Source organism: Dipodomys spectabilis, unplaced genomic scaffold (assembly GCF_019054845.1).
Source record: "Dipodomys spectabilis isolate Male_0828 unplaced genomic scaffold, ASM1905484v1 ptg000231l, whole genome shotgun sequence".
NCBI lineage: Eukaryota > Metazoa > Chordata > Mammalia > Rodentia > Heteromyidae > Dipodomys > Dipodomys spectabilis.
This window is the reverse complement of record NW_024870908.1, coordinates 5,935,245-6,166,017: the sequence shown is the minus strand read 5'-3', so window position 1 is coordinate 6,166,017 and position 230,773 is coordinate 5,935,245. Positions and strand designations below refer to the sequence as shown.

Sequence of the window (230,773 nt, the reverse complement as noted above, 5' to 3'; positions counted from 1 at the left end):
GAAGACCTTATCTCTCAGCTAAGTGTGGCTAAACACAGAAAAATACTGCTGGGAGAGCACCGACCCCACCTTGAGTCCACAGGGGTGAGGGAGGTCCAGCCTGGACTGCTTAGGAAACCCTCAAAATCGTGTAGTTTGGCCCTGTCAAGATAACCACAAGCAGGACTTGAAACAGTCTAGGAGCTTGTTTCAAAATGAAATGCAATAAATCTAGGCTCTGGAGTGATGTTATAAATATCCAAATAGCTTTTGGCAGAGAAAAGGTTTCCTCATTTCTGTGAGAAGACTTAATGAAAGGTCTTGCCAGTGAAATACCTGCCTTAGTCCAGGCCTACAGGGAAGATATGCTGTTGGCTGTTTTTCACTCGACTAGGTCGGACTTCAGGACCCCTCCCTCTGCAGGATCAGCAAGGGCCATTAATTAAATCATAGATTTTTGTCAGTATGCATCTGAAAGTGTATATAGGAGTCAATGGAAAGGAATTTTTTAAAAGGAAAGACCACACTGAGTGGGAGTTGTGTAAATTGGGCTGGTAGGAGAATGTACCAAGACAAGGATAGGATGCAGGTAGAAAAAGCAGAGACAGGGTGGGAGTGGGTTCCATGTCTTTGATTAGCTTACTTTTGATTGCCTATGTCCTGTTTTGTGGAATTTATTGGCTGTCAACCACGGTTTAAATTTTGCTCTTGAGTGGGAATACTTTGAGTCCTTGGATTTTCTCCTACCTGTGTGCCATATGGCTTATTTCCACACCTAGACTAACTTCCTCATTCCATCTGGACATTGGTAGCTGTCCTCCAAGCCACCTTAAATGGGGCCTTTTTCACAGGACTTGAAATCTGGTACATAGCCCATTCCTGTTTGGGAGAAAGGGAAGTGGTAGGTAACACAAATTCCAGCTTTATCGTACCATTCACTGTGAACTGGAGTGGGTACTCATAAAAGCCTCTTTAAATTTGGATGAAAAACAGAAGAATTTACAGGGTAAAGGCATAAAGTGGCATGAGTGCTCCCTTAGCATGGTTAAGGCCCTAGGTTCAATCCCTTGTACTGTGGAGAAAAACAATTTCCCTATAAGAGAACTAAGTGGGGTTCTGAACAAGGCGCCCAGCACAATAATGGCCACACAAGTAGGCAGGCACCTCACACTTCTAATGTGTCATTCCAAGATCTTCTGACAAGGAACACTGGATTCTAGCTGCCCCCCTTCCCCCACAAAAGGTATAGGACATTTTAACCATGGACAATGGTGAATTTACCACCTGAAACTTTGGCCTGCTGCTGGCCTTCCTAGCTGCTCTCTCCACACAGCGTGGATTGGGGAACACTTTTCTTGGAAACCCAGTTCCTCAACTGGGAAAGGGAGTGGTAACGGACCTTCCTTCGGTCTCTTGCAACAGAGGTGTGAGTCAAAAGTCAGGAAATTAACTGCAACCTGTGAGGTTTCAACCCTGACCCTGATGGTTGCAAACTGGCTTTCAGCCATACCTGCCGCGTTTGTGCCTCAGTTTCCATGGTCCAGTCTTTCGTGGTGGGCGGGGCCGAAAAGTCGAGTCTTCAAGGTAATAGTTCAAGGACGTGGGGGCCTAAGAGATGCTTTTTTTTCTTTTTTAAAAACCGTTCTCATAAAGGGTTAGGTGAGTCAGGTAGAGCGCGTTTCTTTTTGAACGGAGTCGCCCCTTCGCTGGCTCTTGCCCAGTGTTTCCCTCCCGCGTCCGCACCCACAAGTCGCACGCGTGTGTAAATACGGGCGGGGTCCAGCTCCAGCAGGTGCTGGCCGCAGGTGCTCGGACGGCGTCCCGCGAGCCGCGCCCCGGGCCGGCGGGCGGGGTCACCGGGTCTCTCCGCCCGGCAGGTAAAGGTGCACCCTCTGCCGGCCCTGGGAAGTGGGGGAGCCGCCGTGGCTCGGGAAGATGTTTAGGTGTGGGGGTGCGAACGCGAGGCGCTGTTTCCACACCAGGGTCTGCATACAAACCGATGCCGGAGGGGATCGACGAGTTCTGAGCTCAGTTCCGCGAGGGGGCCGAGCGGGGAAGGCTTCTCCGAGCGCGGCCGGAGGCTGGACTTCCCTCTGCCCGGGCCCCTTGGTTTTTCCCCGGAGGCCCGTCGCGCGCGGAGCACCCTGGGAGATGTAGTGTGTCCACGCGTTGGTGGCGCCGCGGCTCCGCTGGAGTGGACTCTGTTTCCCAGGGGGCGTCAGTCCGGGGGCGGGGCGCCGCGTCGGGCTCCAGCGGGCCGGGGCGGGGGCGGGGCGCCGCCGGGGCAGTGGACGCGCGTCCGTGCGGCCTGGTCAGGGCGATGTCGCTCTGAGGAGGTCGCGGCCGCCGTCTCCTCGCTCCCGCTCCCCCTCCCAGCCCCGGCTCGGCGGGCAGTGCCGCGCACCATGGGTTCCATCCTGAGCCGTCGCATCGCGGGGGTGGAAGACATCGACATCCAGGCGAACTCGGCCTATCGCTACCCTCCGAAGTCCGGTGAGTGCCGCGGCGCGGACCGCAGGGGCGCGGGCCGGAGCGCGGGCCGGGGGTGTGGTGGGGGCGCGGGGAGGCGCGGCGCGGGCGCCCGGCGCGGCCTGGGACCCTCCCTGTCCCCCCCGCCCCGGGCCCCGCGGAGCCCCGCGCCTCCCGGCTGCGGCCCTGCGGGGGCCTGGCCGGAGCCGGGCCGGCCGCGGCCCCTTCGCCACGGGTCACCTTGGGCCAGTCCCCGCTCGCCGCCTCGGAGGCGCCGGGTGCACCGCTCGAGTGTCGGCGGTCGTGAGAATGGCCGCAGGGCACCTGCCGGCGTCTCCCGTCTCTCCGATAAACGGCCCGGGACCCGAGCCGCGGGGGAGGAAGTGGCGTTGAACTGGACGGATGGACACACAGCTGGGACCGGCGCCCGGCTCCCACCCTGCTGCCTCGCTTGCGAGCGGGGCCAGACCGAACTTGTAGCTCCGTTTCTGCTGTCTTCTGTGGGGCCTTGCGTGGTGTGGAGAAGCGAAGACAGGAAGGGATCTCGGGCCGTGGGACGTCCAGGTGCATCCCTGGTCCTGGCTTTTGAGCATCTGATCTCCCACCCCCACCAGGCCAGATTTCCTTTGAATGCGGTCCAGGACCACACCTTCCACGAGTGGGCCCTGCTTCAGACCCTGGGGTCTGGGGACTTGTATTTTAAACCCATTCCTCAGGTGAGTCTGACATCCACTCAAGTGTGTCCACTCCTTCCTAACGGAAGGGAGATGAGCTTCCGAGGCTTCTGGTGGCAGGGCCAGAAAACTGGCACTGCTTGACGGGGCAGTTGGAAGGACATGGAGGTGGCTGGTCAGAAGGTATTGTTCCCACAGTGCAGAGCAATCTCTGCCCAGTGACAGGGTGGCCTGGCCAGGTGGAGGGCTGTAGGCCAAGGCTTCTCCTAGAAACCCTCAGGGTTTCAGATCTGAAGGAACAGTTGTTTGGCTGAGTGCTCTTGGTCAAATTATTTAACCTCCCTGGATGTCAGTTTCCTCCTGTATAAAATGATATGGTAACTTGCACTGCGGCTCAGAACTGTGCCTGGCCCTTAAATCTTTAGCAGAGGTGGTTGCGATTTTTCACAAAGGAAATTATGTGACTGACCAAGACCTTAGAAGCAGTTAGCTATGGGATGACACAGATACCAGAAGGCTTACTATGGCATCTCCTGATCCCTGGAACTCTAGCGCTCTTTACAAAGCCACATACAGGCACCACTTTCAGTTTATGCTGTGGTAGACTTTTCCAATCACTCTATGCATCTCCTCTGAGCCTGTACTTGGTTTCAGAATCACAGACTAATCTTAACCAGCTGTCACTGATTGATTGCTGTTGGCCCTACAGGTGAACCTATTGGCTACTTGGGCTGGGCTGCTGGTAACAGACAGCAGTGGGCCTGCAAAGTTCAAAGGCTGACTTGCTCGACTAATATTTTTGTGTTGTTGGGGATAAAACCCAGCAACTCTTCCGTGACAGACAAGTGCTTTATTGCTGAGCACTGTCCCCAGCTAAACCGTTTTTCCCTTTTATTAAGTAGTTATACAAAGAGATTACGATTCTGTATGTCAGGTTATGAGTACAGTGCTTCTTTTTTTTCTGACATGTAAATTATTTTATTTTTGTTATATGTTCTTCACAATTAACCAGATTAAAATGTGAAATACACATTGAACATGTTTATGTCATCCCGTGTAGTCCAGGGACAGCAATGGGAACTGGAGATTGAGGAGTTAGAGAGCTGGAGGATCACAGTTTGGGGATAGTCTGGAAGGAAATTTTTGGGAGACCCTATCATCTAGGGTTGCAACCTGCTGCGTGCTCCTTAATCCACCGTGACAGGGAGCAACACAGTAAAGGAGACTGCACTGTGCAACTAAGATTTGGGGTACCAGGGACCTGTAGCTTCCCGCTGGCAACAGATCCCAAGGTTCTTCTCTACGATATCATCTTTTTTTTTTTTTTTTTTCCATCAGTTGTGGGGCTTGAACTCTGGGCCTGGGCGCTGTCCCTGCACTCTTCAGCTCAAGACGAGCACTCAACCACTTGAGCCACAGTGCCACTTCCGGTTTTCTAGTGGTTTATTGGAAAGTCCATGAGACTCTTTTTTTTTTTTTAATTTTTTTTTTTTTAATTTTTGGGTCCGGTCGTGGGCCTGAACTCTGGGCCTGGACACTGCCCTCAGCTCTTCAGCTCAAGGCTAGCGTTCTACCACTTGAGCCACAGCGCCACTTCCAGCTTTTTACTTTTTGCTTATGTGGTGCTGAGGAATCGAACCCAGAGCCTCATGCATCCAAGGCAAGCGCTCTACCACTGAGCCATCTTCCCAGCCCTCTAGTGGTTTATTGGAAATAAGAGGCTCACAGCCTTTTCTGCCTGGGCTGGCTTTGAACCATGATCCTCAGATCTTAGCCTCCTGAGTAGCTAAGATTACAGGCGTGAGCCACCGGCTCCCAGCTTTAAGCTCTCATCTTCTTGCTGACTAATTTCATCCTGAGTTCCATTTTTGTACCCTTCCTAACTGACAGCAAGTCCTACTCAATTCTGTGTTGGGCTATTTTGCACTGAAGTGCCTTCCCTAACACAAAAGGTTTTATTCATGGTATCAATGGCCAATTGAAGGCATAGGTTTAGAGAACTGGTAATTTCTGACTCAGGGACCACATGTACGGTGACATTTCCCAAATAAGAACATTGTCTTAGCTGGGCACCAACAAAAATAAAACAAAACACCTTGTATTTTGAAAGTTGTATTCTCCTTCATCCTCGGGGGAGTCCATCAGCTTATACCAAGTTGGATATTATTTCTCTTAAATTGACCAGAGATGTTCATCCAAGGCCCTTCAAACTTTTTTTTTTTTTTTTTACTAAGTTTGTTTGTTTTGTTGGTCGTGGGGGCTGAACCTGGGTCTGGGCACTGTCCCTCAGCTCTCCAGCTTAAGGATAGTGCCCTGCCACTTGAGCTACAGCGCCACTTCTGGCTTTTTTTCTGCTTGTGTGGTGCTGAGGAACCAAATCCAGGGCCTCATGCATACAAGACAAGCACTTTACCACTGAGCCAACTTCCCAGCCTCTGACTAAATATTTTAACTCTATACCAACAAACAGGTCCAGTTTCTGAGTTGTTACGTATCACAGTACAATTCAAGTACAATGATTTACCCAGCATAGGAACCCCCCAAACAGGCTTGTACTGAGCAAGAGGCACTAGCAGTATGAATAAGTGCCACCATCATCATAAACGAAGATACGGCATTAATTTCCTGTCCTTTAAGCATCTCTCAGCTTCTTGGGAAAGCTTCATCTGTCCCCAGGTGGGAATGGTTGCAGATCTGGTTTTCTCTATTCTCCTTAGGCCTTTAGCTGTCCTCTTTTTTTTTTTTTTTTTTTTTCAGTCGTGGGACTTGAACTCTGGGCCTGGGTGCTGTCCCTCAGCTCTTCAGCTCAAGGCAAGCGCTCTACCACTTGAGCCATAGCACCACTTCCGGTTTTATGGTGGCTTATTGGAGATCAGAGTCTCACGGACTTTCCTGCCCTTTCTGGGGCCTTCAGATCTCAGCCTCTTGAGTAGCTAGGATGACAGGCGTGAATCACTGGCACCCGGCTTATCCTCATCTTGAGGACCTCTTCCAGAGGCTCCTCGATGTTGGATGATTTTCTCTTCATTTCTGGGTTTTAGTTTCTCAGCTGGTAGCCAGATGTCCGCTGAACCTGTGGACACACAGCCATAGCCATGGCCCCATACTTGGACGGTTCCGGGTTTCCAGTTCTTATCGTTGTCATCGTTCTACCATGTAGTTGACATGAAGATTGGAGTTTTTCCAGGTCTTTCCAGTATTTATCTGCTGCTGAAGTGTTGGATGGAAAATTTAAAATTTCAAAATGAAGAATATTTTAATGCCATTGCAATCTGTTCTTTGGGAGTCCAGTGATTTATACCTATCCCCCTTTTTTGTTTATTTAATTGGGACTTCAGTGTAAAATTACTGCATTCCACAATGGCTTGACCTTGTGGATTATAAGGGATTCATGTAATAGGTTCAATTTGCCACTTATTTAGGAAGGTTTGCAATTTAGTACTAGTATAGGCAGGGGCATTGCCTTTTTTTTTGGTCATGAGGCTTGAACTCTGGGCTTGGGCACTGTCCCTCAGCTCTTCAGCTCAAGGCGAGCGCTCTACCACTTGAGCCACAGGGCCACTTCCGGTTGTCTGGTGGTTTATTGTAGATTGGAGTCTCATGGTCTTTCCTGCCCCGGCTGGCTTTGAATCGTGATCCTCAGATCTCAGCCTCCTAAGTAGCTAGGATTACAGGTGGGAGCCCCAGCGCCCGGCCATTGTCTGTTTTTATAGTAGAAGGAACACCCCGAGCAGCGAAGCAGGAAAGAAGATGGGTGATTACATGATTAGAATTTTCTCTGGATAAAGGTGTAGCCCAAATAAAACCAGAAAAGGTGTCAATTGTGACATGTATAAAGTTTAATCAACCAAAAGATGGATAATAAGTACCATCCATTTGACAGATATCATTAGGTTTTAAACCTCTAGGGTTGGTTCCAGGAGAAAAAGAGGATGGGGTAATTGGGGCACAGGTAGGGCAGGCTGCGATAATGGATTGAGCCTGAGTGTGAGTCAAATGAAATTTTGTCTGGAAAGCCAGGAGCATTGGCATGTGTTAACTTATGCCAATATGTACTTTGAATGAGTAAAGGAGTAATCAGCTGATCTACAGAATCGTTTCCCTGGGATAAATGGCTGGGCCCTGATACGCATCACAAAAAGGGGGAGCTTCTTCCCCCCCACACCTCCTTTTGTAACTCAGTAAAGAAAAATAATTGGAGTCTCCCTTAAGAACAGTGTCACAGTCTCTATTAAAGGAAGAAACTTGGCCACATATTGTGAATCTGTGACAAGATTAAAAGAAGCAGGCTCATCCTTGAGTAGTTGAATGACGGCAAGTAGCTCATTTTGCTGTGCAGACTTGAGAAGGGGAGTTAATTATTTTTATTTTTGGACCAAAATAAGCTGCCTTTCTCTTTTTACTACCATCAGTAAAATAGGCGCCTTTGAAATAGGATAACTTTTAACAATTTTTGGCAAAATCCACTGGGTAGTTTTTAGAAATGAAAGATTTTGCTTTTTTGGATAATGGCATCCCATATGTCCTAGATAATTGGAAAGAGCTATTTGCCATGATAGATTTTCCTGGTAACTATTTTCAAACTCCTTATATAACACAGGAATAATAATTCAGTCTGGATCTTTACCTAGTATAGTTTTAAGCTTTCATCTCCCTGGCAAGATCACTTGACCTATTTTATCCAAGTAAGTCTCTAACTTTTTATCTGAGTTGTTAGGGAGAAAAATCCATTCTGCCCATCCTTCTTGAACTAATAATCCTAATGGGGAATGTAAGGTAGGAAAAACCAACAATTGTACTGGAGATTCCGGATCTACTCTTTTTAACCAGATACTTTGAATATGTTGTTTTAGCCATCGTAGCTCTTCTCAAGCTTGTGGGGTTAATGTTCGGGGGCTATTTAAGTCACTCTCTCCCTGCAAAATATTAAAAGAGGTGCTGCAGTTTGTAAGTTGGAATTCCCAGGGAGGGCTGTAACCAGCTAATATCACCCAGCAGCTTGTGAAAATCATTAAGGGTCCTCAACCCATCTGTTCTGATTTGAATCTTCTATGGGGTAATTACATTACCAGTTATTCTGAATCTCAAGAGTAAGGGGAGGCTTTTTGGACTTATTCCTCTGCCCTGTTTCTCAGTCCTGAAGCCCGAAAGCCTTTCCTGCAACATCGTGAAAAGTTTGTCTAACATGATCTCATCAGGTGAAGCCAACCATATGTCATCATATAATGGATAATATATGCATCTGGGAAAGATTCCCGCACAGTTTGTAGACCAACCCCTACATAATACACACAGTAGGGTATTAAGCATTCCCTGGGGTAGGACTTTCCATTGGTAATGCTTTGCAGGTTCTTTCTTATTTATGCTTAAGATAGTAAAGGCAAATATTTCCTTACCCTGTTCTGCTAAAAGAATGGAGAAAAATGGGGCTGGGAAGGTGGCTCAGTGGTAGAGCGCTTGCCTTGCATGCATGAGGCCCTGGGTTCGATTCCCCAGCACCACATAAGCAAAAAGAAAAAAAGCCAGAAGTGGTGCTGTGGCTCAAGTGGTAGAGTGCTAGCCTTGAGCTGAAGAGCTGAGGGACAGCACCTAGGCCCAGAGTTCAGGCCCCACGACCGGACCCAAAAAAAAAAAAAAGAAAAAAAAGAAAAAAGAATGGAGAAAAATCAGACTTTTAAATCTGTGTTTCCAATCTTTAGGAATCATTGTAGGAGAAGGCATCCCTGGCTGTAAAGTGCCAATGGGCTGAATAAACAGCCTTTATCTTTTTAGGATCTTGAAGCATCGAAGTTTTCCTGATTTTTCTTTTTTTGTTGTTGTTGGTCGTGGGGCTTGAACTCTTGGCCTGGACGCTGTCCCTCATCTCTTCAGCTCAAGGTGAGCGCGCTACCACTTGAGCCACAGCGCCTCTTCCGGTTTTCTGAGTGGTTTATTGGAGATAAGAGTCTCACAGACTTTTCCTGCCTGGACTGGCTTTGAACTGCGATCCCCAGATCTCAGTCTCCTAAGTAGCTAGGATTACAGGTGTGAGCCACCGGTACCTGGCTTTTTTTTTTTTTTTTTTTTATAAATACTGGAGTAGGGGGCTGGGAAGGTGACTCAGTGGTAGAGTGCTTGCCTTGCATGCCTGAGGCCCTGGGTTCGATTCCTCAGCACCACATAAGCAAAAAGAAAAAAAGCCGGAAGTGGCACTGTGGCTCAAGTGGTAGAGCGCTAGTCTTGAGCTGAAGAGCTGAGGGACAGCGCCCAGGTCAGAGTTCAGGCCCCACGATCAGACCCAAAAAAAAAAAATTACTGGAGTATTCCAAGGACTGACTGAGGGCTCTATATGTCCAGCTTTGAGCTGCTCTTAGACAAATGGTGTAAGTGTCCACTTTTTCTTTGGCCAACAGCCATTGATCAGCCCATATGGGGGTGGTGGTGAGCCATTTAAGAAGCAAGGGCTGTGGATGCCGATCAGTGGCCATCAGGAAAAACCCAGTGGGGGGGAGAGAAAAAAATTGAGAATCCCATTGTGCCGTGAGATTCCTCCCCCAGAGGTTGACATCTGCATTAAAGATTAAAGGTTGTATGTGTCCCACCTGACCATCAGGCCCTGTTCAGGTCAGTATGGAGGTGATCTGCCATACCTCTTGTACACTCCCTACTCCTGATACCTGAATGTTCTTTTCTCCTTTTCCAAGCAGCAGGCCAGTGTTTTTGAGCAATAATGGTTACATCTGCTCCCGTATCTATCAGTCCTCTGAACTTTTTATGATTTATGATGAGATTGCACTCATGGTGACCAGGCCCAATGATAGTATTGTACCAAATTTGTTTGTTGGTGCTGCCAAAGCCTCCTTCCCGTTAATGTTTCTTAGGGGGGTGGTGCAGGGGTGTGTGTGTATGTGCTCCTTGTATGGGAGCAGCAGAATCTGGGCAGTTCTGTGTCCTACTTTGATGTACAGTGGAGACAGTGCCGAGGCTATAATCTGAATATGTCCATTAGAATCTCATCAGTCAACTCCTATATGAACTTTTAGGCCCTTTAAAAAAGTCCAACTACTTCTTCGTATAATTAATTCTACTGTAGATTTAGGTATAGGCCCTTACACTCCTGTGGATATTTTAACAACACCCTGATCAGAAGTTAAAATCAAAGGAGCTGCAGTTTTAAGTTGTGCTGCTGTGCTGCCTGCAGTGGTGGCAACCAAGTCCGAAAAGTTTCTACGATGGAAACTCCATGACTGGCATCTGCTGGGCCTCCAGTATTTGTTTCTAGGGCCCGGAAGGGCTGCCCGCTCACTGGTTTCCCAAAGGGGAAAGAGGCTTGCCACATTTATTATGTTTAGAATGGTATTGATTTGCCCAGTGCCTTCCTTTACCACATCTGGGGCATCTCCTGGGTGGCCTGGGATCTTTGTCAGAAGAGTCTTTGTTTTTACGACATAATTTTTTTTTTGGGTCCAGTTGTGGGGCCTGAACTCTGGGCCTGGGCACTGTCCCTCAGCTCTTTAGCTCAAGGCTAGCACTCTACCACTTAAGCCACAGCACCACTTCCGGCTTTTTCTGCTTATGTGGTGCTGAGGAATCGAACCCAGTGCCTCATGCATGTGAGGCAAGCACTCTACCACTGAGCCACCTTCCCAGCCGACATTCCCTTTTTATATGCCCTAACTTTCCACATCCAAAAAATCTTACTTTAAGCCTTGTTATAGCTGATGCCAGCAGCAGGTTAGCATTATAAGCAGAGGTAACAAAGTCATTACAGGCCTTAGTATAATCTGCATTGCTGCCACTGGTAGCCTTAATGAGCATAAGGCTTTTTGGCATTCTGAATTGGCATTATCAAAAGCGAGCATTTGGAGAAGTGAGTTTCTTAACTCAGCTTGTGGCACAGTCTTAGGAAGACTGTGCTCCAGCCAGGCTATAAAATCCACATAAGGCTCAGTGCCTCCCTGCTTAATTTTCACACAAGGAGTCGCTATCTGACCTGACTGCACTATTTTTTTCCTAAGCTCTCAAACAAGAAGCACACATGTGGTTAATTGTTTGATCATCATCAGCTAGCTGTATGTCCTGCCATACCCCTTGTCTGGTAAGCCAGTCCACCTCAATTTCTGTGGGAGACTGGGCATGTTGATTTTTCAGAGCCTGATTGCGAGCTTCCTCATTCCACCACATTTTAAATTATAGATATTGACTGGGTTCTGGGCAGGTTTTGGCCAGGTTTTTCCAGTCATGGGAGAATGCCCATAATAAAAAGGGAAGTGGCCTGTTTCATTCAACTCTGAAGGGTCATCTTTTTCTGGGAGGGTGGCCGTGAGGGTGGGCACTGCCCCTCAGCTCTTCAGCTCAAGACTAGTGCTCTACCACTTGAGCCACAGTGCCAGATCTCAGCCTCCTGAGTCGCTTGGATTACAGGTGTGAGCTACCATTACCCACTCCAAAGGGTCTTATAAGACAGTGCTTCATACTCAGCATGGAAGTGTCTTTCTAGGAGATTTTTTGCCCTACTCTCGGTTAAGTGGCTGTAATTTCACGGGTGCCGCCCAAGGCATATCAATGTAAGCTTGCAGTTCCCCTTGTTGAGCCTGCCCAGATTCCCTGAGAAATAAGGGAACCCGCTTGACTCACTATGGGCCAGGCAGATGACCGCACTGGAGGGCCCTGAGGGTCTGAGTACAGGTAAATCTTTCTGGGCTTCATATACCTCTTGCTCCTTGTTGCCAGATCGAGAGCCTTTTGCCACATTCTTCTACCTTTTGTCACAAGAATTCAAATTTTTAGTCACATCCTTTTGCTCTTCGCCACAAGATTCAGAGCTTTCAGCCATGTCTCTGTGCTCTTTGTCACAAGACTCAGAGCTTTTAGCCACATCCTTTTGGCCTCCGTCACAAGACTCAAAATTTCCAGCCACATTTCCCTGTTGTGTGGGAGCTTCCCACACAGGCCCATGTTTTGTTGGCTGAGGATCTTGGGGAGGCTGCAACATCATTATGATTACTTTGCACAAAGACCAAACTTTTAAATGGATTTTCTTCCCCAGGCTTTGAGCCACACAAAAAGATCAAACAATCCCCTCCACTGCTGCCCTTGCAGCATTTTCCTGCGGCGGTGGCAGATGACCATACTTTGTATGTACAGGGCCAATTCCTCCATATCCTTTTTCTTGTATTTCTGACTCTGCCAGCAACATGCTCACCGGCTCAAGATACCTGGCCCCTTTGCTTTGAGCTAACCCCATTGATTACCCTGGCAGTCCTGAAGCATGTCCTGGCTCGCGTTCCTGGATCACGAACTCTTCAGCATTCCACAGCTGACCTCCCAAATTCCTTGCTTCTCTGTTCTTCACCGTGAGGCCCCATGTTCACTGCGAGCCCTCATGCCCCACGTTGGCGCCAGACGTCACATCCCGCTGTGTGCGCCTTAACCCACTGCAGTGGAGCAACACAATAACAGACTGGACCGCGCAGCAGAGATTTAGGGCACCAGGGGACCTGTAGCCTTCTGCCAGCAACATGTCCCAAGGTTCCATTAACCAAGGTTTTTATTGGTCTTGTGTAAGGAAGTAAGGTATAAACTTCAACATGTGACAATATCTTGTATACAAGTGGTAGGTGACTGTCTTATTTTGGGAAGGAGAGCTAAACAGTAGAGCCTTCAACTTGCATAGACTATCCTTAGGCTCCTACACGGTTTAAGGTGAAATCTGAGTTCCTGTTAAGCCAGGACTGATTGACCTTTCCAGGAAAACTCTTGAGCGTTCGAGAGTGTATTAGAAGTCATTCCAACCCCCGAATTCTTTCGGGGTCTCACAGCTTAGATTTTTGGGCTCTCACAAGCTTGTCCTTTGATACCTGATCTGAGGATAGAACGTGGGAGGCATAGATAGGAGGCCATCCCTGGGTGGGTTTGGGGGAGAAGTTCAAAATTTTATCTAAAAAATAAAGGGGATGGTAAGTCATCTATCTAGTCAAGGCTGAGTTCAGAAGCAAGCACAACAACAACAACAGCAACTTTCTTAAACCCTTTTGTTGTGTCCCCCCCCCCAGCCTATTCTTGAGATTACTCTCTAATTGGCACTGAACAACACGTTCACATGGTATTTACATGCTACTCATTGCAAGTAATTGGAAGGGATCTGAAGTACAAGGAAGGGTTGGTGGAGGCATCATGCAAGAACACCACCATTTTATATATGGAACTAAGCATGCATGAATTTTGGTACCCACAGGATCCTTGAACCAATCAACATTCTGCAAGTATCAGGGATGATTGTATGGAACTTGCAAAATACATGAGAAAATGGAAGTTCTGGCATATCAGATTACATATGTACCTATATGATACATGACAGCTGAAAGCTGAAAACTTTCCCCTAGAAAAGTTCAGCAGCATGTTTTAGAAGAAATTCCATGACAGGCTAAAGTAATTGAAAAAAATGCCCTTAACAACTTAAAGGAAAATCTTCTCTAAGTGACTAATCCATGATTTCTTAACCTCTATAATGCAACCAGTGTCCTAAATCTTTTTTTTTTTTTTTGTGTCCGGTCATGGGGCCTGAACTCTGGGCCTGGGCGCTGTCCTTCAGCTCAAGGCTAGCGCTCTACCACTTGAGCCACAGCACCACTTCCGGCTTTTTTCTTTTTGCTTATGTGGTGCTGGGGAATTGAACCCAGGGCCTCATGCATGCAAGGCAAGCACTCTACCACTGAGCCACCTTCCCAGCCCCCTAAATCTTTTTTGTTTAGTTTGGTTTGGTTTGTGCCTGGTAATGGATCTTAAACTCAGGGCTTAGGCACTGTCCCTTAGCTTTTTTGCTCAAGGATAGCACTCTACCACTTGAGCCACTTGTGGCTTTTTGGTAGTTAACTGGAGATAAGAATCTCATAGACTGGGCTGGGAAGGTGGCTCAGTGGTAGAGCGCTTGCCTTCCATGCCTGAGGCCCTGGGTTTGATTCCTCAGCACCACATAAGCAAAAAGAAAAAAGCCAGAAGTGGTGCTATGGCTCAAAGTAGTAGAGTGCTAGCCTTGAGCTGAAGAGCTGAGGGACAGCGCCCAGGCCCAGAGTTCAGGCCCACGACTGGACCCCCTCCCCCCCCAAAAAAAGAATCTCATAGACTTTGCTGCCCAGACTGCCTTCCAACCAAGATCTTCAGATCTCAGCCTCCTGAGTTGCTAGGATTATAGGTTTGTGAACCCAGTGCCTGGCCCCATAAAAGGTTATGTAGGCATGCTCCAGATCACACAAAAGGAGACTTTGACACTAGTTTTAATAAATAGTAATAGCAATAGCTTGTTTCTAGGAAGCCTCAGGCTTTCCCAAGGCTTTTCTCTATTATTTATTTTTGTGCTGATCCTAGAGCTTGAACTTAGGGCCTAGATGCTGTCCCTGGGGTTTTATGCTCAAGAGTAACCCTCTACCACTTGAGCCATAGCCTCACTTCTGGCTTTTGGATGGTTCATTGAAGATAAGAGTCTCACGCTTTCCTGCCTGGTCTGGCTTTGAACCACAGTCTTCAAATCTGTCTTCTGAGTAGCTAGGATTACAGGCTGAGCCATCAGCACCTGGTCCCAAAGCCCTGCTTGATGAAGGAGCTCACCAGCTGTTGTGGCCTCTGCTGGTATTGGTATTCAGTAGGCACCTTGTGGGTGCTGCTAATTTGGTCCCCCTGTAAGTGCTCCTGCAGGATGACACACCATAGCAGCTGGGAGGCCACATGTACTGCACAAGGCCACAACGACCATAGATTCCATCTTGATGTTTTGGACGCCAGTAGTGTGGGCAGCCTGCTCATCGTCCTCTGTGTAGGAGCAGAGGACGCTGTCTGAGTGGCCTGGCCCTTCGAAGTCCAAGGTGCACATGGTGTTTTCCATGGCAGTGACCAACTCTTCATTAGCTCCTGTACCAGCTGCCCATCCAGTCTCTTCCTGGGACAAGCTGCTCAAACTCAGGCTTGAAGCAGGTATATCCACCGACCCACTATGTGATGACCACTGAGCCAGGCTCCAGACCGCTCAGACCTGGCCACCGCCACCCCGTCACCGGGATGCCCATGTGGAGACCTGGCTCCACTTTTTAAGATTCACCCACCACAGTTAATTTAGACATTTCTGTCCCTGAAACAACTTTGTGCCTCTTTGTAGTTTCCATCTTCACCTCCACCTCCCATCACCAGCCCATGGCGGATCTGCTTTCATCTCAATTTGCCTTTCCTGGACAGTTCCAACATAGGGAGCCCTACAGTCGTGTGGGCTTCTTAGTTCACAGCTACCTTCTTTTACTCACATTGCTGCTTGCTGTTGTTTGTTTTGATGGTCCTGGGGCTCGAACACAAGGCCTGGGCACTGTCCCTGAGCTTTTGTGCTCAAGACTAGCACTCTGTCATTAAGCTACACCTCTACTTCCAGATTTTTGGTAGATAATGATAAGAGTCTCATGGACTTGCTTGTCCAGGCTGGCTTCGGATTGTGATCCTCAGGTCTCAGCCTCCTGAGTGGCTAGGATTCTAGGTGTGACGCCCTGGCACCTGGCTCTTAGAATGCTGCTGTCACCCGTTTGTGTTGTAGCTATGTCTGTCCTGCATCACTGGACTGAACATTTGCATATGATTTTTTTTTCATAGTCGCAGGTTCCCAGTTTTAACTATACACATACCAGTGGCATGACAGTCACACGTGCTTGTTAAATTTAACCCTTTCAGGAAGTCACTGCATCAGTGTTTTTCAATTTTCTCCAGTAACATTGTACTAGTCGACCTTTTTTTTTTCCTTTTAAAGACAGGGCTTCACTATGTGATCAGGGCTGATTTTGACTGGAGATCCTCCTGCCTCCTCTAGTGCTGGGATTAAGGGTGTTCGCCATCCACACCTGTTAACAGTTTTGTTTTTGTTTTTCGGTCGTGGGGCCTGAACTCTGGGCCTGGGCACTGTCCCTCAGCTCTTCAGCTCAAGGCGAGCGCTCTACTGCTTGAGCCACAGGGCCACTTCCAGTTGTCTGGTGGTTTATTGGAGATGAGAGTCTCACTCACTTTCCTGACCGGGCTGGCTTTGAACCGAGATCCTCAGATCTCAGCATCCTGAGTAGCTAGGAAGACAGGTGTGAGCCACCAGCACCCAGCTCTTGTTTTTATGGCAGAGCAGTACTCCACGTATTGATGGCCATGTTCTGGGCAGTTTCATTTCACCCAAAGAATTATCTTTCTCCAAACTTGTGGAAGAGACTGAATCCCAGGATGTGTCCCTTGGAGCGTCCCATTCTAAGTGTCCCTCTGCCTGCAATAGGGCTACTCTGCAGCTCAGTGATTGGAGAGTCTCCTCTCTTGAGAGGCAGAAGGCAAGAACCCTGCCTTCAGGGCTTGGGTTGTAGCTTGGTGGCAGAGTGTTTGCCTAGCAAGGGCGAAGCTCCAGGTTCCAATTTGAGCACAGGAAAAAAGAAAAAAATGTAAGCATAAAGTCAGTGTGCTGTGTACTGCCAGTTGTCCTCACTCCTCAGAATGCTGAGACAGGCGAATGGCTTGATCCTCCCAGCCTGGTCAGTGCAGTGGGACCCCATCTCCAAGAAACAGGTGGACGGGTCTGGGAAGGTGGCTCAGTGGTAGAGCACTTGCCTTGCATGCCTGAGGCCCTGGGTTCGATTCCTCAGCACCACATAAGCAAAAAGAAAAAAGCTGGAAGTGGCACTGTGGCTCAAGTGGTAGAGCACTCACCTTGAGCTGAAGAGCTGAGGGACAGCGCCCAGACCCAGAGTTCAGGCCCCACAACTGGGACCCAAAAAAAAAAGAACAGGTGGGGTGAGGTGGTACCTAACTTGCATTCCAGCCACAAGGAAAGCAAAGACACGATCGAGTGCCTTCCTAGCAAGCTCAAGGCCTTCAGTCAAACCCCAAATGAACAAAAATCAACAATTTGAGGCCAACATCGGCTATATAGTAAGACTTAAAAAACAAAAGGGCCCTGCTCCAGGAAGTGAATTTCTATCATTGCTAAAGAAAAATCCTCTTGCCTGAGTTAGCCAAAACAAGACCTGGGGGGAAGCTGTGCACATCATTTTTTTTTTTTTTTTTTGTCGGTCGTGGGGCTTGAACTCTGGGCCTGGGTGCTGTCCCTCAGCTCTTCAGCTCAAGGCTAGCGCTCTACCACTTGAGCTACAGCGCCACTTCCGGTTTTCTGGTGGTTTATTGGAGATAGGAGTCTCACGATCTCTCCTGCCCGGGCTGGCTTTGAACCGCGATCCTCAGATCTCAGCCTCCTGAGTAGCTAGGATTACAGGCGTGAGCCACCAGCGCCCGGCGTGCACATCATTTTTGAGGAGTTGGCAGGGCACATTCCTTGGCCTTACTGACCCTGGGTCCCCAGGGAGGCTGTGGAAGCAGGCAGTGGAAAAACCGGCTGTGCTGCCATGAACCACCGGGGCTGTCTCTAAATAAATGACTGCCTCTCTCTGAGCCTCCAAGTCATGTCTAAGATGTACTAACACCCTCACCTATCTTGGGGAATTGAAGCACTGCTGCTGGGCCTGTGAGGTAGTCTTGCTCCATGGCAGAGCCAGCTTGCCACGCCCCCCACCAGACCAGGATCCTCAGCTCTTATCCTCCTGAATAGCTAGGACGACAGGCAGGAGCCACCAGTGCTGGGCTTGAATGTGCCTTTTATCAGGGGCTGCGCTGGGAGATGGCAGTGTAGCCCATCTTCAAGAGTAAAGGAGAACCAGGTGCTGGTGGCTCACGCCTGTAATCCTTACTACTCAGGAAACTGACATGTAAGAATCCTGTGAGAATCCCAGGAAGTGAATCATTCTCCTTTCTTGGAGGGCTCCTTGCCATGAATATGCCTGGAAGGTTGAAGACCAATTTTTATTCTGGAGGGCTGGAGTTTCTCATGCCATGAGGATAGCTGGTTTGGCTGTGGTTAGCTGGTTGTGGAGTTCTGAGGCCCAGGATTGGTCCAAACTGTGCCAGCAATGGACTGTGTAGCTTAACTGGTCACTTGCCATGGCCTGTAGTTCCCTAATTGAAGCTTGGGTAGCCTCTGCTTCCCCCAACCTCTTTCAGATCTGTTTCTAAGTCTGATTCTGCCTGTCAACAGGAGGCCAGCAGGGTGGAGCCTGGCTCTGACCCAGTTCAGCTTTTGTTTTCCAAGGAGTCCGGAAGCTTTCTGGAAAATGTCCTGAACTTCCTGGATGACCATAGGTGATGATGGCTCTTGCCTGTACAACCTCCAAACCAACTGTAACCCTGCCCATCCCTGCCTGCCTGTGCTTTGGGTCTGGTGCCCAGCTTCAGGTTGATGGTGGTTTTTGTCAAGGGGAGGATGGTCTTCAGTCACCTACATCCTCCTTGCCCTACACAGTAAGTAACTGTAGTCTAGTTCCATTTGCCTGCCACATGTCCTGGCATCTGCCTGGTCCTCAGTGCCAGCCTTCTGTCCCCCAGCAGGGATCCAACCTGATGACGGGGAAGCTTGCTTTTAGAATAAGGTATATAAGCTGAGGGGGACAGCTTCCTTCCAAAATCGGTGGCTGCAGCTTGTGGAGCTAAGTCATTGTCCTCAGCTCCTGGCCCTACCGTGTCCCTCCCTCTTCCATGTGTCCCATCAAGGAGGCTGGGAACGTCAGTCACAAGGCGCCTCTCGACCTGCCACAGGCTCCTGCACAGATGCAGCTCTCGCGTCCTCCAGGCATCCCTTGTCTGGCAAGGGCAGCTCCTCTTGACTCTAGCCTGTAGATAAGCGATCAACAGTTGACTTCCTTGAGTGCTGCCCGCTCCTCTTCCTGTCCCTGGTTACCCACTGGGCTAGGTAGCAGGCCCAGAGCAGCAACTGGAGCTGGAGTGTGGCAGCCTGGGGATCTGGTGACCAGCAGATTACAGCTTACATGAACACAGCCTCAGTGAGCTGGTGATGAGCCGGTTGGACCCCTTTTGCTGACTGCAGGCAGTGGAGACACTGGCCTCACACCTGGCAGGTGTCCTGAGCATGGAGAGGCCTTCCGGAGAGCCAAACATCCAGGCTCTGGGTGTTTTGATCCCATAGCTCAGACTGCTGAGCTAGGTTTAGCAGCATTTATCAGCTCTGTGTGAAGCTGGTCACCATCCTGTTACTACGGGGTGAGAATTCTCAGCTGTGGAATCAGGGTCTCTTCCAGCCCTGGCCACTGTGCAGGTCTTCCCCAGTCTCTCTTTCTCTACAGCAAGCTCCTGACTGAGGTCACCTATCAAGAGTGCACCCTTAACCAGGGGCCACTCTGTTCTTGGGAGTACACATCTCTGTTTGCTCTGTGGCTGTTCTCGCGGGGACACCGGGGTCTCAGCAAGGGCGTCTACCACTTCTCACTGGCTGGGCGGCCCCCACTGTGTCAACTTCCTTTGCTGTCCAGTAGTGTCTGTCTCAGTATCACTCACCTTTCTAGCCTGGTGGATGTGTGTTGAACTCTCCCTGCTGGTAGTCATAGGGAGGCAGGGTGGTGATCTGTTGTATGTGGTATCTGGCTTTGGGCAGAGGGAGGACAATATAAACCAACCAGGAGGTGAGGAGGAGCAGAACCATGCCGTGACTCAGTGTTGGTGTGGAAGGATTTGGCAGTGAGTGGGCAGATGGCCTCACCTGGGAAGTCCCAAGACAGGAGCAGCTTGTTGGGCCTCAGAGAAAGAGGAAAGTACTCAGGCTCCGGTAAGTGGATGGGGAGGCAGGTGCAAGGCAGGGTGGGCAGTGCTGAGTGGCACCTCTGGTTTGCAGGGTGGGGTGCCCGAGAAGGAGGGGCCTGAGTTCCCTGGGACCTCTGAAATGTGCGGTAGCCCAGTCAGGCACTCGGAGCCCATGTTGCTTGGGTAGGTTGCTTTACGGGGACTAGAACATCCATCACGCTGATGTGTGTTCTGCCCTTACTCTTGGGAGAATGAGGAATGTCTGCAGAGGGTCCATGTGTGGCCTCCAGAGTGGAGGTGTTGTCTTCGGATGAGATCCAAGGCCAGCCTGTTGGCTATTGGGCTGTCCGGGGGCTTGATACGCGCGGGCACAAATGCTTCTCAAGGATCCAGACTAAATACTTTTGACTCAGCGGGTTCCAAACTGTTCTCTTAACATCTAGATGTTTAAAAAATTAAGGTGTAGCTAAATCAGACAGTGTAATTGGGAAAATGTTGAAGACCTGTTTCACACTTCCCACCTTTCCTGCTCTCATCCAAGATTTCCTGACAGATTTACTGTGGATCCTTCCAGTATTGATGGATGTTTTGCGTTTGTTTTTGAGTTGACATTTGTCTGTGTTGTCCAGATTGGGAGCTTCCTAGGGTCACGTGATTTTCCTGCCTCAGCTTCCCGAGTAGTTGGCATGCCAGGTGTGCACCCACCTTGTGATCTGTGGATGAGCTCTGTCCAGTACCTCACTGCTTTGGCAGTTATAACCACTCCTGCGAACTGTAGAGCATTCCTATTCTGATGCTACAGAGACAGTGATCATTGAGCACAGGTACATGCTGAGGACATGTAGTTCAGTCTGGCCTATGCAGAAGGACAGCACCCTCCTTTCTGCTGGCCATTCCTGTGACCAATGACCTAGGGCCTTGCAGCTCTGGTTTTTCTTATCTGTGCATGTGTTCTGTGTCCTGATGTATTTGAATAAGGGATTTCTGGTCTCTTCACAGCTGTTCGTCTCATTATTCACGTCATCCAGTCCATCTATAAGCAGCAAGGACGGGAGCCACCTGAGCTTGTCACCTTTGGTTGTAGACCGTAAACTAGGGGCAATGAAGGGGTTTGTTCTAGCCATGACATCTGAGGACTGACTGACCCCAGGGCTAGGTCCTAGTATGTTGGTGCCATGTGGCTGGGAGTTCTAGGCCAACCCAGGCCTCTGAGTGTGGCTGCAGAAGGATTTTCAGCAGTTCTGATGGGGAAGGCCTTTCCCTGTGACTGTGTGAACAGCTGCCCATTGTTATTGGTAGTGAGATCACTGACACTGTCCCCTGAGTTGTGGGAGGGGAGGGGCTGGGTATGGGGATGAAATCACCAAGTTGGTGTTGAGTCCCAGCTCCACTAACCTCATAGCTCAGTTCCTCTCTGGGGGTCACTGAGGAGACTGAGTGGGGCTGTGGCCTGCAGTGTGGTAGAAGAGCCGCAGATGTGGCTGCTTGCTGTCATCCCTCTTCACACTGGCCTTTTTCCCTCTCCCTCCCTCTCTCCTGGCAATGCCACTTCCTCTTCTTGGTAGCAAGGTGTGTGCATGCATGTACAGACCACACACACACACACGCACATGCACACGCACACACACACACACCCATACACACCACACAGAGGTGCTGTATACCCATATACACCACACAGACACGGGACTGTCTGCATATTTAGAACACATGTTTGTGTGCATTCACACCTATAAGCACACACAACACACCTGCTATCAGTTCCCCTGATTTCTTCCTTCTCTTTTTTTATTTCAGTGCTGCTATTAGTGCTTGCCTTGCATGTAGTAGGCCAGTACTCTACTCCTGAACTACCTGTGAGTCCCTGTTTCTTCCGTAAATATTCTTCTTTAAGGCTGGGGGTGTGGTTCAAGTGGTAGGGTACTTGCTTAACAAGTGGAAGGCCTTGAATTCAAACCCCAGTAATCACTCCCCTCCCCGCCCCACAAAAAAGTTTGTCTTTAAACCAAGTGTGACAGTATATGCCTATGATCCTGGCTGTCGGAATATTGAGATAGAGCAGGAGTTTGAATCCAGTCTGGACTATGCAGTGAGACCCAACCTCAAAACCAACAGCACTTAAAAATAACATAGACCAGTGGCTCACGCCTGTAATCCTAGCTACTGAGGAGGCTGAGATCTGAGGATCATAGTTCAAAGCCAGCCCTGGCAGAAAAGTCCGTGAGACTCTTATCTCCAGTAAACCACCGGAAAACCAGAAGTGGTGCTGTGCCTTAAGCAGTAGAGCGCTAGCCTTGAGCTGAAGAGCTGAGGGACAGCGCCCAAGCCCAGAGTTCAAGCCCCATGACCGACAAGAAAAAAAAAAAGAAAAAAGAAAAGTATAGTAATATAACACACTTGTGAAGACTTCATTTTGCCTTATCTTTTTTTTTTTTTTTTCCTGAGGAAAAGGAACAGCCTGGCCCCTCCTCCTGCCCCACGTGGTCCTCTCCATTTCACTTCTAGAACAGGCTTCCAGTGTGGGGCTTTTAGACCTGCTTCTGTAACAAACATCTCTTGTAAAAGTAACTTTAACACCTATATGGTGATAGTAGAAAATCTACAAAATAGAAAAGAAGCACTAACCCATCATTCAGTCACTTAAATGTGATGCCTGAGTGTCAGGGCCTTGGAGCCTTTGGTGTCTGCCCCAGCATGGTAGCGAAGGAGCCAGCCCAAGGGGGAGGGGTGTGGGGAGGAGCAGGGAAAGAGAGAAGGGAGAGGGAGAGGCGGGAAGAGAGGGAAGAGAAGTGCTCCTGGAGGGGACAAAATGTGAGAGGACTCAGGCAAAGTTTGTGGAACAGACCACATAAGCAAAGGGAAGCAAGTACAAAGGTCCTGAGGCATGCGTGGGGTTGGCAGGCTGTTGTGCAGGTTGCAGTATGTGTTGGGGGGGCTTATCACTGATGGGAAAGTGCTGGGAGGAGGTGGGCATGTGGAGCCTGGGAGACAGGAGCGGTGGTGGCTTTCCCGAGGGTGGGGACTCAGGAGCCCATGGAGATGTGTTAACCACATCATTATCTTTCAGGGCAACAGATTATTCAAAGTTAAGCAACATTCCAGTGTTTTCTTTTTTTTTAGGGTTGGGGGGTCCGGTCGTGGGGCCTGAACTCTGGGCCTGGACGCTGTCCCTCAGCTCTTCAGCTCAAGGCTAGTGCTCTACCACTTGAGCCACAGCGCCACTTCCGGCTTTTTTCTTTTTTGCTTATGTGGTGCTGAGGAATCGAACCCAGGGCCTCATGCATGCAAGGCAAGCGCTCTACCACTGAGCCACCTTCCCAGCCCTCCAGTGTTTTCTGTCTGGTCTCAGCGGGGCCGCGGCAGTGGGAGTGGCTTGGCAGGTTGTTCTGCTCCGGATCTTGAGAGCCAGCCTTCAGACTGAGGCTGGCCCTGAGCAACTCGAGGCCTGTCCACGTGCCCGCAGGTCAGGTGGGCTGTTGGCAGGACCCTCTGATCCTCACCACCTTGCCTCCAGGGGCAGTTCCCAAGTCTTCAGTGTGGCAGCTGCTTTTCCCAGAGCTCTGAAAGTCACTTCCTGTCTCCATACGGCGTCCTGGCTCCTTGTTGGCAGTCTATTCTACGTGGGATTTTGCCAGAGGCAGGGCTCTCTGGAGCCATCTTGGAAGCTTTCTGCTCCCAGGTTTTTTTTTCCCCCCATGGTGGTCATGCCTGCAAGGTTCCCCAGGAGAAGGTTGGAACAGGAGGCTGTGGGCCCAAGGACCCAGCTCCTACCTGGGATCTTGGGATGGCCCAGCTCATTGGTCCAGGGGAGGCCTGGATCCTGTGCCCACCTGCTGCTCCCTGAGCTTCCCCTACCCGGGGCTGTCTGCCCTCACTGAATCCTTGCCCAACACACTTCTGCCCGGTGGGGTCACTGCCCGTATGTGGAGTCACCCCCCCGCCCCCCCCCCCCCCTGCATCTATGCGCTTAGCGCAGGCGGGCTTCCCAGTAGTCACGCTCCACACACCTCACTTTGAGGCAGATCAGGCTGGCTTTAGGCAGGGAGTGCCCTGAAGCCCCTAGCCTAAAACACCACTCCTTTGCCCCATGGTTCTGACTGGCATGAGGTGGGCCATAGACCTACTAAGATTGGAAGCTGGGGTCCAGAGAGAGGGTCACACTGCTGGTGCCCCACAGCAGTGTGGAGATGTGGGGGATGTCACCATTGAGGCTGAGTGCCAAAGTACACTGATGTGTCACTGCAAGGGGCTGTGTGTGAACAGCAGGAGAGTTGGGAAGCATCCTTTGCTCACCTGTGTTACCTTTTTAACTTAGTCTTTCTGTCTTGCTGCATTTTTCTGTCTGGCTTCTGGCCCACATGGTAGGTTAGAATTGAGGTTAGGACCCTGCCTGTCGTCTAGGGTATGGTGGTAGGACTTGAACACATCTTTGTGGGGACACAATTAACTCTCTTTTGGAAATGACCATATTGAGAACTGGAAGGTGAGTCTGTAAGCAGGGCGCAGGCCGGGTGTGGAGCATGGCAGTGGGCAGAGGGAGCAGGCAGGGTGTCTGGAAGGGCCGAGGCTGGCGTGATGGGAGCACAGAGCCAAAGGGACAGGAGCCTTGGGTCTGGGCCCTGCAGCTGCTCTCAAAATGGAGCCTTTCTCGAGGCTGGGCTTCTTGGCCATCAGATATTCCTACTGGCCTGTGTCAAGCCTCATAGTCAACAACTGTGTCTCCTGGTCTACAACTGGACTTCTTTTTTTAAACAGGCAACTACTTTGCTTCACACTTTTTCATGGGAGGTGAGAAATTTGACACCCCTCACCCTGAAGGTTACCTGTTTGGAGAGAACATGGATTTGAACTTCCTGGGCAGCCGCCCTGTCCAGGTAGGTCTGGGCGGGGCCAGGGAAGGGATTGTCATCTGTGAGGATGAGCAGACACCATATCCCTTACATGGGGCAGAGCTTCTGGCAGGCATGCCGCCGAGCAGAGCCAGAACCGGGCACGTGACTTGGAATGGGGTGTGTCCTGGCACTGTCTCTATGAGACCAGATGGCCAGAGTGGGTCACAGAGGGACAGAGCAACCATGGTGGCCCTGCTGTATCTGGGCTGCATCCAAGACTCTTGGATGACTTAAAAATTTTTATTAGTGTACATTATTGGGGCGGGGGTGGGGGGCTAAGAGAGATGATGGTTGTGACATTTCCTTTCTACAGTGTATTCCAGTCAGTCTCGCCGCCTCTGTTTGCTTTCCCCTTCCCCTTTCCAAGAATAATTTCAAACAAGTTCTATTTTTATACATACAAACACTCTACTTTGAATGTATTCATTCTTGGATATCTCTTTGAAAAGCAAAGAGAGCTAGATCCTAGTGACTTACAATGCTAGTTATGTGGGAGGCTGAGATAGGATTGGGGTTTAAGGCTAGCTTGTGCATACATGCAAGGTCCCTTCTCAACCAGTAGCTGGGTGCAGTGGCTCACACCTGTAATCCTAGGTATGTGGAAGGATGAGACTGAGAGGATCATTGTTTTAGACCAGCTCAGGCAGAAAAGTCTACTGGACTTGACTCAGCAGAAGCAGCTGGTGTGCTCATGTGTGCCTGTTATCCTAGGTAGGATGAGGAGCCTAAAATAGGAAGAGCACAGTTCAGGTCATGCCTGGCAGAAAGCAAGATCCTATCTAAAAAATAATGCAAAACACAGCTGACAGGGTAGACGGTACCCCGTCAAGGGTAGAGTGTCTGTTTGGAAAGCAAGTTCAACTCCCTGACCCCCCCAGGAAAAGCAGGAAGGCAGAGAGACCAGGACAGCTATACCAGGCTTCCAGCAAGTGTGAGTGCCAGCCAGGTGGGCAGAGGGTAGAGGAGGAGGTGGCACAGACCCTGAGTGGCCAAGAAGGCCTGCAGCAAGCCCCAGGCAGAGACTGGCGGCCCAACCCCAGAGGCATGAGAGGCATTATTGGGGTGGATTGTGGAAATGTCTGAGTACAAAGCAGGTTTGGCCAAGGAGAGGAGGAAGGAGCTGTGGGCTCCTGGGGAAGGTGTAAGGGGAAGCACACTAGCGTGCAAGAGGAAGGGGGCTTGAGAGGCAGAAGTAAAGTCTGGAGGGCCAGGCTGGTGAGGTCTGCCAGAGCTGGGCATGATGGCTGGGGAAGGGGTTGGATGGAGAGGAGCTGAGGCCAGGAAGAAAACCCCAGGTTTGGGTTTTGAAATGGAGTAGGCGGGCAGAAGGCCCTAAGTAGACAGGGATCATGGTTCCCCAAGGCTGCTGCAGCTGGGCATCCTTTGGGCCTGGCGATGTCCTTCCCACCAGGGGTTTCCAGGTTGGTTTGGCCATGGAGCTGCTGGTTGACCTGAAGCCTTGGCGCGCTGAACGCCTGCAGGCCAAAGCTGGGGCTAAGTTCTGGGCCAGCAGGGACAGGTCAGAAAGGATGTGTTTGAAATATTTGTGGCCTCAGCCTCAGGACTGGTACACAAGGCCACCTGCAAGTCTCCTTTCCCCTTTGTCCTTTCTCCTCTCTTCCCTCTGCCCCCTCCCTTGTACTGAGGTTTGAACTCAGTGCCACACTGTTGCTAGGCAGATGCTCTGTATGGAGCAATGCTTCCAGCTCTTTTTTACACTGGTTACTAAGAGATAGGATCTCACTTTTCATCGGGGCTTTATTACCCTTCTATTTTATGCTTCATGTCCTACCTGGGACAACAGGTATGCACCATCATGCCCAGCTTCTTCCATGGAGATAGAGACTTTTTTTTTTGCCTAGGCTGTCCTGATCCTGTTCCCTAACTCAGCATCCTGAGTAGCTAAGATTACAGATGGCTCACATCTGGCCATCAGCACCCATCTATGCCCAACTGTTTGCACATGTGCATGCTGGTCCTGGGGCTTGAACTCCGGGCCTGGGCATTGTCTCTGAACCTTTTTCCTTAGGCTCATGCTCTACCCCTTGAGCCATGGCTCCACTTCTGGGGTTTTTTTTTTTGCTGGTTATTTGGAAATACGAGGCTTGTGGATTTTCCTGCCTGAGCTGGCTTTGACCCTGATCCTCAGAGCTCAGCCTCCTGAGTAGCTAAGATTACAGGCGTGAGCCACGGATGCCTGTCAGTGCCCACTATTTTTATTTCCTTACTTGGAAGCACTGAGGATCCATCTGCAGTTTTGGAGAATGGCCCAGAGCCACTTGGTGCCTCAGTGTCTCTAGTGATATGAAACAACATATGACTGGCTCACAGAATGACCAGCACACATAATATCACAGGCAGGACACGGACACGGACAGGGACACAGCCATGTCTTCCATATTTACACGTGTGCGTTCTAACCACCTTCCCAAATCCTGTGGACTGTGTGACTTGACTGCCCATGAGGCCAGCCTTGTCTGCTTCCCTCTGGGATCTCTGGAGATTGTGGAGTTGCTCAGGGTCCTTCCTGGAATTGGGGGCTGTGGTCACATCACTCAGGGCGGTATTGATCCTAGCCATGCACTGGCTGCGTGGCTGTGGTTTCTTTAGTGTAATCTAGAGTTAACACAAGATATCTACCCAGTGTCCAGCACAGCCCTTCACTCGGGGAACTCAGGAACCCTGCAGAGTTAGGACCACTGTTCCCCAGCCTTCCAAATGGCTGTGCATTTTTTCTTCCTAGTTTCCCTACGTTACCCCTGCCCCCCACGAGCCGGTGAAGACACTGAGGAGCCTGGTGAACATCCGCAAGGACTCCCTCCGGCTTGTGAGGTAACCCTCGTCCTGCCTGCGGGGGTGTCAGAGGACCTGTGGTGGCACAGAGGCACAGTGGAGGTTCGGGAAGGGGGGCAGTGTGGAGGGGGCCAGTCCCTCCTCCTGTGTAGGGTCAGAAGTTAGTCCTTCAAACCAGATTCTCCTATGACTGGTTATCCCTCAGGGACACTGGGCAGTGTCTGGAGACCACTAGCAGCTTGGTGCCTCAGGATCCAATGTGCAGAGGCCCAGGAGCTGGTCAGTTCCCCTGGAACGCAGGATGCCCCTCAGCCAGGGATGGTCCAGCGCAGGGGTCAGCACCTGCTGCTGCTGCTGCTGCTCTAGACAGCAGACTGAGGCACTAGGCTGTCCTAAACCAGGAAGACTTACCCCTCTTTCCACAAGCTGACAAGGGGAGCAGTCCCCAACCTAACGTGGGGGAGCAGTTCGTCAGAGATGGGCCTTATTGTACAAGCAGGGAACAGGCCTCTGAGCTTGCCAGCGGAGTGGACCTGTCTGAGCATCGACTGGCCTGAGGTGTGTTGGCGGGCCAGCCCCAGCAGGCTGTCGTCCCTGACCTGTGCCTTCTTCCCTCCTTGGCCAGGTATAAAGACGATGCTGACAGCCCCACCGAGGATGGTGAGAAGCCCCGGGTGCTCTACAGCCTGGAGTTCACTTTCGACGCGGATGCACGCGTGGCCATCACCATCTACTGCCAGGCAGTGGAGGAGTTCCTGAACGGCACCGCAGTGTGAGCCCCGTCTGCATCGCTGTGTGCTTGCTGCCTATGTGCTCTCAGTACCTCATGCTTCTTCCTTCCTTTCTTTGTGGTGCTGGTGATGGAACACAGGGTTTGCTGGTGCTGGACGGTGATCCACCTCTGAGCTACCCCTACCCCTGCCCTTTGAGTTCTTACGGAGGTTACATAGATCATTAACACAATCCCCCTTCTGGAGGAGACATGAGACTGGAAGGTCTTTCTGCTGGCCAGTCTCCCATCAGTCCATTGGACAGAGATGCTCTCGTTGCCCTGGAAGTCACAGTAGAGCTAAGTCTCAAGATATATAGGCAACCTAGGGCAGAGACCAAATGTGTATTTTCTTTTTATCATGTCATAGTTCCAAATTTGAGCTTTTAGAGATTTTACTTAAAGTAAGAGTTCTGGGCTGGGAAGGTGGTTTAGTAGTAGAGTGATTGCCTAGCATGCATGAAGCCCTGGTACTACATAAACAGATTCCTCGGTACTACATAAGCAGAAAAAGCTGGAAGTGGTGCTGTGGCTCAAGTGGAAAAGTGCTAGGTTTGAGCAGAAAATCTCACAGCACCCAGGCTCCAAGTTCAAGCCCCATGACCACCCCCCCCCAAAAAAAAAAGTGCATTTAAGCTGGGTGCTGGGGCTCATGCCTTTAATCCTAGCTACTCAGGATGTTGAGATCTGAGGATCACGGTTCAAAGCCAGCCCAGGCAGGAAAGTCTGTGAGACTCTTATCTTCAATAAATCACTAGAAAACCAGAATTCACACTGTGGCTCAAGTGGTAGAGCGCTCGCTTTGAGCTGAAGTGCACAGGAACAACGCCCAGGCCCAGAGTTCAAGCCCCATGATTGACCAAAAAAAAAAACATGTAGATTCTGCTCGGTGCCAGTGACTCAGTGCCTGTAATCCTAGCTACGCAAGAGGTTGAGCACTGAGGAACGCAGTTCAAAGCCAGCTGGGCCAGGAAAGTCCCTAAGACTCATCTCCAGTTAACCACCAGAAATCAGAAGTGTTGCTATGGCTCAAGTGGAGAGTACTAGCCTTGAGCTGAGGGCCATCATCCAGGTCGAGTTCAAGCCCCACAACCAATCAAAAAAAAAAAAAAAAAAAAAGAGTTCTGCTACTCCCAGATGTTTTTAGCTGCAGCTTCTCGATGAGATGACAAGGCTGCTCCAGCAGCAAGGCCAGCCTTGGCCCGTGTGACCTTGGGGATGGGCAGAGATGGCCCACATCTCTCCTTTCTTGGGTAAGACCTGTGGGAAGGCAGGTTTGGGTCTGGACGTGGTGGAGACCGAGGGCGGCCCGGCTCACTGCTGTGTCATGAGGATGGTTCAGGCTTTGCCCTCGTGGTTGGCACACTCCTCACACAGCTTCTCACACCAGGACGTCTACTTCGCCTAGAGGTGGCGCTTCCTAGGAACCATGCTACCAGGCAAGGCCACTAGACGCCCTGGGACAGCACCCAGGCCCAGAGTTCAAGGCCCTACAACCGGACCCAAAAAAACAAAAAAAAACCAGTCCTATTGCCACCACAAGGGCTGGAAAAGCAGAGGGAGACAACCACAGTTGTCTGCTCCTGGGCTGTGTCCCAGAACCTGCCACTCTGCTCCCTTCTAAGGCCTGTTCCCCTCCTGGTTTGCTGGCTCCTCTGGTATCAGAAACGAGTCCTCAGGCAGAGAAACAGGGAAGCTCTACATGCTGGAGGCCGAGCCTGGGGACATGGACCCACCAGCCAGGCTGCTCTGTCCTTCTCCTCCTTCCCTGACCTTCCCTGCCTCCCAGCCAGGAAGCAGGCTCCAGAGGTAAATGCAGCACCTCACAGCTAGAAAAAGAGCCTGCGCTGTTGCAGGCATCTTCCGGGCAGCCTGCCTCTTGTGGAGCTCCCACACTGACCACAGCAGCAACCTCCCCTCCCCCAGCTGCCCAGGCTCCCATGCGTGTCCTCTGTCACAGGGAGGCCCCAGGACTGTGAGTGTGGGGCAGGGCACAGGGAGGGGGAGGCTTGCGTAGAGTGTCGTTGGATTCCTCAGTGGGAAACGACAGTTTATCAAGGCTGCAAATGGTGTGCTCCTAGCCCAGTCTTTCTCTTAAGAAATCTGCCTCAGGCGTGCTTGTACATGGACAGAAGGGTGGACCTGGAAGGTAGTGGAGGCCACTCTGAGCGACTCATGGAACTTAGCATCTCCTCAGGGTGGTGGGACAGCTTCAGAGCTGGAAAGAGGGTGCAGGTTGGCAGCTTATGGAGGTGGATGAGGAGACCCCATCCCAAGCAGACACAAAAATGTGGTGGGTCCCAGGAGCCATACCTGTGCCCTGGGAGGCAGATGGGGTGCAGGGCAGGAAGGAGTCTTCTGTACCATGTTCTTTCAGAAAAAGTAAGCAGAGCAAATGCCCATTGGGCAGGTGTCCCTTGGCTGGGACAGTAGCAGAGGTCTTATGCCAGGTGGGCTCAGGAAAATTGTTACCAGGCATCGCTGGGCAGAGCTGTGTGCCAAGCAGAGAAGCGAAGCAGCTTGGCCAGGAAGGTCCTATCTGCCCCCAACCGGAGGGCTGGGGTCCTTCTGTTCCATCCTTTAAATAAAACACATGGCTGCAGCTCTGCTGGCTGGGAGGGAGGCAGGCAGACTCCCAGCCTGCGAGCGAGCGAGGCCTACACATTCATCTTACCACCCTGCTGCCCTCAGGTACAGCCCCAAGAGCTCTGCTCTGCAGTCGGAGACAGTGCACTACAAGAGGGGCGTGAGCCAGCAGTTCTCCCTGCCATCCTTCAAGATTGACTTCTCCGAGTGGAAAGATGATGAGGTAAGTCCCGCACATTCCTTCTTGTCCGCCTTCTTCCTCCTGAGTTCTTGCCGCTTAGATAGGCCCACTGGGGGTTCTGGGCACTGTATGCAGGAGGACAGTGGTCCCGAGGGGCCCAGGCAGGTGTTCAGAGGGCTCTGTAATCCCGGGCTGCTGGTGGGAGAGAGGAGGGGTGCTGAGGGCTTAGATGGTTGGTTTTGGTTCCGAGCTCAGCCCAGCAGCCAAGAGCAGTGCACAGGGCTTGGAGGTGCCCCAGCGTGCCACGTGCTTCATCAAGAGTCCCAAAGCTCTGCCCTTCCTGGATGTCTCCATTACCACAGCTAGCCTGTCACCTGGGCAGTTCACTCCAACACTTTTGTCACTGGGGTACCTTTGGGATGGTGGCTGCTATATGCTAAAGCAGGTTCACAAGGGGATTTCTTTCTTGGCGTGTCACCCCAGAGCAGGGCAGGAAGCCTGGGAGAGAGAGCTGGCTGTCTCCTTCTAAGTAGTCCCCAGAGCCTGAGTCTCCAGCAGGCCATCTCTGTCTCGTGGGCACCATGTGGTCAGAGATGGTCAGAGATGATGGTGACTGACTGTTAAGGAGCAGTGGTTGGCGGGTTACTAGTTTATCCTTCTAACGGTTGCTTCCCAAAGCTTCCCATGAGCATAGAGTGGTTAAGTATGAGCTCATGTCACTGACTGAGCAGGAAGCCCTGCTTCAGTCCTGTGCCAGGCAGAGCCAATACGGCAGTTGGAGTTTTTTGCTGTGCTGCACGTGATCTCATTTGGCTGTATTTGGATACCTTTTCATGGCTGCTTCTCCCAGTCCCCCTCCTTACCTGTCTCTTGACTCCTTTTTCCTCAACTGTTTCCAGAAGAAAATTTCCCGTCTTGACAAGTTTCTTTTTCCTTTCTTTTTCTTTTTTTTCTTTTGCCAGTTCTGGGGCTTGAACTCAGGTCCTGGGCACTGTCCCTGAGCTTTTTTTTTTTTTTTGGGGTCCGGTGGTGGGGCCCGAACTCTGGGCCTGGGCCCTGTCCCTCAGCTCTTCAGCTCAAGGCTAGCACTCTACCACGTGAGCCACAGCACTACTTCTGGCTTTTTTTTCTTTTTGCTTATGTGGTGCTGAGGAATTGAACCCCGGGCCTCATGCATGCAAGGCAAGCGCTCTACCACTGAGCCACCTTCCCAGCCCCTGAGCTTTTTTTTTTTTTTTTTTTTTGCTCAGAGCTAGCACTCTACCACTTAAGCCACAGCACCACATTCAGCTTTTTCTGTTTATGTGGTGCTGAGGAATCGAACCCAGGGCTTTATGTATGCTAGACAAGCACTCTACCACTCTACCACATTCCCAGCCCTACCTAACAGTTGTATTTTTTGTTTTGTTTTTGTTCTTTCCTTTTTGGTACTGTGGATTGAACCCAGGACATTGCATTTGCAAAACAAGCACTTTGCCACTGAGCTTCATTCCAGCCCTTGACATTTTTTTGTTGCTGTTGGTGTGGGGCCTGAACTCTGGGCCTGGGTGCTGTCCCTCAGCTCTTCAGCTCTACCACTTGAGCCACAGCATCACTTCTGGCTTTTTCTACTTATGTGGTATTGAATTGAACCCAGGAACTCATGCATGCAAGGCAAGTACTCTACCATTAAACTACCTTCCCAGTCCAATAATTCCTAAAAAGAAACATTTTACCAGGTACTGGTAGCTCACACTTGGAATCGTGGCAACTCAGGCTGAAATCTGAGGATCGCAGTTCAAAGCCAGCCTGGGCAGGAAACGCCATGAGACTCTTAACACCAATAAACTATCAAAAAGACAGAAATGCGGGGCTGGGAAGGTAGCTCAGTGGTAGAGTGCTTGCCTCACATTCATGAGGCTTTGGGTTCGATTCCTCAGCACGACATAAGCAGAAAAAAGCCAGAAGTGATGCTGTGGCTTGAGTGGTAGAGCACTAGCCTTGAGCTGAAGAGCTGAGGGACAGAGCCCAGGCCCAGAGTTCAAGCCCCATGACCAACACCCCCTTCCCCCCCCCAAAATGGAGCTGTGGCTCAAGTGGTAGCCTTTAGCACAGGATAGCACCCAGGCCTTGAGTTCAAGTCCCAGGACTGGTACCAACCTCCTCCTTCCCCCAATTTTCCCTGTTCTGCATGAGTTACATTCCTGAGTGTAAAAAGCCCATGCATGTGGAGCCTGGATCTCTGGGATCAGCTGGGATGCACTTCTGGCTGGGGTTTTGTGGTTTCCACATGTGGGTTTACAGGGCGTACCGAGGGCATGCTAAGGGCTTAGGGCAGACCCCTGTGCTCTGCCTCTGGCCCACTACCTAAGACTGAGAACAGCGCTAACCACCTTGTGCCTGGAGAATTCCTCTTTGGGGTGATAAAACAGTTCTGGAAATGGGTACTGGTGATGGTTGTGTGATGCTGAGTGTCCTAGACACCATTTTAAGCTCAAGCCCTCTGCGCTCGACTGCCATCCTGTTCACCAGCCTTCTCCAGCTCTGGCACCCATGTGTCCTGATTGTTCTCACCTCCTCTCCTCAGCTGAACTTCGACCTGGACCGGGGTGTGTTTCCAGTGGTCATCCAAGCTGTGGTGGACGAGGGAGATGGTGAGCATCGGCTTTTCTGCTGTCCTCCTCCTGAGTGGCTGGGCCTGTGATGCGGAAACGGCTGCGGTTGGCCTTGGTTGGGTGCTATTGAGTGTCGCCACAGCCCACATGCTGGCGTGGGGCCGAGCGGTTGCCATGCGGAGTGCTTGGAGGATAGGGAGGGGGTGAGCTGCTGCTGGAGGGGCTGGGACAGGAGGCTGGCCTGGCAAGCTTCCTGTGCCCTCACAACCCTCCTCTCTCGTCTCCCCTTCAGTTGTGGAAGTGACGGGCCATGCTCATGTGCTCTTGGCTGCCTTTGAAAAGGTAAGCGCCATCAGAGGCCACAAACCTGAGGCCTGGGAGCCAGGGCAGGGGCAGCCGTTGGAGACCAGAAGCCTGAGCATAAGGACTAGCAATTGGTGCAGGCTCGAGTAGCAAGCCAGGGCTGTGGAAGACACCACCATTTCTCAGTTCCTGGGAGAACCAGTCCTGTGGAACCCACCGGCACAGGCCAGAATGCCGGCTCACAGTGCCATAGATTGGTTTTCCCTGATGTTTGGAGTGATGATAGGCCCCTCAGGCCAGGGCCTATCCCGCCAGGCTGGGTGCACCAGAGTGTGGGCTTGTGCCACCTAGTACCCGCCGCAGCACCACCCAGTGTACTTCCCTCCTTGCGTTACACTGCCCCTTTCTCCACCTGGCTGCAGCACCCAGACCCAGCAGTGCTGGGCAGTTTCCTGCAGGCGTGTCCTGACTTGCTGGGGACACGCACTTAGTTTGTCCCTACTTGCTTGACGTCATGAGACCAAGCTTACCTCTCGCTCGTGATTGCAGCCTCGGAGTTGGGCGCGGTTCAGGAGTAGTGGTGGGTACCAGCATTCCCAAACCTAGGTAGGTCCTGGCTCACTTGAGGAGTTTGCTGAAGGATAATGTTGTCTCTGACCCATAATGCCCTCCTTCCCCTTCAGGCCCTTGAAAGCAACTGGCACTCTGCAGCAGAGAAGTGTTTCCGCACCAGGTTGGGCCCTAGGTAGACCAGGAGACAAGGACCCTACAGCGAGTGGGTTCAGGATGCTTGGTGTGGATTTCCACCCCACCTGGGCCTCCCTGTTCCAGGGCCCTTACCCTGTGACCCCTGAACAGCCCAGCTTCTGTGACCTGGAGGTCTGCACAGCTGGGTCAGGTGGAGACTGCTCTGACTTGTGAATCCTGTGTTGGGGCTGGGGCAGGGGTGCAGCCAGTGCTGGTGAGCACGTCTCCTCCCTCTTGGCACCAGGCTGCTGGTCACTCTTGGCCTTGTTGGAGAAATGGCTACTGTTCACACATCTACAAGTTCTGGCCCAGCCAGGTGGGCTGGCCGTGGCTCACATTCCATTCCAGGCTTACAGTTTAGAACCCAGTACGAAATTTCTAGAAGGCCTCGCTGGCCTTACCAGATAATCCTGGTCTTGGTTGACTCAGAAGGGGTGACTAATATTGTTCCCAAATCTCAGATTGAATGCCTTCGCTAATCTTCTCGCAGTTTGACACACTACACGCATGGCTCTGTCTTGCCCTGAGCATTTCCAGCACCCCACACTGTCCTGTGTGTGTGGCCATGTGCCAGGCTACCTTCCTAATGAGACCCAGCCGTTGGGGAGAAAGCGCCTGGGCTGAATGATGCTGCTGCTGCCAGCTGCTGCCACTGGCTACAGGCGGCTCTGTCCATCCCGGAGCTTGGCCAGATGGTTCCACCTTGAGCCTGCTTGAGAAGCCCCCGGGAAAGTTGGACTCTGTAGGATAGGCAGGGCCTGGCAGGCCCGTTTGGAAGCCAGGGCTCAGGCTCCTTGTCCCTAGATCCTTCCTTCCTTTAGCGTGGATGGGGGTGGCCAGGGCAGACCTCTAGCTGCAAGAGCAGGTGTGCTTGGAGCAGCCAGCTGACCATATTGACTCGTGTCTTTCCCTTGCAGCACGTGGATGGAAGCTTCTCCGTGAAGCCTTTAAAGCAGAAGCAGATTGTAAGTGGCACATAGACTTTGTGACCCCTTGTTTGAGAAGATGTGTGCATGGGTGTGCTCATGTCCCCGGGCTCCATGGGCTGCTCCTCCTGGGCCTGTTGTCTTGAGTCTTTCCCTTTAGGCTCCTTGTTCTGCAGAGTCTTGGGGTGCATGGGCCACACACCCACTGAGTACCACAGCCAGTCTTGTAGGCCCCGAGTCTTGAGTTTGATCCATGGTGCCTGGAACACAGTTGAGCACTTGGTGAACATTTGCTGAACAAGTGGTGAGCAAGGAAGGATACAGGAGACTGCCTTGGCCTCTCCCTTTCCCCTCACATTGCTAGAGCTGGGACAGCACTGGGCAGAGACTCAATTGAAGGAACACAGGGGAAATCCCAGAATGAGTGAGGTCTGTAACTGATGGGGTTTCTCTTTGGGGTCCTTAATCATGTGGTTCTACACTGAGAAGTTACTCCTGGAGGCCTTCTGCTTCAGTGACGGGGGGAGGGCCTCTAACTGGGGCTGTTGAGACCCTGATATTGAGACCCAACTTTAGCAATACTTGGGTTCATGTTCCAAGGCTGTGGTTAGCAGATGTCCTGTGGGTAGCTTCCCAGTGCTGTAGCACAGGACTGGAGCTTGCTAGCTTTTTGATACAGAGAAGACCCCGGAGGACCCAGACTCTGAAGGGGCTGGTGGGCAGCAGACCCCAGCAGGTGATGCTTGTCTTGAGAGAGGCCCTGGCTCCCTGGAACTAAAGGACCTGGAAGCTAAGGCCTCTCTGGAGCAGGGTCATCATGAGGCTTCAGATCAGAAGTGAATGAGAAGGCAGGTTACCGCTGCATTCAAATGGAATTGGTGTTTTTGAGACCAGAGATGTTTTTAACTCCTCTGGAAGGTGATTCTGAAAAGTGGTCGCTTTGCAGGCTACTGTCTGCTGCACACACATGGACTGGCCACTCCTGCTGGTGGTGGGAATGATGGATAAGCAACTTGGTGCAGGCCCCCTGATGAGGGGGACAGCTGGGCCCCCAGCCCTGCTCCCTGAGCTGGGCTGGCCAATAGCAGGTTTCCCTGGTCCTCTCCTGGCATTGGTCCGTTCTCTGCCACACCTGTCCTGGGTCTGAGCCCTACTCTTCAGAGGTGGTACCAGGAGTTCTCCATGGGGGACATCAAGCCCAGCACTTCTTTCTGCCCCCCCAGGTGGACCGGGTCAGCTACCTGCTGCAGGAGATCTACGGCATTGAGAACAAGAACAATCAGGAAACCAAGGTGTGTCCTTGGGGCGCCTACCTGGACTCCTGGCATTACACACTTGGGTTTCTGTCTGCCTGATGGGGACCTGCCAGCTCTCCCAGGCTTGACCCAGAGCCTCTGCGGGTTGATGGAAGGAGGCCTTCCCTAGGAGGTCCTGGGCTCTTAAGATGCCACAATTTTTCCCAATTCCTTTTTTAGAAGTAATGGTTTTGGTACACTTTGTCCTTTCCCAGCAAGTTCCCTGGCTAGTTTTGTAAATCCCTGTCTCTGGTCTTCTGGGACTTTCTTTCCCTCCTTCTTGTTGTGCTGTGCTGCCCCCTGCTGGCTCTCACTTCCCTGCAGACTAGTAGTAGGACCTACTTGCTGACGAAGAAGCTGTGGTGGCTGACACAGAAATGGTGCAGCACAGCAGCAAGGGAAGAGCAGCCAAGGATGAAGTTGGGGCCTGATTGTCTTCTGCATTGTTTCTAAAGGCACCCGGGCACAAACAAAAGTTCTATCCACGTTTAAAACCTCTCAGAGGCTGGGCATGATGGCTAACACTGACAGTCCCACCTACTTGGGACACAGATTGGGAGGATCTTGACCAGAGGGCTACTGGGCCAAAAATTTGTGAGACCTGTGTCAAGCAAAAGCTTGACGTGGCATGTGCCTGCTACCCCAGTAAGAAGACCCCATCCCAAGTCACTAAAGCTAAAGGACTTGGGTTATGCAGGCATGGTGCACTGCATTCAAACTTGGGTGGAGGGGACTGTGAATGTCATGTACCAGCTGAAGCAGCACCTGGTCTAGGACAGCTGGAGCCAGCCAGAGGCTGGGAGGCCCAGGCCTGGCCTCAGCCAAGTACACTTTGCTCTTCCAAGTGTTTTACAGTGAGGGGTCACTGTCTTTGTAGGAAAGGCCAGATAAGATAACAGTTTTTTTTTTGATGTTAAGGGCAATCTGTTTTCCATGGCTAGCGCTCAGATGCAGCTGTGACAGCTCAGCAATACCAGGCATGCCTGTGTGTCCCAGTAAAACTACTCACTGAAGCCTGGTGCTGGTGGCTCACAGTTGTGATCTTAGCTACTCAGGAGACTGAGACTTGAGGATCATGGTTCAAAGCCAGCCACAGTTCAAAGCCAATAAACCACCAGAAAATCAGAAGTGGTGCCATGGCTCAAGTGGTAGAGCAACTAGCCTTGAGCTGAAGAGCTGAAGGACAGCGCCCAGGCCCAGAGTTCAAGCCTCACAACTCCCTCACCCCCCCCCCCCCCAAAAAAATAAACTGAAATAGAGTGGGCTCATTTTTTCAATTCCTGTTTACAACCAAAACCAAATCTATACGGTAATTGGGTTTCTGGAAGCTGCCATTGTTTATTTAGGAACTGTATTTCTAACAAGTCAGATTCTATGTTTTACCATATGGATGGACATTGCAAAGACCTCAAGTCATGCAGCTCTCCAGCATTTTATGTGTCTGGATGGGTGCCAGAGAGTGAGTTGTAATGGTTTGGGTAGGGAGCAGCACATGACACCCCTCTGTGATGACGTCCCTCTGTGATGACACCCCTCTGTGATGACGTCCCTCTGTGATGACACCCCTCTGTGATGACGCCCCTCTGTGATGACGCCCCCTCTGTGATGATACCCCTCTGTGATGACACCCCTCTGTGGTGACACCCCTCTGTGATGACGTCCCTCTGTGATGACGCCCTCTGTGATGACGCCCCCTGTGATGACGCCCCCCTGTGATGACACCCCTCTGTGATGACACCCCTCTGTGATGACGTCCCTCTGTGATGACGCCCCTCTGTGATGACGTCCCTCTGTGATGACACCCCTCTGTGATGACGTCCCTCTGTGATGACACCCCTCTGTGGTGACACCCCTCTGTGATGACACCCCCCTGTGATGACGCCCCTCTGTGATGACACCCCTCTGTGATGACGTCCCTCTGTGATGACACCCCTCTGTGATGACACCCCCCTGTGATGACGCCCCTCTGTGATGACGTCCCTCTGTGATGACACCCCTCTGTGATGATGCCCCTCTGTGATGACGCCCCTCTGTGATGACACCCCTCTGTGATGATGCCCCTCTGTGATGACACCCCTCTGTGATGACGCCCCTCTGTGATGACGTCCCTCTGTGATGACACCCCTCTGTGATGACACCCCTCTGTGATGACATCCCTCTGTGATGACGCCCCTCTGTGATGACGTCCCTCTCTGTGATGACGTCCCTCTGTGATGACGTCCCTCTGTGATGACACCCCTCTGTGATGATGCCCCCCTGTGATGACGTCCCTCTGTGATGACACCCCTCTGTGATGACACCCCTCTGTGATGACGTCCCTCTGTGATGACACCCCTCTGTGATGACACCCCTCTGTGATGACGTCCCTCTGTGATGACGCCCCTCTGTGATGACACCCCTCTGTGATGACGTCCCTCTGTGATGACACCCCTCTGTGATGATGCCCCTCTGTGATGACACCCCTCTGTGATGACGCCCCCCTGTGATGACGTCCCTCTGTGATGACCCCCCTCTGTGATGACGTCCCTCTGTGATGACGCCCCTCTGTGATGACACCCCTCTGTGATGACGTCCCTCTGTGATGACACCCCTCTGTGATGATGCCCCTCTGTGATGACACCCCTCTGTGATGACGCCCCCCTGTGATGACACCCCCCTGTGATGACGCCCCCCTGTGATGACACCCCTCTGTGATGACACCCCTCTGTGATGACATCCCTCTGTGATGACGCCCCTCTGTGATGACGTCCCTCTCTGTGATGACGTCCCTCTGTGATGACGTCCCTCTGTGATGACACCCCTCTGTGATGATGCCCCCCTGTGATGACGCCCCTCTGTGATGACGTCCCTCTGTGATGATGCCCCTCTGTGATGACACCCCTCTGTGATGACACCCCTCTGTGATGATGCCCCCCTGTGATGACGTCCCTCTGTGATGACGCCCTCTGTGATGACACCCCTCTGTGATGACGCCCCTCTGTGATGACACCCCTCTGTGATGACGTCCCTCTGTGATGACGCCCCTCTGTGATGACGTCCCTCTGTGATGATGCCCCCCTGTGATGACGCCCCTCTGTGATGACACCCCTCTGTGATGACGTCCCTCTGTGATGACGTCCCTCTGTGATGACGCCCTCTGTGATGACACCCCTCTGTGATGACGCCCCTCTGTGATGACACCCCTCTGTGATGACGCCCCTCTGTGATGACGCCCCTCTGTGATGACGTCCCTCTGTGATGACGCCCCCTCTGTGATGACGCCCCCTCTGTGATGACACCCCTCTGTGATGACACCCCTCTGTGATGATGCCCCCCTGTGATGACGTCCCTCTGTGATGACGCCCTCTGTGATGACACCCCTCTGTGATGACGCCCCTCTGTGATGACACCCCTCTGTGATGACGCCCCTCTGTGATGACACCCCTCTGTGATGACGCCCCTCTGTGATGACGTCCCTCTGTGATGACGTCCCTCTGTGATGACACCCCTCTGTGATGACGTCCCTCTGTGATGACGTCCCTCTGTGATGACACCCCTCTGTGATGACGCCCCTCTGTGATGACGCCCCTCTGTGATGACGTCCCTCTGTGATGACGCCCCCTCTGTGATGACGCCCCCTCTGTGATGACACCCCTCTGTGATGACACCCCTCTGTGATGATGCCCCCCTGTGATGACGCCCCTCTGTGATGACACCCCTCTGTGATGACGCCCCTCTGTGATGACACCCCTCTGTGATGACGCCCCTCTGTGATGACGTCCCTCTGTGATGACGTCCCTCTGTGATGACACCCCTCTGTGATGACGTCCCTCTGTGATGACGTCCCTCTGTGATGACACCCCTCTGTGATGACGTCCCTCTGTGATGACGCCCCCTCTGTGATGACGCCCCCCTGTGATGACACCCCTCTGTGATGACGCCCCTCTGTGATGACACCCCTCTGTGATGACGCCCCTCTGTGATGACACCCCCCTGTGATGACGTCCCTCTGTGATGACACCCCTCTGTGATGACGCCCCTCTGTGATGACGCCCCTCTGTGGTGACACCCCTCTGTGATGACGTCCCTCTGTGATGACGCCCCCTCTGTGATGATGCCCCTCTGTGATGACACCCCTCTGTGATGACACCCCTCTGTGATGATGCCCCCCTGTGATGACGTCCCTCTGTGATGACGCCCCTCTGTGATGACGTCCCTCTGTGATGACGCCCCCCTGTGATGACGTCCCTCTGTGATGATGCCCCCCTGTGATGACGTCCCTCTGTGATGACGCCCCTCTGTGATGACGTCCCTCTGTGATGACGCCCCCCTGTGATGACGCCCCTCTGTGATGATGCCCCCCTGTGATGACGTCCCTCTGTGATGACACCCCTCTGTGATGACACCCCTCTGTGATGACGCCCCTCTGTGATGACACCCCTCTGTGATGATGCCCCCCTGTGATGACGTCCCTCTGTGATGACACCCCTCTGTGATGACACCCCTCTGTGATGACGCCCCTCTGTGATGACACCCCCCTGTGATGACGTCCCTCTGTGATGACGCCCCTCTGTGATGACGTCCCTCTGTGATGACGCCCCCCTGTGATGACGTCCCTCTGTGATGACGCCCCTCTGTGGTGACACCCCTCTGTGATGACGTCCCTCTGTGATGACGTCCCTCTGTGATGACGCCCCTCTGTGATGACGCCCCTCTCTGTGATGACACCCCTCTGTGATGACGTCCCCCTCTGTGATGACGTCCCCCTCTGTGATGACACCCCTCTGTGATGACGCCCCTCTGTGATGACGTCCCTCTCTGTGATGACGTCCCTCTGTGATGACGTCCCTCTGTGATGACGTCCCTCTGTGATGACGCCTCTCTGTGATGACGCCCCTCTGTGATGACGTCCCTCTGTGATGACGCCCCTCTGTGATGACGTCCCTCTCTGTGATGACGTCCCTCTGTGATGACACCCCTCTGTGATGACGTCCCTCTCTGTGATGACACCCCTCTGTGATGACGTCCCTCTGTGATGACGTCCCTCTGTGATGACGTCCCTCTCTGTGATGACGCCCCTCTGTGATGACGCCTCTCTGTGATGACGCCCCCCTGTGATGACACCCCTCTGTGATGACGTCCCTCTGTGATGACGCCCCTCTGTGATGACGTCCCTCTGTGATGACACCCCTCTGTGATGACGCCCCTCTGTGATGACGCCCCTCTGTGATGACGCCCCTCTGTGATGACGCCCCTCTGTGATGACGCCCCTCTGTGATGACACCCCTCTGTGATGACACCCCTCTGTGATGACGCCCCTCTGTGATGACGCCCCTCTGTGATGACACCCCTCTGTGATGACGTCCCTCTGTGATGACGTCCCTCTGTGGTGACACCCCCCTGTGATGACGCCCCTCTGTGATGACGCCCCTCTGTGATGACGTCCCTCTCTGTGATGACGCCCCTCTGTGATGACGTCCCTCTCTGTGATGACGTCCCCCTCTGTGATGGCAAACCCCTCTGTGATGGTGCTTCTCTGTAACAATGCCCCCTCTATAATGATGCTCCTCTATGCTGTCCCCCCCAGCCTAACTAGTGCCTGAGGCACCCCCTCTCCCACTCCTTCTGCCCTCTAGGCCTCCCCTTGCCCCTTGGGGAGCTGGTGACAACTGGGCACAGGAGGGAGGACATGCTCTGAGCACCCTGAGGTGCACCAGGCCTTGCAAGGGCCCTGATCTGTAGGCCCTTGTCCCCACAGCCCTCTGACGATGAGAACAGCGACAACAGCAATGAGTGTGTGGTGTGCCTGTCAGACCTGAGGGACACGCTGATCCTGCCCTGCCGCCACCTGTGCCTGTGCACCTCCTGTGCTGACACGCTGCGGTACCAGGCCAACAACTGCCCTATCTGCCGGCTGCGTGAGTGCGCCAGAGCCCCTGCCACAGCGGTCCTGGGCCCTGGCTATGGTAGAGCAGACCCTGTTGGTTAGGAGATGGCTGCCGCCTGCCCTTCACTCAAGGTGTGATGGTGGCCAGTAGTTGATCTTTGGTGCTGTGGGGCCTTAGTGCTTGCAGTCTGCCTCCAGGACAGGTCCACAGGAATGCCACGGAGGTTGGCCCAAGTGCGTGTGTGCAGTGGCCCTTGAATTGGGCCAAAGTTGGCTGGTGAATGAAATGTTTGAAAGATTACATGGAAACGTTTTGGGAACATTGGAATTGAAAATTAGACACCTACACGCTGGTGTCTCACCCTTCAAACCCTAGCTACTCAGGAGGCTGAGGTCTGAGGACCGCAGTTCCAAGCCAGCATGGGCAGGAAAGTACCCATGAGACTCTTTTTTTTTTTTTGGTCCGGTCGTGGGGCCTGAACTCTGGGCCTGGGCGCTGTCCCTCAGCTCTTCAGCTCAAGGCTAGCGCTCTACCACTTGAGCCACAGCGCCACTTCCGGCTTTTTTTCCCCTGCTTATGTGGTGCTGAGGAATCGAACCCAGGGCCTCAAGCGTGCAAGGCAAGTGCTCTACCACTGAGCCAACCTCCCAGAGTTTTTTTTTGGTCATGGGGCTTGAACTCTGGGCTTGGGCACTGTCCTTGTACTCTTCAGCTCAAGGCAAGCGCTCTACCACTTGAGCCACAGCACCACTTCCGGTTTTCTAGTGCTTTTTATTGGAGATGAGTCTCATGGACTTTTCTGCCCAGGCTGGCTTTGAACCGAGATCCTCAGATCTCAGCCTCCTGAGTAGCTAGGATGACAGGCGTGAGCCACCGGTGTCTGGCTCCCATGAGACTCTTATCTCCAATTAAACACCAGAAAACCAGAAGTTGGAGCTGTGGCTCAAACTAGTAGGGTGCTAACCTTGAGCAGAAGAGCTTGGGGACAGCACCCAGGCCCTGAGTTCAAGTGCCACAACTGGCCCTCCCCTCCCCCCCAAAAAAAGAGGGAGTCTGTGATCACATTGCCTTTCACCATTGTGGACTCTGAGGAAACTTGTCTTTCTCAGCTTCCCCTGTGGAGTTGATGGCGTGCTCAGGGGTAGCAGTTGGTTCCTGGGCGAGCCAGAGCTATGGAAAGGCCACCTGTGTGCAAGTGGGCATGGTGGGAGCTCATGACTGCAGGGAAGATGGGGTTGTGCAGACATGAGGGCGATGCCGGGAGACCCAGAGCCGGGAGAAGGCCCCGGCCGAGGCAGGGCAGGCTATAGGTGGGTGCCGCCCAGCCTGCTTGAGATCAGGCAGCATAAAGGGCCAGTGGCATTGGGTTCTTGGCCTCTGAAGAGCTGTGTTAGCAGCTGAGTGGCCTACAGGGTCCCCATAGCCACTGCATGTGGAAGTGGAGGCTGCCTTCCTGTGATGACACTGCTGTCTCTTTTAGACCTGTGGTCCGCACCTTCGTCTATCTCAAATGCTGCCGTGGCACGCTGGGCTACTGCCGTGGGCATCCTGAGTGCCACGGGACAGCCCTGCCTCCAGGACAGGCCCTGGTCTGATCTCTCAGCACCCGGCTCTGGCCTGGTCTTCCCAGCGGGAGACGTCACCCGCATCCTGCTCCCACGTGGAGGTGCCCATTCTCTGTCCTTGGGCCCCGCTGTGTGGAGCTGCAGCTACAGCACCATCTTGCATGCTGGGTTTTCAGACCACCTCGGCTGCAGGCGTTAGCATACTCCATGGAGCTGGGCTCCCTCGAGTCTCATCCAGCAGCCATACAGTCTTGCTTCTTTTTGGTTCCCCGCCTCGGGCCATTGTTAAGGAGCCATTCATTTGATAGTGGTGGGGGGAAGGAGTTCCTTTTTCTTGGGTTCTAGGCATCCTGGTGTGGTGCTAGGAGGAGTCAGGGCTGCTGGAGACTCAGCACTGGCTTACGTGTGTCCCTCCCTCCACAGCATTCCGGGCCCTCCTGCAGATTCGGGCTGTGCGGAAGAAGCCAGGGGCCCTGTCCCCCATCTCGTTTAGCCCTGTTCTGGCCCAGAGTGTGGACCATGACGAGCACTCGGTAAGTGCCTTCCCCTGCTCTCCTCACCCTGCCACTGGGTGGGTGTGGCCTCCACAGGAGGCTGGCGGGGTGGGGCTATTGGAGGCTAAAACCGGTGTCCCTCTGACAAGAGGAAACAGGCTTGGACCTGCTGAGCTCCCACCAAAGGGTGTCACCATTGTGTCACCTATAGGACACCCCAAGGGTGGCAGTCACGTTCTTGACTGAAGTATGCCTTGCCTGCCAGCCGGGCAGGACCTCAGCCCAGAGGCCCCCTCCGCAGGCCCCTCACAGCCAGGCCTTGCTTCAGGACTGCACAGAACTACTGAGAGAGAGAGACTAAGTTTAGAGAGAGCTGGCCGCAGGGAGAGATGCTTGGGCTGGGATTCGGGGAGGTTGGGAGGGAGGAGAGCAGAGCTGGGTTCTTAGACTGTGGAGGCTGCTGGGACAGGGTCTGGTTGGACTCTGCTCCTGCTGGTCACACAGACCCTTAGTGGCGCCTTGCTGGGCCCTCTCTGCACTGAGGCCACTGGGGCTAGTAGCTCATGAAGGCCCTGCCTGCCCTAGAGGCGAGAGCTGGTGAGTCTGCACATCCCCCTTTTGCATCTGGAGGCTCCTCCTGCCTCCCGTGTTCACTCCGACTCCTGACGGCCCTGCCAGCCGCCCGGCCAGCACGCTATGCCTGCCCATGGGTTGTCTCTAAATGCCACATTTTCTGATTTTCTTGTCTCCCCCAGTCCTAGGGCTTGAACTCAGCTGAGCACTGTCCCTGAGCTGCTTTTGCTCAAGGCTGGCACTCTACGACTTGAGCCACAGTGCCGCTTCCAGCTTTTTCTGTGTATGTGGCACCGAGGAATCGAACCCAGGGCTTCATGCATGCTAGGCAAGCACTCTACCACTAAGCCACATTGCCAGCCCCAGATTTTCAGATTTTCTTTCAAAGTCTGAGCTGGTTCTGGCAGTTGGTGCAGATCTGGAGCTGTCCCCAGAAGGGTTTTGAGTCTTCAGACTGAAGCCCTCACCCAGCTCCAGAGGGCTAGACTCATGAGCACCCAGTCCAGGACCCCCAGCCCCCAGCAGTGTGTTGGCTTTGATCTAGGAGCACCACCATTTCCTGGGGGCATACTTTCTGGTTGTAAGAGGAGTAAGGTTTAAGTGGGATCTGTCCCCCGCCCCCAGAAAGGAGTCTGGCTTCAGAGGGATTGGCTGGCAGCGAAGGCAGTGGCTGGGTTGCTACTTGGTTTTGTCCCTCCCAGGTTCTGTCCTGGTGGCTAAGCATTGGACCAGCCTTGCTTTGTCCCTCTTCTTCAGTGTCACCTCCCATACACAGGGCAGTGGGGCCTTGACAAGCTGGAGGGGCTGGCACCATCCCTGCCCCCCCACCCCCACCCCCCCAGGGAACCATGTTACAGAGCTCAGCTTAGGCTCCTTCCTCCAGCAAGTCCTTAAGGTAAGGATGAGGTTAGCTCCCAGCCAGGGTCACCACACCTGGCTGAGGCCGGCCACCCGGGGGTGGCCTGGGCTGCAGGCTGGTTGGTGTTCTGGGTGAGGACTGGCCCCGCCTCTTGCTGCTCTGAAGGGACCATGCCAGCTCCCTGAGCTGGCCCATAGCCCAGCGAGATCTTGCATTTTCTGTAGGCCTGAGACTGGCTGCCCCAAGTGTGCAACACCGAGGGCAGCAAACCAGAGACTCCGCCCTGCCAGCCCAGCCTCGTGTCGGGTGGTGGTTGTAAAACACATGATTTTTATCTTGACAGTGTCCTTTTAAAAAATCAAAGTCGCACCCCGCCTCACTGGCCAGCAAGAAACCTAAAAGGGAAACAGTAAGTGTGCTTAGCCCACGGCTCCGGTTCTGCCCGCGCCCTTACTAAGCCACTGGCAAGGGGGAAGCCATTTTCACCCCAGGCTGAAACGTTCGATTAACTCACTCTGTCACATCGCTCTCCCCAGTCCTGGCGGCACTCCCTGCCACGAAGGGAATTTTGTGGAACAAGCAAAGCTCAAGGTCTGTTGGCAAAAAGCCAGGTTCCTGGTTCTGCTGCAGGCAGCCGGCCGGCCTCGGGCAGCGCCCCTCCTCGCCAGCTTTGCTCCGCCCTGGCTCCCCACTGCCCCTCCCCCCCCCCCCCCCCGCCCGTTTCCCTTTTTTTTTCTTGCTGGCAGTGGAATGGATATTGAAGGTGAAACTAATTTTGTTATTCTTTGCAGACAGCATTCCCCACGCATGCTTGCGGGCTTGTACCTCTGCTCCCCACCCCTTTCGAGTTTGGCTCTTTGGGCTACGGACTGGTTTTCTGGCATGGGAGAGAGAAAGCAGGTGGCAGACAGGCCAGGCCTCTCCAGAGCCTGTGCTAACCTGGGCAGAGCCAGTGGAAGCCCTCGGGGCCTTGGTGTGCTCTGGAAAGCTGGGAGTTGCTTGAGAAGCGACCCAGAGTGTTTTTTTTTCCTTTCTGGAGGGGGCTCAGGACTCAGAGCAGCTCTTCTCTAAGTCCAGTGCAGAGGAAGACAGGGTACAGGAAGCAGCAGGGGCCTGCTGCACACCTGTGGCCCCAGGATGCTTTTCCATCTCCTTCCCTCAGTTAGGCTACAGTCAGAGGCTCTGTGAGCACCCCACCCTTACCTGCTGTCAAGAAGGGCGAGTGGCCTGGAGCCTGTAACTTTCTGAGCTCTCCATTGGCCTGTCTGTTCCGCCCGGCGGGGCAGCAGCGGCTCGCACCCACACGTCCCTCCCGAGCCAGGGCCCCGAAGGCAGCGCGGGCAATGACTCCTGCCCCCGGCATGGCTGGCTTTCCTGCTCTCCCGCTGTTACTAACCCCCTCGCCTTCTCCGCCCCTGCAAGCCAGAGGGGCTGGCTGAGGACACGTGTGGTTCCTTACACGCGCCTTCTTACCTGGCATCCTGGGCGCTTGGGTGGCCAAGCTGTCTTCAGCTGGGTTCCCAGGGCGCGCTGGGAAGGAAGGCTTCAGGGCCCGAGAGCTCGTTGCAGGGCAGGGGGCTGTTCAGGTCCAAACACAGGAGATGGGCAAAGCGGGGTGGGTGAGTGGAATGTCCTTGGGACATAGCTCAGTGTCTGGGCTTCACGGCTGCCAGCCAGCAGTCCTGACAGCCGCTCTTCACCTGCCCTGTCCCTGTAGAGCGCCGACAGTGTCCCACCCGGCTACGAGCCCATCTCCCTGCTGGAAGCGCTCAATGGTCTGCGGGCTGTTTCCCCGGCCATCCCTTCAGCTCCCCTTTACGAGGAAATCACCTACTCCGGCGTCTCAGATGGTCTCTCCCAGGCCAGCTGTCCATTGGCTGGGCTTGACCGAATCATGGAAAGCAGCCACCAGAAGGGCAAGCCGAGGAGCAAGTCTCCAGACAGGTGAGGTACTTGGCCTCCCTCTGGGAGCAGAGGGGCGGGGCATGTGTGCCTGCGTGCGAGCCTGCAAGGGTTATCTGATTTGATGGCTTCCTAGCACGTCTTGTTCAGTGTCGATCAGGACTCAGCAGGCCCAGTAGTGGGGCAGACATGGGCATGGCTGCCCACAGCAGTTGTAGGTAGAGCAGCTGGGTAGGGCTGAAGACTCTGGGCCATGCTGCCCCAGGCCAGGATGGGAAGCATGCCCACATCACTTGCTGTGCCAGTGGTAAGGTGCTTTCTAGGCTCTGGCTGCACCAGAGGCCCAGGCCCAGGCCCAGAGGCTTCCCTGGATTTTATTCCTCAGGCTGCTGGGGGCCCAGCTGGGGCTCAGTTGGAGACTTGGAGGAATGACTGGCAGCCCTGCTCCCCTCCCTTCTTCCTCCCTCCCATGTAGTAGTGGCTACTCTACTGAGATCTAAGATCCAGAGAATTTTAGTTTGAAGGCAGTCAGGGCAGAAAGTTCAAGAGATATCAACCTCCAGAATATGCCAGCCAAGCAAACAAAGATCTGAGTTCAAGCCCTGGCAAGGTGAAGGCCAAGTGCCAGTGGTTAACACCTGTCACCTTAGCTACTCAGGAGGCTGAGATCTGAGGATGGTGCTTTGAAGCCTGGGGAAGAAAGTCTGTGAGACTCTTACCTCCATTTCACTACCAGAAAACAGGAAGTGGCACTGTGACTCAAAGTGGTAGAGCATTAGCCTTAAGCAAAAAAGCTCAGGGACGCTCCAAGGCCCTGAGTTCAAGACCTGTGACAAAAAAAAGTACAGAGAAGCCTGAAGGTACCCAAACCTCAATCCTAGCTCCTTAGGGGGCTGAGATCAACATTCCAATTCTACCAGCTCAGGCGAAAAGTAATGAGAACCCCGTCTACCTCAACAACAAACCAGGCTTAGAAGCAGACTCCTAGTGGTTCAGCTGCAAAGGAGGCCAGAGATCGGAGGAGCATGGTCTAAGGTCTGCCCTGGTCAAAAAATGCCAGAGCCAGTATTGGAGCTCATGCCTATAATCCTGTCTACTCAGGAGGTCGAAATCTAAAGATCATAGTTCAAAGCTAGCCTAAGCAGGAAAGTTCGTGAGACCTATCTCCAACAGACCATCAAAAAGCTGAAAGTGGAGCTGTAGCTTAAGTGGTAGAGCACAGGTCTTTGGCAAAGAGGCTCAGGCACAGTGCCAAGCCCCAGGATTGACAATGAAAAACAAAACAAAAACCCAGACCCTACCTGAAAAACAGCTAAAGCAAAACAGTTTGGGAAGGTAGCTCAAATGGTAGAGCAAATTTGAGTCCAAGTCCCAGTTCTACCAACAAGCCACACATCAGTCCCACTGCTGCTTTCCACCCAGTGCTCCTCCATCCGCAATTTCTCTTTTTTCTTTTCTTTCGTTTGGAGCCTATGTTCCCCAGGCTGACCTTGAACTGGAGCTCCTCCTGCTTTAACCTCCCCAGTGCTGGGATTACAGGTGTGCACTACCAAGCCTGGCTGCCTTCTTCTAGAAATAAGAAGCTGTCAGACCTGTCCTGGTGTCCCTCCTAGGACCTTAGTCCTGCAGGTGTGGGTGCGTGAGGGCCACGCTGCCTCGGGTTGGGTTCTGGTCTTGTCTGGGAGGGCACACAGCATGAGGTGTTCTAGTGCTGTGGTCTTTGCTGACAGGAACCTCTCCCCAGGGAGTCTTCCCTGTGATGGATTTGGCGAGATCACGATGATTGGAATCAGGTTCAGGGCTCTACCCAGCGTGGCTTGGCTGGGTCAGTGCACCTTATCCAGCCTAACCACCTGCCGACTCCATCTGTCCCCAGCACCCTGAGGTCCCCGTCATCTCCCACCCATGAGGAGGAGGAAGAGAAGCTCTCAGAGAACTCGGACGCTCCAGTCCCTCCCTGCGTTGTCTCAGACACGGTGCTGCGGGAGAGCAGCTCCCCGGAGGTGAGGAGGCCCTGGCAGCATCCTCCGCGCCCCCCTGCCCCCCCCCCCCCGCTGAGTCCCCGCCCCCCCAGCCTGAGTCTCCGCCCCCAGCCTGTGTGGCGAGCCTCTGTCTGCAGTGTGTGGTGTCATCACACAGGGCTACAGAGGGCCACCTGACACTCGGCGACAGGCTTTTGGTCTGTGATGCCAGCAGTTGCTCTCAGCTATGCCTGCCCCGGACCAGCGGGCTCGGGCCCCAGCACCCGGGTTCAGGCCTTTCCTCTTTTCCTCCTAGAGCTTTGGAACAGAAGACGTTGAGGAGGCGTCACTAAAGCAAGGTGAGCCCCTCCTTGGCCTGGCCAGTTTCCCAGGCCTCCAGGGGACAGCCTGCACCCCTGCAGCTGCCAGCTTTCCCGCCTCCTCGGCCCTGGCAAGCCCCCGCCCCTGTGTGTCCAGGGGGGGGGACGCATGGGTGGGAGGGGCGCACACCTTCCTGTTCCGGGATTTGCTGAGTTTCCTGGCCGTCGCACCCCTGGTTAGATGAGAAGATGCTGGCACCTGGCCCTCCACTCCGGTAGTCTGAGCCCCTGCCAGCTCACTGGCTGCCTGCCTCGTGGCCATGGCTCCGATCTTCCCCTTGCCATCTCCGCCGTCTTGGTTGTTCGTCGTCTGGACGTGATGAAATCAAGGCTCAGGCCGGCACCAGACGGAGGCCTCAGGCCACTTGACTTGGAAGTGGCAGGGCTGAGAGGTGGCCCCGGCTGCTAGCTAGGCCACTCTGTTACATCCTTCCCAGGGGTTTTTAGCCACCCACGTGAGGCCCACCTGCGGGCTGCTGGGCGGGGCCCTCCATTCTCAAGGAGACCCTAGGCCAGGGACCTCGTGGGGGTCAATGGGGGTACTCCCTGGGCAGGTGCTATCACACCAGCCCCTCCGGGGCTTGCCACCCTGCCTGTCTGGTCTGGGAATCGGAGTTGACCTGAAGTTTCAGAGGGTGGGCCCTTGCTAGGTGCTCAGGGAGTGCCTTTGCCTTGGGGCCTTGGTTTCCCCTTCAGACCTCAAGATTCTAGGCAAGTGGGGGCCAGCTCCCCTCTTGAAGATGCTGTCAGCAGTGCTGGGAAGACCGGCCCAGCCTGAATGCCACTTGCATGCCTCACCCCTTCTGAGGCTCTGCCTGCCCTGCGGGGCAGATCCCCGTGTTGGGAAGAGAGAAAGAGGGACAGAAAAGAAAGGGACATTTCCACCTTTGGGTCCCGGGAGAGCTGGTGGGCTCAGGATGAAGTTTAGCAGGGCCAGGCCCAGGGCCTTTCAACCCAGGCGCCCACGGAGACCCGCCCTGCCTGTTGGTTCTGACGTTGCTCCTCCACCTGCCACAGGGAGCCGGGTGCCCTCCCTCGAGGACGTCCTGCAAGATGGCAGTCCCCAGCATCATGGCTGCGGCCCGCCAGGCCCTTCTGCCGACATCTACCTGCCAGGTAACAGTACTCTGCTCCAGAGCGTGGGAGCTGCCTTTAGGCTTTGTGTGTAGCGGGGGACCAGCCCCTCCCAGCCCAGTTCTTCCGCCTAGCTCTGGGCCCTGCTCCTTCCAATCCCCACAGCAGAACTCAGCCAGCCCAGGTCTGGGTCTTCTGCAGGCCTGGTTGCTTGAGCAACCCCACACCCTTCGCACCCTGGAGTTGGGCTAACTTGGCTCAGGAGGGCGCAACCATTTCCTCATCTGCCTCCTGCTGGCAGCTAGGGTCAGCCCGGCCCCTCCTGCCTGGGGTCAGTGTCTTCATTGGTCCCTGGTCCATGGCACGGGAGCCAGCAGCAGGCACCCTCTGTTCCCAGAGCTGTACGAAGCGGGAAGCAGAGGCCCAGGGTCATGCTGGCAGGAGGTGGGGTGCGAGCTGGACAGACAGCCAGTCAACCCCAGGCCCCCCTAGGCCATCTGCCCAACGAAGCAACTTTCCTCCTCCCCGAGAAGAGACGGCCATGCAGACACCAGGGCGAGGGCAGGGACAGGGGTCTTGCTCTTCTCCTTTCTGAAGGCTCAGGCCAGGACCTCAGCTTCACTGCTCTTCTGGGGTGAGATTCTCAGCTTCAAAGCCAGGAACAAAGTGAGGCCTCTGAGACATTGTTGCTGGCTCTCGTGTCTGGGCTTCTGGGGTCAGGAAAAACCACCATGTCACCTCAGAACGTTCAATAGAAAGAGCCCTTTGCTCCCAGCCTGGGCCTGTGGCTCTGCTCCCAGCTCACCACAGCAGCCTGGGCCTGGCCACCAGCCGGCTGTAACGTGCTTTGGTGGGACTCACGGTGGCCGTGGCTAGGTGTCGGCAGGAACTGGTGATATTGCCTCCTGGGGCTACTCAGAGCCAGCCCACAGGTGGGGGCCCCTGCAGCCAGCACCCCCTGGAGGCACGCAGCCCCAGTCAGTTCTTTGAAGGGCTTTAAGTAATCCATTCCAGTTACACGCAGGTGCACATGGGGATGGGGCGGAGCTCCAGCTGCGCGCACAAGTTCTGATCCCGCAGGCAGCCCGGGGCTCGTTGATGGGCTGACATCTAGAAAGCCGCCTCTCCCCCCGGCCGCCTCCTGTCCTCGGTCCATCAGCAGGGGCGGGAGGCAGTGGTCAGTGCAGGGAACAGCCAAGCGCTGGAGCCGGCAGGACAGATGGCGGGCCGCAGCATGGTGTGCAGCCAACCCAGCCCCGCCAGCCTTGGTCTTCGACCTGCTCTGACCCACAGTGAAGGCCCTGTCCTGCCCCGTGGCGCAGACGCGGCAGTGTTTGGGGGCTTGGCGGTCATGTACACCCAAGTGGCTGCACCATCCAGTCTACTGGCATTTGCCACTTGATGGGCCCTGAACCCCTTTCCATGTGTGTGAGAACACACACTTGGCATCCTGTCCTCTTGACACCCACGGTCCTCTAGCCGGACGCAGCCTTTCTCTGCAGATTCCCAGGTTCCCTGGAGATGGAGAAAAGGAGGCTGGGGACCTGCAAAGTACTGAACGCTTAGGTCCCTCCACCCTGGCTCAGTGCCTGGCTTCCGAGGGCAGCCGGCCGTGCTGTCCCTCCCCGCTAAAGCTTTGCTGGTCTGCCTCCAGCTCTTCTGAGTTAGCGGGCTGGCGTGCGGGGTTGTTTCTAACTCGCCTGCCCTTAGTCCCGGCGTCGGTGCCTTGGCTGCGCAACCCTGGTCCATGGCGCGCACGCGCTCGCCGACCTCGTCTGTCTCTCCCTGCTCTGTGCAGCTCTGGGGCCCGAGTCCTGCTCTGTTGGTCTGGAGGAGTGAGCTGGTCCGTGGCCTCTCCTGCGTGCTTGGGCGGCTCTGCCAGCTCTGGAGAGAAGACCCTCGCTTCCCTGAGGGAGTCCTGCTTTTTTTTTTCTTTTTTCCTGGTCAGTTGTGGGGCTTGAACTCTGGGCCTGGGTGCTGTCCCTCAGCTCTTCAGCTCAAGGCGAGCGCTCTACCACTTGAGCCACAGTGCCACTTCCAGTTTTCTGGTGGTTTATTGGAGATAGAGTCTCCTGGACTTTCCTGCCTGGGCTGTCTTTGAACCGCGATCCTCAACTCAGCCTCCTGAGTAGCTAGGATTCCAGGCATGAGCCACTGGCACCCGGCTCCTTCTGCTTTTTTTTTTTTGTTTAGATGATTTTTTTTTATTGTAAAGATACTATACAGAGGGTTACAGTTACATGAGTGAGGTTATGAGTACACTTCCTCTTGAACATTGTTACCCCCTCCATTGTTTTCCCCCTACCATCCCCTCCCGGCTCCTTCTGCTTTTAAGTCTTCATGTGCCTGTGTCTTCACGGGGGTCCTAGATCCAGAGCCACCACCAACCACTGCCCCTCTGCCCCTCTGCCCCTGATAGGCGCCCTCCTTGGGGAGCTGGCTCCTTACCTGGAGGTTTTCCCATCAGGACAGGTCCCCGGTGAGGTTCTTACAGGGTGTAGGGTCCCCGCAGTGGTCACTCAGCCCTGGTGTGTCAGGCTGGCATCCACAGTAGGAGCCCTGGGGCAGAGAGACTGCTCCAGCCTCGCCCAGCTTCTCCCAAGCGATCCCCAACAATTCCACCTCGGACAGCCGCTGTCCAGCCGGCCCCGCCCTGCCTTGCTCTGTGGCTTGGTGATGGTTAAGCCACCCGAGTCACGTGTGGGAGGCTTTGGCTCAGCCGGTGTCAGCCGAGCCCTGTGTAGAGGATGCCCGTCCTCAGCCGCAGCCTGGCCTCCTGTGTGCAGAGGGCATTCTCTGCCCTCCCCGGCCTGTCAGCCTGGCCTCTGGCCGTGGCATTCCCTGTGTGCTGCTGGGCCGTGACCTGTCCCTTCTGTCCCTGGAAACTTTTTGGGATGATAGCATGTGAAGAGTCCGCTGTGAGCCGTGAGGTGAGAGGTGCCCTCCACGGTGGCCCGGAGGGGCCGCACAGAGGCCGTTCCTGGGACCCGCCATCTAGGCAGCTGCTGAGATCTCTCTCCGAGGGTTCCAGCAGGGCGCCGGCTCCCGCAGCAGCCTTGCGCTGTGGCGGTCTGGCGCACAGAGCATGCTGGTGTTCAGGCCTCTAAGCTGTGGCCTCCGACAGCCAACCTGAGTGAGGTCGGTGGCTGCTTCTCTGGTTCTGGCGGCTGCTTGTGTCCCTCGCTGCTCGGCTCCTCCTCGAGCTCTGCTTCTGAACGGCCCTGCTCGCGGCAGCCCGGGCACTGTCTTGAGCGGGTTGTAGCTCTGGCAGGCAGCAGGGCGCTGTGGTTAGCTGGGAGCAGCTGGCAGCCCCGGGCAGGCCTGAGACGTGTGGAGCCGTCTCCTTCAAGGCTGCAGCTCCTGAGTGGAGAGCCGGGTGCGGTGTGCGCCCCTGGCAGCCCGTGGTGGGAGAGGGCACAGGCTCGCGCCTCCGTCCCTCCTTCCACTGGCACGGCGGAGTCCAGCCCCACCCAGCCCACAAGCTCTCGAGGACCGCACAGCTCCTGCTCAGTCAGCCCTGGGCCCAGCTCTGCGCCACCACCAGGGCTGAGGTGGCGCGCTGGGCTCTCCAGAGAGCGGCGGGGTGTGGCCGCTGGCTGGGTCTGACCTCACCTCCCGTCTTCCCACCCACAGGATGGTCCACCTCCATGGAGACGCCCCACAGCCTCGGCACCGCGGGCCCTCCCTGGCCTCCACGTGGCGGCTCCAGCCCCGAGCCCGGGCCCACGGAGCTCACCCCACTCTGAGCCCAGCTAGGCTGACAGCACGGAGCCCTCAGCCCCCTGGACCTTGCTGAGGGGCTTCCCCGAACCCCAGCACGATCCTGGCCTCTCCTGTCTGTGCACCCTGTGTGACCACCAGGCTGCGAGGGGCCACCGTGACCCCAGATCAAGAGCACAGTGGACTGCCCCCTCCACACCCCTTTTTTTCTACAGTCAGTCTATTTGTAATGGTACAAATGAAGGCCAGCAGCGTTCTACTCGGCTCTCGGGGCCTCCCACAGAGGCCAGGTCCATGCTCCAAGAGCTGACAGCTAGCGGAGGAGAAGTACCGAAGGGTTCAGTGCTGTCCATGGACACCCGGGAAGCCTGCGGGAAGCCTGGCTCGCAGTCAGTGAAGGAACCGTGTCTGTCCGAGCTCCGCACGTGCGTCCTCGAAGCAGCCTGGCTGTTGCCAGTTCATCCTTTGGTGGCCTTGCTGGCACCTGGAGCCCCCGCCTGCCCTGCCCTGCCCCTCCTGTGGCCCCTCCGCGCCCGGCACCTGCCCCGGCTGCACCGCGTGCCTTGGGTAGCGTGCGGTCTGAGGAGGGGGCAGCGCCGTCCCTCACGGGTGGTGGTTGGTGGTGTCTGGTCCCCATGGGCTGCGTATTCTCATGGGTCCTGGTAAGCCCAGCTCAGCCGGCCTCTGTGGTCAAGGCATTTCTGCTCATTTGGCGGCGCTCCCAGGGAGCCTGGCAGTTTTCTGGGCTCCCCCTTTGCCAATTAATGCCCCCTCGCCTTTCTCACCAATGGGAATCCATCTGATGAGGAGGGCCGGCGTCATGCTTGTACTCTGTGTGTGTGCCAGTGCCAGTACTGGGGCTTGAGCTCAGTGCCTGGTGCTCTTGCTTGTTAACAGCTGGTGCTTTACCACTTGAGCCATGCTTCTAGCCTGGCTCTTCGCTGGTTAACTGGGAGATGGAGTCTCAAGGACTTTTCTGCCTGGGCTGGCTTTGAACTTTGATTTTCCAGGTAGCTAGATTACAGGCATCTGTCAGGTGCCCAGCAGTGATGCATGCTTCTTGTTTTGTTTGGGGTTTTTTGTCAGTCGTGGGGCTTGAACTCTGAGTCTGGGCACTCTCCCTCAGATCCTCAGCTCAGGGCAATCGCTCTACCACTTGAGCCACAGCACCACTTTTGGTCTTCTGGTGGTTCATTGGAGATAAGAGTCTCACAGACTTTCCCGCCCAGGCTGCCTTTGAACTGTGATCCTCAGATCTCAGCCTCCTGAGTAGCTAGGATGACAGGCGTGAGCCACCAGCCCAGCCATGCTTTATTTCTAAGGTGACTTTTCAGTAGAAAGGCAAAGGTAGCACCTGGCACTAGTGCCCCAGGCAGAACTTCCCCAGGCTGCCCGGCCTGGAGCCAGTGCCGTGGGCAGCCTGCAGAGGGCATGGAGCTTGCCTCTGTGGTAGGGTAGCCGGAGCCTGGCTTTGTCTAGCGAGGTGCTTGGGGAAAGGAGATGGAGCTAATGGCCAGCTTGGTCTCTCAACAGAGCAGTGTCTACATGCCGGCCGCCTGCTGTACACACACACACAAATATGCATACATGTGTGCACAGGTGTACACACGAGCATGCGCATGCGTGCTCATCCCCGCTCATTGGTACTGGTGCCAGTACTTTGAAGGATGGATGCAGACTAGCCTATCTCGGACTTACACGTGCTATCATTTGTTGTACCCTGATTGGCTAGTTTTTGGCTCGTTTTTACCGTATATTTATAGTAATAAAACCATGCAGCAATATCCTGTCTGGCCTTCTCTGGGCACGGTGCTGTGGGCCCACGACTGTTCTTGGTGCAGCGTCAGAACCCTGAGTGCCTGGTGAAGGCTGCCTGCCCCAACCCCCGTCAGGGGGTACAGGGTGTCTGTCCTACTGGTGTCTTGTGTCCTTGTTGCTTCCTCCCATTCTGGCTGGGAGTTGTTCAGTCTCCTCAGCAGGTGGCTGCATGTTGTTCAGCCCCCATCTCCATCGGGTCTGTGCCATGTTTACTAAGCACCTCCCGAGCATCAGAGGAGGGCAAATCGACATGGTCTGGTCCATTGAAGTTGGTGGGATGCCGGCAGACAGATCCTCCGCCTTGTACAATTTGGTTCCATTTAGGAAAGGCAGGGGGTGATGGGTGAAGTTACACCGGAGTCTCAGATGAAACAGCCCTGCTGGATGGGGAGTTCACCCCGCAGAGCTGCTTCCAGGCAGCTGCCCAGCCTGCAGGGGGCCCAGCAGCGGGAGTGAGCCCTGTGTGCGGGCCTGGACCTTGTTAGGTGCTTTGTGTTTTGTTTTTGTTTTTGGGTCCAGTCGTGGGGCCTGAACTCTGGGCCTGGGCGCTGTCCCTCAGCTCTTCAGCTCAAAGCTAGTGCTCTACTACTTGAGCCACAGCGCCACTTCTGGCGTTTTTCTTTTTGCTTATGTGGTGCTGAGGAATCGACCTCAGGGCCTCATGCATGCAAGGCAAGCGCTCTACCACGGAGCCACCTTCCCAGCCCATGTGCTTTGTGTTTTTTGTACAAGGGGTTGTCAAGAGGTTTGAGATGAGGGAGCGACAGTGACATCACGGGGAGGATACTGGTTACCCCAGAACAGTGGGCTTGGGGGTTGCAGCCCCCGCGGGACCTGCTGCCTGCCACCTGCCCCTGCCGAGGAAGCGGCCTGCTCGCAGGCTTGTGAGTGCCCGCAGCTCCTTGGTGCTGCTCTCCCAAGGCCTTGTGGCGGCGGCAGAGGTGTTACTGGCCGATTCGTGCCCTACAGCTGCGCTTGCTCGCAGGTAGGTTTGGTGGGGCAGGGCTCCAGCGGAGCTGGCAGAGGCACTGGATCCGGTGGGGAGGGGTGGACGCAGGGGAGCCCTCTCCTGGGGCCCGCGTCCAGAGCTGTGCGGCTGGTCCGGCAGGCCCACCGCGGGGAGCACGCTCCCCAGGCGTGAGGCCCCCCTCAGAGCCCGGCTCCCCCGCCAGCCCCGGTGCTTCCGTCCCGGCGGAGCCCGGGCGGGCCGCGCTGCGCTCCCCAGCCCTGGACGCACATGCCGGGGACAGGAAGGTAAGGGGAGCCGGACACCTTGCCCAGGGCTTTTCCAGCACGAAGACGGGGTAGGTGCAGGGCCCCCGTCGGTCCCGCGCGGGGAGAGCGGGGAGCTCTCCGGGGACCGGGCGGGCGGCGCGGACAAGGGGCGCTGCGTCCTCTCGACACTAAGCAGCGAGTGCCCAGGGCCTCGGGGGGTGCTAGGTCACGTGGCCTTACGCAGGGCACCCCTGTGGACGGCTGGTCCACGGAAGCGGGCGGCCTGGGGGCAGACCTGTTGTCTTACGCGGCCTTCGGAGCGCCTGGGCTCGCCCCGTGGCATCTTGGGAGTTGTAGTACTGGAGGATCTTGGGAGTGGTAGTATTCGAGGCTCGGGCTTCCTGTTTGCACACTGCGCACCGGGACTGAGTCGGTGGGCGGGGCGCGCGTGCGTGGGCGTTCGCGGATTGGCCAGGCGACGGGGCCGGGCCGCGCATGCTCGTAGGCAGCGGTGACGGCCGTGGGGACCGCTAAGATGTCGGCTGTGGCCGTTCCGGAGCTGAAACAGATCAGCCGGGAGGAGGCTATGCGCCTGGGGCCGGGCTGGAGCCACTCATGCCACGCCATGCTGTACGCCGCCAACCCCGGGCAGCTCTTCGGGCGCATCCCCATGCGCTTCTCGGTGCTGGTGAGGACCCGGGCGGGGGTGGGGGTCGGGCGCCGCGCCGCCCCGCCCCGGTGACCGCGCTCCCTTGCAGATGCAGATGCGCTTCGACGGGCTGCTGGGCTTCCCGGGGGGCTTCGTGGACCGCCGCCTCTGGTCGCTGGAGGACGGGCTGAACTGGGTGCTGGGCCTGGGCCTGGGCGGCCTGCGCCTCACCAAGGCCGACTACCTGAGCTCGCACCTGACGGAGGGCCCGCACCGCGTCGTGGCGCACCTGTACGCGCGGCAGCTGACGCTCGAGCAGCTGCACGCCGTGGAGATCAGCGCCGTGCACTCCCGCGACCACGGCCTGGAGGTGGGGCCGCCGCCCGGGCCCCGCCCCCCGCCCCGGGGTTTGGCTCTGGCGCTGCAGAAGGCACCGAAGGGTAACACGTCCCCCTGAGGGTCCTCGGGGGGGACGGGTGGCACCGGGGCGCCCTCAGGGATGTGTTACGTCTGCCTTGCTGCCTGCCATTGCCAATCCTGGGAGTGGGGAGTGGGACTGGCGGGAGGGCGGGATGGGGAGCGGAGCCCGAGGCGGGAAGGAGCGGGAAGGGGTCTCCTCGGGCCACGGCTGGGGGGGGGGGGAGGGGAGGTTTCGAGCCCGGTACCCCCGAGGGCTCGGGGAGCTTAGGGCGGAGTGTGCATGGGTGAGCCTGGAAACCTGCCTGGGAGATGGGGTGCCCTGCTCCGAGCGGCCCACGGCCGGAAGCCCCTGCCCGCACCTCCCCTTCTCTGGCTGTCCCTCCGCATCGACGGTGGCCCCAACTCTGGCCTTGTGTCGTGCAGGTGCTGGGCCTCGTACGAGTCCCCCTGTACACGCAGAAGGACCGGGTCGGAGGCTTCCCCAACTTTCTGAGCAACGCCTTCGTTAGCACTGCCAAGTACCAGCTCCTGTTTGCCCTCAAGGCGCTCAACATGATGCCCGCAGAGAAGCTGGCTGAGGCTGTGGCCGCAGCCACAGAGAAGCAGAAAAAGGCCCTGGAGAAGCTGCTCCCTGCTTCCTCCTGAGGTCCTCAGCCACCCTCACCTACCCCCAGGCTGCGTTTGTGCCCATGGGCCCTGGAATTCCTGTGAAGTGTGCCTTCTAGCCTGTTTTTGCACCCCCGTCTCGACTGAGCTGGATGCGCGGCCTCTGGGGCCAGCTGCCTGCTCAGGTTGGTGGGGGGGGGTCCCGGACGCTTGCATCCCCCGGGCTGTCTAGGAGGCCATGCTCAGCTCATTCCCAAATCCTTCCCGAGGCAGCCAGGACCTGCACCGGCCTGGGGTAGGAGGTTGTACTGTTGATTTCGGTTGTTGGGTTCATGGTGTGTAAACTGTGGGTGAGGTTTCAAAGGGGCTCTGCTCTGTATACATGGCTTGCCTCCCCAGGGCGGAGGGCCTTGCGCCCCAGCTCTGTGGGACTGAAGGATGATGACAATAAAGTCCCTCCGTGCTGCTCAGTGTGTGCATGTGGTGGCGCGGGGCCTGGCCCTGCTGGTACTCATGAGGTTCCCTAGGTGTTCTCCAAGCAAATTGCAAGTTGGATTTCACACAACTGTGGGACTCAAGCAAGGTGACTGACCCCACAGGAACAGGAGCCTGGGCCTGGGCCTCAGGACCACAGCCAGGCCCCTCTCAAGTAGGTGTTTCATTTTATTTTCCAACAAATGACACATTTTCTAGGTGTCGCAGTCCTCAGACCCATAAAAGGTCAAACCTCGGTGTGGAACCTGTGTTTCTAGGGACGCTCTTGTCGGTCTCCCCATGGCCGTGCCTGGTTTGGGCCAGAGCAGCCCCCAAGCTTAGAGCCTTACCACTGGGACTTGAGTTTGAGGCCCTCGTCCTGCCTCTGTGCTAGCCTGAGCTGCCTGGTCTGGGCCACAGCCCCACCCTGTCTGCCGCACGCCTCCCGGACCATCCTGGCCTCTCTAGGATCTGGGCTCCTGCAGCTGCCTGCTCACCGCCTTCTGTCTTCCTGGCTCACTTCAGGGTGGATAGCTCACCCGACGTCAATTCTGAAAACAAAAAGGCCTTTGTGAGAGGTGTGCAGCCCAGGCCCTGCTGCTGCAACCTCCTGTCCTGGCACAGCTGCCATCCCAGGTGGGCTGCTGGACACTCACCGTCCCTCCTTCCGGGCTAGGGCACCCGCCACTTCTCCTTCCCGTTGAGCACCTGCAGCGTCTCCAGACTCTGGGTCACTGAGCCCAGCACACGCCCTGAGGATGTGGTGGGCAGTGAGTGCTGGGCCGCAGATCTGATGACAGCAGGGGCTGGGGCACTAGGAACCAGGATAAGGTGAGGCGCCCACAGGGCCTGTCTCACGGCCAGCCTCCAAGGAAACCATCTGCTGCCCCTCCACTCACCCATCTCCTCAACTCCACCTTCTAGGGCTCCCAGCAGCTCCGGGAGACTCAAGGCCCACAGGGACGCGTGCCAGCCTTGCGAGCCTGTGGTGCAGAGAGATGTGCCTGGCTTGGGTCTCTGCTCTTTCCCCAAGTCACCAAGCTCAGGAAACCCTCCCTGCATTCCAGAAGACCGCAGATACAACCTTCTAGTCGGGTCTCCGGCCCAGGAAGGAATGGGGTCCACTGCCCACCCAGCCACAGTACAGGGCTTGTCTCAACTCTGGTGGCCTTGCCTCCCTCACCAAGAGGCAAAACATCTTTTCCCACAGGTGAAGTGAGCCACCTCTCCCCCTGTGGACCACTCAGGACTGAGGCAAGGATGCCAGCAAGACGGGCTGAGCCTGCTGAGGGCTTTGTGTCCAGCCCAGCACCAAGGTGCTGCTCTGCTTACCTGCTGGCGGGGCGGCAGGGCCTGGGGCGGCCGTGCGGGCGGGAGGGTCCTGCCCCACTCGGGCTGACAGCTCGGCTTGACAGGCTCTGGCAGACAGGAGACCAAGTGCTAGTGAGGCTGGGCACGCTGCCAGGCCACCGACAGCACGTGCCTCTGCCCTGAAGCTCTGGCCCACTCACCGCAGCTGGTCCAGAATGAGAGTGGCATCCCGGGCTAGGGCCTGGGTCACCTCTAGCTGGGTGTGGACGTCCTTGCGGGTGCCATCCTGCTCCAGCAGGCAGCTCTCCACCACAGCCCGCAGCTCCTGCTCCTGAGACACCTGGCCACGCATGGCCTCCACCTCCTCACAGCGCTGCAGGGGAAACACCAGGCTGGAGAGGCCACGCTGGTGGCAGCTGAGGCCCGCGTGGCTGTCCACGGCCTGGGCTGGCAGCACAGCCTCCACCTTCTCCCTCGTCCAGTTTGCTGGGAGCCTGCGCTTGTTCCTTGCCCTATCCTACCAACTCAGGTGCCGCACAGCTGCTGGCTCTCCTCCCCGCTTCCCGCGCCCCTGCACGCCTGTGTCTCTGGATGCTGCCCTCGCCGTACTACTTGGCCCCTACCCGCATATCCGCCCGCCCCACTTGCCTTGTGCAGCTGGATGGCAAGCTCTTGCATCTCAGCCTCCAGCCGGTCGGCATAAGCCAACTCCAGGGCATCGCTGGGGGGACGGGCACTGCTGTGCCAGCGGGCAATGGCAGAGGTCATCTTCCTTTTGGGTCCAAACAGCCTGCGTGGCAGGAGAATCGGAGGGTCTGGGTCAGTGTGTGCCTCCTGAGTGGGGGGTGCCGCGGAGCACCCTGCCACCACAGGCAGCACTAGGAAACTCCGGCTCTGCAGGGCATTTCTGGGGCAGCCCAAGGCCTCCTTAGGACACTGGTAAAGGTGAATCTTCATCCAGGCATGCATGGACAATGCATCTGTCTCCTCGCTAGCCAAGCCCACCCAGGCCTCCCAACACCAGTGGCTGTTGCTGGCCCGCTCTCTGGGAGGATCAGGGATTTAAGGACAGCACCTTCTCTCCATTCTTCCATGTGGGCACCACACATTAAACACAAGGGCAGACTGAGGGTAGAATGTTTTCTGCCCAGAGAAAGGCACAGTTCTAGAAAAGACCTTCAACCCTGGGCTAACCTTGATTAAAAGGCAGCTCAAAGAACCAGTCAAGCCAAGGAGGGGAAAGAATCTTATTAAATAACAGAGAAAGGAAAGAAATAGAACGTGGTCCTTAGGAAAAACTTGAGGAAGACCCGCTAGCACTTGACATAACAGCTAACTTGCACACACACTTGTAATCCAGCACTCAGGACGCAAAGTCAGGAGGGTCACAGTCCCGTGACAGTATGGCCTGCATAGCAAGACCATGTCTCAAGAGCCAAAACCACCATCTTGATGCCCCTGGAGTGGGGCACTAGTAATGCACGCCTGTAATTGTAGCTACCCAGGAGGCTGAGACCTACGGATGGAGGTTGAAAGCCAGCCATTTTCCATCTCCAATTAACCAGCAAAATATGAGAGTAGATGTAGCTCAAGTGATCAGAGTGAGTTGAAGCCCTACTACTGACACGCAAATCAGTCAAATGGAGGAAACAAGTGAATCCAAAGGAAGCTTGTTGGAGAGAGCAAAGCAGAACCAGCCATCTTGAAGATAAAACAAGGGAAACAAGTCTGAGGAACTGCCTAGGGGCACAGAGGACACCAGTGTGCCAGTATGCACGCTTGGGGGGGGGGGGGGTGGATGGAGAGAGTCCACAAAAGCAGCCACAAAGGAACGTGGCATATATAAGGGATTCTTGATAAAATTACCAGCAGGTTCTCTTTAGGAACTTCAGAGGTCAAGGGCTGCTACACTGTAAACCAGTAGCTCATCTGGAAGGGCTCTCTTTGTGGTTGGCAAGGTAGGCAGCTGACGCCCCAGCACTGCCCTGCAGGGCCCAGAAGGTGGGTGGCGCACTGGAGTGGGGGCACAAACGTCACTGCACAGGTGACGTCAAGACAAAAGCTTAGACTACCGATAGACTTTATGTTGACTTTCTTCCTAAAACTTTTAGAGAAACCAAGTCCTGCTCCCAGGCAGGAAATAGAGCTCTTAAATAAGAAATCTGTGCTGCAAATTCTTCTGCCTCCAGTGAGACTGACAGCCATCAGGTGACAATAGTCACTCGTGACAGTGATCATGTGCAGGATTCTTAGGCCCAGAGCCCGCCCTCCCACAGCAGCACAGCGACACCAACTGAGGGCCTTCAGCAGCTGGTCTAGGTGGTAAGTGGGTGGCAGCTCTGCGCTTCCGAGGTGAAGAAGGCTGGGAAGGGGCGCAAGGCCCCTCAGGACGGAACTCACGTGATGCCGATCTCCTTGAGGTCACTCTCCGTCAGTGTGAGGAAGATGCGCAGGTCCACGTCCTGCTCCTCAAACAGCTGCAGGTACTTCAGACACCCAATCTGCTCCAGCAGCGCAGCCAGGTCCTGGCGGGCAAGGCGACGGGGGGGGGGGGGGGGGGGGGGGGGGTGATGCAGTAAGGCAAAGCAGCCTGCCAGGGTTCCGCTCCAGGACCACCCCGTCCGCAGGCTGCCCCACCTGCCCGGAAGACATGGCAGAGCTGAGAAGGGGAAAATGCCACCCAGAGCCAGTGTTATACCAGTGCTCCTCATGAACTCTTGGCTCTGCAGAGGGGGCTCTGGAAGTGGCTGAGCAGTTCCCTCAGTACTATTTAGGAACTGCTGTGTCTGACAGAGCTGTCCTTGTCCTGGGTGGGAGGGGTGACTCCATGCCTTCACCAGCTGTGCCTGTCACCGCACTCCGATGGCACTGCTGGGCCCCTCCCCCCCCAGCCGCCGCCCCCCCCCCCCCACCCGCATCCTCAGATCCCAACTTCTAGTAAAATGGGTGAGGAGCGCGGAGGTAAGCCGAGGATGAGCCACCCAGGAGGGGGGCGCAGAACCCGCAAACCCACAGCTCTCTGAGACAGCAGAGCCGGGCACACACAGCTGACAGTTCTGATACTGTGGGCCATCACTGTCTCCTGGGGCCAGGTCAGCCGCAGACCTGTCTCCCTAGGATGCACGGATCACGCAGCCGTCAGAGGCCTCGGTGCTAAGCTGACTTGATATCTAAACCACATTTGTTCTGAGCCACGCACAAGCACCCCAAGTGAGCAGCCAGCAGGTTGTTACCTGGGGTCCTGAGTAGGGGGGCCTCTCTGTTCGGGAGGCAGACCCTGGGGAGTGGGCAGCCCCCCCGGGACTGGGCAGCCACTGGCCGTCACTGCTGCCATGGCGATTCTTGGTCTTCACATAACTTTTGGTTTGTTTGCGAGCAGAGCTTCTCTGGATGTGGTCCGAATCCTGCAGAAGAGCTGTGTGCTGGGGGCAGGTGGGGAGCTTGAAGCCCCCAAGACTGCGGCCACGCCACCCCATGTGGCCGAGCGGACGGAGCTGTTTCCACCACCTGCGATGCCCGGGCGTGCCCAGTGACTCCCGAGCTCGGCACAGAAGCTCATCAGACACTCGCTCATCCACTTGGGGGCCCAGGCACCCCCCAGAGGGGTGTCATCGGGGGCGGGGGGAGCTCACCTCATTGCTCTCCACAGAGGCTTCGCTGCTGAGCTCCTGGGCCCTCCCCAGGCCCTCGCTGCCGCTGCTCTGCACGGCCCCTACGCTGGCACAGAGCACGGGCTCCTCTGCCGATGGGAGATGGGCCTGATGACTGGCACGCCCCACCCATGTCGGCGGGGTGTCCAGACCCATGCACGCAGGCCTCAGTGCGTACCCCCCAAGTCCCTGAGTATCTCTCTGGGAAGACAGCCCTTCTGGCTTTGCCACCCAGCCTAGGAGACCATGCCCCACCATAGATGAGTTTCCCAGTGAGAACGGGACCAGGGGCGCACCCCGGCTGCTGCTGCTGCTGCTCTCCACGTCATGGTCGTTGATGGGGGAGGTGACGTCCCGGTAGCAGAGACCATCGCCTTCCAGGGGATCGCTGCCAGTGAAGGTCAGGTAGCCCCGTGGTGGGCCCTGCTCTGTGTGCAGAAGAGGGTGTGTGAACCCCTACAAACAGGAGTGGAGACAGGAGCCTCAACCTGCTGAGGGCTGCTAGGTGAGGGGCCAGCGCTGGGAGGGGCCTCAGAGGCGCCACGTCACCTCCCTCCGTGCAGCATGGCCGTCGCCGCTATCCACAGCTGCCAAGGGAGGAAGTGGGCTCCAAGGGACTAAGGGCCTGTCGGTGCCCCCAGGACAGCACCTGCTGCTGCTTTACACAGGACACGCCCACACACCATGCAAACGTGTGTATGCCCACCAAGACTGCTGCTGTTGGCTCATTCCCCATGGAGGACCTCTGTCCTGGAGGCGCCTCCACCCCCTTGGCTGCAGGCAGCGCAGGGGCAGGAGGCTGCACGTCCCTACGCCCATGTCCCACTGTGTGAATGGCATGTAGCTGCATCTGGAGCCAAGTTCTACTTCCAATTTAAGCTAGCTGGTGAAGGAGGTACTGGGTGGTCTCTGAGCACCCAGGAGCACATAGGAAAGGCTTCACTGCACCCCCAGTTCCAGGGCCACATTTGGGGCAAGAGAACTCTCTGCCCCTCGATACAGAATCTTGGCTCACAAACTAGAGTCCCCAGGGAACCAGGACTGCTCACCATAGCTGGGACGCGGGGTCTTGCCTCCAAGTCCGATTGCTGTGATCCTGGCCAGGGCTCGTGGCCCCTCATGGATGCTGAGACCCTTCCGACAGGGCCTGTGTCTCTGAGGAACAGGGTAAGATTCATCTGAAGAGCTCAGATCTTCAAATTTTTCTGCAGGTCAAATATTGGACAAATTTACCAATCTGCATAGTAAACTGGAAGGAAATGATCGTAACTAGTATTCTTTTTTGTGTGTGCTGGTCCTGGGGCTTGAACTCAGAACCTGGGTGCTGTCCCTGAGCTTTTTCACTCAAGGCTGGTGGCACTCCACCACTTCAGCGAGAGCAGATAAAGAGTCTCACAGGCTTTCCTGCTGGAGCTGGCTTGGAACCAATCTTCAGATCTCAGCCTCCTGAGGAACTAGGATTACAGGCGTGAGCCGCAAGCAGTCAGCTTATAACTAGTATTGTTAAGAAGAGTGGATTCACCCAAACTTAACTTGTGAGAAATGACACCACCAGCAGAGCCACTATTCTAGGGCCAAGAGGAGCTGAAAACAAAGACTCATGCTTATACCTGCCTAGGTTTCCAGACTCTGTCATTATAAGACTATATTGAGGGGCTGGGAAGGTGGCTCAGTGGTAGAGTGCTTGCCTTGCATGCATGAGGCCCTGGGTTCGATTCCTCAGCACCATATAAGCAAAAAGAAAAAAGCCAGAAGTGGCGCTGTGGCTCAAGTGGTAGGGCGCTAGCCTTGAGCTGAAGAGCTGAGGGACAGCGCCCAGGCCCAGAGTTCAGGCCCCACAACTGGACCCAAAAAAAAAAAAAAAAGATTATATTGCAGCCAGGCACCAATGAAAAGCCCAGACCACCAGCGATGAAACCACCTCCAACAATGAAGAGTTCAGAGAAAGCAGGTGAGCACAGAGAAGTCAAACTGGCTTCACTGTGGTGCAGGCGGAGCGCATGAGCTGTCAATCAGCAGTTAAAGCACACAAGGGTACACAAAACCTCCCAACACTGCAGAACAAACAAATTACAGGAAAATGCATACAAGTTCCCCACGAGAACAAAACCAAAACATACTTCTTGCTCTTGGATGACAACATAAACATGTATCGATTTCAAAACTGTACAAGGCTGGTACCAGTAACTTAACTATAACATACCTGTAACTTAGCTACTAAAGAGACTGAGATGTAAGGATCACAGCCTGAAATCAGCCTGGGCAGGAAAGTCTGTGAAACACTTATCTCCAATTCACACCAGCCTTGAGCAAAACCACTCAATGGCAGGCCCTGAGTTCAAGCCCTAGGATCAACACCTCCCCACCCCACCCCCACAAATGCATAGAATTCTCTTTTTTCTTTTTGCGTAGCTGAGGATCGAATCCAGGGCCTCACGAACGTGAAGCAAGTGCTCTGAAGCGTCACACGTCCAGCCCTTTCTGGTTTTGTTTTGAGAGTCTCTGACTTTGTCCAGACTGGCCTCCAATTCCTGATCCTTCTGCTTCTGCTTCCTGACTAGCTGGAATTACATGTGTGAGCTGCCACACACAACTCTTCCATCTTGTCTGTTGTTTATTTAATAGTACTTGAGATTAAATCCATGTCTCACATCTGCTAGATAAAAGTGTTCCCATTTATTTAAGACACCCTCCCTCCCAACACACACACACAGTCCTTTCGCTTTTGGTTTTTCAGGTCCTGAGTTTTTGCCTATGTGGGTTTTGAACTGCCATCTTCCTACCTACCTCTGCCTGCTAAGTAGCTGGGACTACAGGCATGTACCACTATGCCCAGCTTTTCTTTCCCCAGTACTGGATCCTAAACTCAGGGCCTCACGCTCACTAGATAAGTGCTCTACCAATTCAGTCATATTTTCATACTTTTGCTTTTGGTGGTTTTTGAGGTAGGTTTTTGCCTGGGCAAGAGAGAGTGTCATCTCCATGTCTCTATCTGAGCAGCTGTGATTATTCATCATGCCCAGCCATACTAAAATAAGACCATGTAAGGACCAAAACAAGTGGATACATTCATATAGAAAACATTCAAAGCCAGGTGACAGTGGCTCACTCCTGTCATCCTAGCTACTCAAAAAAAAAAAAAAGAAAGAAAACATTCAAAAGCTGTACTCATAATGCATCATGCTGCAAAAAAAATCTAATAAATGTGGCGATAGTGCATGAACACAAAAACCAACAGAACCAAAGTCTAGGAAATCTGCCATGGGAGATAGTAATCCCGAATGACAAAGATGCATCTTTTTTTTTTGGTTGGTCGTGTGGCTTGAACTCTGGCTTGGGTGCTGTCCCTCAGCTCTTCAGCTCAAGGTGAGCACTCTACCACTTGAGCGACAGCACCACTTCCGGTTTTCTAGTGGTTTATTGGAGATGAGAGTCTCACGGACTTTCCTGCCTGGGCTAGCTTTGAACCATGATCCTCAGATCTCAGCCTCCTGAGTAGCTAGGATTACAGGCGTGAGCCACCAGCACCCGGCTAAAGATGCATCTCTTAAGCTCTACAATTAAAGATGAACTTTCACATGAGAACGGTGAGACTACTGTGTAACTATTTGGAAAAAAGATAAAATTGAATTCTTAACACATCGCACATGAGAAAGAAGTACACAAGTATCAGAGATCCAGAGGGCTAGGAAGGTGGCTCAGTGGTAGAGTGCTCGCCTAACAAGCATGAAGCTCTGGGTTCCATTCCTCAGTACCACATATACAGAAAAGCCAGAAGTGGTGCTGTGGCTCAAGTGGTAGAGTGCTAGCTTTGTGCAAAAGAAGGTCAGGGACCCTGCCCAGGCCCTGAGTTCAAGCCCTAGGACTGAAAAGTTAATAAATGAATGAAAAAAAAAAAAAAAAAAAAACACTGCGCGTGGCTCACACTAACTAACTATTCAAGAGGCTGAGATCTGGTTCAAAGCCATTCCAGGCAGGAAAGTCCATGAGATTCTTCTCTCCAACTGACCACCAGAAAACTGGAGGTGGTGCTATGGCTCAAAGTGGAAAAGCACTAGTCTTGAGCTGGACAGTGCCTAGGCCCTAAATTCAAGTCCCATGAGTGACAAAAAGTAAGTAATAAAACCATACAAGTCCTAGAAGAAAACATGGGAAACTCCTGCATCAAGGCCTACAGAAAAGTCCATTTTGAGCCTGACTCTAAATCCAGAGACAATGAGCAAGGGTAAATCTTGTAACACTCAGTGGAGATGCACGATGACAACGGAACAGGTAAAACCCCAAATCAGGAGAGACCGCTCTGTGAGGCTCCATCCTCAGGCTGGTAGGCACCCTCCAATCCTTAAACCAGGACCTTTATCCAGGACTCCACAATGGCACATGGGGCTGGCAGAGAAGGTACCCAGGCAGGCCTGGGGCTGTCTCCCACTCCAGGCAGCCCAACTCCATTAGCGCATAGCAGTACGTGATGTGAGGCAGATACAGGTACCTGGGCTGCGGTAGAGGCTTTTGGGCCGAGCAGGTGAATGTGTATCTATCAAGGCCACGATCTTCATGTGTCCATACTGCCTGGCCAGCATCCGGGCTGTGGCCCCACTGTGGTCTCTTGTGTCCACTTCGACTCCCTGTGAAGGTCAGGGAAAGAGGAGTCAGGAAGCTCTCCTTCAAAGCCCCTGGGCTCACCGGGCTGCTGGCCTGGGAGGGATGAGAAGAGGAAGTAGGTTGGCTTCTGTCCTCACAAGACACCACATCCCAAGGAGGAGGTGCAGGCCTGCTTGGCTCACTACTGCCTGTTTTGCTGTCTCCGTGCTAGCAGGAGAGAAGCCTCATGGCCCTGTCACCAGGGGCATCTCTTAAGCCATTGCATGCTGCAGACAGCGAGTGCTGTCTGCCAGGGTTATGACCTTGCCTGAGAGATGCAGAGTGAAGGGGCTGTCCTGCTCTGGTGGGAAAACAGAAGATACCCTGGTGGCCACAGGCAAAGAGCACCACTGGCTCCTGGCTGGGCCTGCCTGCTCCATTTCTCCTTGCAGAGCACCAGAAATGTCAATTAGGGAGCAGCCATGTGACCCAGCCTCAGAGTAAGTGCTGCAGAGCCTGGCACCTTCATCCGAAGCTTTAAAATGTAGTTATAGTCTTTGAGCACAACCATTCCTGACTATGATTCTAACCTAAAGACAGGAAGCTTTATGCACAACAATGTTTGTTTGTTTTTTTGTTAGTCCTGGGGCTTGAACTCTGGGCCTAGGTGCTGTCCCTCAGCACTTCAGCTCAAGGCGAGTGCTCTACCACGTGAGCCACAGCGCTACTTCCAGTTTTCTGAGAGGTTTACTGGAGATAAGAGTTTCATGGTCTTTCCTGCCCAGGCTGGCTTTGAACCATGATCCTCAGATCTCAGCCTCCTGAGTAGCTAGGATGACAGTGTGAGCCACTGGTGCCTGGTGCACAACGATGTTTACCACTACATGTCTGCAGCAATAAAAATTTAAAAGTGACTTAAATGCTGACTTGGGACAGAGTCAGTGAGGTTACTGCCCTAGGTGTTAATACCTTTTTTGTTGTAGTTGTTTTGAGAGAGGGTCTCACCATGTAGCCCAGAGTGAGCTAGAACTCATAATCTTCCTGCCTCAAAGCAGGTGGGGTTGGGGTGGGTGCCATCAGCTCAGGCCTATAACCCTAGCCACCCAGAAAACTTGACGTCTGTAGGTCACAGTTCAAAACCAGTCTGGCCAGATAATTCATGAGACTCATCACCAATTAGCCAGCAAAAACCCTGAAGTGGAGGAGTGTCTCTAGTGGTAGAGTGCCAGCTGTAAGTAAAAAAGCTGAGCAAGAATGAAAGGTCTACAGGACACTGGTGGCTCATGCCTGTAATCCTAGCTACTCAGGAGGCTGAGATCTGAGGACTACAGTTCAAAGCCAACCCGGGCAGGAAAGTCCATGATACTCTTCTCTAAAATATGCCACCAGAAAACCGAAGTGACGCTGTGGCTCAAATGGTAGAGCACCTGCAAAGAGTTCAGGGATAGCACCCAGGCCGAGTTCAAGGCCCACGACCAACAAAACCAAACAAACAAAAAGAATGAAAGGCCTAGCCAGGCACCAGTGGCTCACTTCTACAATCCTAGCTACTCAGGAGATAGAGATCTGAGGACCATGGTTCCAAGCCAGCCGTGGCTAAAAAGTCCCCGTGAGATTCCAATTAACTAAGGGAAAGTGGTGCTGGTAGAGTGCTAGCCTTGAACAAAAGAGCTCAAGGACAGTGCCCAGACCCTAAGTTCAAGCCCCATGACTGACAAAAAAAAAAAAAAAGAAAAAAGCCCTGAGTTGAAGCCTCAATCACTTACGTGACTCAGGAAATACTGCACGATTATCTCATGGCCAGCAGCAGCCGCTTCCATCAAAGGCGTAAATCCATAGGTGGGCTCCCTGCAAGAGGGGTCCAGTCAGGAGAGAGGGGAGGAGAGCAAGCCCACCACCCAAAAGTGCTCCTGCCGAAGACAGAACCAAACCAAGGTTCCCGAGCAGGGGCGCCTGCTCACTGCGTGGTCCATCCTCAGAGCTGCGCCACCGCTCCTCTCCCCTTCTCACTGCCCAACACCACCTTCCGGACCATTCCTGTCATGTGCACAAGACAACCTCACCCGGCCCCTCTGTGCTCAATCCCTTAGCTCAGTTTCTGTGCCTGTCATGGGTGCTCCCTCCTCGGGTGCTCCCTGATTGTTACCTCGGGCAGCTCTGGACGCCAGTAGCCTGCCTCTCATCCATGCCAAGACACAACCCCCTCACACCTTAACATCTCACAAGTCACAACATGTGTTATAACGTCAACAGATGTGCTGAATTGTAAATTGAATAGTTTTCCTCTTCAATTTTTTTGGAGGTACTGAGGACTGAACTCAGGACCTCAAATATCTAGGCAGGTACTCTACCACTTGAGCCACACTGCCAATCCATTAATGTTCTTCCTTAAGAATTATTCAGAGACTGGGAAGGTGGCTCTGCGGTAGAGTGCTTGCCCCTCATTCATGAGGCCCTGGCTTTGATTCCTCAGCACCACATACACAGAAAAGGCCGGAAGTGGCTCAAGTGGTAGAGCGCCAGCCTTGAGCAGAAGAGCTCAGGCCTAGAGTTCAAGCCCCACAACCGACAAAAAAAAAAGAAAGAAAGAAAGTCTTACAATGCACACCATCAGATGTAATGCTGTGCAGCCTCAGGTGGAGGGAGCTGGCACTCTGTTAAAAGGAAGACTCATGCATGTGTTAAGACAGTTCCACTTCCCAATTAAAAACTCAAGATGGGGGCTGGGAAGGTGGCTCAGTGGTAGAGCACTTGCCTTGCATGCATGAGGCCCTGGGATGGACTCCTCAGCACCACATAAGCAAAAAGAAAAAAGCCAGAAGTGGTGCTGTGGCTCAAGTGGTAAAGCGCTCGCCTTGAGCTGAAGAGCTAAGGGACAGCGCCCAGGCCCAGAGTTCAGGCCCCACGACCAGACACCCCCCCCCCCAAAAAAAAAAAAACAACTCAAGATGGGCTGGGAGATGGTGGCTCATCCCTGTAATCCTAGCTACTCAAGAGGCTGAGATCTGGGGCTGGTAAGGTGGCTCAGTGGTAGAGCGCTTGACTTGCATGCCTGAGGCCCTGAGTTCGATTCCTCAGCACCACATAAGCAAAAAGAAAAAAGCTGGAAGTGGCGCTGTGACTCAAGTGGTAGAGTGCTAGCCTTGAGCTGAAGGACAGCACCCAGGCCCAGAGTTCAGGCCCCACGACCGGACCCCCCCAAAAAAAGAGGCTGAGATCTGAGATCGTGGTTCAAAGCCAGCCTGAGCAGGAAAGTCCGTGAGACTCTTTTTCCCCCACCCCCCCTCCTCCCTCCCCTAGACTCTTATCTCCAATAAACCACTAGAAAACCGGAAGTGGCACTGTGGCTCAAGCGGTAGAGCGCTCACCTTGAGCTGAAGAGCTGAGGGATAGCACCTGAGCCCAGAGTTCAAGCTCCATAACTGATCAAAAAAAAAAAACAACTCAAGATGGGCTGGACACTCAGGATGGCTCACACCTGTAATCTTAGCTACTCAGGAGGCTGATCGCAGTTGTTCAAAGCCAGCCCAGGTAGGAAAGACTGTGAGACTCAGCTCTAATTAACCACCAGAAAACTGAGAGTGGTGCTGTGACTCAAAGTGGTAGAGTGCTAGTCTTGAGTGAAAGGGCTCAGGAACAACGCCCAAGCCTGGAGTTCAAGCCCCATGACTGGCAAACAAAACAAAAACTGGGCTGCACTGTGTTTCAGTGGTAGGATGCTTGCTTAGCATGCCCAGCAGTGTTTAAAAAAATGTAGGGGCTGGGAAGGTGGCTCAGTGGTAGAGTGCTTGCCTTGCATGCATGAGGTCCTAGGTTCCATTCCTCACCACCACATAAGCAGAAAAAGCCAAAAGTGGTGCTGTGGCTCAAGTGGTAGAGCGCTAGCCTTGAGCTGAAGAGCTGAGGGACAGCGCCCAGGCCCAGAGTTCAGACCCCATGACCAACAACAACAACAACAAAATTTAAACCTTGCAATGGTTTTCAAAGCTTCACCCGATATCCATTATGTGCATGTCACTTAAATGCCACCCACACGGGAGGACCTTGGCATGGCACACCACGTAATTCTCCAACACTCTCACACAGTCCTGCTTTCCCATTTCAGGGACAGCACAAGATGCACTACTGTCCTTAAGCAGACCTGTGGAGAGGCCCGCATGTGGGCAGGCCTGCCTGTCTGTCCCCCTTCACAGCAGTCACCTCACGTTGGCATTTGCACCACTGTCCAGGAGGAACTTGACCATCTGCTGGTGTCCGGCACTGGTGCAGTGGAAGAGTGCGGTCCAGCCCTGGATGTCTTTCATCTCGAGCTCTGCGCCTTGCTTTGAGAGAACAGAGCAGTTACAGCCTGTCTCCCCAGAGAGGCAGGCAGAGCCCTGCAGGCTGTCAGCTGGAAGAATCCAGTGATTACACTCATGGGTACACATGTGCACACACACACCCTGAGGCCCACAGGCCCTCACACCCTGCCAGGGAGGCCCTCGGGTTGCTGAGTCTGTGTGCCCTGGAAACTCACCTGGAGCAGAAAGTAGGCGATGCTCTCGTTGCCACAGCTGGAGGCCAGCATCAGAGGCGTCTGCCCTTCAGGGGTTGGCACATTCACACTCACCCCTGCCTCAAGCAGCAGGTGCACGATGGTGTCATGTCCAATGTACGAGGCATACATCAGGGGGGTCCAGCCACCACCATTCTTCGTATTCAGATCTAACTCTCTCCTAAACAGAGGCAAGATATGCTAGGTACGACCAGATGTGAGGCCTCACCTGGGCCTCACCAGACCCCAGGTGAGTTAAGTTGACCTTCTGGGCAGCCCTGGGGTGGGGGAAAGCGGACAGGTGGCCGCTTCTAGTTGCTGTGCACTTGCCATCACATCCTCAGCTCTAGTCTCCCTTCTCTAATTTAGTTTGCATCCACCCAACCACCTCACTCAAGACTGCACTGCCAGTGAAACAGGTGGGGCTCAAGCAGACCTAGGCAAGGTCTGGAGTCAGCTCAACATATCCCACGGACATATAGTGGTAGGGACAGCGAGCCTACACAGCAAACACAGTTCTGGCTGGGTTTGGCAGAAAAGCCAAAGCTGAGGTAGCCTGACCACCTGCCACCACTGCCAGTCTCTGGTGTGCAGTGCTGCAGAGGGGCCCAGAGTAAAAGAGGAGCCCTGGGGCTGGGAAGGTGGCTCAGTGGTAGAGCGCTTGCCTTGTATGCATGAGGCCCTGGGTTCGATTCCTCAGCACCACATAAACAAAAACAAAAAAGCCGGAAGTGGCGCTGTGGCTCAAGTGGTAGAGTGCTAGCCTTGAGCTGAAGAGCTGAGGTACAGCGCCCAGGCCCAGAGTTCAGGCCCCACGACCGGACCCCCCCCCCAAAAAAAAGAGGAGCCCTGGCTGCAAACAGGCACCATTACCATCAACTACTTGGTTACCCCGCCCTACAGAAACATTTTTTTTAAATCTATGACCAGACATTTCTATTTTTCTCTTATTTCCACTAAGATCCTAGAAATCCATTTCCATACAAGAAAGAAAAAAAGAAAAGCGGAAGTTTTCCAGCTCAGACTCTGGAGCCTGGCTCATACTTCATAATCACACCCAGTCCCATGAGCAACGTACGCAGTTAAAGCCCACAGGCCTTTTGCTCCCACAGTTCTTGTCTGCCACCTCCAGTGGATAGAGCCAGTGACTCCCTCACAATTTTGCGTACGCAGGATCCTAACACTGAGCTACTCCATCACTAACGCCTCCAAGCAGCCAGTCTGCAGGGACAGCAGAAATCCAGGGGCAGTAATGCTGTATTGGTCTCGTGACACCTCTGTCTGGAGTCAAGGCTTGAGTTACCGGTTCATCCTCTTAAGCTGAGGGAGAAGAAAGTGCCAAAGACTCCAAAGCCTCAGACCCACTCTAGGCTTGCTGCAAGCAAGCCTCCCAGGTCCTATCAGAAACAGAGACAATCACTCTCCCTCTCTCTATAGTTAAGCGTAGCCACTCTGCCTACAGCCTAGGATTCCAGAGAATTTCTAATAGGGCTATGACACTGGACAAAGGAGCCAGTTAGCTGCCTTTCCCTAACCTAACCCTCCCCCGCACCCCCTCCCCCCAAACACACAAAGGAATCTGCCATACTGTTTTCCATCCACAGCCACCACTGTATGGCGAGAGGAGACCTGGAGCTTCCTGGGGCTTGACCTGGCTCACCTGGAACTGAGGCGGGATGGGGGCAGCGCTGCAGATACCATCCAAATGAGAAACGAGTAAGGAATATGAAGAACACAAACCCCTTTCCAAAAATTACCTTCCAAGTTACATTGTGCTGTATGCAAACACAGCCATGAGACTGAACACCGGTAAGCAGATCAGCCAAAATAACAGTTGGGCACTGAAGTGGCCAGGCCACCCTCCAAGAGGAGCTCTCCCAGGATGGCCAAAAGCACAGCCTCTCGGAGGGGAGAGGAGCACAGGAGTTACAAAGCAAGCAAGGACAAAGCAAGCTTAAAGCATTCTGCTCTCCATCTTTACCTTTGGTTGTTTGGATGTTCCTGCTATCAGTCAAAACCTTCAAGGTAGTTAGGCTCTAGTAAATTACAAATAATGTTTATAAGTCTACAATTAAAGTTTAAATCAAAACTGCCTTCTTTGCTGGTGAACAGTATCATGGACAACTTTATAGAGACAAGCAGGTACGCCTGCCCAGAGTGTGTCTACTCCTTGAGTGAGGCCCCTGCAGGGAAGCTTGGAAGCCACAGAAACGCTGCCTGAAGTGTGAAGGGAAGGGCTACTCCCGGAGACCCTTACCTCTGCACGCATTCCTTCACCACCTCATACTGGCCGATGGAAGCTGCTGTGTGAAGGTCCAGGGGAACGTCCAGCTCCTCTCGGCTGACCTGTGTGCCCAGCCCGTGCCACATGGACAAGCTGCAGTTCAGAAGCTCCGGCTCACTGGCTTCATCGCTCAGCTCAGACATGGCTGTGGAGGGAGGCCCAGGGCTTAGGTCTTCCTTCCTGGCTGTTCCAGGCAGAGAAATACCAGGTCCTAGTCCTGCCTACAGCAGGCTACCACACCACCACTAAGATGAACAAGCCCAGCTGACGGCTTTCTCTAAACAGCAACTCCATAATGTAATAACCAGGGCCTGCTGCCATATAGAAGTGAGGAGCTGTTTCCACATTCCACAGGTCTTCCTGAGGAAGGCGCTCTCCTTCAACCCACAGGCCTCAGGTTCTAGAAGCCGGAACTCCTCTTGGGTAGGTAATAAAAAGATATCTGCTGGGTCATTTGAGTCAGCCCCTGGGTATGGTGGGCAATATCACTGGATTTGGGGCTACAGCAAAACTAAGCTCTGTGATTTAGCATCCTTAATCTTAGGTTCCTCACTGTCTCATGGGCAGAGGGTGTCTTATGGCTATTAAAAACACATGGAGGGGGGGTGGAGGGAGAATGGGAGGGGGTGGGAGGGGATGGGAAGGGGAAACAAAGGAGGAGGCAACAATGCTTGATAAGAAATACACTCATTACCTTGCCCACGTAATTGTAACCCCTCTGTACGGTATTTTCACAATTAAAAAAAAAAAAAAAAAACCACAGAAGCCAAGCATAGTGGTACACATCCGTAATCCTAGAGCTTAAGAGGCTGAAGTGGAAGAAGTGAGTTGAAGGGTAGCCTGGGCTACCTAAAGGCCTTGCCTCACAAAACAAAACCTTGCAGCCAGACACTGGTAGCTCATGCCTGTAACCCTAGCTACTCAGGAGGTTGAGATCTGGGGATTGCAGTTCAAAGCCAGCCTGGGCAGGAAAGTCCATGAGACTCTTGTCTCCAATTAACCACCAGAAAACTAGAAGTGGTGCTATGGCTCAAGTGGTAGAGCAACAGCCTTGAGCTGAAGAGTTCAGGGACAGCACCCAGGCCCAGAGTTCAAGCCCACAGCCAACAAAAAAAAAAAAAAAAAAAAAAAAAAGCCCTGAACCCCCAAATGAACTAGACTGCACTCAAATTTAAAATACGGGTTTGTGGGGGGGCATCCTGACACAGAAACCAGAATGTGATTGGAAACAGGAAACATTAACTGAGCAAGAATTTATCTATTCAACCCTTCAAAGTGGGAAAGCAAAGGAAGACATGGGACAGGTGACAGATGTCACTTGATAGGTGACATCTTCCCCGAGACAGGGCACCACCAGAATGGATCAACAGGATGATGAGTCTGAGACAAAGAGTCCTTCATTATGAGAATCCTCCCCAAATCAAGCCCAAGTCATTAACTTCCTAACAGAATTTTCCAGTCCAAGAGCAACAGGAAGTACAGAAGAGGGCCAGGAGGGGAATGGAAGGCCTGTTATGCTCTGAAGGCCTAAAGATACAGTAGCAGTTCACAGAGGACATTAGGACCTCGGTTTCTACTAAAGATTGCTCCCAGGCATCCTAACATTTTTCTGTGTGGGTGACAGCCAGGATGGACCAACAAGAAACAAGCCACCAAACACTTTGCAGGCAGTTGGTGAGGGCAGGTGTGTGAGCAGAATAAGGGCTCTGCTTCCTGGAAACACCACCACCTCACACTTAAGGCCTGATATCAAGCAGCCCCCTCCCTCAGCAGATGGGACTCTGGATCCTGATGAGGTTGGTCATCTCTCCAGCCTTCTGTGGGCAAAGCTTTTAAAACACCTCCTTAAGGCTGGAGCCTCTGCACCCTCCCTCTCCCCCTCCCCCTCCCTTTCTCTCTCTTTTTGAACTCAAGGCCTGGGCATTGTCCTTCAGCTCTTCAGCTCAAGGCGAGTACTCTACCACTTGAGCCACAGCACCACTTCCATTTTTTTTTTGGTGATTTATTGGAGATAAGAGTCTTATGAACTTTCCTGCCCAGATGGGCTCTGAACCTCGATCCTCAGATCTCAGGCTCCTGAGCCACTGGCACCCGACTTCTTCTCCCTCTCTATTGGACATTTATGTAGGTCTGACACCTGTTGATGGTCTATCAAAACAGACCTCCAGAAGCTTATGGGGGGGGGGGGGCATTACTAGTCAGAGACTACCAAGCCAAGCACTAGTGGCTCATGCTTGTAATCCTAGCTACTCAGGACCCTGAGATATGAGTATAACAGTTTGAAGACAGCACAGAGAGAAAAGTCCCCAGTCCCATGAGACTTATCTTCAGTTAACCACCAGAATACCAGATGTGGCTCAAAGTGGTAGGGTACCAGTCTTGGGTGAAAAAGCTCAGACCACGGCCCAGGCCCTGAGTTCAAGCCTCACCAGCAACAACAACAAAAAAAGACTACCAATCTGCAACAGGTGCCACTGGCTTATGCTCCTAATCCTGGCTCTGTGCAGGAGGCTGAGATATGAGGATCAAAGTTCAAACTCAGCTCAGGCAGGAAAGTCCGTGAGACTTGCCTCCAATTAACCACCAAAAAGCCAGAATCGGAGCTGTGACCCAAGTGCTACAGGGCCAGAGAAAAAAAGGACGGCGCCCAGGCCCTGAGTTCAAGCACCGGCAGAGAGACAGAGACAGAGAGCTAAAGAGACAGACTACCAACGTGTGAGGATGTATCACAGACCATCCTCAGTTACAAGCAAAACAGTAACGACGATGCTCCTCGGGGGTTATGTGTAAGCACCCCAGCTTCCAGAGCTCCGGGGAAGCAGCCCTGGAGATGGGACCTTGGAACTTCCAGTCCACTTGGTTAGACGCTGTGCCTTCAAAGTCAAAAGTTAACTGGAGACACCGCACAACCCTAGGCCGGTGGCCGCCGCCCCGCCCACAGGAGGCCGTCCCGCGGAGGGGACCCCGCCCCCGCGGAGCCCCCACACCTGCAGTCCGGCGCCCTCGGCCCCCGGCCCCGCGTCAGCTCGCCCTGCGCTGGCGGGGGAGGGCCGAAAGCCCAAGCGTCCAGCCCCGTTCCTCCAGGGCCCGGCGTCGGCGGGGCCGGGCCGCCGCCCAGCCTACCTGCGCGGACCTCCGGCCTCCTCCAGTAAATCTCGGGCCGCGGACGCCGCCGCGCTCCCTCACGGGTTGCTGCCGCGCGCTCAGCCCGCTGCCCGGCTCGCCCCGCCCCGGAAGTGCTATCGAGAGCGTGAGGAACACGCCCCGACACAAACGGATAGAGGTTGTAGGACTGGTTCTCCGGACGCCCAGCACTTCCGGTTATCCGCCTACCTCCTTAACAGCCAATGAACGGGCAGCTATCCCAGCCCCGCCCCCTCGGCGCCCGGGAACCAATCCTGCCCTAAAGGTGGGCCCCGCCCATCCCCGAGGTGGAGCGACCTGGGCTGGGCGGGGCGGGGCGCGGTGACGGCCTGCAGAGGGCGGGCCGCGCGGCGGGCCGGTACGGTGTGGCCGGGTGGGAAGCGCGCCGGAGGGCGGGTGTCCAGGGGCCGGGCCGAGGCGAAAGGCAGTGCCTGAGCGGCCACGGAAACGGACCCTTCGAGCTGCGGGGGGAGGCGGGGTCCGGGCTTTCGGCGACCCAAGTCTTAGCATTCGAGCGTTCGCCGCGGGCCGGAGGCGTCCGGTCGCCATGACGACGGCGCCGCGCGGCGGCAGGCGGGGCCAACGGGCTGCCAGGGAGAAACGCCCACGGGACGCGGCGGGCTCCGCAGCCCTCGGGTGGGCCCGGCCGGCCCGTTCTCGCCGTCGGCGTGCTGTGGGCATTTCTGACCCCCTGAGCACGCCCGCGCCGCGGCCAGCCGCACCTGGGCGATCCTGCCGCCCCGGCAGGTACGGTGCCCCGAACGGCCGGCCGAGCAGAGGCCAGGCCTCCCCAGCCCGCCCGGTGCGAGCGGCGCCCCCGCAGCGGCCCGCTGAGCCCAGCGTCAGGGAGAAGCCAGCCCCGCGGAGCGTCGGACCCCGGCAGCCGCCGGACCACTTCAGAGGCACACACCTTCCCCTCCCATTGCTGGACCCCTCTGCCCCGCGGGCCTGTGGTCTCCTCTTCTCAAAGGGTGGCACCTGTGATTGTGGGGCTAATCTGAGTGTGACTCAAGCGAAGTGTGTTGGGACTCCAAAATGTCTCTAGTCTGTTCCTTTAGGACAGAAAAGGGTAACTGGGCTCAAAATCTCCCCCTTTTTTTGGGAGGGGGTGTTAGGATTGAACTCAAAGCCTTAAACATGCTAGCCAAGGTCTCTAGTATTGAGCTACGACACCCATCCATCCCTCTTCCTCACTGATTTAAATTCCTTGCCATCTACTATAAATGGAGATAACAGCATCCATGTTATATGAATACATACATATCTATGTGCATACGTATTACATATCATATATTTCATACCATATGTCATATCTAAACATCAAATACATAGACTGTTCATACTGAATGCTCATTGTGGGGTTTTTGTGGGTTTATTTTGCTGGTACTGGGGCTTGAGCTCCCTTGAGATGTTTTTGCTCAAGGCTAGCACTCTATCACTTGAAGCACAGGTCCACTTCTGGCTTTTTTTTTTTCTTTTGGTAGTTTAGTGGAGATAGAGTCTCATGGGCAGGAAAGACTTTCCTGGCCTTAAACTGCCATCCTCAGATCTCAGCCTCCTAAGTAGTTAAGATTACAAGTTCCCGGCTCTTATCTATGTCTATCTATGATACATACATATATCCCTAAACATATCTCATGTATGCACATATATATGATGTAAATATATGTATATACATATGCAGGTCTGCTCACACATACAGCTGAGTTCCTAGTAACAAAGAAGTACAGAACCACAGGAATGGATGAGAGGTGGCTGTAAAGTCTTTTTGCCTGTAGCTGGTTGGAGTTTTAGAAAGGCAGCCCCTCATCTCTTGATGTTGGTCACCTTGACCACGTGTTCTCCACAGAGCTCCTCAGATGATGGCATACAAAGATGGCATCCTGTGAGCCTGGTCTCCATGGAATCCAAAGACAAAGATGTGCCCTCCCTGGGCTCCCCCTGGGATGCCATCCTCAAGGCTGCCAAAGATCAGCTTCCATCTCTGGACTCAGACTCGTCTTTGGTGAGCAAGCTTCCTCCTGGACGCTGACTGGCCTTTCATACCATGAAAGGTCCAAGGGTGGCCAGGGCCAGCCTTAGAGTGATCCTCCTCACAGCCCACCAGCCCACCACTGGAGCATGCCTTTGCTTTACTTTCAGCCACGCACCCAATTCAAAGGTTCCTTGGTTCGTTCCTTCCCTCCATCCATCCAAAACTCAAGTACTTGAATGGTGCCTGGAATCTTCAAGGCCACTCCATTGGTGCTCCTGGCCCCCTCCCCCCCACCCCACCCCCCACCCCCGCACCTGAGTCCCACGTGGGTTCTCTGGTAAAGGCTCTGCCACAGCAGAGTGGACCAGCACCACCACTTACAGCACCATTTGTGACCTTCCCAATGCACAGTGATAAACCCCTGGAGGGCTTCTCCCCCTAGGGTTGGTTTGGGATCAGCACCAGTAGCCATATGCACATAAGACTAGAAAGGGATGCTGCTAATGAGCCACGGGCAGGGGCTTCAGTACCCAGATTGGCACTGGGCATTTAGGGAAAGTTAGAAGAAGCAAAATTTGGGTCCTACCTGGACCTCTGCAAAGCTGAACTTGACAAGACTCCTAGCACAACCTCAGGAATCAAAGAGTGGATAGTTCAGTCTCAGAGCTCCAGAGCTGGGAGCACTGATCAATCTTCTGGCTTCTGATCAATCCTGTAAGGTAGTTGGGGGGGGGGGGGTATCAGTCTCTGTCCTTCAGATGTGGCAAACCAAGTTATGGTAGGAGGCTGCTCTCAGTGACCCCTGCCCTGCCATTACTCTGCATCAGGCAGGACTGCAGCACCTCTGCTAGAGAGGGAGCTCTGGATCTCATCCCCACAAGTGGGTGCTGCCAAGCTCATTTCTAAACAGGTGTCAGGCGGCAGCTCAAGGCAAGGCCAGTAGGAAGAGATCCAGATCCCTCTAGAGAGATCTCCCCCTGGGAGAGCTGGTCACCCATGCTGCCTTACCACCCCAAACCTCTGGTCTGTCCACAGTCTGACGACAGGGAAGAGGAGCCCTACATCTTCCAGCGAAACCAGCCCATTCTGATTCCAGACCTGGCTGAGGAGCTTGCTGAAGATCCTGCTGATGCTAGCGAGCCTAGGACCTGGGGGCCTGCAGTTAAAAGGTCTCCATCTAAGGTCCGAGGGACACAGGGTTTGAGGACTCGCTAAGACGCACCATGGGGGCAGATCATGCATGTACATGTGTGTGTATGTGTGTGCGACCATGGCTTTCAGGGATTATTAGGGCAGTGGGGTTCAAACAGCTAAAACTGCTGCTAGAAGCACCTTAGTCCTCACGCCTCCAGGGCCATCCCAGGTGTTCAGGTGCCCAACACCTGAGCACTCATGCCGCCTTCCCCAGGTCACCCAGCATACTTGATGCGCCCCCTATTGGTCCTTAGACTTGTACTGTTTCCTTCCAAGGCACTCTGTACTATCCAGCCATTGACACAGCTTCCAAACTCCTCTGGCTTCACGGAGCCCCCTAATCCTTTGATGATTGGAGAGTCAGAGGGAGAAAGAGTGCCTCACAAATGCTGGTGATGCAGGAGGCAGCAGGAATGGCCACAGTGCAAGCCTCCCAGGACAGTGCCTGGAAACTGCTGCTCTTATAAATAGAATTGGCTATAAACATTCATCTATGGGCAGCCCCAACTGGTCAGACCTGTTGGGGATTTGATGTGGCTGTGGTTAACAATCTGAAAACATCAGAAAGGTCTAGCGGAGGGAGGGCTTCAGGAGTTTCCTGGCCCCAAGTTGATCTCCCATGGCCTAACTCTACCTAGCCTCACTACAGGTGCGTGGGTGGGTGTGGCTGGACCTGATCTTCTGGCCCATCACCACCACACATGGCCAAATGGCCCAAGGTAGGCCAAAGAAGCACAGGAGGCAATTGCAAAGCAGTGACCAATTGTGCCAACAATTCAGGTGGTACAATTTCCCTGTAACTCTGGGTTTTCATTTCTACAGGAATTTTAGCAATTCTTCTGAGGAAATGTTCTTATTTTCTACGAAAGAAAGTCCCTAAAAATACATTCTTACAAATGCTAACAGAGTTTGTCTGTTTTCTCAATAGCCAGTTTTGGTGCCTGGGGGACCCTCCACTGAACCCAGGAGTGGACAGAGGATGTGGGACTCAGCACTTCGGGAAGGAAGAGGTCCTGGCCAGCCGTCCCAAGGCTGCGCTGACACCAGCACCCTCCTTCGAATGGCTGAGACCTCCTCGTGGCTGGAAGGTGACCTTGGAAGCTTTTCCTTCAACTCCAAAGCATCCCAGAGTTCTTCCTGTGGCCCTCAGGGAGAAGCTACCCTCTCTCCTGAAGGAAAGCCAAAGGCAGAACCCCGGGATGAGGATGTATGGAAAGACTCTGCGAAGCGCAGAGCCCTCCGCCTGGAAAGGAGGAAAATGATAGAGAAGGAGGTGCTCCAGAAAGTGACCTGGGGCACTCAGGACCCACCCAATCAAGGCCAGGCCCAGGAGCCAGAACCCAGGCCACAGGCCTCCTCAGCAGAGCCCCAAGAAGGACAGCTTGTGCTCTCCCTCCAGGTAGGCACCTCCGCTGTCTGCCCCCCCCCAGCCAGTGGGGCCTGGAAGCAGCTGGTCCTGAGGCCAGCTTGAGGGTTCAAGGACCATCATCTGGGCAAGCAACCATGCCTGTCCCAGCAGGTGGGGGCCTGGGGGCTAAGAGACTCCAGCTTTCCCTGGAGGGAAAGCAGAGTGCTCATGCCAAGCACAGGTTTCTAAGTAGTCCTGGGTAAAACATAGAAGCAGACAGTGCCAAAGTGAAATTCCCCCACTGGAATGCCCACACCCTACAGGAGCACATCTGTTCAGGTTGGATCCGGAACATTCATGAAGGAAGGAAGTGCGTGACAACACTTGTCTGGCAGGATGAGAAGATTCTGCAGAACACTCTGGAAGAGGAGGGTGTGGGGAGAGAAGATAGGTGTGTCACGCAGCACTTCCGGGGTCCACAGGGTCACCATTCCCACTGCCATCCACCTCCCATTCTACCGGTGGAGAGGAGGGCGGCTCTGGCCCTAGTAGGTTGTGCAGTTTTTTGCAGAGGGACCATGCAAGTCACTGCAGCCTGGCATGCAAAGGCCACACAAACATTTTGCTTAACAACGTACAGGAAAGTGGCACCAGTATCTACCTACAAATCTTTTTTTTTTTTTTTTTTTCCAGTCCTAGAGCTTGAACTCGGGGCCTGCACACTGTCCCTAAGCTAGCACTCTACCACTTCAGCCACAGTACCACTTCCGGCTTTTTCTGTGTATGTGGTACTGAGGAATCGAAGCCAGGGCTTCATGCATGCCAGGCGAGCACTCTACCAGTGAGCCACCTTCCCAGCCCTACAAATCTTTCTCATTACTTTTTTTTTTTTTTTTTTGGTGGTTGTACTGATGTTTGAACCCAGGACTTTAAGCTCTCCCTTAGCTTACTTGCTCCTGGCTGGTGCTCTAACACTTGAACTATACCCCCAGCCTGCCTTTTGCTGGTTATTTTGCATATGGAATCTTGGAGATCTTTTTGCCTAAGTTGGCCTTGAACTCCTCCTGAGGAGCGGGGAGTACAGTCCACCAGTGCCTAGTTTGTGTTTTGTTGTTCATTACTTTTAAACAAGCCATCCTTTCTTTTCTGCTCATCCCTGACAACGTTTGTTTTCCTCATCTAGAAGCTGCAAGAAGACCAGGTAGAGGAAACATTCATTTTGAATGAGGTGGAGCCCTTGCAAGTCCTGGATTCCAATCACAGCACCACCAAGAGAAAAAAAACATTCATTCTAGGATAACTGCCTGCCTCTAGTTGAAACCTTTACCACAAATGTCTGTCTTTTCTTTTTGTTTTATTTTTGCCAGCCCTGTTTTTTCTTAAAAGCACAAAACTTTTTTTAAAAATAGCAAACATTTTGAACCAGTATATCTTAGACACTTAAAATGGCACAGGGTTTCCTCCAGGTCAGACATCTTTATAACCAAGCATTACCCTCCTCCTTCCCCCCCCCCCCCAAAAAAAAAAGAGGAGTTGAGAATTGCTAGTCCTGGTGCAAACAAAAGGCCCAGACTACACTCAATCCCAAGGGCCAGTGCATCCATTTGCAGGCCTGCACTTAACCTGATTCCTCCTCTACACCACCCATGACGGCTCCATCCGCCCCAACAGTAGTGGAGTGCCACCCCTGCCTGTGTCGCTCTTGCCCACAGCAATCCTACCCCTGCCTATAGGACCCCGTGGCAGCCTCGTAACCCCAGCCTCATTATTCCAGCACCTGGAAGATTGGGATTTGGATTACATCCTGAAGAGTCTGCCAGTCCAGGAAGACAGCCCCACAGATGGCGCATCCAGAAGTGCATGGTGGTTAGCAGAAAGCTGCCAAGGCCGAGGTCTGTCTCAAACACCAAGGCCAAATGGAGCCAGCAGCTGCTTGTGTGTCTGGCATGACAGAGGCCACAGGCTAGGCACGATCAGCCTTGCAGCCACCTCATCTGCTGGCTCAGCCCCAGCAAGGCTTAGGTGGCTGCCTGCTATGTGCCAGGCCTGTCCAAGACCTGGAGATACACAGGGCCTTCATCCCTGGCCCCTGTCACGTGACCCACACCTGCTCCCCCTCCTCACCTCCTCAGGACTCCTTCCTCTCCCATCCTTTCTCCCTGGGGGAATGTTGATTGGTCCTGCCTCCTGCTCTTGCAGTCAGCTCTTATGCTACTCGTGCTTCTTGGCTGCCTGGAATAGGAAGGAAGGTTGTTGATGTCATCCCAGCCACTATGCTGTGGCCCTGCTTCAGGCAGTTTGTACCTCACCATCTCTCCATCCACTTGGGTCCCCAGCAATGAGAGCAAGGGAGGCAGGCTGGAAGCTGAGACCCAAGAGCAGTGCCAGCTCCCAGCCTCCAGGCCCACAGCAGACTCCTCATGTGATTTCATTTGTAGGATATGGAGAAACAAACCCTCCTGGAGCCGCAGGGGACTACGCAACTGGAGGAGGGCACAAAATGGGCCTTTTTTTTTTTTTTTTTTTTTTTGCATGTTCTAGTACCAGGGCTTAAACTAAGGGCCTCATGCTCTTGCTCAGAACTGGTGCTCTACCATGAACCATGGCCCTGTCTGGCTTTTTGCTGGTTAACTGAAGATGGTCTCATGGCCTTTGCCTCTCAAGCTGGCTTCATACTGAAACCATCCTCAAGGTCTCAGTCTCCTGAGTAGCTAGGATTAAAGGCATGAGCCATTGGTGCCCAGCACTATTTGAAAGGCCCAGGATCTGCTGATGAAGCTATTCCATTCTGCAAACCTCCCCTAAACCTCCTAAACAATACTACTCACCCTAGTGGGTAAAAGTGCATTCCAAGATGCTCACAACGTTACAAAGATTACAAAAACCTGAAAACAGTCCGTACTCGATAGACTGTCTAAATCAGCTATAACTGTCTGCAGCTCTGTCTGCAGCAGTATTACTAGAAGGAAACCTCTAGTAATAGAAAGATAACAGTGTAAAAATATAGTTGGGCGAGTCAACAGGATGACCCCTTTGCATTGCGGCTGCCTGGGACCCTAGTTCACAAAGCTCAAGTAGGAGTCTGTGCCTGCTCATAAATACAGTACTCTTCTTTGCCAAGTTGGGCCTGGAGGCCTCAGAAAGGACTGAGGGCGGGGACAGAGCCAAGCCTTGGGCCCATGACTACAAGGAACCCCAAAGAAAAAGAAGCATTAGGGACACTGCTCAGGCCCCGAGTTCAAGCCCTAGGACTGGCAAAAACAAAAAAAAAAACTAACCCCAAAGGGTCCTAGGACTTGAGCTACTGTGGGTGAGAGACATGAGTCAAAAGGGCCAGGTCCCCACTAACCTGTCCCCTTTCTCCCTCAATCCCCAGAGAATTCTGTGCCACGCTCCCAGGACAGACTCCAAGAGCAGCTGGCCCTTTTGTGTGCCACACAGTCCAAGACCTGCACTGCTGCCCGGAAGGTGCCAGCTGACATGCCCCAAGACACTGAGGAAGAGGAAACCAGAAGCAGGTGGGCCTTCTTGCCAGCCGTGGCCAGATGGGCACATCCTCCCTTGTGCTCAAGTCTGATCAGGGCTGGCACTGCAAATATCCCCACTGCACAGAAGGGGAAGGTGTGGCTCTGAGCGCAAAGCCCCTGCTCTTTCCCCAAGCCCTATGGGAAATTCCCTTCACCATCTACACAGTCTGCTCAAAGTGGGAGGGTTTTCATAGGACCCTGCCCCACTGGCAAGGCTGATAGGTTCAGCCCTGGGCATGTGACCCCCCAGCCAGGCCAATCAGAGCTTTTCCCTGGGATTTTTCATTTTCATCTCCACACAGGGATAGGTTCACATATGGTGGACAAGCCCCACTGGTCACAGTACTCACAAAGAAGGGACTCAGCATGCTCTGCCTTTCAGGTATGCTGTGATGAGGCTGGGCCTCCAGGCGGAGCCATGCCAGAGGCTAGATGAGGGCAGCAGGCTGAACACAGAGCCTCCCACCATCTTCATGGACCTGAGGCCGACAAAGCCATGGGATCCAGAAAGCCAGGAGTCCTCAGAAAGGTAGAGAGCAGGGCCAGCCCTGCAGTCATGTCTGCTTGGCAGAGTCGCCTGCTGCCCTGAGAGGCTTCTGGAGGTACCTGGTGGAACAGGGCAAGGGTCAAGCATGGGACCTGCTCAGCCCACTTGGTCCCCAAGCCCGACTCCCAGACCCATATCCCATGGGAGGTGGGGGAAAGAGGAGACTAAGAGGAGGAGTGGAGCAAAAGGCAAACTGCATAAGGCTGCAGCAGTGCCTGGGTACTCTCCTCCTGTCATTTGGCAGTTAGTCTGGCACCCTTTAAGCTTCAGCGGACTGCTGCCCCTCCCCCCCCCCCCCCCCCCCCCCGCGCCTAAGGAGGAGCTAAGCACTGTAAGAGAGGCTGACCCTGGGTGGCAGTGGAGCCTGGCAGATGGCATGGGGCAAATCCAAAGAAGCCATGTCCTCTTCCCCCAGTTCCCAGTACAGCTCCTCTGACAGTGAAGAGGAAGAGGAGACTACAGCTATGGGAGAGCAGCGAGACCAGGCGCAGCAGGCACCTACTTCCTCCCAGGGCCCATGGTAACCATGAGGTGTCCCCTTTCCTGGGGGCTTGGACTCTTGACACTGGTGTGCTGGACACAGGCTAGGTCTGAGACTGAGGTGGGGTGTAGCACTCCTGGCCTAGCCCACGGACCCTTGGACGTTACCTAGGATATGCCAGCTCCCTCCCCAGGATGCCTCTTCCATTTTCCTCTGGCTCCCTCCATGATGGGAATTTAGGGAAGAGAATGGGCTGGAGGAAAGCGGTATCTGCAGGAAACACAAGCTTGGGTGGGCTGGAGGGAAGTGAAGTATGGCCTTCCAGGTCCCTCTGTGGCCAGAAAGCAAATAAGACTCTGCAGCAGCAGGGCCTAGGCTGGAGCATAGGCCAGACACTGCAGGGCAGGGGTGGGGGGGGCGGTGGTGTCAGGAAGCAGCTGGGATCAGGAAGTGTGGAACAGGCCCCCACCTGATAGCCACGGAGATGGCAGAACCCCACAGCCCATCCTCAGAGCAAGGACACACCCCAGGCACTCGCTAGCTATTCTGTCTGCATCTGGCCACAAAGGTCTCTTCCCGCTTGGCCTGGCTCTGCCAAGTCTGTGTGCCTGTCAGAGAAGATCCTCTAAACTGCCAGACTCCAGGCCTGGTCCTCAGGGGCAACCTGAGTCCTGCCCACTTGACTTCAGTTCTGGAGTCAGGTGACTGAGCCAACACGCAGGCCATTCCAGTGATGAAGTGTTAGGAGGTCAGGCCTCCAGTTGGCACCAAGTACAGCTGGTTTTATTATGTTGCAGGGACTGTACGGCAAAGAGCCGGCTTCTCCAGCAGCTGAAGGCCTTTCGGAAGGGTGTAGCTCCGCCTGAACTCCTTATCAATGAGGGCTCAGGCAGCCAGGAGACTCAGGCTCCTGAAGAAATAGCTGGAACAGGCACGGAGAGGGAGGAACACACAGAGCCCCAGGCTGAAGAGCTGAGTGCCCAGGCCCGACTCCAGGCCCGACATCCCATGGCCTTGGAGAGCAGTGAGGTGCTGGATCTAGGCCAACTGTAGGCGCCTCAGGTAATGGATCCAAGAAGCAGGTCCCATGTCCTGACTTTCCACCCACATAGGCCCTGTCATCCTCCTGCAATCCCAGTGACACTGGAAAACTAAAGTAGGGTGCACCTAGTCAGGAACCCAGACTCCATACCAAAAACAACCAGTAAGAAACAGGGCTAGGGGAAAAAAACAAAACAAAACAGGGATGGAGGCCTAGCTCACCAGTATCATGCCAGCCTAGCAAGTGCAAGGCCCCAAGTTCAAATCCTAGTATCACCAAAAGAAAACTGGGTTATGACTGAAATTCTCTTTTTGTTTTTTGTTTTTTTTCTCTCTACCCAAGGCACACAGAGTCCTTCCAAACTAAAGGTGGCACTGACTGTCAAATCTAAACCGAATGCTGGGCATTCTAACACATGAAACTATGAAGAGTGGAGTGATGCCCACCCTTCACGAAAGCCAGCAAGAAAAGAACAAAATAAACCAAATAGGTTGGGGCCAACTGATTCCCTACCATGGCCTGGCCCCCATAGGGGACGCCTGGCCTTCCTGCACCTCATTACTTTGCAAGCCTTACCCATCCCCATCCCTGTCTTCATTTTACAAAGTCCTCTGTAACTATCTTCCCCATTCTGACCCATGGCAGCTTCAATCCCCTCCCTGCCACCTCCTCAGGATGAAGGAATCACCACAAGGTCCTCCCTTCCCCCCCCCCCAGGCATGGCAGGGTGTGTCTACCAGTGTTGGGCTGGGCCATTGAGGTAGGCAAGGGTCTATCAAGCCCCCAGACAAGCAAAAGATGGGCCCTGCCCAACCTCCACCAGCAGCAGCATCACATAGATGGCAAACACAAGTAACCACAGACTCCTACTGTCCAAACCCCACTAGAGCTAACCAACAGAGACCCCATGAGCGCCTCTCCCAACCATGAGGGACATTTCCATTAGAAGCCAAACCAAGACACCTCCACAATGGGAAAGTCCTACAGGCAGACAGCCAGGCTTGCCCTTCCTACCTGTGGAGGAGGCTCAGACACCAAGCAGGTTGGCCTTCCCACACTCTCCTCCTCCCTCCTGGCTCAGCAGCCTCCACAGTAGCTGCTTAGCTGTCAGGAGCAAGGACAGTTTTTTTTCCTCTAACCCCATGTTTTCCTCCTTCTCCTTTTAATGTCTGAAGTTCCTTGTTCCTTAAGGTTTCAGAGTTAGAAAATAAACTTTGTTCCAAGCTGCACTCTATCTGTGAGTTACTGTCTGTTTGGGAAAGCTGGAAGAGGCAGCGGAATGCTGCTCATTCTGCCAGCTGGGCAAAGCATTTATCGTTCTCTGTGCTTCAGTTCCTGCACTCATAAAAGGAGAGTCCTGGAAGCCTTGTGCCCGGGGAGGATGCCTGATGAAGCACTAGAATGAGGCAGCCCCATACATGCATATGTGAAATGCTGCTGGTAATGGTTTGAATAAAAACATAGCAAAGCAAGGGCTGGAGATGTGGCTCTGACCTCTAACTTCAGTATTGCCAAATACAGCAGGATGAGGAGTGACTATTGCTTTTGTGAATGTGCTTGAACGCAAGGCCTGAGTGCTATCCCTGAGCTTCTACCCTGTGAGCCACAAAGATAACGCTTTAAGAGTTGAGTTGCGATGGACCAGCTCGGCCGGAGCACTGGGACCGATGGGACTGGGATCTCAGGATAGGTAGTCCATCGCAGGTGGCGCCCACTTTGATGGAGGCTTTACAGCACAAAATTACAACAGTTAGTAAAGCTCATTTATATGCAAAAATGTTCTATCTTTGGCAGAGTCACTTAAGCATAACTTGGAGGCCCTCAATCCTCTAGATTGGATTCATGTAATAATTATAATTGCCATTGTCGGATCAATTCTTCTAATTCTTATATTTCCAGTCATTTTCCGACTGATCTTTAGATCTGTCTCTTCTGTGCACCGAGACATTCATAAGCTTCAATTAAAAAATAAAAAGGGAAGAAATGCCACGTCCCCTCCTGCGGAGTCTGCGTGAGAGATGGCGTCAGGCAAAGCATAAGCTTCAAGGAAGCATGCCTGCAGAAAGGGGGTGTTGGTTCAAGGCTTCCTATACACTTGGCTGCACCTTTATTGCCTCTACCTTTATTATTATATTATTCTTGGCTGTACATTCGTTGCCTTTATTCTTGTTTTGGCTATTTTTCTATTGATCCGCGAACAGAGCATGTTGTTTCTTTCCAGTCCAATAGAGATGGCTTCTCTGAATAATAAAGACTAGGACCAAAGATTAGATGTGGACAATGCCCCAATCAATCTATCATCTGATGTGACGCTGCCTCCAGAAGCTCCTGCAACTTCACAGGCAGTTTTTGGCTTACTCATAGTAAATATAGAAATTTAAAATTTTCAGATATGTTACAACAGGCAGAATTAATGAATTAAACTAAACCAGAAGGAGTTATCCCAGAAGCACAGAGAGTTATAGAAAAAGGGACCCCTGATAATAAAAGGAAAAGAAAGATTCCCCCAACAGTTATGACTAAGTTTGGTCTAGCTTATGTTATAGGGAATAGATGGTGGTTTCCCACAAAATATAAAGTTAGTGACATCAGATTTCCTGAGCTGACTGATGAACCATTGCCTTATACAGGAGTTTATAAAGATAAAAATAGATGGATTAATGTAAAAGGAAAAAGAGTATCTTGGTACTCATTAGATTTTATGCAAAGATTAGGTAGATCTAGACCATTATGATGTTTATTATCAAAACAACAATAAGATAGTTTAAAATAACGATTAGAAATTTTTTTTTTGGGTCCGGTCGTGGCCTGGGCGCTGTCCCTCAGCTCTTCAGCTCAAGGCTAGCGCTCCACCACTTGAGCCACAGCACCACTTCCAGCTTTTTTCTTTTTGCTTATGTGGTGCTGAGGAATCGAACCCAGGGCCTCAGGCATGCAAGGCAAGCGATCTACCACTGAGCCAACTTCCCAGCCCCACAATTAGAAATTTTTGTGAACAAATACTGGGATTAAAATCATAGGAAACAGAGAATGCCTGACTCAACCTGGAAGTGGTTTTTAGGATGGTTTCAAAGGGACTTGAAAATATGGAAAAAATAAAAAGTATAATATAAGTACAGCCCTGTCTTAGGTTTGTTAATTATTAAACATAAAAAGGCTAAATAGATGATGCATTGTATTAAACAATATACTAGACTTGTTTCACACCACTTAGCTCAAACAGTTGGTGGGATAGTCATCAATTTTCATGTAATCCATTAATGCTTTACTTTTCATAAAATTGATTATGTGCTTAACTAAACAAAGAATCTATGTCACAATCACACACTGTATAAAAATGTTAATTCTCAATAAAGATACACTCAGATGCAACTCTTTTGAGTCTATGTCTGTATGTCACTTCTCCGACTCCTTGCCTACCTATCCCGAGATCCCTGTCCCATCGGTCCCAGTGCTCTGGCCGAGCTGGTCCATCACATTCAGTCTTACTTTCCTGCCAAGGCTGGCTTTGAGCCGCAATCTTGATTTCAGCCTCCTGATTAGCTAGGATTATAGGCAAGAGCCACTAGCCCCAGACTGCTATTGCTTCTTTAGACAGGGAATATTGGACAAAAGGATTATTACTTTTATCTGGTCTCTACCTCCAGAAGGTAAGCCATCTTTGTCTTTAGTTCCTTCTTCAAAGGCTTAAGGGGCAAGAGGTCACAAAGAGAAAAAGAAGTGTGTGTGTGTGTGTGTGTGTGTGTGAGAGAGAGAGAGAGAGAGAGAGAGAGAGAAAGAGAAAGAGAGAGAGGCAGACAGAGACAGAGACAGAGACAGAGAGATGAACATTCCCTAACAGCCTCAAAGGAAATGGGCTTTTCCTATTCTTTGCAAGCAAGCACAAAGACTTGTCTTATTAGGTGCCCTTTGAGGGTCTCTTCTTAGGAGCAAAAGTTGTTCAAAAGTGCAAAATAAGGTCTGGGAAGGTGGCTCAGTGGTAAAGCGCTTGCCTTGTATGCCTGAGGCCCTGGGTTCGATTCCTCAGCACCACATAAACAAAAAGAAAAAACCCGGAAGTGGCGCTGTGGCTCAAGTGGTAGAGCGCTAGCCTTGAGCTGAAGAGCTGAGGGACAGCGCCCCAGGCCCAGAGTTCAGGTCCCACGACCGGACCAAAAAAAAAGTGCAAAATAAAGAGGCTGGGAATGTGGCTCAGTGGTAGGGTGCTTGCCTTGCATGCATGAGGAACTGGGTTCAATTCCTCAGCACCACATAAGCAAAGGCTGGAAGTGGCGCTTTGGCTCAAGTGGTAGAGTGCTAGCCTTGGGCTGAAGAGCTCAGGGATAGTGGCCAGGCCCACAACTGACCCCCCCACAAAAATGCAAAATAAGATCAGTATGGCCTTAGCTACTCCTAAGGCTGAGCCAGGAGGACTTCCTAGGCTTGGGGGTTGAAGACCACAACATAACACTCTCAAAATAACTAAGCCAAACAAACAAAGGTGAACATGACATGCAAATGCCTTTGCCCACCTCTACCCAGGAGACAAAAGTCCCCAGGTCAATTCCTACCTTCCCTTCTTCCCCACACCTCTGGTGCTGACAGCTCCAAGTATCCTTTGTTGTGCTTGATTCCTCAGTTTTTACTTGCTGAGGATTGAACCCACAGCCTTGTGCCTGCTTAGCAAGAGCTCCACTGAACTACACCCCGGCCTCCTGGCTGCTTCTTTCTTCCTTAATACTAACGCCCATCCACTTTTGAGCACCCGGCAATACACGTATGTTCCTAATTTAGCAATGTTAGAAGTACTGTTACCTCTCAGGAAAGGAACCCCTGGAGCTGGGGGAGTTTCAAGTTCTGAACACAGGGAAAGTCACATAGGAGGTTCTGAAACTACTGGAACCTTCTATCTAAAAGCAAGTTTGGGGGTCTGGGAAGGTGGCTCAGTGGTAGAGCGCTTGCCTTGCATGCCTGAGGCCCTGGGTTCGATTCCTCGGCACCACATAAGCAGAAAAAGCCGGAAGTGGTGCTGTGGCTCAAGTGGTAGAGCGCTAGCCTTGAGCTGGAGAGCTGAGGGACAGCGCCCAGGCCCAGAGTTCAGCCCCACGACTGACCCAAAAATGTCCGCTTCTAGCCCCTCGCACTAAAGCAGACACGCTAAGCCCTGGCTCTGGCTCCTCTTCCTCTGTCAAAACAATCCCCTGAGTTTACGCCACCTGAGGAACGCAGCGGTCAGAAAACCCACTCCTGCCTAAAACGGCGCACACAGTAGGCGCACAGCCAATGACGACTTCCGGGGCGCGGTCTTGGACGGCGGAAACCCCTCGCTCGCGTCCCGCGGTCCCCACTTACCGCCCCGCCCCTTAGCCCGGATTCATCCTCTCGCGAGGCTCACGCGAGGACGGGGCGCGCCAGAAGCGGAAGTCGAGGGCGCTGTATTTGGAGCGGCGGGACTACATTTCCCAGAGTTCCCCCGCGCCGCTACCTGGCCCAGTCGGCGCCCGCGTCCTGAAGATGCTTGTGGCGGTCCTGCCGACCTCGGAGCCTCGGTGTCCACCTGGGCGACCCCCGAGGGCTGTGATTCCGCAGTCGCCTAAGTGCGCCGATGGCACACGTCGGGAACGAGGTACTCAGGAGACTGAGATCTAAAGGTCGTGGTTCAGGGCCAGCCTGAGCAGGAAAGTGTGAGTCTTTTTCTTTTCGTGAGACTCTTATCTCCAATTAACCATTAAAAACAAGCCAGGGGTGGAGCTGTGGTTTAAGTGGCAGAGCGCCATCCTTGAGCGAAAAAGCTCAGGGCACTGAGTTCAAGTCCCTGGATTGTCGTGCGTGTGCACACACACACACTCAAGACACACGAAGTCGTGCCTTTTACCAAAGCACAGCTTTATATTCAAAGCCACGGCCACCTTTAATAGATGCTCTGGTACACAGGTGTGCGTTGGGGTCCGGCTGATGACACTTGGGGAGGCCAGTAGGCTCCCCGCCACCCCCAGGGCTCAGCACTCATCATCTTTGGAATCCTTCTGGGCCCGCCTGCGGACCTTCAGGCACCCCGGGCTGGTCAGCTGTACTGGGGAGGCAGGGGCCAAGTTCACCCAGCCTGGCCCCCGGGGCAGCTGGTGGCTCTCGTTGAGTCTGATGACGCGATAGTTCTCGTAGTGGACGTTGTGGGTGATGTCCTTCAGGTCCTGGAGGTGAGACCTGGCCCAAGGGAGGCAGGTCAGCCCCAGGCCATGGTGACTCCCAAGGGATTCCATCCCCTCCTCCTCCACCACCACCACACACACACACCACAGTGTCTCACCGGATGAGCAGGTCTCTCAGGAGAAGAAACTCGCAATGTGCTATGTTCTCCACTGAAAGACATGGGCCCAGCATGGCTTTGCAAGCTGCTGTGTCTTCAGGACGCACTGAGTAGCCACTGCCGTATGCTTCAGCACCATCTCTCTCACTGTCCTATGGTCTGTCATTCCTTGGTTCATTCATTCATTCATTCATTCATACCTGAGGGCCTAGTAAAATGACTTCCACAAATGGTGTTGAATTAGGGCCTGCCATCTTTAGGTCGTTCTACATATATTATGACAGTTATTATACTTGGGTTTGTGTGTGTGCACGCGAGCATGCATACATGCACCTGTGCGTGTGTGTATACCAGTACTGGGGCTTGTTCTCAGGACCTTGTGCTCTCCCGTGGCTTTTTCGCTGAAGGCTGACACTCTACCACCTGAGACACACCTCCACTTCTGGATTTTTTTTTTTCAGGTTAGTTGGAGATAAAAGTTTTGCAGACTTTCCTGCCCAGCTTGGCTTTGCACCTCAATCCTCATGTCTCAGCCTCTTGAGTAACTTGGATTACAGGTATAAACCATTAGCTCCCAGCTTACACATGCATTTCTCTTCCTTCCTTCCTTCCTTCCTTCCTTCCTTCCTTCCTTTCTTTCTTTCTTTCTTTCTTTCCTTTCTTTTTTGCCAGTGTTGGGGCTTGCACTGTCCCTGACCTTCCGGCTTTTATTGTGTATGTGGTACTGAGGAATCATCAAACCCAGGGCTTCATGCATACTAGGCAAGCACTCTACCACGAAGCTACATTCCAAGCCCACATGTGCATTTCTAATCAGAATAATAAAACGGAAGCCAAGAAGGCCCTGACAATTCCTTCTCCCTCACTTTCTAGCCTTATGTCAGTAAGGCCTTGTGTTCCCTAAGCTAGTATCCCTCACCCCAATTTCCTTCATTATTTTTCTCCCTCTTGTTATTGTCTCTCTAGCTCTTTGAGGACAGAGACCTTATTAATTCTGCTTTTATTGTGTCCACTCAGTAGGTGGACATTGTAAGACCAGGCACACAGGAGGGCCACAATCAGTGTTAGCAGGCCAGCAAGCACCTTTCCATGTGTGGGGTGGAGGGGATTGTGTGAGACGGTAGCTCTGCTCCTTCTGGCCCACTCTGTGAAGTTGTGACTTTAGAGTCATCGTCACACACAGCTTACAATAGGGAAACTGGAGCTTAATCAGCGAATTTGCTGGAAGGATGCCCTTTCTGTGGACCTAATGGTCCAGGGCCACTTGAGGGCCTGAGGATGCCACAGATTTCCCCCCCTGCCCCCTCCCATGGTCCCCACACTGACCTTCGATGATGCCCCACTTGGTCTTCCGGCCCAGGACGCACCTCCCATTCACCAGGTGCTCTTGGTCAGCCCCTACTACAGCAAAGGGGATCTGCTCCTAGGGAGGAAGAAAGCAAGCTTGGGACCCCATGAAGAGGGAGCAGGGGGTGGCAGATGACAAAGTTCTAGAGTGCAAAGACACCAGATCCCCCCTACCCTTCTCTCCTGTAAAACAGGGAAACTAGCAGTACCAGCATACAGCTTGGTGAACATCTGTGAAGTGGGTTAGCAGCTTCAGCCCTGGGAACTGTATCTTGTTAATAATCACATAAATGATACACTAATCACATTAATGATATAATCTTTTTTGTTGTGTGTGCCAGTACTGGGACTTGAACTTAGGGCCTGGGTATTGTCCCTTAGCTTTTAAGCTCAAGGCTGGCACTCTACCACTTTTGGTGGAGGTTTTTTTTGGTGGTTAATTGGAAAATAAGAGCCTCATGGACTTTACTGCCCAGGATAATTTCCAACCATGATCCTCAGATCTCAGTCTCCTGAGTAGGTAGGATTGTATGCATGAGCCACTGGTACCTGGCTTCAGTGATATAATCTCGGCCTGGGAGTATAGAGTATTTAATGCACAAAGTTCAGGACACATAGAACAAAAAAAAGTACAAATGTGTACGTGAAATACATATTTATAGTGGGGCATGGTGGCTTATCCCTGTAATTCTAGCTACTTAGGAGGCAGAGATAAAAAGGATTAAAGCTCCATGCCAGCCCAGGTAAAAAGTTAATGAGACCCAGTCACATCCAGTAAAAACTAGGCATAGTGATATACGTATGTCAACCCAGCTTCAAGAAAAGTGTTAACAGCAGTCCTGAGTTCAAAATCCAGTACTGCCTAAAAAGAAATCAAACACAAACACTTATATATGTTACATATGTGTAAGGTACATATATATGTGTGTGTTTGTGTATGTGTATATATATATATATATATATATATATATATATATATATATATATACGTATCTTGTGAACACCAAAACCTCCTACGTCTGAAACAGACAATAATTATCATGAGTTTTAAAATAGGTAATTTTGTAAAGTGTAAATTGTAACTTACGGCTCATATTCAAATCAGATACATCACTTGTTTTCCTTGTTTTTTGGGTACTAGACATAGACCCACAGTCTCTTGTATGCTCAGCAGGTACCCTGCTAGTGAGCTACATTCCTGACCTCATTAAGTTTGTTTGTTTGCTAGGTGACAGTGGTTCACACCTGTAATCCTATCTACTCAAGAGACTGGGATCTGAGGATTGCAGTTTGAGGCCAGTCTAAGCAGGAAAGTCCATGAGATGCTTATCTTCAATTAACTACCAAAAGACCAGAAGTGGAGCTGTGGCTCAAGTAGTAAAGCACCAGCCTTAAGCGAAAAACAGTTCAAGAACAGCAACTAGGCCCTGAGTTCAAGCTCCAGGACCAGCACAGGAAAAAAGGAAAAAAAGAAAGTTTGTTATGATGTTGGGGATGAAGCCCAGGGTTCCCATAACCTTATTTTCTCTCCTCTGTATCTGACTTCCAACCACAATAGCAGAGCAGAGTAACTGCACCAGACACTGTCTGGCCCACAGAGTCGAAAATATTTACCATCTTCTTTTGTTTAAAAAAAAATTGCCTCAGCCCTATAATCATATTTTGACTTTGAGCCAGAAGCAGAAATCCAAATCTATATATTCCAAAGTTCTGTTGTAAGGGTTTGTTGTGATTTCCAAGAGTTAATTTTTGGTGGAAATGGAATGATGATGTTAGCAGTTAAGTACTGCTGCCAACCCCTAATGAGCCCTTAATGAGTGCTTGTCTTGTGTCTAGGTGGTTTTCTGAGACATTTATCAGTGTCCATTCTTGGAGTCTCCTGAGTTCTGCCCAGGCTGGGGCCAGGCTCCCCTGAGACCCACCTGCTTCCGGGCAGAAAGTAGAAATAGTGGAAGGGCAAGTTCTTGAATGTTGATCTTTCCCAAGAAATTGTGTCCATTGCTCCAGTGGGGTGGGGTAGAGGGTGGGAGAGGAGTATGGGGAGGAGAGAAACTGGGTCCTAAATAGGGCAGATGTTTGGTTTGCGCACTCAAAAGCAAGAGGCTGCAGGTTCCCATCTGTGAAGAAAACACTGCCCTTTTTTTTCCTTTTGCGCTGGTCCTGGAGTTTGAACTCAAGGCCTGGAAGCTTTTTCCTGCTCAAAGCCTGCACTCTATCACGTGAACCATAGCTCTGCTTCTGGCTTTTGGCTGGTTAAGTTGGAGATAAGAGTCTTATGGCTGGCTTTGAACAGTGATCCTCAGACCTCAGCCTCCTGAGTAGCTAGGACTACAGGGCTGGGCCATCAGTGATGCCCTTTTCTCTAATCCAAGTAAAACCGCAGCGTTGAGGTCTGGGGACCGTGGCTAGGAATTCAGGTTGTTCTAAGAAAATGATGTAAAACTTTCTTTTCCTTCCTCTTCCCTTTCTCTCTCCGCCCCTTCCTCCTTCCCGGCCTCTCCCCGGCCTCCACTCCCCCACCCCCAACCCCAGCTTCTTACTCTTATCTTGCCATTAAGGATGCTGTCATTAATGTCTTCATCAAAACACTTCTGCGGGTACACCTCAATGCAGTGAGTTTTCAGGTTTTGCTGGATCTGGGGACCAGACGCACAGGTGACCTCAGCCTGCACTGTCCACCCTGCCCCTCTGCCAACATTGACTCCAGCCCCACTTCCAGCGCCCAGATCACCCTGCTCCTGAAGGCCTCTCGCTCCTCAATGGTCAGGCTGTCCGCCCGGGCGATCACAGGCACCACGTTCACAGTCCGGCACAGCCGCCGCAGGAACTCAATATCCAAGGGTCGCAGGCTGTCCAGGCAGGACAGTGCCGGTGGTGGCGGCAGCGCGGCGGTGTCTGAATGAGGAGGGGAGCCAGCCCCAAGCCTGCCCCCGGGGCCCCTCCTCCTTGTCTCTGCCCCATGCAGGCGCCCCCACCCGGGCTGGTCCGGCCACCTCACCAGTGGCCAGTGGGTGGCACGAAGTACACGCAGCAGTGGACGCGGGTGTCGGGGATGTGACGCTGGCGGGTGATGAGGAGTTCCTCCTGCAGGTACCGCTCGTACTGCTGGTTGATGTAGCCCAGGACCGGGTCCCAGCTGGGGCGAGGGACCTCCCCTCAGGACCAGCCACCTTCCTGGCCCTTCCCCACCCTCACATCACACACACACACACACACACACACACACACACACACCTCTGCCGCCTTGCTCTAGGCCTTGGCTTCCCTGCCTGTAGAATGGGACCGTGCCCATTTGGCAAGGGCGGAGCCACCAAGCCTGCTCTGAGGAGTCACAGTCTCCTAGCTCTGTGCCCTCCCAGCTACTGTCCACAGGGCGCAGAACACATCGTTCATTTGTTATCTATCACGTATGTGTGTATGTATGTAGTATCTCTGTCCCTCTGTGTCTTTCTGTCTCTGTCGGTCTGTCTCTCTCTCTCTGGCTATTTTTTTTTTCTTGCCAGTCGTGGGGCTTGAACTCAGGCCTGGGTCTGGGTGCTGTCCCTGAGCTGCTTTTGCTCAAGTCTAGCATTCTACCACTTGAGCCACAACACCACTTCCGTTTCTCTCTGTGTATGTGGTACTGAGGAATCGAACCCAGGGCCTCATGCATGCTAGGCAAGCGCTCTACCACTGAGCCACCTTCCCAGCCTGTCCCTTGGCTTTTCTATTCAAGGCTAGCACTCTACCACTTGAACCACAACTCCATGTCCAGCTTTTTGCTGCTTAATTGGAGATAAGAATTTCAAGGATCTTCCTGACAAGGTTGGCTTTGAATCATGACCCTTAGATCTCAGGCTCCTGAGTAGCTGGGATTACAGACATGAGCCACAGCCAGCCAGTGAGTTACCACCTTCTGTGATCCACAGACAGGGGAGATTCCCATCCATTGTATAGACAGGGAAACTGAGGCTGCTCCAAGGCTGGTGTCTCCCAGAGGTTAGAGGGGCAGAGGCAGGAGAGGGGCAGCATGGGTCAGCCCCCAACCCTCGCCCACCATTTGTCATTGTTGATCTGGTCTCCAAAGCCGGGCGTGTCGGTCACGGTCAGCTTCAGTTTCAAGCCCTTCTCCTCGATAACTATGGAAGGAGAGGAAGGGGAGAGTAGGGCTGGGGCAGGGCAGGGGTGGGGTGGGACAGTGGGAGGCAGGGCAGGGCTCACTCACCATGGCTCACAGAGTGCAGCTCCAGTGTCTGTGGTGTGGGCACTTCCAGGCTTGGCATAGCCGATTTCCATACCTTGGACTTGAACAGTGTGTTCACCATGGTGGATTTGCCCAACCCGCTCTGCCCTGGAGTGACCAGCGGGCATGTGTGTGGTTAAGGCAAGCCCTCTCAAACTCGTGTCTAAGAATCATGAAGACATAATCCCAGCTACTTGGGAGACCAAGTTAGGAAGATCACAGTCCAAGGCTTGCCTCAGACCTTATTCAAAGAAATAGCAAAACCCAAAAGGCTGGAGGCCTGGCTCAAGTGGTAGAGCGCCTGCCTAGCCAGTGTGAGTCCTACATTCAATCCCAAGTATCACATAGACAAAAAAGAAGTTCCACCCCATGTTTCCCCTTCCTTTTCTTTATGGACTTAAAAATTACCTAACAGCTAGGTGCCTGTAATCCTAGCTACTTAAGAGGCTGAGACCTGAGGATCGCAAGTTGAAGATAGTAAGAGAGACTCCTATCTCCAATAAATTAACCAAAAAGCCAGAAATAGAGCTGTGGCTGAAGTGGTGGAGTGCTACCCTTCAGTAAAAAGAAGTTTTAGGACAGGTCCTGAGCTCAAGACCCAGGACCAGTGCTCAAACAAATAATTAAAAACATATAAAATTAAAGATGTCTAATTTAAGATTCGCCATGTTAAAGAGCACAACAAAGCAGCATTAAGTACGCACGTAATGTTGGGTAAGAAGGACCTGTACCTGGTTTCAGATTATTTTCATCATCTCAAGAGGAAACTATAGACCCACATGGTGGTGCATTCCGCTAATCCCAGCATTCAAGCTGGGATAGTAGAATAAAGAGTTCAAGGGCAGGGCTGGGAAGGTAGCTCAGTGGTAAGAGCGCTTGCCTTGCATGCCTGAGGCCCTGAGTTCGATTCCCCAGCACCACATAAGCAAAAAGAAAAAAGCCGGAAGTGGCGCTATGGCTCAAGTGGTAGAGCGCTAGCCTTGAGCTGAAGAGCTGAGGGACAGCGCCCAGGCCTAGAGTTCAGGCCCCACAACCGGACCAAAAAAAAAAAAAAAAAAAGGGTTCAAGGGCAGCCTGGTCTCAAATGAATGTTACAAGTTCAACACAGCTGCAGCACCAGTAACGGAGGCTGGGAGTCACCCCTGTCCCCTCCCGCCTGGCCTCTTGGCTGAGATAACTGCTTTACAGACTATTTTCTGTCTAATGATTCAATAGGTCCCCATTTTCTATTTCTTTTTTTTTGGGGGGGGGGATGCCGCGGGTCCTGGGCGCTGTCCCTGAGCTTTTTTCTGAAGGCTTACTCTACCACTGGAGCCGCAGTGCCACTTCCAGCTTTATGGTCATCCATTAAGAGTCTCAGGCAGGGGCTTTACTGTCCCCGGTGGACTGACTTTGCACTTTGATCCTCAGATCTCAGTCTCCTAGTAGTTGGGATGATAGGCATGAGCCACTGGTGCTGGGCCACATTTTCAGCTTGAATACACCTATGAGACCCTCGGCACCTGGGGAGACCGTGTGGGAGAGGCCAGGCCACGGCGTCTTGTCCATCGGCTCCCCCTCCCGTACCCTTCCTGCTCTCACTTACCCACCACCATGATGTTGAACTCAAACCCAGTCTTCATGGCCTTGATCTTCAGCTGGTCTAGCACGGCCTCGATGCCCACAGGACCAAACATCTCGAAGGGTGGGGTCCTGGGGCTGGAGGGCCGGGAGGAACAGGGGGAGGGGGACTGCCTCAGGGTGTCCATGTGGCAAGGGACACAGTCACGCCTGTCCATGGCGAGGAGTGGCCGAAGGTCGGTGTCACAGGGGCTCAGCGGGGCTCCCCAGAGACTCCACACTACTATTCCCACAGGTCTGCTACTTCAGTTCCCCGGTCCCAGAGCAAGGTCGGGGAGACCAAACCCCATGCAGAGAAGGTCCAGACAGGCAACCCTCTTGAAAGGCTCAGACAAACCTGGAGGGGTGGAGGACTTGCAACTAGACTTTAGTTCTTGGGGGGGGGGGGGGGACCCTACAGGGAGGGAGAAAGGATCCCAGGGAGAAGCTCAGGAGTAAGTGTCCTCCCCCACCCCCACTTTCTCCCTTGGGACAGGGACACACACACACACACACACACACACACACACACACACACGCACACACACACACAGCTGGGCAGAGAGAGTGAGAGTCAGAAAGGCAGAGGCCCAGCCTGTAACAAGCTCAGAAGATGGCCTCTGACAAAGAGACAGGGAGCCTCTTGTGGCACCTGGTGGCTGAGTCCCTGCGGGAACCACTGGCAGGCCCTGGTGTGTGGAGAGGGGGAGGGGCAGGCTGGCAGTTAGCCACAGAACCTGAGCTCCCTCCTCCTCCTTGTGACCCCCTCCCCTCCCGGCCACATACCCAGGCAGGTGGGCCTTAGGCCTTCAACAACTCTCCCCTTTCCCCTTTGACCGTGATCATACAGGGTTCCTCATTTAGAGGCGGAGGCCAGGCTTCCAGAGCCATCCCCTCCATCAGAGCTGCCAGCTAGTGGCTCCTGTCAGAGGGGAGCGCCAAGCCTAAATCCACATCCCTTAGCCTCCCCTGCCAGGGAAAGCTGGACGGGGGTCCACAGTCCAAAAGCATACTCATGCATTTTTCTTCCATCCATCCATCCATCCATCCATTCATCCATCCATCCATCCATTCATCCATCCATCCTTGGCACCATTGTGTTTAGTTGTGGCATTCATCCAGGGCAAGATGGCTTACTCCTATAACCGCAGCTATTAGGGAGGGAGGATCATAGTTCAAGACCAGACTGGGCAGAAAATGTATCTGAACAACAAAAATGCCGGGCACAGTGGTGTGTACCAGACATCAGCTGCATAGGAGGCATAGGCAGAAGTGGTTTGGTCCGAGGCTAATGCTGGACAAAAATGTGAGACTCTTCCTGAAAAGTAAGTACTGGAAAAAGGGCTGGAAGTGTGGCTCAAGTAGTAGAGCACCTGCCTAGCAAGCATGAGGCTCTGAGTTCAAAAGTCCTAGTACTGCCAAAGAAGGGAGAGGGTAATGGGGGGGGAGGAGTTGGGCACCGGTGGCTCACGCCTATAATCCTAGCTACTCAGGAGCCTGAGATCTGAGAATCTCAGTTCAAAGACAGCCTGGGCAGGAAAGTCTGTGAGACTCATCTCCAGTTAACCACCAGAAAGCCAGAAGTGGTGCTATGACTCAAAGTGGTAGAGCACTAGCCTTGAGCAAAAGAGCTCAGAGACAGCGCCCAGGCCCTGAGTTCAAGCCCCACAACTGACAAAAAGAAAAACCAAGAGATAGATGTAGAAAATAACTCTCTCCCTCCTCCTATTTCCCTGCTTGTGGCCTCGTTCTAGGAGCCCTGGGATGCTAAAATATGGACTAATCACCAGGTTCTGGAGAGTGGATGACAGGAGACCTTGTTCAAGGTCATCCAGGGAGGAAGTGGCAGAGCTGAAACTGAAGGCAGGGGCTTAGTTAAGCCCACCTGGCGGAGTCCTCTGCACCCCCTTCTGCTTCATCCTTGCTCAGGAGACTATGCCCATTTGAGATGATAAACCGGGTATGGTGGCACATGTCTAGAATTCCAACTACTCTGGAGAATAAACCTGGAGAACTGCAAGATGTAGGTCAGCCCAGGTAATTTAGTAAGACACTATCCCTAATGTAAAACAACAGGGGCTGGGGGCATGGCTCAAATGGTAGAGTGCTTGCCTAGCTATGTGCAGGACCCTGAGTTCAATGCCCAGCACTACCCAAAAAGCAGGAGGAGGAAGAAAAGGAGAAGGAGGAGGAGGAGGAAACTCAAATAAACCTCTTGAGGGCTGAAGGATCTGATGAGCATAGGAGTCTAACTGGGGACCAGGAAGGGAAAGCTGGAGGGGATGCACACTCATAAGCTGGGGACAGAAACACAGACACTCAGTGTACATCTGCCCTCAGCATCTGTCATGGCAGGAACAGGAAATGTCCACCTTCCAAACTCTTGTGTTGAGGACCTGGTTCCCTGTGTGTGATGTTCAGAGGGACGCTCTATAGGGAAATGACTGAACCTCTAGGAGGCTCTCCCTTCACCGCTGACCGGGGCATATATATGCCAGTGCACTGGAGAAGGTGTTGGGGCTGCCTGGAGAAGCAGGGCTCCCCTTTGAGGGCTGTGCCCTTCCTGGGCCTCGTGTTCTGTCCTGTCACGGTCAGTTGTGATGATCCACCCCCAAAACAACAGAGCCAAGTGACCTTGAATGGAACTTCTGAAACCAGGAAATGAAGCTCACCTGTCCTGCAAGCCTGCCTTCTCAGGAACTCCAGTCACAGGAGCAAGAGGCTAACGGCATCCTGTTGTACTAAGAAAGCTCCCACTCTTTTGCTGAATCCTCCAGTCCCAGGAGGTGGGCACAGTTGATATGTTCATTTCCCAGATGGAGAGACTGAGGCAGACAGGGATCATACCTTGGGGCCGAAAATCAAGGGATGCATTCTCTTTCCCTGTGTAGTATACCCGTCCTCAGGAACAGAGAGACCCTGTGGCAAAAACAAAAGGATCCGAGCGTAGCTCAAGTGCTTGTGTAGCAGGCGCAAGGCCCAGAGCTCAATCCTCAATACCATTAAGTTAAAAAAAAAAACAAAAAACTAAAGCATCTAAGGTCAAGGGTTGTGCTCCTCTGAGAGGCAATCGGCTGTGGTGAACACCTGCTCCTCTGGCCTCCTGAGAGGTGAAAACAATCTGGGGTGTGAAGCGAAGCGGCTGGCAGGCCTGTGGCCCTCTGCCTCAGGGCCCCTGCAGTGGGCTGGGCTCTGGGCTGGCTCAGGCAGCCCCGTTGGCCCCGGGAAGGGCGGGGCTGGTTGCCAAGGCCGCAGGTGGTGTGGATCCGGAAGCAGGAAGCAGGTTGAGCTCCCAAGGACCTGGGATCTGCCTGGCTGGAGAAGTGGAGGTCTGGGGAGGCAGGTGGGGTCCTGGAGAGACAGAGGGAGGAGGAGGGTGGCTGGGGCTGCCCAAGCGGGGAGCAGGGCTGGGGCAGGAGGGGCCGAGGCGGGTCCAGGCCCTGCTTCTGAGGCGGCCTCTGGGGGTGGGGACAGGTGACTCCTGCCAAGATGGGTCTGTCCACCGAGGAGCTGGGGAGAGAGCTGGAGGCCACGGCTCAGGAAGTGCTGGGGAAGATAAAGAGCCGCCAGCTGTTCCAGTCGGAATGGGACACGGCTGCTTTCGTGGTCTTCCTGGTCTTCGTGGGTGAGTGTGGGCCGCAGGCCTCAGCAGCCCTGCCGGCGGCCTGGCCAGGGCTCACATCTGGACGCCCATCTGTCCCCAGGCACCGTGCTGTTGCTGCTGCTCCTGGTCATTGCCCACTGCTGCTGCCGCTGCTGCTGCCCCTCCACCAGCTCCGGGAAGGTGAGCCCAGGAGGAGGGGAGCGGTGGGGGCCTGGAACCTTCTTGCCTCCTGCACGGGACAGGGCTGGGACTGGGCTGTCTGCGGAGGGGCCTGGCAGACTGGGAAGTGACACCCACAGGCCACCGATCTGTGCCTCTCACAGGAAAAACCCAGAGGAATGGATAACTTGGCCCTGGAACCTTAGCGCCAGCCTCCAGGCACATGTGGATGGGTGGCCGTAACAAAGCCTGTGTTTGCTGGAAACTGAGTCTGGACTGTTCTGAGCCCCGAGGGCACGCATCAGGGCACACGGCGGCACTGGGAGGCGTGTCACTCCAGGTCACCCGGCTTGGGCGAGGGAGGGGTTGCTGAGCTCACAGACAGACCTGGTGCCTCCACCTGAATGGCAGTCACGGGTTGGCATGCTAGCACAGTCTGCCAGCGGGTGGCAGGCTGAGGGAGGAAGGAGTTCAAGGCCTCACCCCAGAAACCCCCAGGGGGCACTGACACCAGAAACCCCCAGGGACCGGGGGGGGACTGACATCGGGGACCCCCAGGGGCGGAGGGCACTGACACCAGAGACCCCCAGGGACGGGGGACACTGACACCGGGGACCCCCAGGGACGGGGGGGGACACTGACACCAGAGACCCCCAGGGACGGGGGACACTGACACCGGGGACCCCCAGGGACGGGGGGGGACACTGACACCAGAGACCCCCAGGGACGGGGGGGCACTGACACCAGAGACCCCCAGGGACGGGGGGGGACACTGACACCAGAGACCCCCAGGGACGGGGGGGGGGACTGACACCGGGGACCCCCAGGGGCGGAGGGCACTAACACCAGAGACCCCCAGGGACAGGGGGGACACTGACACCAGGGACCCCCAGGGACGGGGGACACTGACACCAGAGACCCCCAGGGACGGGGGGGGACACTGACACCAGAGACCCCCAGGGACGGGGGGGCACTGACACCAGAGACCCCCAGGGACGGGGGGGGACACTGACACCAGAGACCCCCAGGGACGGGGGGGGGACTGACACCGGGGACCCCCAGGGGCGGAGGGCACTGACACCAGAGACCCCCAGGGACAGGGGGGACACTGACACCGCGGACCCCCAGGGACGGGGGGGACACTGACACCAGAGACCCCCAGGGACAGGGGGGGGACACTGACACCGGGGACCCCCAGGGATGAGGGGGGACACTGACACCAGGGACCCCCAGGGACGGGGATGGGGACACTGACACCAGAGACCCCCAGGGACGGGGGGGGACACTGACACCAGAGACCCCCAGGGACAGGGGGGGGGACACTGACACCAGAGACCCCCAGGGATGAGGGGGGACACTGACACCAGGGACCCCCAGGGACGGAGGTGGCACTGACACCAGGGACCCCCAGGGACGGAGGTGGCACTGATACTGAGGACTCCCAGGGCCAGGGGGGGCACTGACACCAGGGACCCCCAGGGGCAGGGGGGGGCCACCGACACCAGGTACCCCAGGGACGGGGGGGGGCACTGATACCCAGGACCCCCAGCCTGACTCCCACTTAGAAAGAGAGACAAGGGTTCCAGGAAAACTCTGATGCTCTTTATTTCTTAGAGCACCCAGATTGCAGAACAACCCCAGCACTGTGCTTATTCAGTACGGTGCGGCCGCCACTGCCGGTCCTTCCTTCCATCCCTGAGTCCTAATGCCCAGCTTGCCCTGTGCTCCCCTCCCCGCCCCTCCAGCAGTACCTCAGGTGCACCAGTGGCCTCCAGAGGCAAGAGAGCCCTGGGCCTGGACCACCCTGAGTGCAGGATGTACAGAAGGCAGGAGCCCCGCCTTCTCCACCAACCCCAAGACCAAGCCAGTGCCCCTACCCAGGTCCAGTGCTCTTCCCAGTTCCCGGTAGTGCAGTGCGATTGGGTGGAGGGTGGGTAAAGAGGGAGATAAATAACCCGTGGTGCCCGCCACGGCAGGTGCCACGAGGGATTGGGGGGGGGATGGGACTCCACAGGTAGCGTCAGCCTCCTGGGGGACAGGCTCTGGGTGGTGCCCAGCTCAGAAGGGTCTGTAGCTCCAGTAGCTGGAGAACACGGAGATCTGCAGAGGGAGAGGGGCAGTCAGTGGGTGAGAGCATGCCCCAGAGAACAACGGGGCATGGCCAGGACGCCGGGTGTGTCCAGCAGACAGGGGTCCTGTCTAGTGGGCACTGGGTGTGTCCAGCCGGAGCGCCTTCCCCTCCCTGACCCAGGTCTAACCACGGGTCGGGTTGGGAGCAGTCTTGGCAGACAGCCTAGCTGCTAGGTGTGTTGGGGTGGAGCCTGTGGAGTTGTCCACAGGGACCCCAAGCGCCTCAGTCTCCCCCTCCTTCCCCCCCCCATAGTGCCCCACCTTATCCTTGAGCTGCTGGCAGAGCTGCAGGGAGACGGTGAAGTACACCAGGGCGTCGTTCAGCCAGGGGATCACACACTCCACCTTGTGTACATGGCTCACCTCCAGGCGCTGGGACCCCCACTCGCTGGGAAGGAGAGGTGGCTGGCTGTGGGGGGGCGGGGGCGGGCCCAGGGCCCAAGATGGAGGGGGAGGCCTGAGTGGGGAGGCACCACACCCCCCTGTACTTACAACATGGCCCCGGGGCTGTGCAGCACAGCACCTCCAGCCGGGCGGAAGTTCTAGGCAGAAGCACCAGAGTCAGTTAGGCGTGGGGGGGGGAACGTGCTCTGGGGGGGGTCAGGAGGGGGCTCACCTTGGTGGAGGTGGGCTGCAGGGCGTGCAGCTGGTACACCGTGAGACACAGCTTGTTGAGGTTGATGTAGACGTTCACCAGCAGGTCGGAGGGCAGCGTGGGGGCGAACATCCGCTGTTGGGAAGGGGTGGGGGGGTGAGGCCCTTCCCACCCAGGCCTCTGCATAACCACCAGCCCCAGGTGCGCGTGGGGTCCTGCTGGCTTTAGAGGCCAGGGACTCCAGGCAGGGTCTACAGTGGAGGGACGGTGATGCAAGATGGAGGCCAGAGAACGAGGGGAGGGGGGAGGGCCGGGCCGGCCGAGGTGTACTGACCGTGAGGCCGCTGGCTGCCAGCTCGGGCAGGGTCAGGGTGGCCGGGGTGGTGAGCCGGTTGCGGGCTCTGGTCAGCTGTAGCATCACGGCGTCCATGAGCTGGGGGAGGGTGACACTGCTGTACCCCAGGGGGCTGGGCCTCTGGCCCCCCCCCACCAGGGAGCCACAGTGCCCACCACGGCTGTAGGGGCCTGCTGAGGTCCTGGGTGGATGGCAAGGCCATAGGTGGCCTTTCCTACCATTCCCTCGGCCACAAGGGCAAAGCCTGGGCTAATTCCCCAGAGTCTCAGCTCCCACTGCTTCCTGACGGCCACACAATTGGCACTGGAGGCTCAGAGAAGGCAAGTAAACAACCCAAGGATGCACAGCAAGTCGGGGAGGGTGGGGGAGAGGAGGGGTTGGAGCTAAAGCAGGAGCCCCTGGTGTTAGTGCTCTCCTTGTCACCTTGCTTTGTAACGAAAGGCCTTTCCTGCCTCAGTGGGGACTACCTCGGAGCAGCCAGGGCCTGCTGAGCGCTTGCTGGGGCCACCTGGCTTGCTTTGCTTACTGCTAGGTGATTGAGGTCAGAGTGGGCTAGGGGACTCGCACCAGGCAGATTCTAGACCTAGAGGTTATGAGCCATTATCTCAGGGGCAGAAGCAGCCAGTAGGGAAGCATGCGGGTGTGGGCCCGGCCATGGGAGCCCCAGGACACATCTGCATACCTTCAGGACTTCGGCTCCCGTCTTGAACTGGTAGCTCTCCTCCCGGTTAGCGAGGAGGTAAATGGCTTGGCTCACGTGATTCCGGGCATCCTGGATCTGAAAACAGCACCCACCATCTGCTGGGGCACATTAGCCGAGGGACAGTGCCGGCTCCGGGGCCCCCGCGTGGCACTAGCACAGCTAGCACAGGTCCTGTCCAAGTGTCCGTGTGTGTGTGTGTGTGTGTGTGTGTGTGTATGTGTGGGCACAGGTCCTGTCCAAGTGGCTGTGTGTGTGTGTGTGTGTGTGTGTGTGTGTGTGTGAGAAGCACAGGTCCTGTCCAAGTGGCTGTGTGTGTGTGTGTGTGTGTGTGTGTGTTCAGGAGACCCTCAGCTGTCCCCTGGGCCAGAGGATGCACAGGTAGGGCATGTTCTCTGCCCCAGGCACTGCCAGGAAGCGGCCTCCTTAGCTTGCCACAAGCCAGCCGCGGAGGCCAGGGACGCAGCTTCTGTCTGCCCTGTGGCCCGGCCCGGCCTGGGCGGGGTTGAGTGGTCACCCACCTGCTGCAGCTTCCACTGTTTGTCCTCCCGGAAGGCGAAGTGCAGCAGCTGGTTGTTCCTGGGCATCTTCAGGTTCACATCCTGACAGGTAAGAGCAGGCTAAGCCGGCAGGAGCCACGTCCTTGGGCCGGAGGGGGGGGGAGGGGGAGAGGGCCCGGTAAGAGAGGGGATGGGGGAGTGGACAGGCACAATGGGGTTGGTGGTGGCTCAGGCCCCAGCCACTCCAGGTGTACACCTGACACCTTGACTGTTTCGAGGTGAACAGAGAGGTGAGGAGACAGGAATGCAGGCCCAACGGGGGCTTGACAAGGAGGTAGAGGAAGGTGGCCTCCCTTGATTGGGCAGTGGGAACCCATAGACAGTAAGCCCATAGACTGAATCGACAGAGGGGAGAGACGTCCCCTCCCCTTGCTGCCCAGCACCGGGGCAGGCCCAAGCCAGCTTGGCTGATGGCAGATTTGACACTGAGCCAGTGCCAGCCTAATCCTGCCAATGCCCACAACATCCTGGGTCCTGGTGCCAGGCTAAGCTAAGTGCCAAGCAGCTTCCTGCCTCCCTAGCAGAGGCAAAGGGGTGCTGTCACCTTAAGATACAAGGAAACCAGACTCTGAGAGGTCCAGGGTTCTGCCCAGGGACACCCTGGCTGGCTGGTGGGAGGGAGTGGGCGGGATGGGTGGGGCACTCACCGCCTGGCTGAGGGCATCTCCTTGCAGGGTCAGCACGCCCTTCACCTGGTCTGTGCTACAATAGTTGGGGATCAGAGGAGCACCTGCTGCCGCACTACCCTCCTCCTCCCTCCCCAGCTCCTGACAAGACAGCTTGCCCACTGTCATTTTCCCTCAGGAACCCTGGGAGTCCGCGCCCCATCTCCCCTTCCCTGCTTCGCCCCACCCCCAAATTTCTACTGAGCACAGCTCACCTGCAGCTGCCCAGGATGAAGTTTTCCTGCTTGGCGGGGCCCTCGGCCCCTGAGCCTGGCAGTGTGAAGCGAAGAGAGGCTTCCTGCAGGAGACAAAGCGCTACTGTAAAGTGTACCCCAATCTAGAGCCCCCCCCTCCCTACAGGTCTTGGGTCAGTTGAGGAAAGGACAAGGTAGGCTGGTTTGATCGGGTACCTAAGCTGAGCCTGGGCCCTGCAGACCCCTGAGGGCTGGGCATACATACTACACTGGGAATGAGTGTAGAGAGGGCAGAAAGGCTCCACCTCCCTGCTGGGTGGAGAACCTGACTGTAGTCATGGCAACCTGTAGTTCTAGGCCACTTCAGGCACTAGGCATTTTGAAAAAACTGGCTCAGGCTAGTCTTCATATCTGATCTCTGTTATCTTCTTTTCCAATGAGGGGAGAGAGTCCCAGAGAGGTTGAGTGGCTTAGCTGAGCTCACACTGTAAGGGAGGGGCAGGACCCTTCAGCTGTCACATGACCAGTTCTTTTCCTTCCCTTCCCTTTTGAGACAGACTCGCTCTGTACCCTAGGCTGGCTGTGCTCGAAGCCATGATCCCTGTTTCCATGGTGCTGAGATTACCAACCAGATCCCTAGTGCCAGCTCAGTTCTCACGTTAATGTCACTGCCTCCACGGAAGTCCCAGGGCTGACCTGGGACTCCGGGACACCTCCCACCCACACTTGCTGATTTCCTTGTGTCCACCACTCAAGTCCTTCCACTGAGGCGGGCAGGGTGTGCAAAGGCCCGGTGGCGGGCAGGGCCGCCGCGGCCTGGGGCGCCTACCTTGAGGATGTCCTGCAGCTGCCTCAGCACGGCGTGCACCTCGGCCTGCAGCAGCCAGCGGAACTCCTCCTCCTGCGGGGGGTGGCGGAGGTCAGGGCCCGCCCGCCCGCCCGGCCCGCCGCCCGCCGCCCGCCGCTCACCAGTACGGCCCGCTCCGCCGCCGTCGCGGTCGCTGCCACCGCGGTCGCCATCTCCGCCGCCAGCCGTCTCCCTCTCCGCCGTGCGCGGCCGGCCCGCGCGCAGAGCCCGCCCCCTGCCCTCCTCCTCTCCTTGCCGGTTGGCGGAGCGTGCTCAGGCCCCGCCCCCGGCCTCTCAGACCCAGCTCCGGGACCGGCGCCTTCCAGTTCCCCTCAACTCCAGCAGGCCCACCTGACCTGCCCGCCAGCTCCCCACGCCCAGTGATTGGCCGGCAAGCCGCCTCCTCGCCCGCTCGGCCCTCCCATTGGCCCGCTGCAGGACCCGCCTCTACCGCAGGCCACTGGTCCAGGCCGGGCGGACTGAGCCCAGGGCCTTAATCCCCAGGCAGGGAGACCAGACCGGAACCCAGGACTCCAGGACTCCGGCCCCTGCCCCAGCGCGGGGCTCACGCATCACAGCGGTGTTACCAAGAAATGTTTTATTTTTCTTGCAGTAGCTTTGTTAATTGCACAAAATCAGGTTTTGTTTTTGCCATTTAAACATTATCACACAATCCTATTCTGAAAGACAAATGTTCATTAAAAACAAAGCAAAAATAAAAATTCACAACCTTAATCACCTAGAAGATTTGTCATTTAAAGATTAAAGGAAGGGAACAGGGGCTTTCTTACAAGCTTTTTCACAAGTGTCACATTTTCTCCTTAAAAGGGAAGGATCTCAAAACAAGGGTGAAGTAGCTTCAACAGAAATATCCATAAAAAGAACTTTACAGAATTGTCAACAATATTAAGACAACATTGACTAACCAGTTCTCATACAGCATGTTCCCCCACCCCCACCCTCGTGTCCCCCAGGACCAGGACAGGCTGTGTTCAGACAGAAAACAAGTTCAACTTCCCAGTGATCCCAGCGGCCCACCCAGTCCTCCCGAGATCCCACGCAGGTTCCAGCCCAAGGAAAAGGGCCAAAATATTGGGGGAGACCCCACACCAGCATGGCCACACCCTGAATGCCCACCTGCAAGTCACAATTGGAATCTCAACCCAGGAGAAGCAAGGCTGAATTCTCCTTGCTCCTAGGTGACACCCTATGCCCTTTCTGGTCCCCTAGTCAAGGAGAAATGCCAGAGCCTGAGGTCACCCAGCCCCACTCCGTGGTCAGGTTAGGTCAGGCCCGTTCCCTCCCCTCCAAAGACCCTGGTCTGGCTGGGGAGCACCGAAGACCCTGATGCTGCCTGGAGCGAAGACAAGAGCTGGGCCTCAGAAGTGCTCATGGCTTGCAGGCTGCTGGGTCTGGGCCACACGGGGGACAGACATGGACACTCTCCATGGGAGGAAGGGGTGAAGGGTGGGGCATGCAGGACCTGTGCGGGGCAGGCAGGAGCAGGTGGTCAGTCAGAGAGGCTCTTCAAGGCCAGGTGAAGAGACTGTCTTAACGGAAACAGGAAGGCGCTGCCCCATTCCCCACTGCTCATGGTGCCCTCAGGACCCTTCCCAAGGGCTGGAATGCAAATCCAAATACTAAAGCAGCCCAGGAGGAGTAGTGCTCACATCAGGGCACCTGGGGTAGGGCCAAGGTGAGCAGCGCGGAGGGAGGCGGCCACACTCACCGCAGGCCAGCCACTCTTGCGCTCCCTACAGAGGTGCCTGGCAGGCTGTGCCAGTCACTCTTCAGTTCACAAAGGCCTGAGAAAGGAGGCCAGCTGGGAAATCCTCCCCAGCCGGTGGCCTGAGACTGGAGGGCCCACGGAGCCTGTGTTGGTGTTTGTGCTGGTTCACTTTGGCTGAGCTGCTCCCTCCTGGTGCTGTGGGGATGTGGACCTCTCTCTCGCCTCCATGCTGGGGACTGGGGCAGTGTCCAGTGCTCAGGGCCAATTCTAGTCCCTCTGCTCAAGGGGGTGGAGATGAGACAAGCTTGGAAGAAAAGCCAGGCAGCAGTTTCTGGGCAGCTTCTATCCTGGGGCAAGAGCCAGTGTGTGAATACGTGTGTGTGTGTGTGTGTGTGTGTGTGTGTAAGAGAGAGACAGACAGAGACAGATAGAAACAGAGAGAAAGAGAGAAAGAGAGAGAGACAGACAGAGAATACACAGCTTCATACTCCATGGCCAGTGCCCAGTCCAGGAGCTTCCTCATCAGGCACCGTGCTGACAGCCCCACTCCCTGCCCAGGATCTCAGAGAGGGGCTGCCACACACTGGGCCGACAGCAAGTCGCAAAGTCTGTATAAAAGGAAATGGAGACAGGTGGGCTGGTCCAGAGCTAAGTCCCAGGACCCCGACCCCATGTGAGGAACAGGGGCCAGAGAAAGATGAAGGGGCGAGGTGGGGCATTGAAGGGTTAGTGTATATAGGCTCGGTACACGGCAGACATATCATTGTCAGACTGGTCCAGTGCCTTCGCTCTTTTGTACACCTGGAAAAAAAGAAATAGGAGTAAAATAACACAGATGGAGAGGTGGTGGGTACCCAGCTGCAAAGACAGGGTGCTCAGGACTTTGAGCTGCTGGGGAGGTGCTGGCCCCTGCAGAGGGGATGGTGAGAAAACAGGTGGGAAGATACAAGACACCCCTGGGTGTAGAGGTGCTCCTGCACCTGACAACACAGAACTCTGCTCCTGGCTTAGCCTGTGAAGGTAGCTACATATTGTAATCCTTATGCAACCACCAAGTCAAGAGGCAAATGAAAACACAATTCTAAAGCAGATTCCATCATTAAGTTGAAGACAGATGAAGGCAGAGGCACCAATGACAAAAGGGTCACTGCAAATCCAGTCCTACCTCCACACAGATGCAACTTCTGAGCTCCTACAGTGCAGAGCCTGAATCACATTCTGTGGCCTGAATGGTCACACCCCACAAAATTTACCAACAGTGCATGTGCAAGTGACCTGTAAATATAGTATTTGAAAGCATGCTAACACAGTAAGTACTCCAACTAAAAGGCAGAAACAGTCAGAATGACCAAAAAGCAGCCCTAACCAAGGACTGTCTACAAACGACAGAATTTAAATGTAAAGACATAGGTGGGGGGGCTGGGAAGGTGGCTCAGTGGTAGAGCGCTTGCCTCGCATACATGAGGCCCTGGCTTCGATTCCTCAGCACCACATAAGCAGAAAAAGCTGGAAGTGGTGCTGTGGCTCAAATGGTAGAACGCTAGTCTTGAGCTGAAGAGCTGAAGGACAGCACCCACCCAGAGTTCAAACCCCACAACTGACAAAAAAAAAAAAAAATAGATGGGAAGAATATAGGAGAAACCCTGTAATAAGACTAAACATGACGCTGGACACCAGTAGCTCACACTTGTAATCCTAGCTACTCAGGAGGCTGAGACGTGAGGATCACAATTTGAAACCAACTCCAGGCAGGAAAGTCTATGAAATTCTTATCTTCAATTAACCACAAAAGAGCCAGAAGTGGAGCTGTGGCTCAAATGGTACAGTACCAGCCTTGAGCAAAAAAGCTCAGGGATAGTGCCCAGGCTGAGTTCAAGTCCAGAGTGTGACCCTCCCTTGTAATGAAAAAAGCAAGCATGACAGGGCTGCATGCAGTGTCTACCCATGCCAAACAGCAGACAGACATTCCAGAGGCACTAAAGGTCAAACTCACAAGGACACTAGCACCCATCACTGTCTAAAAGCCTAACAGTGCCAAAGACAGAATTAAAGGAGGAAAGCAGGTTATGCCACTAGTTCGGAGATTCTTTTTCAGGTGTTACTGGAGTTTGAACTCAGGGCCTTGCACTTGCTCAGCTCACACTGTACCATGTCAGTCATGCTTCCAGACTGGCTTTGTGTTGGTTATTTGGTTTCTCTACCTCTTCTGACTGGCTGGCCTTGACAATGATTCTGTAGATCTTTACTTTCTTAAGTAACTACAATTACAGGTGTGAGCCACAGCACAGGTTTCTAGTCAGTTGCTTTGTCTGACAGTTGTGGAATATACTCAGCAACTTCAGACTCACATTCTTTATTTTCTTGCAACACCAGGGATTAAACCTAGATTTCTGAGCATTCTAAGCAGGTAATCTACCACTGAACTACATACAACCTCAGTCCTTTTGTCCTTATTTTGAGACAAGGTCTAAATTGCCTAGGTTGGCAATGAACTTTGCTCAAAGCTAGCACGCTACCACTTGAACCACAGCTCCACCTATTTATTGATTGATTGATTGATTGTCAGTCATGGGGGCTGAACTCTGAGCTTGGGTGCTGTCCCTCAGCTCTTCAGCTCAAGGATAGCACCCTACCAGTTGAGCCACAGTGCCACTTCTGGCTTTTTTCTGCTTATATGGTGCTCAAGAATTGAACCCAGGACCTTGTGCATGCAAGGCAAGCACTCTACCACCAAGCCAACTTCCCAGCCCTCCATTTATTTTTGTTGGCTAACTGGAGGTAAGAATCTAATAGACTCTCCTGTCTGGGCTGGCTTTGAACTGTGATCCTTAAAGACCTCAATTTCCTAAGTAGCTAGGATTATAGCTATGAGCCACCAGTACCTGTTAGGTCTTGCTTTTTGTCATTACTGGCTTGGACCATGATCCTCCTATTTTTGCTTCCCCCGTGTAGCTGGCTCAACTTGTTTACTGATTGAAATGGAGTATCATAAACTTTTTGCCCATGCTCACCTCAAACCATGCTTCTTGTGATCACTGCTTCCTAAATAGCTAGGATTACAGGTATGAACCACCACTCTTGGCAGAACTCACATTCTATTTAATTGCACAGGTAGTAGCACCAAAAAGAGAGCCCATCTGCTGGGCCACAAGTCTTGATAAATGTAAAGCATAAAATACCACATGGCCATGTCTTCTAATCCACAAGATGAATAAAATAGAAATCAATAACCATTAGATATCTAAAAATCTCCAAATGTCGAGCAAACTTTTGAGTCTGACCTTCAGTTTTAACTAGGCTAGCCTTGAACTCCTGGGCTCAATCAATACTACTGCCTCAGCCTCCTAAGTAGCTGAGATTACAGATGTGTGCCACTATGCCTGACTTGATAAATTTTAATCCATAAATGGAAGAATAAATCATTCGGGAAAGACAAAAGTCAAGGGCAAAGGAATTCATATTAAGGGGTTAGAGAAAACAGCCAAGTTGAGAGTCCTGAACTTTAAAACAGCAGAACAGGCAGGCTGTAATCCTAGCTACTCAGGAGGCTGCAGTCTGAGGATCGTAGTTTCAAGTCAGCCTGAGTAGAAAAGTCCCTGTGTGATTCTCCTCTCCAGTTCTCAACAACAACATCAACAACAACAAAAACTAAGTGGAGCTACAGCTCAAAGTGGTAGAGCACTAGCCTTGAGCAAAAGGCTTTACAGAGAGACTGGAAAGGTGGCTCAGTGGTAGAGTGCCTTGCATGCATGAGGCCTTGGGTTCAATTCTTGAGCTTCACATAAGCAGAAAAAGCCAGAAGTGGTGCTGTGGCTCAAGTGGTAGAGCGCTAGCCTTGAGCTGAAGAGCTGAGGGAGAGTACCCAGGCCCAGAGTTCAGGCCCCACGACCGATTGACCGATTTTAACAGTTTATAGAGACAGAGCTTTAGGCCCAGAGTTCAAGCCTTATGACTGAAAAGAACAAAAAACAGCAGAATAGGCTGATAACAATCCCAATAACCTGGAAGGCAGAAATTGGCCAGACTGCAGTTCAAGGCTAGCATGTCAGTGAACATCACTGCAACAAAACAACCTGCGTTGGTGCATTAGCCTGTCACTCCTGCTACATAGGACATAACAGGTTGAAGAATCACAGAGTCAGCCCCAAATATAAAGTGAGACTCTATCTAAACAAAATGTGGAAAAAACAAAAAAAGAAGAAAAAGAGCAAAGCAAAGCTCAACAGAGGGAGGGAAACACCTATTGCAAGAAGGTGCAGAGTCTTGGGACTTGGCCGCGTGCTATCCCGTTACCTCATTGGCGGCAGCTGCCATAGGAGTGGGGTGGTTGACGGCATCGCCCAGCGCGATGGCCAGGCGGAGATCCTTCTGAATGTACTTCAGGTAGAAATCAGGCTTGAAGTTTCCTTGGAGGATGTCTGAGGAAGGAAAGCTACTGATAAGAAGAACTCAGGACCCTAAATAAAACCTCCTGCAGGCTTTCCCCCCAGGGAAGATGAAAAAAGACACCAAAGGGGACTTACTTTGGCACTTCTGGTCCAGGAAGATGCTGGCCAACTGTCCCTGATTGAGGATATCTAAGAGTGTCTGCTGTGACTGGCCTGTCACCTGGGCCAGGGTCAGTCCCTCGGCAATGGTGGCCATGAAACTCCCTTGGACCATGTTCACGATCAGCATCATCTTAGCTGCATTGCCAACTTCACCTGCCAAGGGCAAAGAGTCAAAATCACATGCCAAGAATGCCACAGGAGGCGGGCCTCTCTTCCTGCCCTCACCCTGCATCTGGGAGTCTCTTTCACCTGTCTGTGACAAAGCAGGTTCTTGCTCCTTCTAGGCACTGACTGTAACCATCAACGGAAACCTTCCCCTAGAGTGCCCGGTAGGAAGGCCATGTAAGACGGATGCAGTCCCCGACCTCCAGGCCTGACATGGCCCCAGCGGTGGCAGACATATTACCTAGAAAGAAGGAGGTCTTCCCCATGGCTTGGAAACAGCTGCTGCAGTCTTCATACAAGCCCCTGTCTCCGGCCGCTAAGATCACCAACATCCCGTCATTAGACAGCTGCTGGTTCCCTGAGACTGGGGCTTCCAAGAAGCGGCCGCCCCTGGACACGATCACCTGTGTGGGAAAGCCACAGCTTCTGGAGGCCTGTGCCTCACAGGCCCCCCAGACACGTCAAGGAGCATCCTCGGGGGCCTGCCTTCCACCCAGACAGTCTTTGCCTTCAGCTGTCCCACAGGGAACCACCCACACTTGGCTTTGTTCAGCCTGGGTCTGGGGACAATCTAGAGCCAGTGGGATACCTGGGCCAGCTCGGTGACCGTGTCAGCATCCACCGTGGACATGTCTACGTAGCACTTGCCTGGGCGGATCCCTTGTAGCACACCACTGGGGCCCAGAACCAGCTGTGGGGATACAAAGAAGAAGCAACAGCCTGGCCTCCCAGCCAATGCTCAGAAGCTCCTGTAGACCACTATATGTTGGCTTTTCGGCTCACTTCCTCGTTAGGAATTAACTATTAAGGCTGAAAAGGGAAGAGCCCACTAAATATGCAAGGGTTAAAATAGTATTTCCAGAATGCTCCTTCCCATTTGTTCTTGCACCCTCTCAACAGGATCCCATTATTTATTTTGGGCCTTCTTTGGACTGACTTGGATTAGACCAGTCCCCTGTGTTAACAGGATGGCTACATCTGAACTTCTAACACGTTCAAATTCAGAAATAGCTACACATAGGAAGCTGGCCTTTGAACCCAAGTACCCTCAGCCCCAAAGCTTCTAGCTCAATAGATGCTTAGGAACCATTTCAGTACAGACTTCAAGTATAGTTTTCATGCTTTGTTTCAAAGTAAAGAAGTCGCCGGGCGCTGGTGGCTCATGCCTGTAATCCTAGCTACTCAGGAGGCTGAGATCTGAGGATTGCGGTTCAAAGCCAGCCCGGGCAGGAGAGACCGTGAGACTCCTATCTCCAATAAACCACCAGAAAACCGGAAGTGGCGCTGTAGCTCAAGTGGTAGAGCGCTCGCCTTGAGCTGAAGAGCTGAGGGACAGCACCCAGGCCCAGAGTTCAAGCCCCACGACCGACAAAAAAAAAAAACAAAAAACAAAAAACAAAGTAAAGAAGTCTGTATTCAATGTAGGCAAATGCCCTTCCCAATGGGAGATGGCCCCTAAATGGGAAATCCAGCCCCCACATGCAGACTCACTCGCTGTGCAGGGGAGAAGGGGAGGAGGCCAGCCAGCTCTCCTGGCTACGACCTGAGCGCTGAGGGGAGGGGGATCCTTACGTCCTTGGCTGCCTTTGGATCCGACACACAGGCAAAAGTGATGTCACAAGTGGAAACGACTTCAGCGGGGGTTCTTCCTAGGCGGGCCCCCTCCTGGATGAACAAATCACACTGCAAAAGTCACAGATCCTAACGTGAGCAGCAGGTAGTGCACAAGTATGCCAGTCAGGCCCAGAACCTGGCTGGCCTCCAGGCAGGAGGCTGAGGTGGGGACTGGGGACAGCAGAGCTAGAGGTCTGGCTTCAGAGAAAGTCAGTGCCCTGGGCTGCCAGCACTGTGCTGGGAAGCGGGGCTGATGGGAGCCCCTCCTTCTGGCCGCCATTCCTTTTCAGGCTGGCTGCCCACGCTGCTGCTGGTTCCTAACAAAATGTATCACTGGTGTTTTGGTAGTATGTCTTTGAACAATAAGCAATAAAAGAAGTAATTAAAGCTAGTTTCTCGTTCCTTACTCCTGTAATCCTAGGTATTCAGGAGGTGGAGATCTGGAACAAGCCCAGGTAGAAAAGTCTATGAGACTCTTACCTCCAACTAACCAGTAAAAAGCCAGAAGTGAGGCTGTGACTCAAGTGGTACAGTACCAGCTCTGAGCAAAAAAGCTAAGGGTCATCACCAGGCTTTGAGTCTAAACACTACTATTGTCTTGTTCACAGGGGTACACAGTAATGAGAATTAGATTTAGTATTTTGCATGCTTTTTTTTTTTTTCCTTTCCTTTTTCTTGTGGGGCTTGAACTCTGGGCTTGGGCGCTGTCCCTGTACTCTTCAGCTCAAGGCGAGCACTCCAGTGCATGTCTTGTTTGTTTTTTGTTTTGGTGATCCTAGAGTTTGAATTCAGGGCCTCATGCTTGCAAGGCTGGCATTCTATCACTTGAGCCATGCCTTGTCCAATGTAGCTTTTTAATGGTTAGTTTGGAGGTAGAGTCTCAAGGATTTTTCTGCTTGGGCTGTGTTCAAACTGTGAAACTTCAGGTCCGTTCCCCACCCCCCTCTCTTTCTGCTTGTCCTGGGACTTGAACTCAGGGCCTGGGTTCTGTTCTTGGGCCTCTTTGTGCCCAACACTAGCTTTCTACCACTTGAGCCACAACACTATTTCCAGCTTTTTCTGTTTATGTATTACTGAGGAATTGAACCCAGGGCTTCATGCATACTAGGCAAGCACTATACCACTAAGCAATACTCCCAGCCCCAGGTCTCAGCCTCTTGATTAGCTAGGATTACAGGCATGAGCCACTGGTGCCAGGCTACAGCCTTTACTTTTACTAATTTTTTTACATGCATTTAAAATGTTCTGTGCTGGGTGTGGTGATGTGTGCCTGTAATCACAGCTACTCAGGAGACTGATGCAGGAGAATTATGAGTTCAAGACTAACATATTTCTGGTTTATATATTTTGATGATGTCTGGTACACATTTTTTTTTATACCTTTGCCTACTGTTTCTCTTTTGTGGGCTTTTTTCTTATGTTTAATAAAATCATTACATTACTCTTTTTTTAAAATTGTATTTGTTACCAGTACATCTAGCTAGTATACCTTTCAATTTGTTTACTCTTTGTTGTGGGATATTACCAAAACTACAATTCATATTTGTTGTTAGTGGATTTGAGTGCTTGTAAACTCCAAAAGAGCTACATTAATAGTAAATTTCATTTTTTCTGTTTTTTTTTTTTGTGTGTTTTGGCCAGTCCTTAGGGCTTGAACTAAGGGCTTGAGCTCTGACCCTGAGATTTTTTGGTTAAGGCTAGCACTCTACCACTTGAGCCAAAGCTCCACTTGTGGTTATTTTGGTAGTTAATTGGAGGTAAGAGTCTCATGGACTTTCTTGCCCAGGCTGGCTTTGAGCCATGTTCCCCAGATCTGTTTCCTGAGTAGCTAGGATTACAGGCATAAGCCACTAGGGTCTGGTTCTCCCCAAGTTTCTAAGCAATTGTCCAGAGAAGCTTTCCTTGAATGTTGAGTCTACAGAGTGATAACTAACAGCCCTGCCTCAGGCTGCCTAAGCTGGTCTGTGTAGCCTTTCAGTAATGAGGTCTCATAATGTGTTCCCTACTTATTCACAAGAACTAGAGGAGCACTTTTTGTTGTTTTTGCATTAGGATCTTGGTATGGCCCTGAACTTGGACCAAACTCAGAGCAACCCTTTTGCCTCAACCTCTACAGTAGCTGATATTATAGGCATGTACCAGGCCAGAGTACTGTGCTGTTTCGGATGACCTGTCCAATGCCATGCCCTTTGAGCAGGTGCCTCACCTTCTCAGGTGAGGACACTGACAGGAAGGAGGTCTGATGCATTTGTGACATGAATTTGGGACTGACGTAAACCTAAGTTCGTAACTGTTTTGTTCTCCTGCCTCCCTGGGAGGAACAAACAGTCCTGTGGGTGACATGGAAGTTTTCCAATCACAAAACAGCATGGGGTTGGGAGGGTGGGCCAGTGGTAGAGAATCTGACTAGCAAGTTCCAAACTGCCAACTCCCTCCCCCCACCCCCCCAGCCCCCAAACAAAATCAACACCAAGAAAACCTAGGATGTACAGAGGCCCTTTAAGGGAACTACAGGTTCTCCATGTCCCTGGGATAGGCAGCTGAGGCGTCCTGGTCATTCTTATTAGACAGTAACTGGAATTCAGCACTAGCCCATGCCTAGCCCAGTGGCACCGGTGTGCCCAGGGTGCTATGTGCCAGGACCCAGATAGCCTCAAGCTATCTGTGACCACCATCCATTATCTAACCTCTATCCCTAAAGGTGACACCCAGACAGAGGAAAAATCTATTGAGTAATCTTAGGCAACCGCAGGGAGCATCTTTATCCTGTGTGTGTATGTCAAGGTGCTGCATTTGCTGGGCTTGCTTCTTAGTTGGCACTCTGCCATTGGAGCCATACCTCCATCCCTAGGCACTTAGTTTTTCTAATAACATCTACCTGCCAGGATTAGGTTTGGCTTCTCCTTCACCCTATGTGGAACAGTGAGTAGTCACCCGCACTCCAGGGACCAGTACATCTGACTCACAATACTTACTTTTTCTGCAGTCCGGTTCCATACAGTCACCGTGTGACCCATCTTTAGCAAGTTGGAGACAATGCCACTTCCCATGAGGCCAAGGCCCAAAAATCCTATCCTGAAAGAGAGATGGATCAGGTCAGGGGCGGGGTGGGTGGGCCTGGTATGTCCTCCTTGTAGACCAAGTCAGGCTGGAATTTAGGATGCCAGAAACATGGCCCGAAGGTTGAGTGAGCTGCAGCCATATGGCACCTCTTCTTCTCCTGTGGGACTAAATACCAATGCACCGGTCCAAACCCTCCCCTCTACAGAACAAAGAACGACCTCTATGGCTTAGGCCAGCTCTGCCCCTCTAGGCCTCTGTCTTTCACCAAAACTCTGGAGTTTTCCTCACAACCTTCTGTGTTTGCCTTCACTTCCTTCGCTTTGACCTTTCTGCCACTTTTCACTTCCACTGCTGTTTCTTCCTGCTTAAGAGGATTTTCATCTTGCCTAAATGTCTTTTCCTGGCTTCTGCCCTTTATTTTCTCACACAGGATAATGACCAGATCAGTTCTGCTTCTTTATGTCTCAGTCAGTCACGTTCATGTTCTTCTGGCGACCTGGCTTTTCTCCCAGTTCTAGATACCCTTTGTGGCTTTCCCATTCCGACTCCTTGCTATCTTCTCTGCATTTTTGGTCTTCTGGAATAACATCTTTAGTCACTCTTGCAAACTGTGCCCAGATCCCTCACCTCCTGCTGGAACATTCGCTGCGTAGAGGCCATGTTTAGCCTACACCATGTCATTTGGATCAAATGCTGAAAATGAAACTCATCACTTCCTGTCCGTTAAGTTGCATGCTGATGCTTAAAAAGGAGGTCTCTCATTTGTCATTCACAGCCTCTCTTGGTTGTGCAATTTCCCCTATGCAACAATCAGGACAGATTAATTCTCTTCCTTTTCTTCATGTCCCAGGAAACCCAATAGACTTGGGGATGATGTCTTTGGATTTCTAATATAACTGATGTTATCACTGTGTTTCACGAACAGATTTTCTGCTGTGGTTTATATGCTAGGTACAAACTGCTGACAGAACAGTAATCAAGGTCTTGCTTTTAGTTCTCAGCCCTTGCCTGGCCTGCCTTGTCATTAACTTTGTTTGGTGGCAGTAGGTAATGAATTTTGGGGCTTTGCATTTGCTAAGCAGGTACTCTACTGCTTGAGCCACAGATCCAGTCACTGTGTTCATTAATGGTGGTGTCTATCTCTTCCCAGCTTGCTTCCTTCCCACCTACTCTTTTTCTCTAGTCAAGGTTTTGCTATGTAGCTCAGCCTGATACAGATCAGAAGTCAAGGCCCTATGGGGCTGGGAATGTGGCTTAGTGGTAGAGTGCTTGCCTAGCATGAATGAAGCCCTGGGTTCAATTCCTCAGTATCACATAAACAAAAAAAGCCAGAAGTAACACTGTGGCTCAAGTGGCACAGTGCTAGCCTTGAGCAAAAGGTCAGGGACAGTGGGCAGGGCCTGAGTTCAAGCCCCAGGACTGACCAAAAAAAAAAAGTTAAGGCCCTCAGACCCTCCTGCTTTAGTTTCTGGAAGGCTGAGATTAAAGATGTGCACCAGGGGGCTGGGAAGATGGCTCAGTGGTAGAGTGCTTGCCTTGCATGCATGAGGTCCTGGGTTTGATTCCTCAGCACCACATAAGCAGAAAAAGCTGGAAATGGCACTGTGGCTGAAGTGGTAGAGCACTAGCCTTGAGCTGAAGAGCTGAGGGACAGCACCCAGGCCCAGAGTTCAGGCCCCACAACTGACCCAAAAAAAATGTGCACCAGCATGACCAACAACATTCCCCTCTGCCTACAACCTAACAAGCTCCTCCTTCTTCACCTTCAGGGAAGTTTAGTAAGAACAACTTGTAAAATCAGTCATTTCAACTGTAAAAGTTGTTCTGTTTCTGGTCTGGGGAACAATTATATGGAATACACCCTCTTGCTGAAGAAATCCTTCCTACCATGTGACTCTGTATCACAACTGGCCTACTGAGGAGAAGCAAAGTCAAGTCTGGGAGCAAGTTCAGTCTGGGGAAGGGAGGACATAGGCTTTATTCCAAGTATCTTTTTTTTTTTTTCCGTCGGTCGTGGGGCTTGAACCCTGGGCCTGGGTGCTGTCCTTCAGCTCTTCAGCTCAAGGGGAGCTCTCTACCACTTGAGCTACAGCACCACTTCCCCAAATATCTTAATCTTCTCAATCTCCTGTAGTAACTCTTGGAGATTTTCTCACAGGTGAACAAAGCTAGTGACTTTCTGTGTGTGTGTGACAGTGTTGGGGCTTGAACTCAGGGCCTTGTGAATTCTCTCAGACTTTTCACCCATGATTGATGCTCTACCACTCAAGCCACACCTGTATTTCTAGCTTTCTGTTGATTAACTGCAAAGGAGTCTTATAGATTTATCTGCATAGGCTAGCTCTGTGCCTCGATCCGCAGATCTCAGGCCTCTGAGTAGCTAAGATGACAGGTGTGGGGCCCTGGTGCCTGCTGAGTCCAGTCCCAGGTGGCTGAGAGTCTAACCTCTGAAGTAAGTGCACTTGCATGTGGACTCAATGGGAGTTATGGAGACAGCCCTTGAGCCTTTAGACTCCATTAAGGATTTGTGTGACAACTACCGTCTTCAACTTTAGCTTCTTTCCATTTGACCCCAGCCATCTCTGGGGTGGCAGAACCCAACCCCAGGCTAACGCCAGCACTTACTTTTTGTCTGTGGGTGTGACACTGCCGTTCACTGCTGTGCTGTCCGCTGCCTGGATGGAGGTGGAGCCAGTTTCCTAAGGATAGAAAGCACACATCATCTACCTGCCCACAAAGAGGCAGGTTAAGAGAAACATGGGAGGCATGGAGCCTACATACCTCTTCACAGACTTTCAACTTCTTTGTGATTGCCTGGTAACAGACAGCTGGCTAATAAAGAGCGAGGAAAAAGACCATGTATTAAATGGAATGGCTTCATTATAATTCTACGAAAGGTCAGGCCTTTACTGCTCTACTAAGCTTACTGTGGACTGAAGGAAGTCTCAGAGGTTCTTAGGGGCACGGCACTCCAAGGGACTGAGTCATATGCCAGATTTATAGAGCTGGTCACCTAGAGCCACAGAGTACCAGGCAACATTTGCAAGGCTCGGCCTAACTATGAAGAGGTGCTAGGAATGCTTCCCTCGCAAGATGTGGGGTTGTTGCTGTTGGCTTAGTCGCCACGGCTCCCCCACAGCGGCTGACAGTGCATCCTGTCTGTTCCTCTTGCCATGGACTCTGAGGACAACTTCAAATGTGTCAGCCACATGGCTGGCTGGGTTCTAGCTTCCTTTTGGTTTATTCTGAACCTTGGCAGCACGTGTGGCTTCCTTATAGGCTGACACTGACTCTGGCAGTTGCTCTGGCTGAGGTAGCCACTCTTGGTGGCCAGCCTGAGCCAGGGTGGGAACCTCAAAACAACTCACCTTCTCTGTCTGGCTCAGCAGGAAATGGTGGAAATGAGGATCTGCATCTTTGACTGGCTGAAACCAGAAGACAGTGCATGTAGTCAAGCTGCTTCCTAGTGCCGCTTCCTCCTGCCTGCTAGCTGCATTCCTCTCAGCATTTGCCCACGCAACCCAGCAGAAGGATCCCACTTCTGTGTGTCATTCCAACAATCAGAGTGACCCAAGTGCGGGATGCTGACAGCTCATGCCTGCAATCCCAGCTACTCAGGAAGTGGATTTGAGGATTACTGTTCAAAACCAGCCTGGACAGGAAAGTCCACGAGAGTCTTATTTCCAATTAACCAGCAAAAAGCTAGAAGTGGAAGTGTGGCTCAAGTGGCAGACCACTAGCTTTGAGCAAAAAGACTAAGGGACAAAAAGACAGTGTCTAGGCTCTGAGTTTAAGCCTCAGTAATTTTGGGAGCATGTGCGCGTGCGTGCACACGGGCACGGGCACGCACGCGCGCGCGCGCGCACACACACACAAACAATAGTGGTGTGCAATCCCAAGTCTAATGGCCGAGTGGCAGACTGAGCTCTCATCTGCAGGGTGGAGGGTTTTCCTTTGTTGTTGTTGTTGTTGCTGTTGTTGTCATGGGGCTTGAACTTGGGGCCTGGGCACTGTCCCTGAGCTCTTTTGTTCAAGGCTAGAACTCTACCACTGTGAACCACAGCTCCACTTCCAGTTTTCTGGTAGTTAACTGGAGATGAGAGTCTCACGAACTTTCCTGCCCCTGTTGGCTTTGAACCATGATCCTCAGATCTCAGCCTCCTCAGTAGCTAGGGTTATAGGCATGAGCTAACCAGTGCCTGGCTGGTTTTACTTTTTAATCTGTTGTCTTCTGGAGTGTCTTATAATCAACAAAACAAAAAGCAGAGGGGAAAAAGAAAAGGGAATCTTATCTGGCAATGCCCAGAAGTCAGTAATCCCATTTGCCAGGTGGTTTGACCTCTCAGGAGAGTTCCTTACCTCGCTTGCAGTCGGCTGCCACTTAAACGAGGCCATGGGTCCTGCCATCATCCCCTTCACAGTACTCGACTCAGGGATAGTGAGGTCCTGCAGAGGACAGGGAAAAGCAGAGCATCAGGACACTTCCCTCCTTTGTGTCCCACTGAGTCCTGACGACACCCCTGCAAGTTCAAGTCGATCCCCAGCCATAGGTCTGCTGACAGTCCCTGGGAAGAAACAGGGCAGATTTCCCATTTATACAACACCAAAGTGAGCCTTCTCTACCCTTGATAAGCATGTTCATGTGTCTAAGCAGCACACGGATGGTGTTAGTGAAGAGCCACAGGGAAAATGTCCTGGTGAATGGTGAGCAAGACAGCAGCAATAGGGTCATATGGAACCCACCACATGTTATAGAAGAAGCCTCGGTGCCTGAAGTTGCTGCACCTGCCCATGTTTACACAACCAGGGTGGTCTCCCAGCCTTCCTAGGCCCGGGGTCCCTACTCTTTTTCTTCACAGCTATTCTACCTTGCTCCTGCCTTCCCACTCATTCCCTCCCACCCCAGCGGGCCCCCCAATATTTCCATTAGAACATCTCTGCGAATTCCGTGCGACGGAGATCCCTCCACCACTGCCATCCCACAGGCTGGGGGGTCTCTGGAGTCCTTTCTAATGCCTCGTCCTCTAACACACTGGTGGTGGCCGCTGCTCTACCATTGCACACCTGCCCTGACTCTCACCACCCTCACTCCTAACACCCAAACTCACTGCCATCACCTGTCTCCTACCTGACGTCAAACTAAATCTCCCTGCATCTGTGCTGCACACCTGCAACCTAGTCTCCATATAGCAGACAGTCGTTTTCTAAAAGTCAAGTCAATCCTATCTCCTTAGGAGGCTGAGATCTTGAGGATCATGGTGGATCATGGTTTGAACCACGCCTGGTCAGAAAAGTCTTTGAGACTCTACCTCCAACATAACCAGCAAAAAATCAGGCTGGAAGTATGGTTCAAGTGGCAGAGTGTCAACAGAGAAGGTACAAGGCCATCGGTTCAAACTTCAATACTGCCAAAAATAAAAAAAGATAAATCAGATCTCAAAGCAGCTTTCCGTCCCACAGTGAAGGAAGCTACAAGGCCTGCCACTGCCCCCTCACAGACCCCCGGTACCCTAAGCACGCACGATGTGTCCTTGGCTATGTCTCTGGTAGAGGCTCTGTGTCTCTGTTGAATGGGAACTTATTTCAGTGGCCCCCTGTACCTTCCACAGAATATGATACTGACTTACAGGGCTTTCACAATGTGGGCCTCACGAAGCCCTCAACACCTCACGACAGAGAACTCTTTTGGTCTTCATTTTATAGATGATCAAGGTGTGGAGAGCTGTGAGCAGCTCTGGCCACTAGTGAGGCAGATTAGATTTAAACTCAGGTACTGCAACTCCAGAGCTAATGCATCAGGAGCATGTTCTAGAAAGGCAAAAACTTTGCCAGCTATCTACTCCAGAGCTCACACTGGGGCCTATGTGTCTAACATGTAGTTGAGGTTCAACCTTTTTATTGGCCAGTTCAGGGGCTTGAACTCAGGGCCTGGGCACTGCCCCTGAGCTTCTTTTTTGCTCAAGGCTACTACTTGAGCCACACTGCCACTTCGGCCTTTTCTGTTTATGTGGCGCTGAGGAATCAAACCCAGGGCTGTGAGCCACATTCCCAACCCCGAGGTTCAATCCTTTTTGAACCTCGGGAGAAGGTGATGGAACTTCCTCCTGGAGAGACTGGCTGAGCTACGCTTTTTCTCCAACATCTGGCTCGTGGTGGTGCTGCTGTGGCCATCTGACAGAGGGCGGTTTGGGGGGAAGAGAAGGCTGCCTCGAAGAATGTTCTGCAGTGACAGATGCTCTGTGTCTGTGCGGTCTGACACAGGAGCCCCAGTCACGTCACCACCGAGCACCTGACACCAGGCTTGGTGACAGTGAAACTGAATTTTAAATTGTTTTCAGGGTAATTTACATTTACACAGTCACCAGTGTAGTTCTAGGGATGGCACAATGGAAATAAGAAGAGCACAGTCCTCAGGCCAGAACCAAGAAGACTGCGGCTCTCTGCCTCTCTTGGTAGAAGTTCAAAATTTTAGGAGAGCCGCAGGCCTGACCAGGTAACTCCTATAGAGTTGTAGCCCTGAGCTATGGACACTAGGAAGAGGAACTCCAGGGAGAGGTGTGAGCAGGGTGCCTGGCTGGTAAACCTGTGTCACTGATTGGTGAAGCTGACACCTCTAAGACCAAGGTCACCTTTTCCATTATCTCCAGAGGCAGAAGATTCTATAGGGAAGGAAGTTACTTGGGACTCTGCCCAGCTACCAGCCCATGCTGCATTGCTTCTGAAAGGAGTTTGCCAGTCAAATAACCCGTCACTATGCCCCCCCACCTCTCTTTCTCCTTCTCCTTCTCCTCCTCCTCTTCTTCTTCTTCTTCCACTTCCTCTTCCTCTCCCTCCCTGCTTCAGCATAGATCAGGTTGGAAGACACACTGCAATTCCAGTGCCAGGCACAAACTTCCTCACGCATCTGCAGGTGCTGAGCTGAAGCAACTGTTCCGCACCTCCAGCCAAGCTCTATCCTGCCCTTTCACGGGCAGCCAAGGCCAGGCACAAAGTCCGTGCAGAAGGGTCCCCATAAAGAGGCAACAGCAGCTAGAACTTCTGGACTAAGCCTGGCTTCATGTTACTACCCTCCAAATGAATAACTCAGCCCCAAAGGCCAAGTGCTTTTCACTGGAAGCTTGAAGAGAAGCCTCTAGAAGCAAACTCAGGCAGGGACTTGGCAACTCCCCTGAAGTAGCCACTCACTCTCACTACACAATTAGCCCTGGCGGGTCTGGACAAGGAGCCTCACATTGCTCTACCCTCTGCCTGAGGACACACCCAGTCCTCATAGCAAACTCACAAGGCACCATCATCAGATGAGGAAACCAAGGCTAGGAACTCAGCCAAGGTCATCTCTGGCTCCAGCTAGCAATCCAAACCAGGGCCCTCATCCTAACTTCTCCTCTGGACTTCCCTTCATCCAAAAGGAGGATGCTTCTCTCCAGAGGGAGGCAGGCAGAAGTATGTGCGATACTTGCTTTAAGACAGAATGAATTTAGTGGGCAGAACCTCACAACCCAAATTTCTTAAGGACCCCAAGGAAATAAGTTCAAAAGTCAGATCACACTTTTTTGAGTCAGGCTGAGCCATGTTGCTGTCTAAGCTCCCCGTACTCCGAGGTATGCAAGTTTCTAAACTCCTCCTGGTCAGAAGAGGGGAGGCCCTCTTCTTCTTAGGACAGTGGGAAGGACCTTGTACAGGAAGGGACCACACAGAGGCCGCCACAGGCTGAGCACAAGCACAGGGATACTGCAGCAGACATACAAGTGATTTTAAATTTGAGTTAGCTTCCAACATCTAAAATTAGAATGTTTCACACACAAATATGTCTCCCTAGTGTCTCTTGAGGAAAACCAGACAACCTGTCCTCTGTTGGCCAGAACAGGACCTGGCCAGACCCCAGCTGCAGTCAGCCTCCTGCTTTCCACACACACTCGAGACCCTTGTGCCTGCACAGGCCGCTCCAGAGGGTTCCACTGCCTGCCTTATCCCCCACTGCTCCCACCAGCCATCTGGCTTCTGCTGCCTCTGTCCTGCTGCTGCTGATAGGCCCTGCGCTCTCCAAACCCCCTCTTTTCTTTCATCTTGAAATTCTTCTGAGACTGGACCCAGGTACTACCAGCAAGAAGGCAAGAGATATGCCAATCCCACTTGATTCCATCTGGTGTAGCTTCCAGTCTACCAAACCCGACCACACACTTTCTCTACAGGAGGCCACTGCCCTGCTTTCCCCTCTTCATTTCTCCACACAAACTCAGAAGTCTCTGGGTTCACCCATCCTTTTCCAGTCTCACCTCCTTAGCCTGAACCTTCAGTCTGATCTACAGCTTGCCTGAAATTCATTACATTTAAAACATAACTGGAGCCAGACACAGCTGACTCACACTTATAATCCTAGGTACTCAGGTGGCCTAGATCTGGAGGATTAGGGTTCAAAGCCAGCCTCAGCAGATCAGCAAAAAAGCAGGACTGGAGATGTGGCTTAAGTGGTAGAATGCAAGCTGTGAGCAAAAAGGTCCTGTGAGGCCAAGGCCCTGAGCTCAAGCCTTACCAGAGACAAACAAAAAAGCAAACAAACACAAATACAAAAATCCAGAAAACTAGGGCTGGGGCACATCAGCTCCACTGAACAGTGATTGCCTAGTTTTTGCACACAGTCCTGGACTGCATCCCCAGCACTACAAACAACAGAACCCCATAGAAACAGCTCTCTTCTCTTCCTTGAGCCAGCTCCACTTTCTGACCCAAGGACTCCATGCCCGCCAGAGGCAATCACCACCATTTCCCCAGGAGTGGAGCCTGAAATGACCGCTTCCCTTGTTTTCACATTCCATGCCTGTGGGGAGGCTTCTTCCAACAGGCACCTCACACACTCCTTTAGGAGTGCTTGCCGTCAAGCCCCTCTTCTCTTCCCCCAGGATCAACTAAAGCACACCTTGGTGCAGAGCCACCTTGACCCCTAGGCTCTCTACAATCCAGGGCCAACCTGCCTTGTCCATCGTTCACCTCCAGTCCTCCACCTGTGCGAAGACATTCACACCAACACGCGCCTCTCTTGGCTATGCCCTCCTCCCTCCATTCTTGCTAGTCTTTCCACGGCCTACATGCCCGCTCAGCTGGCTACAGCTCGGGATGGGGGGGCGCTCTGCCTCCTGTTCCTGTGGCACCTGTATGTCCACCTCCATCTGGGCTGCAGGATTCCTTAGGACTCAGTGCCCACTGGGTGAGCGGAAGCACACTCAGAGCCCAGCTCTACCTGGCACAGAAGGAATTCAGGAGTCCCGGAAGCTACGTAGTAAGACAAACCTTCTCGTCCTTTGGGGGCCGACCCCGCTTCCGGGGACTCTGCTCTTGGGCTCTTTTCAGAGAGCATTTGGAGCCTCTCTCTGCAGAGCCTGAAGTCACCCTCTTCTTTCCTTCTCCCATGTTCTTCTTCACCTTCCCTTCAGACAGGCTAAGTTTGCGCTTTTCATCACCTGAGTTTGGCCTACTTCTCTCCTCACTGGAATTACGCCGACTCTTGTCATCAGCAGAAGTGTGGGATGATGTCTGAAAGTTCAATAATAATAATGATAACCACTACTACAGCTGCGCTGCCGCCACGCCACCGCCACGGCTGCGCATTGCTATAGGAACTTCTGTGAGTAATGCTCACGGTCACTCTACGGAACAGGGTCCTTGCTCACCCCTCCTGCATTGGGGGGGTGGGGGTGGGGAACCAAGTCACTGTCCACAGACCCAAAGCTACAAGGTGGGCAGGGTACAGTCCCAGAGGCTGCTCCTAAGCTCTGGGCCACACTCGAAAGCTGAGCTACGCTGTTCCTCCTAATAGCAACAAGCTCCTCAGAAAGGTGGGTGCAGGCATGGGACTGCAAGCTGAGACTGGCACCTTAGAGCCCATTCCTCTCTCTCCAGGCATCTCATAAGAACGGAGTTGTGGTCTGGTGACATTTCGTATTTCGGAGCTATGCACAATTCCCAGTCTGGTGTCAGAGGAAAGTGCAGTGTCTCTCACCTGGTCTTTCCCTTTGGCTCTCCTGAGGAACTCTTCAACAGCATCCACAGCTTGCTGGAACCGTTTGCCCTTGTTGATCTTTATCATTTCCTCTTTATGAGCATGGTAGGGCTTTAGCTGTTCCACTTTGATCCAAGCACTGGCAGAAAACAGACACAAGAAGGGTCTGAGCCAGACTGCACATACCAAACTGTACTAGAGGTCTCGCCACAGCAGAACTTTAGAAACTATCCATTGGTTTAGCTGGACTTTGAAAAAGGCTTAACATTTTCAAAACAGAATATCAACCATCCCAAACTTTTCTTTCTTTTTTGTCAGTCGTGGGGTTTGAACTCTGGGCCTGGGCACTGTCCCTCAGCTCTGCAGCTCAAGGCTAGCGCTCTACCACTTGAGCTACAGCGCCACTTCCATTTTTCTGTGGTTTTATTGGAGATAAGAGTTTCACAGACTTTCCTGCCCGGGCTGGCTTTGAACCGCGATCCTCAAATCTCAGCCTCCTGAGTAGCTAGGATTGCCAGTGCCTGGCTCCAAACTTTCCTTTTCTTCTGTGCCAGTCCGGAGCTAGAACTTAGGGCCTGGGAGTTGTCTCTGAGCTTCTTTTGCTCAAGGCTAGCATAATATCTCAAGCCACAGCTCCACTTCCACTTTCAGCTTTTAGGTAATTTGGTGGAGATAAGTGTCTCATGGACTGCTCTGGCTGGGCTTGTTCTGAACCACTATCCTCAGATTTTAGCATCATGAGTAGGTAGGATTACAGGTGTGAGCTTCTTTCTCTTTCTTTTCTTTTCTTTCTCTCTCTCTAATTTTGTTATTATTAAGGTGTTTTACAGAGGGGATACCATTTCATTAGTCAAGTAATGAGTACATTTCTTTTTGGGCAATATCACCCCTTCCTTTGCTTTCCCCCAATTTTTTCCTCCCTCTGCCCACAAGCTGCAGAGCTCGTTTTGGTGGTACAAAGATTTGAACTCACGATCTCGTTTGAGCCATACTCCCAGCCTCATTTTGCTTCATTTTTCAGTCGCAAGCTTACCTAGGGCCAGCTTCAGACAGTGATCCTCTTACTGATGCCTTCTGTGTTGCTGTGATTACAGGCACTCATCACTATACCTGTCTTACTGGTTGAGATGGGGATCTTGTTAACTTTTTGCCCGGGCTGGCCTCCAGCTGAAATCTTCCCAATCTCTGTCTCCCTAGCAGCTGGAGATTACAGGTGTGCAATACACATAGAGCCCTCCCAAACTCCTCAGCTTAAGTCTATCTTCTTGTTTCAAGAAATAGAACATAGAAACACCACCAAAAGTCAGAACATTTCTCAAGAGAAATCACTGTTATACATGACTTCCTTTCCCGCTCATCCACCGGTTCTCAACACTCAACCACATATATCCTTTCACTTGCTCAGGGCAGAGGAAAACTGGAGTTGAGTCTGTCATAGCTCAGTGCACAGTAGAAAATGTCTCATAAACCCCTGGGAATCAGGAATTTGGAAGCATTATAAACTATGGCAGTGTTACCATACAAGATGACTGACAATCTGCTCATCAAATGAGAGTCAAGAGATATGGTCAGGCCTACACCACTCAGCATGTCCTAAAGCTGGCTACTTTTATAGATAACTGTAGCCACTGAGCCTACATTTGTTCCTAAGTGATGGTATCCATGGCTACTGAGCCATGGGAAACATATGGTTTGGGACAAGGGCAGCAGTCACCAAAAGGAAGCTTTTAAAAAATGATATTCTTGACAGCAAAGGCAGGACAATTACTGACATGGAATTTTTAACTTGCACCATCAGAGGGTAACAGGTGAAGGTGAGAATGGCAGCTAGCTGCCTACTATGGAAGACCTGGCCTGCTCATTCACCGAGCGAGTCTGCTGCAGGTAGCTTGCTGTGGTTTCCCTACATGAAGTTTCAGGCTTACGGAGTGCAAATATAAAAGAAGGTAGTTACAGGTTTGGCAGGGTTTCAGCTAATTTGCACAAGTAATCCTTACCCTGTAATACAGCCCTAATAGCCTAACCTTTAGAAAAAATGGGTCAGGCTAAGGACATAAAAACTGGGGAAACTCATCAACTCAAAAGCCCTTTCCTTACAGAAAGAGAGAGAACGGGGAACGGCACAGGGACCAGCCCTGCACTCTGCATGCAGCGCAAGCAGCTATGATGATGGGTTAGAACAGCACAACAGCCCTGGAGCCTTTGGGCTCCAAGTACAAGGGAACAAACCATGGCCAGGCCTGTCATATATGGCTAAAGGAAACTGCAGGTGGATACAGATGCTCTCTGCAGAGCTGTGACTACAGCAGTGAAGCAGAAACTTCTTGGCTTACTGTTTGCAACTCTAAGTGACAGAGCCATGGGCCCAATCCACATGCAGGAGACGTGGAATGAGATTTTAACACCCTGATCTCCTGGCAAGCATCACTGATTGCCTCCCCCACTGCCTCCTGCTGTACTTACGATGACTCCAACGCTGGATGTGGTCAATCAGATGCAAAGACAGTAAAGCCTCCCTTTTTTTCTGGTTGGTCGCGGGGCTTGAACTTGGTCTGGGTGCTGTCCCTGAGCTCTTCAGCTCAAGGCAAGTGCTCTACCACTTGAGCCACAGCACCACTTCTAGTTTTCTGGCAGTTAAATGGTGATAAGAATCTCATAGACTTTCCTGCCTAGGCTGGCTTTGAACCGTGATCCTCAGATCTTAGCCCCCAGAGTAGTTTAGAATTAATCATCGGTGTGAGCCACCAGCACCTGGCTAGTCAAGCCTCCATTACAAATAGAACCTCTAAGACCACAACCCCTGCAATGAAGGAGCAGGGCAAGGCACAGCTCTCAGGACTTGCCTCAAGCAGAGACCACATGACTCCCAGAAGTGTTAACCCCACCCACTCCTTCCTGCTGCAGCTTTTCCACCTCCCAGCCAGTGTCCATCAACCTCTGAATCAGAAAAACAAAAAACACAGGCCATGGTGCCTCCGGTTTTGGCCAAAGGATTTTAGATACATTTTGGAGATCTCCTAGAAGGAACAGTGGAGAAAAAATTCTACTCACTCTCCAGATAGGAAGCTGAGATAGTAAATGAAACTTTCTTGTTTGCAACCATCTCTGAAACATTAAATTGGTTTCCTAAATGAACTGACCATGCAAATGAGACTTTAAAGGCATAAAGGAAGTTGGGTGCTTTATACATATGAGGTGTTGCGGCTGGGAAGGTGGCTCAGTGGTAGAGCGCTTGCCTTGCAAGCATGAGGCCCTGGGTTCGATTCCTCAGCACCACATAAGCAGAAAAGGCCAGAAGTGGCACTGTGGCTCAAGTGGTAGAGTGCTAGCCTTGAGCTGAAGAGCTGAGGGACAGTGCCCAGGCCCAGAGTTCAGGCCCACGACCGGACCCCCCCCCCCCCAAAAAAAAAAAAACAAATACATATGAGGTGCTGTAGCTTACAGCTGTAACCCTAGCAACTCAGGAGGCTGAGTTGGAGGTTTGTGGGCAAAGCCTTTAGACTCTATGTCCAATTAGCAGAAGAAAACACAAAACCCCTAAAACTGGAACTGCAGGCATGACTCAAGTATCAGATCATTAGCTGTGAGCACAAAATCTGAGTGAGAGCTGGAGGCCCTGAAATCTACTTAGGTAAAAGGCCTATTGTGGAAGAGGCATCTTACAGCATCACACAGCCAGCCTTTTTAATAAAACATCAGCTTACCATAGGCAAGGAGGAATTCCTCCTGAACGCAGATACTTGAGTCACTTTCAGCATTTCTAAAGGTGAACCTGAAAGTCCTCTAACAGAAGGTACTCCTGTTAGAGAGAACCTCGGGAACGCACCTCTCCAAGCTTCACAGAGGCAACCTGGGCCTGGCAACAACCAGCGCGCACTACATAATCATGGGATAAATGATGTCTTTGGCCACCCTCAAGGGGACAGGAAGCCTATCAGCAGTTAAAAAGTGCTAGAATGGGGGCTGGGAAGAGCGCTTGCCTTGCATGCATGAGACCCTGGGTTCGATTCTTCAGCACCAAATGAGCAGAAAAAGATGAAAATGGCGCTGTGGCTCAAGTGGTAGAGTGCTAGCCTTGAGCTGAAGAGCTGAGGGACAGAGCCCAGGCCCAGACTTGAGGTCCCACAACCGAAGACAAAAAAAAAAAAGGTCTAGGACAGGTCTAGAACAGCTCAGCTTGGTAAGGCTTATGTACTTACTTTTATTTTTTGGCAGTAGTATATGGTTTGAACTCAGGCCTTTGCCCATGCTAGGCAGGCTCTTGACCACCTAAGCCAGCCCCCCACCACCACCCCAGTATTTTTCACTTTGGTTCTTTTCTATGTCAGGGCCAGCCTGGACTCCAATCTTCCTATTTATGCTTCTATGTAGCTGGAATGATGGCTATGTAACATGTACTACAGCACCCAGCCTTTTATTGACAGAGAAGGAATCTTGTACACTTTTGCCCTGGCTGGCCTCAATCCTTGATCATCCCAAGCTCTGCCTTCCAAGTAGCCAGGATTACAGGCGTGAGCCACTTTGCCAGCAAAGTGTTTCACTGTCTTTTTTTTTTTTTTTTTTCAGTCAGTTGTGGGGCTTGAACTCTGGGCCTGGGTACTGTTCCTCAGCAATTCAGCTCAAGGTGAGCATTCTACCACTTGAGCCACAGCTCCATTTCCTGTTTTCTGGTGGTTAATTGGAGATAAGAGTCTCCTGGACTTTTCTTGCTCGGGCTGGCTTTGAACTGGGAACCTCAGATCTCAACCTCCTGAGTAGCTAGGAATACAGGAGTGAGCCATCAGTGCCCGGCTTTTCCTGTTTGTTTGTTTGTTTTGGTCTGTCGTGGGGCTTGAACTCTGGGCCTGGGCACTTTCTCTGCGCTCTTCAGCTCCAGGAAAGCGCTCTACTGCTTGAGCCACAGCGCCACTTCCAGTTTTCTAGTGGTTTATTAGAGATAAGAATCTCATGGAGTTTCCTACCCCAGCTGGCTTTGAACCGTGATCCACAGATCTCAGCCTCCTGAGTAGCTAGAATTACAGGTATGAGCCACCGACGCCCCGCTTTTACTATTTTTTAAATGACTAGTTTTTTTTCTCTCTCTCTCTCTCTCTTTCTCTAGCTGTAAACAGGAATCTAGGGCTTTGTGCATGCTAATCATGGGCTCTGCCAATAAGCCACATACCCTAGCCTTAAAAGACTGCTCCATTTCATCCCCTGTGATAAGTTATTACTTGTGATTTTCCTCATATCCTTCTCGCGAGGAACAGATGGAGCCATTCCTTTTCAGCCCAATATGCTGTGGGTTGTGGAGTCAGAAAAATCAAGATTACTCAGTTTATGTCTAAAGTACAAGGCTTTGCTTTTATGTTCAAGGGAGTTAATTACACATTACTTGTGGTAGTAAATGCCAGAAAACAAGCTAACTGGCAATCCTTGAAGCCATTATAAAGGGCTGGAAGGTCCTTTGGGATCTGGTTAAGTGTGAAAACCAAGGACAGAAGGGAGAACAGTGTGCAGCACACCGTGCAGAAGAGTCAAAGGAACACAGTTTGTAGACTCTGCCCTGCTACCTTGGGAAATCTATCTACTTGGGTGGCCAAGGATGGGGATGACTGCTACAGGCTGTTCCTAATGCTCAGAGGATGCTACCCCAGGACTTTCTGGTTTGCAGGCTTGCTGTGGTGGGAGCCTGTTTGGCTGCTAGTGTAAATGCACCTAGTATGGGCAGTGTACCCTGGTGTCTGACACACTTATCTCCAGTCTCTTGACTGTGACCACAGACTTGCCACAAAGCTGCTCTTAGATTACTCCATTCAAAATGAATTAAAAGGGAAAAAAAAGATCAGTGTTTTCCAACATTCCTACACTGCAATCTGTGCTCACTCTCACATGCGCCTGAGGTGCGGCACACAGTGGTAACTGGGGGACGGAGGCAAGGAGCACAGGTGCCCAAAGTCCAAAGGTAAGACCAGAGCAGGGCCAGAGACATCAGGGTGAGGTGCTACCACCGTAATCTAATAAAGATACCAACAAAGATTTGTAGGTAAGAATGACTGACAAGGTTTTAAAAGTTTCTAAAACTTGAAGACACTCTCAAAAGCTGGAAGGACCTTTTGAACTATGTTGTTCATATCAATGCGTGTGGGCCAGGCTCTACTACGCCACTGGAAGTTCTTTTTTTGGGGGGGTCCGGTTGTGGGGCCTAAACTCTGGGCCTGGGTGCTGTCCCTCAGCTCTTCAGATCAAGGCTAGCGTGGAAGTTCTTATCATGACATGACACTGGCCAGGAAGGGAGCCACCCACCAGGAGGGCAAGAGCCACTGCTGCTGGAGGAGGGGAATCTGATTGATGTAATGTAGGGAACTAGCACCTAGCCCTGGCACACAGGCACTGCTGAGTCAGTCAAATATCTGCAACACTGGCCCTCATGATCCACTTGGCTCAACTTTGTAACTACTACATGGAATTGGGAAGTGAGTCAGGTGAAAAGAAAAAGGGGTGCTTGCATGGATCCAATCCAGTATGCTAGACTGTTCTAGAAGGGTTACTGTTGGCACTACTTGAATACCTCACACCCAGTCGGGCCTGCCCCACCTCAGATGTGGCTTGGGGTAAAAAAGCACCTTAGCCTGGAATAACGGACCTCTTACCACTGAAACCTGCAACCGCTGGTCTGTTTCCTCATACAGGAAAAATGAGAACCAGCAGTGACTCCATCTACTTCCTGAAAGGGCAATAGTGAGGATCCAATGGGAAGACTGCAAGCTACCCAGTGTGTTCCTAAGTTGCTTGGTTTCTGGTGGCTATGGAGCACCTGCAGACTAAACAATCCATCCCTCTGATCAGTGAGCCACTGCCACCAACAAGCAGAAACCTCCTGAAGCTCTATTTCGTCTGATGGGCAGCCACTGCTGACCAGCCCAGCCCATGCTATCTCTCATACAAATCAGACACTTCATGTCTGGTTGCAGTCCAGTTTCTAAACAATTGAGATCACTGTGTATCTCATAGTAGGGTTCCCTTTTCACTCTCTAATAAAAGTCCATGCTAATAGAAGACAGTAACAACTACATCTACATTTTTCTTAAGTAGTGTGTCAATTTAAAAAGTGAATGAGGCTGGGAAGGTGGCTCAGTGGTAGAGCGCTTGCCTTGCATGCATGAGGCCCTGGGTTCGATTCCTCAGCACCACAGAAGCAGAAAAAGCCGGAAGCGGCACTGTAGCTCAAGTGGTAGAGCTCTAGCCTTGAGCTGAAAAGCTGAGGGACAGCATTCAGGCCCAGAGTTCAGGCCCCACAACTGGCAAAAAAAAAAAAAAGTGAATGATTTTGATGGAATCCCTTCTTCCCTGGAATACAGGAACAGACTCTATCCAGACCAGGATTGTAATTGTAATTGCCCCCAAAGCAATCTCACGTCTTGAAGTTAAAGGTGAGGTAGATAACAGTTTTACCATACCCACTTATAGCTCTGTCCTTCAGAGTCATCTCCAAAAGAATACTGTATTTCTGAATCAACCACACTACCTCTAAAGCGACTGTTTCTTCTTGAACAGTCACACAATATTCTACTTTCAAGACCCTTGATTTATTAAAGGCTGGCTCCTAACCACTTATGTCCTTTTAACAGCCTTTGCTTTTCCACATTAGAGTCCTACCTCTTTTGTCTCCTCAGAATTATACTCTGCTTTAAACAAACAATCAAACACATGAGCTCTACCCTTAGCCCCGTCTCTGAATCCTAACTAGCTCTACCTGATCCTCATGGAAGCAGGAACTGAACTGCACATACTATTAGTGGCCAGGCACAGCACAGTTTCCCACAAGGGTATAATAGTATATGGTTTCTGTCCAAATTCTAAACAATAATGTCCTTAGGAATCTCTCCAGTGCACAACCACCTTCATTCACAGCAGTTTGTGTCTGGCTCTTTCACATTTTCCTTACAGGCACCTGCTTCTTACTTTTCTCCTTATGACAAATCTATACAATGACCTGATATCTGCTGGGATGTGAATAATGCTTAAAAGGTCAAATGCTTAAAAAGGCCAAAGAACTTGCCCAGCTGGATCCAGCATGTAAAGCTAGTACCAAATCCAGAACTCTTTCCCCAAAGTAATTTGATGCCACCAGCCAATCTGGAGACCTCCCTTTCCAGGAAGAAATAAAATACTAAATAAAATCTGCCTAAACACTGAGAACTAATTTGCATTCTACCTTTAGAGAAAAACTGTGATCCTTACCTTTGTTTCCCTCCCTCTCTATGCTGGGAATCGAACTCAGGGCCTTATGAATGCTAACTGCACACGGAATTAGGATTGCACTAGACCGTTGGCCCTTAACAATTTTTTATGTTCAACTCCATGAAGGAGCTGAAAAGGCTTGTTGACATTCCTGATAGCTGGCCCATATCCGCTTGCATAAAGACTTTAAAATCATACCATTGCAGGGAGCCAGTGGCTCACACCTGTAATCCTACTCAAGGCTGAGATCTGAGGATCATAATTCAAAGCCGGCCTAGGAAGTAAAGTCTGTGAGACATTTACCTCTAATTAACCAACAAAAAGCTGGAAGTAAATTTGTGGCTCAACTAGCAGAGCACTAGCCTTGAACACAAAAGCTCAGGCCCTGAGTTCAAGCAAAATGACTGGCATGCACACACACACACCCCAACACTAGTAGGGTGTGATGTTGTATTCAGTGTGCACAAGCTCTTTAATGGGTTGCACCTGTTTGTGTAGTGGAACACTCAAGTCCATTCAACTCCACTTGTGTGTTCTATTTCCAGTACGTCTTAAACACAGGATCATGTATTCATGTAGCTTTGCAGTACTTAAAACCAACTACCAGACAATGGCTCTCAGGCTCTGAGGAACCTGGCCGAATTCCATTCTTGTTCCAAACATGTCTAATTCTTCACTTAACCAATCAGGTTCAGCCAGTCACACTGCCGTAGTTATTCCCAAGGATAGTTACCCTACAAGAGAGCCTCTTCCTTTATAAGATACCAGCTAACCCCACTGCCTGGACTGCCCATCTGGATTTGGGTCTATCTCCAGAGCTGGAGTGCTCCCATCATCCTCCTTGGTCCTTGCTCTTCTCTGCTGACCGGAATTTCCCTCTCCCACACCTGCTTCATGACTGAATTACTCACTCTACACACACAGTCCCAAAAAACTGCTAAAGTCTTGTTACTGAACTGAACCTGTGAGCAGGGACTCAATGTTCACTTCCCTACATACTCCTTCAGTGCCAGCACTGCAAACGGGGACACAAGCAACACAAATGCTTCTCATTGGACATGTCCATGGAATGGAAAGAGCATTCTCTCTTCTAGAGGTGCTGCTCTCACTGCTCAGGACCAGTAACTCCCTTGACAGAATGACTGCTGCCAGAAGTCTGGCTACCTGGTTCATTGTGATAACTAATTATCTGTTCATGAAGATCAACATACCATGCAAACTGAAACCTGGAAGAGTATAGATAAATTCCTAAAAGAGTGAAATACACTGCTTATAAGGGATTTTCAGCCAGGCGCTGGTGGCTTACATCTGTAATCTTAGCTACTCAGAAGGCTGAGATCTGAGGATCCTGGTTCAAAGCCAGCCCGGGCAGGAAAGTTCATGAGACTCTTATCTCCAATAAGCCACTAGAAAACTGGAAGTGGTACTGTGGCTCAAGTGGTAGAGCGCCCAAGCCCTGAGTTCAAGTCCCACGACCGACAAAAAAAAAAAAAAGAAAAAAAAGAATTTTCATCTGGAATATTACATATTGACTTTTTTTTTTTTAACAGTGATTAAGAGTCTGAACTTAAAAAAATCTCATGCGTGCTAGGCAGGTGTTCTACCGTTCAACCCATGTTTCTGATCCCTTGCTGTTATATTGCTTTATAGAAATTAATATTTTAACCACTGGTATCAGGTTTCGCAGAAAAGTCACACTTTCCCTCTCTAATTTTTTTTTGTCAGTCGCGGGTCCTGAACTCTGGGCTTGGGTGCTGTCCCTCAGCACTTCCGCGCAAGGCTAGCACTCTACCATTTGAGCCACAGCCACTTCCAGCTTTTTCTGCTTATGTGGTGCTGAGGAATCGAACCCAGGGCCTCATCTATGCAAGGCAAGCACTCTACCACTGAGCCACCTTCCCAGACCCTCTCTCCCTAAATTTAAAGTCACATGGTCCTATAAGAATCATAAATAGAAATACAATTAAAGAAATCACATTAGACCTAGGTAATCAACCTGATAGAGTGGTGAAAAAGCTAAAGAAATCACTGGAAATTTAAGCCCTTGATGTGTTTTCTCCTATGATCTTATACAAACAAACTCAATTGATGATTCTGAATTCCTCAGCATTGACACACTTCTAATAACAAAGCGTACGATTACAATGCCACAGCAAGTCACCTAATTCACCAAAGAGAACCAAATTAGGATAGCAGTGTTAGTTTTCGCTATATACTTCATGAACAAACCATAAGGACATATTGCCATAAGGATATATTGCCATTAAAAAAGAATGGAGCATAGTTTTGGTTCAAGGGATCATGCTAGAGTCAATAAGACAGATGTTATCGTAAGAGAAGTTATCGTAAAATGATAGACACACGTAGCAGGTGATGAACTGAAGTTCTTACCCGGCTGACAGCCCCAGGACAATTCCTTTGAGATGAGAATAGCACCTTTTATTTAGCTTATGAAGGCATCATCCCTATGCAGTTATAAGAAGCCTGACCTAAGAATCCTCAGAATATTCTCACAGCTGCTCAGACCTAGGGGAATGCACGTGGGTAAGGTGAATTCTTGGTGAATACTACTCACTGATCTTCTGTTCCAAAAAACTTCACAAAGAAGCATTTCTTTCCACGTGGTTTCTTCAAGTCCTTGGGTGGATTAACAATCTAGAAAACAGAAAAAACAAAGGGAGGGGGAATTGATGGCAATACAGCAGCATACTAGAAAAGTATTTTTAATTCTAAACTGGAACAAAAGGAAAAAAGGATTAAAAAAAAAAGCAAAGGAGTATGTAGAAAAAGAACCCAGAGCCTAGTGCTTATCTCTGGCACTTTTCTACTCAGCTGGGTGGAAATGTACATACTTTCTAGCAGTTCCCTGCAGCTAACATGTTGCACAGCTTTAAGGAGATACAGTATCTCCATCACTGCTATGGCTCCTGTCACACCAGTGGTCAAAACTAAGTTCACTATCATTCTCCCCATGGACCTGTCATCACTGAGGAAATGTACTTCAGTTGCAGGAGGAGTTGGGACTAGAAACAGTGCAAGGAAAGGAAACTGAGGCATAGAAAACACCATATTGCACAATCTAAAGCCATTTCCTGGATCCCTGGCAAGAATATACAAGCAGAACACTTGGAGAGCTACCATAGATCACCTCGTGCAAAATATGGAATGCCAACTCCAATGCAAAGATGTACTGGGAGCAGCACATATGGTAACAAGGGAAGAGGATTTAAACTTAGTCAGGACAAAAATACTTTGGCTTTTCGCTAACCTACATTTAGATGTCTCTCTTCCTGGAAAATTTATTTTCTTCTCCTTTTGTTAGATTTAAGCACATAACTAAGTCCAAATCAGAATACATTTCTGGGGTTAAAGACAACAGCATATTTCACAAACCATTTCCGATTCTAGTAATAATCGATTACTGCAGGTGAAATGATCTGTTTTATATCATGTTACATTCTGTAGTTAACTTGAAACTGAAAGTCTGAGTGCTATCTGAATGAGTGCAGTTTAATTCAGTGCTGCTGGCTAGGCAAAGCATATCTATCTCATTTCTCACCTCTTCAAACTCAACTTCAGATACTTTTTCTTTTCTTTTCTAAGTAGGAAGCCAACTCACCTTTCCCGGCCACGGAGGATACCTGCCGAGTTTCCCCCTGGAGAAAACACACAAAGAGTCAGAACTTGTCCTGGAAAATCCAGTCCATCTCCTTCAACCCACTCAACATGCAATTTATGCTACTAAATCTCTTCGGGCGCTAAGTCGGTGCCAGAACAAAAGCTGGCCAACCCGGAGAGTTCGGAATCCGGCTTCCACGGCTGGGCCCAGGATCCTCCGAGGTGGGATGCAAAAACTGCCTAAGTAAGTGCGTGAGGGGACCGTGCTTTCTTCTGATTGACAAGGGACACAGAACAACAAAACCGTCAAGAGTCACTTGTCTGGAGCCTCCCAGGTGACCGGGGTGGGGGGGGGGGGGGGAACAGCTGCGTCTGTAAACACAGACTTCCTCTAACCAAGTCTGGTGGAATTCACCAGGAGACCGGCAACACGGCTTTGACAAATGCTAATGGAAGCCTCGTCGGGATCAGGCAGCCAACTACGCAGCTCCGGGGAGGCGACGGTGGTCGGTCTCGGTTCGGGCGACGGCCGGGGGGACGCGGGAGCAGACCACCAGAGGCGCCCAAGGCGGCCCCGGCCACCGCCGGGCCATCGATCGTCAGAGAAGTCTCCCTTCCGCTTCTTCCAGGTCAGCGCCGGCGGTCGGGCGTGGACACCGGCGGCGGAGCGGGCCGCGCGGGGCTCGGAGGGGGCCTGCCCCGGCGGGATGGCCTCGCGGGTCCCCCGGAGCTCCCCAGCCTCCCGGGGAGCCTCGGCAGGGACTCCCGGGAGCCGGCGTCCTCAGGAGCCGCGCGCCGCGCGGAGCCGCCCTCAGCGGTGGGCGCCGGCATCCGGGTCCCGAGCGCAGCCCTCCCCGGGACGGCTTCGGAGCGCTGAGCCCGGCCCTCCGCGGCCACCCTCGGCCTCGGTCCCCCGGGGACCGACTGCCCCTTCCGCCCAGTGTCGTCCGCGTCGCCGGCACCCCGTCTTCCCCGCTCTCCGCCGCCAGGAGCGTGCAGAAAAGCAGCTCCGGGGCTAGCGGCAAACCCCCGCGCCCAAGAGGGCAGCTTCTCGGCGCATTTCGCTTGGCCCGGGCCGCCGGGACTCACCACACCAAGTCGCCGAGCCGCAGACTCACAGCCGCCATCTTACCACCCAACCACCGCCGCCGCACGGGCAGCCGGGAACTACAGGTCGCCCCGCGCCGCCCATTGGAGTGGACCTGGCCACGTGACGGGGGCCGGCTGTCAGCGGCCACGCCGCCGCCCTGACGTCACCGCGGCCGCCGCAGCTCATAGGCTGGCGCGGCGGCACGTGACTCGGGCGCCTTGGTCTCCGCGCGCCGGAGCCCCGAGACTCCCGGCTGTGTTCCCCCTCTTTCGGGCTCGTGACAACGAAGCGTCCACGGTTGGTGGTGGTGGCGGCGGCGACTGTGCGGGCCGGCCGAACGCGGGAGAGAACCGGCCTCGCGGCCCGCGGGGCCCCTAAGCGCCGCACTCAGCTCACCTCCCCCTCCGCGGCGCTTCCGTTACAGCCGTTAGTCGGGCGCGGGCCCCGGGCCGTTCCCGAGCCCTGAGCACCCGCCGGCCCCCATCGCTGTCTTCGGGAGCTGCCCTGACGGACCTCGGCGCGGCCTGGAAGCCAGTTTCTGCCGGAGCTCGGGGTCCCGCGCTCGGTGGGCTCCGCTCGGCCGCAGCCCGGGAGGGCCCGCTACCTCGGGGTCCGCGCTCCGGATCCGGGACGCCTCGCTGGCCGCTGCCGCCACGGGCTTCTGAGAAGCACCTTCCTTGCTCGACGGCCGGCTCCCCAGAGCAGCGTCCGAGCCTCGGATCGGCGCCGCCAGCCCTGCCGGGGCGCTCGGTGGCCGCCCCCCTCGGCGCCGCCCGACTTGCTCCTCGGACGTGGAGTTGGCATTTCTCCGCTTCCTCCCCGGCGGGCGCGGCCGACGAGCTCTTCTCCCCCCGTTCTCCCAATCCCGGGGCGGGGACCCCCCCCCCCCCGCCATGGGCCGCCCGCCCGCCCGCAGGCAGGGCTCGGCAGCCGGCCGCTAACCGCACGGCGACCCGGGGTCCCGGTCGTCCCGACCGGCAATGAAGACCGCCGCGGGGAGACGAGTGCAGTCCGCGACGGCGCTGGGGACAAAGGTGCGTGTCGGGGTCTGGGCTCCCGGGTTAGCCCGGCGGTAGTTTTGACACTTTGAAAGAAGTTGTGACAGCCAGGAGGCTGACGTCAGCGCTCGCCGCCGTGGGGCGAGAGAGCGAGCGGGGCCGGCGCCCAAACTTTTGTAGACCAGGTAGAAGAAGCCGGGCGTTCTGCCAGAGGCCCCGTTCCCAGGTAGGGACTCCCAAGGGTCCAATTCCTCCGTGTAGTCTTAGCGCAGAAGTAACCTGGCTTTCCTTGGGTCACCTCTGTCTTGGGAGGCTGGGAGGGCTACACGCCCTTCCTCCCCCTACCCTTCCTCCCCCACCCCCGCCTCCCAGGCGTTGGGTTGGCCAAGGTTCTGGTGGTTCCTGTAGCCTGGCCTTTTGCTTTGGGGAAACAGCTTCCTTAAGGTCTGTGAATTCGTCGCAGGGACTGTCATGGAGTGTCAGGTCTACATTTAAAGACAGACTCACGGACTAAAACGTACTTAAGAGTCTGGGAAATCATTTAATAAAATTCCACACATGTTCCTAATTTAGAACTTCTAGGTTTTTTGGTGTTTTGTTTTGTTTTTAGGAATTTAGGTATGCTGTAATGATTTGGTGTACAAAAAGAAAAGCAAAACGTGAAGGGTAGCATCGTCCTTGATCTAGACGTATTCTCACTAAAGTCAGGGAGTTGACAAAAGGATGCCTTGGCGATTGTAGCCAATGCAATAAGACAAGAAACAAAAATCACCATGGCCGGGCGCAGGTGGCTCACGCCTGTAATCCTATCTACTCATGGGGCTGAGCTCTGAGGATCACAGTGCAAAGCCAGCCCAGGCAGGAAAGTCTGTGAGACTCTTATTTCCAATAAACCACTCAGAAAACCAGAAATAGTACTGTGGCTCAAGTGGTAGAGTGCTAGCCTTGAGCTGAAGAGCTCAGAGACAGCGCCCAGGCCCAGAGTGCAAGCCCTACAACCGACAAAAAAAAAATTAAAAAAAAATCACTATGATTTTTCCAGAAAAGGAAGGACTGTGGATGAAAGTACTGTGGTTTTGGAAAAAAGGAGTAAAAACCCAAGAATTCAGTGAAAGGGTTAATTACAAAATTAGTATATAGCAGAAGTGAGTTCATTTTTTTCTGTTTTATCAATAACTAGTTAGAAAGTGAGTGATTAAAAAAAATAGATGTCTCTACAGCAGCAAAATCATACATACATAAGGCTGTGCGTTGATGGCTCCCACTAACCCTACCCAGTAGGGTGAGATCTGAGGATCATAGTTCAAAGTCAGCTTAGGCTTGAGACTCATCTCCAGTTAGCCAACAGAAAACCCAAAGTGGTGTGGTGGCTCAAAGTGGTAGAGCAGTAGCCTTGGGCAAAAAGAGTAAGAGGACTATTTCTCTGTAGAACACTGAGAATAATACTAACTTCTTAAAGTTTAATCTAAAACCTTAGCTATTTTGAACACGTTTTATTCACAAATTTACAAATTTAAGACTTTGTTAAAAAATCTTAACATTAATCTTATAACATTAAATTTCTCTAAGCGATTGACTCAGTTTTTTTAAATTCGCTGAACTATTTCAACTTTAATTCTGTAAAATACTTCAGATTTTGGAGGAGGTCAACGGATAAACATAACCTATTGTCTTTTAACATTCAGAAGGGGTTTAGAATCATAATATGTTGTTATTCTAACACCTGGAACATTAAAGAGAATGATACATTAGAAAAGCACATGTTACGCTTTTAATTTGCAACGCTTAAGAAAATATAATTAGGCTGGAGATACAGCACTTGCATATAATGAACAGTCTAGACATGCCAACTGTTCAAAAATGAAGAATAATAAAGATAAGCATATTAAAATATGCCATAAAAGTTTTCAAACTAGCAGGAAAACAGTGGTTCATACCTGTAATCCTAGTTACTCAGGAAGCTGAGATCTAAGGATTGGAGTTTGAAGCCAGCCCAGGCAGTTCAGTCTGAGAGATTCGTATTTCCAGTTAACCAGCAAAAAGCCAGGACTTGAAATATGGTAGAGGCTCAAGTGGTAGGGGGTCAGCCTTGAGTGAAAAAGCCAAGCGAGAGTGTGAGGCCCTGAGTTCAAGCCCTGGCACCAAACAAACAAACAAACAAACTTTCCAAAATAGTGCAACACTGGCTAAAGAGTCTTTTTAGATGAATATCTCAGATGGCTTTCCAAAATGAACCTTAGTTCTGAGGCATTACTCTATATTGCATGCAAATCAGCAGGGAATGGAAGTTATTTAATGATTGGTGCTGAGGCAAAACTAAGTTAGAGCTTACATTCTTATTGGAAAAGGGTGTTCTATGCGTAAGAGAAATGGGAAAGGTTATACACGAAGAGTATGGTTTTCATTGGGTAATTGTTGGCTTATGACTTGAATGTGGGATTTGCAGTGATTCTCATACAGTTAAGAAACTAATTTAATATACAGAATGAATTACCTAACCAGAAAGGCAATGAATGGTAGCTAAAATAAGTTTAACAATGGATTCTTGACAATGAAATTTATTTAAACTTAAACTGTATAATTGAACAGGAAATGTTTATTTTTATCATCTTCATTTGACCTGGTCCTTCTTTTCAATATCAACAGAAGCCATGCAGTGACATCTGCTAAGACTTGTTTGGTAGCCATGTCGGAGCCCCACAGGGTCCAGTTCACCTCTCTCCCAGGTTCTCTGAATCCTGCATTTTTGAAGAAGTCTCGAAAAGAGGAAGTTGGGGGAGCAGAACAGCATCAGGACTGTGAGCCAGCTGCAGCAGCTGTTCGGATTACACTCACCCTCTTTGAGCCAGATCACAAACGCTGCCCAGAGTTCTTCTACCCTGAGCTGGTGAAGAATATACGTGGAAAGGTGAAAGGCCTTCAGCCTGGAGACAAGGTACTCTTGAATGTCCACAATTGCACTGCAGACATAACATGAAGGGGTCAGCATGTGCATGTGGGCCTTCCTAGCAGAGAAGTAAGTCTAGAGAGGCCCAGGCTGCCCAAGATCCCTCATCACAGCAAGCACAAGGCCAGCCGGTCCTGCCACTGGACATGAAGGGAGAGCATTCTTTCTAGAATCACTCTCCCACTTACACTAGAGAGAAGTGTACAGTGTTACAGCCAAGGCAATTTGAGTCTGGCTAATTAAATAAGTGAAAGAAACTGCATTTTTGTCATGCTGAAGTTGTAAATGAGACTCTTGATTGTTGCAGTGCTAGGGCTTTGCTGGGCATTTTCCTTTTCAAGGGCATTTCCCTCTGACTAGCAGGACAGACAAGAAGGGACTTACTGCCCATCTCTTGGAAATAATTTTTAGTACTTTTCTTTCTCTATGGGTGGAAACTTGCTTCTGCCTCTCCCCCTGCCCCCCCAATCACTTGTAACTTTTCAGTTTGGTTTCTTAAATGATTTCCTTGGCAGATTTGTTTTGCCAACCACTAAGAAGTTCATATTAAATCCAGTAGTGCTAAGCACTGGTGGGATTTCTTAGTAATCTCAACCAGTCAAGTTATATGTGGTCATTGTAGAAAAATTAGAGGATACAGATTAACACAAGCTTTTAAATCACCTATTTATATTATGTACTGAAATGGCACATATATGATAGTCCTTATGAGTAGATAATATAACCACTTGTTTTGTTTTTTGAAAGGCAGTAGTTCTAGAGTCTGTTTGTTTTTGTTTTTGTTTTTTTTTGGGTCCGGTCGTGGAGCCTGAACTCTGGGCCTGGGTGCTGTCCCTCAGCTCTTCAGCTCAAGGCTAGTGTTCTACCACCTGAGCCACGGCGCCACTTCTGGCTTTTTTTCTTTTTGCTTATGTGGTGCTGAGGAATCGAACCCAGGGCCTCAGGCATGCAAGGCAAGCACTCTACCACTGAGCCACCTCCCCAGCCCAAGAGTCTGAACTTAAGGTTTCAGACTTGCTAGACAGGTACTCTACTATGGGAGGGTCTTCAGCTCTTTTTGGTGTAGTTATATGGAGGTAGCATTTTGCCCTTTGTCTGGGCTGGCTTGGCCCATGGTCCTATTTATGCTTCTTGTGTAGTTTGGGATGTCAGATACACACTACTGCACCTAACTTTTTCTGTTGTGAATGGTCGGGGGGTCTCATGAATTTTTTTTGCCTGGGCTGGTCTCAAACACAATCCTACTGACCTCAGCCTTCTGAGTAGCTAGGATTATAGGTGAGAGCAATTGTAGCTGGCTTTATTTTAAAGGTGGTGGATTTCAGTTCTCAATTATGGGAGGGTAGAATAAAAGAGGATTTTGTGTGTCTATGTGGTACTGGTGCATGGCAGCCACTCTACCATTTGAACCATGCATATATCCCTTTTTTCTTATTTTTGAGATAGGGTCTTATTTTTGCCAAGGCTGGCCTGGAGGGGTGTGTGCGTGTATGCAGGGACTGGGGTTTGGACTCAGGGCCTCACATTGGTCCTTTTTTCCCTTCAAAGCTGATGTTCTACCACTTGAGTCACACCTTCACTGCCAGCTTTTTGCTAGAGATAAGAGTTTCAGATTTATTTTCCCAGCTGGGCAAATAAATTGAACTGCGATCCTTAGATCCCACCCTTCTGAGTAGTTAGGACTACAAGTGTGAGCCATCAGTGGCCAGCCCACAGTTGCCTACATATGCTTCCTGTGTAGCTGGGGTGACAGGTACACATAACCATGCACGATTTTTATTAGGTGAGATTGGGTCTCTTGTATTTTTTGGCCCCAGCTCTCCTGCAGTCTATCTCATGAGCTACTATGCCCTGCTTTTTCTTTTTCTTTGCTTCCCCCTCCCCCCCCCCCCCCCGCGCTTTCCTCCCCCCCACTTCCCGGTCCTATGGCCTAAACTGTAGGCCTGGGCACTGTCCCTGGGTTTCTTTTGCTCTGTAGCCCAGGCTGGCCTGTATTTCCCAGTCCTTCTGTCTCAACTTCCTAAGTTCTGGGATTATGCCTGGCCCAGGAGTGTTTTGTTTTCAAACAAGCATCCAGTCATTATAGGTTTTGGTGTACTTTGAAATCTTTTGCACAGCTTATGAGATATGCTTTTATTATTAGTCTTATAAAAGGCTCTTATTGACAGATGCAGGTGGCTCACTCTTTTTTTTTCTTTTTTTTTTTTTTTTTTTATTGTGAGACTACCATACAGAGGAGTTAAAGTTACATGGGCAGTGGCTCACTCTAGTAAGAGATCTAAGATCTAATAGATTTAAGGATTGTGGTTTGAAGCCAGCTGGGACAGAAAAGTCCCTGAGACAGTTTTCTCCAGTTAACCACCAAAAAACTGCAATTAGAGCCTTAGCTCAAGTGGTAGAGCACCAGTCTTCAGTGAAAAAAAAAGTAAGCACACAGGCCCCGAGTTCGAGTCCTAGTACTGGCACATACGTGTGCACACACATACAGTCTTAAGATTCTTTGTACAAGAAGCTTAAAGTCTAACTCTGGAAAATTTACTTGAGCAAGAATAAGATTATATAATAATAACAAGCTTTAGGATCCTAAATACTTCATGAAAATATTTGGAAGTATTGAGATTAGAGGACAAGAGAGGAGGATGGGCCATTGAAGTTCAGCTTCCAAAAATAGGAATTGTATGAACCTGGGTTTGACTTTGACAAATGCAATTAAGACCAGTTTTCTAAACAGGAAGGCAGAACATTTGTCAAGAACTTGTACAACATTTACCTCTGAGCCACTAACCATGTTATAAGTCAGGCTGTGGATCCCTTCTTCGAATGTTCTCAAGTGCATGAGGAGATTATTGAGTTAGTAACAATATAGAACACAGATCTGTAGACATTGAGCATCCTACCTTTTATTTTCTATTTATTTATTTTTGCCAGTCATGGGGCCTGAACTCTGGGCCTGGACGCTGTCCCTCAGCTCTTCATCTCAAGGCTAACGCTCTACCACTTGAGCCATAGCATCACTTCCAGCTTTTTTTTTTCTGCTTATGTGGTGCTGAGGAATCGAACCCAGGGCCTCATGCATGCAAGGCAAGCGCTCTACCACTGAGCCACCTTCCCAATCACCCACCTTTTATTTTCTGTGAAGGCCCATAGTTTCTAGTGCTGTGATAGCCTATTATAGGCATTTGACCAAGTTTTGTTGAATTTTATGAATTGGAATTTTACTTTTAAAACAATTAAGATAAATCTTTGCCGAAAAAATGGCTTTTATTATGGACTTTGTAGGTGCCAAGTCGTCGGTGAGTGTTCTGTGAGCAGGACTATGGAACTTTTCTAGTGTGGGTTATACTGGGGTGTGAACCCCAAACCTTCTGTTTGCTATGCAGGTGCTGTATGGCTTGAGCTGTTTTCTCATCTATTGATTTATTTACTTATTTATTTATTTTGCTTTTAGTTTTTAGTTATTTTTTAAATATATTTTTATTGTAAAGATACTGTACAGAGGGGTTACCATTACATGAGCAAGGTAATGAGTCCATTTCCTATCATTGTTACACCCTCCTTTGTTTTTCCCCTACCATCCCTTTCCTCCCCAGCATCCCCTCCCCCCCTTCAATTATTTTTTTAAAGTAGGATCTTCTTGTACCTGGGCTACCATGGGCTATAATTCTCTTACCTGTACTTCCCTCCTCAGTCACATGCTACTACTACTACTTTTATTTGTTAAGATAGGTGGGGTAGGAGGGTCTCACTGACTTTTTCTAGACTAGGCATTCTTTTTATACTTCAGTTCTCCTGATCTCCACCTCTTGAGTAGCTGGGATTAAAGGCTTTAGCCATCGTGCCTGGTCTAGGATTATGATAACCTTTTGTGACTTAATTTTTATGAAACTATCTTTTTACAGAAAAAAGATCTCTCAGATCCTTTCAATGATGAAGAAAAGGAAAGGCACAAAGTGGAAGCTCTGGCACGGAAATTTGAAGAAAAATACGTAAGATTTTTTCTCTTGGGCAACAACACAACTTCATTAGGTGGGAGAAGTCTCCAGACATTTACATATGCCTCTGGTGGATTATCATGTAATCAACTCTGGTTTGGAAAGAAGCATAGTTCTCAGAGAAAACAGCATGCAGTTGTTTGAATATGTTAAGGTACAACAATCTTGCATGGCAGCGGCAAGTAAGGTAAAGGGGCAAATGAACTGGGCCTGCAACCAGCTTTAAAGGAAGTGTTTGGTATAAAGCATAAGAAGGCAATTTATTCTGCTGCCATTTTATGCAAATACAAATCTGGCCTATTTTCAAAGGTCTTTAGGGAAGGAGGTTTTGGGGTTTATCTGTAACTGTGTGATTGGTCCAGTGTTTTACAGCAGTTAACCAATAGCTGATGTAGCTCGCTCAATACAATATTTAATTCTGTGTACTTATCAAGAAGCAACTGACTCCTGATTTCAAATTTCAGGGTGGAAAGAAACGTAGAAAAGACAGAATACAGGATTTGATTGATATGGGGTATGGTTACGATGAATCGGATTCCTTCATCGACAACTCTGAAGCGGTGAGTACTTAATGAAAATTCCCTATCAGAACTACTGCACCTGGTTCCTGTGAACAGTGGCCGGGACATGGGAGAGAGGGGGGACAAGGCAGCTTGTCTTCCCAGCATGAGCAGCAGTTTGACAGAGGTCAACTCTGTCTGCCTTGTCGTTGGCACATCTCTGATTGGTGGGAGGATTTCCTAATAAATACATGTGCTGAAGAGTGACAGAACCATAATCATATCTTTTTATCTTCTTTTTTTTGCCGAGCCCGAGGCCTGAACTGTGTCCTGGGTGCTGTCCTTGAGCCTCTTTGTGCTCAAGGCTGATGTTTTACTACTTGAGCCACAACACCACTTCCATCTTTTTCTGAGTAGTTTATTGGAGATAAGAGTCTTCTCATGGACTTTACTGCCTGGACTGGCTTTGAACTGTAATCTTCAGATCTCAGCTTCCTGAGTGGCTAGGATTATCGGTGCTCAGCAGTCACATCTTTTGAGAAGCACTTGGTATCTTTGGACCATAGAATCAGAGCTGATGTTTTTGTTTTCACCCTTCAGTATGATGAGCTCGTTCCCGCTTCTTTGACCACCAAGTATGGAGGATTTTACATTAACTCCGGAACCCTGCAGTTTAGACAAGCATCTGAATCGGAGGATGACTTTATTAAAGAAAAGAAGAAAAAATCCCCAAAGGTTAGACAATGCTTGCTCTTGAATTTCAGAAATGCTCCTTTTGGTGTGACCCTATGAGGTCAGTAGGTGACTCTTGAGACTGTGTCACTTCTTGGAATGGCTCAAGAAACTAGTGGAAAAGCAGAACTGTGCCAAGGTGATATGATAATGGGTGCTGGTCAGCCTTCAATGTGTCCACGTCATAGGACACCCCAGCAGCGCAGCAGGGTTCTGTCTTGAGGTGGTCTCAAACTGGGGAGGAGAGCTGCCAGGGCGTGTGTCTTACCCTTGCTGGCCCTCTGTAGACATGGAGAGCTGTGACCCACTGAGAACCAGGTAGCCCTAGGTTGAACCTACTTAACACTACCTGTAGTTTAACATGAGAGGTAGAGCCCTCATCCAGTCCATCCAAAAGAGGCAAGGTTCCAGGTTCAGAGTGGCCACCGTGGTCTCCATCCCTGGGTGTTTCCAGGAAGACATTGTTGGTGGGAATGCTGTGGGTTTGTGGTCTAGGCAGAGCTCGGAGAAGCTTTTTGTTCATGGATGTGAGCCAGGTCTCAGGAGGTGCCCTGGGCGGGGCAAGGCCAGTGCGTGTGGTGCACTTGCTCCCTGACTCAGGGAGCCGCGTAACTGTGCCTTGTCTTTAATTCTCAGAAGCGGAAGTTGAAGGAAGGTGGTGAGAAGATAAAGAAGAAGAAAAAAGATGACACTTATGACAAGGAGAAGAAATCGAAAAAGTCCAAGTTTTCCAAAGCCGGGTGAGAGGCAGCAGCTTTTCGCTAGGATTAAGTCTGACCCGTGAGGGCAGGACACCCGGGAGCTGACTCGGCCTCCCCCCCAGCTTCAGAAGTACCAGCAGGGCCGGGCCCTCACACTCGCTCTCACCTCCCACAGGGCCCGATGGGCATAGGCCGCCGCTGTCATCTCTGTTCCCCTGTCAGTGTTGGCAGCTATTTCTGTCACTGTGGCTGCCGATGTTCCTTGCTCTCTCAGGGGCTTCTCTGGCCCAGTTCTGCTTCTGTGTCTGTGTCTGCCCTTGTCTTCTGTGGTCATGCCTCCTCACTCCAGTCTCCCCCTAGCTGCCTCAAGTTGCTGCTGTTCTCTGCTGCTCCTGCTCTCTTCTTGAACACCTTGCTTGCCCTTTCCCTTTTTTGCAACCTTTTATTTCAGCCTGGCAGTGGTTCTTAAAAACTCATCGGATATTTAGCTTATGTGACACTGTATCGCTAACCTGTATTCACTCTCAAGCTTTGGTCCAGCAAGAACGATCTCCATATGCCAAGAGGAGGGAGGAGAGATAACAGGGTGGACTGACTGAGGCTCACCTGGAGACTTTGCCCTGGGAGCAGGGGTGAAGGCCTTTTGAGTAGCTTGTGGAGGGCCCTGTAGTCAGAGTAACGATTTCGCTCTTGCTTGCAGCTTCACAGCCCTCAATGCCAGTAAGGAAAAGAAGAAGAAGAAGTATTCTGGGGCGTTAAGTGTTAAAGAGATGCTGAAGAAATTTCAGAAGGAGAAGGAAGCTCAGAAGAAGAGGGAGGAGGAGCATAAGCCTGTAGCTGTATCTTCGTCAGAAGCTCACAGTCTGCGGGAACTGGAGAGTGCCTCTGACCCATTGCTCTCACTCTTTGGCTCCACTTCTGATAATGACTTGCTCCAAGCCGCCAGCGCCATGGACTCACTGACTGACTTGGACTTGGAGCATCTGCTCAGTGAGTCTCCAGAAGGAAGCCCCTTCCAAGATGTGGATGATGGAAGTGATTCCCTGGGGGTGGGGCTGGAGCAGGAATTCAGGCAGCCCTCCTCCCTCCCCGAAGGCCTGCCCGTGCCCCTGGAAAAGCGCGTTAAGGAGCTGGCTCAGGTATGGTGACACGGTCTGGCTGGGCTTTCCTGCGAGCACTTGGGGCAGCTTGGCTTTGGTTCTGCACTGCATGGAGCTTGATGCCCAGAGAAACTCTTAGTGAGTTGGCAGTGAAAGTACAAACTCTTTCCAGGCTCTCCTTTTTGCCTGAGTAAGGAAGCAACTTTGATTTTTAGGCCTTTTTGGTTCTTTCACTTTGGGAAAATATATTTTTCTTGGGGCAATATTATTCTCTTTCTATTTTCTGCCTATCAGTTTCTTTCCCATTCAGTGTCGTTCCTTTTGGGCACTAGATAAACACTGATGTTGGCAGCAACACAGCTGAGGCAGAGTCATCTTGGCATTCTTGTGAAGATTTTGGGGGGCCACTGAAGTGTGAAAACATGAAAGTGGCCATAGAGCGTGTATATTGGCTGCCCCTGGGTTTCTGTTGCTCCCTGTGCTGGGTGCGGTTAATAATGGTGGTGATCACAGCAGTGACCACATGGTGACAAACAGGAGCGTTGAGCTTAGCAGCTGGAGTGCTGTCCAGGCCCGTCAGCAGGAGCAGCTGCCTCTAGTGCAGGGCACTGGGCTGCCTTCCTCTGGTGTCCTGGCATTGATCCCTCGGCACCAAGAACCATCAGTTCTGTGATCTAGTACTAACTAGGAGCTTAGTATACTTTGCTAGTTATGATACCATTACCTTTTAAAGAACAACTTATACACTATGATTTGTACTGCATCTCCAGTGGCATTTATACTCAAAAGCTGCAAGTTTTGAACCAATGATTCTCCTAGGCTTTTCAGAATCACTGTTAGGTCTAATAACATGTATGCTTCAGGACAGGGTGAAATGTCAACCACTGCTACAGATGATTTTCTCACTTTTAGAGGAAACTTGAGCACGGCATATAGAAGAGATAAAACATACTATTCAATCTCTAGCTCATCCTTGTTAATTTATGTGCAGTGGTAAGCGTGAGTATTCATTTGAATGTAATGAATTTAAGTGAATTGTCCCATGTCAGGGATTCATAATATAGTTTTATATGATGTTGAGGTAAGAAGGAGTTGAATTTGGCATGCTTGGTCTGTATTTTCTCCCAGAGTTCATGTTTAAAAAAATTACCCCTTGTTCTTTCCAACCCTCTTATTTGTAATCAAATTGTTTTATACCCTCTAAAAATCTTGTTAGTTATGTTAAGTACTATGATAGTAGTAGATAGAGAAAAGTCAAAGCAGAATTCTTGGGTTTGTTGGCATTTGCCCATGTTGTGTTCTGTCTAGCGTGGTCACTTAACACTCTGTTTCATTTTCTGGGGAAAGACGGAGATGTGTGTAGCAGGAATGCAGTACAGTACCACAGCCTGAATGACATTGAGCTATGTGTGAGAAGGCCTCCCTGGGTGGGTGTGCTTTTGGCAAGTTGCCCCACCTGAGTGACTGCCTTTGCCTGTGACAGATGGCATTGAAGATCCCTAGACAAGGTGGGCCAGGGTCCTAGTGGGGTGCTGACCACTGGAGAGGTCAATGTTCTGTGTTGAAGATAGTGTTTACGTGGGAAGTTGACACCAGCTGGTGCTGCTCCATGAGTGGTAACATTAAGAAACTGGAAAGCAGCGTGGGGAACACCTCATCCCAGTAGTCCAAAGACAGTTTTAGTTTACCTTTGTGTTCATGTTTCTATGCAGCTGTGGCTATAGTTGTGATTGTTTCCTTTTTTCTAAATAAATACTATAAATTCCTCACTATTTTTAATGGCTGCATTAACAAAAAGGCGGATTTTAGAAAATTACTTCATGCCACTCCAAGGTCCTCCTCAGATGCTTTGTTCCTGCTGGGCCTCTGTACTGGGGGCCCCTGTGGCCCGTCCACAGGTTTGTGATGCTCTGGACCTCCAGGCTCTGTTGAGAAGGTGTTGGGAAAGGTCTTCTCAGGGAAGAATGCCTTGTACACCAAAAGTTGCATTTAATCCGCAAAGCCATGAGTAGATATTTGTACCCTTAAAAAGGAGTCTTGTCTTGGATCTTGAAATGGACATTGCTTGTTAAAATTAAACTCGATATATAGAAGTTTATCATCAGCCATGTTATGTATTTCTCACTCTCCTTCATTTTCTATAGAGGTCATATGTATCATGCACTCAGGGAGAGTGCTCAGGCCCTTTTTTTGGTCGTTTGTGGGGTTTGAATTCAGGTCACTGTCTCTGAGCTTTGCCCAAGGCTAGCACTCTACCACTTGAAGCCACATCTCCACTTCCAGTTTTTACGTGGTTAATTGTAGGTAAAGAGTCTCACCGACTTTCCTGCTCAGGCTGGCTTTGCACTGTGATCCTCAGATTTTTAGGCTCCTGAGTAGCTAGGATTGCAGGTATGAGCCATGGACACTTGGCTAATTCCAGTATCTTTAAAGCACAAAGTGTAATTCCAGATGCTTCTGAAATGTGAGAAGTTATACATGCTTGCCCCTCCCTTCTTCCTTCCCTCCTTCCCTCCTCTCCCTCTTCCTTGTCACGCCTCTCATATGTGGCCACTGGGCCATCCTCAAGCCCAAGCAGCTTCAGAAGCTTGAGATGTGCGTATCTTCTGCAAGTTGATTGTGGTTGACTGGCATTAAGCTTTTCTTTCTTCAGTGTGCCTTCTTAGGGTGATACCTGGCTATTTGTTGAATCACTCATGTGCTGACATTTATTAAGGACCTTTTACACAATAGGCAGTTATTGACAAGTAAGTGTTCTTTGCTATGTGAATAGACAGTCGATTGAACAAAGGACTATAGGTTAATAGCAGAAAGAAATACACTGTGCTATGATGTTTCCATGTCCCAGCCAGATTTAAGGAGGCCAAAGAGAAGCTGTCCATGTTGGGGGTTGGGGGGCAGGGATTGTAGTACTAGACCGGAAACTTCACTCATGGCAGGCTTACCCCTGTAATCTAGCTACTCAGGAGGCTGAGCTAGGAGGATCCTGGTTCAGGGCCAGCTCAAGAAGGGAAGTCCATGAGAGTCTTATCTCCAATTAACCAGCAAAAACCCAGAAGTAGAGCTGTGGTTCAAGTGATAGAGCACCAGCTGTAAGCAAGAGCATAAGGTCCTGAGTTCAAACCCCATTACCAGCATCAAAAATTTAAAAAAAAGATCACTTCCTCCTAAACAGTCATCTTTTCCCCCCTGTTTGCCAACACTATTACATTTCAAGTCTGACTTCAGGAGTTTTATTTTGCCTAAAGCCTTCAGACGAGCAACTCTAGTTTATTAGGTCAGTGGTCTCAACCCTCTTTGCACATGAGAGACGCTTACATATAAAGATCTCTGATGTCTGAACACTTTGAAAGAACACTCATTCCTGAGTGGTTTTATTTGTTTGTTTTTGCCAGTCCTGGGGCTTGAACTCTGGGCCTGAGCTTCTTTTGCTCAAGGCTAGCACTCTGCCACTTGAGCCACAGCACCACTTTTGGCTTTTTCTGTGTATGTAGTACTGAGGAATGGAACCCATGGCTTCATGCATGCTAGGAAGCACTCTACCACTGAGCCACCTTCCCAGCCCCTCATTCCTGGGTCTTGTCCTCAGAGAGCCTGGTTTAATGGACCGGGTGGGGAATGTTGCCTCAGTAGCTTTCCATAAGCTGTGAGACCACAGACTGAGGCAGTTGGTGGACTCTGCTGCTGGGGACCAGTCAGGGCTCTCCAGAATGTTGGCTGAGCAGGAAGCTATGGGGTTCTAGCCATCTGGATAGGAGAGTTTGTGCGATACCCTAAGTAGATCATGAACTTTCCAAGGATGATAATGCTGAAGCTGCATAAAAAGCCTTTTAAGTCTTGTAGAAAGTTGAAAGTTGTTGAAAGTTGTTCATTGTTTTTCTGCTCTCCGTGAATGGAAGTCCCAGCTCATGGTACAGTGAATAGTTTGGACGTGGGCTGGGCAGCCGATGCACCTGGCCTCTGCCTCAGGATGCTTGAGGGTCCTTGTGTAGCTTGCTGTTGTGTGACTGCTACTGATGTCCTGGGGTTGCTCAGTCCACACATGCAGCCTTCTATGGGAACTGAGGAGAAGTCAGCATTTATCGACAGGTGCTCTTACGGCATCAGGATGCGTGGGCCTGCGGGTGAGCGGGAGGGACGCGTGGGGAAGGGCACTAACGGCTGTTACTGTCCGCTGTGAACCAGGCTGCCAGAGCTGCTGAGGGAGAGAGCAGACAGAAGTTCTTCACCCAGGATATGAATGGCATCCTGCTGGAGTGAGTATCCTACTTGTTTGCATCTGCTGTTCCCAGCCTGGGGGAGCAGAGTTGACTCTGTCCAGGAGGTTGTGTGGCGGCCTGGTGGGCTCAAGCCTGCTCTGCCTTGGGGTGCTCATCAGAATCTCCTGCGTGTTCTCTTATTCTCACTTCCTCCGATGCCAGCGCACCTCACTCCTCCCATCACACTTCTCCCATAGACCGTCCCCCCAGGCCCTGCAGTACTACCTGGGAATCTCAACTGGATTCCTCTGCCCAGTCCCCCTGCTTGTGTTATTTATATAGCTGGAGTGTGTGGTTCATAGCTAGGTGCCTTGCATACAAAAGGCCAGTTGTCCAGACATAAGAATGTTTTTAACAAATGGTCTTGCCTTAGCCAGGATGGATTGGACACTTGGGTCAGGTAGCATGTTATTACCAAGGCACCTACGCTTAGGATAGAAGAGAGATTTATGTCATCAAGGAACCCACTTGGGAATGTCAAATAAGACAGCTCAGGCATTAAAGAGGGAGTTTTCTGCTTATCCAGCTGCGGAACCTGGAGGGGTAAGAATTTCCCTCTGGAGGGGTAAGAGTTTCCCTCTGGAGGGGTAAGAGTTTCCCTCTGGAGGGGTAAGAGTTTCCCTCTGGAGGGGTAAGAGTTTCCCTCATCTCCTAGTCATGTAGAACCGGGAACTGATGAAAAGAAACACTGTTGGGAAATATTTCCTGCTGTCCTCGAGAAGTTTATGACTTTCCACTCTGAGACTTTTTGGGGGAGGAAAGGGGTAGTCAGCTGTGGGACTTCATTCAACTCAGGACCTGGGTGCTGTCCCTGAGCTCTTTGCTCTATGCTAGTGCTCCCCATAGCTCCACTTCTGGTTTTCTGGTGGTCAATTGGAAATGAGTCTCACAGACTTTCCTGCCTGAGCTGGCTTCGAAGTGCTATCCTCAGATCTCAGCCTCCTGAGTAGTTAGGATTACAAGGCCTGAGTCACTGGCATTTTGGCTCACTTTGAAACTTTTATGTTTACATAAGATTTCCTACTCAGAGCCTTTTCTCTTAGCCTGTTTTTTGTTACGTGTGTGTGTGTGTGTGTGTGTGTGTGTGTGTGTGTGTGTGCGTGTGCGTGTGTGCGTGTGCGTGCACACGTGCGCTCCTGTCCCGGGACTTGAAGTCAGAGCTTGGACATGGTCTCTGAACTGGTTACTCTAGGCTAGTGCTCTACCACTTGAGCCACAGCTCCACTTCTAGCTTTTTGGTAATTTATTGGAGACAACAGTCACATGGACTGTCCTATCCCAAGCTAGCTTTGAACTGCGGTCCTCACATCTCAGCCTCCTGAGTAGCTAGGATTACAAGTACAAGCCACCAGTGCCCATAGTAGGCTCTGGTTTTTTGTTTGTTTGTTTTTTGTTAGTCATAGGGCTTCAACTCAGGGCCTGGGCGCTGTCCCTCAGCTCTTCACTTCAAGGATAGTGTTCTACCACTTGAGCCACAGTGCCACTTCTGGCTTTTTTCTTTTTGCTTATATGGTACTGAGGAATCGAACCCAGGGCCTCATGCATGCAAGACAAGCGCTCTACCACTGAGCCACCTTCCCAGTCCATCCCTGAGCTTTTTTGCTCAAAGCTCAACCACTTTGAGCCACAGTGCAGGCCATTGACAACTCTCTTCTGTTCTTCAGCATAGAGGTGCAAACTCGGGAGCTGAGTAGCCAAACCCGTTCTGGGGTATATGCCTACCTTGCCTCGTTCCTGCCCTGCAGCAAGGATGCTCTGCTCAAACGTGCCCGCAAACTTCACCTCTGTGAGCAGGTGGGTAGCTTCATCGCCCAGCTGAGGGCTGTCTGCGTCTGCATAGGGGCCACCCCTGCTGCTGAGCTGCCTCCCTTTGATTACCCTTGGCTTGTGTCCTTGGGGTGAGAGTGATATGTGAGCCAGGCATTAAAGAGGGAGTTTTCTGCTTATCCAGCTGCAGAACCTGGAGGGGTAAGAATTTCCCTCATCTCCTAGTCACATAGAACTGGGAACTGATAAAAAGAAACACTGTTGGGAAATATTTCCTGCTGTCCTCAAGAAGTTTATGACTTTATTACTGTGTCCTGTGCTGTTCTCTGCAGGGCGGGCGTCTGAAGGAGCCTCTCCAGAAGCTCAAGGAAGCCATTGGCAGGGCAATGCCTGAGCAAGTGGCCAAGTACCAAGATGAATGCCAGGCTCACACGCAAGCCAAGGTGGCCAAGTACGTATCTTCAGCTCTTGCTCATCCTGACCCCCCTGGCCCGTCCCTTCTCCTCTCCTCACACCCTTTCACCCTGTGTGGGAAATGGGAAAGGGTGGATGGGAAGACTTCAGGGCTGATTTGCTTTTGTTCCCTCTGTAGGATGCTAGAAGAAGAGAAAGACAAGGAGCAGAGGGAACGGATTTGTTCAGATGAAGAAGAAGATGAAGAAAAGGGGGGCAGGAGGATAATGGGGCCCCGGAAGAAATTCCAGTGGAATGATGAAATCAGGTGCGCCCAGTTTGGAAGCAGGCCTCCTTGGAGGCTTTCTGGGGCCAGTGCCCGAGCATGTCCTTGTGTAGCCAGTGATGTTCGTGGGGCTGCTGCAGGCAGCATGAGTAGCAAGTGTCTGACTTCCACCTACTCCTCAGGGAGCTGCTGTGCCAAGTGGTGAGGATCAAGCTGGAGAGCCATGATCTGGAGAGGAACAAGGCCCAGGCTTGGGAGGACTGTGTGAAGGCATTTCTGGATGCCGAGGTCAAGCCTCTGTGGCCTAAAGGCTGGATGCAGGCCAGGTGAGAGCCAGCGTGCTGAGGAGAGCCAGGGCAGGCAGCCCGTCAGACAGCCTCCGTAAAGGTCCAGTAATGTAAAGCTGGACCAACGAGTCACTGTCGAGTTGACTCAAGGCAGATGTCACCTGAGTAAATGGGCAACATCCTGGGAGCTATGAGGGTCTCCTCGCCGCAGGGAAGTTTTCTCCTCCTCGATCTTTGTACTACTTCAGTTTGAGATTGGCCTTTCACTGTTCTCCTGTGTGTATTTTGCTGTTTTGGTGTCATGGCTCCTACTTGGGCCTGAGAGGTGGATATTACTCATGGTCCTGAGAAGTTTCATTTGCAAGTAGCAGGGCTGACGGCTTACTGGATCTCTGTGGCGGCCTTCTTTCCAGAAGTGACAGGTGTCATTTTCCACAGCAATGACATACACAATAATGACCAGCTAGAGCTGGTCTCCATTGAGCTTAAGCTTGATTTGTTTATGATTTGGACACATCAGACAGCATTAGGATTTGCTCTTCTCTGCTTATAGGTTGGACTGGTACAAAAAAAAATTATGCTTGAGTTTGGAATGACACATTGTGGGCCACTCTGTTTTCTCCTTAGGCGGGCTGGGCGTGGCAACCAAGAAAGTGCTGCTGCCTTAGGGTGGCTGCAAGAGGCCTGGCCAAGCCACAGCGTTTTCTCAGTGAAGCTTCCATAGCCTCCTGGCTTTGGGGTGGCTGCTGGAGCCTCTTTAGACCCTCATAGAGTTGGGCTTACCACTTAAACAGGCTTAATTAGGAATAGCCACTGTGTACTGGGGCTTCCATGAAAGGTCTAGAAGCAGACTTGTGGTGTCCAGGGGCAGATGCAATGCCCAGAATTCTGTTCCTTTCAGGACTCTGTTTAAGGAGAGTCGACGAGGCCATGGACACTTGACGTCGATCTTGTGAGTGTGTCGGTGTTTGCACCTCGGGGGACACGTTTGTTTTTGTCTCCTTATGTGACTCTCTGCTGAACCTTTTCTGTGTTCATTCCTTTGAACAGGGCCAAGAAGAAAGTAATAGCCCCTTCTAAAGTCAAGGTGAAGGTGAGTCAGCTGCTGGCCCCACGCTAGCTTTCCTCTCCTCCTAGTAGAGCAGCTCACTGAGCCTGGGGAACAGCTATTCAAATGGCACTCGAACTTGCACTGGGTACTTAACCCCCTAGCCTCACTCAGTTCTCCACAACCTTGCCCCTGTGGTCCCACTGCTGGTCAGCTGTGAATCTGGGTCAGCCGGCCAAGGCCGGGGGGTGGGGAGGGCTTGAAGCTGTGCAGGCCGTGCCCCGTGGTAGTCCTCTTAGGAGGAGGCACTTCTGGCTAAGTGCAGGAAGTGCACAGATAGGAAAGCTACCTTAGAGGATGTGAGCCCCTCTCACAGAGGACATAGAGGACATTGCCAGTTGCCAAGATTTTACCATTTCTTAGGCGTTGTGATTCTCTTAGCCCAAGCTAAAGGGACCTCAAGAATCAGAGTATAAGTCAGTCATTATTCTTGAGTCCCTATCCAACTTCTCCAGTGTCTGAGAGATACAGGGATGACAGGACAGATCCAGGGACCAAGATGGGCACTGAGAAAAGTCAAAGAGGAAAGAAAAGAAAGCTGGTTTTCGGCAGTTCTCAGGTTGGGCATGTATGCTTTCAGAAGCAGAGCAAAGCTCTCCTGTGGATGTGTTAGCAACAAAGCATGCGGGGGTAGATGCGGCACTGGCCAGCCATGTCCCCTCCGGACAGCACTGAGAGGGAAGGCGGGCAGCACACCTGCCCTCGTCCACCCCATGCTTTGTCATCACACAGAAAGGCGCAGATCTTTGCAGCGCAAGTCATTCCTCGCAGTAGGCCAGTGCTGCCACCTTTGGACAGTTCTAAGCAGTATTTCTGCTCTCTTTAGGACTCATCCACTAAGCCTGATAAAAAAGTTTCCGTCCCATCAGCACAGATTGGCGGCTCTGCCGCTTTGCCCTCGGAACACCAGGGGGGAGGCCTGAGCATTGGGGCTGCTAGTAGAGAGCTCCCATTGCAGGTGTCTGGTGGCCTTGTTGACCCTGCTCCTGTCCATCTGGAGGACTCATTGGATGAAGACTTGGCTCGGAATCCCACCGCCTCCGTGGAAGCTGCGGCCAAGGAGCTGGCCGTGCTCAGTGGCAGAGCATCTGGAGGCTCGGAGCTCACACTGCCAGCGCCCTCCAGAGCGCCGGCAGACAGAGGCTCCGCTGCTCTGTGCATGGAAGAGAAAAGGAACTTCGTGAAGTCCAGCCCTTCCACACCCTCCCCTGCCAGCACACTGCAGTCGCCGCTTAACTTTCTGGCTGAGCAGGCTCTAGCACTCGGACAGTCCTCTCAGGAGAAAAAGCCAGAGAGTTCTGGCTACAAAGAGTTGTCCTGCCAGCCTCCGCTCAGCAAGGGCCTGCCTGACGCACACCAGGCCAAAGCCAAACACCACAGCCTGCCACGGACGTCTCATGGATCCCAGACAGCAGCTCCCGCGCCCAGCCCCCAGCTCAAAGTCTTTCATGCAGGCTCTCAGCCACAGAAAAGCTTCACTCCGCCAGCGCCATTTGTCAACAAGCTCCAGGGCCCCAAGGCCGCCTCCCCACAGTGCCACCGCTCTCTGCTGCAGCTGGTGAAGACGGCGGCCAAAGGCCAGGGCTTCCACCCCCCCACACCGGCCTCCTCGAGCGGCAGCGCTCATAAGAGCCCGGCCTCATCCTCCACTGCCCTGAGCCACGCAGTGAAACCGCACCCAGCCATGTCAGCAGGGCCGTCATACAAGAATAACCCCTTCTCCAGCTCTGTCTCCAAACACGGGGCGTCTTCTGGCAGTTCTTCCTCTGGAGCAGGGACCACGCAGGGCTCCGGATCCGGGAGCCTGCTCCCCGGCATGCAATCCCCTTCCACAGGGCAGCCTGCCAACCGGCCCATCCCCGGCTCAGCAGTGAAGAAGCCGCCTGTGTCCCAGAAGCTGACCCTGGTGGCCCCTCCCGGTGGCCCAAACGGGGATTCCAGTGGTGGGACCCAGGGAGTGGCAAAGTTACTGACCTCGTCCCTGAAGCCCGCTGCGGTTAGTAGCGTGACATCGTCTACCTCCCTGCCAGTGAGTATCTCGGGGATCAGCCGAGAGTGAGTACGCTGGGCCTCCGTGGGCTAGGAGTGTGGTAAGGAACTGAAGGTCAGGGGGACAGTGAGCTCAGTGAAGAGAGGAGGACCAGGCTCCTGCTCAGTCTCATCAAGATAGCCTGACATCTCCTCTGGAGGTGAGTAGAGCCAAAATCCAGAGAGCACCAGGCTTGTAGGGGCTGCGAGGTGAGAGCCTGCCCTCCATGGTCCCTTGACCTGTGCATTCCTCCGTGCCGAGGAAGTGCCGTGTCACCTGTCAGGTGGCCCTGTGGAAGGAAGCGTTTCGCCCCGGGAGCACCGGTCTTCTGAGAGCAGGGCAGGCAGGCAGCTCTGATCGACTTTGGAGAACTCTGTAGGTCAAAGGTGGCTGACTGACAAGAGTCCAGCAGCTAACGCATACTACCTAGGAGTAAAGAAGTTTGGGTCTGATACAGAAATCCCAGTATTCAGGAGACCTGAGGCAGAGTGATCAAGGTTCAAGGCCAGCGTGGGCAAAGTCAGCTTGGGACACTATCTGAAAAGCAAAATGCAAGAGGTCTGGGAGCATGGCTCATGTGGTAGAGCACCTGCCTAACAAGCATGAAGCCCTAAGTTCAGTCCTCAGTACCACAGAAAAAGAGTTTGGATGCCAATTGGGGGAATGGGCGAGGTGTTTTTTTGTTTTTGTTTGTTGTTTTTTCCAGACTATACACAGAACTGTAGACAGGTCTGGCCTAAGGGTCAGACCACCCTGTGAAGTATGCACATTTGTTTCTAGGTGTTTTTCCTGGAGGGGAATGTATTTGCTACATGTATTTCTATGATAAATACATACAGAAATGTGAGGCGTGTGTATATGTTCTTGATGTTTATAAACATGTAGACACACACGCTCACATTGCATCATGGATATCCATGAAATACTGTTTTCTTCCTTCAAAAAGGAGGTGTATTTAGTATCTACTCATCCTGGAACCATTCCAAGCCAGTTCTTACACACTGCCCTTATTCCCTTTTTAGGGGGTAGAGGTGGGGGTGGCTACAGGGTAGGAGGGTGCTTTCCCAGGGGCGTTAGATGTGTGTGTCCCCATCTTGTATGTGATCAGGTGTGGTGTGAGTCGACCAGGGTTCTGACCGCTTGGCTCTTTCCTCCCCAGAAAGGAACAGGTGGGGCTGTGCTGCTGACCAGCTCCTCTCCCTTAAACCTGCTGTCTTCATCCTACAAGTCCAGCAGCCCCAAGTTGCCGGGGGCCATGAACTCTAGTTCACTGGGGATCATAACCCCCGTCCCATTCCCGGTGCACATGCTCTCCTTCAGTGCGGACTCCTCTGCCAAAGCAGGGGTCTCCAAAGATGCCATTGTCACCGGCCCAGCCCCTGGGACCTTCCACCATGGCCTCAGCCACAGTAAGTGCGTGTCTCCTGTCTCCTCCCTGTGTGGTGTGCCGTGGGTCCTGTGTGCGTGGCCACGGGGAGCTTCTTGGGGAGTCGCCGCCTCTGGGTGTGGTCTCGGCCTAGCTGCTCGTTCTCTGGGCTCTGATCTTCGGAAGCTGCCTTTCCATCCCGTCTTCAATGTGTGTGTTTTGTTCTTCTCTCCCTCCTGTTTCTCTCAGGTCTTCTGGCTGGCTTGCATTCCAGCCCGCCCCACGCAGCGCCTCTCCCACACGCTGCTGTGTCCACCCATGTCCCGCAGAGTCTGCCAGGTAATCACCAGACGGGCAGCGTGCCACACGCTCTCTGCACCATTCCCTCCATCTTTTGGTGCTGCCTGCTGCTGGGGCTGTCAGTGTCTGCCTCACTGTTTTGTCCTTGTCTTGCTTTGTCCTTTTGAGACTCAGGCTTCACAGTCTCTTCTACTTAAGAGTTTCCCTGGCACCTGCTTGGGAGAGCCACTGGGTCAGACGTGGCCTATACAGAAAGTTATGGGGCCTGAGCACTGAGGCAGAGGTGCTTTGGCCTTTAGCATTACTTTTCCATTTTAGTTTAAAAGAAGGAAGGAAGGGAAGCTGGGTACTGGTGACTCATGCCTGTAATCCTAGCTACTCAAAAGGCTAAGATCTGAAGACGTGGTTTGAAGCCTGCCCAGATGGGAAAATCTGTGACTCTGATTTCCCAATTAACCACCTAAAAGTTGCAATGGAGCTGTGGCACAAGTGGTAGAATGCTAGCCTGAGCACAGGAGCTCAGGGACAGCATCCCGCCTGGAGTTCAAGCCCTAGGACCAGCACCCAAAAGGAAGGGTACTAGCTCATGCCTGTAGCATGGCTCTTCTGTAAGCCAAAGGAGAGCACAAGGCCCTGAGTCCAAAAGCGGAGTTGAGCTTAGTGAAGCCCTGTGGGTTTGGTGTGCAGCAAGATGAGCTTCCTGCCGGCCTGCTCCTCATCTGCCCCAGTCTGCTGTGGGTCTCTGCACCCCAAACTGAGGCCTGAGCCTCCCTAATGAATGCAAGAAGCCATCTCTGTGCAAGGATGGTTCACTGAGCTGCAGATGGAAATGCGGCTGCTTGGAGAGCAGTGGCAGGCATGGGCTTCCCGTGGACGGTGCTGCCACGGGAGCTAAGGGTAGGGCAGCTGCAGAGCTTGCCTGGGCACGGGCTGTGCTGGGTGAATGGGAGACGGCCTGCCCCTGCTTGCTCTGAGGAACAGAGGAACAAAAGGAAAAGGTTGCTTTCTTGGTCTGTTTTTCTGTTTTTTTCCTTGGGTAATTATCAAGCATTCAGAAGGGCTGCGGATGTGGCTCATCTATGGGAACGCCTTTGTCTAGCATGAGCAAGACCCTGGGTTCCGTCTCCAGCACTGGAATGTAAAATGAAGCATTCAGACCTGTACTAAAACAGGTGTCCGTGAGCAAGCTTTGTCTTCGCGCACGCTGTGCACCGACTCCAGCTACAGGAGCCCCAGGGATGGCTCCCTGCAGTGACTCATGCTGCTTTGCTCGCCTCTCACCCCGTGACCCAGTCCATTACTGCTTTCGTAACTCTCCCTCCAATGCCGGGGGTCTCCTGATGGCAGGAGAATGCTCGTAGCTTCACTGAGTTCCACGTGATCATCATCCTTGCCACAGTGGTGGCCTGAGACGGAAGCGGCCCCGCTCAGACTGCAGGCTGCTGCTCCGTGGATGGAGTGTGCTGCCGGCTGTGCGTCTCAGTGCACTCAGCCGGAGGCAGGCGTGTGGCTTAGGCCTGAGGACGTCTGCTGTCCGGATGTCCCCCTAGAGTTTTGGCTGTTCTGCTCTAAGGGAAGTGAGGCTCCTGAAAGACTCGTGTTCTGTTCTTGCTTACTCTTTTCCAGATGCCTCTCAGCTTCATGGGAAAGGACCTGGAGTACCACGGAAATTGTGACAGCGTCAGATGACAGGCTCACCTGATGCCTCTAGAGGGAAGCCCAACACACAGGTCTCAGATGATGGACACCTGCCACACTCGTCCTGCCTGCTGGTTTTCCTCTGGAGCAGATGTGGCTTCCGAGTGGAGCTCCTTAGCACTTGTATGCGCCTCCCACTAAGCACTTACCGCCCTGGTGCTCCGGGCCTCTGTGGCTGGGTGGCGATGGAGGGGCAGTTTGGCGCCTGGGGGAGGGGGTGCGAGGCTGTCGTAGGAAGCCCCTTGTTTATGAGCTCCACTGGCAAAGCAGTTGGCACAGCCGTTTTAGTTCTGTGGTGTCCTGACATTTGGTCCGAGAGCCTCACAGCACCTTACTGGTCAAAGGCTCATGGCCACAGGAGCATCTCATCCTCAGGCTGTGTGCTCGGAAGGACAAGACCTGGGCCAGAGCCACACACGGGAGACCTTATCTCCCTGAAAAATACTCCCGAACGTCCAGGGTGTGCTCACCAGGGGCCGGCTCTCCTCTGAACGTGACAGTGAAGGTCTCAGAGAGAAGACAGCTATGGGCTCAGTTTTCATCCTTACCATTGAACGCATTGGATAGAACGGGGCTGCCCTTCACACACCACATTACAGGAAGACATAATCCCAGTGCCTTTATGGTGGAGCAGAATTTGACAACACAGGTCCATTCAGCCCAAGTGGATCTGACTTGAAGACCTTTTTAAAAGATAATGTCTGTTTTGCAGTTTTATTTCATTGAGGTTTTATGGTTGCACAGCCTATAGCCTGTGTTGTCCTGACTCAAAGGTTGTCTGGGTCCGCAGATCCCAGGTCCCGGCTGAGCCAGGGCTTCCTGTTTTATTTTTCCAGAGTTGGTGCAGGTGGACTGCAGATCCCAAAGCCTTTTGTGTGAGGGCGGAAGGATTCTGCGTCACGGATAGACATTCCGGTTGTCTTTGTAGAAATCCTTCAGCAGAGCTGCAGGGCAGCCTCTGAAGCGTCTGCCAGGTAGAGCAGGCCTGGAAGTGCAGCGCTCTCCAGGCGGCGGTTTTGGTGTTGACTCGGAGGGTGCGCAGACTAGCGGGAGCGTGGGAGAGAGGCGAGGACAGTGACCGCCAAGTGCCCATCACCAGGCTGGCCACGCTTCCCCCGGTAGCCATTTCACACGGGCGTCCTAAGTCTGTGCCACACGGTGGGTCTGGCTGGTCCAGCCAGGCGGTGTGAGACTGGAGAGCACTGGGCACCGCAGCAGCACGTGTGGGGACACATGGACGCGCTGACGCTCAGTCTCCCTCCCCGCCCCTCCTGGAAGCAAGACCTCTGTCAGCTGTTTGGCCTGGCCTCCGCCCTGACCCCTTTTGTAGAAGAACCAATCTGTTTCACATTGGGTCACGTGGATTCCTTAACCCTTTATTATATATATTTTTTGCAACTTGGATCTCCAGTTTGTTTACAGAATAGTCTTAGGTAGTAGCAAAAGAGCCAAAGAAGAGATTTGTATAGCCGAGCTCCAAGCCGAGCCGAGGCCATCAGCAAAGGCTCCTCTGCCCGAGACCACCGGGCCCTGCCCCCGTCGGTGCTCCCTCCTCTAGTGCCAGAGTGTGCAGCTGGAGCAGGATGCCCTCGTCCTTAGGAATCTAGTGATGCCTCTTGCCTCAGGGAAATGTTTCTTTGATGGGGAGTTTGAGATTTCCTTTTCTTGTTTATGCTTTATTTGTGGTAACGAGCGAATGGGTGACGTGAACAGCCACAGCAAGGCAGGTCTGCCGGCAGCTGCAGCCCAGGCGGCCGACTCAGAGCACTTAGTGGGTGTGGCTGTGTCTTGGGTGTGAGAGGGGCTGTGGCTTTTGTGCAGCGACTATGTTGGTGTTAGGGGGTGGTATGGAAATTGTTAATCTTGTATAAAGCAATTCAATAAATTGTTTCAAGGTTTCCAAACACCTCTTCTCATTCTTTTCTTTCTGCCATATTTGCCAGTGAGTTTTCCTCCCCTAGGGGCTGAGAGCTGGAGAGCGTAGGGGAGCTGAGCTGGGAAGGAAGAAACACACTGGCCAGGAAGTTAGCATCAAGCCACCAGGTTTTTTTATTTGCATGCTATAAATAAAGTTCCATATTCCTTCCCATTTTCTTCCATAATACATACGACAAAAGCAGACATTTATTTGTGAGTAATCAACTGTTTCCCACATCCCTAATACCAGTGAGATCGTAATGAGCAAGATGTATATGGAAGGCACTGAACCTAAGGCTGTCCGCAGCACCCCACGGGGTGCTTTGTAGGTCTTGGTGTTCTGGGACAGCCCGGCGATGGTCGACAGCCTCTAGCACCCGGGCCAGGCCTCGTTCTGGGTTCCAGGCAGAGATCTGTCTTGTGGGCAGTCACTGCTGAGGCGGCCCAGCCAGCATACTCCAGGGTGTAAAGAAAGGAAAGAAGGTAGGTCTGCAGCCCTGATAGGGCTGGGGAGCAGAGAGGGTGAGAAGGAGGCCTTTAGCCCTCCATTTTGCCATCTGGTGTGCCAAGGCTCCTGCTACCTGGCGCGGGCTATACGTGGTCATTGTTAAGATTGTTTCTAACCATACAAGGCGTCTGTGGATGAGAAGGCACAGGAAAGGAGAAACGGGTGCGGTGGGAGGTTAGAAGAGTCTCCCACAGGTCAAGTGAGGCTGACTCGAGTCATCTTGATTGGCCAGTGCCCTTCCCGCTCACACATGAGCTGTTCCCAGAGCTGCCCGGGAGGGTAGAGACAGCAGGAGGTCACTGGACGGGAGAGCCAGGCAGGCAGGGGGCGAGGCCTACTTCTGCCCAGACACCAGGACCGCCAGCTCCTGAATGGACATCTCTTTGTTGACGTAGCGGTCATACTGAGCAGGGGTCAGCCGGCCGCTGCGCAGGGCATCCTCGATGGAGAACTTCTTACCAGACTTGCGGTCGTGGATCACTGAAGACTCCCCATTGGGACCCTTCACCGAGATCTCCTCCCAGTCGCACTCTTGGCTTCTGAGCTTCACGAACATGTTCCAGTCGATGAGCCCTGCCCGGCGGGCCTCCTCCGGGGACAGCTCACGGCCGGTGTCCGGGTCGATGACCACGATGGAGCGCCGCAGGTGATTCTCCCGCTGCTCCCTCTTGACGGCCACCGAGCCCAGGCGCCTCTGCAGCTCGTCGATCTCGAGGTCCTTGTCCTTGGACAGCCTCTTGAGGTCATCCAGCTCCCTCTCTAGGGACCACAGTCTGGAGTCCAGGTTGGTACCGGTGTCCACGTTGGTCATCTTGTGCAGATCTCGGGTCTCTGTCCCCACCATTTCAATTTCCGACTGGAGCCTCCGGGTCTCCAGCTGCAGGCTTTGCCGCTCCAGCTGCAACTTGTGGTTCTCTTCCCTGAGGAAGTCAAGCTCTTTGGATGACTTGGAGTTGTAGAATTCCAGTTCCGACAGCTTGGCTTCCAGGCGAGTCACCTCGGAATCCAGCTCCCTCTTGCTGCGGCTCTCCTCCTCCAGGCTCTTCCGGAGCTTCTGGATCTCCTGCTCGGTGTCACCCTTGTCCACCTGGATGCTCTCGGAGAGCACCACCTTCTCCTTGACCTCTGCCTTCTCCAGGGTGGCCAGCTTTCTGCGCAGGGGCTCGAGCTCGCCCTCCAGCAGCTGCCTCCTGTGCCGCTCCTCATCCAGCTGGGCCTGAAGCAGGGCGTGCTCCCGGGCCTGCTGCGGGTCCGGCTGCAGGACCACCTTCTGCGTGCGGGTCACCTTCTCCCCGGCCTCAGCCTCCTCCTGCTCCAGCACGGCCAGCCGCTGCTGCAGGCGCTGCACCTCCAGCTCGGCTGCCCTGCGCGCCTGCCGCTCCCGCTCCAGCTCCTCCAGCTGCCGCTCCAGCTCCCCGCGCTGGCGCTGCAGCCGCCGCAGCTCAGCCCGCAGCTTGTCGATCTGCCGCAGCTCGGCGTCGATGCTGTCGGTGAAGGCACTCACCTCAGCCCGCAGGGCCGGCTCCTCCTCGTACTGTACCACCTCCTGGCGTACCACCCTCTCTTTCCCCTGCGCCAGCTCCTCCTCCTTGCTCCTGATCTTCTCCTCCTGGCTCGCCCGCTCCGCCTCTAGGTCTACCTGCTTCTTCTGCTCTTCGGACAGCTTCACGCGCAGAGACTCTACCTCTTCCTTGGTTTGGGGGTCTTCCTGGAACTGGAGGATCTCCTGGACTACTTCTCTGGTCTGGACCTGTGGCTTGGTGTCTTTCAGAGCCTGGATCTCCTGCTTGAGCTGGTAGATCTCCAGATCACACCTCTCGATCAGCCTGGTCTTGTCCACAATCTCCTCCCTGAGCCGCTGGAGCTCCTTCTCCGTCTCGGGGTCTGTGGTGTACTTAATCACTTCCTTGGTCACCTCCTTCACCTCCACCTGGGGGCCGCGCCTGCGCAGGGCCTCCAGCTCGCTCTGGTAGCTCTTGAGCTGCTCCTCGGCACCCCTGTACCTGCGCTCCTGTTCCACCAGCTCCAGGCGGAGGTTGGCCACTTCGCTCTCCACCTTGGGGTCCGGCCGCACGATCTCTCTGACTTTCTCCTGCACCACCACTTTGGCATTCTCCTCCTCTAAGGCCCAGATCTTCCGGAGCAGCTCCGTCTTCTCCCGCTGGCCGGCGCGAGCCTTGGCGGCTTCATCCTCGTACTGGTGGGCGAGCTCACTGACCTCCCTCTCGGCAGCCACGTCCTTCTCCACCTTGAGCACCTCCTTGACCGTGATCTTGCCCTCAGCCATGGCCCGCTCCTTCTCCAGCCGCCGGAGCTTGGCCTGCAGGAAGCTCAACTCCTCCTCGTGCTTCTCCCGGAGCCGGCCTTCCTGCCGGCTCTCCTCCTGCAGCCGCCGGTGCTCGGCCTCCAGCTCCGGATCGTTCTGCAGCTTCACCACCTCCTTCTCCGTGACCTTCTCTTGCACCCGGCTCTTCTCGGCAGCCAGGGCGGCTATGCGCTGCTGCAGGAGGAGCACCTCGGCCTCCCGGGCGCCCTTCTGCCTGCGCAGCACCTCCAGCTCCTCCCGCAGCTGCAGGACCTCGTCGGCCTGCGCCTTGTCAGGCTCGATGCGCAGGACTTCCTTCACCACGTACTCCTGGCCTCCGTCGCGGGTCTCATGCTCCAGGGCCCGCAGCCGCGCCTGTAGCGCCCCCAGCTCCTCTTGCAGCAGCTGGTTCTTGTGCTGCTCTTCAGCCAGGGTTCGCTGAAGCTTCTGGAAGCTCTCCTCCAGCTCCGGGTCTGGCATCTTCTTCAGCACCTCTTTCCGCACCAGCGACTCCTGCGGCCCCTGGCTCTGCAGGGCCCGGATCTCCTCCTGGGCACTCCTGACCTCTTTCTCCAGCTGCTGCCTCCTCTCCGTCTCCTCCTCCAGTTCCTTCTTGATCTTCCACGGCTCCTCCATGCTGGAGCCTGGCCTGCTCCCTCGCGGCGTCTCCAGGGCCGCTTCTACTTCTGGCTGCTGTGACAGAGAAGACAGCAAAGGCAGTAAGGTTAAAGCCAGGGGAGATTTCTGCTCTCCTGCAAGCAGCTCAGGTCAGACTGGTTGCTTGCGATCACAGAGGGATTCCACTACAACCGTTACTTTTCCAGGCAACCAAGCTCCTAGTTGATCTTTTGCAATATATATACTTTACTTATTTTTGCCAGTCCTGGGGCCCGAACTCAGGGCCTAAGCACTATCCCTGAACTTCTTTTGCACAAGGCTAGCACTCTACCACTTGAGCCACAGCACCACTTCTGACCTTTTCTGTGTATGTGGTACTGAGGAATCGAACCCAGGGCTTCATGCATGAAGCACTCTACCACTAAGCCACGTGCCCAGCCCAGCTTTTGCAAAGTCGATGAGGCAAACTATTCCGAACTATAGAGGAGCAAGTGGGAAGTAAACTGCAGCCTCCCAGCTCTGATCCTGATCCCGAGTGATGTCTGTCATCCCTTCGGGTGTGTTCTGTGCTCTCACTGCTACACGGGATTTGGGTACTACCTGCATGTTAGCTGCTTCTGCACACGCAGCAGTCCCCTGTCTGGAATTGCTGACTACACTGAGCAGAGTTCTACTCTGCCACTTGATGTGTAGATGGCTTCTGCCACCTCTTAACTGTAGCACCATCTTTTGTGTATCTCGCCTGGTAGAGCAGATTTAAGAAGGATTTCTTACAAAGATAGATTACCTGTCTCAGGAGATGGAGCGCAAACTCCAGATTCTGCAGCCTCTGCCTGTTGATGGCGTTCACTTCTGTGAACTTGGCAGCCAGAGCGGCTTCCTACAGAGAAGTTCGAGGATTGCAGTCAGCAAACAGGAGCTGTCAGGCTGGGCAAGCCAGAGCCAGAGCTCGAGGATACACTGTGTGACACGCCCGGGCAGCTGGGGACGGGGCCTTCTCCTGCATGCCCACCCACAGTTCTGTCTCAGCAGCAGAAGAATGGAGGGCTCAGCCAGAAGATGCAGGTTTTAGTCTTGGCCCATGACCTTGAGCTGTCTTCCCCAATCCTGAGCCTTGCTGTCCCCATGTCCAGCCCCCAAGTGTGCATTTGCTGAGAACAAGTCACTTCCCACCTTCCCAAACTGATGGCACAAACCCCCAACAGGCTGCCTTTCTAGGCACATCAATGCCACTGCCCAAAACAATCCTCCTCTCCTTCGTAACCTCTATCCCAGGAGGGCTCTCGCACCTCTATCCCCGCGCTGCGTGCGCAGCTGGAGCCCTGCCTGTCAGTCCGCCCTCCCAGCTCAGCTCCGGACAGCCCTGCCCAAGGCGCTCACCTCCTCCTTCACTTTGGCAGCAGGAGACTGCAGCCTGGCCCGCTTGCTCGTGTGGCTGTTCCTTCCATTCTCCAAGTCGAGAAGCGACCTTAGCTTCTCTGCCTCCAGCTCATAGTCCTAGGTGAGAGGGGCAGCGCCCAGGGAGGGTTAGCACAGCTGGAAGGACTCGGGAATGCTGGGTGCCCCTCCAGGAGACCAGGACTTGTTTTCTGATCTTCCTCACCGCAGTACCTGGACTGCCCGCCAGGAGGCCCCAGAGGCCATGGTGAACGTGAGCAGTTGGCAGCTAAATCACATTCACACAAGGAAGGGTGCCCCCCAAGCTCCCCTCCATAGAGGCATGCTGAGTGACAGGCAGAGATGACATCCCGTTTCCTCAGCCACCACTGCTCTGCCAGCTGATGGCTTCCTGACCCATCAGCAGGTAGATGCGTGACAGTTCACGCAGGCATCGTGTGTGTGTGTGTGTGTGTGTGTGTGTGTGTGTTTGCACGCGCACGCACGTGCGCGTATTTCTGGCTGGGCTGACTTTGAACCCAGATTTCAGCCTTCTGGGTAGCGAGGATCACGGGCATGTGCCACCACTGCCCAGACTGAATAATGCTCTTAATATAATTTTCTCAGTATTGCATTACTCTTCTGTGGCTTTTCCTTTATGATAAATTCCCATAACACACAGTTTTCTTTTTCTTTTTCTTTTTTTTTTGTTGTTGGTTGTTAGGACTTGAACTCTGGGCCTGGGCGCTGTCCCTCAGCTCTTCAGCTCAAGGCGAGCGCTCTACCACCTGAGCCACAGCGCCACTTCTGGTTTTCTGGCGGTTTATTGGAGATAAGAGTCTCACGGACTTTCCTGCCTGGGCTGGCTTTGAACCATGAGCCTCAGATCTCAGCCTCCTGAGTAGCTAGGATGGCAGGAGTAAGCCACTGGTACCCAGCTACAGTTTGGTTTTTCAAGGACTATATACTCTTAAGAGTACTGGATGCCAGGCACCCCTCCAAGGCCCATGTCTGTCTGGATTTCTGGGTAGAAAGAGGCCTCCTGTGCCCAGGGTGCTCAGCAGAGCTGGCCGCTCACCTTCACAGCCTGCTGGTACTCCTGGGAATTGGCGTAGACTTCCTGTACCTCCTGTTCTCTGCTTGCTAGCTCATCTAGCAGGTTCTGTAAGACAGGATGAAGAGCTTAAAACCAAACCTCAGTGTAGCCGCTGGAGTAGCATCATGAATGGCTTCCTTGTGTGCACGGGGTCTCTGCAGAAGCATCTCTGAGAGTGCTGAGGAAGGCCAGGAAGTTGCTTATCTTCTCCGGGACACAGGTGCTCACTGAGCGCCTTCACCGGCCAGGCAGCGGGCTCGGACGCTGGCTCTTGCTGAGAGGAGTTCTTTGGGCCTGACTAGACCTGGCTACCACAAGCCCGCAGAGACGCCAAGGCAAGCCATCTCATCTCTCACCTTCTGGTTCTTCAGCTTGGTCTCCACCTGGCTGAGGCTGTCCGTCTCCTGGGGTTCGTAGCTGGGGGTGTTGGACAAGAACTGGAGCACATGGTCGTAGCCGTGGCGGTATCTGCCATAGGCAGCCCTGGCACTCTGCAGGCTCTGGGCCCTTAGGTGGGGGTGGGGGGTGTAGGGAGAGAGCTGGTCAGGCCCAGCACAGCTGGCAGAGACCTCACTGATCACTTGATTTTAAAGAAGGGAGGGAGCAGATATAACTTAACTGGACAAACCCTAAACAACAGACCCGAGGGGCAGGCTGGGGGCCTGAGCACCAAATGGCAGAGGCGCCCACTGTCCAATGCAGGGCCTGCACAGCCCAAGACTAGAGCCAGGAAATGCGCCTGCAGCGCAGAAAAGAGTCAGAAGTCAGAGGCAGCAAAGGCGATGCAGAGGGGAAGCAGAGCGTCACAGGCTTACACTCGAAAAACACGCACACTCCCCCTTAAGAAAGGAAAAGAGGGGGCTGGGAAGGTGGCTCAGTGGTAGAGCGCTTGCCTTGCATGCATGAGGCCCTGGGTTCGATTCCTCAGCACCACATAAGCAAAAAGAAAAAAGCTGGAAGTGGCGTTGTGGCTCAAGTGGTAGAGCGCTAGCCTTGAGCTGAAGAGCTGAGGGACAGCGCCCAGGCCCAGAGTTCACGCCCCACGACGGGACCCAAAAACAAAAAAACAAACAAAGGAAAAGAGGTTACAAATTAAACCTAATGTAAACAGTAGAAAGGAAATCATGGAACAGGGAACAGGGAAACAGGAGAGAGAAATCACCAGAATCACACAACTAATTCTTGAAGACAGGTGACCACACTTATTAGAAAGGGAAAATGCAAATACAGCAGAAGGAGGAGGGACACTGGGCTGGGTAAGGGGGAAACACAAACTAATTGTGGTACTATGAAGGGCTCAAACAGACTAGACAGATTCTTTCCTTGAACGGCAGATTGCTAGCGTTAATTTAAAGTGACTTGAGGCTGGGACTGTGGCTCAGTGGTAGAGTGCTTGCCTAGCATACCTGAAGCCCCGGGTTCAATTCTTTAGTACCACATAAACAGAAAGAGCTGGAAGTGGTGCTGTGACTCAAAGTGCTAGCCTTGAGCCCACAGAGAGGCTCAGGGACAGAGTCCAGGCCTGAGTTCAAGCCCCAGGACTGGCCACTGCATCTGTTTCTTTGTGTCTGCGTTGTTTTTTGTCAGAAAGAGGAAATGATGTAAGGCACAGCCTCTGGTGGCCTCAGAGGACCCCAGCCCCGCACCTTCAGGCAGGCAGGGCCCCCCCTCCCCTCCCCCCCCCTCCCTCCCCTCCCCAGCCCACCTGCTGCGGCTGCTCTCACCTGTGCGCCACCTGCTGGCACAGGTTGTCGAAGCGCTGGCACAGCTTGTGCACCTCTGCCTCCTGGCGCTCCAGGTCTGGGCAGTGCTCCTGGAAGCGGCTGGCCAGTGAGTTCGAGCATTGCTTGGCCGCCTGCAGGTTCTGCTCCACCTCGCCCAGGAGGGACTTCTGTGCCTGCAGCTCAGAAGCCATGGCCTGCCCGACAGACGAGGCGGTAAGATGGCTGTGCTTTGTAGCTAGGGCTCCTAAGGGGCTGGGCCACGCTGCCCCGGAGCTCTGGGGTTGTCTGCTTAGGGAGGGGCCCGGGTGGAGGAGCAAGAAGAACCGGCTCTGCCTCAGTTTCCCAAAATGTATGGATCACTTGTGCAGTATGCCAGCTCCTCACTGCAAACAAGGCTCTTGCCAAACTAACGTCCCCAGACCTCTGGCCTGCCAAGAGGCCGCTGCCAAGCCCCTCCATCTCCTTGGCCGCTGGGAAGACGGAGATGGAGAAGGAGGCTGTGGCTCTGGCTCCTAGCCAGCAAATGCAGGTGGTGAGCGAGTGGCCACCTCAAGAAGAAGCTGTGTTTGTCCTGTCTGCAAACGGGCCCTGGGGATTGAGACCTGGGATATCATCCCAGCCGCCAGGGGCTGAGATCAGGAAGCTCATGGTACAGGTCGGCCCAGGCAAACAGAAAAGGCTGAGTGCAGTGGCGCATGCCTGTCCTCCCAGCTACGTGAGAAGTGTCAACAGGAAGATCAAGGCCAGGCAGGCCTGGACAGATTTGCAAAAAGAACCATATCATCTGTCTTGAGGTGGGGGGTTGATTTGCCTGAGCCCCTCACCCAGCCCAGAGAAAGGCGTCATGACCCAGGCCCCAGCTTCACCTCCAGCTCCTGCCTCTTGCTGTCCAGGACGTTCTGGCTCTCTGGCACCGTCTCGTCCTGGATCAGCCGGGTCTCGTGTGAGGCCAGCAGCTCCCGGCCCTGCTGCAGGCTCTTCTCCAGGCGGTTGGCCGTATCCACCCTGAGGACACACAGGTCAGGGGTGACCCCGCTGCTCCCCCCGCCCGCACACCCACCCTTGGCCTGACACCCACTTCTCCTGGGCCGAGTGGAGCAGCTGTAGCAGGCGCTCGTATTTCCGGTGGGTGTTCTCCACCCGGCTCCTCAGCAGGGGCGTCGTGCCGCAGCCGGGCAGCGCCTGGGCAAACGCCTCACACTCGGCCGTGCTCTGGGCTTTCTCCGCCTCCATCCGCAGCAGCTCGTTGGTGATGTTCTGTAGGGACCAGACCCCCCCCCCGCCAGGATCAGCCACAGCCCACAGCACCCCCTCCTCAGTACCCCCAGACCAGCTGTGTGGTGACAGTGACAGGAAACCGGTGGCCTTGAGAGGCTCTCGGTGGAGCACAGGGAGATTTCCCCGGGCTCTGGGGCATTGCAGCGGGGTAGGAGTCCGTGCTCTCGTGGGTGCTTTGGACAGGATACAGAAAGGGTAGGCCCCGGCTCGGGTGCCCCCACTCCTCACCCCTGTACCCTCCAAGAGCTCGGTATAGAATGAGGGGTGACAACTAAGGAGGGATGCCTGCCCTGGGCCCCATCTTCCAGCTGCCCTGTGAGAACACATCAGCCCATTTAGTTTAGAATCTGCGGCGGGGAGAAGAGGGTTCCGTGATGTGTCTCGGGGCAAAGAGCTACTGACCCGGTTCTGCAATGCCAGGTGGCGGGCCCGCGTGCCACCCTGCCACAGCCTACTCAGCAAGGACCCCTGATCACATGCAGGGTCATGTCTGGGAGCATCAGAGCCCGGTCCTTGACCCTGACCTCTGCCATGCAGACCCCAGGGCCCCACAGGCATAAGACCCTGACCACGGCTCCTGCAGAGCCAGGAGTCCAGTACCTTGAGGTCCTTGGACCGCTCAGCGCTGTCCTGCACGGCCCGTCCCTGCTCCAAGGGTGGCCGCAGGATCCCCGTGATGGCCTTCTCCTGTCTGTCCAGGTCACTGGCCACCTTGTCCAAGCTGGCCAGCAACTGCCGCCCCTGCAGGTCAGAGGCATCTGCCCAAGGGGAGGGACGCACGTCAGGCATGATAGTGGGAGCATGAGATCCAGGGGGCACCCAAGAGGCCAGCTGGGACCTAGTCTCCGCCCCCCCAGCCCGAGACCCCTCCAGCGCCACGCACAGCACTGAGCCAGCCCCCCGGCCCTCCATGCAGCCCCAACACCAACCTCCAGGGTTCTCCGTCCTCAGCACCTCGTGCCGCTGCTGCAGGGTGCGTTTGCTGCCTGCCGCCTTCTGTCGCACGCTCCGGTACTGACTGCCCAGGCTGGGGGGAGCAAGCGTGCTGTGGGACCCCAGCCACCTGCTGCCCCCCACTACCCACAAAGGGGGGACCCCAGACTCCAGCTGGGCAAGAACCCAGGGTGCCAAGCAGCTCATCAGCACGTGTGTGTGTGTGTGCGCGCGCGCGCGTGCGTGTGCCTGTGCACACGCGCTTGAACTCAGGACCCTGTCTGTGTTCTTGCTTGGCTTTTTCTGCTCAAGGCTGGCACTCTCCCTCTTGAGCTACACCTCCACTTCTGGCTTTTTGGTGCTTAACAGGAGAGAAAGTCTCTCTGACTTTCTCTGCCTGGGCTGGCTTCAAAGCACCATCCTCAGATCTCAGCCTCCTGAGCAGTTAGGATTACAGGCAGAGCCACCTGCTCATCCACGCTTTGAGAAATGACATCGACTAAGCAAACGGCATTGCTTCCAAAGCCCCTCCCTCCTCGCCTTTGTTTCTCTCCCCCTCCTCTCCGACCGTAGTAAATCTGACGGACTAAAACAAGCTACTCATTCGTCTTCTCAAGGTATCACCTAGGGGAGCAGCGCACGGTAAATGCTTAATAGGTAAGTTGTAGACTGAGTAAATGAAAGCATTCCTTGGGTCCTTTCAGCGGAATCTTTAGTATCTACTTTGTACCAGGTGCTGAACATACCCTGGAGATACTGACTTCAAAGAGTCTCTACCTAAGGCTAGTTACCCCCCCCCCCCCACACCGCCCTGGCCCCCAACCAGCCCAGAGTCATCTTAGTGGAATATGGGAGTTACTTCAGGAGACCAAAGATGAGGGTGTGTGAAGACAGAGCTGAGCCTACAAAACTTGGGCCTAAGCTACACACGTATTAACAGGTGCAGCAGCGGGTACAACACATGCAAAGGCCCAGAGGCAGGAAGAGAAAGTGCCTGTTGGACCAGGCCCCCAGGTGAACAAGTCAGCAGACCAACAGCTCTGCCCTCCAGCCTCCATGGGGGTGCAGGTCAGGAGGTGTCAATCCAGATACCCAGGGTGGAGCCCAGGGGTGGGCCAAATCCGCCTTGCTCCCTTCCTTTGTCCTCCTACCTGTCGGCCAGAGCCAGGGCCTCTGGGTCAGTGGGAGGAATGATGAAGCAGACCGCGGGGGCAGTCAGCTTGTTTCCAGCGCTATCCGTGAGCTCCCAGCTCTCCCCGTTGTTCTTCTGCAGGGTGTAGCTGTAGCCCCGGGAGATCAGGCCCTGGGGGACGGTGGGGTGGCAGGCCAAACAGCACATGAGGGACCCCCACCTTGGTCCTGACCCCCCGCCCCTGAGTCTCAGGCCCGGGAGGCTTGGCCCTAGCAACCGGGAAGCAGGTTCCCCGAAGGAACCTGGGCCTGGGTCGGGCTGTGCTGCCCCGGGGACTTGGCAGGGCCGCGGGGCCCAGCCTGCCCAGGGCCCCCAACAGGGGCTCACCTGGTCACCCTCAAAGTCACAGAGCGCCTCCACAGGGATGGGCTTGAGCGGCGTCTCCCGGCGGAACTTGAGCGGCACCACCTGCTGCCCGCGCCTCTGCAGCCCCCGCACCACCTCCTCGTACTTGTCCAAGGCCTTCTCCTGGTCCTGAGAAGAGGGAGCGGACGGGGTGAAGCCCGCGGCCGCTCTGGGTGAAGGCGGGGCCGGAGGCGGGGCCTGGGCGGGGCTTGCGTGAGACTGAGCCTGGGTGGGGGCTGGAGGCGGGGCCTGAGTGAAACTGGTGGGCGGGGCCTGGGGGAGACTGGCAGCCTCTCCTGGTGGGTGGGACCTGAAACTGGCAGCCTTCTGGTGGGCGGGGCCTGGGGAAGACTGGCAGCCTCTCCTGGTGGGTGGGACCTGAAACTGGCAGCCTTCTGGTGGGCGGGGCCTGGGGAAGACTGGCAGCCTCTCCTGGTGGGTGGGACCTGAAACTGGCAGCCTCCTGGTGGGCGGGGCCTGGGGGAGACTGGCAGCCTCTCCTGGTGGGTGGGACCAGAGTGAAACTGGCAGCCTCTCCTGGTGGGTGGGGCCTGGGGGAGACTGGCAGCTTCTCCTGGTGGGTGGGACCTGAATGAAACTGGCAGCCTCTCCTGGTGGGCAGGGCCTGGGGGAGACTGGCAGCCTCTCCTGGTGGGCAGGGCCTGGGGAGACTGGCAGCCTCTTAGTGGGGGGGGGCAGAGTGAAACTGGCAGCCTCTCAGTGGGCAAGGCCTGGGTGTGAGTGGCAGCCTCTCCTGGTGGGCGGGGCCTGGGTGTGAGTGGCAGCCTCTCCTGATGGGCGGGCCAGGAGGCGGGCCCAGGGCGGGCGCCAGGCCCCGCCTGCTCAGAGCAGGGCAGGGCGGGCAGGGCTTTAAGGCCGCCCTGGCCGGGCCCGCGCGGTCACTCACGTCCAGCTCACGCAGCAGAAGCTCGATCTGGTATCGGTCCTTGAAGTCGGGGCTGTATTTCTGGTTGAGATCCGAGTCCACCTTGCGCAGCAGCTCCTGGGCGTCCTTCAAGTCTTTGTGGAACTAGGGTAGACCGGGTGGCCCCATCACGGACGGACCCCGCTGGCCCACCTGGGCTTCTGGCTTCCAGCGCACCCCACTCACCCTCACCCCGGAATGGGACGCGAGGCCGGGTCGCTCACCTTGCCAGCCCAGTGGGGGGGCCTCCCACTCCATCCATACACAAAACGCCGCCTCTGTGAATCATCACTTTTGCCCATACGCCAATTGAGCTGGGGAGGGGGGGCTCCACTCCATCCCTCTCCCTAACCAGGAACTACATGGTGTCCTTCAAGTTTCCACTGCAGACCCCAAGAATCACATCTGCACCTCTGGTTGGAAACACTTATTCCTCTAGAAACAAGTGTCCATCCACAGATGACTGGGTATACCGGGTGTGGTCCATCCATGCAATGGAAAACTAGATAGCCACGTAAAAGATGTCAACACGTGTTGGCAAACTGGACGAGCCAAACACAAAAGGCTGCAGGGCACAAGCCCCTCACCACCCCGCAGAACATATTCCAGACAGGAACTCTAGACAAATCCACAGAGATAGCAACAGTTCAGAGGGTACTGTGGGCTGGAGGAAGGGAAGCTGAGTGGCTGCTGGTGTTTCAGTTGCTGTTTGAGTGATTTAAAAAGTCCAGGGAACAGAAGGTTGGGCAATATTCTGAATGACACCAATTGTCTACTTAAACAGACTATCCTGTGCCTGGCATTGTGTAGTTCAGATATTGAAGGGAGGATGTCTTAAGCTCAAGGAGTTCAAGACCAGCCTGGGTTATGGAGCAAGGCGCTTTACCCCCAATCTCACTGTGGGGTCAAAAGTGATAGACTCTATGTTCTATAAATTTTCTTAAAATTAGAGACCCACACGCTCATTCCTGGACACACACACCACTTGCTTGGGATGCATTGTAACCCTATCGGCATTGCTGGTGTCTGGGAGGGCAACCTCACAAGGCTGCTGTGTTGTGTGTGAACCACCAGGGTCAGGCTGACCCTGGTGCTGGCAGGCACCCGGGAGCTGGCGGGTACCTGGTGGTAATCCTCCATGTACTTCAGGTGACTCTCTTCGCAGATGAGCAGGTTCAGGTACTCCTTCCAGTCGGCGTGAACGGCTTCCATGTGTGCCTGCAGCAGAAGGAGGAGCAGGCCGTCCCTGTGGGCCAGGTGCCAACACCTGGCAGGGATTCAGGCTGGGGGTGGGGGGCAGGTGGCATCTGCCTGGGTGTGGCTCCCGCGGAGGTAGCCAGTGCCTGCTGAGGGGTGGCAGGAAGCCAGAATGCAGCATGTCAAAGAGCAAAGGAGGCAGGGCTGCCGTGCACAGGTGCACACGTTGTGCAATACACAAGGGCAAAAAAAAAAGTTCTCACAAAGAAGAGATAAAAGGATCTGGAGCTAGAGGTCAGCCTGGGCTGCATGGCGAGGCTGGGTAGCTCTGCTAAATTCCTCTCCAGCCAGAAAGCGGAATATGCCATTCCTTGGAAGTTAGGCAGATATCTGGAGGACTAATGATATTAAGGCAAGGGCTGGGAGCATGGCTCAAGCTGACAATGTGGCTCGGTGGTACCATAGCCAGGTGCTGGGTGGCTCACGCCTGTCATCCTAGCTACTCAGGAGGCTGAGATCTGAGGATTGTGGTTCAAAAGCCAACCTGGGCAGGAAAGTCTGTGAGCCTCCAGAACTGCAAGCACCCATATTTCTGTGGTTCAAAGCTACCTAGTTTATGATCTTTGGTGTGGCAGCCTCAGAAAACCAGCACAGGCCACATATACAGGTATCCAGATATCCAGGCATAGCCAGTGTGGCTGCTCATGCCCATAATCCCAGCTACTTGAGATTAAGAGGATCAGATCTCAAGGCCAGGCTGGGCAGAACAGTTTGTGAGACGCCCCCCCCCCCCTCCTTCCCATCTTAAGCAACAGATGGACCTGGTAGTAAATATCTGTTATCCCAGTGGTGGGATAGAAAAGTAGGAGGATCTCACCGGGGCTGGGAAGGTGGCTCAGTGGTAGAGTGCTTGCCTTGCATGCATGAGGCCCTGGGTTCGATTCCTCAGCACCACATAAGCAAACAGAAAAAAGCCGGAAGTGGCGCTGTGGCTCAAGTGGTAGAGCGCTAGCCTTGAGCTGAAGAGCTGAGGGACAGCGCCCAGGCCCAGAGTTCAGGCCCCACGACCGGACCAAAAAAAAAAAAAAAGAAGGAGGATCTCAATCCAGGCACTCACAGGGATTGGGCGGGGGGGAGAGAGGGGAGAGACCCTATCTCAAAATAACCAATGCAAAAAAGAAAAAAATGGAAAAAATAAGGGCTGGCTGGTAGAGTGACTCAGTAGAGTACTTGCTTAGCAAAGCCTGAGGCCCTGAGTTCAAACCCTACCACTACCACAAAAGAAAAAGGAAGTCCTGCCCCTTCCCTAGGGGTATGCACACCTCGATGGAGTTCCTGCCCGGGTGGTCAGCCAACAGCAGTTGATCTCCCTCACTGTGCAGTTTGTTAATCCTCTCTTCTTTGGCCTCCAGGTTCCGGTTGATGAAGTTCTGCAGGGGGGCGGGGGGGACGGGAGTAGGACTGGGGCTCCTCCTGGCCGCCCTAGGCCCCTCCCTGACACTGCCCTTCCTCCCCCTGGCAGGCCCAATGCCCACCTCGTACTGGCGCCGGCGGCTGGGGAAGTCCAGGTTGCGATCGCTCCAGTCGTACTGCACGCGGGCCTTGGCCTGCTGGTCCAGCCAGTACAGCTCGTTTGTGCAGCGCTGCATGTAATCCTGCAGCGAGTTCAGGTGCTGCTGCCGGGCCTCAGACGCGGCCTGGAGGGTGGGACGGGGTGGGGACAACGCTGGGACCAGGCCTGGCCTCACCCCTCCACGTCCTGCCTGGATGGAACACCTGCCAACCCCAGCTAGGGGCTGGGCACTCCCCCCCACACTTCGACCTAACCCCCTAACATCCTCTGGGGAACATTTACTGTGAGACCCCATCTTGACTAGCAAGATGGGTATTGCCGTGAATGCCTGTGTTCCCCGGACCCCAAGCTTCCCCTCCGGGTGAGGTGACAGTCTCCCAGAACTTCTCACCAGCAGCTTCTGGTACTTGGCCTGCAGCTCGCTGTTCTGTTCCTGCAGGTGGGAGGGGCAGGAGGGGCTCTGGTTAGACCGGGGTACAGGGGCACCCCTTCCCCGGTCCCCAACATCACCTGCCTGTGCTTTACCTTGTCCCCGTCCTTAGCCAGGTGGGCCCCGATGGCCTTGACCTCGTTGTGGAAGATGTTGTGCTGCTCCACCTGGCTGTCCACCAGCGGCAGCTCCGTCCCGAAGCCCTGGACGCTCAGCTTGTCCTGGCGGGTGGGGAGGGAGGGAGTTGGCTGAGGGCGGCTGGACCAGCCTCAGTGTCCGGAGGGTGGGCGGTGCTGTCTCCCGCAGGGGACGGAGGGAGCAGCTGTGGGTGCCGCTCTGAGCCATGATGTCTCTGTTTTGTGCATGTGTGTGTGTGTGCATATGTGTGCTGGTTCTGGGGCTTGAACTCAGGTCCTGGATGCTGTCCCTGAGCTCTTTTGCTCAAGGCTGGTGCTCTACCACTTGAGCCACAACTCTACTTTCGGCTTTGTGCTGGGTCATTGGAGATAAGAGTCTCAACAGAAAGCCAGCACCAGTGGTTCACACCTGCAATCTCAGCTACTCAGGAGGCTAAGATCTGAGGATCTTGGTTCATAGCCAGCCCAAGCAGAAAAGCCCATGAGACTCTTATCTCCAATGAACCAACAGAAAACCAGAAGTGATGCTGTGGCTCAAGTGGCAGAGCGCTCACCTTGAGCTGAAGAGCTGAGGGACAGCGCCCAGGCCTGCTGTCTCATTTCACAGATGGAGACACAGGCTAGACTAAGGGAAGTCACCTGCCTGGGGTCTCGGAGCCCTGCCAGGACCCCAAACAACCTGGAAATGTCAGATACATCTCTGTTGTATGACCCCCAGACTTGGCTCTGTCCCTCTCTGAGCCTCGCTTTTCTCACAAGCACATCAAAAGACACAAGAAGGAGGACTCCCCCCTCCATCCTCCCTGTGCCCTCCCCCCCCCCCCCCGCCCCCGTGCAGGCCTCTGCAGGCCTCTCCTGCTCACACGAGGCCCACCCAGGTCCTACCAGCTTCTCATCTACCAGCGCCGCCCAGTTGACCTGGGGGTCCGCCTCCTTCACGGCCAGGCTGTAGATCTGCTTGTGCTTCTTGCGGAGATTGGCCACGCGCTCTTTCAGCTGGCGGATGCTGGGGGGCGGGGGAGGGGGGCCTGTGAGTGGGCTCGGCTGGTCTTGAGTTCTAGACCCTCGCCTGACTCCTGCCACCCCTCTGGCCCACTCCCCCCAACCCACCACCACCTTCAACCTTCTTTCTCTCACCACTTCCCTGCAGTCTACACTGTGCCCACAGCCCTAGAAGGTTCTAGAAGAAACAGGACCCAATGTCTCCTGGAGATGCTGTCCTGGGGTGATCTGTGCTGTACCAGGGGCAAGTGCAGGGGGTGCTGGGCACCCACAGTGCTCTGCTTCTGCCAGGGGAAGGGGTTCGGGTTAGGAGGACCCCAGGGTAGACCCCCACAGGGAGCTGGGAGCGTGACAGCCCTGGAGTGCCAGGCATGGGCGACTTCGATGCACAAAGGCTCAGAGGTCAGACCAAAGGGTCAGCCCAGGTCGCACTCTGATCACAACAAAAATGCCCAGCCTCAGTTTCCCCAGCTGCACACTGGAGTCACCAGGAGCTGCCAATGGCTCATACCTGTAATCCCATCTCCTCCGGAGGATGGGATCCAAGGTCCAAGCCAGCTTGGGCAGGGATGTTCTGTGAGACTCAAATCTCCACACAGACACCAAAAAGCCAGAAGTAGAATTGTGGCTCAAGGGGTAGAGTGCCAGGCTTAAACACAAAAGCTTAAAAAAAGCAGCACCCTGGCCCTGAGGTCAAGCACCAGGACTGGCATTCACAAAAATCCAAAACATAAAAATGAACGTCAAGCTGGGTGCTGGTGGCTCACGCCTGTCATCCTAGCTACTCAGGAGGCTGAGATCTGAGGATCATGGTTCAAAGCCAGCCTGGTCAGGAAAGTCCACGAGACTCTTATCTCTAATAAACCACTCAGAAAACTGGAAGTGGTGCTATGGCTCAAGTGGTAGAGTGCTAGCCTTGAGCTGAAGAGCTGAGGGACAGCGCCCACCCTGTCAGGGAGTTATCCTCCATAATCCCTGCCTGGCAGCGGGGCCCTCCCCAGGCTCCCGGGCTTGAGCGCACAGGGACCTACTCCTCAGCAATCATGTCCCCCTGCGGGTGCTGCATGTGCTTGGCGATGGCTGAGTCCGCCTCCAGCACGTAGAGCAGCTTCTCCGAGTCCGATGTCTTCTGCAGGGCCACATCCCGGTGCTCCGGCTGCTGTCCCTCCTGCAGCCGGCCCAAGTCCTGCCGGGGTCACAAGAGGGCACAGTGGGGGCATTCAGAACGGGCTCCCAGGCAATGGCAGAGGGCCAACGAGCCCCTCCTTCCTCCCCCCTCCCCCCCCCCCCGCCGTGTCCGGACCGGCCTCTCTCCGGCTGAAGTAAGGAGGTCAGGTCTGGCCGGCACCATATTGGCCACATGGTGGATGGTAGGGTCTAGCATCTTGTCTTCATGCTGGGGGAAGGAACTCCCCCGCCCCCATCACCTGCCTCCCAGGTAATGGGCATGCGGGACCCCTGGAGGCAGGGGCGGGAGGCAGGGGCGGGCACTTGGCTGATAGGTTACTGAATCTGTCAGTCCAGTGCCTGGGACCGGGAATTTCCTGAGGATCTGCCCCCTGCGCCAACTTATTTAGTCCTGGACCAGCCTAGCGGCCGGGCTCCATGCCACATGTATCCCTGTGATCGTGTCCTGTGTCCTGTCTCCTGGCTCGTCTCGGGTCATCATGGAGTCCCAATTCAGCTCTCCATTGGAGCGGAATTGGTTTACTGGTATTGTTTTTGTTGTTTCTTTCCTCTTTAGCATGTTTCCTAGTTGTGTGATGTGTATTTGCGTGCCACAGGCCTCTGTAACAACTGGCAGCCTGTTACCTGTATAATAAAGTCTCCAATATTCTATATTTTAAGATGTGGCTTCTGGGATGACTTACAACACAGCCACTCAGCAAACACAGCCCAAATATAGCTATGAGCAGAGGAGGCTGTGCACCCCCATCCCCACCTGCCTTGTGCCCCAGTGCAGGCTGGGAGACGACCTACAAAGCCAGGCCACCAGAGGTGGCCGGCACAGAGTACCAGGAGCGACTGGGATCGACAACCACCGTGAAGTTGCTTTACCCAGCAGCGATGCGCAGAAGGGCTGCCTGAGCTCTGTGCGATCTTCATCCCCCAGGGTATCTGGGGGAGCCTAGTCTGCCTACCCGGCCTGTCTCCTGCCCTGGTTGCAGGTCCCCTGTGGGCTCAGACCAACTGGGCGAGAGGAGGGGCACTCACACTCTGCATCTTGGCCTCCGTGTCCACGATGTTCTTTTCCACTTGGTCTGCATTCTTCTGCAGCTGCTCGATCAGCTCCGAGAGCTCCTTGTTGGAGATGCTATGGACAGAGAGAGGGAGGTGGGCGGAGGCCACAGACCCAGGGAGCCCAGCCCCTCTCCCCCCAAGCTCTGAGCCTTCACTGCCCACTGAACCTTCTGGATAGTGGCAGGGTAAGGTGGGGGTGGGGGAATGAGTCTCAGCTGTCCCCACAGGGCTGTGTCATTGAAGCCATAGAGATAAGACAGCACCCCAGGGCGCTGTGTCACTGAGACTAATGCTTCCATTCGGCCATGTGGGGAAAGCATAATGAGCTTTTGGTGTTTATTTTTGGTCGGTCGTGGAGCTTGAACTCTGGGCCTGGGCGCTGTCCCTCAGCTCTTCAGCTCAAGGCGAGCGCTCTACCACTTGAGCTATAGCGCCACTTCCGGTTTTCTGGTGGTTTATTGGAGATAGGAGTCTCATGGTCTCTCCTGCCCGGGCTGGGCTGGCTTTGAACCGCGATCCTCAGATCTCAGCCTCCTGAGTAGCTAGGATTACAGGTGTGAACCACCAGCGCCTGGCTGGTGTTTTTCATTTTTATTTGCTAGAGATGGCACCTGCACTCTGCTGGGCTGAGCCTGGTGGTTCCCATCTGTAATCCCAGCAGGGCTGATGCAAGAAGATTGGGAATTCCCGCCTACACAGGAAGAGCCGCTCTCAAAACAAAACAATACATGCCCAGTGCTGTGTCTTGAACCTAGAATCCCAGCGACTTGGTGGTTTTTTTTTTTTTGGTAGGTCATGGGGCCTCAACTCTGGGCCTGGGTGTTGTCCCTCAGATCTTCAGCTCAAGGCTAGTACTCTACCACTTGAGCATCAGCCCCACTTCCAGCTTTTTCTGCTTATGTGGTGCTGAGGAATCGAACCCAGGGCCTCATGCATGCAAGGCAAGCGCTCTACCACTGAGCCACCTTCCCAGCCCCAATCCCAGCGACTTGGGAGGCAGAGAGCAAGAAGATCACGGGCCATGGTAGAACACCCCTGCCATCCCAGCTACGCGAGACCTTAGTGGAGGAGGAGGGAAACAAGACACTACCTGAAAAATAAGTTAGTAAAAGGGAGCTGGGGATGTGGCTCAGGTGGTAGAGTGCCTGCCTAGCGAGATGGTGAGGTCCAGAGTTCAAATCCCCGTACTGCCCACGTAATGAATGAATGAAGCCCCGAGAGCCGCCCAGCACCGCTGAGCCTGCGCCCAGGAGCTCGGGGAAGAAGCCAGGCCAAGGAGCAGACAGCAGGTCCTGTGTGCATGCGCTCAAGGCCGGGGAGCTTCTGTTCTTCCCCCTTTTACAGGCAGGGAAACTGAGGCATACAGCGTGTGTGCTGCCCGCAGAGGCTGTGCGGAGCTGAGATCTAAGTCTGAATCAGTCTCCGTGCTTTTGCCCTGAAGAGTTTGGGGCGCATGAAGGAGACGCTCCGGGGCCCTGCCCGCCGCCCCGCCGTGCGTGCCCCCCCCCCCGCCCCGCCGTGCGTGCCCCCCCCCCCCCGCCCCCCTGGACGGCACGGTCCACCCCAGGAGCCCAGGAATGCGGGCGGGCGGGGGCGGCAGCGAGGCCCATGCCAGGAGCCGATGCCAGGAGCTGGAACTGCCGGGCGGCTCTGCCTTTTCATCTTGCGGGTGAGCCACGCTGGGCGGCCACCCGTAGCAGCAGAGCCAGGGGCCTCGATGGAGGCGAGGATACAGTCCTTCCCATCAGCCTCCTCCCTCCTGGCCCACCGCCAGCCATCCTCCCTAGATCCCGCCGTGGGGGAAAGCCGAGGGATCCCAGCCACGCCCCCTAGAGGGCGGGGCCAGCAACACAGGAGAAGCCACGCCCACCGCCACTCATCCAAGCCACTCCCCGGAGAGAGCGGCCCCAGCAGCACACGGAGAGGCCACACCCACCGCCCCCTCATCCCAGCCAGCCACATACACACACACAGAGGCCACGCCCACCCCCTCATTCCAGCCACTCCCCCCAGAGGGCGGGGCCCAGCGGCACACGGAGAGGCCATACCCACCACCCCCTCATCCCAGCCAGCCACCCCCGAGGGGGCGGGGTGAAGTGACACACGGGGAGGCCACGCCCACCGCCCCCTCATCCCAGCCAGCTACTCCAAAAGGGCGGGGCCCAGGGCTACACAGAGAGGCCACGCCCACCGCCCGTTCAAAAGTTAGCAAGGAGACAGGCCTGTGTCCAGGCCCCACCCGCTCATTACTCATGAGCAATGGGCTGGAGCTTCTCAGCGTGTTTAAGTCTCAGTTTCACTGGCCGTGCAATAAAAGGCACGAACCATTCGGCCCATTTAAGGAGAGGAGTGTGGGGTCAGGGTTGTTCCTGACATGAAACTTGAGTTTCAAGACCACTAGGGTGGGGGGCAAGTTCAAGAACTGAGCTGGAGGGGAGGTCAGGGCAGCAAAGGGAGGTCAGTTCGGGGGGGGGGACCCTCCAGGTAGATCTGGGCACCTTAGGTGTCTTTGGTTGCCTGTCTGGTAACATGTGTCCATCAACATTTGTTCTAGAAAGCCCCCGATTGCCTAGTGTAAGATAGGGGGCTCAGCGGTCACAATGACACATGCTTGCTACACGGGGCCTGGGTTCTGTCGGGGGACTGTCTCTCTCCCCGGGGACTGTCTCTCTCCCGGGGACCCCTGCTTGCCTGCCATGCTTGATTCTATAAAATAAGTTCCTTGCACAAAACAAAACAACACCAAAAACTCACTTAGTAACTATGAGCCTGGTAGCTCATGGCTATAATCCCAACCCACTGGGAAGGTGAAAGTAAGAGCATCATGGCCCAGGTTGCCCTGACTTAAAGAAAAACAACAAGGGGCTGGGAAGGTGGCTCAGTGGTAGAGCACTTGCCTTGCATGCATGAGGCCCTGGGTTCAATTCCTCAGCACCACATAAGCAAAAAGGAAAAAGCTGGAAGTGGTGCTGTGGCTCAAGTGGTAGAACACTAGCTTTGAGCTGAAGAGCTGCGGGCAGTGCGCAGGCCCAGAGTTCAGGCCCCACAACTGGACCCCCCCCAAAAAAAAGAAAAGAAAAGAAAAACAACAACAACAAAACCTATGAGACTATGTTTGAAAAGGAACCCAAGCTGGGTGCCAGTAATCCTAGCTACTTAGGAGGCTGAGATCTGGAGAACTGCAATAGGAGGCCATCCTGAGCAGAAAAGTTCATTAGATTTCATCACCAAAATGCCAAGCTGGAGGAGAGCCTCACATGGCAGAGCACCAGCTGAGCAACCATTACAAACCCCAGTACTTCAAAAACAAACAAGCAAGCCAGTAACTCGGCAGTGAAGAAGAGGCAAAGGCTGACGCCCTAGTTGGGAAGATCTCCCGATACCCGTCACCTGATCAAACACAACACAGCGTCACCTCTGAGACTGACAGAAATCCCTCCACCAGCTGACAAGGACACTGGGGACGTGTCACTAAACACCTGCCCAGGCCACTTCAAGGTCCCTGGGGCTCCTGGGGAAGGCAGGGAGACAGAGATGACAGGAAAACCAGGGACCCAGGAACTCAGAGCCCACGGACTCAAGGGAGAAAACTGAAGTGATCAGAAAGAAGTTAACAGTGTAGTCCCAAATAGAGGAAGAAGGTCCTTCTAGAGTTCTGGGGGGTTCACACACCCCGAGAGGAGGTGAATGATTCCTCCAGATAGCTGGGGCAGAGAAGGAAGGGAAGAAGATGAGGCTGATAGACACCCTGCCCTAGCCCGGAGGAAGCTGAGGCTGGGTGGAGAAATAGGGCTGGGTGAGCCCCACAAATGGCTCCTGAGCCCAGACCAGGCTGTGTGGGCCCCAGTGGCTTTGGGGCTCTGCAAGAGACAGGGGGGGGGAGGGGGGGGGAGATAAGCACCAGGCTTAGCCGGCGAGGCCCCAGAGCGGGGCTTGTGAGGACACAAGGACCAGACAAGAGCTTCCTGCGCACAGAAACAGGACAGGGGTTTCTTTGTGTCAGTGTAAGGACCTGGAGCGGAGCAACGGGTGAAGAGAAAAGGCACCCTAGGTTTAGGTCCCTCCCTCTGTCACACTTAAGAGTCTCAGTATCCATAACCTGACCTGCTTTGGGAGTAAAGACCTGGCAGCTAGAAGATGCCACAATCGAGGAGCGGGATTCAAACCCCATGCGGCACAATGCCCAGGCCTGGCCAGGACAGCCCACAGTCACACAAGAAGGCCAGCAGTAAGGGTGCCTGTCGCAGATCAGATGCCAACACAACAGGACCCAAAACGGGACACAGGTCCCTGACAGCCTACAAATGGAAATGTCCATCAAGCGGATTGACAGAGTGTAGGCTGGGGGGTATGTGGGCCTTGAACTCAGGGCCTGGGCACTGTCACTGAGCTGCTTTTGCTCAAGGCTAGCACTCCACCACTTGAGCCACAACTCCATTTCCGGTTTTTTTTCTGTGTATGTGGCACTGAGGAATGGAACCCAGGGCTTCGTGCATGCTAGGCAAGCACTCTCCCACGGAGCCACCTTCCCAACCCCTGGAGAGCATTTTATAGAGTTGTCTCCTAGCGTTTCCGTCCTCAGTCTTCCCAGCCTGGCACCCGGCCCGGTGTGTTCTCAATGGATCTCACATCACTAGTGGACAGCACCGCTTGGTTGGTGCCGGGTAATTCCAGGGCCCCTGGTGACCGCAGCTCATGAACGCTCTTGAGAGCCTAGAGCAGCTGTCTGCCTCGCTCTGGCTGGGTACCTGGCTCCATTACAATCCAGCTCTACCCAGCAGAGCTCAGCCCCTGTGTGAGGAGGGCTGGGTACAAAGCTACGTTGGAGAGGTCACATCCGGACATCCCCTGTGTCCTGCCTTGGTCCACTGGTGAGTCACAGCCCACCCAGTGCTGTCCCTGCAGGAGCCCTCCCCACCAGGGCCGCCTGGCTTTCTGGTGGTCACGCGTGGGCACCTCCCTTTTGGAGTTAACCCTATGTCTGGGGGGGGGGGCTGAGCTGGAATGTCTGGAACGTGTGGAGTACACATCCCTCCCCAGGCCTCGCCCTCCCTCCCTGGGGCCTGGCCCTGCCAGCCAGACACCCTTTCGGGGACATGGTGTTAGTGGCTCCCTGGGGTCCTTGCGGCCTGACCCTCAGCTCCCACAGATCTTGCCTGGTCAAGGGAGCGAAGGTTCCTAATTTCCAGACTGTCCATCCTGCTGTGGAACCCAAGGCAGCACGCAGTAGGTGCACAAGAAACAGGGAAACAATGAAAGCACCTCCGAGGTGCCCCTCAGCCTTCAGCGCGTCACCGGTCCATCCACAGCGCATAGCTCTGGACGGCCCCTCCCTCTTCCCAACCCCATCTGAGGCTAGGAATGTGCGGGCCGCAGGAAATGGTCTTCTTGGCACTGCGTGGGGAGGGGCATCCCTAGCCCTTCATTCCAGTATTTGCATAGACTTGGGGCTCAGTGAACAGGTGTTGAACCGCGCCGGCCTTGAGCTTGCTAGGCAGGTGCTGTAGCACTCAAGCCACACGCCTCCGCGTTTGCTTTTAGTTATGATTTCTGTAATAGGGTCTGGGATTTATGCTCAGGCTATCCGGGACTGTGATCCTCCCATTTATATATCCCACACAGCTGGGTGACAAAAGATGCTTGCACCCAGGTTTTTAGTGGGAGCTTAGGAACGTTTTCCTCTCCCATCTCCGCCTCCAAGTAGCTGGGATGACAAGCGTGTTTCATATCACACCAGCCACTCCTATGTCCCCACTTCCCAGGTGATGCTAACGGAGGCTCAGAGGGGCTAAACAATGTGTCAAGATCACTCAGCTGGGACCTGGGGGGTTCCCAGGATTCAAACAAGAGGCAACCAGGCTCCATAGTTACTTCCTCAGGACAAAGGACACATTAGTGCCAATCTACCTTCATCCCAATCGCCACCATCTCAGTGGTTGGGCTACATAGTCAGTGGTGGTAAACTGAGGCTGAGTCATTCCCCTGAGATGTGACCACAAGGGACACCCAGCCTGTCCCTCTGAACAGGCCTTGCAAGTGCAGGGAATCAGCTCTGGGTGGATCCCGGCTACACCCTACCTGGGGCTTGCTGTGGGCTCCATCTCCGGGCCTCCCGGCAACCTGCCAAGGTAGGCACTATTAGTTCCTACTTCAGGGTGGGACCCACTGAGCTTCTGAGCTAGGGCTGCTGCTTGTGCCCAGTGCTGGGGCGGGGGGGGGGGGGGGGTCAGGTGGGTGGTAGAGGCCCCAGCAGGCACTTCCTAGATGGGATAAGACCTGAATGCTTTTCTCTTCCAACTCTTCCTCATCATCTCCTGCCCCTCCTTCAGACCCTGCGGACAGGACAGTCACCATGAACAGCCCCTAAAGATAGGAACTTCCTGCATGCTAGACTACTCATTTAACACCTTATATCCTGAGCCCCAGGCTTATGCAAGCCTGGAATTAAGGGCTACAGGAGAGAGCCCTCTACCCTATTAAAAAAAAAAAAAGGTGAGTAAGTCCTTATTGTGTAAAAGTACATAGGCTAATAGGTAGGATTGAGGAAAGCATCCCAATGATTATAATCTGGAAGATTCTGGATCATCCAGGGCAGGGTATTTTTCAGCCATGTTGACCCACACAAGCCTTATGGCCTAACTCAATTGTGATTTATAGCTCAGCCCAACAAAAGGCCAGAAAAGAGCAAATGGGGGGGGGGGGATGAGAAAATATCATAATACAGTAACGCACAAACATGTACATCATTACAATGAACACAAACAAGTTAAAAACTTGCTTACTAAAAGGAAAAGACTCTCTGACAGGAATACAAAGAGTCTCCTTCCTTGGGTATCAGCTATTTGAAGACACACCTGAAACCAAAATGATACCGGACGGATGAGCATCAAGAAAGTAACATACCAAGAAGGGATCACTGAAGATGAAACACAAGCCAGGCACCTCTAAGATATAAAACAAACGTGGCTACACCTGGCTGCAGGTGTAAATGCCTAGGGCAGCTGCTTCTAAAGGTTCTGACTTCACTGGTCCAAGCTAAGGCTCTGACAGTGTGGTAAAGCTCCTTGATTAAGCTCTTATGCAGAAGGGGCTGAGACCAAGGAACTGAAACCCCCCCCCTCCTCCCCCTGCACACACAGCAAGGGGTTAAAGGAAGTGGGAGGAGAAAGAATCTGAGGTATCTACAGGAAGTCATTAAGAAAGCAGTAGACAGGTGGTACTCCATACATACCAGATTGATTAGTCAATTGACTGATACTCTCCCTACTGGGAACTTCTGTGGTAACTGGACAGCAGATTTCCCCACACCCAGCCATTCCTCCTGCGGGTACAGCAACGCCTGCTCTATTGTGAAGCCGGATCTGCTGTTTCTGCTCAGGGAAGGCCCCCCACCCACCCCTAGGCCTCAGAATGGGGCTGGGGCTCAGGCTCTGCACATGGCTTCCCCTCATAGACACACAGAACTTTCAGCCAGTCACTCTGGCAACAGCAAAGCAGGTCTTGATGAGTTCTGCGACCTTGGTACCCTGAGCATCTGTGCCAGGCTATTTGCTCTGCCCCGCTGCTCCCTGACCACCATCCTCATCTTCACAGAAGCTACCTAGGGGCAGCTGCTCAGACCCTTCCCCTCTCTTCTCTCTAGAGAGACCCCCCCCCCCAGCCACCACCCTCACCTTCCCAGACCACGGGGGGGAGAGGGGGTTCAACATGCACAGGATGGGGAAGGGGGCTCCTCTTAAAGGAGATGCTCCTCAGCCCTTCCAGGCTCTCCTCCACCCACCCATTCATTCAGCTGGGGGGGGGGGACATCTGGCCCCGTCTGGCCGCCACTGAGTCAAATGGCCCTGCGGTAAGAATGACCAAAGGGATAGGTGAGGGGTGGGGAGCAAGCAGGAAAGGACCGCAGACCAGCGGGCAAAGGAGAAGCCTGGGCAGGAGACGCACAGCCAGTTGCAGTTGCAGCGTACGTCTGCCTTACACACAGGGACCGAGGGACAGGAGGACAGAGGGACGGGGTGTCGGGGGCAGGGGCTACAGCAGGGAAGGGATGAGGGCCGGAATTCAGGCACGAGTGCCCTCTGGGCCGTGAGTTCCGGAGGCAGCCACATGTGAGATCTAGTTGAGTAAAAAAGGAGCTGCGGGCAGCGCTCCCGCTCAGGAGGCCGCTGGAGGAAAACCTGGTGAACACAGACAAGGAAGTCCGGAGGCCATTGCTCTTCTTCTGCCCCCTGGACAGGCTGGTGTGGGCAGACAGGAGGGCGTAGATGGAACCAGAGGTCCCAGGGGCGCACCCAGGTGGGGGGCAGCGGGGGGTGCCTCCATCTGACCCGCAGGCCCGTGGACAGAGCTGCCACCAGTGCAGAAGGGGACCTGACCTTCCTTCCCACTGCAGTGCAGGCCATCTGCACTGTAGCCCGGCCGGTGAGCGGGTGCCTGTAGTCCAGGCTTCAGTGTTGCCCTAGGGAAATGGGACCTAGCCCACCTAGGGTGGGCCAGGATGGAAGCCATCCTGGCTCCGTGGTGCACACTGGGGGCTGGGGGGGTGGTTTGGAGGGGGGTGGGCTTTGCCATGCCCTCCTCACACACACCTCCACCCCAGTCACTGCCCTTTCCAGCTGTCATTGAGGATGGGTGCTGGTGTGATCTGCTTGAGACCCGGCCGGCTCTGGGCTTCAGGGTCTGCAGGTGCTGATTCACAGTGCTCACTGTGAGCCCCGTCCGGAGCTGGGTTCTTCACAAGCTCCCTCGCTTTCATCCATCCGACAAATCTGCCCCACTTCATACATCAGAGATGTTAAGGGACCAGCCCCCAGGTCACACAGCTCCATAGAGGCAGGGCTGGGGCTTGAGCTTACACCTGGCAGGCAAACTCTGTGCTCTTAGCTGTTAAGGGGCTGATGCCTTCTATTAAGACAGGCCTCTGTTAGCCAGCCCCTGTCCACAAAGCCCTGCAACCCAGGCAGGGTCCCCTTCCCCAGAGGGCTGGGCCAGCCTCAAAAGACCCTGTCTAGGTAGAGTCTGGAGGTGCAGAGGCTGCCTGGTGATTACTAGGTAGAGGGGTGCCATTAGATCCATCTTGTAGATGGGGCTCTATTCTCAAATGAGGCAGCATCAAAATTCGGCCTGTCTACAGAGCAGGGCCACTGACACCTCCTCCGGGAAGTCCTCCCTGAGGTATCTCCCAACAGGCCTCGCTCCAGATAGTTGCAAGGCCGGGTAAGTGGGGTCTGAATGGGGACCCAGTCTGACCAGCGCTGTGTTCCGTCCCCTGGGCCTGGGCCCCATCATCAGAAATCACAAACGCACATCTGTGTTTACGCCCAACCCTGTCTCATCTCCCTGACCGGATGGTCAGAGATCAGCCTCAGGCAAGCAGGCGCTGGCTCCCCTGGAGGAATGGAGGAGGCTCAGAGAGGCCAGTGGGCTCCCTCAGGGTAGCACAGCCAGAAGAGCAGAACCAGATCTCCCCCCCCCCCACACACACACACAGAGCCTCCCTCCCAGCTGGGCTGGACGCTGTCTTTTGTGACCTGGGCCATCAGGCCTGACCCTGTCATTAGCTCAGGTGTGAACGCCAGCGTCCACACCTGTCATTAGGAACCGGAGTTCACACCCAGGCTCTCCCCAGTTTCAGCTGCTTAGCCAAGAGGCTGGGGCACAGGGAGGGGCGCTCGCTGCCCAGATCGAGCTCTTGGCTGCCCGGAGGCCAATGTTAGGACGGGCACAGGATGGGCTGACAGCCTTCTCCCAGGCACTTCCTGTGTACCGGGGCACGGCTCGGCCAGCCCACGTGGGGGCTACTTATCACCCCCTCTTCATGGCGAGGGAAACTGAGGCTCGGGGCCCCTGCAAGGCCAGGGCCAGCCACCGGTGTTGGCCTCTGGCACTGACACTTCACGGCCAACTCTATCCTTTCCTGGGCTAGCAAAGGCGCCCCGGGGGGGAAGAAAACTCGGGGACCAACTGCCAAACCCCCCTCCTGATGCCCCTCACATCAGACCCCATGCTGAGGACACCGCCGTGCCCAGGAGCGCGTCCCTCACAGAGGGGACAGGGCAGAGGGGGCGCTGTGCTCCCTTCCTAAGGGCAGTCGCTCTGGGGTGACGGCCACCGGACCCCCGCGAGATGCTTCCCCATCCTGGAGAGGGAATCCAAAATCCTTCCTGGAGAGACTTCCAAGCTGAAATGGGGAGCCAAGGGCTAGCCAGGGCCAGAAGAGGGGCTCCCCTTCCTGTGTGTCCGCCCTCCCCTCCCCCAAGTCCCCAAAGCTGGCCAGGATGGGAGACCTCCCTTCCTTCCCTCCAGGCTTGTCTGCTGCACTGGAACCTTCCAGGGCTCTCAGGCCAGGCCTTGGGCGATGGAAGGCGGAGGCCAGGCGGGGCCGGGCCGTGTGGGGGGGACCGGAGGGGCCGGGCTCTGGGTGAGGATGGTGAGGACTCAGGGGCAGTTGTGTGGGGCTGGCCGGGGGCCCCGGATTGTGCAATGCTTGGGAGGACAGCGCAGGGACTGGAAGGGACCCCAGCGGAGACCGAGCGCCAGCTGGACGGGGCCCCTGAAGAACAGAGCAGGGGGGAGACCCTGCCCAGTCCCTGGGGCTGGGAAAGATGGCGGGGGGAGGAGAGGGGAGCAAAGCCCTTGGAGCTGGAATGGTGAGGGAGACCCCAGGGCACAGAACTCCGGGGAGCCTGGGCACCTGCCCGACAGGTGGGCCTGGGCCCAGAGTCCTCTGCTGCCCCTTCTGGGGCCTGGGGAGAAGTGGGGCGGGGGCTCCCACAGAGAGCTGTGAGGACCCTGGGAACAGGAAGGGGGTCTCCTTTTTCCCTAGTGGAGGGGGGGTTCAGGCAGCGGCTGAGGTCTCCCCCGCCCCAAACCGGTTATTAAGTGAATTCATGCCGCTTATCAGCAGGGCCGTGGGCCGCGCAGACGCATCGGGACTTGTCACTGCGCCCCGGGCCCCGGGACGGCCGGGCCCGGCCAGACGCCGCCGCCAGTTTCGGGGTTGGGGGCGGGGTGCGCGGAGCCACACCCCTGAGAAGTCGTGTGGGGCCCGAAAGAGGCGGGGAACCCCAGCCTGTCCCCCCCCCCCACACACCGACCCCGCGTCCCCCACGGCCTGGGGCGCGGCTGGGGCGCGGGAGAGGCCGGAGACAGGGGCGCGCGCGCGGGCCCCCGCTTCCCCGCTCCCCAGCACCTGCCCGCGCCCCCCTTCTCCTCCTCCTCCTCCAGCCCCGCACACCTGCCCGAACCCCGGGTCCCCCTGACACCCCCAATCCGGAAAGTGTCCCCCCACCCAGCTGTCCGCCCGTTCCCGGAAGATCTCCCCAACTCCAGGGCGCCCCGGGAGCGCCGAGCCGCCCTGTACCCCAACTTCCGTCTCCCGCGATCCAGGACCCCCCCACACACGCACACGCACGAAGGAGCGCTCCCGGGGTTTTAGGGGTGCCCGGTGCCCCCGCTTGGCGGCTCCAGGGCCCCCGCGTCCCCCGCCCGCCCCGCCGGGCCCCCTCACCTGCGGGTCTGCACCGCGGGGCTGTATTTGCCTTTGTTTCTCTTCCTGAACAGCGAGTGCATGGCGGCGGCGAGGACGGCGCGCGGGGAGCGGGCGGCGGGGCGCGGGGAGCCCCGAGTGCGGGCGGCCGGGAGCGCGGGGAGCCCCGAGTGCGGGCGGCGGCGCGCGGGGTCACTCCCCGCGGGGCGGGGCGCCCGCCGGACGCGCCCCGAGAAGGTGGCGCCTACCTTCCCGGTGGGGAGGGCGGGGTCCCCTGCGCCCCGGGGGCGGAGCCCGGGAGCCCGGCCCGGCCCCGCAGCGCCGCGGGCGGCGGGGCTCACCTGGCCCGGCGGGGCCCCCACCCGCACCCCGCGGGCACCGCACCCCCTCCCTTCCCCGGGCCGCGCGCCCCGGCTCGGGCTGACCCTCGCTCCCGCGCTGGCCAGGGCGGTCAAGCTGGTGATCCACTGCCCCCGGCCTCAGTTTCCTTCTCTGTCACAGGGCGAGAATAGCTTCCCGCACACGCCCGAGGGCTGGAAATGGATTCTTGCGGATAATCCACACCCGGCGCTTGGCCCCGTCCTGGCCCACGTCTGTGTGTGTGTGTGGGGGGGGGGGTGGCCATCACTGCCCCGTCGCGCCAGCTGGGGTGGACGCAATGTCCCCGACCCAAACCTTCACCACCCCAGGCCCTGGCACCACCGAGCCTCCGGGAGCTGCTCCATTCTGCCTCAGAACAGCCACGTTGCACAACCCGGCCAGCACGTCCCCCTCGGGCAGGACGCGTGCCACTGGAGATGGACAGACGGACAGAGCCAGCAGGGAGGGTCCAGTCCCACTCTGGAGGGGTGGGGGTGGGGTGGAGCACAGGGGCTCCCGAGAATGTCCCCACAAAGTGGCCATAGGTCAAGAACTTCACACCAGCATCCAAAGTCCATCAGTCTTCAGCTAGAGCCCCGTGTGTGCCCATGTGTGCGTGCATGTGCACGCGCGTGTGCTGGTACCTCAAGTTCTTGCTTGTTTTTTTTTTCCTCTACCCCTTGAGCCATGCCTCCTGTTCCACGTTTATGTTTAACTGGCTTTTCTTTTTCTTTTTGCTTATGTGGTGCTGAGGAATCGAACCCAGGGCCTCATGCATGCAAGGCAAGCGCTCTACCACTGAGCCACCTTCCCAGCCGTTTATGTTTAATCGTTATGATAAAGGGGATATACAGAGGGCTTCAGTGACATCGGTCAGGCAGAGTGCCTTTCTTTTTGGACCATGTCACCCCTTCTCTCTGTTCCAGATGTCAATTGGAGACTTGTCTGTCAAGGCTGGGATTTGAACTCAAGACCTCACATTCTCAGTTGGCTTTTCCTGCTCAAGGCTGGTGCTCAACCACTTGAGCCACATCTCTACTTCCAGCTGGTTTTGCTGGTTGATTGGAGAGAAGAGTCTCTCGGTCTACCTAGCCTGGCTTTGATCCTCACATCTCAGCTTCCTGAGTGGCGAGGACTGCAGGGATGAGCCACCAACACCCGGCTGAGGACTTTATCCTGGACGTGGTATCTAAAGGGTAAGCCGGGGGAGCCATTTCCCTTCCCCTACATCACTTTCAATGTGTGAGTTCAGAAGTGTATCTTCTTTCTTTCTTTGCTCGCTTTTTTTTTTGTCAGTCATGGAACTTGGGCTTGAGCAATGTCCCTGAGCTCTTTTTGCTCAAGGCTACCACGCAACCACTTGAGCCACAGCTCCATTTTCGGTTTTTGAGTGGCTCATTGGAGATAAGAGTCTCGCAGAGACTTATCTGCCGGAGCTGGCTTTGAACCTTTATCCTCAGATCTCAGCCTTTGGAGTAGCTAGGGTGACAGGCGTGAGCCACCGGGCTCACATCAGAAGTGTATCTTTCGGAGTCAGGTCAATGAGCCTCATTCACTCACTCATTTATGACATTTGCCACCTCTGCCAGCCTGGCTGGCCTGGTTCCCGAACTCCACACACAGCTCCTGAGCCAGGGAGGGGCTCAGGGGAACTCGAGGTACCTCTGGCTCTGCCTGTGCCTGGCTCTCCTGCCTGCACCCCACCCCACGGAGGTTCCTCACTCCGACTTCACCCCTCAGGAATCTCTGAGAAGCACCTGGTGCCTGCTGGGAGGAAGCTGACAATAACCCAGATGCCTTTCCCAGGGGGTAGGGGATGCCAAGCCCCAGGTGCGGTTGGCTAGTATGTTATCAAGGAGTGTGAGGTTTGCTTGTATACAAATGCAGAACACTTCCGACACTTCTGGAAGGTCCCATAAGGAATTGCTGGCTGCAGTGAGTCCCCTGGGGAAGAATAAGACCGAGGTCTACTTTTTCACTGAGGGAAGGAGAGCAGCCTTGATCAGGGTTCAGATTCCCAGCCGTTCTCCTGCTGCTGCTGTGAGACCCTAGGCAAGTGGTCCAGCCTGCGCAGTGACCAGTACTGCTCATCTGCGAAGGAAGCAGGCACAGGCAGTCATGCAGGTTGGACGTTTCTCACGACCCTCGGATCAGAGAGGCCTTCTCCAACCGAGAGGGTTGTGTCCACACTTCTCGAAGTTTGGAGAGCTTTTGCCACAACTCCTAGGAAGTAGATGGCCTCCAGGTCAGCGGGTTTGCAGCTCAGCTGCTGGGTGCCAAAGACTGAAGGTGGGAATGGATTTCTTGTTCAGTGACAGCTGACTCCAGGTTAGGCCTCAGGACATGCTCCCCCCCTCTGCTGATTGGTTCCTCCAGCCTGGGGGTGGGGGGTTTAAAGGGGCCTGGCTCCCTGGCCAGGGATGAGTGACCCATCTCAACTCTGCCTCCACAGACGGGAACCCAGGCCCTGGGCATCTCAGCCTTCCAGTCCCAGCCCTGTCCACCCTGCCCAGCTTCCACTCCCAGCACCAGGGGCAGCTGGGCCCCTGCTCCCCACTGACTCAGCTGGGCCTGGCCCAGGAGTGTCACTGAGGATTAGCAGATTTGGGGAATAGTTCCAACTGCACCTCCACATGCTCTCCTCCCCTCTCCATGCCACTCCCTGTGGGACTGTGTGTGTGTGTGTGTGTGTGTGTGTGTGTGTGAGCACGCGAGGACACACGTGTACTGGACACAGGAGTGCGGGAGGCCGGATGGAGCTGTGATCTGCCCACACATGGAGCACGGGGGTGGGGGGGTGCCTGGCTCTGACTCACCCCTCCTCGAGGGAACTGGAGGGGAGGGCGGACCCCTGGTTCCTTCAGCACCTGGGTGACCCCTGCAACCTGCTCCCCTTTCTGCAGCTCGACCGGGCCACCTACTCCAAGGAGGCCACCGCCACATTCGGAAGGTCCGTGGTCCCCTCTGTTTCTCCAGCAGCTGGAGAAAACCCCAGCTGGCTCTGAGAACCAGTTTGGAACAAGAAGAGTGGCATTCTCCCAGCCAGCCGCAGAAGGCTGGGGAGGGTGTGGGGCGGTGGTAGGGGGCACTGAAGATCACAGCAGGAAGCCAACCTAGCTTCAAACCCCAGCTCTGCCTGGCTGTGTGACCCTGGCAAGTGGCTTGCCCTCTCTGAACTCTGGTTTCCTTTTCAGGGACAGGGGAAGAGCCCGTGGGCAGGAGGCTGGCAGAGGGCCTGGTAAAGAGGCCTCCCTCCTCTCTGTCCCCCCCTCCTTCAAAGGGGACAGGAGGGGCTGGCCCAGCTGTACCCCTTGTTGTGTAACATGTATTTACTTTTCTCGAAGGACAATGGGAAGGATGGAAAAATCAAGCTGGCCTTGGGGCCCGGTGTGCTGACTCATTCAGCCCCAGGCTGGGGGGGCCGGGAGAGGCCCCCCCAAAAACAGCCTCCTGGGGCCAAGAGGAGGCCAGGCTCTGGCCGGCACAACAGGAGAGGGTCCATGGTGACTCAGATGCTCTGCCTGTCCTGAGTCACCCTGAGAATCCACCTCGCACACACACACAAACACACACCCGCTGCTCCCACCCCACCCCCCTTAGCCTGCCCCTGCTGGCTGGACACCCGTCTGTCTCTGCTCCGATGACCCCCTGCCGGCCCGCCCTAGATACAGGTGTGCACCTGTCCAGTTGTGACTGTTGTCACAAGATTGAAACGAATCTCTGCCGGGGTGGGAAGCGGCTGCCAGGAGTCCCTCCCGCCCGCCCGGCCCCTCCTCTAGGACCCGCCACAAAGGGGCGAGGCCCTGGCGCTGCCCGGGCCTCTGCAAGAGCCCCACAAGGCTCGGTGGCTGGCGTCCGTCGCTCCCACCATCTGGATCTCGTCTCCCAGTGCATCTTGTAGACCCAGCCTTCCGGGTTTCAGACACCTCAGCTTGACCCCCGGGGTTGCTTGTGAGACCACCTGCACCCCGTACATGGCTGTCCCCTGTTATCTGAAAGGAGGTGGTGGTGGGGGGAGTCACCCTGTAAGGGAAGAGTGGAGCCAGGAGGAGCTGCCAGGACTCGGAGCCCTGCAGGACAGGCTGCCCAACCAACCTCCTGTCCACGCCCTGCCCGTTTCCTCCCTTCCTCCCTCCCTCCCCCTCCCTCCTGCAGCTCTGCCAGACTCAAGCTGTCCAAACCAGTGGGGCTGCATTCCCGGGGCAGTGTCCATGATGCGACCCACCCTGTGCTCGCCCAGGTCAGGAGGTCAGGACCCCTTTTCCCCTCCAGAGCCCAGAAACATAAATAAGGGATAGAGTTGGGCCCGAAAGGGCAGAACACAAAAATCAAGCCAGGTTTGAATGGTGGGTTTGGATCCCGGCTCATCCATGATGAGCTGTGTGTGATCCTGGCCCAGTGACTTACCCTCTCTGTGAAACAGGAACTACTCCTCTGTTCCCTAGTTGTGCTTTCCCCTCTCAGAACCTCAGTTTCTCCATCTGGGAAATGGGGACGCTCGGATGCCAGCTCCACAGGGTATATTTTCTTTTGGAGTCAATACTTGGGGATTGAACTCAAGGTCTTGGGCTTACCAGGCTGATCATCCTGATCATCTAAACCACTCCTTCAGCATTGATTTTTTTCTTTTTTGGTTCCATTCCTAGGGCTTGAACTCATGGCTTAGGTAGGCATTGTCCCTTAGCTTTTTTTTTTCCTTCTGAATGCTGGTGCTCTACCACTTGAACCATATTTCCACTTCTGGGTTTTTGCTGGTTAATTGTTTTTTTTTGGGGGGGGGGTCCGGTCGTGGGGCCTGAACTCTGGGCCTGGGCGCTGTTCCTCAGTTCTTCAGCTCAAGGCTAGCACTCTACCACTTGAGCCACAGCGCCACTTCAGGCTTTTTTCTTTTTGCTTATGTGGTGCTGAGGAATCGAACCCAGGGCCTCAGGCATGCAAGGCAAGCACTCTACCACTGAGCCACCTTCCCAGCCCTTTGCTGGTTAATTGGAAATAAAAGTCTCACAAACTTTCCTGCCCTCTGTCCTTAGATCTCAGCTTCCTGAGTATCTGGGATTACAGGTGTGAGCCACGGGGGCTTGGGAAGCACAACCACATCGTAAAAGATGAAATAGTGCTGTGGTATGGTGAAGTGTACCCCTGTCAGCCTAGGCTTCACAGGCAATGCTGGCAGGAGAATGGAAAGTTCAAGAAAAAACAACACACACACACACACACACACACACACACACACACACACACACACACACACACACACACGAGTAAACAAAATAGGTTGGGTGCCTGTGGCTCACGTCTATAATCCTAGCTACTCAGGAGGCTGACATCTGAGGATGGAGGGTCAAAGCCAGCCCAGGCAGGAAAGTCTGTGAGACTCTTATCTCCAATTAACCACCAGAAAACCAGAAGTGGTGCTGTGGCTCCAGTGGTAGAGCGCTCGCCTTGAGCTGAAGAGCTGAAGGACAGCGCCCAGGCCCAGAGTTCAAGCCCCACGACTGCCAAAACCAAACATACAATAAACAAAATAATCTGGAGCTCAGGGCTCACACATCTGGCGGGGGGGGGGGGGTGGGGGGGGGTGGAGGGGGGGTCCATTTCACGTTTCCTGGCTGGCCTGTCCCCTGTCCCCTGTGGATCTGTGTCTGCCCTTTGTTCCCTCTCCTGCTGAGCTCAAACATTCCTGCCTGGGACCCAAGCGGCCAAGGCCATTCTCTGGTCACAAATTCAGGCTTAAGCTCCTGCCTGGGCCTGCGCAACAGTGATCAACTCACAGCTCTGCACAGTCCCTCCCTCCTCCTAGCTGGTGCCTCCTGCCCTACCCCCCATCTCTGCTGCTCTGTGGGATACTGGGGGGGGAGGAGGGGCCTCTCCATGGAGCATCTGAAAGACAGATGCTCTGTGTACCTCAGGGCTGCCAGCCTCAAGGCCCTGAACTTGTGGCTAGTGCTCAGGCGGGGGTGGGGGGTGGGGGTGCGAAGGCGGACGGAGGGGGGCGGGAAGGGGGACAGGGGGCGGGGTCAGCCGGGGATTTTGTTTTTATTTTCTTTTACTGTTGCTTGTGTGAATGTCATAGAGATGTTTTTTTTTATTAAATAGATATCTCTGTTCGTAGCTGCACGTGGTTGGGGGTACATGGCTTCAGAGGCCCCAGTGACCCTCAAATCTCAGCCTCTTGAATCCTTAGGATTACAAGGATTAAAAGATTAAAATAGTTTAGAGCTGACTACCGTCTTTGTGCGAGCAATTCCTAGCCATTCTGTGCAACCCTCACCTCGGTCAGGTTCTGAGCAGCTTCCTCCCTCTGGGAGTACTTTTGAGGATTAAATTCGATGCTGTTTGTACATCTTGAAAGCAGTGCCTGGGCGAGACACCGGAGGCTCACGCCTGTGTCGTGACAGCTACTCGGCAGGCTGAGATCTGAGGATCACAGTTTGAAGCCAGCCTGGGCAGGAAAGTTGGTGAGACTCTTACCTCCAATCTCAAAAGAGTTGGAAGGGGAGCTGTGGCTCAAGTGGTAGAGCACTGGCCTCAGGAGCAGAGAAACTAAACAAAAAGAAGCAAAAACAAAATCAAAACGCAACAGTGCCTGTGATGGAAAGTACTAGAAGACGTTCAATGGGTGGTGGGATAATCAATAGTAAAACAGGGCTGAGAATAGTGACGCTGGTAGGCGGTGGCATTACCTCCTTGGATACAAGAGGGAGCCCTATCTTCTCTCCCTTGGGTGGGGTGGGGGGCAGTTTTCTCTTTGAAAGAAGAGGTGCAGGGGTATCTTTGATACCAGTGATCCCCAAAGGGTTTCATACTGACCCTCTGCAGCGCTGGGGGTCCAGCCATGAGGCTGGTTAGGAGGGAACTTCCCTTGAGCCTCAGATCACCGAACTGTCCTCCACCCCAGCTCTTCCAGAGCCATGTGCTGTGGTTTGCTGCCTCCCGGTGGCACGGATGAGAACTCTGCACCCGTCTCCATCCTAGCTGTCTCTTTTCCTGGAGCCGCGCAGCCCTGTCAGGTCCCCCCAGATTCCAACCCTGGGGAGCAGAGAATGAGGCAGCCAAGGCTCTGCCTTCAGAGAAACCCAGAAATAAGTCAAACAAATGTGCTGTTTAAAGTTGCACCCTCGCTCTGGTGGCTTCTTGAACCTCTTTTTTTGGTGTGGCATTTTTATTGTTATTTGGCACTGGGGTTTGAGCCTTGCCCTGCTTAGACAGGGGCCCTATCCCTTGGCCCACGCCCCCAGACCTTTTTCTGTTTTGCTTTAGACATTTTTTTCCCCTAATAGAGTCTCTTTTTATTTATGCTTGCCTGGTACCCTGACGTGCATTATCATGCCCAGAACTTATTGGTTGAGATAAGGTTTATTGAACTTTCTTGTCCAGACTGGCCTTAAACCACGATCCTCCGGATCTCTGCTTCCCAAGTAGCTAGAATTACAGTCGTGAGCCACCGCACATCCCACGTGGGATGACCTTGATCGTTTTCCCTCAGGAGGGCAAGGATCTGTTTCTTGGTGAGTGAACCAGCGCTCGGTGATGCGGAGGGAAGGACCCAGGCCGGGCGGGGATCCGACGGGCTCCCAGGCGCGGCCAGGGGAAGGAACGGGGCTGGAGCCCCAGGGCAGCGGCTGGACCAAGTCAGTCTGACCCAGGAAGACGAGCATGGTTCGCATTTGCCCGGTAAACCGCACCCGGAGGGGCGGGGCGGGGCAGGAGCGCCCGGGGCGGGGAGAAAGGAGGACTGGGGAGGAGTCTAGGGGCGGGATCTTCTAGGATTGGGCCATTCTGGAGGCTGGCTTCCTCGGGGGGCGTGGTCACGGCGGGCGTGGTCAGAGGGAGGCGTAGGAGGAAGGCTGGGGCAGGGCGTGGTCGAACACGAGGCCGGCAAGTGAAGGGGCGTGACTAAGGGGAGGTGGAGCCATCCGGGGGAGGAGCCAGGCCGGGAAGGGGACCAGTCAGGAACGACAAAGGCAGTGTGGGCGTGGTCTGAAGGGGGCGGAGCCATTCAGGGGGCGGGGCCAGGCCCTGGAGCGGTCCCGGCGGGGCGGGTCTCGCTCCAGCTCCGGGAGTTTTCCTCCCGCGCGCGCGGACAGGACTGAGCTGTGCGCCGCCGCCGCCCAGCAGCCAGGTCCGGGTTCCGCCTGCGGTGCTCCGCTCGGGGCCAGGCCAGTATTAGGGCACTCTCCGCTCCCCCCAGCTGTGTCCCCAGCGGCTCAGGGCAGAGTGCATGGGCGTGCATGCGTGTGTGGGTGCGCGTGGGGTTGGGTAGGTGCTCGCCCTGGGTGGCTGAGGGCGCGTGGCGTTGGTCGGGTGCTTGTGCAAGGGCGGTCTGGCCTGGGAGGGGTTGTGCACTGGTGCACGCGTGGCAGGCAGGGCAGGGGAAATCTGGGGGTGGCTGTGTGTGTGTGTGTTGGGGTGTCTTGGAGAAGATCTATCCCAGTCAGCTCACCAGTCACCCCTCCCTCCAGGCTCTGTGGGTGCTCCCCCTCCCATCCTCCATCTTCCGGGGTCTTCGAAGGCCATCATGGTGCAGAAATACCAGTCTCCTGTCCGTGTCTACAAGTACCCCTTTGAGCTGGTCATGGTGGTGAGTGACCCCGATTCTCCTGCCTCTCACGTGATGGTTGGAGGGGCTCAGGAGGTCAGCCAGGGTGGGACGGAGAGGGAGACCCCCAGACCCCCAGACGTGGAGCTGTTCTGCTACTCTGCTCCTAGGGTCAGGCTGTAACCTGTGACCCCTCTTTCTTTTTTTTTTTTTTTTGGGTCCGGTCATGGGGCCTGAACTCTGGGCCTGGGCGCTGTCCCTTCAGCTCAAGGCTAGCACTCTACCTCTTGAGCCACAGCACCCCACTTCCAGCTTTTTTCTTTTTGCTTATGTGGTGCTGAGGAATCGAACCCAGGGCCTCAAGCATGCAAGGCAAGCTCTCTACCACTGAGCCACCTTCCCAGCCCCTGTGACCCCTCTTTCTAACCACCCACTCCCACCGGTCACCTAACTTCTGAATCCCTGCCAGTGGCAGAACACAAAGCTTGCCCTTGGTCTCCCTTTGGTGAAGATCACCTCTCCCTTGCTTCACACCCTCCTGCCAGGAAACAAGGTGGTCACCGAGCCACAGGGTCCTTTTATGCCTTGCTGGCAATGGGAACAATCATGGAAGCCACCCTGCTGATGGAATTGGCCCATGGTTTGTTACACACGTCCAGGGTTGAGTCCGCAGATACCTGTGGTCTGTGAGCCATTCGTTGGTCCCACTTCACCTGGGTTAACTGAGGCTTGAACAGGTAGCAGGGTAGCCTCCTAGGAGAGACTGGGTCAGATGAGCCCAGATCCAGGAATTGCAGAGCCTCCACATGGGACAGGGCAGCACTGGAGTCTTGCTTTCTCCCACAGATTTTCCCCCTCAGTTTCTTCACCCAGTACAGGCTCTTTACTGCTTGAGCCACACCTCCACTTCTAGCTTTTTGTTGAGATCTCACCCTCCCAAATAGCTTGGATTATAGGCATGAGCCACCAGTGCCCTGGCCTTTCTTGCAGTAAGTTCAACTTGGCTCCGAAAGTGTGTTCTCTTAAGTGAAGGGTGGGCTCCGTTCCCTCCCTCTTCACGTGTAGCCTGTAGGTGTTGTTGTACCAGGTGGGATGCCATTTAAAGACAGAAACACAGCAAAGTCTCTGGCTCAGGTGTGGCAAGTGTGCGGCATGAGTTCAATCGTCAGGAACACATGCCAGAGATTTCCAGGCATTTATTTTCTGTGTCTGCACGAATGTAAGGCGTCATCTGTCATTTCCAGAGGCTTGGCACAGCCCTGAGCTCTTATGTTCCGAGCTGTCTCTCTGCCTTGATCGCAAGCCCCGGTGCATAGAGGACAAAGCCATTTTACCACGGTTGTACAAAACGCCATTGTCCCCCACATAGCTTCATAACTCTGCATTCTTCGTGCCCTGGGGAGCACAAAGGGGTTTTCTGCCCTGATCCTGCCTCTTCTGTCCTCATGCTCCGCGTGGCGTGGGTCGGAGCCTGGAGCCCGGGAGGTTTCGAACAGACTCATCTGTTTCCACGGGCTCTGTCCGAGCTCTGTCTGGGCAGAGCTGGCCTTTTGTTTCTGTTTAACAAATCTGACTTGAGCCACTAAGTTGGGCCTTTAGAAACCACTTTATTGAGGTACAATGGATGTAGGAAGCTGAGGTGTTTTGTTTGGGGTTTTGGGGTACTGGGGTTTGAACTCAGAGCCTCACCTTTGGTTAGGCTGGCAGGATACCACGGAGCTATAACCACATAACCACAGCCCTGTTTTTCACTGTTATTTATTCATGTATGTACTTTGTGTGTGTGTGTGTGTATGTGTGTGTGTGTGTGTGTGTGTGTGTGTGTGTGTGTGCCAGTCCTGGAGCTTGAACTCATAGCCTGGGTGCTGTCCTTGAACTTTTTTGCTCAAGGTTAGTGCTCTACCACTTTGAGCCACAGCACCACTTCCAGTTTTCTGGTAGTTAATTGGAGATAAGAGTCTCACAGACTCTCGGGCTGACTTTAAAACGTGATCCTCAGATCTTGGCTTCCTGAGTAGCTAAGATTACAGATGTGAGCCACCGATGCCCGGCAGTATCGGTTATGGGGCCTGAACTCTAGGCCTGGGTGCTGTCCCTCAGCTCTTTAGCTCAAGACTGAACCTCTACCATTTGAGCCACTTCTGGCTTTTTCTGCTTATGTGGTGCTAAGGAATCGAACCCAGGGCCTCTTGCATGCAAGGCAAGCACTCTACCACTGAGCCACCTTCCCAGCCCAGCAAACAGTTTTTAAGAGGGAGTAGAGATGAGGCTTTACAGCCCAGGCCAGGATGCAGGTACAGGGAGAATGGTTGCTGTGGACATTGTTCAAACAACACAGCAGGGACCTTATTTAAATGAGTTGAAATTAGATCCCTGGGGTTGTCAGCAGATCCATTGCTAGCAGATGAAGCAAAGCTACTCGGGTTTGGGCTGGGAGAACCAAGGTGATCATTGCCCTGCAAAGGGACTTTTCTGATTTCAGAGGACTTGAAAGGAAGCCAAAGGCCCTCGGGCAGCATTTCCTGTGTGCATTAACTCATGCACCTATGCATTCCAGAGATGTGTGCTGAGTCTCAGCCCTGTGCCAAGTGGCATAACAGGTGTTGGGGTTTCCATATCACTGACTGCTAGCATTGTCTTGAAATGCATTGTTGTGGGCCCAGGGTGGTAGTGCACACCTATAATACCAGCTCCTTGGGAGGCAGAGGTAGGAGGATGGATGGTCTAAAGCTGGGATGCTGGTCCAGGGAAAAGCAAACTAAAAGCCGGTGGGCTGGAGGCATGGCTCAAGTGATATATAGTGCTTATGTGTGAGGTCCTGAGTTCACTTTCCAGTACCATCAGAAGAAGAAAGGGAAAGGAACGCGAGGAAAAGCAATGCATCATTACAACAGCTTCCTGGTCAACTGGTTTGCAAAGGTCTTCATGAAAGAAAACTCCAGAAGGTGGAAATGTGTCTATCTTGGCCTCTCCTCAGGACACAGGAGAGGACAAGGAGAAAGGCCGCTGGTGGCCTTGGAGGGACATTAAGGCAGCCAGGCTGAGTGTGAAGTGTGTGCAAAGTCCCGGGGGCAGGACAGGTCACAGAAATGGAAGAGGTTGGGCGTGAGGGCCCGACGGGAGCTAGAAGGTGAGGAAGGCGTTGGCTGGGGGCTTTATCCACCTCATCTAGGACTTCGGGAACGTTGAAAGGCTTTGAACTGTGGGTGCAGGGGCTGCTCTGGGGTTTAGGAGGCGGCCTTGCACACTGTGGGTGGAAGGGAGTCTCCACAGAGGAGGCCTGGCCATGGGGCAAGCAGAGAGGCAGGGACACTGCGGCGACTCCGAGCCACACTGCTGCCCAGCTGCACTGGGCTGGCCTAACTAGCCCCCCTCCCAGCCATCCTTCCCCCCTTCCATCTTCTGTCCCTCCCTCCTTCCTTCTTTTCTTCCTCCCCCTCTCCCTCCTTTTCCTTCTCCTTTCCACTCTCCCCCTTTATCCTCCCCCTATCTCCCTCCTTCCTTCTCTTCCTCCCTCATTCTTTCCCTTCCTCCCTTCCCCTTCTCTGCCCTCTTCCCTCCTTCCCTCCCTCCCTCCCTCCTTCCTTCTTTCCTCCCTGCTTCCTCTTGGATCCCTCCCTCCCTCCCTCCTTCCTTCTTTCTTCCACTCCCTTCCCCCCACTTCCCATGGATGCTGGCCTGATGTCCCAGGTGTAGCAGTCTCTGGGACTGGGGTGGTGTGGGTTCAAGTCCTGGAGATGGGGCGTCCATTGCTGAGTCTGTAAACAAACACGCATTTCCCTGCGCCTCTCCGCACCCGCGTGCAGCCCCGGCCCCGCGTGCAGCCCCCGCTCCGTGTCTCCCCCAGGCCTACGAGAAGCGCTTCCCCACCTGCCCGCAGATCCCCGCCTTCCTGGGCAGCGAGGTCCTGAGCGAGTCCCGCAGCGCCGACGGGGCGGTGCGCGTGGTGGAGCGGAGGTGCCGGCTGCGCGTGGAGGCGCCCCGGCTGCTGCGGAAGGTTCGGGGGTGACTGGGAGCCAGAGTGGAAGGGGGATTTGGGGGCCAGAATGGAAGGGGGGGATTGGAGGTGAGGATGGCGGGCCGAGTCAGATGGAGGGGCAGGGTTAGGACGGAGGGGCGGAGTCAGATGGAAGGCGGGGCCTGCTGGAGGGGCGGGGTCAGATGAAGGGGCATAGTCAGGCAGAGGGGCGGAGTCAGGTGAAGGGCGGTGGCGGTGGAGGGGCAGAGTCAGGCAGGGGCGAGGTCTGTCGGGGGGCGGGGTCCGCTGGCAGGGCGGGGTCGGTGGAGGGGCGGAGTCAGGTGGAGGGCGGGGTCTGTTGGGGGCGGGGTCGGTGGAGGGGCGGGGTCAGATGGGGGCGGGGTCAGGTGGGGGCGGGGTCCGCTGGCAGGGCGGGGTCGGTGGAGGGGCGGAGTCCGATGGGGGAGGAGTCATGTTGGAGGGCGGGGGGTTGTTGGGGGCGGGGTCTGCTGGCAGGGCGGGGTCGGTGGCGGGGCGGGGTCAGGTGGAGGGCCCGCACCCGTGCCCTCCTCTCATGCGCCCGGCCCGCGGGCAGCTGGCGGGCGCGGAGCAGGCCGTGTTCCTGCAGAGAAACGCGCTGGACCTGCGGGAGAGGACGCTGCTCATCGAGGCCCGCAACGACACCTTTGCCAACCGCGTGCTGGTCACCGAGACCTGCCGCTACTCGGTGAGCCCCGCCTGGGCCCTGGGCCCGCTGGGCCGAGCCCCCCCCCCCCACCCCCCACCCCCGGGCGCGCGGGGCCGGGGGCCCAGGTCAGCGGGGGCGCGGGGCGGTGGCCGCGGGGACGTGTGCGGCCCCAGCGCTGAGGCCCCGCGCTCGGCCCCTGCCTGGTGTCAGGTCCACCCTGAGAACGAAAACTGGACGTGCTTCGAGCAGTCGGCCTCGCTGGACGTGCGGTCTTTCTTTGGCTTCGAGCATGTGCTGGAGAAGATCGCCATGAAGCAGTACACAGCCAACGTGAAGAGGGTGAGCCGGGAGAGGGGGGTTGGGAGAGGGGGGTTGGGAGGGGGGGTTGGGGGGGGGTTGGGAGGGGGGGTTGGGAGGGGGGCCCCCCTCCGCCGTGCCCGGCCCCGCCCAGGCCTCAGCCTTCCGGCCTGCGAACAGGTGCCAGGGCCAGCACCGCCTCAGGAGAAACTGGGTGGGACACCTGGCCTGTAGTGGGGGGCACCTCACCAGGGTCCCAGGACCCCGAGATGGAGGCTGGTGCAGCGAGCTCCGTGGACAGAGGAGGAACATTCTAAGGGCCTTTTTCTGGGTTAAAGTCGTCACTGCAAGCAAGGCACCTGTGGCTCACGCCTGTCATCCTACCCACTGCTGAGATCTGAGGGTCGAGGTTCAAAGCCAGCCTGGGCAGGAAAGTCTGTGAGACTCTGATCTCCAATAAACCACCAGAAAACTGGAAGTGGCGCTGTGGCTCAAGTGGTAGAGCGCTCGCCTTGAGAAAGAGAAAAAGAAGCCCAGGGATAGAGCCCAGGACCAGTGTGCGTGCACGCACACACATGTGCACACACACACCACACACACGCACACACACACGCGCACACACACCCCACATCGTCACTGCAGCTACACGGATGGCTTAGTGGTAGGGAGCTTGCTTGGTGTGCCTGAGGTTGGCCTTGAGCTCAAGACCCTAGCTCAAAAGAAGTACATAAAGAAGTAAATCAATTTGAAGGCCTCCAATCTATCCACCATTGGGTAGAAGGTTATTCACATACTGAATAGGGGAAAGTGTGCTTTTGTGAGATCTCTCTCCCTCCCTCCCTCCCTCCCTTTCTCTCTTTCCCTTCTTCCCCCTCCCTCCCTCTCCCTCTCTCTCTCTCTCTCTCTCTCTCTCTCTCTCTCTCTCTCTCTCTCTGTCTCAGTGGTACTGGTGTTATACTGAGGTTTGAACTCAGGACCTTGTGCTGGAGAAACAGGCACCCTACCCGCCCAAGTCATGCCATTAACCCCTTTTCGCACTGGGTATTTTCAAGATGAGGTCTCACTTGATGCCCAGGTCTGCCTGGGTCTCCATCTTTCTATTTGCGCTTCCCCTCTGTGGCTGAGATGACAGGGGTGAGCCATCACACTTAGCCGTTGATTGAGATGGAGTCTTGGGAACGCATATGCCTGGGCTGGTCTCAAAATTTGGTCCCTGACCCCTGCCTCTCAAGTAGCTAGGATTACAGACGTAAGCTATCGCACTCGGTGGGGAATTGGTTCTGGCGCGTGTCTGTGTGAATGGCGATGCCTACATTCTTCCTTCCATGCTAAATCTCCTGCAGGCCTGACTCTGTAACATGCCATCTTCCTCACCGGCCACATGCCACCGGCCAGAGCTGGCTACGTTGTCCCTGCAGAGATGGTGATGGGTCTCTGTCTCTCTCTCTCCCCCAGGGGAAAGAGGTGATGGAGTATTACCTGAGCGAGCTCATCTCCCAGGGCATCTCCCACATCCCCCGCTGGACACCTGCCCCTGTCCGGGGGGAAGATGCCCGCAGCCAGCCTGCGCCGTGGGGTCAGAGCTGCCTGGAGGGCAGCGGGAGCAGCGGAGCACCAGGCCCCACTCCGGATGATGGTAGGTCCCTGCAAGCGCCAGGTCTGAGCCCGCACCCACATCCTGGGAGTCCCGTGTTCCACTTTCCCGTAGGAAGGATGGGGACTGACTCCAGGCCCTGCACGCAGCCTGTCCCTCTGCTGGCTGCTGCACCCTTGCTGCTTTAACCCCCTCCCCAGCCCACAGCTGGTTTAGTTCATGTGTCTGCGCATGGCATTTCCACTTGACTTCATCCCCTTTTAATCATAAGAGCCACGACACATGCCCACGGTGGCACTCAGCTGTGACCGAAGGGTGTAAAATCCCTCACCTCTCCTCCTCCCCCCAGGAAGGACAGTGGGTTATTGCCATTTCCTGAAGCTGCCTATGTATTGATAGCATGCCACGTGTCTGAAATTGCACACGTGTGTGCACACATGCATTCACAGAAACTTACGTTGAACATTTCGGGGTGTAGCCTATGTTCAACTCGGTGGTTGGCTTTTGTTTTTTTTTTTTTTGTTTTTTGGTTTTGTTTTTTTGGATCCGGTCGTGGGGCCTGAACTCTGGGCCTGGGCGCTGTCCCTCAGCTCTTCAGCTCAAGGCTAGTGCTCTACCACTTGAGTCACAGCACCACTTCTGGCTTTTTTCTGCTTATGTGGTGCTGAGGAATCAAACCCAGGGCCTTATGCATGCATGACAAGCACTCTACCACTAAGCCAGCTTCCTAGTGCTTCTTTTAATACTTCATAGCATGATGTGGATACCGTATAACTTATTCAGTAATAAACACTTTTTATTCTAAATTAGTCTATTTGGATAGTTCCTGTGGATGACATTTGTTTTAGATTTCTAGATTCTAAGTAATGTGGTTTGTCTTTGTACTTAAGGATTAAAAAATTGTATGATATATACACAGCATGCCAGTTTTAGCGTGTGTGTGTGTGTGTGTGTGTGTGGCTTTTTCTGTTTATGTGCTGCTGAGGAATCGAACCCAGGGCCTCATGCATGCAAGGCAAGCACTCTACCACTGAGCCACCTTCCCAGCCCTCCCCATTGATTTCTTATTGGTGTGTGAGAGCTCTCTATGTAGTAAGACAATCAGCTTCATTTCCCAGCCTTTTATTAACATGGAAAAGGCTCGCCACATAATGTCAGAGGCAAAAACTACAAAACGAAAAGTCCTGTGTTGATTCATTTTTCCTTTTGGGTCACTGATTGGTAGAGACTTGCCTGATACTTGAGTAGCTACACTGTAATTAATTCCTCAGGGGCTGCATCTACAGACAGCAGAATTCATCCATGCAGCAAGTATTCTGCTCTTACTGTGTACACTGGCGGGCTGCTGCTATATTGTACTTAAAAGATAATAATAATAGCTGTGTCCTCAGTGGCCCCCTCCCGTGTGGCTCCAGGGCTTCCTGCCCTGGTCTCTGCTCTGTGCTGCCCGCACCAGTGCTGCTAGCAGGGTGGCTGGTGGAAGGCACAGCCAGGCCCCTCCACCAGGCTGGGAATCACTGGGCCTTTGTGCTGGGAGGTGGAGCAGGGCTTTCATAGCTGTCAGGGCGGGCGGGCAGGGCTGGAAGGATGTGGGGACCCCAGCCTCCCTCCTCCTCTCTGTCTCTGGCCATGGGGCTTCAGGCCAGAAACAGCCCTCAGTTTACCCAGAGGTCTCCTGGCACAGTGGAGGGAACCTCAGTCCTGGGCTGGGACTTCTGCCAGGGGGGGATCCCGGGGGCTGGGTATGCATGCAGCACCCCTGCCCCGGATCTGCAGCATTTGTCCAGAAAACGCCACGCTGGCTGTGGTGCGTGTCCCTCCAGTCCCCACAGGGATGGCGGAAGGCGTGGAGACACACCTGTCATCCCGCGATGGCCAAGACCAGGTGACAGAGCCATGTCAGGCCCAGCTCTGAGGGCTGGCAAAACACTGGGCCCACACAACCCGCTTGTGAGCCGGGGCTGTGCAATGGGATCGAGGCTCTGGGTGGCACATGGCCGTTAGTACCCTTATACCCCCTCTTCCCCCCCAGAAGGCTGGGGAAGCTGGAGAGCAAAGGGAACTTAGGAACCCCTTCCTTTTTAAAAACTTTACTCCGGGCTGGGAAGGTGGCTCAGTGGTAGAGCGCGCTTGCCTTGCATGCCTGAGGCCCTGAGTTCGATTCCTCAGCACCACATACCCCAAAAAAAAAAAGAAAGAAAGAAAAAAGCCAGAAGTGGTGCTGTGGCTCAAGTGGTAGAGCGCTAGCCTTGAGCGCCCAGGCCCAGAGTTCAGGCCCCATGACCGGGACCAAAAAAAAAAACTTTACTCCATAGTTCAGGCTGGTCCCAAACTTAACAATTCTACTGCCTCCACCTGTGTGTTGGGCTTACAGGTGTGTACCACCACACCCGGCTGAATCTGCCCCCGTGTGCATTTTCTCATTTGTGACACTGGGCCCCCAGAGGTCTGCTCTGAAGTGGGGACGGGAGTGACCGGCTATCCCAGCCTGACGGTGGCAAAACCAGACACCAGGCCTGGCCCACGCACGCAGCCAATGAACAGAGCTCATCTGTGCCTGGCACTTGGGTTGTGGGTTTCCGAAGCGCTTTGGAAATGGCTGTGAGAGAATGAAGCATCTGGAGGCCTCGTGGATGCTGTGTGGGGTGGGGCCTCAGCTCCATGTGGATGGAGGCACACTCCAGAGAGTGCAGATCAGGCGGCCAGGAGACCGCGTCTCCCCCTAACCCCCTTTCTCCTCTCCCCAAGGGGACAAGCTGGACGCAGACTACATCGAGAGGTGCCTGGGCTATCTCACGCCCATGCAGGAGAGCTGCCTGGTCCAGCTTCGGCACTGGCTGCAGGAGACCCACAAAGGCAAGGTGAGCGCAAAGCTCCGGTCATGGGAAATCGTCCCTAGACACCGCCAAGGGAGATACGCGAGTTTGTGCAGTTAGCAATACGCAAAATTCATATCTGCTTTAACAGAAGTAGGAATTGAACCCAGGTCCTCACGCCTGCCCGGGCAAACACTCTACCCTTTTAGCTCTGCCCATCTGCCTTTTGTATTTGAAACAGGGTCTTGCCCCCTTTGCCTGGGCGAGCCTTGAACCCAGATCCTTCCAGCTGGGATTGTAGGTGTGTGCTGCCCTGCCCAGCTGTGTTTTATTTATTCTTACATGCTCTCCTCTGTATCTGTTCAACACATGCTGACGACACTGCTAGGCCCTGTCCCCGCTGGGTGGGCTCTTCTTTTCTCAGACCTGTGTTTTGCAGGTGAGCGAGGATGCTGCTTCCTGCAGTTGTTGTTGTTGTTTTGGTCAGTCGTAGGGCTTCAACTCTGGGCCTGGTCTCTGTTCCTGAGCTCTTCAGCCCAAGGCTAGCTGCTCTACCACTTGAGCCACAGCCCCACTTCCGGTTTTCTGGCTGTTTATTGGAGATAAGAGTCTCATGGACTTTCCTGTCCAGGCTGGCTTTGAACTGCGATCCTCAGATCTCAGCCTCCTGAGCAGCTAGGATGACAGGCATGAGCCATCCCAGCCAGGCTTCCTGCAGTTTTAACCTGCCAGGTGGAGGTGACCATTCTGTGGGCGTTTCCCTCCTCTGCCTCTCAGATCCCCAAAGATGAGCACATCCTCCGCTTCCTGCGGGCCCGGGACTTCCACCTGGACAAGGCGCGGGAGATGCTGTGCCAGTCTCTGAGCTGGCGGAAGCAGCACCAGGTGGACCTGTTGCTGCAGACCTGGCGGCCGCCGGGCCCCCTGCGGGAGTTCTACGCCGGCGGCTGGCACTACCAGGACATAGGTGCGTACAGCATGGGGCACAGGGTCACTGCCCAGTGTGCCCTGAACAAGACCTTCTGGGCCCATGGGTCTGCTTTCCTTTCGGCTCTCCTGGGCATCTGGAGATGCCCGTGGCATGCCAGCCGGCTGTGAGGAAGGTAGAACAGGAGCAGACTTGGTGCTGCCCGGAGGCTGGCTTAGCGCACGGTTAACTTCGTTCTGTGTTGTGGGTATGCAGCTTGCTGTGGCCCAGTGAGGCTGCCATGGCTAGTTACCACAAAGTAGACAGCTTAAAGCAGCAAGACTGATTGTCTCCAGCTCTGGAGGCCTGAGATCAAGGTATCCTTGGGCCGTGTCCCCTCTGTGGGCCTTTTGCAGGGATACTTCCTGCCTCCTTCAGGATCTGGTAGCCCAGCAGGGCCCACAGTGGTGTCCTTGGCTTGTGGCCTCATCTCTCCAATTTTATTTTATTTTTGGTTGGTGATGGGGCTTGAACTCTGGGCCTGGACTCTGTCCCTCAGCTCTTCAGCTCAAGGCAAGCACTCTACCACTTGAGTCACAGCGCCACTTCCGGTTTTCTAATGGTTTATTGGAGATAAGAGTCTCACAGACATTCCTACTTGGGCTGGCTTTGAACCATGATCCTTAGATCTCTGCCTCCTGAGTAGCTAGGATGACAGGTGTGAGCCACTAGTGCCCGGCTTCCAATTTTTTTCTCTCTCTCTTTTTCCCCAGTACTGAGGTTTGAACCCAGAGCCTTATGCCTGCTGAATAAGTCCTCTCCTCTTGGGCTGTCCCTTTCCACTTTATTTTTCACACGGGTCCCTTTGTCAGTGTCCTCTCCTTATGGAGCACTGCTTCCCTGTCTATCTTTTCCTGGGGACCCCCCCCCCCCCCCCCCCCCCCCCCGCCCTTGAAGCAGGAGGAGTGTGGCGCAATGCATGCACCCCAGGGCCTTGGCACCGCACCCAGGTCTCGCTCAGGAGAGTAGGGGCTGCAGTCTTGGGGTGGCTAGTCCTGCCCCTGACCTCAGCCCCCGTCCCCTTTCTCTTGCAGACGGCCGTCCCCTGTACATCCTGCGCCTGGGCCACATGGACACCAAAGGCCTGATGAAGGCCGTGGGGGAGGAGGCGCTGCTGCGGCACGTGAGTGCGCCTGCGCCGTGGGGCCTCCCGGGCGCCCGGCCGGGCCCGGGCTGCGGCCGGGCGGTGACGGCACCGGCGTTGCCTTCCAGGTGCTTTCGGTGAACGAGGAAGGACAGAAGAGGTGCGAAGGCATCACCAGGCAGCTCGGCCGACCCGTTAGGCAAGTGAGGCGGGCTGCCCAGCGCGGCTCAGTGCGCGTGCGCACTGCTGCTTCCCACCCCCCCCCCACCACTCGCGCTCACTGCGCATGCGCCTCTTGCCAGGCGCCCAGCCCCAGTGCCCTTCCCCAGCTGGGGGAGGGGGAGGTCTGGAGAGGCAAGGACCCTGGCTGTCCTGCTCTTGATAGTCGAGGAAACTGAGGCCCAGGGTAGTGATGTCTTTCCAGGGATGCTGAGCGCTCAGGGCCTCTGAACTTGAGCCTTTCTCGCTGGCTCCATCCCCGGCTCCAAGGCTCCTCCCTTTTCCTTTCCGAGAACAACTCCCCACCGGGCTCTACCTTGCCCCCTCTCCTGGGTACCAACCTGCCAGGGGTCCTGGTCCAGCCAGGGAATCGGTGTCCCCCTGGGATGCTGCCAAATAAAGGGGAGAACAAAATGACACTTAGGGCTGGGAAGGTGGCTCAGTGGTCGAGTGCTCGCCTAGCATGCATGCAGCCCTGGGTTCGATTCCTCAGCACCACACACACAGAAAAAGCTGGAGGTGGCGCTGTGGCTCAAGTGGTAGAGTGCTAGCCCTGAGCATACGCAGCTCAAGGATAGTGCCCAGGCGCGGAGTTCAAGCCCCAGGACTGGCAAAAATAAAAAAGACACCTATCCAGACAGGTGTGGTTGTACACAGCCAGGATCGCAGCACTTGGATGGTGGAGGCAGGAGGACCTTGAGTTCAAAGCCAGCTTGGGCTACAAACCGTTTTCAGGCTAGCCTTGGCCGTAGGGAGATTTCCCAAAGGACACCCTAAGGTGTTGGGGCCTGCCTAGCACCCTCGTTGTCTTTCTGGCAATGGGCGTGGAGTACAGGACAGGCAGGATCTGAGCACAGCTGTTAACCCCTGGAGCCTCTGATCTCGGGGAGGACTGAGCTCCTCTGGGGTCTGGAGCCAGAGAAGAGGAGCATGAGATGAGGGGGTGGGGAAGTCCGTCAGTGAAGGCCCTGACCAGAGGCAGAATTCACCCCGGTGGCTCAGAGGAGGGGCGTCCTGAAGAGGCAGCTTGCAGAAAGGCCAGCCAGTGCAGCAAGATGGTCATCTTCTTAATGAGTTGGTGCTGGTAGGATGGAGGCCCAGAGAGGTTGAGCACTTGGCCCAAGGCTCTACAGCATGAAGGCTGAATGGGGCCTTGCCCTGGGCCTTCTATCTGTGGGAGCATGTTCTTGTTCTGGTCCCCTTTACTTAGCAGCAAAAGTCTTTTCAACAGCTCGTGACGAGCGCCTGCCTGGCAGACAGTGAGACACCTGCTCAGTAAATTCACTGCTCAGCAAATGCTGCCTGAGGCGGGAACTGGGACCACGCTGGCCCCTGACCTCAGGAGAGCTTAGGCTCCCAGGCTCTTGCCACACAGCGCCCAGGGGTGGCGGTGACACCTGGAATTCAGGAGCTTGGCCTGTCTGGAACTTCTTCCTGGCGTGGCTGGCTCCTCTGCCCCCAGCCCCGCCTCCCCGAGCCTCCTGGGCCATCTCCAGGTCCCCCCGGGGTGAGGATGTCGGGCTGCCCCGGCAGAGCCGGATGGCACATGAGGCCCGTGTCTGCTACAGCTCCTGGACCTGCCTGCTGGACCTGGAGGGCCTCAACATGCGGCACCTGTGGCGGCCGGGGGTGAAGGCCCTGCTCCGCATGATCGAGGTGGTGGAAGACAACTACCCGGAGACGCTGGGCCGGCTGCTCATCGTGCGCGCCCCCCGCGTCTTCCCGGTGCTCTGGACGCTGGTGAGAGCCGGAGCCAACAGGAGCCACAGAGCAAAATCTTAGGGCCAATCAGGGGCGGATCCGCAGGGGGGTGGTAATGGGGGCGGGGCATCGGGGAGGCTGGAGGCAGGCATTGGGGGCGTGGTAATAAGGGGCGGGGCATCGGGGAGACTGGAGGCAGGCATTGGAGCATGATAATAAGGGGCGTGGTATCTGGCAGGGATTGGGGGCGTGGTCATTGGGGCAGGGTGGAGGGGTAATGGGGAGGGATCACGAGTGGGTGTGGGGTCTCCTTTTGGGGCCATGTGTCTTGGGAGCGGGTTGAGATTATGGTTGCCTTGTGAATATGCCCAAAGCGACTGAATTTTGTATTTTAAAATGTGTTTTCTTTTGCTGTGCCCGTCCTGGGGCTTGAACTCTGGGTTTGGGCACTGTCTCTGAGCTTTTACACTCAATGCTAGCACTCTACCACTTGAGCCATGGCTCCAGTTCTGGCTTTGGGGGGGGATAGAGATAAGACTTTCCTGCCCAGGCTGGCTTAGAACTGTAATCCTCCCATCATCTCTGTCTGCCTCCTGAATAGGGGAGGGAGGGTGGGGATTCTGCTATATGAAACAGAGCCCAAAAAATGTCTCGCCTCACCCACCCCCATTCTAGATCAGCCCCTTCATCAACGAGAACACCCGGAGGAAGTTCCTCATCTACAGTGGCAGCAATTACCAGGGCCCTGGCGGCTTGGTGGATTACCTGGACAAAGATGTGATCCCAGACTTCCTGGGGGGAGACAGTGTGGTGAGTCTGGGCTCCAGATCAGGCAGGCAGGGACCAGCTGGGAGCCAGGGCTGCCGGGGCTGAGGAAGCTGTCCAGGAAGCTGCCAGGCTGGCTCCAAGTGGGGACAAGGGTTTGTTATCCCAAGAGCGGTGGCATATTTGACATGGTGCCTTCCCCCCCCCTCCCCAAACATCATGAATGAGCTGGGTGTGGTGAGACACACCTGTAATCTCAGCACCTGGGAGGCTGAGGAAGGAGGATCCCGAGTTCCAGGCCAGGCTGAGCAGGCCCAGATTTTGCACTCCCTACCCTGTTACCCTGATGCACATTTTGGGGTTTCAGCCTTGTGGTGGCTGAGGAGCTGTAGGCCCATGGGCCCAGTGCAGAAGCAGGACACCCCTCAGTGGAAGTCCTTTCCGTGTCTGACCCCCAGTGCAATGTCCCTGAGGGAGGCCTGGTCCCCAAGTCTCTCTACCTGACGGAGGAAGAGCAGGAGCAAGCAGATCAGCTGCGGCGGTGGAATGAGACCTATCACTCGGCCAGCGTGCTCCGCGGGGCCCCGCATGAGGTGACCCCCAGCCTGGGGCGGGGGGAGGGGGGCTGAGCAAGAGCCCAAGCCCAGCGGGGCCTCTTCTGGCCCTGCCCAGGTGCCCTCACATTTTGAGCACTCACTGATCACTCCGGGGTGATTCTGGGGGAGAAGGGGATTCCCCCCCCCCCCCCCCCCCCGGCATGGGCACGTGCAACCTTTCCCTTGAAGCCCCTGTCTGCTGGGACTCTCCACCTGGCCTGTCCCCGTGCAGGTGGCGGTGGAGATTCAGGAGGGTGAGTCAGTCATCACCTGGGACTTCGACATTCTGCGAGGGGACGTGGTGTTCAGCCTGTACCACGCCAAGCAGGCGCCGGGGACCAGGGCCGCCGGGCAGCTGATAGACAAAGCCTGGGTCCTAGGCATGGATTACAGCCGCGTGGAGGCGCCCCTTGTCTGCCGGGAAGGGGAGAGCATCCAGGTGTGTGCTCTGCTCCTTCACTACTTCATCCCCTGCCCCCCCTCCCCCCGCTGGTGTCTGGGGACAGTGGGGGACAAACGCAGCCCCAGGGGCTCCGTGGGACACAGGAGGACAAAGACACACAGGAGGGTTTGGTGGCACTGAGGAAGGGAGGGGAGGCTCAGTCCCAGCCCTGTGTTCCAGGGCTCACACGTGACGCGGTGGCGCGGCGTGTACCTGCTCCAGTGGCAGATGCACGGCGCCCCCAGCGGCGTGGCCTGCAGCCTGCCCGGCGTGGACGACGTGCTGGCCGCACTGCACAGCCCCGGGCCCAAGTGTAAACTGCTCTACTACTGGGAGGTGCTGGCCTCCAAGGACTTCAGGTAGGCCCCCACCCCCACCCCGCAAGCCCCCAGGGCCTCGCTAACTCCTGCCATGGTGAATTGACTGGACCCGCCGGCCGGGGGGAAGGGGAGGATTTGGACCTAGAATCTCACAGGGTGTGTAGCTCTTCTAGAACAGTCTCCCAAGAATGGTGGCTTAGCAGGGACAGGATCCCGGGTTTCAGCTCTTAGGATCTCCACCTTCCCGCCCGAAAAAGAGAGTGTTCTGAGACAGTGCCTACAGGTTGCATTCGGAGAAACAGGTGTCTGAGACCTCCAGCACTTCCGGGTGTGACCTTGGGCAAAGCCTCAGGCACCCCAGGAGCTAAATGGGACCCCCCCCCCCAGTTCTCCCTTTGCATTAAGAGGCTATCATGAGGGTAGAGTGGAGGAAGGGGCTGCCTGTCACCTGCCTGTCACCCCTGCGTCCTCGCCCCGGTGTACCCAGTTAGGTGGAGGGACCGGAAGAGGCCCAGCAATGTTTTCAAGGCCTTCCACTTCGTTTACTTAGTTTTTGTTGTTGCTGTTTTTTAAAAAGAGGTTAGCAATGTAGCATCATCTGGCCTTGAACTCCTCACCTTTCTACCTCACCCTGCTGAATCCTGCTGGGATGATAGGCAGGAGCCACCATGCCTGGTCTGGGAGCCAGGTTTGAGTGCAGAGATGGAGGGGAAGGCTGGGGTTGGGCCTCTGGGGCCTCGGGGAGGGCTGCCCGAGGGGACCGGAGGGCTGGGCTCCGTCCTGGGGGACACAGCGCTTGGCGTCACTGGCTTCTCCCTGGGGCGGTTAGCAGCCTGTGCAGCTGCCCCGGGGCCTTGTTTGTGGTGTGGATGGGGCACTGGCAGGAGGAGGTAAGTTTGTGGTGCCCTGCTCCCCAGGGGCTCCATGTCCAGCCTGGAATCCTGCAGCAGCCGCTTCTCCCAGCTCAGCGCCGCCACCTCCTCCTCCAGCCGCTCCCACAGCAGCTCCCTGCTCTCCAGATAGGCAGGTGGCAGCCCCGGGCCTGGACCTTCACAGAGAGGACCATCGTGGGAGCCCGTGGGCCCGAGCCCCGCAAGGTTGAGGCTCTACACACAACCCTGTGTTTTGACTAAGTGGCCTCGTGCATCCTTCCAGGGGTGGCCCCGGGGCTCAGCTCCCACCCTGTGTTCCACCTTCTGGGTGAATTTCCTCCTCAGGCTGGCCTTGCTCACCCCCAAGGGAACCCTTCATCCTCGGAGACCCCCTCTGTGATGACAGCCCCCCTCTTCCGCAGTTGCAGAACAAAACCTCTGTCCCCAAAGTTCCAATCCACCGGCCAGCATCTCCTCCTGGCCTGTTCCCCGCCTCACGCCTGGGCCAACTGGCTGCCAGGGACGGTACAACAGTGGCCTCGCCCCAACCAGGGTCACGTGTCTAGACTGGACCAATCACTGTGACTCGGGGTGGATGCAATGCAGTTTTCTCAGGGGAGCAGCCCACCCACAACTGGAAACCCAATGTTCAGTGTCTGGCTGGGAGACCCCAATGCTCACCACTGGACTTGACGAGGCTGGGGACAGCCAGGGCTCCTGCCCACCTCTGGGCAGCAGTGGGGTGACTGCGGCGGTTCCTCTAACCCTTTATAGGCCTCTTTCCCTCCCAGAGAACTGCTGATTGTAAGCTACAAGGGGGGCATCCTCGGGGCGCCTGCCTCAGCGGTCCCGGAGGGCTTGCTTCAGGGGAGTGATAGATGGCTACTGCTGCACCATGCTGTGCCTCAGTTTTCTCATCTGTAAAACGGGGCCTGTAGTACAAAGTCCTCTGCTCACGGGGCATGCTCAATGTCTGCCGTATGTGCGTCCATCCGTCCAAAGACACCAGGCCCTTCTTCCTCAGGACATGGCGGCCCCCAGAGAAAGGTGAGGTCAGGAGACTGGACCCCTCTCCCTTCCAGAGCTTCTGTGTGTTCTGGACAGATCCTGTCCTTTGATACCCAGGGAGGAGGGGCGTTTGACATGATGGTTGCTGTCATTTTCCTCCTTTCCGCTCTGCCCTGCCCCGCCCCTTTGTGAAAGAAGGCTTTTCTACTTCTCAACAAAGTCTGTGTGCGCGGATCCTTTGCTCCATCCAACCAGAGGCATTAAACACTCTAGATGCAGATTGTCTTCTCTTCCTGAGCTTGTTTGAGAATGTCTCTGCGGTTGTTTCTGAGGCTCTATAACATTCTCAGGCGGGTTTGCCCTGGAGGAGTGGCAAATTGGGGTGTATTGGGGGAAGCAGGCATCATATATATATATATATATATTTATATATATAATATATATATTTTATGTCTGA

General features: G+C 53.9%; 11 protein-coding genes, 1 long non-coding RNA gene and 1 pseudogene across 25 annotated transcripts; 6 read left to right on the top strand and 7 right to left on the bottom strand.

The window, feature by feature from the left end:
• The first annotated feature begins 2,253 nt into the window (after positions 1–2,253).
• Positions 2,254–55,645, top strand: Mgrn1 (mahogunin ring finger 1). 2 transcript variants are annotated; one of them, XM_042698100.1, is made up of 17 exons: positions 2,254–2,472; positions 24,504–24,622; positions 27,384–27,472; positions 28,059–28,205; positions 30,894–31,011; positions 33,536–33,602; positions 33,856–33,905; positions 35,531–35,578; positions 36,763–36,831; positions 42,572–42,731; positions 44,690–44,799; positions 46,536–46,601; positions 47,910–48,136; positions 49,971–50,097; positions 50,372–50,414; positions 51,453–51,551; positions 55,143–55,645. In XM_042698100.1, the coding sequence occupies exons 1-17, from the start codon at positions 2,385–2,387 to the stop codon at positions 55,253–55,255; spliced, it is 1,740 nt and encodes a 579-aa protein (XP_042554034.1). In that variant the 5' UTR covers positions 2,254–2,384; the 3' UTR covers positions 55,256–55,645. The 2 variants fall into 2 exon arrangements, with proteins under 2 accessions (XP_042554034.1, XP_042554035.1); XM_042698101.1 differs by lacking the exon at positions 46,536–46,601.
• Positions 14,667–15,163, bottom strand: LOC122123703 (annotated as a pseudogene).
• Positions 55,646–58,735: 3,090 nt separating the features above from the next.
• Positions 58,736–60,407, top strand: Nudt16l1 (nudix hydrolase 16 like 1). 2 transcript variants are annotated; one of them, XM_042698113.1, is made up of 3 exons: positions 58,736–58,950; positions 59,021–59,351; positions 59,755–59,957. In XM_042698113.1, the coding sequence occupies exons 1-3, from the start codon at positions 58,798–58,800 to the stop codon at positions 59,838–59,840; spliced, it is 570 nt and encodes a 189-aa protein (XP_042554047.1). In that variant the 5' UTR covers positions 58,736–58,797; the 3' UTR covers positions 59,841–59,957. The 2 variants fall into 2 exon arrangements, with proteins under 2 accessions (XP_042554047.1, XP_042554046.1); XM_042698112.1 differs by having other exon boundaries at positions 58,745–58,950; positions 59,021–59,281; positions 59,755–60,407.
• A 109-nt stretch (positions 60,408–60,516) lies between these two features.
• On the bottom strand, positions 60,517–82,481 carry Anks3 (ankyrin repeat and sterile alpha motif domain containing 3). 2 transcript variants are annotated; one of them, XM_042698099.1, is made up of 18 exons: positions 82,477–82,481; positions 79,895–79,904; positions 76,745–76,916; positions 74,470–74,668; positions 74,154–74,275; positions 71,720–71,801; positions 69,862–69,997; positions 66,422–66,577; positions 65,669–65,800; positions 65,355–65,461; positions 64,956–65,126; positions 64,123–64,247; positions 62,371–62,512; positions 61,923–62,095; positions 61,744–61,829; positions 61,311–61,394; positions 61,068–61,163; positions 60,517–60,962 (listed from the first exon to the last, which is right to left on the bottom strand). In XM_042698099.1, exons 3-17 carry the CDS (start codon positions 76,912–76,914, stop codon positions 61,084–61,086), a joined length of 1,965 nt encoding a protein of 654 aa, XP_042554033.1. In that variant the 5' UTR covers positions 76,915–76,916; positions 79,895–79,904; positions 82,477–82,481; the 3' UTR covers positions 60,517–60,962; positions 61,068–61,083. The 2 variants fall into 2 exon arrangements, with proteins under 2 accessions (XP_042554033.1, XP_042554032.1); XM_042698098.1 differs by lacking the exon at positions 82,477–82,481 and having other exon boundaries at positions 79,895–79,975.
• Positions 80,891–90,737, top strand: Dnaaf8 (dynein axonemal assembly factor 8). Of its 2 annotated transcripts, XM_042698103.1 has the most exons (10): positions 80,891–80,952; positions 81,765–81,920; positions 82,926–83,072; positions 84,013–84,483; positions 86,207–86,324; positions 87,809–87,950; positions 88,342–88,488; positions 88,922–89,026; positions 89,785–90,049; positions 90,372–90,737. In XM_042698103.1, exons 2-9 carry the CDS (start codon positions 81,816–81,818, stop codon positions 90,038–90,040), a joined length of 1,491 nt encoding a protein of 496 aa, XP_042554037.1. In that variant the 5' UTR covers positions 80,891–80,952; positions 81,765–81,815; the 3' UTR covers positions 90,041–90,049; positions 90,372–90,737. The 2 variants fall into 2 exon arrangements, with proteins under 2 accessions (XP_042554037.1, XP_042554036.1); XM_042698102.1 differs by lacking the exon at positions 80,891–80,952 and having other exon boundaries at positions 81,431–81,920.
• Positions 84,596–88,388, bottom strand: LOC122123697. Its single transcript, XR_006150435.1, has 3 exons — positions 88,310–88,388; positions 86,557–86,664; positions 84,596–84,851 (listed from the first exon to the last, which is right to left on the bottom strand). It is a non-coding gene; the product is annotated as an uncharacterized LOC122123697 (long non-coding RNA).
• A 5,194-nt stretch (positions 90,738–95,931) lies between the features above and the next one.
• Septin12 (septin 12) lies at positions 95,932–103,657 on the bottom strand. 2 transcript variants are annotated; one of them, XM_042698109.1, is made up of 9 exons: positions 103,470–103,657; positions 101,867–101,992; positions 101,699–101,780; positions 100,661–100,798; positions 100,394–100,511; positions 100,203–100,298; positions 97,642–97,738; positions 96,316–96,367; positions 95,932–96,212 (listed from the first exon to the last, which is right to left on the bottom strand). In XM_042698109.1, exons 1-9 carry the CDS (start codon positions 103,630–103,632, stop codon positions 96,008–96,010), a joined length of 1,077 nt encoding a protein of 358 aa, XP_042554043.1. In that variant the 5' UTR covers positions 103,633–103,657; the 3' UTR covers positions 95,932–96,007. The 2 variants fall into 2 exon arrangements, with proteins under 2 accessions (XP_042554043.1, XP_042554044.1); XM_042698110.1 differs by lacking the exon at positions 100,661–100,798 and having other exon boundaries at positions 103,470–103,632.
• Positions 103,658–106,702: 3,045 nt separating this feature from the next.
• On the top strand, positions 106,703–107,511 carry Smim22 (small integral membrane protein 22). Of its 3 annotated transcripts, none has more exons than XM_042698115.1 (4): positions 106,703–106,812; positions 106,958–107,108; positions 107,188–107,279; positions 107,409–107,511. In XM_042698115.1, the coding sequence occupies exons 2-4, from the start codon at positions 106,973–106,975 to the stop codon at positions 107,487–107,489; spliced, it is 309 nt and encodes a 102-aa protein (XP_042554049.1). In that variant the 5' UTR covers positions 106,703–106,812; positions 106,958–106,972; the 3' UTR covers positions 107,490–107,511. The 3 variants fall into 3 exon arrangements, with proteins under 3 accessions (XP_042554049.1, XP_042554052.1, XP_042554050.1); XM_042698118.1 differs by having other exon boundaries at positions 106,704–106,812; positions 107,188–107,267; positions 107,411–107,511; XM_042698116.1 differs by having other exon boundaries at positions 106,720–106,822.
• Positions 107,512–108,826: 1,315 nt separating this feature from the next.
• Positions 108,827–113,518, bottom strand: Rogdi (rogdi atypical leucine zipper). The gene is made up of 11 exons (XM_042698111.1): positions 113,415–113,518; positions 113,275–113,346; positions 112,467–112,549; positions 112,234–112,288; positions 111,548–111,628; positions 111,009–111,104; positions 110,306–110,404; positions 109,993–110,106; positions 109,869–109,918; positions 109,638–109,764; positions 108,827–109,346 (listed from the first exon to the last, which is right to left on the bottom strand). Exons 1-11 carry the CDS (start codon positions 113,463–113,465, stop codon positions 109,305–109,307), a joined length of 870 nt encoding a protein of 289 aa, XP_042554045.1. The 5' UTR covers positions 113,466–113,518; the 3' UTR covers positions 108,827–109,304.
• A 357-nt stretch (positions 113,519–113,875) lies between these two features.
• On the bottom strand, positions 113,876–147,426 carry Glyr1 (glyoxylate reductase 1 homolog). 4 transcript variants are annotated; one of them, XM_042698108.1, is made up of 16 exons: positions 147,341–147,426; positions 146,253–146,289; positions 145,209–145,288; positions 134,411–134,549; positions 133,702–133,944; positions 128,773–128,859; positions 127,782–127,838; positions 127,195–127,245; positions 127,039–127,112; positions 124,326–124,425; positions 121,309–121,419; positions 120,326–120,427; positions 119,978–120,140; positions 119,545–119,724; positions 119,315–119,439; positions 113,876–115,822 (listed from the first exon to the last, which is right to left on the bottom strand). In XM_042698108.1, the coding sequence occupies exons 1-16, from the start codon at positions 147,376–147,378 to the stop codon at positions 115,748–115,750; spliced, it is 1,662 nt and encodes a 553-aa protein (XP_042554042.1). In that variant the 5' UTR covers positions 147,379–147,426; the 3' UTR covers positions 113,876–115,747. The 4 variants fall into 4 exon arrangements, with proteins under 4 accessions (XP_042554042.1, XP_042554039.1, XP_042554040.1 ...); XM_042698105.1 differs by having other exon boundaries at positions 121,309–121,401; positions 147,341–147,423; XM_042698106.1 differs by lacking the exon at positions 133,702–133,944 and having other exon boundaries at positions 147,341–147,423.
• Positions 147,427–148,216: 790 nt separating this feature from the next.
• On the top strand, positions 148,217–173,708 carry Ubn1 (ubinuclein 1). Of its 3 annotated transcripts, none has more exons than XM_042698301.1 (18): positions 148,217–148,375; positions 150,986–151,274; positions 155,186–155,272; positions 155,743–155,838; positions 156,379–156,513; positions 157,147–157,250; positions 157,912–158,350; positions 162,497–162,567; positions 164,235–164,364; positions 164,670–164,788; positions 164,930–165,058; positions 165,199–165,342; positions 166,205–166,255; positions 166,354–166,396; positions 167,370–168,440; positions 169,600–169,849; positions 170,056–170,145; positions 171,733–173,708. In XM_042698301.1, the coding sequence occupies exons 2-18, from the start codon at positions 151,026–151,028 to the stop codon at positions 171,780–171,782; spliced, it is 3,258 nt and encodes a 1,085-aa protein (XP_042554235.1). In that variant the 5' UTR covers positions 148,217–148,375; positions 150,986–151,025; the 3' UTR covers positions 171,783–173,708. The 3 variants fall into 3 exon arrangements, with proteins under 3 accessions (XP_042554235.1, XP_042554231.1, XP_042554232.1); XM_042698297.1 differs by having other exon boundaries at positions 167,238–168,440; XM_042698298.1 differs by lacking the exon at positions 170,056–170,145 and having other exon boundaries at positions 167,238–168,440.
• Positions 173,709–173,829: 121 nt separating this feature from the next.
• Ppl (periplakin) lies at positions 173,830–204,209 on the bottom strand. Of its 2 annotated transcripts, none has more exons than XM_042698393.1 (22): positions 204,112–204,209; positions 192,576–192,675; positions 191,393–191,547; positions 190,245–190,365; positions 189,318–189,443; positions 189,184–189,225; positions 188,755–188,916; positions 188,542–188,649; positions 187,145–187,240; positions 186,005–186,127; positions 185,080–185,226; positions 184,712–184,863; positions 183,557–183,654; positions 183,228–183,385; positions 182,428–182,606; positions 182,216–182,354; positions 181,350–181,543; positions 179,982–180,132; positions 179,608–179,691; positions 178,533–178,649; positions 177,940–178,032; positions 173,830–177,227 (listed from the first exon to the last, which is right to left on the bottom strand). In XM_042698393.1, the coding sequence occupies exons 1-22, from the start codon at positions 204,171–204,173 to the stop codon at positions 174,564–174,566; spliced, it is 5,271 nt and encodes a 1,756-aa protein (XP_042554327.1). In that variant the 5' UTR covers positions 204,174–204,209; the 3' UTR covers positions 173,830–174,563. The 2 variants fall into 2 exon arrangements, with proteins under 2 accessions (XP_042554327.1, XP_042554328.1); XM_042698394.1 differs by having other exon boundaries at positions 173,830–177,224.
• Positions 204,210–212,952: 8,743 nt separating this feature from the next.
• On the top strand, positions 212,953–229,459 carry Sec14l5 (SEC14 like lipid binding 5). The gene is made up of 15 exons (XM_042698395.1): positions 212,953–213,031; positions 216,837–216,986; positions 217,543–217,674; positions 217,846–217,974; positions 219,388–219,568; positions 222,275–222,387; positions 223,120–223,309; positions 224,344–224,432; positions 224,522–224,592; positions 226,181–226,352; positions 226,989–227,123; positions 227,537–227,671; positions 227,907–228,113; positions 228,297–228,475; positions 229,354–229,459. The coding sequence occupies exons 1-15, from the start codon at positions 212,969–212,971 to the stop codon at positions 229,457–229,459; spliced, it is 2,052 nt and encodes a 683-aa protein (XP_042554329.1). The 5' UTR covers positions 212,953–212,968.
• Positions 229,460–230,773: the final 1,314 nt, after the last annotated feature.

Coding starts and splice junctions, on each gene's coding strand:
- Dnaaf8 (XM_042698102.1), top strand. CDS start 81,660: ATGAGAGGTGGCTGTAAAGTCTTTTTGCCTGTAGCTGGTTGGAGTTTT. Junction 81,921..82,925: donor TGGACTCAGACTCGTCTTTG/GTGAGCAAGCTT, acceptor GTCTGTCCACAG/TCTGACGACAGGGAAGAGGA. Junction 88,489..88,921: donor AGCCAGGAGTCCTCAGAAAG/GTAGAGAGCAGG, acceptor CTCTTCCCCCAG/TTCCCAGTACAGCTCCTCTG.
- Rogdi (XM_042698111.1), bottom strand. CDS start 113,465: ATGGCGACCGCGGTGGCAGCGACCGCGACGGCGGCGGAGCGGGCCGTA. Junction 110,405..111,008: donor CGGGAGCCGAAGTCCTGAAG/GTATGCAGATGT, acceptor ACCCTCCCCCAG/CTCATGGACGCCGTGATGCT. Junction 109,919..109,992: donor TGCAGCCCACCTCCACCAAG/GTGAGCCCCCTC, acceptor GCTTCTGCCTAG/AACTTCCGCCCGGCTGGAGG.
- Nudt16l1 (XM_042698112.1), top strand. CDS start 58,798: ATGTCGGCTGTGGCCGTTCCGGAGCTGAAACAGATCAGCCGGGAGGAG. Junction 58,951..59,020: donor CCATGCGCTTCTCGGTGCTG/GTGAGGACCCGG, acceptor GCTCCCTTGCAG/ATGCAGATGCGCTTCGACGG. Junction 59,282..59,754: donor CCCGCGACCACGGCCTGGAG/GTGGGGCCGCCG, acceptor TGTGTCGTGCAG/GTGCTGGGCCTCGTACGAGT.
- Ubn1 (XM_042698297.1), top strand. CDS start 151,026: ATGTCGGAGCCCCACAGGGTCCAGTTCACCTCTCTCCCAGGTTCTCTG. Junction 166,256..166,353: donor GGACACTTGACGTCGATCTT/GTGAGTGTGTCG, acceptor TCCTTTGAACAG/GGCCAAGAAGAAAGTAATAG. Junction 169,850..170,055: donor CCACCATGGCCTCAGCCACA/GTAAGTGCGTGT, acceptor TGTTTCTCTCAG/GTCTTCTGGCTGGCTTGCAT.
- Glyr1 (XM_042698108.1), bottom strand. CDS start 147,378: ATGGCGGCTGTGAGTCTGCGGCTCGGCGACTTGGTGTG. Junction 134,550..145,208: donor TTTTTTGGAACAGAAGATCA/GTGAGTAGTATT, acceptor GTTTTCTGCCAG/TGCTTGGATCAAAGTGGAAC. Junction 115,823..119,314: donor TGGCAGCTGCCGCCAATGAG/GTAACGGGATAG, acceptor CTTTTTTTCCAG/GTGTACAAAAGAGCGAAGGC.
- Smim22 (XM_042698115.1), top strand. CDS start 106,973: ATGGGTCTGTCCACCGAGGAGCTGGGGAGAGAGCTGGAGGCCACGGCT. Junction 107,109..107,187: donor GGTCTTCCTGGTCTTCGTGG/GTGAGTGTGGGC, acceptor ATCTGTCCCCAG/GCACCGTGCTGTTGCTGCTG. Junction 107,280..107,408: donor CCGGGAAGGTGAGCCCAGGA/GGAGGGGAGCGG, acceptor TGTGCCTCTCAC/AGGAAAAACCCAGAGGAATG.
- Ppl (XM_042698393.1), bottom strand. CDS start 204,173: ATGCACTCGCTGTTCAGGAAGAGAAACAAAGGCAAATACAGCCCCGCG. Junction 189,226..189,317: donor TGGCTAAGGACGGGGACAAG/GTAAAGCACAGG, acceptor TCCCACCTGCAG/GAACAGAACAGCGAGCTGCA. Junction 183,386..183,556: donor GAGGACGGAGAACCCTGGAG/GTTGGTGTTGGG, acceptor CCCCTTGGGCAG/ATGCCTCTGACCTGCAGGGG.
- Septin12 (XM_042698109.1), bottom strand. CDS start 103,632: ATGGACACCCTGAGGCAGTCCCCCTCCCCCTGTTCCTCCCGGCCCTCC. Junction 101,993..103,469: donor GTTCAACATCATGGTGGTGG/GTAAGTGAGAGC, acceptor TGGTCACTCCAG/GGCAGAGCGGGTTGGGCAAA. Junction 100,299..100,393: donor GAGAGGCCTTCAGGAGCAGG/GTGATCTGGGCG, acceptor TCTGGTCCCCAG/ATCCAGCAAAACCTGAAAAC.
- Mgrn1 (XM_042698100.1), top strand. CDS start 2,385: ATGGGTTCCATCCTGAGCCGTCGCATCGCGGGGGTGGAAGACATCGAC. Junction 2,473..24,503: donor TCGCTACCCTCCGAAGTCCG/GTGAGTGCCGCG, acceptor TTTTTTAAACAG/GCAACTACTTTGCTTCACAC. Junction 51,552..55,142: donor TGCCGACATCTACCTGCCAG/GTAACAGTACTC, acceptor TCCCACCCACAG/GATGGTCCACCTCCATGGAG.
- Sec14l5 (XM_042698395.1), top strand. CDS start 212,969: ATGGTGCAGAAATACCAGTCTCCTGTCCGTGTCTACAAGTACCCCTTT. Junction 217,975..219,387: donor ACACAGCCAACGTGAAGAGG/GTGAGCCGGGAG, acceptor TCTCTCCCCCAG/GGGAAAGAGGTGATGGAGTA. Junction 224,593..226,180: donor CAGCTCGGCCGACCCGTTAG/GCAAGTGAGGCG, acceptor TGTCTGCTACAG/CTCCTGGACCTGCCTGCTGG.
- Anks3 (XM_042698099.1), bottom strand. CDS start 76,914: ATGTCTGAGCTGAGCGATGAAGCCAGTGAGCCGGAGCTTCTGAACTGC. Junction 62,513..64,122: donor CTCAAGGAGATCGGCATCAC/GTGAGTTCCGTC, acceptor CCTGCCACGCAG/GCTGTTTGGACCCAAAAGGA. Junction 61,830..61,922: donor CTCATTCTGGACCAGCTGCG/GTGAGTGGGCCA, acceptor CCTGTCTGCCAG/AGCCTGTCAAGCCGAGCTGT.